The 232,188-nt window shown below is 43.2% G+C and overlaps 12 protein-coding genes and 1 long non-coding RNA gene across 35 annotated transcripts; 7 read left to right on the top strand and 6 right to left on the bottom strand.

Annotated features, from left to right (window-relative positions):
* Positions 1–9,957: 9,957 nt before the first annotated feature.
* Positions 9,958–21,608, bottom strand: LOC110500687 (uncharacterized). 3 transcript variants are annotated; one of them, XM_021578189.3, is made up of 5 exons: positions 20,969–21,608; positions 19,839–19,924; positions 12,663–12,771; positions 12,408–12,523; positions 9,958–11,935 (listed from the first exon to the last, which is right to left on the bottom strand). In XM_021578189.3, the coding sequence occupies exons 1-5, from the start codon at positions 20,979–20,981 to the stop codon at positions 10,802–10,804; spliced, it is 1,458 nt and encodes a 485-aa protein (XP_021433864.3). In that variant the 5' UTR covers positions 20,982–21,608; the 3' UTR covers positions 9,958–10,801. The 3 variants fall into 3 exon arrangements, with proteins under 3 accessions (XP_021433864.3, XP_021433863.3, XP_021433861.3); XM_021578188.3 differs by lacking the exon at positions 20,969–21,608 and adding an exon at positions 20,029–20,459; XM_021578186.3 differs by lacking the exon at positions 20,969–21,608 and adding an exon at positions 20,045–20,459.
* Positions 21,335–26,381, top strand: LOC110500688 (UDP-glucuronosyltransferase 2B15). 5 transcript variants are annotated; one of them, XM_090214783.1, is made up of 6 exons: positions 21,335–21,918; positions 24,257–24,405; positions 24,518–24,649; positions 24,876–24,963; positions 25,065–25,284; positions 25,383–26,381. In XM_090214783.1, the coding sequence occupies exons 3-6, from the start codon at positions 24,521–24,523 to the stop codon at positions 25,663–25,665; spliced, it is 720 nt and encodes a 239-aa protein (XP_090070909.1). In that variant the 5' UTR covers positions 21,335–21,918; positions 24,257–24,405; positions 24,518–24,520; the 3' UTR covers positions 25,666–26,381. The 5 variants fall into 5 exon arrangements, with proteins under 5 accessions (XP_090070909.1, XP_021433867.1, XP_021433866.1 ...); XM_021578192.3 differs by having other exon boundaries at positions 21,574–21,734; XM_021578191.3 differs by having other exon boundaries at positions 21,579–21,727.
* A 4,552-nt stretch (positions 26,382–30,933) lies between these two features.
* LOC149973259 (uncharacterized) lies at positions 30,934–37,987 on the top strand. The gene is made up of 2 exons (XR_016490363.1): positions 30,934–31,286; positions 37,289–37,987. It is a non-coding gene; the product is annotated as an uncharacterized LOC149973259 (long non-coding RNA).
* A 5,481-nt stretch (positions 37,988–43,468) lies between these two features.
* Positions 43,469–76,455, bottom strand: LOC110500686 (uncharacterized). 3 transcript variants are annotated; one of them, XM_090214781.1, is made up of 2 exons: positions 72,735–76,455; positions 43,469–52,714 (listed from the first exon to the last, which is right to left on the bottom strand). In XM_090214781.1, exons 1-2 carry the CDS (start codon positions 72,794–72,796, stop codon positions 46,969–46,971), a joined length of 5,808 nt encoding a protein of 1,935 aa, XP_090070907.1. In that variant the 5' UTR covers positions 72,797–76,455; the 3' UTR covers positions 43,469–46,968. The 3 variants fall into 3 exon arrangements, with proteins under 3 accessions (XP_090070907.1, XP_090070908.1, XP_021433860.3); XM_090214782.1 differs by lacking the exon at positions 72,735–76,455 and adding an exon at positions 72,085–72,134; XM_021578185.3 differs by lacking the exon at positions 72,735–76,455 and adding an exon at positions 59,248–59,781.
* A 462-nt stretch (positions 76,456–76,917) lies between these two features.
* LOC110500684 (DNA-directed RNA polymerase II subunit RPB1) lies at positions 76,918–102,906 on the top strand. Its single transcript, XM_036958134.2, has 28 exons — positions 76,918–77,292; positions 78,180–78,312; positions 78,487–78,623; positions 80,789–80,965; positions 81,154–81,435; positions 81,549–81,710; positions 82,066–82,286; positions 82,683–82,815; positions 82,936–83,060; positions 83,392–83,602; positions 83,823–84,032; positions 84,170–84,338; positions 84,539–84,633; positions 84,831–85,034; positions 85,352–85,574; positions 85,801–85,984; positions 86,799–86,970; positions 89,383–89,488; positions 90,457–90,662; positions 90,903–91,166; positions 91,307–91,514; positions 91,638–91,843; positions 92,692–92,874; positions 95,933–96,136; positions 96,472–96,658; positions 96,955–97,068; positions 98,529–98,678; positions 98,838–102,906. The coding sequence occupies exons 1-28, from the start codon at positions 77,206–77,208 to the stop codon at positions 99,995–99,997; spliced, it is 5,913 nt and encodes a 1,970-aa protein (XP_036814029.1). The 5' UTR covers positions 76,918–77,205; the 3' UTR covers positions 99,998–102,906.
* Positions 102,907–104,158: 1,252 nt separating this feature from the next.
* LOC110500683 (macrophage-capping protein) lies at positions 104,159–119,757 on the top strand. 3 transcript variants are annotated; one of them, XM_036958133.2, is made up of 9 exons: positions 104,159–104,530; positions 112,152–112,345; positions 114,055–114,209; positions 115,214–115,375; positions 117,414–117,563; positions 118,113–118,199; positions 118,435–118,567; positions 118,781–118,872; positions 119,220–119,757. In XM_036958133.2, the coding sequence occupies exons 2-9, from the start codon at positions 112,153–112,155 to the stop codon at positions 119,283–119,285; spliced, it is 1,038 nt and encodes a 345-aa protein (XP_036814028.1). In that variant the 5' UTR covers positions 104,159–104,530; position 112,152; the 3' UTR covers positions 119,286–119,757. The 3 variants fall into 3 exon arrangements, with proteins under 3 accessions (XP_036814028.1, XP_090070906.1, XP_036814027.1); XM_036958132.2 differs by lacking the exon at positions 104,159–104,530 and adding an exon at positions 106,929–107,253; XM_090214780.1 differs by lacking the exons at positions 117,414–117,563; positions 118,113–118,199; positions 118,435–118,567; positions 118,781–118,872 and having other exon boundaries at positions 104,377–104,530.
* A 3,084-nt stretch (positions 119,758–122,841) lies between these two features.
* On the top strand, positions 122,842–134,905 carry LOC110500682 (uncharacterized). Its single transcript, XM_021578181.3, has 8 exons — positions 122,842–123,456; positions 123,846–123,893; positions 126,995–127,134; positions 127,506–127,604; positions 129,157–129,438; positions 129,919–130,047; positions 132,896–133,001; positions 133,288–134,905. The coding sequence occupies exons 2-8, from the start codon at positions 123,854–123,856 to the stop codon at positions 133,818–133,820; spliced, it is 1,329 nt and encodes a 442-aa protein (XP_021433856.3). The 5' UTR covers positions 122,842–123,456; positions 123,846–123,853; the 3' UTR covers positions 133,821–134,905.
* Positions 134,906–144,775: 9,870 nt separating this feature from the next.
* On the bottom strand, positions 144,776–158,016 carry LOC110500679 (receptor-type tyrosine-protein phosphatase H). Its single transcript, XM_036958129.2, has 13 exons — positions 157,449–158,016; positions 155,994–156,089; positions 155,813–155,875; positions 154,910–154,998; positions 154,008–154,617; positions 153,540–153,797; positions 153,054–153,311; positions 152,647–152,773; positions 147,028–147,176; positions 146,381–146,641; positions 145,829–146,098; positions 145,541–145,638; positions 144,776–145,160 (listed from the first exon to the last, which is right to left on the bottom strand). The coding sequence occupies exons 3-13, from the start codon at positions 155,841–155,843 to the stop codon at positions 145,068–145,070; spliced, it is 2,244 nt and encodes a 747-aa protein (XP_036814024.2). The 5' UTR covers positions 155,844–155,875; positions 155,994–156,089; positions 157,449–158,016; the 3' UTR covers positions 144,776–145,067.
* A 751-nt stretch (positions 158,017–158,767) lies between these two features.
* On the bottom strand, positions 158,768–182,480 carry LOC110500680 (cellular tumor antigen p53). 6 transcript variants are annotated; one of them, XM_090214777.1, is made up of 11 exons: positions 182,344–182,480; positions 171,896–172,047; positions 171,632–171,698; positions 171,214–171,450; positions 168,498–168,684; positions 168,090–168,202; positions 167,545–167,654; positions 160,459–160,586; positions 160,292–160,389; positions 160,060–160,163; positions 158,768–159,883 (listed from the first exon to the last, which is right to left on the bottom strand). In XM_090214777.1, exons 2-11 carry the CDS (start codon positions 171,952–171,954, stop codon positions 159,796–159,798), a joined length of 1,191 nt encoding a protein of 396 aa, XP_090070903.1. In that variant the 5' UTR covers positions 171,955–172,047; positions 182,344–182,480; the 3' UTR covers positions 158,768–159,795. The 6 variants fall into 6 exon arrangements, with proteins under 6 accessions (XP_090070903.1, XP_021433855.2, XP_021433854.2 ...); XM_021578180.3 differs by lacking the exon at positions 182,344–182,480 and adding an exon at positions 173,518–173,691 and having other exon boundaries at positions 171,214–171,420; XM_021578179.3 differs by lacking the exon at positions 182,344–182,480 and adding an exon at positions 173,518–173,683.
* LOC110500678 (solute carrier family 2, facilitated glucose transporter member 4) lies at positions 171,299–201,605 on the top strand. Of its 4 annotated transcripts, none has more exons than XM_090214773.1 (11): positions 171,299–171,431; positions 185,331–185,426; positions 192,648–192,808; positions 194,925–195,049; positions 195,283–195,398; positions 195,684–195,846; positions 196,089–196,276; positions 197,809–197,913; positions 198,335–198,436; positions 199,669–199,872; positions 200,036–201,605. In XM_090214773.1, the coding sequence occupies exons 3-11, from the start codon at positions 192,762–192,764 to the stop codon at positions 200,258–200,260; spliced, it is 1,275 nt and encodes a 424-aa protein (XP_090070899.1). In that variant the 5' UTR covers positions 171,299–171,431; positions 185,331–185,426; positions 192,648–192,761; the 3' UTR covers positions 200,261–201,605. The 4 variants fall into 4 exon arrangements, 3 of the variants coding, with proteins under 3 accessions (XP_090070899.1, XP_021433849.2, XP_090070900.1); XM_021578174.3 differs by lacking the exon at positions 171,299–171,431 and adding an exon at positions 180,522–181,346; XR_016490361.1 differs by lacking the exon at positions 171,299–171,431 and adding an exon at positions 180,907–181,346 and having other exon boundaries at positions 199,674–199,872.
* Positions 201,606–201,664: 59 nt separating this feature from the next.
* On the bottom strand, positions 201,665–206,548 carry LOC110500677 (Y-box-binding protein 2-A). Of its 2 annotated transcripts, none has more exons than XM_021578173.3 (9): positions 206,211–206,548; positions 204,880–204,943; positions 204,657–204,690; positions 204,352–204,441; positions 203,792–204,040; positions 203,432–203,514; positions 203,079–203,295; positions 202,845–202,982; positions 201,665–202,678 (listed from the first exon to the last, which is right to left on the bottom strand). In XM_021578173.3, the coding sequence occupies exons 1-9, from the start codon at positions 206,287–206,289 to the stop codon at positions 202,643–202,645; spliced, it is 990 nt and encodes a 329-aa protein (XP_021433848.3). In that variant the 5' UTR covers positions 206,290–206,548; the 3' UTR covers positions 201,665–202,642. The 2 variants fall into 2 exon arrangements, with proteins under 2 accessions (XP_021433848.3, XP_021433847.3); XM_021578172.3 differs by having other exon boundaries at positions 204,340–204,441; positions 206,211–206,537.
* A 4,566-nt stretch (positions 206,549–211,114) lies between these two features.
* On the top strand, positions 211,115–221,736 carry LOC110500676 (eukaryotic translation initiation factor 5A-1). The gene is made up of 6 exons (XM_036958128.2): positions 211,115–211,244; positions 213,188–213,357; positions 213,834–213,938; positions 214,767–214,898; positions 218,107–218,179; positions 219,606–221,736. The coding sequence occupies exons 2-5, from the start codon at positions 213,190–213,192 to the stop codon at positions 218,167–218,169; spliced, it is 468 nt and encodes a 155-aa protein (XP_036814023.1). The 5' UTR covers positions 211,115–211,244; positions 213,188–213,189; the 3' UTR covers positions 218,170–218,179; positions 219,606–221,736.
* LOC110500675 (G protein pathway suppressor 2) lies at positions 221,732–230,147 on the bottom strand. Of its 4 annotated transcripts, none has more exons than XM_021578168.3 (10): positions 229,916–230,147; positions 229,521–229,638; positions 229,183–229,292; positions 228,971–229,083; positions 228,664–228,743; positions 228,347–228,426; positions 224,730–224,904; positions 224,431–224,588; positions 222,518–222,613; positions 221,732–222,144 (listed from the first exon to the last, which is right to left on the bottom strand). In XM_021578168.3, the coding sequence occupies exons 2-10, from the start codon at positions 229,612–229,614 to the stop codon at positions 222,052–222,054; spliced, it is 999 nt and encodes a 332-aa protein (XP_021433843.1). In that variant the 5' UTR covers positions 229,615–229,638; positions 229,916–230,147; the 3' UTR covers positions 221,732–222,051. The 4 variants fall into 4 exon arrangements, with proteins under 4 accessions (XP_021433843.1, XP_021433842.1, XP_090070905.1 ...); XM_021578167.3 differs by having other exon boundaries at positions 224,730–224,934; positions 229,916–230,101; XM_090214779.1 differs by having other exon boundaries at positions 228,941–229,083; positions 229,916–230,080.
* Positions 230,148–232,188: the final 2,041 nt, after the last annotated feature.

Below are 232,188 nucleotides of genomic sequence, written 5' to 3'. Positions count from 1 at the left end.
TAAATGTAAAAAGGATGTTTTTACACATGTGCATTTAAAGTATAACTTTTTTAATGTATATAAACAAAGTGCATATAAATGTAACAATTCAAAATGAATACAATCTGAACAACATAATAATAGAATATTGCACCATATCAAAGAAAAACAAATCATGTGCAAAACTGCAGCATCCCACTGAAAACATTAAACTGGTCCCTCTTTTCTCTCTCTTCTTTATTGCCATGTTATAACCAGCAGCACACAGCAATGCTGATCATATTTTGCTTTTATGAGAGATTTGCATTCAGAAAAGCAAGCTGCCTCACTTTCGAGGGGCTGATGCGGATTCTTCTCTCAGTAATTATTTGTCCCATTTTCAAGAAGACCCTCTCAGAGGGAACGGATGTGACCACTATGCAAAGTCTCCCTGTCATGACTTAGTAAGCCGTGGGTGGACAGAGGCCTTGTTCTTCCACCAGCTCAGAGGATCTGCAGATCTTTGGAGGAGGGGCTCCTCCAAATAGGATCGGACCTCCGTTATGGCATCTGCTGAGGGATTCCTTCGTGCTGCATCCCCAGTTTCTCTCTCGTCAAACAACATCCAAACAGCAGACGTTTGTGGCACTACTGCTGGTGCTTCTGTTCCATCTGATCCCTCTTCTTCCTGTTGCCCTGGTGCCTGAGCCAACGGACTGCTGGAGCTGTCCCTCCCTGCTGCTGAGGTTATTCTTTGAAGAGCCTCATCAATTGCTCTGGCATCACTGAAGGCTAACTTCTTAAACCTGGGGTCAAGTGCAGCGGTTTCTGATAGCGCATGATCATATTCCATTCTGTGGAACATTCTGTCCATTGATGAACATAGGGTGTCCATCAACTCTGTCACATGTCCTGTGGTTACATTTGCTTCTCTCTGGCGGCTGGCTGTGATTCGCTGCAGACCCTTACACAGGAGTATCATTTTTGAGGCTGTCACATAGCTGAAACGAGAGAACAGTAAGTTATGAGTTCAGGTTCATATTTTGTCTACTGATACTACATTCTCATCTACTGCTCATATACAGTTGAAGTCAGAAGTTTATATACACTTAGGTTGGAGTCATTAAAACTTGTTTTTCAACCACTCCACACATTTCTTCTCAACTGCAGTTTTGGCAAGTCGGTTAGGACATCTACTTTGTGCATGACACAAGTCATTTTTCTAACAAGTGTTTACAGACAGATTATTTCACTGCATCACAATTCCAGTGGGTCAGAAGTTTACATACACTAAGTTGACTGCTTTTAAACAGCTTGGAAAATTCCAGAAAATTATGTCATGGATATAGAAGCTTCTGATAGGCTAATTTACATAATTTGAGTCAATTGGAAGTGTACCTGTGGATGTATTTCAAGGCCTACCTTCAAACTCAGTGCCTCTTTGCTTGATATCATGGGAAAATCAAAATAAATCAGCCAAGACCGCAGAAATCAAATCAAAATCAAATCAAATTTTATTTGTCACATACACATGGTTAGCAGATGTTAATGCGAGTGTAGCGAAATGCTTGTGCTTCTAGTTCCGACAATGCAGTAATAACCAACAAGTAATCTAACTAACAATTCCAAAACTACTGTCTTATACACAGTGTAAGGGGATAAAGAATATGTACATAAGGATATATGAATGAGTGATGGTACAGAGCAGCATAGGCAGGATACAGTAGATGGTATCGAGTACAGTATATACATGAGGTGAGTATGTAAACAAAGTGGCATAGTTAAAGTGGCTAGTGATACATGTATTAAATAAGGATGCAGTCGATGATATAGAGTACAGTATATACGTATGCATATGAGATGAATAATGTAGGGTAAGTAACATTATATAAGGTAGCATTGTTTAAAGTGGCTAGTGATATATTTACATCATTTCCCATCAATTCCCATTATTAAAGTGGCTGGAGTTGAGTCAGTGTCAGTGTCAGTGTGCTGGCAGCAGCCACTCAATGTTAGTGGTGGCTGTATAACAGTCTGATGGCCTTGAGATAGAAACTGTTTTTCAGTCTCTCGGTCCCAGCTTTGATGCACCTGTACTGACCTCGCCTTCTGGATGATAGCGGGGTGAACAGGCAGTGGCTCGGGTGGTTGATGTCCTTGATGATCTTTATGGCCTTCCTGTAACATCGGGTGGTGTAGGTGTCCTGGAGGGCAGGTAGTTTGCCCCCGGTGATGCGTTGTGCAGACCTCACTACCCTCTGGAGAGCCTTACGATTGTGGGCGGAGCAGTTGCCGTACCAGGCGGTGATACAGCCCGCCATGATGCTCTCGATTGTGCATCTGTAGAAGTTTGTGAGTGCTTTTGGTGACAAACCGAATTTCTTCAGCCTCCACAAGTCTGGTTCATCCTTGGGAGCAATTTCCAAATGCCTGAAGGCACCATGTTCATCTGTACAAACAATAGTACGCAAGTATAAACACCATGGGACCACACAGCCAGCTCAGGAAGGAGACACGCTCTGTCTCCTAGAGATGAACTTACTTTGGTGTGAAAAGTTCAAATCAATCCCAGAACAGCAGCAAAAAATGAGAAGATGCTGGAGGAAGCAGGTACAAAGCAGGTACAAAAGTATCTATATCCACGTAAAACGAGTCCTATATCGACATAACCTGAAAGGCCGCTCAGCAAGGAAGAAGCCACTGCTCCAAAACCTCCATAAAAAAGCCAAACTACGGTTTGCAACTGCACATTGGGACAAACATCATACGTTTTGGAGAAATGTCCCCTGGTCTGATGAAACAAAAATAGAACTGTTTGGACATAATGACCATCATTATGTTTGGAAGAAAAAGGGGAGACTTGCAAGCAGAAGAACACCATCCCAACCGTGAAGCACAGGGGTGGCAGCATCATGTTGTGGGGGTGCTTTGCTGCAGGAGGGACTGGTGCACTTCACAAAATAGATGGCGTCATGAGAAAGGAAAATTATGTGGATATATTGAAGCAACATCTCAAGACATCAGTCAGGAAGTTAAGGCTTTCACAAATGGGTCTTCCAAATGGAAAATGACCCCAAACATACTTTCAAAGTTGTGGCAAAGTGGCTTAAGGACAACAAAGTCAAGGTATTGTAGTGGCCATCACAAAGCCCTGACCTCAATCCTATAGAAAATTTGTGGGCAGAACTGAAAAAGTGTGTGTGCAAGCAAGGAGGCCTACAAACCTGACTCAGTTACACCTGCTCTGTCAGGAGGAATGGGACAAAATTCACCCAACTTAAATCATTCTCTCTACTATTATTCTGACATTTCACATTCTTAAAATAAAGTGGTGATCCTAACTGACCTAAGACAGGGAATTTTTACTAGGATTAAATGTCAGAAATTGTTAAAAACTGAGTTTAAATGTATTTTGCTAAGGTGTTTGTAAACTTCCGACTTCAACTGTACATATATAATATTGGATTAAATAATGATGTAGTAATAACTGCTTACTGTACCTCTCTCCACTGATCTCCACAGGGACCTGCTAAAAGGGTTCCAGGACTCTGCACACCTCCTCAACCACCTCCCATTCCTCTTGGGTCAGAGCATCAACAGGTGCATTGACAATGGCCAGGGTAGAGATGATGGCATCCTTTGACTCAAGAAACCGCTTCAACATATAAAATGTTGAATTCCACCTTGTAGTGCAGTCTTGTTAAGGCCTCAGCTCAGGCATGCCCATCTGGCGTTGTGTAGAGTTTAGTTTTTCAGCACCTACTGTATGTACCCTGTGGAAGTATTCCACAGCTGCTTTAACTTTGTCCACAGTGGGTTTCTTCACCTTCAGAGCATCTCTTACAATCAGGTTGATTGTGTGGGCAAGACATGGATGATGGGTCCATTTAAACATTTTCATGGCTTTGGTTATGTTAGCTAACATAACAAACCACCTTTCCATCTACTTGCCATTCTCTGGCCACTCTCAACAGTTCCTCTGCCAAGTTCTCTGAGGTGTGTCTGTCGCTGAACTCAAAGCAGTCCAGAAGACAGCTAGACATCGAAACATCTTCAATGAAGTGACATGTAACCGACATGTAAGAAGTGGTTACCCTTGATGTCCAGCAGTCAGTGGTAAGGCAAACAGCAGTAGCTTTTTGGACTCTTTCCCACACTGAAGCCTGTGTGCTCTCGTACAGTTGTGGAATAAGTGATTTTGAAAGGGTTTTCCTGCTTGGAATTGTCTACATTGGATTTAGACTATTGCTATAATATCTAAAACCTCTGATCTCCATGATCGAAAATGGCTGGAAATTGTTGGCAATCATTTTAGCCAATGCAATATCAATTTGGCCTTGTTTTGCTACAGACATAGACTTTGGCATAAACTGGTCCATAGAAGACTGTGTTGCTGTGAGTCCAGGAGTAGGCCTACTTGACTGACTGGACACATTGCTGGCTCCACCACTATCACTAGCAGGCCCGCTAGTTTCTCGAAGCTCCGCTACAGCTCGCTTCACAGTTGGGTGCACAGTTTGCATATGCCGGTGTAGGTTGTGTGTAGAACCGGCTTTATATGAGATTTTGTTTTGGCAAATTCTACGCTGTGCTCTAACATTATCTACATGACTAAAATGCACCCAAATGCTACTGTGCTTCCGACTCATTTTCTAGCTGTTGTTTTCACAGCTGTCCTTCCTCTTCTCGGCTGCTAAGTGTGTGACTGTGAGTGAGTTGGCTCGGCCCTCCCTCACGCATCTTTGGTTCATTGGTTGACACTGCATGTCTGATTGACAGGAACAACAGGTGAGGCTGTTAGTCTGAACAGACAGTCAGAACTAATGTGCGCGCTTGAGCATTTAGGCCTATATTATTACATTTTTTAATCCTTTGAATTAGTTCATTCTATTCATTTAAATCTTTTGATTATTCATATCCTTATTTTTTTTATAAATAGATTAGGCTCTTCTGATACCCGAGCTGGCTCCCAACTTTCACCTACAAGAGCCGACTCGTTCGCGAACGACCCATCACTAATAAACTCAGCAAAAAAAGAAAAACGTCCTTTCACTGTCAACTGTGTGTATTTTAAGCAAACTTAACATGTGTAAATATTTGTACGAACATAAGATTCAACAACTGAAACATACACTGAACAAGTTCCACAGACATGTGACTAACAAAAATTTAATAATGTGTCCCTGAACAAAAGGTGGTGTCAAAATCAAAAGTAACAGTCGGTATCTGGTGTGGCCACCAGCTGCATTAGGTACTGCAGTACATCAACTCCTCATGGATTGCACCATATTTGCCAGTTCTTGCTGTGAGATGTTACTCCACTCTTCCACCAAGGCACCTATAAGTTCCCAGACCTTTCTGGGGGGAATGGCTCTAGCACTCACTCTCCGATCCAACAGGTCCCAGACGTGCTCAATGGGATTGAGATCCGGGCTCTTCGCTGGCCATGGAAGAACGCTGACATTCCTGTCTTGCAGGAAAACACACAGAACGAGCAGTATGGCTGGTTGCATTGTCATGCTGGAGGGTCATGTCAGGATGAGCCTACAGGAAGGGTACCACACGAGGGAGGAAGATGTCTTTCCTGTAACACAAAGCGTTGAGATTGCCTGCACTGACAACAAGCTCAGTTCGATTATGCTGTGACACACCGCCCCAGACCATGACGGACCCTCCACCTCTAAATCGATCTCGCTCCAGAGTACAGGCCTCAGTGTAGTGCTCATTCCTTCTACGATAAACACGAATTCGACCCATCACCCCATGTGAGACAAAACCGCGACTCGTCAGTGAAGAGCACTTTTTGCCAATCCTGTCTGGTCCAGTGATGGTGGGTTTGTACCCATAGGCGACGTTGTTGCCGGTGATGTCTGATGAGGACCTGCCTAACAACAGGCTTACAAGCCCTGAGTCCCGCCTCTCTCAGCCTATTGCTGACAGTCTGAGCACTGATGGAGGGATAGTGCGTTCCTGGTGTAATTCGGGCAGTTGTTGTTGCCATCCTGTACCTATCCCATAGGTGTGATGTTCGGATGTACCGATCCTGTGCAGGTGTTGTTACACGTGGTCTGCCACTGCGAGGACGATCAGCTGTCTGTCCTGTCTCCCTGTAGCGCTGTCTTAGGTATCTCACAGTACGGACATTGCAATTTATTGCCCTGGCCACATCTGCAGTCCTCATGCCTCCTTGCAGCATGCCTAAGGCACATTCACGCAGATGAGCAGGGACCCTGGGCATCTTTCTATTGGTGTTTTTCAGAATCAGTAGAAAGGCCTATTTAGTGTCCATAGTTTTCATAACTGTGACCTTAATTGCCTACCGTCTGTAAACTGTTAGTGTCTTAATGACCGTTCCACAGGTGCATGTTCATTCATTGTTTATGGTTCATTGAACAAGCATGGGAAACAGTGTTTAAACCCTTTACAATGAAGATCTGTGAAGTTATTTGGATTTTTACGAATCATCTTTGAAAGACAGCGTCCTGAAAAAGGGACATTTATTTTTTTTGCTGAGTTTAGAAGGTGAGAATGGGAGGAGTGCATTGAATTTACAGTTGTGCTTTCAATCTCCCCATACATAGCCAAAACACACAATAAGGGAATATGAAAATGTATGACATATCCAAAACAGCAGCAGATAAACTTTACTCGAGATCAATAAAAACCTAAACAAGTAGACTGCAGTTTGATTAGCCTACATATAACACAGTAGACTGAAGAGTTCCACTCACATATTTTATATAGCCAAATATAATCAAATGAATCAAAGACATGGTACTTGTGTACACAAGAACTAGGCACTTCCTAAATAAGGCTAACTACCACCAAACTGAAGTACGACAAAGGTAAAAATCTCTAATGTGTGCCTTTGTACAAAGAGAGTCAAAGACCTCAGACTTTGGTTTCCTCATATCGTTCCTCCGCAGTGCTTGAATTGTTTACTTGAGAATACCTATCTGATTTCTCTATGATAGTCCTTCAGTTGTCTTTTTTTAATTGAAAGTCCATTTGGGAAAAACATTTCCTCTGCCATTACTCGGACTTCCTCAACGGTTCTCCTTTTTGTCAACAGTGTCTTGTACCTCCACCGTTAACCGTCCTGACTTGCTTGTACTCTTGCTCTTGTTCACTGTCCATCCAGATTAGTTGTTTTATTCTGTTTCTTCTTGGCATTTAGTGGTGTGAAGTACTTAAGAAAAAATACTTTAAACTACTACTTACATAGTTTTTTTGGGTATCTGTACTTAATTTATATTTTGTTACAACTTGTACTTTTTTTTATTTCACCTTTATTTAACTTGGCAAGTCAGTTAAGAACAAATTCTTATTTACAATGACGCCCTACCAAAAGGCAGAAGGCCTCCTGTGGGGACAGGGGCCTGGGATTAAAAATAAATACAATATAAATATTAGGACAAAACACACATCACAACAAGAGACAACACTACATAAAGACAGACCTAAGACGAGATAGCAAGTCAGCAACACATGACAACACAGCATGGTAGCAACACAACATAACATGGTAGCAGCACAAAATATGGTACAAACATTATTGGGCACAGACAACAGCAAAGGGCAAGAAGGTCGAGACAACAATACATCACACAAAGCAGCCACAACTGTCAGTAAGGTGTCCATGATGGAGTCTTTGAATGAAGAGATTGAGATAAAACTGTCCAGTTTGAATGTTTGTTGCCGCTAGTTCCAGTTGCTACCTGCAGGGAACTGAAAAGAGGAACAACCCAGGGATGTGTGTGCTTTGGAAACCTTTAAGAGAATGTGACTGGCAGAACATGTGTTGTATGTGGAGGATGAAGGCTGCAGTAGATCTCTCAGATAGGGGGGAGTGAGGTCTAAGACTTTTATAAATAAGCATCAACCAGTGGGTCTTGCGACGGGTATACAGAGATGATCCGTTTACAGAGGAGTATAGAGTACAGTGATGTGTCCTATAAGGAGCATTGGTGGCAAATCTGATGGCCGAATGGTAAAGAACATCTAGCCGCCCGAGAGCCCCCTTGCCTGCAGATCTATAACTTATGTCTCCGTAATCTAGCATGGGTAGGATGGTCATCTGAACCAGGGTTAGTTTGGCAGCTGGGGTGAAAGAGGAGCGATTACGATAGAGGAAACCAAGTCTAGATTTAACTTAAGCCTGCAGCTTTGATATGTGCTGAGAGAAGGACAGTGATGAGCAAGTACTTGTATGAGGTGACTACTTCAAGCTCTAAACCCTCAGAGGTAGTAATAACAAATGTGGGAGGAGGGGCATTCTTCTTAACAAACCACATGACCTTTGTTTTGGAGGTGTTCAGAACAAGGTTAAGGGCAGAGAAAGCTTGTTGGACACTAGGAAAGCTTGTTGTAGAGTATTTAACACAAAATCCGGTGAGGGGCCAGCTGAGTATAAGACTATCATCTACATATAAATGGATGAGAGAGCTTCCTACTGCCTGAGCTATGTTGATGTAAATTGAGACATTCCTAAAGAAAATAATGGACTTTTTACTCCATACATTTTCCCTGATACACAAAATACTCATTACATTTCAAATGCTTAGCAGGACAGAGAAATTGATAAGTGTGAATCTCTGGTCATCCCTACTGCCTTTGATGTGGCGGACTCACTAAACACAAATGCTTAATTTGTAAATAATGTCAGTGTTGGCGTGTGCCCCTGGCTATCCGTAAATTTAAAATAAAATAAAAATATTGTGGTTTGCTTAATATAAAAAATGTGAAATTATTTATACTTGTACTTTTACTTTTGATACTTAAGTATATTTTTGCCTTTACAAGTATATTTAAAACCTAATACTTTTAGACTTTTACTCAAGTTGTATTTTATTGGGCGACTTAACTTAATAGAAAATGACTTAAGTAAAAGTGTATCTTTACTTTTACTCAAGTATGACAATTGGGTACTTTTTCCACCACTGTTGGCATTGGTATCCCCCAACAATCCTGTTGTTTGTCCTTAACAGACCATAATCTGCCTCTCAAACTCTGTTATCCTAGCCATGTAATTCTCTTGGCTGCAAAATGAGGAAAGCGTCTGTTCAAATCTGACAAATCACTGAGTGGATTGACTGAAGTATCAATCTGCAAAAAACATTGAGAAGAATGATTTGTCGATTTTAAAACACCATGTTTCAATTGTAAAATAACTGAATCAGTTGGTTTTGACTATTCATTGAGTGCTATTAAGTGAGCACTGAACATATCCACTTCACAAACCTAAATATGGTTACTCGAAGAACACTTGCACTTCCATGGGTTTGCTCTAGGATGTCCTCATCCTCTTTAATCCAATCATCTGCATCATTTACAACTCTCCTTTTCCTTCTCTGTGAAAAGACCAAATAATAAATGAGAATCAATGAAACATTGAAATCAGTTGCCAAAATAATATATGCCTTGAGGATGGAAGAGTGCTTTGGTCTGTTTTATCACGGAGTGCATTGGTGGTTGAAATTAGCCTGGCACCATGAACCTACCATGTCGTATTTTTCTCTAAGGTAAAAATGTCCCTTTAGGTGGCACAATGAAGAATGCTTTTATCAAAGACTATAGGGTAGTGGTTTTCAAACCTCTCCTTGGGGACCCCACCCAGATGCTTCACAATTTTGTTGTAGTCTTGACCCAACTCCCCTATTCAAGGGCTTGATGCTTAGGTGACTAGATGAAGCAGGTGAGCTAGCTATGGAATAGTTCAAATACATGAAACGGCTGCGGGTCCCCGAAGACAGATTTAAACCCGCCTGCTTATAGGGGATGCTTTGAGTATCCATACAGTAATAACACTAATTCATTCAGTGCCTCCTGGTGGTACCTTTGGGAAGTAACATAACCTTTCAGTTTTTCTAAGCCGAAACTACTGCATTGAAAATTCAGGAAAACCTTCTCACACACACACACATTTGAATAAACCATAGTATTATAGGGCAGAAAGGCTAAGGCACAAGAAAATAATTAATCCATTCGCATTACAAAGGATTTGGAGGTAGATATATTGCTTTATTTTCAACTCAACCGAAAAAGAAAACGTAACAAGTAGAAACGATGTATATAAACCAAGGACTACTGATGCCATGTATTGGTCATTGAGAGGCTTTGAAGCCACCAGTCAGCCATATGGCACTCCCTAGTAGGAGCAGTCCTCCATAGGAATGAAAGGGATTCTACAGTAGTTTAAATGTTAAGGACAAAATTACATGTATTTAAGTATTTTTGTTGTTGTAGTGGGGACGGTAACATTAGTACTCTAAAAATAAATGTACTTTAAGGAAAATGTTCATATATTTTCTCACTTAATTTTTATGCTAAATAGGGGAGTGCCAAGATGGGGGCAAGGTGGTAGCGCCCCCTATCAATCATATGGAGTATACAGTATAACTCGTTTGAGTAGATCACACTTGTAATAATCACTGAATTGATCAAAAAGACAGCAACAAGTTCGAATACCTGCCCCACTCATTTACACCACTCACAAAAACATAATCCAAATCGTGTTTCACTATACTGTGTACAGTATAAAGGAAATCATATTTGAATACCTGACCCACTCATTTACCCCACCCACAAAAACATAATCCAAATCGTGTTTCACTATACTGTGTACAGTATAAAGGAAATCATATTTGAAATAAAGTGGATGATTTTTGACATGGTAAAGAAACACTGGCATATGACTATGCTTAATTGTTTTAGTGAAAAAGTCAAAAATGTCAGTAGTAACAGTTCCACCACCACTTAAGGGCACATGAAGTATCACAGCTAGCCAGTGGTGTAATCGGTGACTGATGGTGACTTATTCGACCCATCAATTGTGATCACCAAATCAATGTTCCATCACCACTATGTTGTAAGCGTGTTCTTTTTGCACTGCTGTCATGTTTGCTGGTGCAGATGTACCTCGCTCATCTTTCACAGTGGCCACGCATTTCATTGTAGAGATCTGTTGAGCCAAACTGTCCCTCAACGCCTCTCCGCTGGTCTCATTGGACGCTAGCCACTCCTTCAGAGCCTCTGTCACCTTGCTTCCATCCTCAATCTTCACTGGCTCCAGCAAGTCTCCCGACCTGAGGCAGATGTTATGCAGCACGGTGCACACCGCCAGCACTTTGGGGATGAAGCTTGGGTGGAGCTCAAGAGGCTGCAGGAAGATCATGTGCCAGCGCTTCTTCATGATGCCGAAGGTCCTCTCGATGGAGGAGAGAGCCATGGCGTGGTGCTGGTTGAACTGGACGTGCACCGGGTTCTGGTCAGACTTTGAATAGGGTGTGATGATGCACACAGGCGTCTGTAGGCAAGGGTACCCGCCGTCGCCTAGGAGGAAGCATCCAGGTGGAGGGTAGAGGGCACATTTGTAAAGGGGACTGTGCCTCAGGATCCTCACGTCGGTCATAGACCCAGGCAGCCCCGCAAAGACGTCGATGAAGCTGCCCGTGTGGTCGCAGACCCCTTGGAAGTTGATGGTGGGGAGGGCCTTCTCAGGGAGGGGCTGGTCACCTGGACGCTGTTGGGGTTGCGGTACACCGGGGATCTTGACCCTGACGTGGCACCCACCTATGGCCCCCACAGCCTTCTCAAACACCGGGTGACGGGCCAGTCTGCCGAACCCTTGCACCGTGAGAGCCAGCTCGCCTGAAGAGGGCTTGTTTACAATCTTCAGAGAGAGCTTGACCAGTTTGTCCGCAACGTCGCGGACGATGCTGGTAGCATTGGACAGAGGGATTCCGAAAGTCTCCGAGACAGTTTTATAGGAGGTCCCGTGGGCCAACCAGTAAATAAAGACGAGGATCTTGAATGTTGCCGTCTGTCTGTCTTGACCAGTCAGGGCCAAGGAGAACAGATAATTCAGAGATTCCCTCTTCAATCGGTAGTCGGGATACGTGTCTCGTTCAGGATCACAGAAGACTTTGAGGATGGGAGTGGAGGGATTCAGCTTACTGCACTGAAGTAGCCCTCCGTTCTGTAAGAAGACGACCAACTGTATGTAAGTAAACACGTAGAGGGACTTGGTAGCCTGCCTGGTAGTCAGAGGCCTATGTCGATACAACACGCCACTTCTGTACATTCAAAAAGCTTCATGAGTGTTTTTTTAGTTTTTTTTATGTGTCGGTCTTTGTTGTCTTTTTAGGGGATTGAGTTAGTTGTTCATTTCCAGATGCTGCTGGACCTTTGGAGACACTTCGATGACTGGGACAGGTTCACTTCTTGAAGAACTTTTCCATTGTTTGGGTTTGATTATTTGACTGTTGTATTTTACTTCCCTTTCCCATCTTTTGTCATGTCTCTGATTAGTTTTTTTTTATGACCAAAACATGGCTCAATAGATTTGTGTATCTCACAACCAACCATCTCAACAGCATGTGTGTTTGTATCACATAGGCCTGAACTAAGATTTAAACATTTTAAAAAACTCTGATGGAAAGTGGACTGACCTGATGCTGGGTCATTGATGATCCTGGAGTTTCTTCCTCTGTTCTGTCGTCTCGCCACAGGCTTTGGCTCCACTCCTTATAAAACACCATGTCCTCTTTGGGACACAGCTGCTCATCTGAAACAGACACAGGTGCCATTACAGTAAATACAACTTGTGAAAGTCACTTCAAAAAGCTTCATATGTACAGTCTGGGCAAAAGGTTATGCACTATTCTCAAACATAGAACTGTGATACGTCAAACTGTCACACTCACCTGTCACTGGAGATGGTGTGTCATGTTCTGTGTCATCATTTATTTCCTTCTTGATGCGAAGTACTTTCATTCCATCCTTCTCCATGGTAACAACTTTTAACAATTTCCACTGAAAATGTTACAAAAATTAATTTACAGGAAGTGCAGTGCAGATGTAAAGTTTGGTAACAGAATGCAGGTAAAATCTGTTTTTTTATGTTACTAAATTTTCCAAAAACTCTTAAATATCTAACTTTGAATTAAGACAGAATGATGTCTGCAGAAAGAATGACACCTTCAAATAAAAAAATAAAAAAACGATTTTAGTTATTGAACTACAGTAAATTAAGTGGATTAACACCCTATAACACAATTATAGTGACAGAATGACATCATGGGTCTCTGATTTGTGCTACACAGAAATGTATAATTACGAATGTCATTCTCTTCATGGTACAAAAATATAATATCATTTTGAGTATTATTCCACATACTGGCTACCACATTTGGTTGGTCCCGGCTTGACCAAATCTGTACCAATCATGGACGTCTATGTTTCACAAGTTTGGACATCACAGTACAAATCGGTACAAGAACACAAAACTGCAGTAAAAAAAATTAAGAAAAAATATGAGAGTGAATTCTTGACAGCTTCAGATGGTGCCTGCTCTTGGTGAAGGCCTCTATTCATCTGGCAGCCGAGTTAGATGGTACTAGGGAGGGACAGGTTAGATGATGGCAGAGTTAGCTAGCCGGTCCTGACGTTGTTCTCAGTCCCCAGCCCTCGGTAGCCACAGGACGACTCCTCCACTAGTGATGTGTAACATCCACTTGGGTGACGCTTCTTCTGCTGCCGATACGGCGCTAAAAACTCACCTCACGTCAGTCCAGTGTATAAAGCCACCCTCACTACAAGGGAGCCCTCTGCCATCTCCACACTGTAGTCCACTCACTTTGGCTAGGTTAAACTAGAAGCGGTGCTGAATGCATCTCTGTAATGCAAACAGTAGTCAGGCAGCTAAGCAAAGCAAACAAATCAATCTGCCATTCCATTGGTCAAGGACAGTAAACATATTCGCTAGAAATTCAATGAGTTATCAAACACACAAAAAGATATTACAATTTAAAAAACAACACTTAAATCAACTAAATATGTACAATATTTTACAGGAGTTCTCCAACTGTACTGAGCTACCCTCTACTTTTCCCTACGGTTGTCCAAACTTGTGAAAGAGATGTCTATGATTGGTTCAGATGTGGATTGACCAAATTTCAACTACTTTTCAACGTCCATGGAAACCTGGTGCTCAGTGGGTGAGGTGGCTGGTTACAGTAAATAGAAAGAGAGGGGACTCATGGGTAGGCGTCAGTAAGAGCCAAGAGAAGTGACATTAATTGGAGAGAAACAGAAGAGAGACAGGGAGAGTGAGGGGGTTGTCCAGACTGTTTTCACACTCTTGCTGTGAACCCCACTGGACAGAAAAATAAATAAATAAAGTTATGAGCTGAACATAACAGTTATACCAGTGGAAGGCAGGACAGTAGCAGGAGACACTATGAGCTGAACATAACAGTTATACCAGTGGAAGGCAGGACAGTAGCAGGAGACACTATGAGCTGAACATAACAGTTATACCAGTGGAAGGGAAGACAGTAGCAGGAGACACTATGAGCTGAACATAACAGTTATACCAGTGGAAGGGAAGACAGTAGCAGGAGACACTATGAGCTGAACATAACAGTTATACCAGTGGAAGGGAAGACAGTAGCAGGAGACACTATGAGCTGAACATAACAGTTATACCAGTGGAAGGGAAGACAGTAGCAGGAGACACTATGAGCTGAACATAACAGTTATACCAGTGGAAGGGAAGACAGTAGCAGGAGACACTATGAGCTGAACATAACAGTTATACCAGTGGAAGGGAAGACAGTAGCAGGAGACACTATGAGCTGAACATAACAGTTATACCAGTGGAAGGCAGGACAGTAGCAGGAGACACTATGAGCTGAACATAACAGTTATACCAGTGGAAGGGAAGACAGTAGCAGGAGACACTATGAGCTGAACATAACAGTTATACCAGTGGAAGGCAGGACAGTAGCAGGAGACACTATGAGCTGAACATAACAGTTATACCAGTGGAAGGGAAGACAGTAGCAGGAGACACTATGAGCTGAACATAACAGTTATACCAGTGGAAGGGAAGACAGTTGCAGGAGACACTATGAGCTGAACATAACAGTTATACCAGTGGAAGGGAAGACAGTAGCAGGAGACACTATGAGCTGAACATAACAGTTATACCAGTGGAAGGCAGGACAGTAGCAGGAGACACTATGAGCTGAACATAACAGTTATACCAGTGGAAGGAAAGACAGTAGCAGGAGACACTATGAGCTGAACATAACAGTTATACCAGTGGAAGGGAAGACAGTAGCAGGAGACACTATGAGCTGAACATAACAGTTATACCAGTGGAAGGCAGGACAGTAGCAGGAGACACTATGAGCTGAACATAACAGTTATACCAGTGGAAGGGAAGACAGTAGCAGGAGACACTATGAGCTGAACATAACAGTTATACCAGTGGAAGGGAAGACAGTAGCAGGAGACACTATGAGCTGAACATAACAGTTATACCAGTGGAAGGCAGGACAGTAGCAGGAGACACTATGAGCTGAACATAACAGTTATACCAGTGGAAGGGAAGACAGTTGCAGGAGACACTATGAGCTGAACATAACAGTTATACCAGTGGAAGGCAGGACAGTAGCAGGAGACACTATGAGCTGAACATAACAGTTATACCAGTGGAAGGGAAGACAGTAGCAGGAGACACTATGAGCTGAACATAACAGTTATACCAGTGGAAGGGAAGACAGTTGCAGGAGACACTATGAGCTGAACATAACAGTTATACCAGTGGAAGGCAGGACAGTAGCAGGAGACACTATGAGCTGAACATAACAGTTATACCAGTGGAAGGGAAGACAGTAGCAGGAGACACTATGAGCTGAACATAACAGTTATACCAGTGGAAGGCAGGACAGTAGCAGGAGACACTATGAGCTGAACATAACAGTTATACCAGTGGAAGGGAAGACAGTTGCAGGAGACACTATGAGCTGAACATAACAGTTATACCAGTGGAAGGCAGGACAGTAGCAGGAGACACTATGAGCTGAACATAACAGTTATACCAGTGGAAGGGAAGACAGTAGCAGGAGACACTATGAGCTGAACATAACAGTTATACCAGTGGAAGGGAAGACAGTAGCAGGAGACACTATGAGCTGAACATAACAGTTATACCAGTGGAAGGGAAGACAGTAGCAGGAGACACTATGAGCTGAACATAACAGTTATACCAGTGGAAGGCAGGACAGTAGCAGGAGACACTATGAGCTGAACATAACAGTTATACCAGTGGAAGGGAAGACAGTAGCAGGAGACACTATGAGCTGAACATAACAGTTATACCAGTGGAAGGGAAGACAGTAGCAGGAGACACTATGAGCTGAACATAACAGTTATACCAGTGGAAGGGAAGACAGTAGCAGGAGACACTATGAGCTGAACATAACAGTAGGCTGGTGGAAGGGAAGACAGTAGCAGGAGACACTATGAGCTGAACATAACAGTTATACCAGTGGAAGGCAGGACAGTAGCAGGAGACACTATGAGCTGAACATAACAGTAGGCTGGTGGAAGGGAAGACAGTAGCAGGAGACACTATGAGCTGAACATAACAGTTATACCAGTGGAAGGCAGGACAGTAGCAGGAGACACTATGAGCTGAACATAACAGTTATACCAGTGGAAGGGAAGACAGTAGCAGGAGACACTATGAGCTGAACATAACAGTTATACCAGTGGAAGGCAGGACAGTAGCAGGAGACACTATGAGCTGAACATAACAGTTATACCAGTGGAAGGGAAGACAGTAGCAGGAGACACTATGAGCTGCACATAACAGTTATACCAGTGGAAGGGAAGACAGTTGCAGGAGACACTATGAGCTGAACATAACAGTTATACCAGTGGAAGGGAAGACAGTAGCAGGAGACACTATCAGCTGAACATAACAGTTATACCAGTGGAAGGCAGGACAGTAGCAGGAGACACTATGAGCTGAACATAACAGTTATACCAGTGGAAGGCAGGACAGTAGCAGGAGACACTATGAGCTGAACATAACAGTTATACCAGTGGAAGGGAAGACAGTAGCAGGAGACACTATGAGCTGAACATAACAGTTATACCAGTGGAAGGCAGGACAGTAGCAGGAGACACTATGAGCTGAACATAACAGTTATACCAGTGGAAGGCAGGACAGTAGCAGGAGACACTATGAGCTGAACATAACAGTTATACCAGTGGAAGGGAAGACAGTAGCAGGAGACACTATGAGCTGAACATAACAGTTATAACAGTGGAAGGCAGGACAGTAGCAGGAGACACTATGAGCTGAACATAACAGTTATACCAGTGGAAGGGAAGACAGTAGCAGGAGACACTATGAGCTGAACATAACAGTTATACCAGTGGAAGGCAGGACAGTAGCAGGAGACACTATGAGCTGAACATAACAGTTATACCAGTGGAAGGGAAGACAGTAGCAGGAGACACTATGAGCTGAACATAACAGTTATACCAGTGGAAGGGAAGACAGTAGCAGGAGACACTATGAGCTGAACATAACAGTTATACCAGTGGAAGGCAGGACAGTAGCAGGAGACACTATGAGCTGAACATAACAGTTATACCAGTGGAAGGCAGGACAGTAGCAGGAGACACTATGAGCTGAACATAACAGTTATACCAGTGGAAGGCAGGACAGTAGCAGGAGACACTATGAGCTGAACATAACAGTTATACCAGTGGAAGGGAAGACAGTAGCAGGAGACACTATGAGCTGCACATAACAGTTATACCAGTGGAAGGGAAGACAGTAGCAGGAGACACAACTGTGGTTTGTGTCTACTATGATTTCCTATTGTAGCCAATTCAGTTGCAGTCATTTTGCAAATACTTTTTTGGTCATTCTGTTACCGATTTGGAAACAGTGACACGTTTTAATCACTAAATAAATCATAAACTAAATGATCAGTAAACTACAACTAATTGGTAGCTCTACCTTTAATTGTTACTTCTGTAAACTTTCATAATCTTCCCACTTAAAGATATGTGGTGTTTTGGTAAAAATATAACAATATATTTCTTAAACTTACAGGCTAATGATTTCTGCAAAACTACATTTAAATGTTGATATTAGTTGGTAGTGGTAACATTGTGTTTTGATGCATTTCAAATACCTTGTAAGACGTTTTCTGCTAGATGTCGTTTAAGAAAACATCCACTCCACTTGTTCCACTTAAACTACTGCCCAGCTGAACAGCACCTTATCATCTGAAGCTGTGGAAGACGATTGCCCAAGATGTGCCAGATCTCTACATTGGTTTTGTTTGTTTTCACAGCATCTTTGTGATTCTCTTTGTATTATTATTAGTAGTAGTATTAGTAGTAGTAGTAATAGTAGTAGTAGGAGGTTGACCGATAAATCGGATTTGCCGATTAATTATGGCCGATTTCAAGTTAACATAATCTGTATTTTTGGACACCGATCATGGCTGATTACACTGCACTCCACGAGGAGACTGCGTGGCAGGCTGACCACCTGTTATGCAAGTGCAGCAAGGAGCCAAGGTAAGGTGCTAGCTAACATTAAACTTATCTTATAAAAAACAATCAATCTTAACTACACATGGTTGATGATATTACTAGTTTATCTAGCTTGTCCTGCGTTGCATATAATCAATGTGGTGCCTGTTAATTTATCATTGAATCACAGCCTACTTCGCCAAACTGGTGATTTAACAAGCGCATTCGTGAAAAAAGCACTGTCGTTACTGCCGTTTCTTTACAATGTGTACTTAACCATAAACATCAATGCCTTTCTTAAAATCAATACACAAGTATACATTTTTAAACCTGCATATTTAGGTAATATTGCCTCTTTTAACTAGGGAAATTGTGTCAATTCTCTTGCGTTCTGTGCAAGCAGAGTCAGGGTATATGCAGCAGTTTGGGCCGCCTTGCTCGTTGCGAACTGTCTGAAGACCATTTCTTCCAAACAAAGACCGTAATTAATTTGCCAGAATTATTCATAATTATGACATGACATTGAAGGTTGTGCAATGTAACAGCAATATTTAGACTTATGGATGCCATAAGTTGGATAAAATACAAAACGGTTCCGTATTTCACTGAAAGAATAAACATCTTGTTTTCGAAATGATAGTTTCCGGATTTGACCATTTAATGACCTACGGCTCGTATTTCTGTGTGTTATTATATTATAATTAAGTCTATGATTTGATAGAGCAGGCTGACTGAGCGGTGGTAGGCAGCAACAGGCTCGTAAGCATTCATTCAAACAGCACTTTCCTGCATTTGCCAGCAGCTCTTCGCTGTGCTTCAAGCATTGCGCTGTTTATGACTTCAAGACTATCAACTCCCGAGATTAGGCTGGCAATACTAAAGTACCTATTAGAACATGCAATAGTCAAAGGTATATGAAATACAAATGGTATAGAGAGAAATAGTCCTATAATAACTACAACCTAAAACGTTTTACCTGGGAATATTGAAGACTCATGTTAAAAGGAACCACCAGCTTTCACATGTTCTGAGCAAGGAACTTAAACATTAGCTTTCTTACATGGCACATATTGCACTTTTCCTTTCTTCTCCAACACTTTGTTTTTGCATTATTTAAACCAAATTGAACATGTTTCTTTATTTATTTGAGACTAAATAGATTTTATTTATGTATTATATTAAGTTAAAATAAGTGTTCATTCAGTATTGTTGTAATTGACATTTTTTACAAATATAGATATAAAAAAATCGACGATTAATCAGCTTTTTGGGGTCTTCCAATAGTCAGTTTCGGCGTTGAAAAATCATAATCGGTCGACCTCTAGTAGTAGTAGTAGTAAGATCCATTTTCCATGTTTGACCAGAAATCAGTCTTTGCTTATTGCTAATTTTTAGGATGGAAAATGGTTGAAACATTTATATATGCCTTCATTTAGCCTCTTAGCTTTCATTTGACACCAAATGTAATGTACTCCTATGAAGTAATAATTAGTACTCATGGGCCTTTTACATGGAAATGCCCGTATACAAACCTGGGATTGGCCAGCCGGATCCTGAGATTGCAGCCCTGCACCTGTCTTCTCTCCCTTTCCATCGTCTTTTGTGTGGACAAGTTCATCTATACAATTACCATAAACAAAAGAAACCATAAAATACATGTTTAATTATTTGCCAAAAAATAAATCGTGTAACAAAGCAAATGCAATCAACTTAGTTTCCAACCATCCACACGAGTTACATTTCCTGCCATCAGCTTCATGACGAGCGACAGAACGCTGCTTTGCCGCCATCGACTTTCCTTCCAAAATTTGCAGCTTCTTTTTATTAGACTCGTTTTCGACTTTTAATGCTTCGTTCTCCAGTTTACTTTTGGACAACTGTTGGCGAAGGACCACGGCGCTGTCCTCTACCAGTCGGACTATTTCCACGACCGCTGCCGTCACTACCGCGTTCATGAGGGAGGTTAGCTGACTTTGAAAGTGGCCAGCATTCTCCATTGTCATTTGCTAATAAATCTTAAACTTATTTTTTTAGAAAACAACAATAATGTGATGAATTGTCATCAAAACCTACACGTATTCACATTGTCTTCTACCTTTGCCTGGCAAATTGTAAACAATGCTTCTGCACGACTTCCTATTTGGGGAGGAGCTATTGACGAGTTGGTCATGCAGTAAGTATGGTGTGGTGCAAGTACCAAAAGGAATTTAGAATTTTATCATTTCAATTTGAGATTAAGATTTTAAAATGCATTTAAAATGTACTTGCACAACTATAAAGCAAGCAACAATGAGGTCACTGGTCAAACAATATTATATTAACTTCATAGGCTACAAATTGTCTTTCTATCTTAAAATGTGCCTTCCCACTGTAATCTCAATATTAATCAATTACAGTATATTTAGAATACCAGTATAAATGTTTTTTAAAAACACACATTTAAAACATGTCAATAAGCTTATTTTATCTGTTAAGATGTATTTAATTAATGAGTCAAATAACATTATTCAATAGAAAATGAACAGAAAGAAAATAACATTTTAATAAATCTGACAGTCCTCTACGAACAGTACGTTGGTATCACAGTACCACACATCTATGGTTGCGACATGAATCATCACTGAGGTAGCATGTCAAATAAAAACAATGACTCTACACCCACATTGCATTGCCATTTTGACTCATTTTCCAGATTCCAGGATTTGAATGCTGGGCAACCCCAGCTCTGTCCGAACCACTTCTCGCCATAATGATGCTCTTGATTTTGATCTCTGGCCTCAGGTCTACAAAAGGCATCTTCCCAAGCGCCTCTGCAAATCCTGCCAAATGAAAATTCATTTATATTGGAAACTATTCGCACCACCCCGGTTTGGGTTTCATTTTCACTTTGAGTCACCCGGATCCCTTATTTGTGATGTTGGTGTTGGAAATTCCCCTTCTTCCTCAGTTTCTCCAGCAAAACTTTCCACTGTCTCGAGGCTACGTCGAGACTTAAAGAAATAAGCCATTTCAGTATTCTCTTTCCCATGCTGTTTCGATTGGCACTCTCTACATACAAATATACATACTGGTCTTGACGGAAGGAAAAAAACAAATTGGGAGTGAGGTTCTCGTCTGCACTGTTCAAATGATTATCCGTCTTAGTTGTTTAAGTTCAGATAGTGATTGAACGAACCGTACACATATCCATAACAACATACATTTCGAAAACCGTTTCGCAAGGGATGATTTATGTTTCTAAACGTTGAAACATCGCATCATAATTGTAGTTCACGCGCAGCCAACCATGGGCGGAGCTAACCGCTGTAAACCCTATCGATAAGAAGAAAGGTTTTCGAGAGCAAGCTAGCTACCTTTACCAGGAGCTGGAAATCCGACATGACGACGACAAATGGAACATTGTCGATCCCCGCTGTCGACAGTAATTTGTAATTTGTAATTTATTTTTGTTAGATTCATTCAACAGTTTCAGTGCTTTGTTGTCAGTGGTGGAAAAAGTACCCAATTATCATACTTGAGTAAAAGTAAAGATGCCTTAATAGAAAATAACTCAAGTGGAAGTCACCCAGTAAAATACTACTTGAGTAAAAGTCTAAAAGTATTTAAATATATGTAAGTATCAAAAGTGAATGTAATTGCAAAAATATACTTTAGTATCAAAAGTAAAAGTATAAATAATTTCAAATTACTTATATTAAGCAAACCAAGATGGCACAATTTTTGTTTTTTATTTATTTATCGATAGCCAGGGGGACACTCCAACATTGACATCATTTACAAACCAAGCATTTATGTTTTGGGAGTCTCTTGATGTTCTCTTGATGAGTGCGTGAATTGGACCATTTTCCTGTCCTGCTAAGCATTCGAAATGTAATGAGTACTTTTAGGTGTCAGGGAAAATGTATGGAGTAAAAAGTAAAAAAGATACCACATATTGTTACAAGATACCACAAAAAACTACTTAAGTAGTTATTTAAAGTATTTTTACTTAAGTACTTTACACCACTGTCCGTTCTCAAATTTAATCTTGGACACCTCCAGCCGAAGTTTAAAATGTGCCATCCTCTACAATTCCCAGTCGTTCCAGGACCACAATTTTCAAAAGTGGGTTCAAGACAGATGTTAGCTGAGTTGTTAAATAGTCACAATTCGCCATAATTGTATTTTTATACAATGACACGTATGTGAATGTATGAACATGCTAAGTCCTTTGAACGTTCTGCTGCTAGCTTCTTTCCTTAGCATGCCTGTCAAGGAAAGAAATCAACATATAAGCATTGCCACCATAGAGAAAGGAACACTGCCATCTACCGGATAGAAACTGGTCGCACAGGTGCCTTCCTAAAACTACTTTGGGCAGACAGCTCTTGCGGTCAGAAGTAAGCAAATCAAGGTTCATCAAATTTTGATTCTAATACCCCATTGTAAACTTGAAACCCTGTTCTTTTATACTACTCTGGAAAAAGTTACAAAAACCAAAAGGTGAACGAGTATACGTCGTTTTAGACATGCACTTTTGCCTCATTGAAGAAAGAGGGTTCAGGTTCTGAAGTCCAAGGTAAATTGGCAGTGGCAGATTTTACACAGCTGTGCAGTGTGCAAATGTGTACCATGGTTATCTCTGACATAACCTATAGACTTTGAGACTGCAGAGGAGAACACATAACTCTTTTATAGTCAGGTTGATCTTACACAATTCTAGTCAAAACCTGTATGTCGTTGTTGAACGCATAGAGGTCCTCTCTGTCTCTATCTACTCCGCTACAATGGTGTCTGGGAGGTTGTTGATGTCCATGGCCCTCCTCATTCTCTGTGGGTGTCAGGGCACACACAGTGGTAATGTGCTGGTCTTTCCTGGGGAGTTCAGTCACTGGCTCAACATGCGTGTGATCCTGGAAGAACTAGTGGAGCGAAACCATAGTGTCACAGTGCTGGTTTGCTCTGCCTCACCTTCAGTCAACTATACCAAACCAGAGGGTTTCAGCTTCAAGGTGTATAATGTTCCTTTTGAGAGACATGATTTGGAGTCTCTCCAGGAGGACTTCCTAAACTTCTGGATATACGAGGCTCAGAACGCCTCAATGTTGCAGGTGGGCCTGAAGATCCGGGAAGTGTTGGGAAGTATGACAGCTCTACATCTCAACATGTGTGATGCCATGTTCCACAACAAAGAGCTTATGGACACACTGAGACAGTGGGAGTTTGACGCAGTCCTTTCTGATCCAATGATGCCATGCAGTGACTTAATGGCAGATGCTCTTAACGTGCCTTTCATTATCTCGCTGAGGTTTACATTTGGCATGACTATGGAGAGGCACTGCGGGCAGATACCAGCGCCCCCCTCTTTTGTTCCTGCCCCCCCTTTGACGTACACAGACCAAATGAGTTTTTTTGAGCGGGTTCACAATTTTGTTACGTACATGATACATTCTAGCTTTTTCTCTATACACTGCCTACAGACCATTGATAAGTACTACAGTGGCATCAAGGGTAAGTTGATCAGAATTTGTCAAAAAGTTGGAAGGGTCCTTGCACCACAAGCTCAATCTCAGGTTTTGGTTTTTAGAAAGATTGGAATATCTACAAGAGGAATGTAATATCATGACTTGGTTTATTTGTGTATATATTTGATTAAGTGGATAAGCTAAATCAAGTTAGGTACTCCTTTGACAGAGCTCTGATTGAAGCAGTGCTTTCCCCATTGATGTTATATATAGGGCTAGGTCTACACTCTACTGAAGCTGTTCTGTGTGCAAATCTGCAACATGTTTGTTATCGAATGATTCATATGCACAATGGCTTTTCTAGTACAATAACTGTAACATTCTGAGAGAGAGAATCCGCTGTAAAAGTTGTAACAATATAATTACTGATTAGCTTGTATAGCTTTTGTGGACCACTTATTCAGCAGTACTGCGTCTAATTCATAATGCATCTCGACATTTATCAGGCAGACCTACGACTTTATGCGAGATCTTGGGGAAGGCAGATATCTGGTTGATACGGACCTACTGGGACTTTGAGTATCCTCGACCTTTCCTTCCCAACTTTAAATTTGTGGGAGGCCTTCACTGCAAACCTGCAAAACTCCTTTCAAAAGTAAGGCTTTTCAACACAAACGTATCGACTGTCTTACAAGATGATCTATTATCTACAGTCTATTGGGCTGATAACATTGAACCATAAGGAAACAGATTGTGTTGAATTTCAGGCCATGGAGGACTTTGTGCAGAGTTCAGGAGATGATGGAATCGTGGTGTTTTCCCTGGGATCCATGATCAAGAACCTCACTAAAGAGAGGGGAAACACCATAGCCACTGCATTGGGACAAATACCACAGAAGGTTAGTCTGTTGCTTTAAAAAAAAAAAAAAAAAGCTTTGTAACATTGTTATAAGTAGAGGTGTCATCGTCTCCTTGATCCCGATATTGGATCCATTTGTACGATTCAAACCAGCTAGCTTACACTTTGCATTTGGCCATCAGGGAGCCTTCAAAAAAACATAGCTTCTTGTTATAAGTACCGTTTCATTGCAGGTTCTCATTCATATTCCTGTTTTCTCACCATAGGTGCTGTGGAGATACAGTGGGGAGAAACCAGAGACTCTCGCCCCCAACACAAGAGTTTATGAATGGATTCCACAAAATGATTTACTTGGTGATATGTCTTTCTTGATAACAGTCATAAACATATAAACATTCCTTGCGTACAACAGTGTTCAACAACCCTGCTTCCTCTCGTTGTGCTGTATCAAAAAGGTCATCCAAAGACCAAAGCCTTTGTCACCCACGGTGGGACTAACGGACTATATGAATCCATTTACCATGGAGTCCCAATGGTGGGCATCCCCTTGTTCGCTGACCAGCCAGACAATATCATCCACATGAAAAACAAGGGAGCTGCTGTAATGGTGGACTTCAACAAGATGACATCCAAAGACCTTGTGGATGGCCTCAACAGTGTGATCAATGATCCATCGTAAGTCACAAATACACAACTGGTTTCCTCACGCCAACCTTTTGGGCAACTGTTGAAAATGTGCAGTGAAATAACTGTCTCTATTCCCCTTTCACCAGGTATAAAGCAAGCATGATGAGGCTGTCAAGAATCCACCACGACCAACCAATGAAACCCTTGGATACAGCTGTGTTCTGGATCGAGTTTGTGATGCGTAACAAAGGGGCTAAGCACTTGAGGGTGGAGGCCCATAACCTGAGCTGGTACCAGTACCACTCTCTAGATGTGGCAGCTGCTCTGCTCACCATAGTGGCACTTGTCATAGTTGTATCCATTAAAACATGCATTTTCTGCTTCCGCAAGTGCTGCAAGAAAACTAAATCGAGACAGAAGACAGAGTGACCCCTTGAAATAATGTGAAAGGGTCATTCCACCAAATTAGTACCTTGTTGGGTAGTGTAACTTCGTGAAAAACAAATGTTTTATTTCACCTCATTTTAACATTCTGTCACAAATATGCATGTTGAACTTTAATTGAAAAAATGTTTTGCCCATCAAGGTTAAATGAAAAAAATACTAATTATTAATTGCCAAATCAAGTATAGCCGAGTTGACTGTAACAGGGTTGATGATGTCGTCTAAAATCTGCCATAAATCCCGTTGCGACAGGTAATCAAAGCTTGTTGTGTGCAACAGGGAGAACCGAAGACAGAAGATAAGAGTGACCACCTGGAATAATGTTAATGTCAGGTATTATTGCAGTGAAAGAATCATGTGCACGTCTGTGAAGTCTTAAATACTATTTGAATGCATTCACATGCTTTGAACTTGTTGAGAAATACTGATTGGCTAATACCCTACAAACTGTGTCAACTATAAACCAAAAGCACAGCTATCATACTTGTAAACCAATCGTAGTGTTCCAAATCCATATGAATAGATTGTTCTTTATAAATAATGGTTTGTTGTTACATTTAACTGCCAAAAATGCTGTTATGGAGGGAATTTACTTAGTACACGTGTCAATTCCACCGAGGGCCGAGTGTCTGCAGGTTTTCACTCCTCTCTTGTACTTGATTGATGAATTAAGGTCACTAATTAGTAAAGAACTCCCCTCACCTGGTTGTCTAGGTCTTAATTGAAATGAAAAACCAAAAACCCGCAGACACTAGGCTCTTCGTGGAATGACTTTGACCCCTGCCTTAGTAGGTGACGTCAGAGGTCAGCATGTGGGAGAAGTCGGAGCTGAGGGATGATAGTCGAGTTTCCCACTAGTAATTAGGAGTTGGAGGGGCATTCAAGTGGATTTTTCCCAGTAAAAATACCACCTTCCCACTTGGTTATGGATGCAGCATTAACAGTGGTGAAACTCGTCTATCATCCCTGTGTCAGAGTCTATCTAGAAGATAGCGAAGGAGTCCGGCGCAGGACACAGGTAAGAGTAAAAAAACACTGTATTTACTCAATCCAAGAACGGAACAAAAGTCCCGTTACAAAACAAGGACAAAACAGAAAGGGAAACCAGAGGGTTGAATAAGGAACATAATTATGAGATGGGAACCAACCAATGAAACCCTTGGATACAGCTGTGTTCTGGATCGAGTTTGTGATGCGTAACAAAGGGGCTAAGCACTTGAGGGTGGAGGCCCATAACCTGAGCTGGTACCAGTACCACTCTCTAGATGTGGCAGCTGCTCTGCTCACCATAGTGGCACTTGTCATAGTTGTATCCATTAAAACGTGCATTTTCTGCTTCCGCAAGTGCTGCAAGAAAACTAAATCGAGACAGAAGACAGAGTGACCCCTTGAAATAATGTGAAAGGGTCATTCCACCAAATTAGTACCTTGTTGGGTAGTGTAACTTCGTGAAAAACAAATGTTTTATTTCACCTCATTTTAACATTCTGTCACAAATATGCATGTTGAACTTTAATTGAAAAAATGTTTTGCCCATCAAGGTTAAATGAAAAAAATACTAATTATTAATTGCCAAATCAAGTATAGCCGAGTTGACTGTAACAGGGTTGATGATGTCGTCTAAAATCTGCCATAAATCCCGTTGCGACAGGTAATCAAAGCTTGTTGTGTGCAACAGGGAGAACCGAAGACAGAAGATAAGAGTGACCACCTGGAATAATGTTAATGTCAGGTATTATTGCAGTGAAAGAATCATGTGCACGTCTGTGAAGTCTTAAATACTATTTGAATGCATTCACATGCTTTGAACTTGTTGAGAAATACTGATTGGCTAATACCCTACAAACTGTGTCAACTATAAACCAAAAGCACAGCTATCATACTTGTAAACCAATCGTAGTGTTCCAAATCCATATGAATAGATTGTTCTTTATAAATAATGGTTTGTTGTTACATTTAACTGCCAAAAATGCTGTTATGGAGGGAATTTACTTAGTACACGTGTCAATTCCACCGAGGGCCGAGTGTCTGCAGGTTTTCACTCCTCTCTTGTACTTGATTGATGAATTAAGGTCACTAATTAGTAAATAACTCCCCTCACCTGGTTGTCTAGGTCTTAATTGAAATGAAAAACCAAAAACCCGCAGACACTAGGCTCTTCGTGGAATGACTTTGACCCCTGCCTTAGTAGGTGACGTCAGAGGTCAGCATGTGGGAGAAGTCGGAGCTGAGGGATGATAGTCGAGTTTCCCACTAGTAATTAGGAGTTGGAGGGGCATTCAAGTGGATTTTTCCCAGTAAAAATACCACCTTCCCACTTGGTTATGGATGCAGCATTAACAGTGGTGAAACTCGTCTATCATCCATGTGTCAGAGTCTATCTAGAAGATAGCGAAGGAGTCCGGCGCAGGACACAGGTAAGAGTAAAAAAACACTGTATTTACTCAATCCAAGAACGGAACAAAAGTCCCGTTACAAAACAAGGACAAAACAGAAAGGGAAACCAGAGGGTTGAATAAGGAACATAATTATGAGATGGGAACCAGGTGTGTAAAACAGACAAAACAGAAAGGGAAACCAGAGGGTTAAATAAGTAACATAATTATGAGATGGGAACCAGGTGTGTAAACAGACAAAACAAAAGGAAAAATGAAACATGGATCGGTGGCAGCTAGAAAGCCGGTGACATCGACCACCGAACACCGCCCGAACAAGGAGAGGGAACAACTTCGGTAGAAGTCGTGACACCCTGAGCTCCGACTTCTCTCACAGGCTGACGACCTCTGATGTTACCTACTAAGAAAATAACGGCATTTTCAGCAGTTAAATGTAACAACAAAACATTTTTTTATGAAGAGCAATCTATTCATATGGTTTTGGAACACTGTGATTGGTTTACAAGCATGATAGCTGTGCTTTTAGTTTATGGTTTACACATGCCCTTATGGTGATGACCTTTTGCAAATCCAATCAGTTTTCCACGTTCAGGTCATCACATTGATAAAAAAATACCTTAAATGACATAGAAACAACGGTGATTCAACCAGTTTTTTCCCAGTGGCACATCCCTAAGTCTCAATATACACAGAACACCCACACTCTTTACTTGTGCATATATTTAACATCATGCCAAATGTATGCCAAAGTCAATTGAACATATGGCATTCTCTTATGTACCAGTCATAATTATACATTTATAGAGCTAAATATGGGTGAGTTCAAACCAGTGGAGTAGAGTTAGGGTGACCTGACACGCTCTTTCCGCCCACTGTCACGCCCTGACCTTAGTTATCTTTGTTTTCTTTATTGTTTTGGTTAGGTCAGGGTGTGACAAAGGTGGTATGTGTGTTTTTTCTTGTCTATGGATTTTTGTATATCTATGGGGTTTTGGTATGTCTAGGTATGTAGGCCTATGGTGGCCTGAATTGGTTCCCAATCAGAGACAGCTGTTTATCGTTGTCTCTGATTGGGGATCCTATTTAGGTTGCCATTTTCCATTTTGGTTTTGTGGGTTATATTCTATGTTTAGTTGCCTGTTTGCACTAGTCATATACAGTGCCTTGCGAAAGTATTCGGCCCCCTTGAACTTTGCAACCTTTTGCCACATTTCAGGCCTCAAACATAAAGATATAAAACTGTATTTTTTTGTGAAGAATCAACAACAATTGGGACACAATCATGAAGTGGAACGACATTTATTGGATATTTAAAACTTTTTTAACAAATCAAAAACTGAAAAATTGGGCGTGCAAAATTATTCAGCCCCTTTACTTTCAGTGCAGCAAACTCTCTCCAGAAGTTCAGTGAGGATCTCTGAATGATCCAATGTTGACCTAAATGACTAATGATGATAAATACAATCCACCTGTGTGTAATCAAGTCTTCGTATAAATGCACCTGCACTGTGATAGTCTCAGAGGTCCGTTAAAAGCGCAGAGAGCATCATGAAGAACAAGGAACACACAAGGCAGGTCCGAGATACTGTTGTGAAGAAGTTTAAAGCCGGATTTGAATACAAAAAGATTTCCCAAGCTTTAAACATCCCAAGGAGGATAATATTGAAATGGAAGGAGTATCAGACCACTGCAAATCTACCAAGACCTGGCCGTCCCTCTAAACTTTCAGCTCATACAAGGAGAAGACTGATCAGAGATGCAGCCAAGAGGCCCATGATCACTCTGGATGAACTGCAGAGATCTACAGCTGAGGTGGGAGACTCTGTCCATAGGACAACAGTCGTATATTGCACAAATCTGGCCTTTATGGAAGAGTGGCAAGAAGAAAGCCATTTCTTAAAGATATCCATAAAAAGTGTTGTTTAAAGTTTGCCACAAGCCACCTGGGAGACACACCAAACATGTGGAAGAAGGTGCTCTGGTCAGATGAAACCAAAATTGAACTTTTTGGCAACAATGCAAAACGTTATGCTTGGCGTAAAAGCAACACTGCTCATCACCCTGAACACACCATCCCCACTGTCAAACATGGTGGTGGCAGCATCATGGTTTGGGCCTGCTTTTCTTCAGCAGGGACAGGGAAGATGGTTAAAATTGATGGGAAGATGGATGGAGCCAAATACAGGACCATTCTGGAAGAAAACCTGATGGAGTCTGCAAAAGACCTGAGACTGGGACGGAGATTTGTCTTCCAACAAGACAATGATCCAAAACATAAAGCAAAATCTACAATGGAATGGTTCAAAAATAAACATATCCAGGTGTTAGAATGGCCAAGTCAAAGTCCAGACCTGAATCCAATCGAGAATCTGAAAACTGCTGTTCACAAATGCTCTCCATCCAACCTCACTGAGCTCGAGCTGTTTTGTAAGGAGGAATGGGAAAAAAATTCAGTCTCTCGATGTGCAAAACTGATAGAGATATACCCCAAGCGACTTACAGCTGTAATCGCAGCAAAAGGTGGCGCTACAAAGTATTAACTTAAGGGGGCTGAATAATTTTGCACGCCCAATTTTTCAGTTTTTGATATGTTAAAAAAGTTTGAAATATCCAATAAATGTCGTTCCACTTCATGATTGTGTCCCACTTGTTGTTGATTCTTCACAAAAAAATACAGTTTTATATCTTTATGTTTGAAGCCTGAAATGTGGCAAAAGGTCGCAAAGTTCAAGGGGGCCGAATACTTTCGCAAGGCACTGTACGTAGCTTCACGGTTCATTTAGTTGTTTTGTATAGTTTTGTTCAGTGTTCTCTCTTTTATTAAAGGAGTTATGTACACTTATCACGCTGCGCCTAGGTCTCATCGTTACGACGAACGTGACAGAACAACCCACCATAAAAGGTCCAAGCAGCGTGAAAAGGAGGAGCAGCGTTTGATGGAGCAGAAAGCATGAACATGGGACGAAATACTGGACGGTAAAGGATCCTGGACGTGGGAGGAAATACTGGCAGGAGAGGATCGCCTACCATAGAGGCAGGTGGAGATAGCACGGGAGGAACGGCGAAAACACGCAACGAGGGTCCCCAGCCCGGGGCCTACGGCGAGGATCTGCAGTCCAGAGCCTCCAACGATGATCCACGGATCAGTGCTACAAGACGGACTCAGGCTAAAGAAGGGGGGCGGCGTCCAGAACCAGAGACGCCACAGAGGTTAGATGCCCACCCAGACCCTCCCATATAGGTTTAGGTTTGCGGCCGGGAGTCCACACCTTTGGGGGGGGTACTGTCACGCCCTGACCTTAGTTATCTTGGTTTTCTTTATTATTTTGGTTAGATCAGGGTGTGACGAGGATGGTATGTGTGTTGCTGCGCCTTGGTCTCATCGTTACGACAAACGTGACACCCACAGACTACTGAGCAAAGTCTCTTTCACTGCGCCATTCAGTTTCTCTGTATTACAGTAAAGGTAATCTCAGTTAGCCCAGAAGTAAAATCATGCGTAATTTGGTCAGATGTTTCGTTTATATAGTCTGCCCACAAGAGATTACAGTAAAGGCAACACTACAACCAATATTGTATATTTTCCCAAATCCAATGATAATGAACCTAGAAAAGGAATATCATGAGAAAAACACCTTGGACCTCATTTGAAACCTGTACATTTTCAGTTGTGAGATAATTTTTACGCACCTTTCCGCATTCGTTCCCTTGTCCCTCAGCTTCCAATCCCAGAAAAGTGAGACATAAACCCAGCAGCAGTCCACTTGACATCATCTTCAACGAGCCACCCTACCAGTATCCAGAACCACACAGTAGTTGATCCATTCCACTCACTCTGAACTAACCCTGTGGTAGTAGTGGTGGGGCTAGTGATCTACCGTAACACTCTGACGCCTGACTTGAAGTGAGCCAGAGCTACGTGAGCCCGCCAGAATCCTACCTTCAAAGCAGTGGAGGCTGCTAAGGGGAGGACGGCTCATAATAATGGCTGGAATGGAGCAAATGGAATGGAATCAAACACATGGAAACCGTGTGTTTAATGTATTTGATACCATTCCAGCATTTTACTCCAGCCATTACCACGAGCCCATCCTCCCCAATTAAGATGGCACCAACCTTCTGTGCTTCAAAGAGACCATAGGGCAAATACACTATACATACAAAAGTATAAAATCGAGCATACTGCCATGCAATCTCCATAGACAAACATTGGCAGTAGAATGAATGGCCTTGCTGAAGAGCTCAGTGACTTTCAACTTGGCACTGTTATAGGATGCCACCTTTCCAACCAGTCAGTTCTTCACATTTCTGCACTGCTAGAGCTGCCCCGGTCAACTGTAACCGCTGTTATTGTGAAGGGGAAACGTCTAGTTTGTGTGGTAGGGCACACAAACTCACAGAACGGGACCACCGAGTGCTGAAGTGTGTAGTGCGTAAAAATAGTCTGTCCTCGTTTGCAACACTAACTACCAAATTCCAAACTGCCACTGAAAGCAACTTCAGCAAAGAACTGTTAACTGAGAGCTTCATGAAATGGGTTTCCATGGCCGAGCAGCCGCACACAAGCCTCCCATGGCCAAGCAGCCGCACACAAGATCACCAAGCATTGGCTGGAGTGGTGTAAAGCTCAACGCCATTGGGACTCTGGAGCAGTGGAAACGTGTTCTCTGGAGGGATTAATCACACTTCACCATCTGGCAGTCCAACAGTTCCACTGAAGAGAAATCTTAAGGCTACAGCATACAATGACATTCTAGACAATTCTGTGCTTCCAACATTGTGAAAACAGTTTGGGGAAGGCCCTTTCTTATTTCAGCATGACATTGCCCCCGTGCACAAAGCGAGGTCCATATAGAAATGGTTTGTTGAGATCGGTGTGGAATAACTTGACTGGCCTGCACAGAGCCCTGACCTCAACCCCAGTGAACACCTTTGTGATGAATTGGACTGCGAGCCAGGCGTAATTGCCCAACATCATTGCCCAACCCCACTTATGCTCTTGTGGCTGAATGGAAGAAAGTCCCCGCAGCAATGTTCCAACATCTCATGGAAAACCTTCCCAGAAGAGTGGAGTCTGTTATAGCAGCAAAGGGGGGACCAACTCCATATTCATGCCCAGGATTTTGGAATGAGATGTTCCACAAGGAGGTGTCCACATACGTTTGGTAATTTAGTGTACATATGCAGTGGCTATTGATTCCTAGGAGTATTTGTTGCTTGTTTATGTCTAACTTTAAGTCACTCTGGATAAGAGTGTCTGCTAAATTGCTCAAATGTCAAATGTAACTGTTTGTAGATGAGAGAGAGGGAAAGTGCAAGGGGAAACACAGAAAACCAGTGAAAATAAAGCGAGAGACTGATAAAAAAGACAAGAGGGGGAAAGAGGAAGTGTCAGTGACAGAGAAAACCAGGACAAAGTATTGATGAGCTCATAGGCCATCCGAGACCAACTTTTCAATACGGAATGTTCTCTTACAGAACAAGAGATCCTGGCATGATTTTTCTCAACTGATAATGAGATCGCAACTGATCGATGTGATCCATCACTACCTCTCTATCTATGGTCAAACAGACGTCAGTGTCGACTGATGGTTGTTTACCAGTTCTACTGAGACCTTGACTGTTGGCTGAGAGAGCAGTGGCTAAGTGTGTTGGGGTGTCTTTACGCTGCTGTCTTGGCAGCATTCCTGTATGGTCATCTGAGGACACACTCCGCTTCCAGGAAGGGTACGATGATGCTGACAAGAGTAGTCCTCTCATGCCAAGGTAGCCTAGTGGTTAGAGCGTTGGACTGGTAACTGGAAGGTTGCAAGTTCAAACCCTGACAAGGTACAAATCTGTCGTTCTGCCCCTGAACAGGCAGTTAACCCACTGTTCCTAGGCTGTCATTGAAAATAAGAATTTGTTCTTAACTGACTTGCCTAGTTAAATAAAATCAAATGCCCTGCAACGGGAAAGCTATCACCAGACGAAGGAGTCAAAATATTTAGTCTGATTGGTTTTACGTCACAGTGTCCCGACATCTTGCTCTGTTTGACATCCCCAAGTTTTTGCAAAATATGAGATTACTTCTTTAGTGCACCTAAAAATAAATCTGTAAATTGCTTTAGTGATTGGCAGTTGAGACCACTTCCAGATCAGCACTGTTCTACTCCTGCAGTACAAGTCAAATGCCCTGATTAACATTTTTCCCGTCAGCGTATTACTGGAAAGCTCCTTTAATAACCAGACAACCTGGATTCCACAGAGTTAACTGGAGAAGAGTTCAACGGTTTTACGTTACAGGGATATAATCTTGCAGTACCTTCTTGTGCCACTGTGTGTCACTCTTAAGAGGGGTTTCAAAAAGTTACATGTTCTCGGAAATGGACATTGGTCTTGGAAATCACTTCCGACCTCAAACAAAACCTTTCACTACCTCGTAATAACCCTATCCTTTCACTAACTACCTCCTAATAACCATATCCTTTCACTAACTACCTCCTAATAACCCTATCCTTTCACTAACTACCTCCTAATAACCCCATCCTTTCACTAACCACCTCTTAATAACCATATCCTTTCACTAACTACCTCCTAATAACCCTATCCTTTCACTAACTACCTCCTAATAACCCTATCCTTTCACTAACTACCTCCTAATAACCCTATCCTTTCACTAACTACCTCCTAATAACCCCATCCTTTCACTAACTACCTCTTAATAACCATATCCTTTCACTAACTACCTCCTAATAACCATATCTTTTCACTAACTACCTCCTAATAACCCTATCCTTTCACTAACTACCTCCTAATAACCCTATCCTTTCACGAACGTACTCCTAATAACCCTATTATTTCACTAACTACCTCCTAATAACCCTATCCTTTCACTAACTACCTCCTAATAACCCTATCCTTTCACTAACTACCTCCTAATAACCCTATCCTTTCCCAGTTTTAACCAAATAACTGCATTTAGTGAAAAACGATGTATAATTATGATTAGGTTTAAGGGTGAAAAGCCATGCATATGTTGATTTAGTATGCCCCCCCCCCACACACACACACACACACACAAGTGTAACAGCTAACTGTATTACTTGGTGGTGTGGTACAACAGTAACAGCTAACTGTATTACTTGGTGGTGTAGTACAACAGTAACAGCTAACTGTATTACTTGGTGGTGTAGTACAACAGTAACAGCTAACTGTATTCCTTGGTGGTGTAGTACAACAGTAACAGCTAACTGTATTACTTGGTGGTGTAGTGCAACAGTAACAGCTAACTGTATTGCTTGTTGGTGTAGTACAGCAACAGTAACATCTAACTGTATTGCTTGGTGGTGTAGTATAACAGTAACAGCTAACTGTATTGCTTGGTGGTGTAGTACAACAACAGTAACAGCTAACTGTATTACTTGGTGGTGTAGTACAACAGTAACAGCTAACTGTATTACTTGGTGGTGTAGTGCAACAACAGTACCAGCTAACTGTATTACTTGGTGATGTAGTACAACAGTAACAGCTAACTGTATTGCTTGGTGGTGTAGTACAACAGTAACAGCTAACTGTATTGTTTGGTCGTGTAGTACAACAGTAACAGCTAACTGTATTGCTTGGTGGTGTAGTACAACAACAGTAACAGCTAACTGTATTGCTTGGTGGTGTAGTACAACAAACACAACAGTAACAGCCAACTGTATTGCTTGGTGGTGTAGTACAACAGTAACAGCTAGCTGTATTGCTTGGTGGTGTAGTACAACAGTAACAGCTAGCTGTATTGCTTGGTGGTGTAGTACAACAGTAACAGCTAACTGTATTACTTGGTGGTGTAGTACAACAGCAACAGCTAACTGTATTGCTTGGTGGTGTAGTACAACAGTAACAGCTAGCTGTATTGCTTGGTGGTGTAGTACAACAGTAACATCTAGCTGTATTGCTTGGTGGTGTAGTACAACAGCAACCACTAACTGTATTTCTTGGTGGTGTAGTACAACAGTAACAGCTAACTGTATTACTTGGTGGTGTAGTACAACAGCAACAGCTAGCTGTATTGCTTGGTGGTGTAGTACAACAACAGTAACAGCTAACTGTATTGCTTGGTGGTGTAGTACAACAGTAACAGCTAACTGTATTACTTGGTGGTGTAGTACAACAGTAACAGCTAACTGTATTGCTTGGTGGTGTAGTACAACAGCAACAGCTAGCTGTATTGCTTGGTGGTGTAGTACAACAGTAACAGCTAACTGTATTGCTTGGTGGTGTAGTACAACAGCAACAGCTAACTGTATTGCTTGGTGGTGTAGTACAACAGTAACAGCTAACTGTATTACTTGGTGGTGTAGTACAACATTAACAGCTAACTGTATTACTTGGTGGTGTAGTACAACAACAGTAACAGCTAACTGTATTGCTTGGTGGTGTAGTACAACAACAGTAACAGCTAACTGTATTACTTGGTGGTGTAGTACAACAGTAACAGCTAACTGTATTGCTTGGTGGTGTAGTACAACAGCAACAGCTAACTGTATTGCTTGGTGGTGTAGTACAACAGTAACAGCTAACTGTATTACTTGGTGGTGTAGTACAACAGTAACAGCTAACTGTATTGCTTGGTGGTGTAGTACAACAACAGTAACAGCTAACTGTATTACTTGGTGGTGTAGTACAACAGTAACAGCTAACTGTATTGCTTGGTGGTGTAGTACAACAGCAACAACTAGCTGTATTGCTTGGTGGTGTAGTACAACAGTAACATCTAACTGTATTGCTTGGTGGTGTAGTACAACAGCAACAGCTAACTGTATTGCTTGGTGGTGTAGTACAACAACAGTAACAGCTAACTGTATTGCTTGGTGGTGTAGTACAACAACAGTAACAGCTAACTGTATTGCTTGGTGGTGTAGTACAACAACAGTAACAGCTAACTGTATTGCTTGGTGGTGTAGTACAACAGTAACAGCTAACTGTATTGCTTGGTGGTGTAGTACAACCGTAACTGCTAACTGTATTGCTTGGTGGTGTAGTACAACAACAGCAACAGCTAACTGTATTGCTTGGTGGTGTAGTACAACAACAGTAACAGCTAACTGTATTGCTTGGTGGTGTAGTACAACAACAGTAACAGCTAACTGTATTGCTTGGTGGTGTAGTACAACAACAGTAACAGCTAACTGTATTACTTGGTGGTGTAGTACAACAGTAACAGTAAACTACCTGCCCTCCAGGACACCTACACCACCCGATGTTACAGGAAGGCCATAAAGATCATCAAGGACATCAACCACCCGAGTCACTGCCTGTTCACCCCGCTATCATCCAGAAGGCGAGGTCAGTACAGGTGCATCAAAGCTGGGACCGAGAGACTGAAAAACAGCTTCTATCTCAAGGCCATCAGACTGTTAAACAGACACCACTAACATTGAGTGGCTGCTGCCAACACACTGACACTGACTCAACTCCAGCCACTTTAATAATGGGAATTGATGGGAAATGATGTAAATATATCACTAGCCACTTTAAACAATGCTACCTTATATAATGTTACTTACCCTACATTATTCATCTCATATGCATACGTATATACTGTAATCTATATCATCGACTGTATTCTTATGTAATACATGTATCACTGGCCACTTTAACTATGCCACTTTGTTTACATACTCATCTCATATGTATATACTGTACTCGATACCATCTACTGTATCTTGCCTATGCTGCTCTGTACCATCACTCATTCATATATCCTTATGTACATATTCTTTATCCCCTTACACTGTGTACAAGACAGTAGTTTTGGAATTGTTAGTTAGATTACTTGTTATTACTGCATTGTCGGAACTAGAAGCACAAGCATTTCGCTACACTCGCATTAACATCTGCTAACCATGTGTATGTGACAAATAAAATTTGATTTGATTTGATTTAACAGCTAACTGTATTGCTTGGTGGTGTAGTACAACAACAGTAACAGCTAACTGTATTACTTGGTGGTGTAGTACAACAGCAACAGCTAGATGTATTGCTTGGTGGTGTAGTACAACAGTAACATCTAACTGTATTACTTGGTGGTGTAGTACAACAGTAACAGCTAACTGTGTTGCTTGGTGGTGTAGTACAACAGCAACAGCTAACTGTATTGCTTGGTGGTGTTGTGCAACAGCTAACTGTATTGCTTGGTGGTGTAGTACAACAACAGTAACAGCTAACTGTATTGCTTGGTGGTGTAGTACAACAGTAACAGCTAACTGTATTACTTGGTGGTGTAGTACAACAGTAACAGCTAACTGTATTGCTTGGTGATGTAGTACAACAACAGGAACAGCTAACTGTATTGCTTGGTGGTGTAGTACAACAGTAACAGCTAACTGTATTGCTTGGTGGTGTAGTACAAAAGTAACAGCTAACTGTATTGTTTGGTGGTGTAGTACAACAGTAACAGCTAACTGTATTACTTGGTGGTGTAGTACAACAGTAACAGCTAACTGTATTGCTTGGTGGTGTAGTACAACAACAGTAACAGCTAACTGTATTACTTGGTGGTGTAGTACAACAGCAACAGCTAGCTGTGTTGCTTGGTGGTGTAGTACAACAGCAATAGCTAGCTGTATTGCTTGGTGGTGTAGTACAACAGTAACATCTAACTGTATTACTTGGTGGTGTTGTGCAACAGCTAACTGTATTGCTTGGTGGTGTAGTACAACAGTAACATCTAACTGTATTACTTGGTGGTGTAGTACAACAGTAACAGCTAACTGTGTTGCTTGGTTTTGTAGTACAACAGCAACAGCTAACTGTATTGCTTGGTGGTGTAGTACAACAACAGCAACAGCTAACTGTATTGCTTGGTGGTGTAGTACAACAACAGTAACAGCTAACTGTATTGCTTTGTGGTGTAGTACAACAAGAGTAACAGCTAACTGTATTGCTTGGTGGGGTAGTACAACAGTAACAGCTAACTGTATTGCTTGGTGGTGTAGTACAACAACAGTAACAGCTAACTGTATTACTTGGTGGTGTAGTACAACAACAGTAACAGCTAACTGTATTGCTTGGTGGTGTAGTACAACAACAGTAACAGCTAACTGTATTGCTTGGTGGTGTAGTACAACAGTAACAGCTAACTGTATTGCTTGGTGGTGTAGTACAACAACAGTAACAGCTAACTGTATTACTTGGTGGTGTAGTACAACAACAGTAACAGCTAACTGTATTGCTTGGTGGTGTAGTACAACAACAGTAACAGCTAACTGTTTTGCTTGGTGGTGTAGTACAACAGTAACAGCTAACTGTATTGCCTGGTGGTGTAGTACAACAGTAACAGCTAACTGTATTGCTTGGTGGTGTAGTACAACAGTAACAGCTAACTGTATTGCTTGGTGGTGTAGTACAACAACAGTAACAGCTAACTGTATTGCTTGGTGGTGTTGTGCAACAGCTAACTGTATTGCTTGGTGGTGTTGTGCAACAGCTAACTGTATTGCTTGGTGGTGTAGTACAACAACAGTAACAGCTAACTGTATTGCTTGGTGGTGTAGTACAACAACAGCAACAGCTAACTGTATTGCTTGGTGGTGTAGTACAACAGTAACAGCTAACTGTATTACTTGGTGGTGTAGTACAACAGTAACAGCTAACTGTATTGCTTGGTGATGTAGTACAACAACAGGAACAGCTAACTGTATTGCTTGGTGGTGTAGTACAACAGTAACAGCTAACTGTATTGCTTGGTGGTGTAGTACAAAAGTAACAGCTAACTGTATTGTTTGGTGGTGTAGTACAACAGTAACAGCTAACTGTATTACTTGGTGGTGTAGTACAACAGTAACAGCTAACTGTATTGCTTGGTGGTGTAGTACAACAACAGTAACAGCTAACTGTATTACTTGGTGGTGTAGTACAACAGCAACAGCTAGCTGTGTTGCTTGGTGGTGTAGTACAACAGCAATAGCTAGCTGTATTGCTTGGTGGTGTAGTACAACAGTAACATCTAACTGTATTACTTGGTGGTGTTGTGCAACAGCTAACTGTATTGCTTGGTGGTGTAGTACAACAGTAACATCTAACTGTATTACTTGGTGGTGTAGTACAACAGTAACAGCTAACTGTGTTGCTTGGTTTTGTAGTACAACAGCAACAGCTAACTGTATTGCTTGGTGGTGTAGTACAACAACAGCAACAGCTAACTGTATTGCTTGGTGGTGTAGTACAACAACAGTAACAGCTAACTGTATTGCTTTGTGGTGTAGTACAACAAGAGTAACAGCTAACTGTATTGCTTGGTGGGGTAGTACAACAGTAACAGCTAACTGTATTGCTTGGTGGTGTAGTACAACAACAGTAACAGCTAACTGTATTACTTGGTGGTGTAGTACAACAACAGTAACAGCTAACTGTATTGCTTGGTGGTGTAGTACAACAACAGTAACAGCTAACTGTATTGCTTGGTGGTGTAGTACAACAGTAACAGCTAACTGTATTGCTTGGTGGTGTAGTACAACAACAGTAACAGCTAACTGTATTACTTGGTGGTGTAGTACAACAACAGTAACAGCTAACTGTATTGCTTGGTGGTGTAGTACAACAACAGTAACAGCTAACTGTTTTGCTTGGTGGTGTAGTACAACAGTAACAGCTAACTGTATTGCCTGGTGGTGTAGTACAACAGTAACAGCTAACTGTATTGCTTGGTGGTGTAGTACAACAGTAACAGCTAACTGTATTGCTTGGTGGTGTAGTACAACAACAGTAACAGCTAACTGTATTGCTTGGTGGTGTTGTGCAACAGCTAACTGTATTGCTTGGTGGTGTAGTACAACCGTAACCGCTAACTGTATTGCTTGGTGGTGTAGTACAACAACAGCAACAGCTAACTGTATTGCTTGGTGGTGTAGTACAACAGTAACAGCTAACTGTATTACTTGGTGGTGTAGTACAACAGTAACAGCTAACTGTATTACTTGGTGGTGTAGTACAACAGTAACAGCTAACTGTATTGCTTGGTGGTGTAGTACAACAACAGTAACAGCTAACTGTATTGCTTGGTGGTGTAGTACATCAAGAGTAACAGCTAACTGTATTGCTTGGTGGTGTAGTACAACAGTAACAGCTAACTGTATTGCTTGGTGGTGTAGTACAACAACAGTAACAGCTAACTGTATTACTTGGTGGTGTAGTACAACAACAGTAACAGCTAACTGTATTGCTTGGTGATGTAGTACAACAACAGTAACAGCTAACTGTATTGCTTGGTGGTGTAGTACAACAACAGTAACAGCTAACTGTATTGCTTGGTGGTGTAGTACAACAGTAACAGCTAACTGTATTGCTTGGTGATGTAGTACAACAACAGTAACAGCTAACTGTATTGCTTGGTGGTGTAGTACATCAAGAGTAACAGCTAACTGTATTGCTTGGTGGTGTAGTACAACAGTAACAGCTAACTGTATTGCTTGGTGGTGTAGTACAACAACAGTAACAGCTAACTGTATTGCTTGGTGGTGTAGTACATCAAGAGTAACAGCTAACTGTATTGCTTGGTGGTGTAGTACAACAGTAACAGCTAACTGTATTGCTTGGTGGTGTAGTACAACAACAGTAACAGCTAACTGTATTGCTTGGTGGTGTAGTACAACAGTAACAGCTAACTGTATTGCTTGGTGGTGTAGTACAACAACAGTAACAGCTAACTGTATTGCTTGGTGGTGTAGTACAACAGTAACAGCTAACTGTATTGCTTGGTGATGTAGTACAACAACAGTAACAGCTAACTGTATTGCTTGGTGGTGTAGTACAAAAGTAACAGCTAACTGTATTGCTTGGTGGTGTAGTACAACAACAGCAACAGCTAACTGTATTGCTTGGTGGTGTAGTACAACAGTAACAGCTAACTGTATTACTTGGTGGTGTAGTACAACAGTAACAGCTAACTGTATTGCTTGGTGATGTAGTACAACAACAGGAACAGCTAACTGTATTGTTTGGTGGTGTAGTACAACAGTAACAGCTAACTGTATTACTTGGTGGTGTAGTACAACAGTAACAGCTAACTGTATTGCTTGGTGGTGTAGTACAACAACAGTAACAGCTAACTGTATTACTTGGTGGTGTAGTACAACAGCAACAGCTAGCTGTGTTGCTTGGTGGTGTAGTACAACAGCAATAGCTAGCTGTATTGCTTGGTGGTGTAGTACAACAGTAACATCTAACTGTATTACTTGGTGGTGTTGTGCAACAGCTAACTGTATTGCTTGGTGGTGTAGTACAACAGTAACATCTAACTGTATTACTTGGTGGTGTAGTACAACAGTAACAGCTAACTGTGTTGCTTGGTTTTGTAGTACAACAGCAACAGCTAACTGTATTGCTTGGTGGTGTAGTACAACAACAGCAACAGCTAACTGTATTGCTTGGTGGTGTAGTACAACAACAGTAACAGCTAACTGTATTGCTTTGTGGTGTAGTACAACAAGAGTAACAGCTAACTGTATTGCTTGGTGGGGTAGTACAACAGTAACAGCTAACTGTATTGCTTGGTGGTGTAGTACAACAACAGTAACAGCTAACTGTATTACTTGGTGGTGTAGTACAACAACAGTAACAGCTAACTGTATTGCTTGGTGATGTAGTACAACAACAGTAACAGCTAACTGTATTGCTTGGTGGTGTAGTACAAAAGTAACAGCTAACTGTATTGTTTGGTGGTGTAGTACAACAGTAACAGCTAACTGCATTGCTTGGTGGTGTAGTACAAAAATAACAGCTAACTGTATTACTTGGTGGTGTAGTCCAACAACAGTAACAGCTAACTGTATTGCTTGGTGGTGTAGTACAACAACAGTAACAGCTAACTGTATTGCTTGGTGGTGTAGTACAACAACAGTAACAGCTAACTGTATTACTTGGTGGTGTAGTACAACATTAACAGCTAACTGTATTGCTTGGTGGTGTAGTACAACAACAGTAACAGCTAACTGTATTGCTTGGTGGTGTAGTACAACAACAGTAACAGCTAACTGTATTACTTGGTGGTGTAGTACAACATTAACAGCTAACTGTATTACTTGGTGGTGTAGTACAACAGTAACAGCTAACTGTATTGCTTGGTGGTGTAGTACAACAACAGTAACAGCTAACTGTATTGCTTGGTGGTGTAGTACATCAGTAACAGCTAACTGTATTTCTTGGTGGTGTAGTACAACACCAGCTATTGTTATGCTATTGTTATTGTTATGTACTTTGAATTTGCTTCAACAAACACAGTACCAACCAGTACCACAGTACCAACCAGTACCACAGTACCTTGTGGAGAACAAAGAATGTTGAGGAACACGTTATACAGTGATTAAAATAATAGGGCAAATCGTTTTTTATCTCAGTGCAGATGTTCAAATCAGACATGAGACTTTCTTTCTGTTGGGTCATCAGGTTAATACTTTATTTGTTTGATTGTAGCGAAGAGGAGAGAGGAGAACAAGAGGAACAAGTTAAAGAAACAAGGAAGTAAACAAACAAGAGACTTTGGGAAAGCTGTGGCTACAAGCCTTTGTATCAAATCCAGAGACAACGTTATCAGGCAACAGTAAAACATTTGATATATTTGAAGAAGAAAGAAAACGGTAACGTATTTGTGGACTCTAAAAACTATGGCACAGTATTTACCTAAACATACACAATACCAAACTGTTTAGCCACACCCCTAGAACTATGACCAGCTTCATAGCACTCTAAACCACATGGTTTTTCTTCAAGTTATTTGCCATTTTGATCAATTCAGCCATATACCATTTACATTTCTTATGCCATAAAAAGGCACCTTGTCTGAAATCTGGAAGATCCTCACCATTTCAATACAGCTACGTTTCAATATATCAAAGCGGAGGCACAATTCATTTGAACTTACTAAACATACTGTAAATGTGTATTTCATCACCAGAATTCACTCTTTATGTCTATTTGCAGGCGTTTGGTCAATGATTGATTGCCATGATGGCAAAACTATGGCATAAGAAATGTTTTTTTACAAAACACAAATATGTCCATATAGTGAAATGGCCTTCGATAGGTATAGTATGGAGAGAGTCTTTACAGCTGGGTAGGGAGGTGGGGCTCTGGAACAAAACCACTGAAAAAGGCAACATAAAAAATACAGGAGGTCCCAATACCCCGAGGGATATGCTGCATAGAAGCAGATTTGTTTTGGTTTTCCTTTTTCACAGACACACACATACACACACACACACAGAGAGAAATGCGCACACACACACACACACACACGAGACGCACAAAAGGCTTGTAACCACACCCAAGTGGAGGCCGCAAGCCCCTGCGGTTGGTCACGCTGTGTTTTCGTCCTCCTGCCCGAAACGAACAGCACAGCGGTGGCATCATACACACATACCCATTACACACTTCAAAGAGGTGGTGTAAAGTGTGTGTTTGTTTGGGGAGGAAGGGGGATAATTGGACAGCTCCCACACTGATTCTGAGAAATAAACGTGGCAGCTGCTCTTTTTGAGGGGGTTATACTCCGGAACAAATACAACCGAGACAAAACCGAGATTGAGAGCTGAGATAATGGGGAAAAGGACAGGATGTGGAAGGAAAAAGAAACAAAGTTATGGGGAAGAGAAAGTGAGTGATTTTGGATACCTAGGAGGATATAAACTGTTAGGAAGCGAGTGTTGCTCATGCTTTAGTGGATACAGAACCCAAGTTTCTTGACGTTCCTAGGACTGTACAGTATATATGCATACCAGACTTCATAACGACTCTTTACACATGTTATTTTTCAAGTCAGAAAAACTGAAATCCATCTACCTTTAATGCATTTTGTACTTCAATAACCTCTTGACTAAAATTACATTCATATTTATAAGTGTACTCAAACCCCCTTTTGCTGAATCCACTTTTGTCTCGCTAGCTAAAGGGGGTAGAAAAAGTTAAACAAATCCAAAAATGTAGTGTAACACATAAATCACACAGAGAAAGACTCAGGACAGGAAAAAGACCCACAGGATTCTGGGAAACTCAGAGCGGCACAGTGGATGCTGCTAAGCCCGGCCCTTCAACACCAGCTCTGTGGGAGACGATTACGTCACCTCTCGCTTCTCTACCCCAGAGCGCAGAAGGAGGGAGGGAGGAGAGGAGCTATTGGAACACAAAAAGCTGTCTGAGACAAGCAGACCTCAGTGTGGCGTGATCTTACTGCGTCTTCCGACTCCATTCGCCTTGTCCTTTTCTATCTCCTTTCAGTGGAGGGGGAGGGGTCTTTTTGATTCGACATCAAGATGTAGGAAGCGCCGTTGAGGGTACTGGCCTAGGTGCGCCCTGGCCTCTGTGTTTCTCTTTTAATCTCTCTCTTAGGATCACAGAAATTGCCCTGCCCTGATTCCATCTCTATGTATTTCCTTGTACACTCCCTCTCTTCAACACGGCCTAGCAAATGGAGTGGGTCTTTGGTGGACACCAGGGGGCATCAGGGGGAGGGAAAAGGCCACAAGAATAAAAAGGTTGACTGATTCTTGTTTTATTATTTTCAATCCTTGGAAAAAATGAGATGAGTACAAGGACAACTGGAAGTGTATGGTCTACACTAGCCTATGATTGTCACCCAGTGGCCAGCTACAGTACATGTGCATAACAGCTACAAGTGTCAAGTCTTCCCTCCCTTTTTCTAGGAATGTTTTCCAGTTGTTATGCACAAGGTAAAAACTAACATGAACCTCGAAGCAGACCTGGACTGAAAGTCATCTGGCCACTCTATGGTCTTAGGTTAGTGACCCGGACTGAAAGTCATCTGGCCACTATGGTCTTAGGTTAGTGACCCGGACTGAAAGTCATCTGGCCACTATGGTCTTAGGTTAGTGACCCGGACTGAAAGTCATCTGGCCACTATGGTCTTAGGTTAGTGACCCGGACTGAAAGTCATCTGGCCACTATGGTCTTAGGTTAGTGACCTGGACTGAAAGTCATCTGGCCACTATGGTTACTGGAGGTAACATAAGCTCACAAGATCGGCAATTGACACAAATACAGATTCTACTCCAGGCAAAAGGTTCGCTAGAGTTGCTGCTTTGTGAACGGGAAATAGAGGAATTCCTTCTAATGCTTCTATGCACTGACCTATAATGCCTAGTCCATCTAGTGTTAGAATGTTGCTAACGCCTCAGAACCCCATGGAACGATCAGCACTCAGATGGCAGCCATACAGCCACTCACACACATCCACACACACATCCACGCCAAACAAGCAGAATCCCACCTCAGCGTTCACAAACAGAATTCCTACATACTGTGCATGTTACCTGTTCATATAAAGCTCTCACAGACACTTGGAGCACAAGTTTACTAAAGCAATCACACATATCACACACTCACACAGTGTAATTTAATGCTCCGACTCCCACCATGTCGAATTATGTCCATTTTGGCTGATCCCTTCTGTCCCTAAAACAAGGCCTCCCCTGTATTTATATGCGGTCAACAGAATGGGAAGCGGACCGAAACAAATGATTCGCAAAACACACCCTGTTAGCTGTTGTTATTCTTATATTATAGATATTGTCGTAACAAGTTTGAGAGGACAATTAATCAAGCTCTAGAACTATTACTACTGAAAGACGTGAGAACAGAAACCAGAGGTGAATGGGGCGAGCCAGAGGAAAGGAGAGGGGAATGATGGATCTGTCTTTTTTCTCTCCTCCTCTTACTTCACTCCCCCACTTCCCATCATCCCTCCTCCTGATTCAACGCTTTGGCTCTGATCGCTACTTTACAAAAGAGAGGCAGGGGACTGTGCAAGTGTACGCACTACAAAGGAGCCGATGGCACCCTTCCTTCTCCACTACAGGGACTGGTCGTCCGCTTTGAAATATTCCTCAGATGTCATTTCTATATACACCTTCTACAACTTTCCGTTGCTGTTGTCCCGCTGTTTCTTGCTGCTGCCGCCACTGCTGTTGTAGAGGCTGGGGTTCCCCACTAGGTGGTGTGGCGCCATGCCAGCGTAGGGACCAGCTGCAGCAGCGTAGTTGAAGAGGGCAGGGAGGAAGGGCAACGGCTCCACCTTCTCCCCCCCGGGGGCCATCATGTTCAGAGCCATGGGCAGGGTGGCCAGGTTGTAGGGGTAGGCCAGCAGCTGCGGCCCGTAAAGCAGGTGGTAGGGGTCGGGGTAGAACGGCAGTTTGGCAAGATCCCCGGTAGGCACCATCTTCCCCAGCGGCCCGAAGGCGAGAGGCCCCGTCGGGTAGGACATGAGCAGGTTGTCCTCCTGCTTCTTGCCAGAGCGGTAGCCACCCTGGACGATGAGGGGCAGCGGGTAGTCCTGCATGGGGTATCCCCTGGCAGTGACCTCCCCTCTGTGAGGGTCTCTCGATGGCGTTGGGGAGTGGTCCAGGGGCTCTTCCTCGGACGGTGGGGGGTCCCGGGGGAGCAACAGGGCATGGGCAGAAGGGCGGTCGCTGCCACTGACCGACCCAGGGGGCAACTGAAACCTCTGGAGACCCTGTGTGCCACGCAGGGACTGGGCAACCTGTTGGTTGGCCTGCATCAGCAGGTCCATAGCAGTGGGGAAGTGGCTGGGAAACTTGGAGGGCCGCCTCTGCAAGGGTGGGCTGTTAATAGCAGTTTGAATTGGTGTGTGTATCGGGGACGGTGCGGGACTAATCGGCTCCTCTTTGGGTACCAGGAGGGTCCCCTCCATGTCTCTGGGCTGCTCCTGTAGTGATGCTCCCCTTGACTGCTGAGCCCTCTCCATCTCCCTTTCTCTCTGCCTCTCCCTTCCCAGCTCTCTGTCCATCTCCCTCTCCCTCTGCTTCCTCCTTCCTAGCTCTCTCTCCATCTCCCTCTCCCTCTGCTTCCTCCTTTCTAGCTCTCTGTCCATATCCCTTTCCCTCTGCCTCCCCCTTTCCAACTCTCTCTCCATATCCTGTTCCCTTTCCAGCTCTCTCTTCATCTCCCTCTCCCATTCTCTCTGCCTTTCCCTCTCCACCTCCCTCTCCCTGGCTAGAATCGAGGACATGGTCAGGTCTTGTGCTTGGTTGGGACTGGGGCTCCTGGACAAGGGTGGGACCCTGAGATCTTGGGCCACTGGTGAGTTCTTAAAACCAGCATGATGGAGGAGGCCCATCCCACATCCCTCCCTCTGTCCTTTCCCCACAATATCACCCTCCTGCTTCACACCACAGACCCCTTGGAGGGGCACTGTTGTCATGGCAACGGACAGAGGAGCAGCAGTATGGCTGATTCTCATCTGCAAGGTCGGGGCCATATTTGGAGAAGTGACAGGTGCAGGGCTGGTCCTCCTGTGGTTCTGCCCCTCCAGACTCCTCTTCCTGGGGGTCCGGTAGTCCAGACATTCAGCTCCGCTGCTCATGACCAGCACACCCTGGAGTGCCGAGGAGTAGCAGAGGGAGGGAGATGGTGTCGGCCGGTCGGCTGTGGGGATCTCTGGAGGGGGCTGAATAATCTGAGGACTGGGCTCTCTGTCAGGAATGGGAGTTGTGAGTTCATTAAGTTCTTTGAGTTCAGGGCCGCTGCACAGTGTTGGAGTTTGGTGCTCTGCTTTCACCTCGCTAGGCTGGCTTGCGCACTGCAGCGGCTCTATGGCCTCGCTACTATGCTGTGTCTCTGGGATAGGGTAGCTGATAACGGGGACAGAGTGAACAATGGGAACATGGTCACTCGTGGTGTCTACGTCTTTGCTAACAGTGCTAACTGTTGTCTCTGCTGCTGCTGCTGTTTTTGACTCTGTCTGCGTCTCCTCCTTTTCTCTCTCCGGGGAGCTGCTTAACTCGTGGCGCCTCACGTGGCGGTTTAGCGCTGAGGATGTCTTGCACACCTTATGGCACTGCGGACAGGTGTGTCTCGCCAATGACCTTCTGCTTAGGCAACTTGGACTTCCCTTCCCTAGTATAGCCCTCTCTCTCGCCCTGTCTACCTCTGTTAACTCCGTCTCTGTCTCCATGCCCTCATCTCGTGACTGACACCCCGCTCGGGATGGCACAGACGAGGGGTTGGGGGCTTTGGGGTGCTGGGCTCTCTGGTGGTCCTCTAGTTGGTCCCTGGAAGGGAAGGGGGCCCTACAGAGGAGGCACACAAACTCTAGCAGGTGGCTAAGCTCGTGTTTATCCCGCTTCCTGGAACTGGAGAACCAGCGGCCACACGTATCGCACTCCGACGCACTTCCATCGGACCAGGGCCGGCGTTTTGTGTCCATAGGGGGGACTGAGGTAGACAATGGGGGCTGGGGAGAGACCAGGGGAGGATCAGCGAGCTTAAGGTGGGCTTCCCCGATTTCTTCCTCCCCCTCTTTGTCCTTCTCTTTTGAAGGTATAGAGGAAGTACTGAACGATTCAGGTGCCTCTCCCTCCTCCTGCACCATGTGATCTTTCACCTCCCCCACTTCCTGCTCCACCTCATCCATCTTTCCATCCTCCTTCTCTTGGTCTTCCTTATTCACATGGTCCATGAGTCTCTCTGCCCTCCTCATTAGCCGGAGGGAGCGTTTGTAGTGGAGTTTGCGTTGCCAGTTCTTTGTTTTGTGGGCATGAGGGGCCTTCCTCTTGGGCTTGTATGAGTAGTAGGGCCTCCAGAGGTTGTCCTCATCATCCTCACTCTGCCCCTGCTTGCGCACCTCCTGGCGGAAGTAGTACTCTCTGACCTTGCCCGTGGCTTTTGGGCTTTTCTTCCGGCTGTCCCCCTCTCCATTTTCTCTCACCCCATCTCCTCCTCTCTCCCCCTCAGCTTCGACACTAGAGCTGCGATGGGAGCGGTGTTTGTGGTGGTGGTGGTGGGAGTGGCGAGGTTCCTTGGAGTCATGTGGGGAGGAGTCCATCCTTTTGGCTCTGGAAGGAGGGGGGCTCCTGTCCCTCTTGAGGTCCGTCTCGGAGATGCTGCGTTTGACCATGGCCTCCTCGCCTATCCGCACCGTGATCTGGCACAGCGGCCCGGCCCCTTTGCCCTCTGACCCTGTGGACGACTGTTTGGCTGAGGAGCTGTCACTCTTGCTGTGCCCCTTGCGGGACTTATGATGGGACCGACCTGTTTCTGATCTCCTCTCCCCCTCCTCTGTGGCATCTGAACTATCCACTAATTTAGCTCTCTTCCTATGGCTCTCTGTACTTTCCCTGTGAATTTTAACAGGCTTGGCACTGACCTTGGGGAGTGTCTGGCTGTTGCTAGCTTCAGGGGAGGGACTGCTCAGGGGGCCTTTCCCGGCCCCAGAGGTGACCTGGTTGCTATGGACAATGACGGATGGCGCCGCTGTGCCATGCACTATGACGGAGGGCTTGGAGTGGCCGTACGTGATGACAGAAGACAAACCCAACTCTGGGTTACCGCTGACCTTTGGAGTTTTGACTTTGTTACGAACGGATGCCTTGGAGCTGCTGCCACAGCTATCTACCTGCTCTGACTCTGTCTCTCTGTCAGCTACTCTCCCTAAGGCCATACCTGTTAGGGAGGGGGGCAGTGTGGGGATCTCTCCCTGCTCTAGGCCCACTGAGAGGGGGAAGCCAGCAGGGAACTTGTCAGGGTCAGGCTTCACACCCTTGGGTAGAGAGCAACTGATGAGGCTGTGAAGGTCCAGGGAGCCGGGCAGGCTGCAGTCCAGGGGCTGAGGCAAGGGGACGGCAGGGGGGTCAGACGGGGGCAGCAGCAGGCTGTTGGCCAGGGAGTCACTGTAGGTCTTGTAGGGTCTCTTCTGGGAACGCATAGGAAGCAGGCGGTAGAACTTGAGGGCGTTGACCTTCTGCTTGTAACCGCCGTTGACTGTCTTTTCGCTGGAGATGAGGCCCGGGCTGATGCCGTGGAAAGCCTTCTGGTGGGTCTTCAGGTTGTAGTACGTTGCGAAGGCCTCCCAGCAGAAGATGCACTGGTAGCGTCGCTCGCCCGTGTGCCACACCTCGTGCTTGGTGCGGTACTCGGCCAAGGCGAACACCTTGTCACAGAAGTGGCAGGGATACTTGCGGCGCCACGAGTGCACGTTGGAGTGACGCTTGAGGCTGGACAGGGTCATGTAGGAGCGCTCGCACACCGAGCAGAAGTAGATGACATGGCCGTCCACCACCTTGACGAAGTGGTCCTCGTCCCCCACCAGCTCTGACACGTCGCCTTCATGCCGAACCAGGAGACCTCGCCCTTTTTTCCCTTTCCCAGGCTTCATATCCTCTTCACTTGCCCCCACAATCTGTCCTCCCTCCACCCTAACCTCCCCTTCCTCCAGGGGCTCCTCTTTGGCCAGGATGGGGAGAAGGGGGATGCTAGATGGGAGGGCCGGGTTCAGAGCGTGCGTGCAGGAGGCCTCGTGGGACTGCAGTCTCTTGTTGTGGATGAATGCTTTGCCACAGTGCTGGCAGCTGAGGGCCCGGCCGCCACGGTGCAGCCGCATGTGGGCCGTGAGAGACAAGGCGGAGCTGAAGAGGCGGTGGCACACCCCACATATCAGCTCCGGCTCGGGGCCATCTGGGGGGGTGGAGGAGGAGTGAGGAGGAAGAGTGAAAGACTCAGAGGGGTGAGGAAGAGGAGGAGAAAGGTGGAGGTTGGGTGGACGTAGGTTTGTTCCAACTTGGGGGCTGCCCACCCTCCCTCCTTTTTTCCCTGTTTTCTCCTTTCTGTCTGTGCCCCGCCCCCCCTGGCCCCGATAGGCCACAGTGCTCAGGTTGAACAGAATCTGTGCAGTCTTTGAGGGTGAGGCCGTGCCATTGGTCAGTCTGTGACCCTCCCCTGGGTAACCACCTAAAGGTCCATTGGAAGACCTGGGGGGGAACCTGTGGAACTGGGAGTCCAGACCGGCTTTGAAAAGAGGTGGGGGGGATTTGATGTCCTTTTTGACCAGTGCGGTAAGATCCATAGGAGAGGAAGAGGAGGAAGGGGAAGAGGAGGCGGAGGAAGAGGACGGGGAGCTGTCCCGCTGGGGGGGGTTAAAGGGCCGCCGTTTGTCTGTGGTGGTGGCATCCAGTTTCCATGCTGACACCTCGTTGGACGCCTTGGAGGCCGAGGAGGAGTGTCGGCGGCGGGGGTAGGATGTGGCTGAGGAGGGGCGGTGGTTGTGAACGGTGAGGGCGGCGGGCAGGGCGGCACTGAGGGGGAAGCTGAGGGTGATCTTAGCGTTCTCGGGGCCGTCTGCCTCATCATTCATCAGCCCCTCCATCATGGCCTCCCCTCCTCGGCACTGCCGGCTTTTACCCTTCATCTGCCCTGGTTCCGCCTCCTCTTCTTCCTCAACCAGATTGGTCAAGATGGGCACTCTAAGGCTGAGGCCCGCCTCCGACAGATGCCTGGTCCCCTTGGAGCCCTTGCGGGCAACACGGGAGGAGTAGATGAAGTCAAGCAGGTTGGACAGCACACAGGACTGGAGGTTAGGCAGGTCCAGCTCAGCCCCCTGGATGAGCCTGGAAGAGGGGGTAGACGGCGGGTGGTGGCTGCCTAATACAGGAGTCGTAGGCGGTGGGGAAGACGTCGACAGCAGCAGCTGGCGGAAGTACTGGCAGCAGGCGGCCAACTTGGCGTCGCTGGTGGCGATGAGGTTGACGTCACAGAAGAGGGTGGGCCCGGCGGGCAGGTGCTGCTCGTTCAGGCGTAGCAAGAAGAGGCCTGCGTGGAGGGGGTCCAACACCTCCAGCCAGGACACCATGACCAGCCCCCAAAACCTGCGAAACGACAAGAAGAGATGAGTGTTACAGCTAGAATGGATCCCTGCATGCGAGTTTTGTAAGTCGCTGTGGATAAGCACTACATTTGAATGTATTATACAAGAAAGAAAATACCCATTCCTATCCAAAAAAGATTCCTTCATGATGCTAAGGAAACGATGCTAAGGAAACGATGCTAAGGAAACGATGCTAAGGAAATTATGCTAAGGAAATTATGCTAAGGAAATTATGCTAAGGAAATTATGCTAAGGAAATGCTTAAAGTTGCTTAAGAGCGCAACAAACGTCAGCTGATATTAAAATCCAAAAAGGAATGGCGAGAGCAGGGAAAGAGAGAAGAAGAAGGAATATGTGGTAATGCTGGTTTAGATTTCAGCACACAGAGACTGGAAAGAAGTTCCAGGGATCCATCTTGGCTGTGTCACAACATTCACGTCACCTAATTGGAAGGCGTTCAGATTTAATCAAGATTTAATCAAGATTCCCTTGGAATAGAGTGTCGACTTGCATCCCATAGCCCTGTGGACTTAAAACAAATAGGTCCCGTTTAACAGACACGGTGGGGGGAAAAGGGGGGTGATTCTCATCACAGCCTGCTGGCCCATTCCTGGTAGTGGTCAGAAACTGCCGGCCATGACTCTAACCATTATTTGTGAAGGCAGAGGGAGAGAGAGAGGGAGGGAAGGAAAGTGGAAGCCAGGGAGAGAGGCAGGGAGGATAGTGGAGGAGGGGTGTTTTTCCGCCCGCTGCATCCGGTTCTGTCGCAGTTAAGCTCGAGAGGACGAGCAAAGATCGACGGGGCGCTTCCCATTTCCATTCTAATTCTAGCAGCGATTGCGGCAGATCCACTTGCCTGCTATCTATTCATACACGCCAGCTCACAGATTTGCCTGCAATAGGCAATTTTATTGTAATTACTTATTTAGCACAGGCCGTTCTGTGGGGTCTGCAGATTGGGGAGATGGATGTTGAGGCCTTAATGATGCGACAAAAATAAAAATCCACAGTCATGCTTTTCTGCTTGTGTTTTCAAGCAGCAAGGCAGAAAGGCCTCTGTAAAATTCCACAGGCAGCCCTGAACAGGCAGAAACTAGGTCAGCACTGTTATTGCAGAGGGAAGAGGGAGAGAGAGAGAGGGAGAGAAAGGAAGAGAGAGGGCCAGGCTGGAAACAGGAACACACATACACACAGCACAGGCCGACGGAAAGGCAGATAGCGCACAGACAGACAGACACAAACACATCCCCATTGGCAGAAATGCACGCAGTCATATATACAATAAAGGCACCGGCAAGCACCCACAGCCACAAAAACAAACTACTGATGCCATGGGTGTAAAACTATACGTAAAACAATGGCGAGAAGCAGGGGCGCAATCCGCAACAGACAGAGAGTCTGTACAGGTGGAATGAACTGAATTACAGAACAGAATAAGAGGAGATTTGAAGAAAGAGGATATAAAGGCGGAAAGGGACACGCCACCCATACACTGAAATGATACACAACGAAATACACAGTAAAGTCGCACAACTACGCTGCTAATCCCACTTGCTCAGTATTTACCTGGATATACAGGCAAACACAGTGACTATTTTGGCAACCTACCTCTATAGCCCTATTCGCACAGGACTAGTATTACTATACAATGTCGGTTGTGTAATGGTTACTCCAGCACAAAACGGACGGAATTAGTTTTCCCAGACTGCCCCTGTATTTCTTTTTTTTTTTCTTCATTCAAAATGGACCGTTAAGACAGAAGCCTGGAGGCTCTTCTTGTCGTAAAGATATTTCAAATGTCTAGGGATGACCTAATGTTGACCTAATGACCTTCAGGTCAAAGACAGTCAGAATAACAATCCATATCAATGACAACCATGAACTAACCTACGCAGACATTTAAACGACCTGACAGATTTGGCAATTTATCAACTCATTGGCACAATATCGTCCACTTCATCTTTTTAAAAAAAAGAGAAGTACGGCACCAGGAAAGTTGATATGTGACAAACCAGTTCCTTCATCTGTAGGCTACGGGCATAGCACTTTGTTACACGCATCAATTTGGTCCCGTGTTCTTCCCCAACCTGGGTGCAGCACCTGCTTAACGGGGATGACGATTCACACGGGACTATCAGAGGACCTGGGAGTTCAGCCAAAACACGGGGATGACGATTCACACGGGACTATCAGAGGACCTGGGAGTTCAGCCAAAACACGGGGATGACGATTCACACGGGACTATCAGAGGACCTGGGAGTTCAGCCAAAACACGGGGATGACGATTCACACGGGACTATCAGAGGACCTGGGAGTTCAGCCAAAACACGGGGATGACGATTCACACGGGACTATCAGAGGACCTGGGAGTTCAGCCAAAACACGGGGATGACGATTCACACGGGACTATCAGAGGACCTGGGTGCAGCACCTGCTTAACGGAGATGACGATTCACACGGGACTATCAGAGGACCTGGGAGTTCAGCCAAAACACGGGGATGACGATTCACACGGGACTATCAGAGGACCTGGGAGTTCAGCCAAAACACGGGGATGACGATTCACACGGGACTATCAGAGGACCTGGGTGCAGCACCTGCTTAACGGGGATGACGATTCACACGGGACTATCAGAGGACCTGGGTGCAGCACCTGCTTAACGGGGATGACGATTCACACGGGACTATCAGAGGACCTGGGTGCAGCACCTGCTTAACGGGGATGACGATTCACACGGGACTATCAGAGGACCTGGGAGTTCAGCCAAAACACGGGGATGACGATTCACACGGGACTATCAGAGGACCTGGGAGTTCAGCCAAAACACGGGGATGACGATTCACACGGGACTATCAGAGGACCTGGGTGCAGCACCTGCTTAACGGGGATGACGATTCACACGGGACTATCAGAGGACCTGGGAGTTCAGCCAAAACACGGGGATGACGATTCACACGGGACTATCAGAGGACCTGGGTGCAGCACCTGCTTAACGGGGATGACGATTCACACGGGACTATCAGAGGACCTGGGAGTTCAGCCAAAACACGGGGATGACGATTCACACGGGACTATCAGAGGACCTGGGTGCAGCACCTGCTTAACGGGGATGACGATTCACACGGGACTATCAGAGGACCTGGGAGTTCAGCCAAAACACGGGGATGACGATTCACACGGGACTATCAGAGGACCTGGGAGTTCAGCCAAAACACGGGGATGACGATTCACACGGGACTATCAGAGGACCTGGGAGTTCAGCCAAAACACGGGGATGACGATTCACACGGGACTATCAGAGGACCTGGGAGTTCAGCCAAAACACGGGGATGACGATTCACACGGGACTATCAGAGGACCTGAGAGTTCAGCCAAAAAACAGGGATTTTTCAGGGCTGGAATAATAACTACATGCCAAGTAATGACTGACATGGCAGATTCAGACGGGACTAAAATGACAAATGTGGTGGGTTGTGCTCATGCCCAGTAAACCATATCCTGTCCTTACACGGCTTAACTTCCTTCATACTGGACATAGAGACATAAAAGTTCATCTGACTCTGGGGAAGTAGATAAAAGGCCTCATTGCCAAAATCCTGAAGTCTCCCTTTAAAGTAGATGTGTCTTCTTGAGAAATATGTGGATATGTTTACTGTGCAGTCTGCTCTGACAACACACTGTCACTTGGTATTAGTCCCGTGTGGCTCAGTTGGTAGCGCATTGAGCTTGCAAAACCAGAGCTGTGGGTTCGATTCCCATGAGGGACCAGTACGAAAAATGTCTGCATTCACTACAGCAAGTTGCTCCGGATAAGAGTGTCTGCTAAATGACAAACAAATGTCATTTAGACGCCAGCTACTCGTAGGCGGACACACCGTGAGACGGCGTGAGGGCAAAAAAATGTCACGATTTCATCTGGTGTTTACGCCGCAAATGGGAAAATGCGTCTGCCGCCCTCTCTCTCTTCATCTCGCTGTGACGCACACAACTGCCTCTCCACAAACAGGCCCTGAACGACGGTCTGGCCAAGCGTGACGGGGAGCTTTACACACACACACACACACACACAACACAATCACGTACCACACACAGTCACGCGCATGCATACACCCCCTCCCCCCTCACACGCAAGCAAGCATCTGACCCTCAGTGTGCCAAGGACCCAGCCTCGCCCCCCACAAATACAGTGCCCTTCTGAAGCACAGTGTTCCGCACAAACAAACATGTCCGCTGAAGGATTGTACATCTATTTTCACCCACGGTGCTGAAAAGAGAAAAAAAACACACAAAAAAACAGAACAGCAAGTGCAAGTACGGCTTGTGTGGCACAAATGACTGACTAAGCTATGTAGATGAACACAAGGCAGAATCACAACGTCAGCAAGAGGAAAAACATCAACGCTATACTCGGGTCACAGTGACCATGCCACTATTAAAAGTACCTAGAGTCCTAATCAGTTAGTATGCAATGGCTCTGATCCCATCTCCATTATATGTACAGCCCAGCCATAGACTAGTTACTGCAAGAGACTGGTGGGTGGGTTTCAGCCAGCACACGGGGGGAAATGTGGGGGGCCGGATTGGAGTGTGTGGGGGGGGGGGGGTTTACTCGTTCCGCACTGTGAGCGAGTGGAGTGGGATTGTGGAAATAGGAAGGTGTCGGTTGGGTTCTCCCCAGTGTGGAACGGCCAGCAAGGGGGGCACCAGTTGGGTCGTGAAAAGGGGGCTGTCGTTGGAGACAGAGAGAGGGAGAGACACTGAACTCTCCATAACCCCCCGGCCCAGAAAACATGGAGGAGCCAGCCAGATGGGCAGAGGGAGGAGGAGGAGAAGAGAAGGGGAGGAAGGGATGATGGTATGGGTCGGGGAGTGGTGGGTGGAGAGAGGAGGGTGGAGAGAGGAGGGTTGGAAGGGTAGATAGTGTAACTTCAAACACATCTCTTCCTGGTCCAGATTTCATGGTTTCCTTGTCTTTCAGATCCTGCTCAGCGTGTCAACATGGCCCCCCCTCCCCCTCAGTGTAATCTGTGGTATCGCTACAATTTGGCATGCCACTCCACGCACCAGCGAGCCTGCTCCATGTTAAAACGCCACACTCCATGGTCCGTTAGCTCTCAACCCGGCACATAATTATCATCATTCTGACCCCTGTAATAAAGAATGGAAACAACACCCACTGACCTTTTTGGGGTAATTTTCCCCAAAACCATTTTAAATTTCGCACACAGTCCCTCTGAAGACACAGTGCAGGTCAGTTAGGTTTGTGCAGCGTAAAACAATACAACTTTATTGTCCACAGTTACAGCGAACAACGGAAATGTGTCTTCTGCTCTCGTCATTTCTCAACCGTACGACTAGAGCGCATCACCCAGCAAAGGGACAAATCCTGACTTTATAGATGCATACATAACTCAAACCTCTGGTCAAATCATACTTCTGCGGAAGTCATTCATTTCAACGAGAGATTTATGCTTAACATTGCACGCTGAAATCTCCATTTCCGAACTGGACAACTGGAATGGTTTAAGTGGAAATTGTACGCAAAACCAACATTGCCAGGGTATTCAAGTCTTCCATTGGATGCCATTGACATAATCTAGCCAGTATACAAACAACAAGTCAAACAGAAAACTGTTGGCTGGAAATTCATCAACTGCCACTGGCGCTAAGCAACGAGGCTCCCTATAACTCCTGACCTCTGACCCCTAAAGCCCTGTGGCATTGTAGGTCATATTTCCCATACAGTGAAGGCAGAGGCTTGGTGGCCATGGTGACCAGGAATGTGGAAATATTTGGCAGAGGGACTGTTGTTTTGGAAAAAGAAAGCAGGGTTGGTTAGGGAAACAACAATGGGTCTGTGACGTTAAAATGCCCTCCAAGGCTTAGCAAGAACCTCCTTCCGCTTCCAAAATAACAACCTGGCACTAGAAGGATATTTTGATGACACACCAAAGAACAGACAGGAGAGGCGAGAATAATTTAACCTCGGCACTAGATTCGCTATCAGGGACGTGTATGTGCAAGTTTTTCACCAACTCCTTGTGTCATTTTGGGAGTTAAGTCGGCTGACCAGTCACAGTGAGAAAAGGTTTCTCACACAGAGCCCATGTCATGCTCACGTCTACCGCCTTGCTCTGATACACATTAGCTAGACCCCCCAATCTGGAGTGTTTCATGCAGATGCGAAAGACGCAGAGATTTTTTAAGTTTCATCACAATCTCTGAACGAGTCATCGCTCCTGAAAAAGAACTGCGTGGTACGCCAGCGAGACCGAGGAGGAGGAGGGAGACAAGGCCTCTTATTGGCCCCACACACACAGTACACACACACAGTACACACACACACACACACACACACACAGACACACACACACACCAACCCTTACACACACTTAAAACAAATATTACATTTCTCCTGACATACAAAACAACCAGGCAATGGCGTGACTGAGAGAAACAAGCAGACGAAAAAGAGAGAGAAACATATCAGCCTCCCTTTCACTGCTAGGCAAGCACACAACAAGACAACGTACCTCGGAAAACCTCCTGCTGCATCTCTGCTGCGATGTGTTCTCCCTCCTCTCTCTCTTGCTCGCTCTATCCGCTCTCTCCCTCGGTCTGTGTGAGCGTGCGTCTGCGTGAGTGTGTGTGTGTGAGAGAGTGCAGGCAAGGAGAGACGGCGCACACACAGGCAGCAGTGTGTAAAGACAGAGGGCAGGAGCGACTCTCACACTCTGTCTCTCTCGGTCTCTCTCTCGCTCGCTCTCTCTCTCTCGCTCGCTCCCCCTCGCTCTCTCTCTCCCCCTCACTCTCTCTCTCTCTTGCTCCACTCTTTTTCACTTGCTCCACTCTCTCTCACTTGCTCCACTCTCTCTCACTTGCTCCACTCTCTCTCACCTGATCCACTCTCTCTCACTTGCTCCACTCTCTTTCTCTCACTTCAGTTGTGCACATGATTGTCAGTATTTTTGTCTTTTTTTCCAGCAAGTGAATTCCCCCCCACACCCCGAATCCAATCCTCTTTTTATTTGGAAGTGTTGTTCTCCAACCACACACACAGACACACTACTTTATATACACAAAGCCCGGCAAGATAGGGAGGGCGAGAGAGAGAGAGAGAGAGGGAGAGAGAGAAAGGCAGAGGACGCCATTTAAGCAGTTTGTTACGAGCACTGCCAGTCCCCAAAATGGCTGAAAACAAACAGGAGCAATGCCAACAACAAAAAAATCCTGGGCACTAGGAGAGAGAGAGAGAGAGAAAGAAAGAAAGGGGGAGGGGGGAGAAAGAGAGAGACTACAGACAATAGTTGGATGGCCGATGGAAGTGAAGTTGCCGGAAAGAGGGAAGCAGAGATCAAAGAGAGTTCGAGAGAGTGAGGGGGTGGGGGAGAGAGAGAGAGGGAGAGAGAGGGGGGGGGGGGGGGGAGAGGGAGAGAGAACGGCAGGGACACACTGTCTTTGTTTTTATTGCCTCTGTTTAAAGGGTTGAAGTTTATGGGGAGCGAGCGATGGAGAAGAAGTCAGGTGTGTGTTTGGGGTTCACTGCATGATTGAGTGACTCTAAATCCAACACCACCCTGCTCTGCTGTATGATCGATTGTTTGACTGACAGTCAAAAGACATCTGCGTGGCCTTGCTGTGTTACTTTATGTCAAAATGATAACATCTTCCCTTGCCGTTGTCAGAATGTCTTTGAAACAAATTGAAGAAAACAAAGCGGGGAGGAACTACCTCAACTTGTCCAACAACAAACGTTTTGCTACGGTGTGCATTAGTGAATACACCCTTGGTTTGGGAAGCATTCAAAAACGGTGTGAATCTTATGTTGGGGGGGGGAGAAAGAGGGGTAGTGAGGGAGAGAGAGAGCTATATTGCATGCTCCAATTTTTGGGAAAGTATGATTATTTTATACTAATATAATTGCTCAGAGAATGAGATTTTCTTTAACAAGTAATTTTTGTTAAATTATTGGCAACCCTGCTTTCAGTACTCCAGGACCTTACCCTTGCGAGGATAATGGCACAGCCTTTTTCTAAAATTAAAACCACAGGTTTTCAATGGGGTTCAAGTCTGGAGGCTGATGGTGGTAAATTAACCATTTCTTTGTGGATTATGGGTTATTGTCTTGCTGGAAGATTCACTTGTGGCCAAGTTTCAGCCTCCTGGCAGAGGCAACCAGGTTTTTGGCTAAAATATCCTGGTACTTGGTAAACTTCATGATGCCATTGACCTTAAAGAGATTCTCCGGTTCTTTTGTATACTTTTTAGCCAGTAGTTCTGAAGGTAAAGCTCACGAGCCAAAAATAGCCTCCGAAAATTGTGCATTAGGTCACATACAGTGATCTCCAAAAGTATTGTGACTGTGACCATTTTTGTTATTGTTTTGTCTCTGTACTCCAGCACTTGGAATTTGAAATGATACAATGACTACGAGGTTAAAGTGCAGACTGTCAGCTTTACTTTGAGGACATTTTAAATCGACATTGGGTGAACTGTTTGGAAATTACAGCAGTTTGTGTACATAGTCCCCCCATTTTAGGGGGGGGAGGACAAATTCACTTGTGTATTAAAGTTGTCAAACGTTTAGTATTTGGTCCCATATTCCTAGTACACATTGATTACATCACGCTTGTGACGCTACAAACTTGTTGGATGCATTTGCTGTTTGTTTTGGTTTAGTTGTTCAGATGATTTTGTGCCCAAAAGAAATGAATGGTAAATTATGTATTGTGTAATTTTAGAGTCACTTACTGTAAATAATGTTTCTAAAAACTTCGACATTGATGTGGATGCTACCATGATTACGGATAGTCCTGAATGAACTGTGAATAATGAGGAGTGAGAAAGTTAGACACACAAATATCATACCCCCAAGACACGCTAACCTCTCACCATTACAATAACGGGGAGCTTAATTTTTTTTGGGAGGGGTATGATATTTGTGCGTCTGTAACTTTCTCAATCACCATTATTCATGCCTTTCTGAATTATTAACAGACTTCATGTCTGTGACAGAGACACGCCTATGTAGTGAATTGTGCCACGGCCTATCAAATTTGTCACTGTCTGAAGAGTCACAGTGACAGTTCAAAGAGGCAAGCGTTATTTTAAAGGCTGTATACATTATATAGGTGTGTCGGGGGTTACTGGAGGGTTTATTAACTGCATCCGGGTCGCGTGTGCAATCCGGCAGTGTCCATGTTTATTTTTTTTATGGCAACTTTGTGTGCAGTACACGTTAGACTAAAGGCTTCCACGGACAACATGTTCGGATAATGTGCTGTTTTACGTTTTGCTAATCTGATACTGTGAATGTTGTGTATTTTGTGGAATTGCATTAGTGGTGACACTGGTTTACTCATCTAATATGTATATACTGTATTCTACACTATCTATTGCATCTTGTCTATGCCGCTCTGTCACTGCTCATCCATATATTTATATATTCTTATTCCATTCCTTTACATAGATTTGTGTGTATTAGGTAGTTGTTGTGGAATTGTTAGATAGTACTTGTTAGATAATGCTGCACTGTCGGAACTAGAAGCACAAGCATTTTGCTACGCTCACAATAACATCTGCTACCCATGTGTAAGTGACCAATACAATTTGATTTGGGGGGAAATGTAATTTCCCGGGTCTTGTCATTTTATTTTTTCAGGAAATGTGAAGAGTGTTCCCGGGACAGTCCCGAGATCCCAAATACCCATGTGATTCCCTAATGCACATACACTATATGTACAAAGGTAAGTGGGCACGCCTTCAAATGAGTGGATTTGGATATTTCAGCCACACCCGTTGCTGACAGGTGCATAAAAATCAAGCACACGCCCATGCAATCTCCATAGACAAACATTGGAAGTAGAATGACCTTACTGAAAAGCTCAGTGACTTTCAATGTGGCATCGTCATAGGACGGCATGCCAACTTTCCAACAATTCAGCTTCTCAAATTTCTGCCCTGCTAGAGCTGCCCCGGTTAACTTTAAGTGCTGTTACTGTAAAGTGGACACGTCAAGAAGCATCACTGACTTAACTGTGAAGTGGTAGGCCACAAAGCTCACAGAATGGAATTCCCAAGTGCTGAAACGCATAGAGCGTAAAAATCTTCTGTTCTCGGGTTGCAACACTCACTTCTGAGCTCCAAACTACCTCTGGAAGCAACATTAGTACAATAACTGTTCGTCAGGAGCTTAATGAAATGGGTTTCCATGGCCGAGCAGCAGCACACAAGCCTAAGATCACCAAGCAAAATGCCAAGTCGGCTGGAGCAGTGTAAAGCTTGCCGTCACTGGACTCTGGAGCAGTGGAAACACGTTCTCTGGAGTGATGAATCACGCTTCAACATCTAGCAGGCCGACAGATGAATCTGGGTTTGGCAGATGCCAGGAGAACGCTTCTTGTCCGAATGCATAGTGCCAACTGTAAAGTTAGGAGGAGGAATAATGGTCTGAGGCTGTTTTTCATGGTTCGTGCTAGGCCCCTTAGCTCCAGTGACGATTAATCTTAATGCTTCAGCATTACAAAGACATTCTAGACAACAGTTTGGGGAAGGCCATTTCCTGTTTCAGCATGACAATGCCCCTGTGCACAAAACGAGGTCAATACAGAAATGGTTTGTCGAGATCGGCTTGGAAGAACTTGACTGGCATGCACAGAGACCTGACCTCAACCCCATCGAACACCTTTGGGATGAATTGGAACGCCGACTGCGAGCCAGGTCTAATCGCCCAACATCAGGGCCCGACCTCACTAATGCTCTTGTGGCTGAATGGAAGCAAGTTCTCGCTGCATTGTTACAACATCTCGTGGAAAACCTTCCCAGAGGAGTGGAGGCTGTTATAGCAGCAAAGGGGGGGGGCAACTATATTAATGCCCATGATTTTGGAATGAGATGTACGACTTGCAGGTGTCCACATACTTTTGGTAATGTAGTGTATCTGTACATCAATGCTCTCTCTCTTGCACTGCTGTGTGTCACTCAAATGGCAAGTAAAATAAAGGTTAAATAAATTACAAATTAAAAAGAGGCCGAAGCTCATTGGCTAGGACTCGAATAGATAGGGGGCTGGCCCATGTGGGGGAAATTTAGGAGAAATGGCGCAACACGTCTTCCAGGAAAACAGTCGCTTTCAAACTAAGGATTTTGTTGCTAATTGAGGTAAAACAGTAATTCTGCTCATAGATTTTGCATGTATGAACGACACATTGATACATCCAGCCTAAAGCTGGAGGTTTGAAAAATACTTAGTAGTCGCCAAAGTTCAGGAGCATGTCTTCAACAAGGGTCCCAGGACTAGTGGAAGCAAAACAGCCCCATAACATCAAAGGTGCACCACCATGTTTTACCGTTGGTATGAGGTATTTTTCTGCATATGCTTCTGTTTTTTTCCGACACCACTGGTGTGCGTGGCTAAAGAGCTCTACTTTCACGTAATCTGACCATAGCACAGTCTGAGAGGTATACTACGAAGCAAGCTACATCTACTCAGGGTTTTCTAAAGCTAGACAGCTTCAGTTTGCTTCACATTCCAGCTCAGGCTTCATCCGATGGTGGATATTGTTCGTCCGCCTGCCGCTAACTCTAGCAGGCTTGTAACTGCGCGTGGACAATTCAGTGCCACATCAAAATGAAAGAAGAGTTATCTTCCAAATTCAGGAGGCTATGGTGTGAAATTAACTTTAAGAAGTGCAGTCTTTATTTTATTACTTTGGTGTGCTTATCGATGCAGAAGCAACGTTTTCCCACTCTTAACGATAAAATAATTGTATTAAGTCATACAAACGTTTTACTCTGCATGTAGTTTAACCTGTCGTTACTAAATGTGTATTTTGATAGGTATAAAAATGTAAACACAAAACACTTTGATTAATAAACAATTTAATCAGTTGTCTTCCCCAACATTTTTATCCAAGCTCTAATCAAAATCCACAAAGAAATTGTTTAATTGACCACAAAAATCAACATTTTGCAATGGTCATCTCAGTCTCCAGACTTGAAGAGAGCAGACTATGGATATCAGGGATCTGGAATGATTCTGTATGGAGGAATGGTCCATCCCTCCCAACGTGTTCTCCAATCTCACAACACATTTGAGGAAAAGGCTCAGTGACGTTCTCTTCACAAGGGGAGTGTGCAGGAGTATTGAAAACGGGTGCCAATAACTTGAGCCCTATGTTTGAGATTTTTTTAAATATTACTTAAACAAAATCTCTTTCTCTGAGCAATTGTATTAGTATAAAATAATTGAACTTCTCAATTGTATTGTATACAGGTCAGTATTTGTATTATTTATTATATATGGTATTTTTTGCTCATGATTATCAAGGGTGCAAATAATTATGGACCTGACTGTATACCAGCACACTTGTCTCCATGGGAACGGTGCTGGGATTGGGTGATGCTGCTGTAACCTCTCCAGCTCTTCAAGGAACTTTGTTGCTTTTCTCTCCCCTCCAATACACTCTTTCACCAATGGAGAGAGAGAGTCGGTGGGTTACAGAGTATGAGTGCGCTTGTGACAGGGAAAGTGTGTGCGTTTTTCACATAAAGTGGTGAGTGTGTGTGATTTGGGGGTTGGGTAATTGCGGCTGTTGGCGGTAATTATAGTGAGGGGTGTGCACACATGCTCACGTTACTGGAGTGTGGCTGACCAGTCCCACGAGTGTTTTTTCCCTGTCTTGTTGCAGTGGCGGCCGGCCACAAACTCTGTATTCAGAGGGAGTCCCGTCGTCCCTATTCATGCCCGTTTGCCCAAACATGATCATGGCTTTTCATGCTGTGCTACAAAGCGACACACACATCTGAATACACAGAGATGGAAGCGCCGAGGCAGCCATCTTGCTGGAAAACCCGAGCCATTATGGAGTGATACTTTCGGTCGAAGAGTTTAGAATGAGCTTCATTGTAAAAACCATTCACCATTCATATCGTTTTAAAAAGTCGTGCCCAAAGGCAGTCTTGAAGTGTGTTGAAAACAGTACAAGAAAAAATACCTTTTGGCTGTTTTGCTGGGCAATCTATATGGAGTGTGCGACTATATTTATTTATTTTAATAGTTTACAATCTATAAACACAACATAAATATATGTTCTCGAAATGTATCATGGTTATTGTCAGGTTTGACAGAACGACTGAAAAATAGGGACCTGAAAAGCATTCAATAATTTCAACAGTGCAATTGATTTCAACAGTGAGCGGACATCATACATCCAACAGCACTTGACTTTGTATTCAATAGAATCCGGTCTCTACAGTATCTTTCATGAGTCCTGCTTGAAACCGCCAGTACTGTGGCTGATACTGATACCGAGACGGCAACTACTGCATTTCGATGTATTTGACTAACAGCTTTGAATTCATGGCGGAAACCTAGAGAAAAACTAGAACCAAAACTACCCCTAAAGAGACAAATCTGCTGAAGTGGGAAGTCCAGAGAAGTTTACCTCGGGTTAAAAGGTCAGGGGTCATCTTAAATGGGAACAGGAAGTGAGTCGCCCCACGAAGGGGTCAGGTTGGCGAGCATTCACTCTGTCCAGAAGACACATTTTTTTTATTAGAAAATCAATTACACATGCATACTTACATGGGCAACACTTGCACACCCACAAGCATGCAGAATTGCATGCAAGCAAATTTGCGAAAGCACACACACATATTGGAACTCTTCAATGAACACACAAATACATACTCTTGCATAAATGCACATGATTTACAGCGCACATCATGTCTGCCAAATGATTACCTGCATCAATTTGGCAGATGCCCCAAACCAGCAACGTGATCGAACATGCAGCATGTCACAGCGGATTAGGGTGGCATGCCTTCTGTCTGCGCAACCACAGCTAGTGTTGAGTCACACAACGTGCGCCTGGTGAAGACGGGAAATTCGAACTGGGCGGCGGTGACTAGTGGATAGTGATTTAGTTTAATACAGAGGTGAATAGTGGACAGTGATTTAGTTTAATATGGAGGTGAATAGTGGACAGTGATTTAGTTTAATACGGATGTGAATAGTGGACAGTGATTTAGTTTAATACAGAGGTGACTAGTGGACAGTGATTTAGTTTAATATGGAGGTGAATAGTGGAAAGGGATTTAGTTTAGTTTAATACATAGGTGACTAGTGGAAAGTGATTTAGTTTAATACAGAGGTGAATAGTGGACAGTGATTTAGTTTAATACGGATGTGAATAGTGGACAGTGATTTAGTTTAATACGGAGGTGAATAGTGGACAGTGATTTAGTTTAATACAGAGGTGACTAGTGGACAGTGATTTAGTTTAATATGGATGTGAATAGTGGATAGGGATTTAGTTTAGTTTAATACATAGGTGACTAGTGGATAGGGATTTTGTTTAGTTTAATACGGATGTGAATAGTGGATAGGGATTTAGTTTAATACAGAGGTGACTAGTGGATAGGGATTTAGTTTAGTTTAATACATAGGTGACTAGTGGATAGGGATTTAGTTTAGTTTAATACAGAGGTGACTAGTGGAAAGGGATTTAGTTTAGTTTAATATGGATGTGAATAGGGATTTAGTTTAATACAGAGGTGACTAGTGGATAGGGATTTAGTTTAATAGAGAGGTGACTACTGGATAGGGATTTAGTTTAGTTTAATATGGAGGTGGATAGGGATTTAGTTTAGTTTAATACAGAGGTGAATAGTGGACAGTGATTTAGTTTAGTTTAATATGGAGGTGGATAGGGATTTAGTTTAGTTTAATACAAAGGTGACTAGTGGAAAGGGATTTAGTTTAGTTTAATACTAAGGTGAATAGTGGACAGTGATTTAGTTTAGTTTAATATGGAGGTGGATAGGGATTTCGTTTAATACAGAGGTGAATAGTGGACAGTGATTTAGTTTAGTTTAATACAGAGGTGACTAGTGGACAGTGATTTAGTTTAATACAGAGGTGACTAGTGGACAGTGATTTAGTTTAATACAGAGGTGAATAGTGGACAGTGATTTAGTTTAGTTTAATATGGAGGTGACTAGTTGATAGTGATTTAGTTTAATACAGAGGTGAATAGTGGACAGTGATTTAGTTTAGTTTAATATGGAGGTGGGTAGGGATTTAGTTTAGTTTAATACAAAGGTGACTAGTGGAAAGGGATTTAGTTTAGTTTAATACTAAGGTGAATAGTGGACAGTGATTTAGTTTAGTTTAATATGGAGGTGGATAGGGATTTCGTTTAATACAGAGGTGAATAGTGGACAGTGATTTAGTTTAGTTTAATACAGAGGTGACTAGTGGACAGTGATTTAGTTTAATACAGAGGTGACTAGTGGACAGTGATTTAGTTTAATACAGAGGTGAATAGTGGACAGTGATTTAGTTTAGTTTAATACAGAGGTGACTAGTGGACAGTGATTTAGTTTAATACAGAGGTGACTAGTGGACAGTGATTTAGTTTAATACAGAGGTGAATAGTGGACAGTGATTTAGTTGAATACAGAGGTGAATAGTGGACAGTGATTTAGTTTAATACGGAGGTGAATAGTGGATAGGGATTTAGTTTAGTTTAATACATAGGTGACTAGTGGATAGGGATTTAGTTTAATACGGAGGTGACTAGTGGACAGTGATTTAGTTTAATACAAAGGTGACTAGTGGACAGTGATTTAGTTTAATACAGAGGTGACTAGTGGATAGGGATTTAGTTTAATACATAGGTGACTAGTGGACAGTGATTTAGTTTAATACAGAGGTGAATAGTGGACAGTGATTTAGTTTAGTTTAATACGGATGTGAATAGTGGACAGTGATTTAGTTTAGTTTAATACATAGGTGACTAGTGGATAGGGATTTTGTTTAGTTTAATACGGATGTAAATAGTGGATAGGGATTTAGTTTAATACAGAGGTGACTAGTGGATAGGGATTTAGTTTAGTTTAATACATAGGTGACTAGTGGAAAGGGATTTAGTTTAGTTTAATATGGATGTGAATAGTGGACAGTGATTTAGTTTAGTTTAATATGGAGGTGGATAGGGATTTAGTTTAGTTTAATACAAAGGTGACTAGTGAAAAGGGATTTAGTTTAGTTTAATACGGATGTGAATAGTGGATAGGGATTTATTTTAATAGAGAGGTGACTAGTGGATAGGGATTTAGTTTAGTTTAATACAGAGGTGAATAGTGGACAGTGATTTAGTTTAGTTTAATATGGAGGTGGATAGGGATTTAGTTTAGTTTAATACAAAGGTGACTAGTGGAAAGGGATTTAGTTTAGTTTAATACTAAGGTTAATAGTGGACAGTGATTTAGTTTAGTTTAATATGGAGGTGTATAGGGATTTCGTTTAATACAGAGGTGACTAGTGGATAGGGATTTAGTTTAATACAGAGGTGAATAGTGGACAGTGATTTAGTTTAATACAGAGGTGACTAGTGGACAGTGATTTAGTTTAATACAGAGGTGAATAGTGGACAGTGATTTAGATTAATACAGAGGTGAATAGTGGACAGTGATTTAGTTTAGTTTAATACGGAGGTGAATAGTGGACAGTGATTTAGTTTAATACAGAGGTGACTAGTGGACAGTGATTTAGTTTAATACATAGGTGACTAGTGGACAGTGATTTAGTTTAATACAGAGGTGAATAGTGGACAGTGATTTAGTTTAGTTTAATATGGAGGTGACTAGTTGATAGTGATTTAGTTTAATATGGAGGTGACTAATAGATAGTGATTCATATTATTTTAATATGGGGGAACCTAGTGGACAGTGATTCAGTTTAGTACGGAGGTGACTAGTGGACATTGATTTAGTTTAATATGGAGGTGACTAGTGGATATTGATTTAATATACAACCAAGAGCAAACCTAAAACACATGGTTGCTTCGAGGGGAAAGGAAAGGAGAGGAGGAGAAGGGAACAGGAAAGGAGAGGAGGAGAAGGGAACAGGAAAGGAGAGGAAGACAAGGGGAAAGGAAATGAGAGGAAGAGAAGGGGAAAAGAAGAGAATGGGAAAGGATGAGAAGGGGGAAGGAAAGGAGAGGAGTGAAAGGAAAGGAAAGGAGAGGAGGAGAAGGGGAAAGGGAACACCTCTAAAAGAGGCTGGAAAAGATTGGTGGAAAATCATCTGGGAGGGGTGACTGATATGGTTTGTGGTGGTGGTGGTGTTGAGGAGGAGAAGGAGGAGGAGGGAGAAGGGGGGTGAATTTTCCACTGCCAGGGAAAGAACGGCTAAATCAAATTAATTAGCTTCTTCATCTCCAGGCAGCTACTCAGGCATGCTGTACTGGCAAAGAGAGGGAGAAGGAGAGTGTACACAAGAGAGAGAGTGTAGAGAACTTGGTGGAGGAGTGAAGAGCCTGTTATATGTGCTCGATTCAGGAGAGCTGGGAGGGTGGGGGCAGTGGGGCCTGGGTATTGGTGAGGGAGGAGTGGGGCATAATTCTCATATAATCAGGAGAGGGTTGTTTTGCTGGTGTTCAGCGGCGAGTAGGAAGTAGCTGTGCGTTGACTGTGTGGCGGGCGGGCCTTTAGTGCTGCAATCCGGGTTTATGATACTTCCTGTTCATAAAACGGCATACTTTTTCAGAGCGCTGTCAACACCCCAGCTCTTCCGCAATGCCTCTTTAAATAGCAGGCACACCTCAATTTGACACCGAGAAAAGAGAATGGATGTGAAGAACAGCAAAAGAAAGAGAAAGGGAGTGTGAGGGAGAGCGGGGAGTGACTAAATCAAATCATTCCCCAGTGATAAAAAAAAGAGGACAAACACTATGATAATACCGTTGACATCGGGAGAAAGAGAGCGAGAAAGAAAGAGGCAGATGGTCAGAGGCGGTGGCACCAAGCCAGAGAAAACATAAGAGGCAGAGCAAAAAAACAGAGAGAGAGAGAAAACAGTGGTTGGGGCAAGGGGAGAGTCCGTGCAGCCAGCATCTGGTAGTCTCTACAGCTCAGTATGAGAGAGGGAGGGGGAGGCAGAGAAGAGATGGAGAGAGAATATGGGTGAAGCGAGGTGGTATGGGAGAGAGTGACAGAGGGAGGAAGAACATAAGAGAGAGGGAGAAGAGAGAATAAAGGACAGGGGAGGCGGTGCGGGTGTGAGCCAAGGCAGCAAAAAGGGGGAGAGGTAAATAGAATTAGGGAAAGGGCAGGGCGTGAAGGATAGACAGACCAAGAGAGGGAAGGGGAGATGGCCGGAGTCAGGGGCAGTCCTCTGGGGGAGGATAGGAGGACTCAACCGTGCTGCTTGTGCCAGACTTTGTCGCACCGCACGGAGCCCAGATTAACACTAAACCGATTGTGACGGGAGGTGGGATCAAGTGCAATTAATTTAGCACCTCAGATAGTTCCGGAAAAGAAAGAGGCTCTAAAAGCCTTCACACAATGGAACATCACGTGTGTGAATCTCCTCCAAAAGCACTCCGTGCCTCCTGCAAGAAGACAAAGTGTTCCCTCAGACTTGGATCTTTAAATATCAAAGCATCTTAAATTACTAGCATGTTTGCCAGACGACTCAAGAATGACAATAAAAAATGCCTACGTGAGACATTAAGGTTGGATCTGATGGGTGGATGATTAGGGATGTCTAAAAGAGAGCCACTTGGTGACATCAACACAAACAGTAAAGGAGACAGGACATTCCCTGGGCTCCCTGTGAAGGTCTGGGATGCCTTTCAAGAGAACAGCTCGCTTGTTCCGTTTAGATTTGTTAAACAAGCAAGAGCTTGCCTCTTACTAAATGTCATGATCCATTTTATTACGAAACAGCGGGCCAGTGTATATAAACTGAAACGTAATTTGTTTTTATGGAGTTGGAAGATAAACATTTATGCTTGACCAATTAGTCTGTTAGATACTAATATTATCAGAATGGGCTGAATCCAAACATAAATGTATCTTTTGATCATGTGATTAGACACGGGGTGTAATTCAATAATTGCGGATACTGGATTTCCACAAGGCGCCTTCAGAAGTGATTTGCACAGCAACATGTCCTGAATGGAAGGAATTCACAATTGATTAAGAAACCGCAGTCCCATGTTGTGACCCGGTCAGGTGGCCTACTGATGGCAAACCTGGCTGAGAAATCATCAGGCACATGTAACAGGGCTGACTATTTCTAAATCAAGTGCGAATAAACAATGAGTATGATAGAACCACATTTACCTATGGTATTACATAGTATGTCATCTCATGTGTTTAGTTAAGACACTTTGTGCGTACCTTTAAAGTGTGGCAGACAAAGACAAGTATACACACACATAGTAAACCAAGCCCAATAGTTAGTAGTAGGCCTGCACTACAGGTGCATGTGTACCTGGGACATCGGTGGTAAAGGCAGGAATAAAAAGCTACATAATCTAACACTCCATACCCACTTTTTCCTCCGGCTCTTAGCCTACCTTCCGTCGGAGACGTTTAAACAGGGGTCCAGAATCTCAGAGTCAAAATGGAGTCACTTCTATCTCCTCCCCTGCTGTTCCTGGGTCCCTCCCTATCTCTGAACGTCCCTCCCTTCCTCACTGTGCTACAGAGGACTCCCTCGCTTACTCACCCAGCTGTCGCTGGCTCGCACACTGCCAGGCAAACACTGAAAACGAGAACTCCTTCTGGGCAAGGGTAATTTTAAGCCCTTCAATGAATATAACACGCAAAAACAAGCACACTCATGTACGTCACCCATCCCACTGAGGACACTAGTCTCAAATTTGAAGTGTTACACACACCCACAAATGACATACTCACAGATCAGTATTCACATGGTAGATTAGTCACCCTCTCTAGGAAAATAAGTCACAATTTACAACTCAAAGTTACTGAGTGATAAGGTCCATAATCTGGGCCTATGTGGCTCAACATAAAATGTGAACTAAGATAGGCCTATATCATATGATAAAGACAGAATCCATTGACAACTTTAGGACCATGCAAGAGGGGTAGTGCTAATAAACCAACATTAACTGAGTATTTTGGACCAGGTTACCTGTTTTGAATAAGCATTATATACATATACTAAGCTGTTGGCATAATACAGTATATTGGACCAGGTTACCTGTTTTGAATGTAGGCAGCACCAGTAGGAGGCTGAGAGCAAGGCAGGGGACATTTCCGCATATGAACTGTTGTTGCGCAATTTCATTACCAAGCATGCCATTGGCATCATAGACCATAAGGGGGAGCCAAAATACTGATAATGGTTTGTTTGTATAACAGCACAGTGGTATCCTTTTACAGGCCTTCAGAAAGTATTCACAACCCTTTACTTTTTTCCCCACATGTTGTTACAGCCTGAATTTAAAATTGATTAGAGATGTCACTGGCCTACATACAATACCCCATAATGTCAAAGTGGAATTGTTTTATCAACATTTTTTCTCATGAATTAAAAATGAGTATTCAACCCCTTCGTTATGGAACATTCAGGAGTAAAGATGTACTTAACAAGTCACAAAGTAAGTTGCATGGACTCACTGTGTACAATCAGTGTTTAACATGACTACTACCTCATCCTCTGTACCCCACACATTCCACAAAGACCAGAGAAAAAGCAGACATTGAATATCCCTTTGAGCATGGTGAAGTTGTTCATTACACTTATGGTGTATTAATACAGCCAGTCACTACAAAGATACAGGCGTCCTTCCTAAATCGGAGAGCTCAGGGATTTCACCATGAGACCTATTGTGCCTTTAAAACAGCTAGAGTTTAATGGCTGTGATAGGAGAAAACTGAGGATGGATCAACACTGTAGGGGCTCCACAATACTAACCTAATTGACAGAGTGAAAAGGAAGCCGGTACAGAATAAAAACATGCATCCTGTTTGCAACAAGGCACTAAAGTAATACAGCAAAATATGTCAAATCCAATACCACACATTAGTGAGTACCTCTCCCCATATTTTCAAGCATAGTGGTGGCCACATCATAGTATGGGTATGCTTGTAATCGAAAGGGCTGGGGATTTTTTCAGGATTAAAAAAAAGAAACGGAATGGTGCTAAGCACAGGCAAAATCCTCAACCTTTCAGCAGGACAATAACCTAAAACACAAGGCCAAATATGCCCTGGAGTTGCTTATAAAGGAGACAGGTTATGTTCCAGTGGCCGAGTTAGATTTTCAAATAGATTTGTCAAAACTATGGCAAGACCCGAAAAAGGTTTTCTAGCAATGATCATCAACCAATTTGGCAGAGCATGAAGAACTTTTAATTTTTTTTAAATGGGAAAATGTTGCACAATCCAGGTGTGGAAAGCTTAGACTTACCCAGAAAGACTCACAGCGGACGCAGGGGTGTGAATACTTATGTAAATGAGATGCATTTCAATTTTAATAAAATACCAAACATTTCTAAAAACATGTTATCAATATGGGGTAGTGTGTAAGAGAAAAAAAAAACATTTAAAATATATTTTGAAATCAGGCTGTACATTTTTTTTTTTATCAAAGCACTTGGAAATAATAAGGATACAGCTGATCTGACTACTACAACAGCTTGAGGGTGGGAACTTGACAACTGTCATATACAGAGTCTGCCAAATAAATGAGAGCAAAGTGACATGTTCATGCTGTCAACAGTCAAACACCCTTCAATTCCCAAACACATAAACAGAGTCAATAAGTAACTTTGATTTCTTTATTACTTTAAACAAAATAGTTACTACAATCATTTCATTTAAATCGCTCAACAATCGGGGTGTACATTTGCAACTACCATTCTATACTTTAAAAAGGAGCAGCATACAGAAGAGCCTAGCCACTAAGAAAAGTATTTGCAAATCGGTAATGCAAACTGATTGGTTTATGGACATGCCATTTAAAAATCAACCGATGCAGTGCAATCAATGTGATCATATATCTGTAACAACTTCCCTGTTAAACCTACTTGCTCTAGTCTTTAAAACGTCCTCCTGGCTACACACTCATGCAAGAACAAACAAAAAAGTTGTTAAAGGGGGACAACATTCTACAATATGTCACATCAGCTTTTAGGTGTACATTTTTAGTTGAAGACCTCTTGGTCTTGTGGTAATGTTCTGTAGCAAGAGTTTTGTGAACAATGTCTACAGTGGCTGGTCCACTCCTGAGCCAGTCAGTGGCAACAACCACGTCCTTCCATGGTGAAAACACTTCTGGTACCTAGTGACACAGGAAATTCGTGAAACGGAGAAATAGCTCGCTACCTAGTTAGTACAATCCCTGAACCCAATTTAGATGGTACCTGAATATGTAAGCTGTCAACGTTATACAACACATCTACTATTTAAAAGTATATCAAACAACTGGTCTGCTTGAACGCTAACTTTCAGTTTCTCTGGTAGCTAACAGGACTCCATTTTTCTTGCCAACAAGAAGCACAAGCCACAACACCGCCATGTTGAGACGAGATTTCAACGTTGAATGTACAACGTTAAGTTAGTTGGTAGTAGCTAGCAATTAAGACGGGGAAACAAAATGGTCCCAAAAAAAAAAAAAACATTAATTGACATTCAAGTATCAAACAAAATACATGTATAGCAACGATATTGAAAAAAAAAAAAAAAAGACGACCAGAGAATGTCATGAGCTGCTAGTTAACTACTCCGTCCGAGAGACAGACAACCAGCAGTGTTTTGACCATGTTGTATAGATTAAAGTTAGCATGCCAACTCTGCTAACTAGCAAGATTACGCAACACGTATAACTTAAGCAATTCGGTAGCCAACTATTGTAACTATATCAAAACTAACAAACTCCATGCCAACCTTTTTCCTATGAATTTACAGACGTAGCTAACATATTTATACAACTGACCAACAGGGTAGCTAGTGACTGGGGTTGGCTAGTTAACGTTACCTGGTCGCTCCGGATGCCATTTTGCTTGTATATTAGCTAGATGTTTTCCTATTTAAAAATTAAACACTAAATAGCAAGCCATTGCGTCTCTATTGTACTCGGTGATATTTAAACAAAACCAGCGCTAAAATAGTATAAAACATTTGTTGCTAATTTTCCATCGTTAGTTAGCCTATTCAATCGCGGGTTTTAACAGTGCCTACAAAGGGGTACCGAGGTTAGCTAGGTGGCAACTAACATGAGCTACATCGTGCTAACTACTTAGCCAGGGGTAGGCAACCCTGGTCCTGGAGTGAAAAGGGAAAGTGTGTTGAATTTGGGCAATCGCCGAAATGACCAATTAGTTGGTCAGGTTTGGTGCCTAATTGGAACAAACTCTTGTTTTCTGCGGCACCAAATATTCTAGTACTATGTAGAAATCAGATTTTACATAGACTTTGGCTTGCCATCTAGACACTTACCGCCAAAGCCAAGCTGGGTCACTTCGTTTTAGACGTGGCCTTCCAATCGCGTCCCTATTTCAGAATATAAATGTACATAACATTAACGAAATTTACTCTAAACACTAGTATTTCAAGCTTTCCCGTTTTAATTACGGTAAAGTCTTTCACCGTTAATGTATTAAACACCGCAGGCTTTGTCGGATTTTCCCAGTTGGAATACTTCAAATAACACTGATCACGCCGGCATGGTTTCCACTTGAGACCGAGGATTCTCGCGTAGTCCCGTAAAAAAACAAAATGTTGTTGTAAAGCAATAGTAACTTCGACATCTTCTTAAAAAATAAAGAAAAATAACTAGTTTTAACTGGTTTAAAAATAATAATACTAAGCGAAAAAACACTTTAAATATGTCTTTGATTTCCGAAAGGTCGAGGTAGGCCTCGTGAACGAGCTTCTTTTCCAAGAGTTGTAGCCGATCCAGAGCGAGACGAACGAGACAACACAGATTAAAAAAAAATAAAAAAATTGCTTAGAGAGGAAAAAATAAGAATCGGTGAAGTTCGGCAAAAATCGGAAATAAGGCGGGTTTTTCCAACGCCATCGTATCTCTATAGCCATTGGCTAATCTTTGCTTATTAATGTATATTAATGATGTAATTGACCAACCACACTGCATTTTATTGAATATTTATAGTACCACAACCATATTTACATTGTAGCCCCGCCTCTGCTCTGTTCTGACCAATGGTGAGCATTTCAATCAATGTAGTGCCTGCTTTATGTTTCAATTGGCTAAAGAAGAAAACGTAAGCTACAATTGGTCATGCGTCTTATGAAATGTATTATTCATGTTATGATCTTGTGTAGCCAATTAACGTTTTACTACAAAGATCCATAACCCGCCTCCTGACTGTTCAGCCCCTGCTTCGTAGAGTGTGTCAACCTGTACCAAAGTATCCAGTCTATATAAACACGCGTTGGCTACTTTCAAACTCAGATGCGCGTAGAGCGCACTGGAGTGTAGATCAGAAAAAGGGAAGGGGACAGCTGGTAGCCATAGTGGATAGGAGTAAAACGTAAATAAATAGACTCCAAGGGCAATAACCAACGTGGGTCTTCGTGATATCGCCTTCGGAGACATTCCGGTCACCGTTGGCGGCTTGGCCAGAGTCCTGGTGGCATTTAAAGCTGTTCTTTCTTACAAAAGCGGCGTGCCGAGGGAGGACGCTTCTCTTTGAATAGACAGGATGCACGGACCGCCCTCCGGCGACAGCGCATGCCCATTGCGCCTCATCAAGAGAGTGCAATTCGGCATCATCAGCCCAGATGAGCTTGTAGGTTTTGCTTTGGGGTGGGGGGATTCGTTTACTTTATGAACGTTCTCACATTGATCTTACCTGTACATGATAATACCTAGAATGTATTATGACAATGAAATGGATGTAGCAATTCGTTTGCAGATAGCCTAGCTAGCTAAGCCATGTTGGAGCTTGAGCTAGCAACAGCATGTTGTAGGAAGTTCGACCAACTTTCAGCACACACAGTATTTTTCATCTGAGCTAAGCCATATCATGAATCAAACTCCCTTTTTATATGGAAAGTTCTACATGTAAACAAAGACAACTTTTAGCTACTTTTACTGAACTTGGCTATTTTGCTCTGCTATATTGGTGTTCCCTAAAAGTTAAATGCACAAACATTAGCAAGTCTAGATGTTCCCTCTTGTTATGACCTACTATATATATGTGGGAGCTGCATCGTAATAAAAGGTCACGTCAATAAAGTCAAAGTTATGCATGTTTCTTTACTTTGTTTTATTATTAGTTTTGTATAATAGAATACGTTGTTTACACAGTCCTTAATCATTGCATTGTCAATTCCCCGCCTCCAATTGATGTTCATCTAATGAGTTGGTCCTCACACAAGTGATTTGTCAGATAGTACCAATATTGGTTTAGAAATGCAACTGATCGAAGTGTACCACCATGTTTTAATTGAAGTGTAGGTACTGTCATATCTTGATTCAGTTACTGATTTTGTAGCAGTTATTTATTTGAATTAGTTTCCTGAATGTGGCCTGAAAGAGGTTGGTTTGAGAAATATGTAAGCCATTTTCCAATGTTGTCGTAAACTTGTGACAGCTTTATTGTTTTGTGTATGTACTTGGGCTATTCATATTTTGGAACCGGATTTGATGTTGACCATGGATGTGTCACTGTAGAAACGGATGTCGGTCACAGAAGGGGGAATCAAGTACCCCGAGACCACAGAAGGAGGACGTCCTAAACTTGGTGGGCTGATGGACCCCAGACAAGGGGTCATCGAACGATCCGGAAGGTGTCAAACATGTGCAGGTACCCAAAGTTACCAGGCAATCAATTTTCATCTCAATGATAATAAAACACTTGTTTTGAATTTGCTAGTCTTTTTTTTTTAAATTCTCAAACCAAAACAGTTGTGGTTAAGGTTAGGTCACCACTACTGTATTGGAATGTTGTCAACAAAGCATTGTTGTTTTTGCTATTCAGGCAACATGACAGAATGCCCGGGCCACTTCGGCCACATAGAGCTGGCGAAGCCTGTCTTCCACGTGGGTTTCGTCAACAAGATCATGAAGGTCCTCCGATGTGTCTGCTACTCGTGCTCCAAGCTTCTGGTCGACACGGTCAGTAACCCTCCATTCCCAACTCATATCACTACCTACAGTGCAGCTACGCAACCTACAGTGCCTTGCGAAAGTATTCGGCCCCCTTGAACTTTGCGACCTTTTGCCACATTTCAGGCTTCAAACATAAAGATATAAAACTTTTATTTTTTGTGAAGAGTCAACAACAAGTGAGTCACAATCATGAAGTGGAACGACATTTATTGGATATTTCAAACTTTTTTAACAAATCAAAAACGGAAAAATTGGGCGTGCAAAATTATTCAGCCCCCTAAAGTTAATACTTTGTAGCGCCACCTTTTGCTGCGATTACAGCTGTAAGTCGCTTGGGGTATGTCTCTATCAGTTTTGCACATCGAGAGACTGACATTTTTTCCCATTCCTCCTTGCAAAACAGCTCGAGCTCAGTGAGGTTGGATGGAGAGCATTTGTGAACAGCAGTTTTCAGTTCTTTCCACAGATTCTCGATTGGATTCAGGTCTGGACTTTGACTTGGCCATTCTAACACCTGGATATGTTTATTTTTGAACCATTCCATTGTAGATTTTGCTTTATGTTTTGGATCATTGTCTTGTTGGAAGACAAATCTCCGTCCCAGTCTCAGGTCTTTTGCAGACTCCATCAGGTTTTCTTCCAGAATGGTCCTGTATTTGGCTCCATCCATCTTCCCATCAATTTTAACCATCTTCCCTGTCCCTGCTGAAGAAAAGCAGGCCCAAACCATGATGCTGCCACCACCATGTTTGACAGTGGGGATGGTGTGTTCAGCTGTGTTGCTTTTACACCAAACATAACGTTTTGCATTGTTGCCAAAAAGTTCAATTTTGGTTTCATCTGACCAGAGCACCTTCTTCCACATGTTTGGTGTGGCTTGTGGCAAACTTTAAACAACACTTTTTATGGATATCTTTAAGAAATGGCTTTCTTCTTGCCACTCTTCCATAAAGACCAGATTTGTGCAATATACGACTGATTGTTGTCCTATGGACAGAGTCTCCCACCTCAGATCTCTGCAGTTCATCCAGAGTGATCATGGGCCTCTTGGCTGCATCTCTGATCAGTCTTCTCCTTGTATGAGCTGAAAGTTTAGAGGGACGGCCAGGTCTTGGTAGATTTGCAGTGGTCTGATACTCCTTCAATTTCAATATTATCGCTTGCACGGTGCTCCTTGGGATGTTTAAAGCTTGGGAAATATTTTTGTATCCAAATCCGGCTTTAAACTTCTTCACAACAGTATCTCGGACCTGCCTGGTGTGTTCCTTGTTCTTCTTGATGCTCTCTGCGCTTTTAACAGACCTCTGAGACTATCACAGTGCAGGTGCATTTATACGGAGACTTGATTACACACAGGTGGATTGTATTTATCATCATTAGTCATTTAGGTCAACATTGGATCATTTAGAGATCCTCACTGAACTTCTGGAGAGAGTTTGATGCACTGAAAGTAAAGGGGCTGAATAATTTTGCACGCCCAATTTTTCAGTTTTTGATTTGTTAAAAAAGTTTGAAATATCCAATAAATGTCGTTCCACTTCATGATTGTGACTCACTTGTTGTTGATTCTTCACAAAAAAATACAGTTGTATATCTTTATGTTTGAAGCCTGAAATGTGGCAAAAGGTTGCAAAGTTCAAGGGGGCCGAATACTTTCGCAAGGCACTGTATATGTAACATTTACTCATCCGCTCCAGCATTCGATTCTCTTGTGAGGCTAATGGAAATTGACCAGCACTATACCTCTAAACATCTGCGCTGCACAGTATACACACAGAATATATAGCACTACATTAACTCCTGATATGTGTAATTGATTGTCATTTTATGGGTATAAGCACTATTGAATAAATCATGCTAATGATTGCATATTAGTCCTGGGAATTGTGTTACACATATTCCAATGACTTGTTGATTTTATTTATTTTTTTATTTAACCTTTATTTAACTAGGCAAGTCAGTTAAAAACAAATTCTTATTTTCAATGACGGCCTAGGAACAGTGGGTTAACTGCCTTGTTCAGGGCCCTAACAACATATTTTTACCTTGTCAGCTCGGGGATTCGATCTAGCAATCTTTCAGTTACTGGCCCCAACGGTCTAACCACTAGGCTACCTGCTGCCCCATAAATTATGTTATGTTGTGATGTGATGGTCTTTCCTTCCTTCTAGAATAACCCAAAGATCAAAGACATCCTGCAGAAGTCCAAGGGGCAGCCCAGGAAGCGTCTGACCCACGTGTACGACCTGTGTAAAGGCAAGAACATCTGCGAGGGCGGAGAGGAGATGGACAACAAGTTTGGAGTGGACCAGCAGGAGCACGACAGTGAGGACATCACTAAGGAGAAGGTACTTTCACCGGCGATGCTTGTCGACATGTCATTTATAGGCCATCGATACTTAAAACATGCATTTTTTTTTGTTCTCTTTGTCTGCTTCATCTCCCTTAGTCACATGTGTCTGATTCTGTTTCCTCTTGTAACACACACCCTCTCACTCTCTCCCATGCACACACACTCTCTTCCTGACACTCCCAGGGGCACGGTGGCTGTGGGCGCTACCAGCCGCGTATCCGCCGGTCGGGCCTGGAGTTGTACGCTGAGTGGAAGCACGTGAACGAGGACTCGCAGGAGAAGAAGATCCTGCTGAGCCCAGAGCGCGTCTACGAGATCTTCAAGCGTATCTCGGACGAGGAGGATGTCATCCTGGGCTTGGACCCCAAGTTCTCCCGGCCCGAGTGGATGATCGTCACAGTACTCCCCGTGCCACCACTGGCTGTCCGGCCCGCCGTCGTCATGCAGGGCTCTGCTCGTAACCAGGTGGGCCTGGAAAGACTAACTGTTAAAGAGAAAGTTTGAGATTGTTTAGGTTTTTACCTCTGTCGTTTACCTCTGTTTAACCACATCGTATCCTTTTTGTTTCTTTCGCCCAGGACGACTTGACACACAAGCTGGCCGACATCGTCAAGATCAACAACCAGCTGCGGCGGAACGAGCAGAGCGGCGCGGCGGCCCACGTCATCGCCGAGGACGTGAAGCTGCTGCAGTTCCACGTGGCCACCATGGTGGACAATGAACTGCCAGGCCTGCCCAGGGTACGCACGGCTGCAGTGACACTTGGGAGGGCACCAATTGGCACAACATTACTGTACTATTTACCCTTGCCGATGTGTAGTGTTACTATAAAGATTTACTCTTACTGTTTTTGTTTGAATTGAAGACTGTTAAATTAAATTAGAAGTAACACCAAATAAAATTTCCGAATACATTGAAAAATACATTCACAGACTATTGGATGCTTTAAAAGTGTTATTTTGTTAAGCTGATAAGACGGACAACTATTCAACCCAAAGCTGGGTTTATTTAGTTTTCAATGATTACTGATAGTTGTAAAGGATCATCTGTTCTGAATATGCCTGTGCTGATCTCTGACTTAATCTCAACTCCCAGGCGATGCAAAAATCGGGCCGCCCACTTAAATCCCTCAAACAGCGTCTGAAGGGGAAGGAGGGGCGAGTCCGAGGTAACTTGATGGGGAAACGTGTGGACTTCTCCGCCCGAACCGTCATCACCCCCGACCCCAACCTCCAGATCGACCAAGTGGGTGTCCCGCGCTCCATCGCAGCCAACATGACCTTCCCAGAAATCGTCACACCCTTTAACATTGACAGGTACACCCTTTAAAGTTGACAGGCACACCCTGAAACGTTGACAGGCACACCCTGAAACGTTGACGGGCACACCCTGAAACGTTGACGGGCACACCCTGAAACGTTGACGGGCACACCCTGAAACGTTGACGGGCACACCCTGAAACGTTGACGGGCACACCCTGAAACGTTGACGGGCACACCCTGAAACGTTGACGGGCACACCCTGAAACGTTGACGGGCACACCCTGAAACGTTGACGGGCACACCCTGAAACGTTGACGGGAACACCCTGAAACGTTGACGGGCACACCCTGAAACGTTGACATCTACCTATATTTCATTGTGATAAAGTAATTGATTAAACTGACAGAATTGTGTATTGGTTCTAATGCTGGCTGTCCTATATGTCTCCAGGTTACAGGAGTTGGTGCGCAGAGGCAACAGCCAGTACCCCGGAGCCAAATATATCATCCGCGACAACGGGGACAGAATCGACCTGCGGTTTCACCCCAAACCAAGTGACCTTCACCTGCAGATCGGCTACAAGGTAACCCTCAAAAGACCAGATGGTCGTAATTTATCATGTAATGTTTTCTAAGGAATATGATTGACTTGAACTTGATGTAATGCAATGTCACTTTTACAAACTCATTTTTGCCTCCATCAGGTGGAAAGACATATGTGCGACGGTGACATCATCATCTTCAACAGACAGCCCACGCTACATAAAATGTCTATGATGGGGCACAGAGTCCGAATCTTGCCCTGGTCCACCTTTCGAATGAACCTCAGGTACTACTATCAAGTCCTGAATGATCCATTCAAGTCTGTCAGCCAGTTACAGGCCACGCCCAGTTACAGGCCACTCCCAGTAACAGGCCACGCCCAGTTGGGATACCTGAGGAGTTATTGTTTGTTGGTGTAAACACTGACAAGAGTGTTGGTTAGAAAATAGATATAGAAGGTATTGTCATCAAATATAATTTCTCAACTTAAATTTTCTCAAATTGAAAGCAAATGTTAACGCATAAGACACACTACATATCATTGAACATATGACATCAAACAGATCCTGGATGGTGACATTAACCACTTTGGATCCCACCTCCCTCTTGCTCCACAGTGTAACCACCCCGTACAATGCTGACTTTGACGGGGACGAGATGAACCTGCATCTACCCCAGTCCCTGGAGACGAGAGCTGAGATCCAGGAGCTTGCCATGGTGCCTCGGATGATCGTCACCCCCCAGTCCAACAGGCCCGTCATGGGCATCGTGCAGGATACCCTCACCGCGGTGCGCAAGTTCACCAAGAGGGATGTCTTCCTAGAGCGGGTAAGGAGGGCCGCATTAGGGATCGATCAGCCCAAAGTCAATGTTTGTCGGGAATTTTAGACATCTATACACTGCACTATGTTGTACATGTTAAACAAAAATGGAACACTTGTAAAAGTTGGAGTAAGATTGTTGAAGACCATCACAAAAAACACACACACACACTTCGGAAAAACACTCATCTTCTTACACTCATTCTGGAACATGATCTGTCCCCAAGGGCGATGTGATGAACCTCCTGATGTTCCTGTCCACGTGGGACGGCAAGGTGCCCCAGCCAGCCATCCTGAAGCCCCGGCCACTCTGGACGGGCAAGCAGATCTTCAGCCTCATCATCCCGGGCCACATCAACGCCATCCGAACACACAGCACCCATCCAGACGAGGAGGACAGTGGGCCATACAAACACATCTCCCCTGGGGACACCAAGGTAAAATACTGAACACTCAGCTGGCTAAACACCCTGAGATGCTCATGTGGTAATGAGGATTTGTAGAAAAAAATCCTCTTGTATTGTTAGTGTGTGCAGAATACAGGGTCTTATTTCTGTCATTGTGTACATCCCAGGTGATCGTGGAGAATGGAGAGCTGATCATGGGCATCCTGTGTAAGAAGTCCCTGGGTACCTCTGCTGGCTCCCTGGTCCACATCTGTTTCCTGGAGATGGGCCACGACGTCACCCGCCTCTTCTACTCCAACATCCAGACGGTGGTCAATAACTGGCTGCTCATTGAGGGTAAGGACCTGAGTTGGGCTGGGCTGGGTGGGTACTGGAGGAGGGCATCAGTGGGTGGAATGGTCAGATTAGGAAAAGGCAACTCATTTGAAATCCACTTGAAGTAAACTGGTTCCATTTTGTGTATAAGATAATCTAAAGGCAGATATTTTAGTCAATATTACCTCCATTTGTTCTTAATTATCATATACTCTCTCTAGGTGCCTCTATTGGTATTGGTGATTCTATTGCTGACGCAAAGACTTACCTTGACATTCAGAACACCATCAAGAAGGCCAAGCAGGATGTAATAGAGGTAAGTCCCTTCTCTCATCGGGAGCTGTCTTCAAAGTTCCAGAATATTCCTTGAAAAATAATTCCTCTTGTACTCACGATGGGGAAATCCCCTGAAAATTCCTTAGAAAAAATATAGAATGGAGTAGAATAGATGTGATCCCTAGCCAAGCTCCACTCTCTAACTCTGTCACATTTTCTTCCTGCATTTCTCTCCAGGTCATTGAGAAGGCCCACAACAACGAGTTGGAGCCCACCCCTGGTAACACGCTGAGGCAGACCTTTGAGAACCAGGTGAATCGCATCCTGAATGACGCCCGTGACAAAACGGGTTCCTCCGCCCAGAAGTCCCTGTCTGAGTACAACAACTTCAAGTCCATGGTGGTGGCTGGCTCCAAAGGCTCCAAGATTAACATCTCTCAGGTACGCCCAGGGGTCTTTAAAAAACAGGTCTGTGTTCAGAAAGGTGAACATTTTTTGAAACAGGCAGGGACTACTTCAACCTATCCAATAAGAAATGCACATTTTTGTTTCCCATTAAAAATGCTTTAAAATGTTTCACTAAGGTGTGCTCTACCGAGCACGACCCAGGGTTGTTTCAGACATCGATGGGTCACTATGGCACAAAATCATTGGCACTTTATTCCTATATGGATGACGGCAGAAAACGGTCCTCAATTTACACCCACTAACTTCAATTGTCTTCTTTGTCTCACCATCTCTGTCTCTGTGGCCCTCAGGTTATTGCTGTGGTGGGGCAGCAGAATGTGGAGGGTAAACGTATCCCCTTCGGCTTCAAGCACCGCACGCTCCCCCACTTCATCAAGGATGACTACGGCCCTGAGAGCAGAGGCTTCGTGGAGAACTCGTACCTGGCTGGCCTCACGCCCACGGAGTTCTTTTTCCACGCCATGGGAGGCAGAGAGGGGCTTATTGACACGGCCGTGAAGACCGCCGAAACTGGTGAGTGAAGGGGCTGAGGCATGAGAGATGTTAGGGACAGAGACTGGAAGGGGTAGGAGTTCAGGGTTTAAGCTGGTTAGAAGCACTGGTTAATGAAGGGTAAGAAGGGGTGAAGGTTACGACCCCGGCACGATTAGGGAGAGGGGACTACAGACGTGATCGCATAGCTAGTTGACTCGGTGGTTGAAATGCTCTTCGAACCTCTTTCCTCATCTGGTTCCTTCAGGTTACATCCAGCGTCGTCTGATCAAGTCCATGGAGTCTGTGATGGTGAAGTACGACGCCACCGTGAGGAACTCCATCAACCAGGTGGTGCAGCTGCGCTACGGAGAGGACGGCCTGGCCGGAGAGGCTGTGGAGTTCCAGAACATGGCCACGCTCAAACCCTCCAACAAGGCCTTCGAGAAGAAGTGAGTGGTGAAAGGAAGTGGGATTGCCGGGGAGGACAATGACGGCTAGAGTTTTGGGTGTGGTGTAATTCGGCTCACCTACCCCGGTACCAGATTTGTTTGAGCTGTCTTGCCAAAGCCTAAGGTCATGGTAACAAGCATAGGAGTTAGCTGTATGGGAAAGACAGATCTGGGACCAGACTGGGGCTCTCACTGAATTCTGTGTTAATGTCATATTGCATCTTAGTCATTCGAGGATTCACTAAGGTTCTTGAACTAGTACAAGTCCTTCTCTTCTCGTAATGATTGACAGTGTAACGACAACCCCAAACACTGGATTTCATATTCTCCACCTCTCCACGACCATCTTATTTATCACATAGACTCTAATGCCAACACTCTTAAGGACAGCAGCTCACTGTCCACAGGCCACACATTCAGGGTCAACTGGCTTAGGGTCTCCCCTCTTATCTCATCCCTCCCTTAACCTCTTCCCCTCTTATCCCGTCCCTCCCTAAACCTCTTCCCCTCTTATCCCGTCCCTCCCTAAACCTCTTCCCCTCTTATCCCGTCCCTCCCTACTAAACCTCTTTCCCTCTTATCCCGTCCCTCCCTAAACCTCTTCCCCTCTTATCCCGTTCCTCCCTAAACCTCTTCCCCTCTTATCCCGTCCCTCCCTAAACCTCTTTCCCTCTTATCCCGTCCCTCCCTAAACCTCTTCCCCTCTTATCCCGTCCCTCCCTAAACCTCTTTCCCTCTTATCTCGTCCCTCCCTAAACCTCTTCCCCTCTTATCTTATCCCGTCCCTCCCTAAACCTCCTACCTTGACCACTAGGTTCAGGTTTGACTGCACCAATGAGCGGGCGCTGCGGCGCACCCTGCAGGAGGACGTTGTGAAGGACGTGATGACCAATGCCCAGGTGCAGAGTGCCCTGGAGAGAGAGTATGAGAAGATGAAGGAGGACAGAGAGATTCTGAGGGCCATCTTCCCCACTGGGGACAGCAAGGTGAGAGGGAGACTGAGACACACGCGCACACAAGCATATGAACACACTTGGGCCTCCCGGGTGGCGCAGTGGTTAAGGGCGCTGTACTGCAGCACCAGCTGTGCCATCAGAGTCCCTAGGTTCGCGCCCAGGCTCTGTCGTAACTGGCCGCGACCGGGAGGTCCGTGGGGCGACGCACAATTGGCCTAGCTTCGTCTGGGTTAGGGAGGGGTTGGCCGGTAGGGATAACCTTGTCTCATCGCGCACCAGCGACTCCTGTGGCAGGCCGGGCGCAGTGCGCGCTAACCAAGGTTGCCAGGTGAACGGTGTTTCCTCCAACATATTGGTGCGGGTGGCATCCGGGTTGGATGCGCGCTGTGTTAAGAAGCAGTGCGGCTGGCTGGGTTGTGTATCGGAGGACGCATGACTTTCAACCTTCGTCTCTCCCGAGCCCGTACGGGAGTTGTAGTGATGAGATAAGATAGTAGCTACTAAACAATTGGATACCACGAAATTGGGGAGAAAATGGGGTAAAAAAAAAAGCATAGAACACACGCGTCTTATTTGCGCATCTCCTGATTCTCCACACATGTACATATCTCCACACATGTACATATCTCCACACATGTACATACAGTGCCTTGCGAAAGTATTCGGCCCCCTTGAACTTTGCGACCTTTTGCCACATTTCAGGCTTCAAACATAAAGATATAAAACTGTATTTTTTTGTGAAGAATCAACAACAAGTGGGACACAATCATGAAGTGGAACGACATTTATTGGATATTTCAAACTTTTTTAACAAATCAAAAACTGAAAAATTGGGCGTGCAAAATTATTCAGCCCCTTTACTTTCAGTGCAGCAAACTCTCTCCAGAAGTTCAGTGAGGATCTCTGAATGATCCAATGTTGACCTAAATGACTAATGATGATAAATACAATCCACCTGTGTGTAATCAAGTCTCCGTATAAATGCACCTGCACTGTGATAGTCTCAGAGGTCCGTTAAAAGAGCAGAGAGCATCATGAAGAACAAGGAACACACCAGGCAGGTCCAAGATACTGTTGTGAAGAAGTTTAAAGCCGGATTTGGAAACAAAAAGATTTCCCAAGCTTTAAACATCCCAAGGAGCACTGTGCAAGCGATAATATTGAAATGGAAGGAGTATCAGACCACTGCAAATCTACCAAGACCTGGCCGTCCCTCTAAACTTTCAGCTCATACAAGGAGAAGACTGATCAGAGATGCAGCCAAGAGGCCCATGATCACTCTGGATGAACTGCAGAGATCTACAGCTGAGGTGGGAGACTCTGTCCATAGGACAACAATCAGTCGTATATTGCACAAATCTGGCCTTTATGGAAGAGTGGCAAGAAGAAAGCCATTTCTTAAAGATATCCATAAAAAGTGTCATTTAAAGTTTGCCACAAGCCACCTGGGAGACACACCAAACATGTGGAAGAAGGTGCTCTGGTCAGATGAAACCAAAATGTAACTTTTTGGCAACAATGCAAAACGCTATGTTTGGCGTAAAAGCAAAACAGCTGAACACACCATCCCCACTGTCAAACATGGTGGTGGCAGCATCATGGTTTGGGCCTGCTTTTCTTCAGCAGGGACAGGGAAGATGGTTAAAATTGATGGGAAGATGGATGGAGCCAAATACAGGACCATTCTGGAAGAAAACCTGATGGAGTCTGCAAAAGACCTGAGACTGGGACGGAGATTTGTCTTCCAACAAGACAATGATCCAAAACATAAAGCAAAATCTACAATGGAATGGTTCAAAAATAAACATATCCAGGTGTTAGAATGGCCAAGTCAAAGTCCAGACCTGAATCCAATCGAGAATCTGTGGAAAGAACTGAAAACTGCTGTTCACAAATGCTCTCCATCCAACCTCACTGAGCTCGAGCTGTTTTGCAAGGAGGAATGGGAAAACATTTCAGTCTCTCGATGTGCAAAACTGATAGAGACATACCCCAAGCGACTTACAGCTGTAATCGCAGCAAAAGGTGGCACTACAAAGTATTAACTTAAGGGGGCTGAATAATTTTGCACGCCCAATTTTTCAGTTTTTGATTTGTTAAAAAAGTTTGAAATATCCAATAAATGTCTTTCCACTTCATGATTGTGTCCCACTTGTTGTTGATTCTTCACAAAAAAATACAGTTTTATATCTTTATGTTTGAAGCCTGAAATGTGGCAAAAGGTCACAAAGTTCAAGGGGGCCGAATACTTTCGCAAGGCACTGTATCTCCACACACGTACATATCTCCACATATGCAACACATGCACACTCATTCACTTCCATGTCTTCCCAGGAACTCTCCCACTCCCACATGTCACCACTACAAACATATCCCACTGATTCAGCCCAATGCATTAACTTCTTTAGTATTGTAAAGACCGATGTCCCTGCTCCCCACTAGGTGGTGCTTCCATGCAACCTGGCCAGGATGATCTGGAACGCCCAGAAGATCTTCAGGATCAACCCCCGCACCCCCACAGACCTCAACCCCCTTCGAGTGGTAGAGGGTGGGTACCACAGTCATACACTCTGCATTCACCATAGACCCATATTCTAGACCGTCTAAAGATGTGCCATGTATTCAGAGCCAGAACACTTCTGTTTCTAACCCAGGGACTGATTCAGACCTGGGACACCAGGCGAGTGCAATTATAACTATAGTTAGAAACACTAAGCAGACCGGTACTGATTAGCCCTGGTGTGTTGTAAAAGGTTGATGCCATTCATTTTCTATGGCCACTTGGATTGTGAATAGGCCTCTGAGCTATCACACCATCACATGAAGTGACCTTGATAGGTGAAAGTTGATCACACCCATTGTCAACCATGTCATTCATTGGAATGATTCACAAATCATGTGGACAAAGTGATTCTAGTCTGGCCTGTGGCCTACCCCCAAGCTGCACTCCTTACAGACATCTTCTGGTGCCCGACCATAGTCCCAACACTATGACGACTAGGGTGCTGAGAGAGGTGGTGTGATCCTTTACTCAGTACTGCACTACACGGTGTACAGTATTGTGCTTCAAGGGCCCTATTCAGACTTGGAAGTAAGTTGACTTGATATGTACTGAAGTCAGAAAATGTTGGACTTAAGTCCATGTTTTATTAACTTAAATCCACATTAATTCTACGTATCTCAAGCCTGAATTGGGCACCAAGTGCCTCGGTCACAGTAACGTTTGTTGTCATGAAGACAAAGACGTGTTGTGTTTAGAAGACCATAGCACTTGATATGCTACAGTAAGAGGTTACCCGATTCATTTTGTCATCTATCTAGATTTTTAAAAATAAGGACTTGCTGCACTTCGTTCAGTAACTAAGTAAATGTTGTTGACATATCTGCCATCTTGGTACCAAATTTCTCTCGCATAAAGCAATTTTAACTCGCCACTAAGCCAGGCTAAATAATCCTAAAATAAAATGACACGGTCTGACATTCTAAAACGTCTCCCCGCTCTTTTACACCCCGCAGGTGTCCAGGAGCTGAGTAAGAAGCTGGTGATTGTGAACGGCGAGGACCACCTGAGCAGACAGGCCCAGCAGAACGCCACGCTGCTTTTCAACATCCACCTGCGCTCCACGCTCAGCTCTCGACGCATGACAGACGAGTTCCGACTGAGCACTGAGGCTTATGACTGGCTACTGGGGGAGATCGAGAGCAAGTTCAACCAGTCTATTGTGAGTAGAGCTATACACGCACAGCATGCTGGGAGAGACTGGAAGGGGGAGGGTCAACACCAAAACTGGTTGCTATGAACTAAAGATGTTATTAGATTGAAATGGACCGTGTAAATGGATAGTGTGAAGGAGTAGAAAACCAAGCCTAGAGCTTGATGGGATATTTTTTTATTACACTAATCTAATTAAATCATAATAATTTAATGTAATTACTTCTCTACCTCCCTCTCTGTCCTCTAGGCCCACCCGGGTGAGATGGTGGGGGCGTTAGCAGCCCAGTCGCTGGGAGAACCCGCCACCCAGATGACCCTGAACACCTTCCACTACGCCGGCGTGTCGGCCAAGAACGTCACTCTGGGCGTGCCGCGTCTCAAGGAGTTGATCAACATCTCCAAGCGGCCCAAGACCCCCTCCCTAACCGTGTTCCTGCTGGGCCAGGCGGCCCGCGACGCCGAGAGGGCCAAGGATATCCTCTGTCGGCTGGAACACACCACCCTCAGAAAGGTGAACTGTGGAGAATGTGATGTGGTAGACCACAGTCAACAACTTTAGGCCAACTATCTCCTTTCTTAGGTTGTTCCTTTTCTTTGCTTACTGATTTATACAACAATTATCAACCTCTCTCTTTCTCTCCTCCTCTCCAGGTGACGGCCAACACAGCCATCTACTACGACCCTAACCCCCAGAGCACGGTGGTGACGGAGGACCAGGAGTGGGTCAACGTCTACTATGAGATGCCCGACTTTGACGTGACTCGCATCTCCCCCTGGCTCCTCCGCATCGAGCTCGACCGCAAACACATGACTGACCGCAAGCTGACCATGGAGCAGATCGCAGAGAAGATCAATGCAGGTGGGGATGAGTGAACACAAGCAAACACCGATTGATGGATCTATAAGGAAGTGTTGTAAGTAAAAGGGACCATATAATCCCTACACAACCTATTGCAAAATGCAACCTTTTTTCTCCCTGAAGGTTTCGGAGATGATCTGAACTGTATCTTCAATGACGACAACGCCGAGAAGCTGGTCTTGCGAATTCGCATCATGAACAGCGACGAGAACAAGTTCCATGAGGATGAGGAAGTGGTGGACAAGATGGACGACGACGTGTTCCTGAGGTGCATCGAGTCCAACATGCTGACGGACATGACACTGCAGGGCATCGAGCAGATCAGCAAGGTCACCGAGGGGTCACGTGCACACACACACACACACACACACTCAAAATACACCATAATGTCGGATGTCTTAACTTCACTAGGGCACCATTTTACATCTCAGCCCCTAGTACTCCTCAATTCTTTTGGATGAATCCCGGAACATATTCCAGTCTGTGCTAGTAAAACAGTCCTGTAGCATCCGCGTCATCTGACCACTTCTGTATAGAGCGAGTCACTGGTACTTCCTGCTGTAGTTTTTGGATAAAATTATGGTCAGATTTGCCAAATGGAGGGCGAGCTTAAGTTTCTGTGTGTGGAGTAAAGGTGGTCTAGAGTTTTTTTTTTTTTTTGTCCTCTGGTTGCACATGTGACATGATGGTAGAAATGAGGTAAAACTGATTTAAGTTTGCCTGCATTAAAGTCCCCGGCCACCAGGAGCGCCACTTCTGGATGAGCATTTTCTTGTTTGCTTATAGGCTTTTGCACTCAACGAGCTGTATAAAGCCATAAGCAGTCAGCATCGTTTGTGGCGGTAAATAGACGGATACAAAAAATATAGATAGTGTGGTCTACCTCATGACTTACTTAATATTAGACATTGCACACCAGCTGTTATTGACAAATAGACACCCACCCCCACCCCTTGTCTTACCAGACGTACCTCACTTATCTACCTCTTCGCTACCTCTCTTATCCTTTACTACATTACCATCTAATACTCTAAGATACCTACCTACCTCCCTTATCTGTTACTACATTATCACTGACCTAACACACACTGGTTGACCTTAACAATATGGCTGAAACCTATCCAGATCGTTAACCCATCAGCTATTGATCTTCGTCCTGTCTGTCTCCTCTCCCTAGGTGTACATGCACTTGCCCCAGACCGACAACAAGAAGAAGATCATCATTACAGAGGAGGGAGAGTTCAAGGCCCTGCAGGAGTGGATCCTGGAGACAGATGGCGTGGGACTGATGAGGGTCCTCAGTGAGAAGGACGTGGACCCTGTCAGGACCACCTCCAACGATATTGTAGAGATCTTCACGGTACAGATAGATTCCATAGTTACCGATAGCTACGCTAGTTGTGATAGTTACCAATAGCTATGATGGCAACCGATTGCTACGGTAGTTATGGTGTTACGAAACCTATTAACTAACCTGCTAATATTGTAGCACCCGCTAAGACTAGGGGTCGTAGGCCTACCTAGGTACATGGTCTGTAACCAAAATGTGTGCATTAATGTGAGAAATCAGCATTTTTAGGACCGTGTTGGATGCACGTGTGCCCAGGGAGACAACAACCTTCCGTTGTGTCCAGGGCCAGCTCTGTCTTGACTCCTTTGGGTCGGTGAGCTCTAGTGAATTATGTTAGGATGGTGACAGAAACCAATAGATACAGAAAGGAAAACGACAAACAGGCATGCCTAAAAAATCTCACAAAAGGTCTAATGGCCACCAAACTCACAGCTTGCAAGCTGGGACATTGACTCACAATCTTAAATGATAACAAATAAAGTTTTTTTTAAAATTATATATATATATATACAGTGCGGCAAAAAAGTATTTAGTCAGCCACCAGTTGTGCAAGTTCTCCCACTTTAAAATATGAGAGAGGCCTGTAATTTTCATCATAGGTACACTTCAACTATGACAGACAAAATGAGGGGAAAAAAATCCAGAAAATCACATTGTAGGATTTTTAATGGATTTATTTGCAAATTATAGTGGAAAATAAGTATTTGGTCACCTACAAACAAGCGAGATTTCTGGCTCTCACAGACTCTTCTTTAAGAGGCTCCTCTGTCCTCCACTCGTTACCTGTATTAATGGCACCTGTTTGAACTCCACTATGGCCAAGACCAAAGAGCTGTCAAAGGACACCAGAAACAAAATTGTAGACCTGCACCAGGCTGGGAAGACTGAATCTGCAATAGGTAAGCAGCTTGGTTTGAAGAAATCAACTGTGGGAGCAATTATTAGGAAATGGAAGACATACAAGACCACTGATAATCTCCCTCGATCTGGGGCTCCACGCAAGATTTCACCCCGTGGGGTCAAAATGATCACAAGAACGGTGAGCAAAAATCCCAGAACCACACGGGGGGACCTAGTGAATGACCTGCAGAGAGCTGGGACCACAAAGTAACAAAGCCTACCATCAGCAAGGGCATTGAAGATGAAACGTGGGCTGGGTCTTTCAGCATGACAATGATCCCAAACACACCGCCCAGGCAACAAAGGAGAGGCTTCGTAAGAAGCATTTCAAGGTCCTGGAGTGGCCTAGCCAGTCTCCAGATCTCAACCCCATAGAAAATCTTTGGAGGGAGTTGAAAGTCCGTGTTGCCCAGCAACAGGCCCAAAACATCACTGCTCTAGAGGAGATCTGCATGGAGGAATGGGCCAAAATACCAGCAACAGTGTGTGAAAACCTTGTGAAGACTTACAGAAAACGTTTGACCTCTGTCGTTGCCAACAAAGGGTATATAACAAAGTATTGAGAAACTTTTGTTATTGACTTATACATATTTTGTTATTGACTAATACTTATTTTCCACCATAATTTGCAAATTAATTCATTAAAAATCCTACAATGTGATTTTCTGGATTTTTTTCCCCCATTTTGTCTGTCATAGTTGAAGTGTACCTATGATGAAAATTACAGTCCTCATCTTTTTAAGTGGGAGAACTTGCACAATTGGTGGCTGACTAAATACTTTTTTGCCCCACTGTATATACACACACACACAGTGCCTTCGGAAAGTATTCAGAACCCTTGAATTTTTCCACATTTTGTTAGGTTACAGACTTATTCTAAAATTGATCGTATTGTTTTTTTCCCTCATCAATCTGCATACAATACCCAATAATGACAAAGCAAAAACAGGTTTTAGAAGGGGAAAAAAATAGAAATATCACATTTACATAAGTATTCAGACCTTTTACTCAGGACTTTGTTGAAGCACCTTTGACAGCGATTACAGGTCGGGTCCAAGTCCGTTCTCTGGCTTGGCCACTTCAAGGACATTCAGAGACTTTGCCCAAAGCCACTCCTGCATTGTCTTGGTTGTGTGCTTAGGGTCGTTGTCCTGTTGAAAGTTCACCCCATCTGAGGTCCTGGGTGCTCTGGCGCAGGTTTTCATCAAGGATCTCTGTATTTTGCTCTGTTCATCTTTGCCTCGATCCTGACTAGTCTCCCAGTCCCTGCCACTGAAAAACATCCCCACAGTATGATTCTGCCACCACCATGGTTCACCGTAGGGATGGTGCCAGGTCTCCTCCAGACGTGACACTTGGCATTCAGGCCAAAGAGTTCAATCTTGCTTTCATCATAGCAGATAATCTTGTTTCTCAAGGTCTTTAGGTGCCTTTTGGCAAACTAAGCGGGCTGTCATGTGCCTTGGTCACTCGACCACAAAGGCCTGATTGGTGGAGTGCTGCAGAGATGGTTGTCCTTCTGGAAGGTTCTCGCATCTCAACAGAGGAACTCTAGCGCTCTGTCAGTCACCATTGGGTTCTTGGTCACCGCCCTGACCAAGGCCCTTCTTCCCCGATTGCTCAGTTTGGATGGGCGGCCACCTCTAGGAAGAGTCTTGGTTGTTCCAAATTTCTTCCATTTAAGAATGATGGAGGCCACTGTGTTCTTGGGGACCTTCAATTCTGCAGAACCTTTTTGGTACCCTTCTCTAGATCTGTGCCTTGACACAATCCTGTCTCGATGCTCAACGGACAACTCCTTTGACCTAATGGTTTGGTTTTTGCTCTCATAGCAAAGGGTCTGAATACTTATGTAAATAAGGTATTTCTGTTTTAATAAATGAGCAAACATTAAAAAAAATCTCTTTTCACTTTGTCATTATGGTGTATTGTGTGTAGATTGCTGAGGTTTTTAATTTATTTAATACATTTTAGAACAAGGCTCTAACGTAACGAAATGTGGGAAAAGTCTACTGAGTACTCTCCGAAGGCACTGTATATATAATGTTGCTCCACTGCTAAATGTTGCTCCACTGCTAAACCTGAAAAGTACATGAATTGCCACATAGCCCAAACATGTCAGTCAGTATTTTTTGCGATATTCATAACTCATTCCCCTCCTTTCTAGGTACTGGGTATTGAGGCTGTACGTAAGGCGCTGGAGAGGGAGTTGAACCACGTCATCTCCTTTGACGGTTCCTACGTCAACTACCGCCACTTGTCGTTGCTTTGCGACACCATGACGTGCCGCGGTCACCTGATGGCTATCACACGTCATGGCATCAACAGACAGGACACGGGACCTCTCATGAAGTGCTCCTTTGAGGAGACGGTAAGAGTCACGTGAGGGGACAGGGAAAAGTGGAAGGGCGGGGGGAGGATGTTGCAGAGGTATTGGTATAAGTTTGTTTGTTTCATTAGAACATATTTATGACTTGCGTAACAATTCTAGTCACCGTCCTTAATAGTAGGATTACTCAAATGTCCAGTACCTAACCTGGGGGTCCAGGTGTCACTGATTGGCCAGAGATTCCACTCACCTTGTTCCCAAGTTTGGATCGGACCCTAGTGGGAAACAATGAAAATAAGCATTAAGCTACTTTTGACCTCGAGGTCTGGATTTGAGAAAAGGGGGCCTCCTGTTCTTATACTCCCTCCCTGTCCCAGGTGGATGTGCTGATGGAGGCGTCATCCCACGGGGAGAGTGACCCTATGAAGGGTGTGTCTGAGAACATCATGCTGGGCCAGCTGGCCCCCTGCGGGACGGGCTGCTTTGACCTGCTGCTAGATGCTGAGAAGTGCAAATACGGCATGGAGATCCCCACCAACATCCCCGGGATCAGTGTGGCTGGACGTGAGTGGCTACAAATATTCCACACAGTGAATAATAAAATGAAGCAAGAATTGAAATGGAATTGTTCACCCTATGGACATTTTCAATCACCAGATTTACATTTTCGATTGTATGTTGAAATGTATTGGTGTGGACTCAACATAGGAAATGTGTACACGTATGTTCTCAGAATGTCTGTTTGACTTCAAAGTATCCATGCATTTATCAACTCATGTATATGGATACATCTCAATGAAGATAGATTATAAAGTATGCGCATATGAAATGTGGTCTAAAATGTGTCTTCATTTCCACAGCCACCGGAATGTTCTTTGGCTCGGCGCCTAGCCCCATGAGTGGCATGTCCCCTGCCATGACCCCCTGGAACACTGGAGCCACCCCCGCCTATGGTGCCTGGTCCCCCAGCATTGGTAAGGCTCAACCTGGGTGGACTTTGACAATATCCCGGGGGTACAGCATGGTCCATCCCACCTGACTCTACTGTTCCATTGACTCATGCCCTGACTCTCTACTGTTCCATTGACTCGTGCCCTGACTCTCTCTACTGTTCCGTTGACTCGTGCCCTGACTCTCTCTACTGTTCCGTTGACTCGTGCCCTGACTCTCTCTACTGTTCCGTTGACTCGTGCCCTGACTCTCTACTGTTCCGTTGACTCGTGCCCTGACTCTCTCTACTGTTCCGTTGACTCGTGCCCTGACTCTCTCTACTGTTCCGTTGACTCGTGCCCTGACTCTCTCTACTGTTCCGTTGACTCGTGCCCTGACTCTCTCTACTGTTCCGTTGACTCGTGCCCTGACTCTCTCTACAGTTCCGTTGACTCGTGCCCTGACTCTCTCTACTGTTCCGTTGACTCGTGCCCTGACTCTCTCTACTGTTCCGTTGACTCGTGCCCTGACTCTCTCTACTGTTCCGTTGACTCGTGCCCTGACTCTCTTTACTGTTCCGTTGACTCGTGCCCTGACTCTCTCTACTGTTCCGTTGACTCGTGCCCTGACTCTCTCTACTGTTCCGTTGACTCGTGCCCTGACTCTCTCCACTGTTCCGTTGACTCGTGCCCTGACTCTCTCTACTGTTCCGTTGACTCGTGCCCTGACTCTCTCTACTGTTCCGTTGACTCGTGCCCTGACTCTCTCTACTGTTCCGTTGACTCGTGCCCTGACTCTCTCTACTGTTCCGTTGACTCGTGCCCTGACTCTCTCTACTGTTCCGTTGACTCGTGCCCTGACTCTCTCTACTGTTCCGTTGACTCGTGCCCTGACTCTCTCTACTGTTCCGTTGACTCGTGCCCTGACTCTCTCTACTGTTCCGTTGACTCGTGCCCTGACTCTCTCTACTGTTCCGTTGACTCGTGCCCTGACTCGCTCTACTGTTCCGTTGACTCGTGCCCTGACTCGCTCTACTGTTCCGTTGACTCGTGCCCTGACTCGCTCTACTGTTCCGTTGACTCGTGCCCTGACTCGCTCTACTGTTCCGTTGACTCGTGCCCTGACTCGCTCTACTGTTCCGTTGACTCGTGCCCTGACTCGCTCTACTGTTCCGTTGACTCGTGCCCTGACTCTCTCTACTGTTCCGTTGACTCGTGCCCTGACTCTCTCTACTGTTCCGTTGACTCGTGCCCTGACTCGCTCTACTGTTCCGTTGACTCGTGCCCTGACTCGCTCTACTGTTCCGTTGACTCGTGCCCTGACTCGCTCTACTGTTCCGTTGACTCGTGCCCTGACTCGCTCTACTGTTCCGTTGACTCGTGCCCTGACTCGCTCTACTGTTCCGTTGACTCGTGCCCTGACTCGCTCTACTGTTCCGTTGACTCGTGCCCTGACTCGCTCTACTGTTCCGTTGACTCGTGCCCTGACTCTTTCTGACCTCCAGGTAGCGGGATGACTCCTGGAGCAGCAGGCTTCTCTCCCAGCGCAGCGTCCGACGCCAGTGGCTTCTCTCCGGGCTACTCCCCGGCCTGGTCCCCTACCCCTGGATCTCCTGGGTCCCCGGGGCCAGCCAGCCCCTACATCCCCTCTCCAGGTTGGTCACCATACAAAACAACCAGTTTGGTTCGAAATACCAACTGACACAGGAGTGACTGCATTACCTTTTTCCATGTTATAGGAATAACACTGAAGCTTGATGTTCTGTGTACAAGTTTTCTTTATTTCTCATGTCTCTACATTTCTACTTTTCCAGGAGGTGCGATGTCTCCCAACTACTCGCCCACCTCCCCGGCCTACGAGCCCCGCTCTCCTGGGGGATACACCCCCCAAAGCCCGGGCTACTCCCCAACCTCTCCCTCGTACTCCCCAACCTCCCCCTCGTACTCCCCCACCAGCCCCAACTACAGCCCCACCTCCCCCTCGTACTCCCCAACCTCCCCCTCCTACTCCCCAACCTCCCCCTCATACTCCCCAACCTCCCCTAGTTACTCCCCCACGTCCCCCTCCTACTCCCCAACCTCCCCCTCGTACTCTCCAACCTCCCCTAGTTACTCCCCCACCTCCCCCTCTTACAGCCCTACATCCCCAAGCTACAGCCCTACGTCCCCAAGCTACTCCCCCACCTCGCCTAGCTATTCCCCCACCTCACCCTCCTACTCCCCTACCTCACCCTCCTACTCCCCTACCTCACCCTCCTACTCCCCCACCTCACCCTCCTACTCCCCCACCTCACCCTCTTACTCCCCCACCTCTCCAAGTTACAGCCCCTCTTCACCCAACTACACCCCCACCTCCCCCTCCTACTCCCCCACCTCCCCCTCCTACTCCCCCACCTCCCCAAACTACACCCCCACCAGCCCCAACTACTCCCCAACCTCCCCCTCTTATTCCCCCACCTCCCCGTCCTACTCTCCCTCCAGCCCGCGCTTCACCCCCCAGTCGCCCACCTACACCCCCAGTTCTCCCTCTTACAGCCCCAGCTCGCCCTCCTACTCACCCACCTCACCCAAATACACCCCTACGTCCCCCTCATACTCCCCCAGCTCTCCAGAGTACACCCCCACCTCCCCCAAATACTCCCCCACCTCGCCCAAGTACTCTCCGACCTCTCCCAAATACTCACCCACCTCCCCAACTTACTCACCGACGACGCCCAAGTACAGCCCCACTTCGCCCACCTACTCGCCCACCTCGCCCACCTACACCCCCACCAGCCCCAAGTACTCCCCTACCTCCCCAACATACTCTCCAACCTCACCCAAATACTCTCCCACCTCCCCCACCTACTCACCAACTAGCCCCAAAGGGTCCACCTACAGCCCCCTGTCTCCGGGCTACAGCAACCCCTCGCCCAGCTTCACCCTCACCAGCCCGGCCATCAGCCCAGATGACAGTGACGAGGAGAACAACTGAGGGAGCCAGGAGAAGAGGGGGCTGACTGCCCCAGTCCAAGCTCCTGAGCTGGATAACTGAAGGATCGCCTTTCTGCTGGAGGTGTCGCTGGTTTGGATGGACAAAGAAAAAAACTAAACCCTGGGCATCCCACTTGTGAATTTTATATTTTGGGGACCATTGTACCCCCAGCCTTGTCCAACTTGGGGGGTGGGGGGTCCCTAAAAATATTTCCTACTATTGTATTTGATAGACTTGAACAGTTTAGCCAGGAGAAATGGCTGCCTTTTGAACTAGACGTTTTGTTTCTGTTATTAATTTTCATGCAGGGGGCTGAAGCAGAGTTCTAAGTACCCAGAGGAAAGCAGAGGGGAGGGAGATGTGGTTACCACATTGACAAAAACCTCCCTCCTTTTCACCCCCCTGTTTCCCAGCACCCAGTCTCTCTCTCTGAACTTCACTGTTGGATGTGTAGTTGTAGGGGAGAGTATTGCCAAAAGCCTTGAAAAATCTACCAGTGGATTGTATTTCTCTCCTTAAAAAGCATTTAAAAAGACAGAGTAGAAGAGTTGAGGTGATCTTTATTGCATATTTTACTAAAACGTATCTTTTAGTTTTTCTAAATCTACAGTTGCTGTTTTGGTTGGAAGAAAAAAATTGAGCTAATGTTTCTCATTTTATTTGTCACATGCACCGAATACAACAGGTGTAGTAGACCTTACGGTGAAATGCTTAGTTACTACAATCCCTTAACCAACAATGCAGTTCAAGAGTGAAGAAAATATTTACTAAATAAACTAAAGAAGGCTGGCCAGTGTTGAGGTGAACAGCATAAAATATTACAAATGTTCAGAACAGTGGCAGTAGAGTAGTGGAAAGGGTTGCCATGATACTGCAGGTGATAATGAATAGGTGTATTCCTTGCAGCACATAGTCCAGGGCTGAAGACTGCCTAGGACGACAGATGGCCAGGTCATGGATGCAGAAACCCGAAAGGGGGATGGTGACGTATTGTCACCTCTCTATGACATTCCAAATAAACCCCTTTACCCTCACTCCAAAGACAAGCCTGAAAGATGTCAAAAACAGCCACCAGCATCCCTGTGCTCTTTACCATTAGATGAGACTTGTGTACAACAGCAAAAAGCTGATTTTTCCAGCAAACCACTTCTTTCTTAAAATACTGGGAAGTGTGAGGTTTATGAAAGACTTAGAATGGAATAATGAGATAATATTATTACTATTTGATTCTGTTTGGTTTCAGGAGAGAATGGGACGTTTCTAGGTGGAAGAGGGATACTAGTTGGTCGGTGTTGTTGCTTCTGTCATTGTTTAGGAATGAGTAGCAACCTGCTAATACATTTTAATTATCCAGATTTAGGTTGAAGCGCTCTTATTTGAAATCCCTCCCACCTTTCAATAATACGTGTTCCATAATTCTAATTAGGAAATGTAAATGAGTTCTCAATACTTTGTTCAATACTCGTTCAATTTATTTAAGAAAGAAAAGAGAAACGTACTACTTGTGTGAATCAGTATAGAGGATAAATTGAGAATCCAATGATTTTTTTTTTACGTTTTTTTTTCTAATTTGCTTCTGACTTGGTAAGAGCTGTTTGCAAAGAGGGTCTGTGTTCAGGTACTTTGGATGAAGGGGCAGGGAACGGAGGGGGGTATGTTCGATTTCTCCCCCTTAAGGTCTCTCTTCCATTCTGTTTCCCAATCGCCCTGTTCAGTTTCTGCCATTCCGGCTCCAATTTGGGCCAAGATGGCCGCCGCGTTCTCGTTCAGTTGTAGAAAGGCAAATTTTGCATGCAGTCCATTCATGAGGCTTCCGCTAAGTGGCTCTACTACAGTTAAGGAAGAGAATTCAATGTTCAGCTTAGTGTTTTCAGTTGCGCTCTTGACCACTGGAGGGCGACATAGGCCCTCAGTTGAGTTGACAAAACTTCTCTAGAAGCGTCAGTTTCAGTTCAGTGATTTTTAACAAAGGAGACCAGCCATTTCGGAGCACTTTTGGCCTCTACATCCCCCTACCCACTACATTAGTGCGTCAGTGAATCCTTGAAATTTATGAAAACCACGGACCAAGCATAGACCAGCTTAACATTCACTTCCGGGTGCTCTTTACACTTTACTAGGCCTAGTTTGATTGATGAAGTGGACAAGTGTTTGATTCTCTTGCCTGTATGACTATGGAACACAGATTGTGTTTCCTCTGGTGTTCCCTCCAAGCAATAGGACAGGCTTTTGATTGGACTAGCTGGCTTTCCCTCCCCCCCTCTTCATCCACAAGTGATACTGATTATTTTCTGAAATCGGTGTTTGTCCTTTTTTCTACCAGTGTATGTACCTGTGATTGGTAATCTTGGCGTGGGTGGGAGGGAAGGGGGTGGAGTACTGTATGGAACTGAGGGAGGGAATGGAATTCGATTCCTGTGGACTTCCATGATGGGACTGGTACTCTGATGCAGTCTGAATTTGTCGGGATCTTAATCTGAATCATGGTCGGGAACGTATGCGTTTCAACAGGGGTGATTTTGTATTGACTGGACTGTACCACCTGCATTGGATATAGGTGTTGGCAATACACTGTTGAAATCCATGCAGTTGGTCTCCCATCATCGCCTCATGACATGGTGACTTTGTCCACTACCATCATATCCCATTGATTTACCTGTCGTCCAGTCAATTCAAACATACCAGGACTCCTGGGAGTGTGTGTGGGAGTGTGTATGTGTGTGTGTGGGAGTGTGTGTGTGTGTGTGTTGTAGGAGAGACAGGGTTTTCTTGAGTTGGAGAAAAGACTGGACAGGGTGTCTGGGGAAAAGGAAGGATTAAAATTGCCACTGTATTGAAATCAATCCAATATGTCATTCTCTGTATGTTTTGTTTTTTTGACTTGAGAAAAAAATAAAGTTTTACTACAGGTTGTGTGTCTTATTTGTACGAGTTGTCAGCACTACCAGTAAGCTGAGTGATTTAACAAATCCCTTTTATATAAGTGGATATGTGTAAGAGGAAGTATTCCATAGATCTTACCTTCTACTGGGTAAACCTAGAATTTGGGGTTAGGGTGAACGCATTCTGGATCTGAGGTTTTGATCAATAGGCCCCATATGACTATACAATAAAACCGCTATAAGGGGCTATTGGTTTCTTTTTCAGGGCACATCACTATAGATATCATATCTACTGCTATACAAGTCATCTCCTAGTTAACAACCCTGCATGACAGGAGAGCTTGCTTCATTTCCTTACACATCTTCTCCTTGGTTTGTGGTTTAGTGACATAGAGCCAGCTGTCGCCATGGCTACAGATGTTAGGGCCTAGTTCCATTTCAAACATTATCTGCTAACCCTAGCCCCTAAACGTTCCGTGTCAAAAGATCTGGAAAATATGAATAGGTGAAAGGAACATGGTAGACACTCCATTAAGCCTATGAGACGGCTTGGTGGGACAATTGGTTATTTGAGATCTGTGAACACAAAGTGTAGGGGCTGAAATGGAGCTGGAGCCTAATACTGATTGAATGCCAAAGATGACTATTTTCCAGTCACCTGATATAGTACACTGAATCACACACTTGTCTATTTAGAATGTGGACTTCTCTTTTTCCATCTTGGTTGGTGTATTTGGTCATCAAAATGGGATGTTCCAGGGAAATACTGACGATGTAGACGGGCCTCAAAATGTGCCAGTTTAGGTTGCCTTGATTAAATCAATACATATCAATATAACAGTCTGAAATATTGACCAAATGAGAGAAACTACAGATGTTCACATTTAGCAGACACCATTGTCTGGACTAACCTTACAAAAAAACGTACTATGTGGAACAAGGTTCAAGTTATGGAGTTTGCTGGACACCACTCCTAAAAATCAGTGCCCCACATAAGTAAAAAATGTAAGCGTTAAGAAATAGTAATGTCAGCCCAGCCCACTATCATCATTAAGGAATCCCCAAGGGTCAACGTGTAATTAGGTCCCTGTAGAACCACATAAGAATGTCCTGGCTGGTGATTGTGCAGTGTGTCACTGTGTAGGAGGTCATATCACTATATATTGGGCACTCAGTCAGGTAAGTGTTCCCCATACAAGGTGTGTCTATGGGAGAGGCCATATGAATACTGGTTAGTTTGGTTATGTTGCTATGGTGAAGGAATAGTGGCTGAATCATTAAGATAAACAAATTCTCATGCCACATAGTCAGTCATTCACAACTCTTTCTTATTCTATTCTGCTAATTTTGTCTCACTAATGCCACACTCTCACACCCTGTTCTTACTCTTTTCAGCCCTTCTCTCACTTTCTGCTTCCTTAGCTTTTCTCTCTCTCTCTCTCATTACTTTTTCTGCAGTTTATTTTTTCTGTAAACCAGGGGGCTGGGCTATGACTGTTTGAGACAGACAGGAAGAATGTGTGGTTGAGATTGTTTGTGTGTGTGTGTGTGTGTGTAGACCGTTCCCTTTGCATGACTACATTTCATCTCTCTCTCTCTCTCTCTCCACAGACGTGTCCTAATCCACTACCTCCTCAACTAAAGTTACAAGGTAAGATCTACGAAATAACTTTTTTCTTCACATTTCACTTGTCTTTTGTCTTTTTCTTTTCTCCCCAACTTGTCCTGAAACAGGATGCATCCATCTTGCGTTCTTTCTTCAAATTAGCTGAGGAATCTGAGGGAACACTGAAACTAGTTACACTTCACTTACCTCCCTTTTCCACCCCTGACTTTAACACCTTCCATCCTCTCTCGATATCTCTATCAATCATATTGTTAGCCATCTCTTCATTCTCCTCTCTGTTTCTCTCTCTCTCTCTCTCTCTGTTTTACAGATTGTTTATGGACTCTGCTCTGCACGTATTCCTTTATCACTTGTTATCTCAATGTAATTATTTCTCCCTTGAATTTCATCCCTCGCTATCTACCTCACACACACACACCTTGCACACACCACAGGAGGTTGGTGGCACCTTAATTGGGGAGGATGGGCTCGTGGTAATGACTGGAGCGGAATTGGTGGAATGGTATCAACTACATGGAAACCATGTGTTTGATTCCATTCCATTTGCTCTGTTCCGGACATTATTATTAGCCGTTTTTCTCCTCAGCAGCCTCCACTGGCATGCAGACTCACATATACACACACACACACACACACACACACACACACACACTGTCATTTGGCAAATTGGGCTCCCGAGTGGTGCAGCGGTCTTAGGCACTGCATCTCAGTGCAAGAGGCGTCACTACAGTCACTACACTACAGGGGCGGCAGGTAGCTTAATGGTTAGTGTTGGAGGTTGCTGGATCGAATCTCTAAGTTAACAAGGTAAAAATCTGTTGTTCTGCCCCTGAACAAGGCAGTTAACCCACTGTTCCCCGATTGCTGTCATTATAAATAATAATTTATTCTTAACTCACTTGCCTAGTTAAATAAAGGCAAAAAAATAATCATTACACTCATATCTCCCTATGTCTGTCTGTGTATTGTCACTCCCTCTGATTAAGAACACATGAATGATCTGATTGGCTCAGTGACCCCAGCACCCTATCTCTGACCCCGTCTCTCTCTTTAACCTGAAGCCAAATGCCCTCTGCTGCCCAGGGCCAAAGGCCTAGCCCAGCAGACACATAATGTTCTGAGAACCATATTGGTGAGAGCGTGGTTGTTCCTATGGTTATTTTGCATACAAACTACCCACAATATTCTGGGAATGGTACAGGATACCCAGATAGCTCATAAAGTTCTAAACGCAGCTAGCACATAATGTTCTGAGAACCATATCTTTCTTAAGTGAGAATTTCAGTACTTCAGTATAACGTTTCCTACAGTTTCTCATATCGTTAAGAAAACTTTCCAGAAAAAACACAAGAAAGCATTAGTATTGTTCAAAGAAGGTTCTACGGATGTTATTTAAAAACATACACATTCTGTTCTCGGCATCAACAAAACTCTCTCTATCCTCTATCTTGTTAAGTGTGTTCACACCTGATCTCAATGGGTGTTTTTTCTTTGCAACAAGGCCTGTTAGAATAGACTAAAATGAACAGCTTGCATGAGTTTAAAAAAACTGGCATGCTAGCTCTATCCTGGTGGTGCAATGGATTGATTCCATGGATAGAGAACAGAAGACCATAGGTTTGAATCCCACTGATGCTATTCCAAAATAAAAATGAATTGTGTTTGCATGATTAATGCCTAAGCGAATGCATTTCTGTGTGTCTTACGAGTGCTTGGAGTACAAAACAGTTCAACTAAGCTAGCAGTGTTATTAAAAGTCACAGTGAAACATTCTAAAAACTTTATTTAATTACCTTCTCAGAGCGTTAATAACACCTCACAGGAAAACTTTAAGAAACCATAGCAAAATGTTCTCAGAACCTCCCTGCAACCTAAAAATGTATGTTCCCAGAAGAAACTAAATGTTCACTTCCATTCCCAGAACCTTTAAAAAATGTCCAGTTTTACAGGTCAGGAAGCATATGGCTTTGTTTCCAGAAATAATGGGAAACCAAAAATGTACGTTCCCACAACTTCCAAGGAACCAAATGTGCTAGCTGGGAGGTTCCTGTCTCTTGGGTTACATCCCAATTATCTTACATGGTCTCCTTTGCTTGTAACCTTGTTTATTTTTGTTTATCACTGATCTGGTTGGGAGATGCAATGGAGACTAAGGACCAATCAGATCAGCTCTGAAAAAGATCTGATGTGAAAAGATCTGATGTGATTGGTCAAAAGACCAATTAGTGGAAAAAATATCATAATTGGACTTGTGTATATGCACCCCAATTGTACTGTCCTGTCCTGTCCAATCAATGCTCATGAGAGACATGAGATGAGGAAAGGAGGGTGCTCATTTGTTAGGAACTGTGTACAAATTGCCTGTCGCACCAGTTAGACATCTGTCAGTGTCAAGACTCATCTTCTTTTCCCCTCTCTCATTACTCTGCTCTGGCCCATGGAAAGTGGTTAGGCATTGAAGATGGGGGAGCCAGCCCAGCAGTCATCATTGTCACCGTGGTGTTTAGCGTTTGTCAGGAACCCGACTCTTCCCCCATAGGGCGCCCTTGCCAAGGCTGCTCAGATCACTCTCCGGGCTCACGTTGCCTTCCTCATATAATCTAACCAGGCCAGTTGAGAAGCAACGATACACTCTGCCTCGCCCAGGCCTCCTCTGTCCACTTACAGTCACAAACACTCGAGCAGCCATCAGGCAGAATGGAGCTGGAGTCAGGTGCGGTGCCGGAGCTAGCCGAGGGGATCATGCAGTTAAGTTTCTCTCGTCTTAACCTCCTCTTCACCACGCTGTCTAAGCGTTGTAACCCTAAACCCCACCGCCGGACACCTGCAGCCCTATGTGCAGTGGTTGGTGTCCCATTGGCTATGTGTCCTACATAGGCTAGCATGTGTGTTCAAATATTTACTTTTTCTATCTTTGTATCTATCAATCTTTCTCTGACTGGTTACTTTTACCAGCTTGTTTTTGTTCTGTTTATTGATTACTTGGAGCTGGCCAATAAATGTAATCTGTTTTGCTAATTGGAATTAGGGCGCTTCTGTTTTTTTACGAGGGCATGGCCTTGCTGATAGATAGCATGAAGGATAGGCTCTATTTTCACTGGGTTGTTGCTACTTGCATGAACTTCCGTATACCTACATCCTTACCTGTGATGTAGAGACATTTTATTTGGGTTAGGTCAATATGTTAAAGTTTTAGTGTGATTGACTCCGCTATAGTAGTATAGGGAAAGAGGTTGTGCTTATGGTATCCTGTGATGTGACTACCTGTAGGTGGGGAAATACCTGAGAAGGTAACGAATTATTCAAGTAAAAGTATTTGGTTTTAAATATACAATACTTCAGTATCAAAAGTAAATGCAATTGTGGAAATATACTTATGTATCAAATGGCACAATTCAATTATTTTAATTTCCTTATAGCCAGGGACACTCCAACACTCAGACATAATTTACAAACAAAACATATGTGCTTAGTGAGTCTGCCAGATCAGAGGCAGTAGGGATGACCATGATTTGGTTATCTTGATAAGTGCTTGAATTGGACTTTTCCTGTCCTACTAAACATTCAAAATGTAACAAGTACTTTTGGGTGTCAGGAAAAACGCTTGGAGTAAAAAGTACATTTTCTTCAGGAATGTAGTGGTAAAGTACATATACCCCCAACAACTACTCAAGTAGTACTTTAGTAAAAAATAATTTTACGTACTTTACACCACTGTGGCTCACCAACACTGAAATACAATCGATCAAGTGTATTTATAAAACCTTTTTTTACATCAGCAGTTGTCACAAGTGCTTATACAGAAACTGAGCCTGAAACTCCAGAGAGCAGACAATGCAGATGTAGAAGCATGGTGGCTAGGAGAAACTGTCTGGACACAAGTGAAATGTCTCCTTTTTAAGTAAGCATTTCTGAACCTGGTAACCATGCATTTTAATGCCTTGTGATGAAATATGCAATTGTGAAAGATTGCTATTGAGAAATTGCTCAACTGGATACATTTCATCTAAAGATTGAGGATAGGGAGGAGGACTTCAGCTTGTTGGCACCTCTATCGTTCTCAGTAAGAACCATTGTTAAAGACACAGTGGAGTTTTAAGCTCTAGGTGAGTGTTTGGAGGGAGAGTGTGAGTCAGATTAGCAGTTTCCATAGAAGCTGATCAAACGGCCACAATCTCTGTTAATGGGGGTGAAGCTTTATCTAAAAAAGCTGCAGATTGAAGTTTTATTGTCTGAAGCTACTCCCTGTAGCCATCATCTTGCCTCACAATACAATATGTCGTTGTGCCAATCAAACTTTATCAGTACTGGGTTTTTCACTGGCCCCTGTGAGTGCAAAATTGAAATGAATTGAGTGCATTTTCATTTCTTTGGGGGGAACATTTTACAGAACGTTTCCATTTCAGACAGGCTTCTTTCACGGTTACCCAATACCCAGGCCATTTCCCTTTATGCTGTTATTAGAAGTACATACATTCACATCATTTAGCAGACTTTCTAATCCAGAGCGACTAATGGGAGCAATTAGGGTGAAGTGCCTTTGATATCAACAGTCGGCTCTGGGATTTGAACCAGCCTCCTTTCCATTACTAACCCAACAATCTTGTTTCAAATATTTTTTATTAAACACACACAAGAATGGTGTATAAGGTATACAAGACAGGTATACAATTCTTATCTAAACATAAAAGAGCATAAAGGAACAACAAGACCCAGAGTTCTGGGTGCAGAACAAATAATACAAAACACGACCTACAGAACAAGGACACGTAGAAAGAAAGAGGGAAGATGTCCCCCCTATCCCCCCCCCTTACCCCCCCCCAACTGCTCGGGTGGCAGGGCCAGCACATGCTGCCCAAAGGTAGATTAAAATATTACAATTGTGAGTGCGTTAATAAGTACAAATTCACAGCGCCGACTCGTCCAAGTAGGAGAGGAAAGGCTGCCAGATTTGATCAAATGTTGATAATTTATTGTTCAGAATATATCTAATTCTTTCTAAGTGTACAGTGTTTGCCAATTCACTGAGCCATAATTTGGTAGAGGGCGCTTCCCTCCTCTTCATAAACAACAAGATTAGTTTTTTTGCCGAGATGAGACCGTACGAGATTAGTTGTTTTTGGGGGTTGGTTAATCCGTTTAGGGACTCAGATACTCCCAGGATTATCAGAAGCGGGTCTGGATCTATTGAAGTCTCCAAAACTTCAGAGAGGATCCCAAAAATTCCACTCCAATAACCATGCAAGCTAGAGCATAGGGCAAAGCAGTGGAGTAGTGTACCCTGCGTAGCCTGACATTTATCACATGTAGGGGATGTCTCAGGAAATATCCTATGCAGTTTAGTTTTGGAATAGTGTAATCTGTGTAATACCTTGAATTGTATGAGACGATGTCTGGAATTAATGCAGCATGTGTGGATATACTCCAAGCTCTCTTCCCAGTCTGCCACCGAGATGTCAGTCCCTAGTTCTTCCTCCCATTTTGCCTTGATGGCATCAGTGGAAGGTGTGCTAACAGATTGAAAAGCATCATATAGACGCGATATCAGTTTATCGGAGGTGGGGCATATTTTTATGCATCCGTCAAACATGGAAGGTTTAGCATTCCCAAATGTTGGGAGGTGTTTTCTAACGTAGTCTAACCCAACAATCTTAACCACCAGGCTACCTGCCACCGATGACAAGTCTTTGCCAGTCTGGCTCCCATTTTGCATGCTGGTTACCTATAGTGTTAGGGTTAGCCTAGTGTTAGGGTTAACCTAGTGTTAGGGTTAGCCTAGTGTTAGGGTTAGCCTAGTGTTAGGGTTAGCCTAGTGTTAGGGTTAGCCTAGTGTTAGGGTTAGCCTAGTGTTAGGGTTAGCCTAGTGTTAGGGTTAGCCTACAGTGTAATTATAGTGCAGCACCACATGTTCTGTGAGAGTTGGGTGTTCCCTTTGGTGAGTGTCACATAGCTGGCCAAAAGGTTTCCGGAATGAACTAACTCCAAATGTTGTAGTTTTGTTTGTTCTAAATAGTTTATAGGACACTAAAATGTCAGTCTGCATGCCATGTGTGTGTATATACAGTACAGGTGGATCTCAAACCTTTTTATTTCATTGTGATCCCCCTTAAAGGGTTTTGTGTTTTTATAGTTGTTCTGTTTTCCATAGACTACTCCATTTCAAGTGTCTAACAGTGCACTCACTACAAGTGTAATACACCACATAGTAGGCAGAACCTGCATGCTTATTGACCCATCTACACCTTACACTTGTTTGTTTGGCGTATAATGTGACAGGATATCCCATTGAATGTGGATAGACCATAGAAACAATCAACATGGTGCTGTGATTCAGGGGGAATCATTTCTAATGGACAACATCAATACTTCCTGTCAAATGATTCCACCTGCCTTCTGTTTCATAGAAAAACAAATGCCTGGCAAGGGACACTGTGCACCTTCAGTATAGACAAAATCAGCGTTTAAGGCTTGGTGACTTGAGTTTATCAAATGTTTCAACATTGATTTATCTTTGAATGTGACTCATTTATTGAATCCGATTGTTACAGGGAAGTAACATTGACAGAGGTGATCGGAGGAATCATAAGTGATTGTTTTTGTCTGAGTAACATCAGGAATGCTTAAACATGGAGAGGGAGAGAGAACTTAGTTTTCAGTGTCGGCATGTGAGACGTGATAAGACCTGCTCTATAGGCACACCCTCTTTTGTACAATGAATGACTAGTGCATTATGGGTTGGTATGCCTGCTATGGTATTGTATTACACAACAATGATGTAGCCCCATCTACCCTTATGCACACACTGCACACTGTATATAGACTTTATATTGTGATATTGACCGTACGCTTGTTTAGTCCATGTTTAACTCTGTGTTTGTCGCACTGCTTTGCTTTATCTTGGCCAGGTCGCAGTTGTAAATGAGAACTTTTTGTCAACTAGCCTACCTGGTTAAATAAAGCTGAAATAAAAATAACTTGACCCCTCATTTGGGGTCATCTCCTATTCATTTCTACCTTTTTTTTTCTTTCCTGTTTCTGAGTTCCTGCAGAAATAGTTATTCATGTCATGACATGATTATGAGTTCTCACCCATCCTCCACTGCCGCTTTCTGTGTGTTTTGTCTGGACTCCAACATGGAAATAAGTATTCTTGCCACGACAAGTAAAAGCAACTTTCTGCCACCTCTAGCGGCAACAACTCCCCATGTCTATTTGTCTCACTCATTTCATAGCAAAGAAATACACCCCCTTCCCCACCCCAAAAAATAAAACACTCTACTTCTTTATTATCTATTGCATCTTAGCCGCTTTCACTGCTCATCCATATATTTTAGACTTATATATTGTGTGTATTAGGTTTTGTTCTGGAATTGTTAGTTACTGCTGCACTGTCGGCTCTAGAAGCATAAGCATTTCGCTACTCGCAATAACACCTGCTAACCATGTATGTGACCAATAACATTTGATTTGACTTACACCCTCGCTCTTCCAACTCTTCCCTCCCCAATCTACCATTTGTTTATCCTCCCCTGACCCGCTCTCCCTCTACCCAGTGCAGAATGCTCCCTATCCAGGCAGCCCCCTCCCCATACTCCTACATCCATCCTCCACTGACCCACTCTCTCCTCTCCTTCTCCCTGTACAGAATGTTCCCCAACATGGCAGCACCCGGACAGTTTGGGCCAGAGACGCAGGAGCCGGGGCTGAAGGTGTGGCGGGTGGAGAAGATGAAGGCGGTGCTGCTGAAGCAAGCTGAGGTTGGAGCCTTCTTCAACGGCGACTCCTACCTGGTGTTGGAGCACAGGGGGGACCAGGGGGCCGACCTACACATGTGGATAGGTGAGATGTAGGAAAATGGATGCATGTTGTGTGTCAAATAAGTAGGGTCAAGAGTTTTACTTGACCAGGGTCTGTATTGACAGAGTAGGAGTACTGATTTAGGATCAAGTTCCTCTGTCTTATTCATTATGATCTAAAAGGCAAGACTGATCCTAGATCAGCACTCCTTCTCTGATAGAGACTCACGTGGCCATGATAAACTTTGTGCCCCACTAAGGTATAAAAAGCTGTAGAACTTTGTAATAGAATGCTCCACCATTTACCTTTATGGAAGTGCAAAACAATGTTTTGATCCATACTGATATTTGCTAGAACTTCATTAGAAACCGCTATAGGAGCCTTTGAGTGTGCTACTCCTCGATCTGTTATTAAATGGGTTGTGGTCATCATGGGGGATGGGGAGGACGGGGATATCTGTGTACATTAGTAAGTGTGTACATGAGTGGAATGAAACTGTCTGTCTCTTGGGATAAGAGTATTTTATTATCATTTATGGATGGTGTTTCCTACACTCTTAGAAAAAGGTTTCAAGAGTTCTTCGGCTGTCCCCATAGGAGAACCCTTTTTTGGTTCCGGGTAAAATCCTTATTGGGTCCCAATTGGTGCAGCGGTGTAAAGCACTTCATCACTACAGACCTAAGTTCAAACCTAGGCTGCGTCTCAGGCGGCTGCAACTGGGACACCCATGAGGCGGGGCATAATTGGCCCAGCATCGTTAGGGGAGGGTTTGGCCAGGCGGGATGTCCTTATCCCATCGCGCTCTAGCGACTCCTTGTGGTGGGGCGGGTGCATGCACGCTCGCTTTGGTCGCAAGTTGTACAGTGTTTACTCCCAACAAATTGGTGCGGCTGGCTTTCGGGTTAAGCAAGTAGTGTGTCAAGAAGCAATGCAGCTTGGCAGGGTTGTGTTTCGGAGGATGCATGGATCTCAACATTCTCCTCTCCTGAGTCCATACGGGAGTTGCAGCGATGGGACAAGACTAACTACCAGATTACGAGGTGCAAAAAAAAACGTTTTGGTTCCAAGTAAAACCCTTTCCCCTGAACTCAAAACAGTTCTACTTGGAACCAAAAGGGTTTTCCTATGGGAACAGCCAAAGTACCCTTTTAGGTTCTAGTTAGAAAATAATTTCCTAAGAGTGTAAGCTTGTATCCAGTATTGGATACAGTATTGGATACACTACTCCCCGCTATGTGTCAGTCACCACTCCCCTACTCCCCGCTATGTGTCCGTCACCACACCTCTACTCCCCGCTATGTGTCAGTCACCACACCCCTACTCCCCGCTATGTGTCCGTCACCACACCCCTACTCCCCGCTATGTGTCCGTCACCACTCCCCTACTCCCCGCTATGTGTCCGTCACCACACCCCTACTCCCCGCTATGTGTCCGTCACCACTCCCCTACTCCCCGCTATGTGTCCGTCACCACACCCCTACTCCCCGCTATGTGTCCGTCACCACACCCCTACTCCCTGCTATGTGTCCGTCACCACTCCCCTACTCCCCGCTATGTGTCCGTCACCACACCCCTACTCCCTGCTATGTGTCCGTCACCACACCCCTACTCCCCGCTATGTGTCCGTCACCACTCCCCTACTCCCCGCTATGTGTCCGTCACCACACCCCTACTCCCTGCTATGTGTCCGTCACCACACCCCACCTAAGACTCACACAACTCACCCCTCCCCTCTCTTCCTTTCTCTCCAGGTGAGAAGTCATCTCGCGATGAGCAGGTAGCGTGTGCCATGCTGGCCACCCAGCTGGACAGCTTCCTGGGTGGTGACCCCATCCAGCACCGGCAGGTCCAGGGCTACGAGTCTCCGGCGTTCATGAACCTCTTCCCCAGGGGGGTCAGCTACAAGGTGAGCAGGAGAATAGCCCTGGTTCATACTTACTGACAACACAGGGCCCATCTGTTTAAGAAATGTACTTGCATGGGAATTTGTGCGCAAACTTTTGTTTCTCTTGGACATCAATGTGTGATTTCCTGTAATCCATTAGTTTCCCACATTAGATTTGGGCCCACTGAGTCATGGGTGTGTATCTAAAGTATTAGGATTGAGTCCTCTACGGATAGCTAATGTATTTTTATTTTATTTTTCAAATCCATGATTGATGAAATGACTTTACAAGCACTACTTTTCATGACCTCATCACATGCTTCTGATTTGTCATATCAGTCCACATACAGTGGGGCAAAAAAGTATTTAGTCAGCCACCAATTGTGCAAGTTCTCCCACTTAAAAAGATGAGAGGCCTGTAATTTATCATAGGTACGCTTCAACTATGACAGACAAAATGAGAAGAAAAAAAATCCAGAAAATCACATTGTAGGATTTTTAATGAATTTATTTGCAAATTATGGTGGAAAATAAGTATTTGGTCAATAAACAAAAGTTTATCTCAATACTTTGTTATATACCCTTTGTTGGCAATGACAGAGGTCAAACGTTTTCTGTAAGTCTTCACAAGGTTTTCACACACTGTTGCTGGTATTTTGGCCCATTCCTCCATGCAGATCTCCTCTAGAGCAGTGATGTTTTGGGGCTGTTGCTGGGCAACACGGACTTTCAACTCCCTCCAAAGATTTTCTATGGGGTTGAGATCTGGAGACTGGCTAGGCCACTCCAGGACCTTGAAATGTTTCTTACGAAACCACTCCTTCGTTGCCCGGACGCTGTGTTAGGGATCATTGTCATGCTGAAAGACCCAGCCACGTTTCATCTTCAATGCCCTTGCTGATGGAAGGAGGTTTTCACTCAAAATCTCACGATACATGGCCCCATTCATTCTTTCCTTTACACGGATCAGTCGTTAACTTTTTATTTTTCCTTTTATTCACTCTCTCCCTCAATCACACGTGTAGGAGGGTGGTGTGGAGTCTGGCTTCAGGCGGCCCCAGGGCGGGTCAGGGCCCGTTCACAGGCTGTACCAGATCAAAGGGAAGAAGAACATCCGTGCCAAGGAGGTGGAGCTGAGCTGGGAGAACTTCAACAAGGGAGACTGTTTCATCCTGGACCTGGGAGAGGTGAGCGGGGGGAGGGAGGTGAGAGTGCGTGTTATTAATTCCCTGCGGGAGGCTCTTAGCAGTGAGGGCTTGGAGAACTATATTACATTGCCTTGAATGGCACATTCCTTAATTAGTGATCAGTAAAGTAGGCCTACTAAATCGTACTGTGCATTTGGAAAGTATTCAGACCTTGACTTTTCCCACATTTTGTAACAGCCTTAATCTAAAATGGATTTAAATGGGTTTTTTTCACCCCTCAATATCCCCTCAACACAATATCCCATAATTACAAAGCAAAAACAGGTTTAGAAATTGTTTGCAAATGTATAATTTTTTTTTAAACAATTACATTTACATAAGTATTCAGACATCTTTACTCTACTGTGCTGAAGGACTTTTGGCAGCGATTACGTGTCTTGGGTAAGACACTACATGCTTGGCACACCTGTATTTGGGGAGTTTCTCCCATTCTCTGCAGAGCCTCTCAAGCTCTGTCAGTTTGGATGGAGAGCATTGCTGCAGAGCTATTTTCCTGTCTCTCCAGAGATGTTCAATTCCGGAATCTGACTGGGCCACTCGGACATTTAGAGACTTTTCCCAAAGCCACTCCTGCAATGCCTTGGCTGTGTGCTTAGGGTTGTTGTCCTGTTGGAAGGTGAACCGTCATCCCAGTCTGAGGTCCGGAGCACTCTGGAGCAGGTTTTCATCAAGGATCTCTGTACTTTGCTCCGTTCATCTTTCCCCCGATCCTGACTAGTCTCCCAGTCCCTCCTGCTGAAAAACATCCCCACAGCATGATTCTGCTACCACAATGCTTCACTGTAGGGATGGTGCCAGGTTTCCTCCAGACATGACGCTTGGCATTCAGGCCAACGAGTTCAATCTTGCTTTCATCAGACTAGAGAATCTTGTTTCTCATGGTCTGAAAGTCCTTTAGGTGCTTTTTGGTCAATTCCAAGTGGGCTGTCATGTGTCTTACTGAGTGGCTTCAGTCTGGCCACTCTATCATAAAGGCCTGATTGGTGGAGTGCTGCAGAGATGGTTGTCCTTCTGGAAGGTTCTCCCATCTATACAGAGGATCTCTCGTGCAAATTATACTGTTTTCAGGTATAATATAATCATGATGCTATCAGTTGCTGACGCTATGTTGCTGGGTGGACTTAATGGCTGGACAATGAGGAAATAATATCTGGGTTTTTGCCATTTGTGAGATCATGCTTGACTCACCTGTGTTTTCAGCCTGGGGTAGTTCATCTGTTGGATGAAGTGATCTGCCATTTTCAGGGGGATAATGGTCTCACCATGTCTTACCTCAGTCTGACCCATAGAGGTCTCTGTAAAGTCTCGACACCATAATGTATATTCACTGTATTCCATACAAACCCTGATTTTAAATTAATATTTCATTAGACAAGGCCCTTTCCCCCCCCGATTGCTCAATTTGGCCAGGCGGCCAGCTCTAGGAAGTGTCTTGGTGGTTCCAAACTAATTCCATTTAAGAATGGAATCCACTGTGTTCTTGGACCTTCAATGCTGCAGAATTCTTTTGGTACCCTTCCCCAGATCTGTACCTCGACACAATCCTGAATCGACGCTCTACGGACAATTCCTTCCACCTCGTGGCTTGGTTTTTGCTCTGACATGCACTGTCAACCGGGGGACCTTATATAGACAGGTGTGTGCCTTTTCTAAATCCTGTCCAATCAATTGAATTTACCACAGGTGGACTCCAATCAAGTTGTAAAAACATCAAGGGTGATCAATGGAAACAGGATGCAGCTGAGCTCAATTTCAAGTCTCATAGTAAAGGGTCTGAATAATTATGTAAATAAGGTGTTTCTGTTTTAATATATAAAATGTTCTAAACCTGTTCTCTTTGTCATTATGGGGTATTTAGTGTAGCTCGATGAGGGAAAAACCATGTGTTTAATACATTTTAGAATAAGGCTGTAACGTTAGTTAATGTGGTAAAAGTCGAGGGGTCTGAATACTTTCTGAATGCACTGTATATTATTAACTTCAGATGAGACAATAAAAAAACGTCTTATGTCTTTAGACCATATTTTCCTGGATCGGCTCGCAGGCCAACATGTTTGAGAAGCAGAAGTCGCGTGAGATCGCTAGCCTGATCCGTGACACTGAGAGACATGGCAAAGCACGCATCACTGACGTCAATGAGGGGGAGGAGACACCGGAGATGCTCAAGGTACAATCGCCGGCTTAGTCCTTTAAGCTAAGCAAATGAAAACAGTCAGACCTAATGCACAGGATGCTTCTGAGGGGAGGACAGCACATAATAATTGGCGGAAAGAAGCGAATGGAATGGCAAACGCATGCAAGCTACAGTGTGTGTGATCTATTTGATATCATTCTGCGCCATCCATTGCCATGAGACTCCTCCCCAATTAAGGTGCCAACAACCTCCTGTGACCTTGAGACCTGTCAATCCTGTAATATCTAAGCATATTTAGAGACTTTGTAATCGAGTATAGGAAGGTAATGAGTCGATAGTCATGTTTTGTGATCGGAGGTTGCTGATAGGATTAATGAAGATCTAACTTTTAAAATATATACAAACCAGTGGAGCCTGCAGCGGGGAGAACGGCTGGAATGGAGTGAATGGTATCAAAAACATGGTTTGAATTTGTTTACCACTCCATTCCAGCCATTTATGTTGAGCCATCCTCCCCTCAGCAGCCTCCACTGATAGAAACCTCACCACAATCCATGTTCCACTCTGCCCTGTGATTGACAGGTGCTGGGACCAATGCGAGAGCTGGCAGAGAGCACTCCAGAGGAGGACAGTCGCGCAGACATCTCCAACTCCGCCTCCCTCTACAAGGTAGCTGGACATTACAATTCCGTTGGTAAACAGTTCTCTCCAGAACTGTTCTATTGCATCACATAATTACTGTTGGATCGTTCACCTCAATAACAGAATTTGAGATATTTTGGATTCTAGACTGCACAGCTATACTTTGGAGATCTTTTTTTCCAAGATAATCATAAGATTTTTGGGGGGCAAACTAGTTCACAAAGGAACTAAAAGTCATGGCCTGTGTTGCTGTCTTCCACAGGTGTCCGATGCAACAGGTCAGATGAAACTGACCAATGTCTCGGAAAAGAGCCCATTTGCCAAGGACCTTCTGGTGCGCGACGACTGCTTTATTTTGGATAACGGGGCCAACGGAAAGATCTTTGTTTGGAAAGGTGAGGAAAGCACATGAACCTCGACTAACATTTCTGCTCTGTGAAATGTATCCCTAGAATGTCTGAGATATCCAATGTCTAATGAAATACTAATTTAATCAGGGTTTGTATTGAATAAAGTGAATATACATTATCGTTTCGAGGCCTTACTGAGACCTCTATGGGTTAGACTGAGGTAAAACATGGTGAGGCCATTATCCCACTGATTGACAGGTATGGGAGCAAATGCAGAGGAGAAGAGGGAGGCCCTGAAAATGGCAGATCACTTCATCCAACAGATGAACTACCCCAGGATGAAAACGCAAGTGAGTCAAGCAGGACCTCACAAATGGCAAAAACCCAGACATTATTTCCTCATTGTCCAGGCATTAAGTCCACCCAGCAACATAACGTCAGCAAATGATAGCATCATGATTATATTATACCTGAAAACAGTATAATTTTGCGCGTTTTGAATTCCATTTAGTCAAACCGAATCCCGTGTATGTCTTCTTCCATTGTCACACTGCAATGTCTGTTGTGTAACCACTAACTAGCAGGTCATGAACCCAGTATCATAAATGTTTTATGCATATACAATGGGGTGGTTTATGTGTATGACGCAGTAGATACAGTCATGCCTGGGTAGTCAAATCTCTGTTCTCTCTTACAGGTGGAGATACTACCACAAGGGAGGGAGACAATCATCTTCAAGCAGTTCTTCAAAAACTGGAACTGAACTACAATGGCTCTCAGAAAATGGTCTCAATGACGCCCTCGTAAAATATTATGAAATTGAGACCTGGAAAATGAAACATTTCAATGTTTTGGTCTTCTCAGGAGTGACAGCATCTCAAAGTCAAAAACTAAAAAAAAAAAAAAGTGTTTAGTTATATGTACATATTTGTAAGGTACTATACTCATAGAAAACAATTCTTTAGTCATGCTGAGAGCAAAAAAACTCCAGATAATAAGAGCATTTATGATTTCACACCAAATGGAACCCAAAGTCACTACTTCTGCTTCTGACTGGGAAGGAAAACGTGTACTCATTTAAAGCCAAGATGATATTCCACAAATCCTATAAGTTGAATTTGTTTGGTTTAGTCTTTTTTACTTTTTTTTACATTTGTTTAAGAATAACAGGACATATTCTACTAATACATGTAGTAGGCTGCAGATTATGAAAATAAATGGAAACTGAAACAACACGTACAGTGTGGCTTCGTGCTTTGGTTCCTGACAACTTTATGGCATGTCATTGTCTGTGTCCCAAACAGTACCCTATATAGTGCACTACTTTAGACCAGGACCCTAGGGCAGTAGTGCACTAAAAAAGGAATAGGGTACCATTTGGGACACCACAATGACTAAGTTGTAATTACTTGTGTCAATTCTCTCCTGCTTGTTTTCATTACTGAAATAATCAATGTGTTTCACCTTTCACCCGGTGAGATGACGTTGCTTCGGTTGTTACACCTCTTCCCATAGTTCCCTGGATAAACACTTAACAGGTTAAACCTGCCTACACCTAAGGGAACTACCAGTAGACTCAACAGTTTAAGTAACCTTCTGTAAAACGTTGGTTGTCAGAGAGCCTATGTTAATGTCATGTTCTAAAGCTGTATCCAATGCCTTCAGAAAGTAATCACACCCTTGACTGTAACACTACAAAATGTGTGTGGGGGGGTGGATTTAATTGTACATTTTGGTCAACGATCTACACAAAATACTGCCCCACCTGGATTGTACAATATTTGCCTTTTATTTTTTTATTTTGTTTATTATTCAAGCTCTGAAGTTGACCATTGCTAGAAAGCCAATTTCAAGCCAAAACTGTAACTAGGCCACTCAGGAACATTCAATCAAGTCTTGGTAAGCAACTGATGTGTTTCAAGTTATTGTCCTGATTTTAATTTTCTTGTGATTTAGCAGACGCTTATCCAGAGCAACTTACAGTAGTGATTGGATATATTTTCATTATTTTTCCTGTACTGGTCCCAAGTGGGGATCAAACCCACAACCCTGGCGTTGCAAGTGCCATGCTCTACCAACTGAGCCACACTGGTGAATCTCCCAGTGTCTGTTGGAAAGAAGACTGATCCAGGTTTTCCTCCAGGATTTTGCGTGTCCTTAGCTGTATTACGTTTCTCCCTCCCGCCAAAACTAGTCCTTGCTGATGACAAGCATACCCATAACGTGATGCATCCACCACTATGCTTGAGAATAAATAGTAATCAGTGATGTGTTGGGTTTTCCCCAAACACAACGCTTTGTATTCTGGAGAAAAAGTTCATTTCTTTGCCACATTTTTTGCAGTATTACTTTAGTGCCTTGTTGCAAACAGGATGCATGTTTTGGAATATTTTTATTCTGTGCAGGCTTCCTTTTCACACCCTGATCTTTGGTTGAATCTGTGCTTGAAATTCATGACTCAATTAAGGGACCTTGCAATTACCTGTATGTGTGGGGTACAGAGATTGGGTAGTCAATCTAAAAAATGTGGGCTGTAACACAGCTAAATGTGGAAACTAAAGGGGTGTGAATACTTTCATAATGACTTTCTTTGACTGGGGACTGAGTTTTTGTCCTGAAGTGGAGGTGACCGTTGGTCTCAGTTGGAACATTGGAGATAATTAGGATAATAATGACCTTAATTCCATTGACGTATGAGCGACACGCAATGCCGCTCTCTCAGATGGATAGATCTCACACACACAGAGCCGCCCGCTGGGTGCTGACGCTGCTGCAGCACCCCCTGGAAAATCGTATTTTTTAAAGATTTCTATTAATTTTTTCGTCACAAAGTAGTGCTTTTCCTAGTCCTACCCACGGCTATGCGCTCACACACACACACACACAGACAATTTTCACTTATGGAAAAACATATCCACAAGACCTTGATCAATTTCTGGCCTATTCCTGACACTTCGCCTGGCAACAGTAAAATATTCAGGTGTGTGATGATTGGTCAGTATGATGCGAAGAGCCAAAGCTAATTCTCAACTGTGATCCATATTATTTAAAATGTATTGCCTTTAGGTCTTAGTAACAGTAGGGCAATTATTTAGCAGTTCAGATCAGGAAATGCCAAAGTGGCAGTTCTATGATTGTTTATTCAACAGAGAGAGACCCATCATAAAGCAACATTAAACCTTACTCTATCATAGGTAGCTTATAGTTTGCGTCACAATGCGGTACCGATGATGTAAAGATGCGTGTAAGGTCTATTAAATGAATGGCCTGTGATAAGCCTATTAATGTGTGAGCTGGCAGGAGTGTTTGTTTGTGTGGCTCTCCCTCGTTTCTAAGCAACCGTAATACTGTTGCTGAAATGGATGGCTGAATGGAGAAAGCAGCCACATCATGGGAGAATCAAGTATGAGTGTACACAAGATAAGGGACCCTCTTTTCCAATACCAGAATATAATGACTCAAATCCTAAATGTATATGCCATCACTAAATGAAACTATGTTAGGGATAGAGCAGAGATTCATACAAAATACAATCCTTTAAAACCTCTTGGCGCACAGATCCCTTTGGCGGAATCATTTTCGTCAACATCCGGTGAATTGCAGAGCGCCAAATTCAAATTAAATTACTAAAAATATTACATTTTCATAATCACAAGTGCAATTTACCAAAACACAACTTAACTTGTTAATCCACCTGGCGTGTCAGATTTAAAAAAGGCTTTACGGTGAAAGCAAACCATGCGATTATTTGAGGACAGCTCTCAGCAGACAAAACATTACAAACAGCTAGCAGCAAAGTAGATTGGTCACGAAAGTCAGAAAAGCAATCAAATTAATCGTTTACCTTTGATCTTCGTATGTTTGCACTCACGAGACTCCCAGTTACACAACAAATGTTTTGTTTTGTTTGATAAAGATTCTCTTTATATCCAAAAACCTCCATTTGGTTGGTGCGTTTTGTTCAGAAATCCACAGGCTCGTGCGGTCACGAAGGGCAGACGAAAATTCCAAATAGTACCCGTAAAGTTCGTAGAAACATGTCAAACGTTTTTTAGAATCAATCGTCAGGTTGTTTTTACAATAAATAATCGATAATATTTCAACCGGACGGTAGCCTTTTCAATAGAAAAGAGAAAGAAAAGGTCTCGCTCCAGGCGCGGGCGCATGCACAAATTTGAGGACACTTACGCGGTGTGATCATTCTCGCCCATTTTTTCAGAATAAAAGCCTGAAACTATGTCTAAAGACTGTTCACACCTTGTGGAAGACATAGGGAAATAAATCTGGTTGATATCCCTTTAAATGGAGGATAAGCTTGCAATGGAAACGTGTAGTTTCAGAAAAACAGCACTTCCTGGATGGATTTTCCTCAGGTTTTCGCCTGCAATATCAGTTCTGCTATACTCAGACAATATTTTGATAGTTTTGGAAACTTTAGAGTGTTTTCTATCCGAATCTGCCAATTATATGCATATTCTATTTTCTGTGCCTGAGAAATAGACAGTTTACTTTGGGCATGTTTTCATCCAAACATCAAAATACTGCCCCCTCAAGAGCCTCAAGAGGTTTTAAATTAGACATGAAAATTGGGATACTGTTCTGTACAGGCATAAGTGTATAGTTGCTAATGATTAATCCACTAAAATAGCATCAAAGATGGTGAATCCGCGTCACATCAACATGTGACCTTCGTGACCCCTTATCGCTATAATATCTCGCGCTCTCTCTTTGGTAAAGCCAACAGTGATTGCTAGGAAGGTAGACTGATTATACTTTATATCCTTGCAGAAAAGTCCCCCCCTCCATCTCAGTGCCAAGGACCATAAAAAAGTCCAAAGATCAAACTGCAAGCACTGTAACAAAAACAGCAGACTTGGGAGGGTTTGCTGTACAAACTACCAAGAACACGCACCAGACCGACCTTCCCACATAGGGTAGGATTTTGGTTTATTTTTCTATTGTATCTTAAATGTGTTATTCTTTGTCATTTGATCTAATATAATGATAAACCCATTGTCATGTTTCGTTTTAATTGTGATAAAGATTATATTTATGATATTTCCTTATCTACTGAAGTTTTTTTTCATAGCTTCAACAATGTCACCTGTCATTGTTTTTAGTTCTGCATATGTGTATTTCATTTCAATGTATATTCAAAGCTTGGTAGTAGACTTTCAGTTTTAAGTTAAGCATATTTGACATGTGACCGTCGAATTTGCCATTTTGTACAATTCAACGTGGATATGGATAAATAAGTTCAATCTTTGGTGGCCTCAACTGTCATATGGAATATTTTGTAAGGAGTCAATTTATGTTCATGCAGGATTAAGGATGGCAACTTTCGAAATGAAGAGCATTCTGAAGGTGTCGAGTAAGTATTTGTCCCCTTTCCTTACTGAGATATCTATATACATACAGTGGGGAGAACAAGTATTTGATACACTGCCGATTTTTAAGGTTTTCCTACTTACAAAGCATGTAGAGGTCTGTAATTTTTAATCATAGGGGCACTTCAACTGTGAGACGGAATCTAAAACAAAAATCCTGAAAATCATATTATGTATTTATTATTATTATTATTATTATTATTATTATTATTATCATATTATTTTAAGTAATTCATTTGGATTTTATTGCATGACATAAGTATTTGATCACCTACTAACCAGAAAGAATTCCGGCTCTCACAGACCTGTTAGTTTTTGTTTAAGAAGCCCTCCTGTTCTCCACTCATTACCTGTATTAACTGCACCTGTTTGAACTCGTTACCTGTATAAAAGACACCTGTCCACAAACTCGAGTGGAGTTTAGACCAAAAAGCTCTATTTGTGTCTCATCAAACCACATGACCTTCTCCCATTCCTCCTCTGGATCATCCAGATGGTCATTGGCAAACTCCAGACGGGCCTGGACATGCTCTGGCTTGAGCAGGGGGACCTTGCGTGCGCTGCAGGATTTTAATCCATGACGGCGTAGTGTGTTACTAATGGTTTTCTTAAAGACTGTGGTCCCAACTCTCTTCAGGTCATTTACCAGGTCCTGCTGTGTAGTTCTGGGCTGATCCCTCACCTTCTTCATGATCATTGATGCCCCACGAGGTGAGATCTTGCATGGAGACCGAGAGTGATTGACCGTCATCTTGAACTTCTTCCATTTTCTAATAATTGCGCCAACAGTTGTTGCCTTCTCACCAAGCTGCTTGACTATTGTCCTGTAGCCCATCCCAGCCTTGTGCAGGTCTACAATTTGATTGACTGATGTCCTTACACAGCTGTCTGGTCTTGGCCATTGTGGAGAGGTTGGAGTCTGTTTGATTGAGTGTGTGGACAGGTGTCTTTTATACAGGTAACGAGTTCAAACGGGTGCAGTTAATACAGGTAATGAGAACAGGAGGGCTTCTTAACGAAAAACTAACAGGTCTGTGAGAGCCGGAATTCTTACTGGTTGGTAGGTGATCAAATACTTATTTCATGCAATAAAATGCAAATTAATTACTTTAAAAAATCATACAATGTGATTTTCAGGATTTTTGTTTTAGATTCCGTCTCTCACAGTTGAAGTGTACCTATGATAACAATTACAGACCTCTACATGCTTTGTAAGTAGGAAAACCTGTAAAATCGGCAGTGTATCAAATACTTGTTCTCCCCACTGTATGTGTATACACACGTGTGTTTATATATGTACATATATATATATATACTACCGTTCAAAAGTTTGTGGTCACTTAGAATGTCCTTGTTTTTGAAAGAAGAGGATTTTTTTTGGTCCATTCAAGTAACATCAAATTGATCAGAAAACCAGTGTAGACATTGTTAATGTTGTAAATTACTATTGTAGCTGGAAACGGCAATGTTTTATGGAATATCTACATAGGCCCATTATCAGCAACCATTACTCCTGTGTTCCAATGGCACGTTGTGTTAGCTAATCCAAGTTTTTCATTTTAAAAGGCTAATTGATTATTAGAAAACCCCTTTGTAAGGATGTTAGCACAGCTGAAAACTGTTGTCCTGATTAAAGAAGCAATAAAACGGTCCTTCTTTAGACTAGTTGAGTATCTAGATCATCAGCATTTGTGGGTTCGATTACAGGGTCAAAATGGCCAGAGACAAAGACCTTTGTTCTGAAACTCTAGTTCTTGTTCTGAGAAACCAAAGGCTATTCCATGTGAGAAATTGCCAATAAACTGAAGATCTTGTACAATGCTGTGTACTGCTCCCTTCACATAACAGAACAAACTTGCTCCAACCAGAATAGAAAGAGGAGTAGGAGGCCCCGGTGCACAACTGAGCAAAAGGACAAGTACATTAGTGTCTAGTTTGAGAAACAGACACCTCGCAAGTCCTCAACTGGCAGCTTCATTAAATAGTACCCGCAAAACACCAGTCTCGACGTCAACAGTGAAGAGGCGACTCCGGGATGCTGGCTTTCTAGGCTGACTTGCAAAGAAAAAAACATCCCAGACTGTCTGATTAAAAATAAAAGTTTAAGATAGGCAAAAGAACACAGACACTGGACTGAGGAAGATTGGAAAAAAGTGTTCTGCCTAGAAGGCCAGCCACTTCCCTGTTGACGTTGAGACTGGTGTTTTGAGGGTACTATTTAATGAAGCTGCCAGTTGAGCAGTGTTGCCAACTAATTTTCAGGGTAAATTGCTAGAGGCAGGTTGACTTGTTGCTTAAAGTTGCTAAATGACGTTGTGATGTCATTACGTAGAATACACAATAACGTTACTCAAATATGATTTGACATTTGTTCAGGTACAGACTCCCACTCTTTTCTGTACAATTTTGATTGAGACATATTGATTGTTGTAAGTTCTGTTCAAGATCAAACATTCGTGACCAACTATATTCATTGGGTTTGGCTCATCGAACCGTACCTCTGCTGCTGTCAGCAAACAATGATTTGCAATTTGCTGAAATTGCTGGTCTGCTGCTGCCTGTGCATGAGCTGAGCACCTGCTGCTGACGTCACTCACAATGCACTTTTGCAGCATGGCACGTGTTACTGAGTGTGACAGAGAAAATAGTTTTTGTGTCGTTTAGAAGGAAAATGCCTGTCATCCTATTAAACATGACTACATTGGTAGTTATTTATTGTTGTAATATGAATCTAGAATTGATTCCAAACTGGTATTCAGTCTTTATCAGAACACATCACAACCGTCCAATAGTGAGGCAATCATTAAAAACAAGCATAGATCAATGCATTTTAGAACACTACTATCTATCTACTACTTTCTGTGTACTATATAGCACTGCCAGTGTAGGGAAGACCAGAGACTTTTACTCTAAATAACTAGGTCAATTTGACTCCTAATCATTCATACCATTCACAGGTCTGTACATAAAACGGTCGGTTCACAATGTTTTAATCCCCCATGCCAGGGGCACTTGAAATTAACTCTGAAATGTATCTGTGTGTCCCCACCCCTCTAATCTCATTTTATCACTGTTTCACCTCCAGAGCTGAAGTTGGAGAGCTCTACCCAGAGTCACTCCATCGGGGCGGTGCGATGGAACCTTCCTGAAGAAGACCTCCAGGCCCACAGCTCAGCCCCTACCAGCCCCTCCAAGAGCTGCGCCCCCTCCACATGCCGCTTACGGGTAAGTTACACACAAACCTCCATCCACTCACAGCATCACATTTGATTTGTTTATTTAACCAGGCAAGTCAGTTAAGAACAAATTCTTATTTACAATGACGGCCTACCCCGGACGACGCTGGGACAATTGAGCGCTGCCCTATGGGACTCCCAATCACAGCCGGTTGTGATACAGCCTGGATTCGAACCAGGGTGTCTGTAGTGATGCCTCCAGCACTGAGACGCAGTGCCTTAGACCACTGCGCCACTCGGGAGCATCCAGTCTATTTAAAAGTCGTTCTATTCATTTGTGTACTCTTCTACCTGTATGTGCTTGTTTGTACTGGTTTTCTACATTTGCCTGCTCATCCTGTATATATGTGTCTCTTGTAGCAACATCATCGTCAAAACGGCCTGAAGAACCTGCGCAGCCTGCAGGAGTGTGTCCGCTTCATCAACCACTGGAAGGAGCAGGTGGCCGAAGTCTGTAAGGTAAGTAGACCCCTGAGAGGGAAAGAGAGCGAGAAAGAGATTGGGGGACAGGGGAGACATACATTTATAGAAAGAACAAGGGGAGAGGGATGTGGTAAGAGGATGAGGAAACAAAAGCCCCGACAGACCAGGGATGCATATTGATTTCCAACGTTGGTACGATAGTTTTAGCGATATTTTTGGCGATTGTATTAACGATACTATTAGCGGTAGTATTAATTTGACCCATATTTTGTATTGCAAAATGCCTCTGGAATTATGGATTGTGAGGGAAAAGGACAAGTAAATGCACAGGGAAGTTTGATGTGCGATGAAGGAGAAACAGTAGGCCTGATTTAGTGGGGATGGCGTCAATCATTGGGGAACCATGAGACAGGTGTTGAATGAAGCCTAGATAGTGAATAAGGCCTGTCTGTCGGTCAGGGATTGTTCACAAAAATGATGCAACATTTAATTTAGTGACTTTACAGAGAAAGGAATAAAAAATAAAAATAAAAATAAAAAAATATATATATATATATATATATAAATAAAAAGGGGTTTGTTGTCCCCAAGGGGACTTTAGAACTGTCTCTTGAGTAAAACAGGGTGAAATGACCCATTTGGGTTGATCACCATGTTATTATAGCTTGAACACCTGGGTCGACACCTGGGTTGACTGTCCTCTAGTTAGTCAACATGTTGACATTTGGACCGTTTAATACTTAGAAGAAAAAGTATTGATTCTCATAACCAAATTGTTCTTAGCGGGACAAACTTAGCTTGTTTATTACCTTTACATTTGACATGTTAGTCATTTAGCAGACACACTTATCCAGAGTGACTTACAGTTAGTGCATTCATCTTAAGATAGCTAGGTGGGACAACCACATATCACAGGGATATAAAATTAATTATTCCTCAATAAAGTAGCTATCAGCAAAGTCCGAGCTAGAAGGGGAAGGGAGGAAGTCAAGTGCAAGTGTTGGTTCACCGATATTGGATACGCGTTGCTAAGCAAGACAGATGACAGTTAAATGAGGTGATGGGTAAAGAGGGTACTGATACAGGGGTTCTTATCAGCCTTTACAGCTCTGTTAACCCATCCCAATGCCCCGTGGGGCTGAGCTGGAACAAACAGGTTATAGTCAAACTATGTAACTTAGGCAGATACCCCTCCAGGGTGGGAGAGGAGGTTACAGGATTACATGGAGAGTGGATTTTTACAATTGGGCCAGGTGGGGGTTGGAGGTAAGGCGCGGTCGGGAGTGCTGAGCTGGCCTCTGGCGTATAACTGCCAGGTGGGAACAGGGTTACTTAAAGGAAAAACACACTCAACCATCCCATTTTGCATTTATTTGATCTAGTTTTGCAACGCATGGCTAGATGTTCGCCTTGTGCCTATTTTCTTTGTGAATCAAGCTACATTACACGCACAATCACATGCTGTACTATCAATGGACAACACAGTATTGCTACGACAATAGTGAGATGGTTGACATGACATAGCTATACATGCTATTGAGAATGTACAGCATGATATTGACCTTGTTGCTGTTTTGTGTTGTTGCAGAGTGGCAGTGATGCAAGGGAAGGCACCAGTAAAGGAGAGACCCCTGAGGAACTGAAAGACCCAAGAACAGAACGCAGTCTGGAGGAGAGCAGGAAACTCATTCTCCTGTGGGCCAATGAGCTCACAAGTGTCGACAAGGAGTTGAAGAAAAGCCCCTGGGTGCAGGAGAGAAGTGGGAAGGTGGAGGAGGAGGAAGAAAACAGGGATGGAGAGGAGGATCCTAACGAGGAAGTGCAGCAGAGGATCATGGAATGGGCCAAGGAGCTGCAGAGCGCCTCAGAGGTGAGAGATCAGGGGTCAAGGATACAAATGTATATAAAGAGTTAAAGGAACACCACTGAGAAAAGAAATGGAGGAAATACGTGTTCCCTAATGATAGTCATTTCTATAACCTAAACAGCCTTGGGCCAGGTGGGGGTTGGAGGTAAGGCTGGGTCGGGAGTGCTGAGCTTGCCTCTGGCGTATGACTGCCAGGTGGGAACAAATCTGCTATTTGCAGATTTTCTAGCAAAAACTGAACACTTATCATAAGGGGTAAAAGATCAAAAAAAGTGTCATTTATGTTTTACATTTATTTCACCAGGCAAGTCAGTTAAGAACAAATTCTTATTTACAATGACGGCCTACATCGAACCAGGATGTCTGTAGTCATGCCTCTTGCACTGAAATGTAGTGCCTTAGACCGCTGCACCACTCGGGAGCCCAATAGGAGACCCATAGAGATGACTTGGTAGTAACGTCCACGTGTCTGTGTCTACACAGAGCTGTGGGGTGCAAAGCGATGAGCTCGGCAAGGTTCTGCGTCTGCTGGGCCTGAGGAAGAAGAGACTGGTCAACCTCCTGCCCTTACTGGAGTTCATTACCTGGTCACTGCTAAAGGAGGACTGCAAGGTGAGCTCCAGACACCGACGCACGCAGGCGCACAAAACAACAAAAAAGAAGGGGAGAAAAAAAGAGGTCAACATTATATATTGGAGAACTAGTTTAATAGTTTATTAGTTGAATAGTTTATTAGTGGTCTTCTCATTAAACATAATGTTATGTTATGTTTACAGCGTTTTATTTTCTGAAGTCGTACCCTCACCTGAATCCATTATAATTAGTTAGCAATGTTCCCTCTTAAACATTCACGTTTCTGTTGATTGAGGATCAGCAATACAATTATATAGTCTATACATGCTCAAATATGCATGCCTCCACCAGGTTAAAAACCTAGGTGTTATTTTAGATTCTGTACTAAATTTTGAGTCACACATTAGGAATGTGACCAAAATAGGTTTTTACCACCTGAAGTACATTGCCAAGGTGTGGCCTTTTCTCTCTCAGGCTGAGACAGAGAGACTCATCCATGCTTTTATTACAAGCAGGCTTAAATACTGTGATGCTCTCCTGTCTGATCTACCCAAGAAAGCCATTGGTCAACTACAAAACATACAGAATGCTGCAGCATGGGTACTGACCAAGACCAGACAGAGAGCACACATTACACTGGTTTTAAAATCTCTGACTGGCTGTCTGTGAGTTTTAGAATTAATTTTACAATTATTCTATTGGTTTTTAAATCAATCTACGATTGTGCACCCCAATACATGTCAGACATGCTTTTAAGTTATGTACCCAGTATGTCCCTCAGGTCCTCTGGCACTGGCCTTTTAACTATCCCAAAGCCTAGGACCAAGGGTATCAGACCTCAGGATAAGACCCAGATGCAGACAGTTCGAAGTAACACAGGTTTATTACAAAAACAGGGGGCAGACAAACAGGTCAAGGGAAGGTAGAGGTCATTAATCTAGAGCAGTGTCACAAGGTACAGAACGGCAGGCAGGCTCAGGGCAGGCAGAGGTCATTAATCCAGAGCAGTGTCACAATGTACAGAACGGCAGGCAGGATCAGGGTCAGGGCAGGCAGAGGTCATTAATCCAGGGCAGTGTCACAATGTACAGAACGGCAGGCAGGGTCAGGGCAGGCAGAGGTCATTAATCCAGGGCAGTGTCACAATGTACAGAACGGCAGGCAGGCTCAGGGTCAGGGCAGGCAGAGGTCATTAATCCAGGGCAGTGTCACAATGTACAGAACGGCAGGCAGGCTCAGGGTCAGGGCAGGCAGAGGTCATTAATCCAGGGCAGTGTCACAATGTACAGAACGTCAGGCAGGATCAGGGTCAGGGCAGGCAGAGGTCATTAATCCAGGGCAGTGTCACAATGTACAGAACGGCAGGCAGGCTCAGGGTCAGGGCAGGCAGAGGTCATTAATCCAGGGCAGTGTCACAATGTACAGAACGGCAGGCAGGCTCAGGGTCAGGGCAGGCAGAGGCCATTAATCCAGAGCAGTGTCACAATGTACAGAACGGCAGGCAGGCTCAGGGTCAGGGCAGGCAAAATGGTCAAAACTGGGAAAACAAGAAAATGGGGTAAGGTCAAACACTGGTAGGTTTGACGAGACAAGACGAACTGGCAGCAGACAAACAGAAGGCAGGTATAATACACATGGGATAATGGGGCAAATGGGCGACGCCTGGAGGGAGTTGGAAACAAGCACAAAAACAGGTGAAACAAATCAGGGTGTGACAGAGGTATGGAGAGGCAGCCTTTAGTTATTATGCCTCCAGCCTCTGGAATAGTCTGCCAGAGAACCCGAGGGGGGCTGGAACTGTGGACAAAGTTAAGAGATCTTAAGATTAAAAAAAACAAAATGACAAATGGAACAACTAAAAACCACATCCTAAGGAAAAGCAAAGCTAAAAATGTTTGTGTCATAAATATTTCCGCTTTTATTTTCATTGTTTATTTATTTTTTCGGATAAAGACATTCCATGTCTGAAATGCGCTGTATAAATAAAGCTTGGTTTGATTTCTACCCACCTACTTACCTAAAGTGTTATGAAAGCAGCTTACATAACCAGTGATATACCGCTCCACTAATAAAGCTGTAAAATCATAACTGGGTGGGCTACAGAGTGTTAGAGGTGTGCAAATGGTGACAAGGTTTGTGGTGGAAGCATGATACAGATCAATGCTCCACCAGAATCTGTAGGGCTTATCACATAGAACTGATTAGCTACCTACCTGGTCCACAGGAAATCTAGGACTCAACCAATCATAATCTATTTAATCTATGTTTCTGTTTCATAATATTTGCTCAAGGTACTATTTCTTTATTCATAATGGTAGGGAAATGAGGAGCAAAAGTAAAGTTCTTTGGCAAGATCATGATGGATTAGATAAGAGGTACTTTTTTAAATGACATTTAAACCACCATATCAAAGTGTTTGTTTTTTTTCCAATTAAATATCTAGTAATAATATTGGGATATGTTACAATACAAAACATTTTAAATGAACATCACAAGACAGCCATCCCAAAACCAAACTCCATACAGCCCTATCTGTCTCATCACCCATACAGTGAATGATTTGACCGTTGTCTTGTCTAAACTTCACGTCCGTCGGACCTTCGCCTTGTTGTGATAAGGCCCCAGGTCATTTGATATAGTGCACTAAAACATAATGTCGAGAGAACTGCCAGTCTAGCATGTCATTTACGTCCTACTTCTCCTCTGTATCAGCATAGTGTATTCTGTTGGTGTGATCTGCCTTGTTGGTCAGGGTTGACCGGAACATGTATACATTTTAATCTGTTGATCTGGTCTGTGTCACTTTGATCAGTACATTTCAAGTCACAGTAAAAAGGTGAAAATGAAACTCTTAATGCCAATTGTGTTCCTGTGTTCCTATTTTCAGGGTGTTATTGCTCATCTGTGGCTGTCAGCCAAGCAGCGCACCTGGAAGGCAGGCACTGCAAGATACATCCCTAACTCGGTGTGGAACTGGATGGTCAGTGCATCAGGTAACTATCCTCCTATTTGGAAATGTACTTTAATTTAACATATTAATAAAAAAAATAATAAAAAGCACTGAAAATAAGAATGAATAGAATATTCAATATAAAGCATTTTCCAAACATTTTGCCCAAACCTTGAACTACAGCTTACATAATGGTAATAGCTACTAGCATAGAAAAGTAGAATAGAAAACAGATGACGATGTCATTTAAAATTATGAAAGTAAAAAATGTGCGGCACATTTCAGAAAGCTACCAACTCAACCAACTCTCTCCCCCCTCCTCCCTAAAGCTGACGTGACCCTTGACCCCATGACCAACCACTCATGGCTTCAGCTCTCCGACGACCACCGAAAGGTCCAGGAGGGCATATCCGAGTCCAACCTGCCCTTTAGTCCCCAGCGCTTTGACGCCTGGCCTGGCGTGTTGGGCTGGGAGGGATACGCCTCTGGACGCCACTACTGGGAGGTCGAAATAGCCAACAACGGCTACTGGCGGGTGGGCCTGACCACGGCGGGCGCCAAACGCCACGGCCGCTTCCCCATGAGCCCCCAGATGGGCTATTGGACCCTGTGGCGCAGCACCCACCAATTCTACGCCTGCACCAAGCCTGAGACGCCTCTGCCCCTGGGTCTGGTGGCCCGCCGGATGGGGATCTATCTGGACTATGAGGAAGGACAGATTTCCTTCTACAACGCGGAGACCAAGTCACACATCTATACATTTACAGACACCTTCAAGGAGAAGCTGTACCCAGTGTTTTCCCCTCTGGACGGGCGCACACTCATCACCGTCATCTCGCCGCATAAGGTCTCTACATTTTGAAGACATCAGGTTCCTTTGGTTTGTAGGTTCTCCCCAAACATCAGCTCTGTTAGCTTATTTTCCTTTGACTTTCAATCACTGTCTGATTTGGACATGGAAAACCAAGTGTGTCATCATGTGCGTCTAGGTGCACGTGTGTGTGTGTGTGTGTGTGTGTGTGTGTGTAAGTAATGAGCAGCTTGCTCCAGTAACATTCTGTCTGAACTGCACCGTCTGCAGAAACTTACTTCAACAACTTTCTCCCTCCACGGTTTTCTCCTAAATTATTACTTTCCTTCCTCTCTCTCGCTCTCTCTCACTCACTCTCTCTCTGTCAGCATCAAACTAACTGCCCGTCCAATCAATAACATGAATTAATCAAGGAAGTGTCAAGAAGAAGAGAAAACAGTAGGAGAAGCAGTTGACACTGACCATCACAGACTTGGGTTGCGCATGGGCCCCGTTCCCACATCAATCCCTAGCCTTGGCCTAGACACTTCTGGACGGCCCCTTATAGATCTGAAATAACTGAATGGATAGAATCAAAAAGGAAGGAACTTCACACTCTAATAAAAAAGTGTCTGTTAACATGGACATTTGACAAGTTAGATTTAAACATCAAATGTTTGAACAGCCCCACATTTTTATAACCTGTTTGTAAAATACTGTATGTATATAAATTGCATTATGACACTAAAACAGCTAGCTAAATGGAAAATGTACAATGAGGAGAACTAGTTGTTTTAAATCCAGTGGTGTGAAGTACTTAAGTAAATATACTTTAAAGTATTACTTAAGTTGTTTTTTTGGGGGTATCTGTACTTTACTTTGCTATTTATTTTTTTGACATTTACTTTTACCTCACTACGTTCATAAATAAAATACTATATTTTTTACTCCAGACATTTTCCCTGACACCCAAAAGTACTCGTTACATTTTGACAGGAATATGGTCCAATTCACACACTTATCAAAAGAACATCCCTGGTCCTCCCTACTGCCTCTGATCTGGTGGACTCACTAAACACAAATGCTTCATTTGAAAATGAATGTCTGAGTGTTGGAGTGTGCCCCCGGCTATCCGTAAATAAAACATTTAATAAAAATGGTGCTGTCTGATTTGCATAATATAAGGAATTTTAAATTATTAATACTTCAACTTTTCATAGTTAAGTATATTTTAGCAATTCCATGTACTTTTGATACTTAAGTATATTTTAAACCAAATAATGTCAGACTTTAACTCAAGTACTATTTTACTGGGTAACTTTTACCTGAGTCATTTTCTATTAAGGTATCTTTACTTTTACTCAAGTATGACATTTGAGTACTTTTTCCACCACTGTTTAAATCAACCTATATATTACTGTGTATCTACCTATATAAATATGTATTTCTATATTTATTAACTTTATAATGCACTGGCATAATCTGTAAATACAAAATTGTCACCAAGTACGAATATTTTTGTCTACAAAACATGGATTTATTTGTGTGCATCACATTTCCTCTCTGACTCAAGTAGGGCAGACCCTAATTAGTCGACTGGTCGATTGTTTAGTCATTAGGCTGTTGGTAAACCAAGATTGTTTTAGTCTAGCAGTAACAAATATATTTTTATTTGCGCCCATCTCAGTGAACTAATCCATTGGTTCTCAAACCTGGTCCTGGGACCCAAAGGGGGGCACATTTTTGTTTTTGCCCTAACACTACACAGCTCAAATGATCAACTCAAAAGGCTTTGATAATTTGATTCAGGTGTGTAGGGCTAGGGCAAAAACTAAAATGTGCCCCCTTTTGGGTCCCAGGACCAGGATTGAGAACCAATGATTAATCCATTGCGGAGGCCTAGACTAAAAACCAATTTATGCTTGATCCGAAAATGTGTTCGGAGGCTCCATATGGAGGGTGTGATGCAATTGCGGAGCCTCCAGAGGCAGACATAGGCCACATCGAGCTCCGTGCCACATCGGCACATTTTGCAACAATGCGGAGGGCTCTGTATAGGGCGGTACATCCTGTAGAAAACAAACTCACTTCCTTGACAACAGCTCGGCACTGCTCCGCAAAGCTCAAGAAGTAGGAATGAATGCCCTGACTTCTGTTGAGGCCGTATCACCCACCGTAAGTGCTGCATGGCCAATGCAGACCTCGATTGACCATGCCCAGATGCACAATGGACTTCTCTTTCCAGAATGCGCTTTCTCCCGCCAACTTGTGTAAATTGTTTGCGTTTGATTGTAAGTGTATATCAATGACACATTACATAGAAATTCCTATAATTTCCTGGGAATTTGTTAATGTATTCAATATTATTATTCCAGTCTTCCCGTTTTCATTGTCGGAGTAAGGATGCACATGCATAGAAGTAGGCTTATAGGCTTCCTGGCCTGCGCGCAAATGTATGCATATGAAACCGAGGTAAAGACAGTTTAAGTTGGATATTCGACGGATATTCGCGCTTTCAAACCACTTGAACCACAGACTCCAAATAAGTGTCATGATGTTGGAAAAATTGCGCACAACATTGCACGTCTTATTTTCACGATTTGGACATTAATTCGCTTTCCAAAGCTAATAAACGTGGAAATGTGAGCAGCATTTTGTATTCCTAGTTGAATTAGTTAGGGAGCGTAAACAAAGTACAACTTTTTTACATTCAAATTTCAATAGCTCCTTGATCATGTGACCTACTGACTTCAAACAAGGTCCAGAATGTCCACTGACTACCCTTCTATATTGCACAACCTTTAGTTTGTTAATTTCCATCTCACAAGATTTTACATGAATTTTTCAAAATGTAAAGTTTCAATAGCTCCTTGGTCGTGTGACCTAGTGACTTCAAACAGGTCCAGAATGTCCACTGAGTGGGCTTACATATTGCACACCCTTTAGTTTGTCCATTTTCATCTCACATGGTGTTACATGAATTTCACTGGTCACCCCCAAAGCCAATTCCTACTTTGGCCGCCTTTCCTTCCAGTTCTCTGCTGCCAGTGACTGGAACGAATTGCAGAAATCACTGAAGCTGGAGACTCATATCTCCCTCACTATCTTTAAGCATCAGCAATCAGAGCAGAGCAGAGCACCTGTACGTAGCCCATCTGTAAATAGCCCATCCAACTACCTCATCCACATATTGTTATTTATTTTATTTATATATATTTTTTTCTCCTTTGCACCACAGTATCTCTACTTGCACATTCATCTTCTGCACACCTCACTCCAGTGTTTATTTGCGAAATTGTAATTATTTCACCACTACGGCCTATTTATTGCCTTACCTCCTTAATCTTACTTCAGTTGCACACACTGTATATAGACTTTTCTATTGTGTTATTGACTGTACGTTTGTTTACTCCATGTGTAACTCTGTGTTGTTGTTTGTGTCACACTGCTTTGCTTTATCTTGGCCAGGTCACAGTTGTAAATGAGAACTTGTTCTCAACTGGCTCACCTGGTTGAATAAAGGTTAAAATAAAAAATACTGTATATGGGAATGTCTTATGTCTGTCCTACATGTAGTGTTGGTACATGGAATATTCCTCAACTGCATATATCATAAATTGCTATTGCAAATAGAAGTATTATATTCAACTGACATTTTCAGATATTATTTTGACAAACACTTTGGTGCTTACAATTCATTCTCTATTATCATAGATTTGGTGGGCACTGTCATCTGTGATCTTTGTGATAGGACTTTTTTTAAGCACGTACTGATGAAACTGTCACTTAATATTTTTTTCTTAAAGTCTACAAACTATACATTTATTCACTCTGTGATATTGTTAGATCCAAAATGCTACTTTTATTATTGTCCTGTAAATGGTTTAGTGCTTATAATTTAGGCTGTGTGTAGAATGGGGCATAAAGGACATTACCTCTACTAATAAATTACTACTAGATTATAAGGAATATAAGGAAAACAGCATACAAATTTGGCTTGTGTATTAATTTGCCTATAACTAATCAGAATTCCATTATGTTTACATAAAAAAGAGAATACTTCAAAATGAGAAGATCCTTCCATGGAAAAGATGACTGGGTGGACATAAAGTGGAAAGGAGGGTAAATAACTCCCACCATGCAGCAGGACACCTTCAGCTGCGGGGTCTTTGTAATGCAAGTTTGATAGTTATATTTTCAATAATGAATGGTGTCATGACATTGGCCTGTTGGGGGAGGTTTATGACCCCCATAAATACCTTTCCTCTCTCTACTTTATAGAGTTGACTCTTGGAAAACCTTTGTTAACATAGAGTCTGGTAACATCAAAAGGTGGGAAATGGAACCATATTTCGGTAATCCAACCAGTTGAAAACATGCATTGGTACTAAATGAATATGATGTCAGATCAGTTGTTGTCTGAGACATTACTACTAATGATGGTATGACATAAATTGTATCTTGGAAAGTCTACACATTCTAGTTATCAGATTCATATGGAATTGTTGTGCAGTTTAAATGTAATTTTAGCTTCTAAAATGAGAGAATTGGTTTGTCATAGAGTAAACTCTGCTCACTCAGAGGCCCCGCCCAAGTGAACAGACATCGGTTGTAAACTATGAAACACGCCCTTCTCTTCACCACTATATAAACCCGTTGACGGAAATTCAATATTCTGTTCCAAGGACGTGGGGACTTGCGGTCCCTGCGTTAAAAGGGCAAGATCACCTACAGAACTAAGCCAACCTCAGCGTGAGCTCTGGTTGAACGACAAGAACCTAAAGAATTTAGAATCAAATTTCAATATGAAGATGCCGATCAACACGCCGAAAGGATGAATTTCGACTATACCAGCCAGAATATAGCATGAGCTTAAAGTATGGCAACTTGGTAGGAACTTTGAACTCTTATTCACTAAAGAAGTGATACCTTCTAGCCGATTGAGTTAGCCGCAAAAACTGTAAACATGGGCTAGGAAAGGACGGACAACGTATCCAGTCTAACACACAACAACGATACTATAATATATCCAGTTTACCACCAGAGACATTCTTCAGGGGACAAGGAAGATCTCTGTTGAGCAACACGACCAACCTATTGAAGCCGCAGCTCAGAATAAATATTCCTTGCATTTTTTTTCTCCAAATGGGTAGTTATTTAGAATGCATAAGATTCTGTATTTACGATAGCATAGCTTCTCCCTTTGTTACTCAGTCTTCCCGCTCTTTCATTCAAAACCCAAAACCCTTTCTTTGTGTAACCAGCCATCATACAGTGCCTTGCGAAAGTATTCGGCCCCCTTGAACTTTGCGACCTTTTGCCACATTTCAGGCTTCAAACATAAAGATATAAAACTGTATTTTTTTGTGAAGAATCAACAACAAGTGGGACACAATCATGAAGTGGAACAACATTTATTGGATATTTCAAACTTTTTTAACAAATCAAAAACGGAAAAATTGGGCGTGCAAAATTATTCAGCCCCTTTACTTTCAGTGCAGCAAACTCTCTCCAGAAGTTCAGTGAGGATCTCTGAATGATCCAATGTTGACCTAAATGACTAATGATGATAAATACAATCCACCTGTGTGTAATCAAGTCTCTGTATAAATGCACCTGCACTGTAATAGTCTCAGAGGTCCGTTAAAAGCGCAGAGAGCATCATGAAGAACAAGGAACACACCAGGCAGGTCCGAGATACTGTTGTGAAGAAGTTTAAAGCCGGATTTGGATACAAAAAGATTTCCCAAGCTTTAAACATACCAAGGAGCACTGTGCAAGCGATAATATTGAAATGGAAGGAGTATCAGACCACTGCAAATCTACCAAGACCTGGCCGTCCCTCTAAACTTTCAGCTCATACAAGGAGAAGACTGATCAGAGATGCAGCCAAGAGGCCCATGATCACTCTGGATGAACTGCAGAGATCTACAGCTGAGGTGGGAGACTGTCCATAGGACAACAATCAGTCGTATATTGCACAAATCTGGCCTTTATGGAAGAGTGGCAAGAAGAAAGCCATTTCTTAAAGATATCCATAAAAAGTGTCGTTTAAAGTTTGCCACAAGCCACCTGGGAGACACACCAAACATGTGGAAGAAGGTGCTCTGGTCAGATGAAACCAAAATGGAACTTTTTGGCAACAATGCAAAACGTTATGTTTGGCGTAAAAGCAACACAGCTGAACACACCATCCCCACTGTCAAACATGGTGGTGGCAGCATCATGGTTTGGGCCTGCTTTTCTTCAGCAGGGACAGGGAAGATGGTTAAAATTGATGGGAAGATGGATGGAGCCAAATACAGGACCATTCTGGAAGAAAACCTGATGGAGTCTGCAAAAGACCTGAGACTGGGATGGAGATTTGTCTTCCAATAAGACAATGATCCAAAACATAAAGCAAAATCTACAATGGAATGGTTCAAAAATAAACATATCCAGGTGTTAGAATGGCCAAGTCAAAGTCCAGACCTGAATCCAATCGAGAATCTGTGGAAAGAACTGAAAACTGCTGTTCACAAATGCTCTCCATCCAACCTCACTGAGCTCGAGCTGTTTTGCAAGGAGGAATGGGAAAGAATTTCAGTCTCTCGATGTGCAAAACTGATAGAGACATACCCCAAGCGACTTACAGCTGTAATCGCAGCAAAAGGTGGCGCTACATAGTATTAACTTAAAGGGGCTGAATAATTTTGCACTGTTGGATCTGTTGGAAAAGATTAAAGGTCTACAATTTCTGTTTCATTTGTCAATATTAAATTTTTAGTCATTGATTTACTGGCCACCATTACTGTGGTTACATGTTCAGTATATGTATTGACCAGTCTACCTCACTAGCTCACTCTCCATCCCTGCTTTGGATAATTAATAGCATGACTCTCGTACTTTGCCCTTTTCCTTTATGGTTGATATTAACGACGAAAGGAGATATTATGTGTCTCTCTCCTATTGTGTACCACTGTTAAATACCGTGGAGAAAAAAAAAAAAAAACAGGGGAAATAAGTACTTAGAACTACCAATTATTAAAGATAAATATTAAAGAAAAGGGGAAACACAACACTGGACTGAACCCCTTAATTGTCAAACTAATATTAATGTACAAAGTAATTCTCAAAGTAATGTTTTCTTCAGCTCAAACAGCAAGCAAACAAAGTCTATTTTTACATCCATTGAAAATTACAACAGTTCCTCAATGCATTAGAAAAACTTTCCAGCTATCTCCCTTTCCATAACAACTCAGCGTGAAAGGGAAACATGTCATGCCCTGATGACAGGAGCTCAAGCAGTAGAACGTTTGAGGTGAGGTTACTCAGCTCCGGTGAGCTCCTGCCAAAGTCAAGCACTGCTTCTTATCCCTTGTGCAAATAGCAATGTTTTTATTTTTTGGCTCTTTGCAGGCTATTTTTGCATATTTGGCAAAGGTTTATAATTTTAATTTAGAATTGGATAAAATGTTGATTAAACACATTGCAATGATTTTGAGATATGAAGACGTTATTATAAATTAAATTAAACTGTTTAATGAAAATGTGCATATAAAAACCATAACTGGCAAGCAGATTGGTAGAAATTGTCAAATAAATTGTCATTCCACATGAGAAAGTTGGCCGACTACACGCGTAGCCTACCACCGGCAACTTCTGGAGAGTAACATCAGAATCTGTGAAAGCCAGCATGAGAACAGTTAAGGTTTTTTCTTCTTTTTATCTATATCTCGTGGCGCACTCTCGATGCATTTGTCTTATTTCATCAAACCGTAAGCTTTAAGCATCAGACAAGCTCAATGAATAAAGTTGATTTTATTCAAACACATAGGGTGTGTCTATATACGGAAAAATACAAGTTTAAAAATGTTCAATAAATTGGTCGAAAGAACTTTCGGTTCAACAATATTTTTTTTTAGTCAGGGACAGCCATAGACTCATGTATTTGTCCTTTCGCTTATCTTTATCCAACCATTTATTGACAGTTTATAGTGGTGATGGTCACGGTGCATACCAAGGTCACATTACATGTAGTTACAGTGCCTTGCGAAAGTATTCGGCCCCCTTAAACTTTGCGACCTTTTGCCACATTTCAGGCTTCAAACATAAAGATATAAAACTGTATTTTTTTGTGAAGAATCAACAACAAGTGGGACACAATCATGAAGTGGAACGACATTTATTGGATATTTCAAACTTTTTTAACAAATCAAAAACTGAAAAATTGGGCGTGCAAAATTATTCAGCCCCCTTAAGTTAATACTTTGTAGCGCCACCGTTTGCTGCGATTACAGCTGTAAGTCGCTTGGGGTATGTCTATCAGTTTTGCACATCGAGAGACTGAATTTTTTTCCCCATTCCTCCTTGCAAAACAGCTCGAGCTCAGTGAGGTTGGATGGAGAGCATTTGTGAACAGCAGTTTTCAGTTCTTTCCACAGATTCTCGATTGGATTCAGGTCTGGACTTTGACTTGGCCATTCTAACACCTGGATATGTTTATTTTTGAACCATTCCATTGTAGATTTTGCTTTGTTTTGGATCATTGTCTTGTTGGAAGACAAATCTCCGTCCCAGTCTCAGGTCTTTTGCAGACTCCATCAGGTGTTCTTCCAGAATGGTCCTGTATTTGGCTCCATCCATCTTCCCATCAATTTTAACCATCTTCCCTGTCCCTGCTGAAGAAAAGCAGGCCCAAACCATGATGCTGCCACCACCATGTTTGACAGTGGGGATGGTGTGTTCAGCTGTGTTGCTTTTACGCCAAACATAACGTTTTGTATTGTTGCCAAAAAGTTCAATTTTGGTTTCATCTGACCAGAGCACCTTCTTCCACATGTTTGGTGTGTCTCCCAGGTGGCTTGTGGCAAACTTTAAACGACACTTTTTATGGATATCTTTAAGAAATGGCTTTCTTCTTGCCACTCTTCCATAAAGGCCAGATTTGTGCAATATACGACTGATTGTTGTCCTATGGACAGAGTCTCCCACCTCAGCAGTTCATCCAGAGTGATCATGGGCCTCTTGGCTGCATCTCTGATCAGTCTTCTCCTTGTATTTGCTGAAAGTTTAGAGGGACGGCCAGGTCTTGGTAGATTTGCAGTGGTCTGATACTCCTTCCATTTCAATATTATCGCTTGCACAGTGCTCCTTGGGATGTTTAAAGCTTGGGAAATATTTTTGTATCCAAATCCGGCTTTAAACTTCTTCACAACAGTATCTCGGACCTGCCTGGTGTGTTCCTTGTTCTTCATGATGCTCTCTGCGCTTTTAACGGACCTCTGAGACTATCACAGTGCAGGTGCATTTATACGGAGACTTGATTACACACAGGTGGATTGTATTTATCATCATTAGTCATTTAGGTCAACATTGGATCATTCAGAGATCCTCACTGAACTTCTGGAGAGAGTTTGATGCACTGAAAGTAAAGGGGCTGAATAATTTTGCACGCCCAATTTTTCAGTTTTTGATTTGTTAAAAAAGTTTGAAATATCCAATAAATGTCATTCCACTTCATGATTGTGTCCCACTTGTTGTTGATTCTTCACAAAAAAATACAGTTTTATATCTTTATGTTTGAAGCCTGAAATGTGGCAAAAGGTCGCAAAGTTCAAGGGGGCCGAATACCTTCGCAAGGCACTGTATATATATATATATAATGTATTGATTCCTTCGGGAAGTATTCATACACCTTGACTTATTCCACATTTTGCTAGAGCTTGAATTCAAAATGGATTAAATAGAATTTCTCACCCATTTTTATTTTTATGAATTACAGAAATATCTCATTAACAAAAGTATTCACAACCCCTGAGTCAATACATGTTAGAATTACTTTGGCATCAATTACAGCTGTGAGTCTTTCTAGGTAAGTCTCTAAGAGCTTTGCACACCTAGATTGTACAATATTTACACATTATTCATTTGAAAATTCTTCAAACTCTGTCATGTTGGTTGTCGATCATTGTTAAACGGCAATTTTAGATTACTATAGATTGTTTAGCCGATTTAAATAAAAACTGGAACATTCAATGTCATCTTGGTAAGCAACGTTGGTGTATATTTAGCCTTGTGTTTTGGAGTATTGTGCTGATGAAAGGTGAATGTCTCCCTGTCTCTGTTGGAAAGCAGACTGAACCAGACAGCACAACCTGTGACACAGTGTGAAGGATTACCTGTCCCTTGCCCTCTTCTCCTTTGCTATCCTCCCAACTTTTTTTTGTGTCCTCTCCTATTCTCGTCCTCTATGAAATGGGACAGACACAGATATGTGCACCAGTGTTTAGTACCTTTTGAACAACCCTGTTCAACAAATTAGGTTATGCAAAAACAATTTTTGAAAGCCTTATCTTCTTTGACATATGTATTTGCCAAAAGTGTCTACTATCTAGAGTATCTGACTGGACCCTATGCTTAGCCGTTCCAACCTCTTCCTTCTTACAGTCGACTCCCAATCACGGCCTGATGTGATACAGCCTCTTCTCTGCTGTTATGTTTGTGTATCACGTTTATCACATTTCTTCCCGTTTCTTTCCGGTTTTAGACTATTCCCATCACCGCGCATTATGTCAAATACTCTGGAGGTTGCCTTGTCTCTCAAACAGGAGATAGGTGTCAGCAAGCCACAGGCCAGCTTATTCTGAAGGTTCTACCTCGCACTATAGCCGTTTTACTATAGCTGTCCATTACAATAGATACAAAGCTATATTAATAGACAGCTATAGTAATTAACAACTACAACAACTACCTATAGGAAGGACATCAACGGATCTGAGTGGATACAATTACATTTTCAACATTGAGCAACCATACAATAGTAATCCACTGCCCCGCCTAACATGGCCGACCAATTAAATAAAAAATACATGTAAAAAACTATTGTCACATGCTTGCTGGGGGTCCAACATCCAGCAAAGATGTTGAATTGAATAACCAACTTCCAACACATATCCATCCTTAACATCAGGTGCCTTCTTGATCGAGATGCAAAAACCTAGTTTTAACGAAAACACTAGTAAGAAAAAAAAGATATATATACTGTATATAATGCACACCAAGACAGTCAGCTTTTTATTCAGTAATTTGGTCAGAGAAAATACCTTACTAAAATGCATTTGTAAAACATACATCACATCCTGAAAACAAGGAAAACAAGGATAGACAAGAAATTCAAAACACATACATTCTTGGCACACATCCAACTTTTCATTTATCTATTGTTAGAATTTATTATTATCAAAATACAATTCATCTTAATCTTGACTAAGAAATTATATTGAATAGATTGTGATTGTGTGTGGTGTGTGGTGTGTGTGTGTGTGTGTGTGTGTGTAATTATGCCCCTCGCCACTCCAGTTCCCAGAACACCTTATCAACCAAAGTTTCATTTTCCATCTTGCTGAACCACTTGCGGAAATGGCTAATCAACTGTAACAAAAAAAGTACAGACATAAAAATACAGAACAAAAACTTGTTTTGTATTCAACGTGTAAGACAATATATTCCTTTTGATTTATTCGGTATGTGATGGAGGAAAACATCTGACTGAACTTCTGTACGTATTTTTCTCTATATTCTCACTAACTACTGTTGCTCATTGCAGCTTTTTACAAAACTATTTTTCGTGCAATTATCCTGCTATGTGGTTGTTTTACCAATTCATTGTATGTGGCTCTGGATAGGAGCAGCTGCTAAAAATGACTACACTATACATGTCATGTGATTGGAGGATGTGGTGATGAATGTAACGTGATTGGAGGATCTGGTGATGAATGTACTGTGATTGGAGGATGTTGTGAGGACCTCACATTTTGCAGGACCTCTGTCCGTGTGCCACTATCCTCACAGATGGAAGGTTCGCTGGAGGAACACGCCATAGTCATAGTTCGAACTCTCACCGTAGCACCTGGCAGAGAGGGGGGAAGAGAAGGGAAAGAGAGAGCGAGCGAGAGAGAGATCCATGTGAGTTAAGATGTAATGTAAGGGAGTGATGAAGAAAGGTCACCCACAACAAACATTGTCACCGATCATTATGAGATATGTAAGCAAGATATTTCAACAACATGTACATATGTCTGATGTGGTGAGTAATTTACTTGTGGTCTGTGATGTTTGGACGGGCTGGCTTTCCTGGGTTCCCGCCTTCACTCGTACTTCGAAGGTGTAATTGGTCCCAGCATGCAACTCATGAAATGTATAGTTGGTTGCGTGTGTCTCGTACGTCTGCGTATCATTCCAGAATTCAGTTATGTATTTCACCAGGTACATTATTTGTACACCTTGGGATGCCACGGGGGCTTTCCATGACAGGGTGACATGACTCTTATTGAAGGAATTGATTTGGGCTGATTGCGGTGGGAGAGGAACTAAGGGAAGGAGACAGGGAAGAACGATAGAGAGAGGAGTGACTTAAAAGTAGAAGGGAAAATCATACATTTCAAAGTGAAAAACCTCTCAAAGGTCAAAAGCTTTTGAAATTCACATCAGCTGTTGCCCTTTGACACTGTACATTGTAGGAAGAATATTGACTAGATGTCAACAATAAAAAGTCTAAATGTCTTTCTTGTATTTTTATACTACTGCTATGTATCAATATTGATGGAATGTGTTCATCTATTCAAAGAGAGAAAGATTAACTAGTAACTCACGAGTGAAATTTGCAGTGGAAATTGGGTAACTCTTGAGATACCCATTCAGAGTGGTGACTGTCACTAAATATTCAGCTCCTGCCTTTAGCTTGGTGAATGAGAGTTGACTGTTAGTTGTATTCTCTGTTTCCACTTCCTTGTTAGAAGCGTTTAGCTTGAGCTGAACACTGAATGTCTCGTAGTTTCCCTGAGGAGGTGTCCAGGACACTCTGATGGTGTCCTCAGTAATGTCCAGCAGTAAGTTTGTAACTTCACCTGGAGCTATGGGGGAGAAAGGGAAAGAGGGAGAGAAGGATGAATGTGAGACAACAGAAAGATATAAAAGTGACAAATTGAGAATAATAATGGTAGTGTGAAATGATTAGGCTATTGCTATAATAATATTCAGTTATTATACACCATTCACAAAAATACTATCCACCTTACCAATCAACCACCAAATAAATCCACTACCCAATCAACCACCCTCTCAATGAACTAATGCCTCATTATCGTCACTCCGGCAAGAAGTTTCCCCCAGGTACGGGTCTAGGATCAGCTTCGCCTCCCCAACCTTAACCATTAGTGGGGGAAATGCAAAACTGACCCCCGATCAGTGTGTCCAGGGGTAATTTCACCTTACACCATTATCATCTGTCCATACTCACTGGTGCGGCCAATCACTTTGCTGGGTTCTCCCTCAACCGATCCGTCGGGCACCAGTGCCACAACGCTCAGCCAGATCTTGGCACCTGGCGACTGGTTCCCCACCATCAGAGTCGTGTATGTCCGTTCCAGCCTGAATATGTCAACCGTTCTATACTCAAAATAAACAATGGCCTTGTGTCAATCCTGTTCACATGCGTCTTTGTCATACACTGTAGTTCAGAGTCTGTTCTCTGTTCCATAAAGCAGGGTAATGGAGTGTGTTCTATACATTACATTTCTATGTGAATTTGCATGCCATTTTTACATGCATGTTCTGACTGTTCCCATGATGCAACAGTTGGGTCTGTTTATTTATGAAAGAATTAGCAGTAGAAAGTCAAATGGCAAAGCTGGGACCGAGAGACTGAAAAACAGCTTCTATCTCAAGGCCATCAGACTGTTAAACAGCCATAACTAAATCAGAGAGGCTGCTGCCTACATACAGACTTAAATCTTTAGCCACTTTAATAAATGGATCACTAGTCACTTTAATGTTTACATATCTTGCATTACTCATCTAATATATATATATATATATATTTATTTATACACACTGTATTTTATACCATCTATTGCATCTTGCCTATGCCGCTCTGTCATTGCTCATCAATTTATTTCTGTACTCAGCAAAAAATGAAAGGTCCTTTTTTCCAAGACCCTGTCTTTCAAAAGATAATTCGTAAAAATCCAAATAACTTCACAGATCTTCATTGTAAAGGGTTTAAACTCTGTTTCCCATGCTTGTTCAATGAATCATAAACTATTAATGAACTTCTTGACGCTACCCATCCCGTTAGCGGGATCATTTTCTGAATAGCATAGCGCCACAGTCAAATAATATTACAAAAAAATATTCATATTCATGAAATCACAAGTGCAATATTGCAAAACACAGCTGAGCCTTTTGTTAATCACCTGTCGTCTCAGATTTTGAAATTATGCTTTACAGCAAAAGCAATCCAAGCGTTTGTGTAAGTTTATCGATAGCATAACATAACATTATGTACACTAAGCATTAAGTATCTAGGTCACGAAAATCATAAAAGCAATCAAATGAATCGTTTACTTTTGATGATCTTCGGATGTTTTCACTCACGAGACTCCCAGTTACACAACAAATGTTCCTTTTGTTCCATAAAGATTATTTTTATACCCAAAATAACTCCGTTTGTTTGTTTGTCGCGTTATGTTCAGAAATCCAGAGGAAAGATAGGTCACGACAACGCAGACGTATATTCCAAATAATATCCATAATGTCCACAGAAACATGTCAAACGTTTTTTTATAATCAATCCTCAGGTTGTTTTTAAAATATATATTCGATAATATATCAACCGGGTGTGTAGGTTTTTCAATAACACCGGGAGAAACAATGGCCGCTTTACTCTGTAGCGCAAAACTCACTCTGAGAGCCCCCACCTATCCACTTACGCAATGTGATCTTTCACGCTCATTTTTAAAAATAAAAGCCTGAAACTATGTCTAGACTGTTGACACCTTAGGGAAGCCACAGAAAAATGAATCTGGTTGATATCCCTTTAAATGGAGGATAAGCATGCATAGGAACAGAGAGGTTTCAAAATAAGAGACACTTCCTGATTGGATTTTCCTCAGGTTTTCGCCTGCAATATCAGTTCTGTTATACTCACAGACAATATTTTTTACAGTTTTGGAAACTTTAGAATGTTTTCTATCCTAATCTGACAATATATGCATATTCTAGTTCCTGGTGCTGAGAAATAGGCATTTTCAAATGGGTATGTATTTTAGCCAAAAATGAAAATACTGCCCCCTACACGCATTAATGAACATGCACCTGGGGAACGGTCGTTAAGACACTAACAGCTTACAGACGGTAGGCAATTAAGGTCACAGTTATGAAAACTTAGGACACTAAAGAGGCCTTTCTACTGACTCTGAAAAACACCAAAAGAAAGATGTCCAGGTTCCCTGCTTATCTGTGTGAATGTGCCTTAGGCATACTGCAAGGAGGCATGAGGACTGGAGATGTGGCCAGGGCAATACATTTCAATATCCGTACTGTGAGACGCCTAAGACAGAGCTACAGGGAGACAGGATGGACAGCTGACCGTCCTCGCTGTGGCAGACCACGTGTAACAACACCTGCACAGGATCGGTACATCCGAACATCACACCTGCGAGACAGGTACAGGATCGCAACAACTGCCAGAGTTACTTCAAGAACGCACTATCCCTCCATCAGTGCTCAGACTGTCCATCAATAGGCTGAGAGAAGCTGGACTCAGGTCTTGTAGGCCGGTTGTTAGGCAGGTCCTCACCAGACATCACCGGCAACAACGTCGCCTATGGGCACAAACCCACCGTCACTGGACCAGACAGAACTGGCAAAATGTGCTCTTCACTGACAAGTTGCGGTTTTGTCTCACCAGGGGTGATGGGTCAGATTCGCGTTTATCGTCGAAAGAATGAGCGTTACACCGAGGCCTGTACTCTGGAGCGGGATTGATTTGGAGGTGGCGGGTCCATTATGGTCTGGGGCGATGTGTCACAGCATCATTGGACTGAGCTTGTTGTGCGCGTTAACGTGCTCAATGGACTGAGCTTGTTGCTGTGCGTTACAGGGAAGACTTCCTCCTCCCTCATGTGGTACCCTTCCTGCAGGCTCATCCTGACATGACACTCCAGTATGACAATGCCATCAGCCATACTGCTCGTTCTGTGCGTGATTTCCTGCATGACAGGAATGTCAGTGTTCTGCCAAGGCCAGCGAAGAGCCCCAGATCTCAATCCCATTGAGCACGTCTGGGACCTGTTGGATCGGAGGGTGAGGGCTGGGGCCATTCCCCCCAGAAATGTCCGGGAACTTGCAGGTGCCTTGGTGGAAGAGTGGGGTAACATCTCACAGCAAGAACTGGCAAATCTGTTACTTTTGATTTTGACCCCCCCTTCTTCAGGGACACATTATTCAATTTCTGTTAGTCACATTGTAGAAAAGGCCCATGGAGTTGGTGGAAGAATCATTTAATTCATGGCCACTTGCTCAGCTGGGCTAGGGGCGCTTTAATTAGGTCAGGTGGAAATGTCAGACAGATCTCAACTCCATAAAAGGAGGAAACCGCCATGGCCTGATCTCGCTGCTTTCTCTTCCTTAACTCCATCTGATCCAGAAGTTATGTGCATCCATGAATCCACACTACGCAGTAAATATACCACTTTATGGTTAAAGGAATTCCTGCCTCAGTCTCACCCATTCCTCTGTCACCTGACCCGTGACCACCTGTTCACCTTCACCGTCAGTCATCCTTTCTGTCCAGCTACTCAGATTCCACTAATCTTTCACACGTCTGTGGAACTTGTTTAGTTTATGTCTCAGTTGTTGAATCTTATGTTCATACAAATATTTACATGTGAAGTTTGCTGAAAATAAAACGCAGTCGACATTTCTTGTTTTGCTGAGTTTATGTGTGTATACTTATTATATTCCTTTACTTAGAGTTGTGTGTATTAGGTAGTTGTTGTGGAATTTTTAGATGACATGTTATTTATTGGTGCACTGTCGGGAACTAGAAGCACTAGAAGCATTTTGCTACACGCAATAACATCTGCTAACCATGTGCATGTGACCAAACATTTTATTTGCCGTTTGTTTTGAGCTACGACTTGTTAACGTTCTATAGCGGCCAAAAATACTGGATACAGTTTCTATAGTCTCCTCATTCATTCATTTTATTTAGTTAGCCAGGATACTGCACCCAGTAACAATTGCCACTGTTTTCAAGGGAGTCCTGACTTCCAGTCTATATACTTGATAACATGTCTATAGTAAACAACATACCGTAATTTCCGGACTATAAACCGCTACTTTATTCCCACACTTTGAACCTCGCGGTTTATACAATGACGCGGCTAATTTATGGATTTTTCCCGCTTTCACAAGATTCATGCCGCCAAAAAATCTGAGCACCGTTACATAATGTGACGTAAATCGAGCGCGCTTAAACTTCCCATCATTCTGATTACGGTAGTAATTTTGTCACCCTCATCATGGCAAAGACACTGAGAAATGCATATGATGCAGCTTTCAAGTTGAAGGCGATAAATCTGGCTGTTGGAAAAGGAAATAGAGCTGCTGCACGGGAGCTTGGCCTTAATGAGTCGATGATAAGACGTTGGAAACAGCAGCGTGAGGAACTGACTCAGTGCAAAAAGACAACAAAAGCATTCAGAGGGAAGAAAAGCAGATGGCCCAAAGTATTTGCAGCCACTCATCATCAGTGTAAATCGTGCATTTAAGGTGGCGCTCCTTGTTCAGTGGGAGGCTTGGATGACAAGTGGGGAGAAATCATTCACTAAAACGGGCCGCAGGCGAAGAGCATCTTATGGTCAAGTCTGCCAGTGGGTCCTGACAGCGTGGAGCATTGTCAAAAAATCCACTATCATCAATGTGTTTCGAAAGGCTGGACTGCTGCGTGTTGAAGGGGCAGCATGAGCTCAGCGGGGTATTTGCCTCCGGATGAAAGTGACGAGAGCGACAATGAAAACGACCCAACATCGGATGAAGCAATTCTGAGGTTATTCAACTCCGACACCGAAGGAGATGACTTCAGTGGTTTCAGTGAACAGGAGGAGGAAGATAGTGACCAATGACTTTCTTGGTAGGCTACTGTTTTAATTTTTGTTACAAGCCGTGTTTCGTTAAAGCCTATTTATTTTTGTTACAAGCCGTGTTTCGTTTAAAGGCTGTGTAAAGTTCATTTGTTTCAATGTACCAGTAGGCACCTGCGGTTTATAGACATGTGCAGCTTATTTATGTACAAAATACATATTTTTTAATAATTCAGTGGGTGCGGTTTATATTCAGGTGCGCTTAATAGTCCAGCAATTACGGTACTTGGTAACGTTCTATAGTAGCCCACATACTTGTTAACGTTCTATAGCAGCCTACATAATTGATAACGGTTCTATAGCAGCCTACATACTTGATAACGTTTCTATAGCAGCCTATATACTTGATAACGTTTCTATAGCAGCCTATATACTTGATAACATTTCTATAGCAGCCAAAATACTTGATAACGTTTCTATAGCAGCCTACATACTTGATAACGTTTCTATAGCAGCCTACATACTTGATAACGTTTCTATAGCAGCCTACATACTTGATGTTTCTATAGCAGCCTACATACTTGATGTTTCTATAGCAGCCTACATACTTGATGTTTCTATAGCAGCCTACATACTTGATAACGTTTCTATAGCAGCCTACATACTTGATAACGTTTCTATAGCAGCCTACATACTTGATAACGTTTCTATAGCAGCCTACATACTTGATAACGTTTCTATAGCAGCCTACATACTTGATAACGTTTCTATAGCAGCCTACATACTTGATAACGTTTCTATAGCAGCCTACATACTTGATAACGTTTCTATAGCAGCCTACATACTTGATAACGTTTCTATAGCAGCCTACATACTTGATAACGTTTCTATAGCAGCCTACACACTTGATAACGTTTCTATAGCAGCCTACATACTTGATGTTTCTATAGCAGCCTACATACTTGATGACGTTTCTATAGCAGCCTACATACCCGTTGTTTCCTTCTCTCCAGGCGTACGCTCTGTACCCAGAGGTGTTACCTGTCGGCGGTTCCCATTGGAATTGGACACTGTCATTAGTAAGAGCCGTCGGCTTTAAGTTTGACACCATTCCTGGTTCTGAAGGGGAAAGGACAGATCAGTGTGTGTGAGCTGCACTGAACATTTTTATTTTATTTAACTTGGCAAGTCAGTTAAGAACAAATTCTTAACTGCAAATATAAATGTATAAAACTGAACTTTTCAAATCAAATTACATTAACTTTCTCAATGGAATGAAATTCAAATGGAACTTGAAACAGAAAGTCTTATTATTTACAGTTTCCCCTATGGAAATGGTCCTCTAGGAAAACAAGTTAAACATTTGCATAGGAAAAACAACAACAGTGCTCTGACTCACTGGTGTAGGAGGGGATATGCAGCCGATCTCCCTCGATGGACTTGTCCTCCACCTCGGCATTGACCTCAAACGTGTAAAGCCCTCCTGGTATCAGGCCTTTGACCAGGGCGCTCTCTGTGCGTGTGGTCATTTTCAGGTCGGGTTCACCCCTCACCTGAATGTTGTACAAGTCATGGTTGCCCTCAGGAGCGAACCAGGTCAGGAAGATGCTTGTTTCTGAGACATTGGCGACATTGAGTTTTTGGATCACGCCAGGCTCTGAGAGAGAATTCATGATCAGTAGTTAGCATAATCGTCATCATTGATATCGATGTCTTCATATTGTTACAGTAATATCATAATAAATATCTACCGGTAAACAAATATATCTGTCTAGGATCTCTACAACTACTAGTATTAGAAGTAGTGGAACAGTAGCAACAACAGCAGCTGTAGTGGCCCTATTCAACATTAACATTTGCTACTAGTGGTATTCCCCATATTCACTGGTGTAGAAGGAGACGTTCTGTGGGTTGAGGTCTCTTCCACACTTAATGGGGAACACCTGGACTCTGTACTGGGTTCCGGCGGTGAGGTTAGAAAGGTCATAGGTCTGGTTCAGACTGCTGTGGTTTAGGGTCAGGTTGTAGTCAGTGGACTTGACCTCTATCCTGTATCCGCTGATGTCACCAGGCCCACGGGTCCAGCTCAGAGTCGCGCTGTGTAGTGTCTTGTTGGTCATGGTGGCATTACCGTAGAAACGGTCTACATACACAGGTGAGATGCGGTTGTTGATTGGGGTGGGTTGGGGTGAGGGGGAAAGAGAAAGAGGGGGAAAGGGGTGCAAGTCAAAGAAAACACATCAATATGTTTATCAGTACGTTATGCACCCCAAACATCAACATCTCAGTCCACTTCAAGGGAACATCTCAGTAAATTAGAAACATTTGTATTTTTTTAAAACCACCCCCCTACCTTCATAGCAGATATAAGGAAGAAGCTCTGAGCAGATTTTATCGAACCAAAGTCCAAAACTGAGCATGGCTATGCAAGGCTCCTCAATGTACACGTCTGTCTCAGTTTCATTCGTCCCATTGTTCCCACTAGTCATATTGGTGCCATTGATGCCACCAGTAACTCCAGTAAAGAACGTTGATCCCGTCATGACAGACGTCATCTTTGTCACGGCTGGTGTCTTCGTTGACGATGCAGTCATGTTTACCTTTCCTGTGAAAAGGTCATCTGTAGAGTTACCGAAGTCAGTACCATGGTAGCTACTATTAACAGTAGTTACCGGGGGAACGCTGGTAGAGTTGCTGTTATTGGTGCAGCAACACCCACAGTAATTGGGGCGGATGGAATAGTAGTTGTTAAAGATGTTCACAGGATTCTTGGGCTTGGAGAGTATGGGGCGACCGGGGTACCAGTTCTGGAAGGCGAGGGGGTTTCCGTTGGACCAGCGGGACCAGGGGAAGGAGCCGTTGTTCATGGTTTTGCGGAGGCCGATCCAGTAAGAAGAGGTCAGGTTCTGGGCAAGTTGCTGGATGTTTTCAGGGGTCAGGCTCACCATCTCCTTGTAGCACACCTAATAGGACAAGGATAATATCAGGTTATATTGGGTCAGTACTGGTCCTAGAGGGCCACAATGTGTGCCAGCTTCTGTTCCAGTCCAGCAATAATATTTGATAACATCATCATCTAATCATTGTCCTCAATCGAGTCACTGGTTTAACCAGGCGTTTTAAAGCTAGGTTGAGGTTGACAAAAGCCTGCACACATTGGACACTTCTGTTTTACATTGCGTACAAGAAGTCTGTGTGTCCAGGAAAAGTGTCCCATGGGGACAATAAAGATGTTTCCATATTTTAGTGTTCTACCTGGCAGTGTAGCCTGGCCTGTTCCCAAGTGGAGGAGTTGGACTGGAAGAAGTACTGTCTCTCAGCTACACAACACACCACCAACACAGCTGGAAGGAGGGAACGAGGAAGACTTCTGAATATGATTTTGAGTTAACATTCATATACAGCTTACAGTCATTTTCAGTTTCAGTATGATAATCAATGATCCTATTCAGCAAACTTTATAATGCAAGGCTAAAAGTCATGTTAAAATTTGACTGATTTGATTTTTAGCACCTGTGTATCATTCACGGCCATACTCATAATGCATATCAGAATATAAATGCTGATATAGGATTAATTTAGCCTTTTACATCATATTGATTATAATTACATGGACACGGGGGACCTGAGCCTAGATCAGGGGCCATATCAAGTGTCTCAGTGTAGGAGTGCTGATCTAGGATCAGGTTCCCCCTGCCCATGTAATCATGTTCATTGTGATCTAGAAGGCAAAACTGTTCCAAAATCAGCACTATTGATTCAAAAGGTAAGTAAACTGACACCACTGTTATTCCATGTCTACAACTGGGTGCCATTAGATTTGTTTGATGGGATGTTTTTGCATGAGTTTGCATATGAGGGAATGCTAGTCCAGGAAGTTTGGGATATATTTTTTCCAAACAGAATATCCATTGTAAATGTCACTTGAACATTTTTTATTAAAAAGAATGAAACAATTCTCACTCTTGCGCCTTTCTTTCTGGTTTAATAACCTGCCAAATACAATATCTGCTTTCCATGTTAGTTTTGCTTCCCTTGTTGGTAGAACTTACTTAATGATTGTTTGTTTTTTAGACCCTAAAAAGGTTCACCTTTCTGTAGACCTTTAATCAACACATGAAAAACAATACATTTGTGAAACGCAAGACTTGAGCTCACCCCATAATATCAGGTGTTGAATCCTGCCCATCCTTCGACTGGAACGATTCAGACTTCTTTGTTCTGGTCACCGTTTTAGATATTCACACGGGAATACATTTAAATCAGACAAACAGCTGTTGAAATCCACTAAACGTATCCAAGATGAACTGAAGAGGTTAATCAATATCCCAAAACTTACCAAAAGGAGTGAGAACAAACCAACTGCGGACGCAGCATTTGGTCTTTACACCTGTGTAGGCAACGTCTCGCTCTCATTTGAATATGGACACACGGACTGCATTCAGAATGAGAGGATGAGAGAGAAGACTCACAGGGAGTGTCATTGGAGTATTCAGAGTATTATTGGAAAACACATTGACGTGAACAAGTTGAGTCCCCCTAACATGTCAAATTATATTTGATTCCTAGAGCATTTAATATCCCATGCTTATTTGTATGGCTTATTCAAAACTGTCCATGAATGGCTGCAAAAATACATAGCCTCATATAATTAATTTACAAAGACAAGTAGTCACATCAGATTTCAAATATGTGATAACACTGGCAACATTGGGAAGTGGAACTATAAAATAAGTGTGGGGAATAACAGTAGTGTTCTTGATGACAAGCACAGGAATGACCCTATATTGTTGCTCATTGTTAAGAATGACAATTATTCCACTGATCAGACTAAATATGACAAATCTGCCCCTACACACTAAACTAAATTATGTTTCTATTTATTGTCCACCCTCTAGAATAAAATGTACACTTTTGGGTTCATAACCTGTTTGACTAAATTATTTTTCATAGTTCCAAATCAGGTCACTGTACCAAACGTCCCTGCTAAAACACTCTGGGTCTGTCACAGCCTAAATGCCAATCACCAAAATCACTTTTGCTAGTGTGGATTAAATATGCTGTCAAAAGGCTGCATTCTGCAATTAGGGGCGGGAGTAACAGCAACCTAATTTTGTTGACAACATTGTACATACGTTTTTTTTTAGTTTTAAACTCAGTGATAGAACCTTTATCGCCATTAATTTCCACTCTAATCTTGAGGGTTGTTTCTTTAAAACATGCATCCAATCCCCTTGATCCGTAACATAACTTCACCAATTATATGCTTCAATGTTCCGCATTTCACCGTTGAAGCAAGACAGGATAGAGGTTCGCTCGTGATGTTCAATTGCAGTCGCAGATGCTCCGATTTCAAAACGATTTGGAGCACAGTTGAAAAGTTAATGCACTGACTATAATGGACTAATTAGAAGAATAAAAGCAGTACTTTTCAATGCGCGTTAGATAAGGTGTGCAGTGATTAGTGTTTCACGGCCTGAGAGTTGGCAAAAATGTAAAACAGAAACATAGACCTATTTTTGAAATCCTGGCCATTTTTTTCCCCCGCATTCTGTAGGCTACTGCGCATTTTCCATATTTGAGGTTTTGGGTCCAGTGCGGGCTTCAGATTTTCACTTTATCGCATAGTGTGTCGGGTGGTTGCGGATGGATCTTTAGCTACTGCAGGTGGGTGCGGGTGAACAAACCGCTCACCCGCGAATTACTAGTACTCAGCCCATTTCTGTGCTACTTGTACACCCATGACTCCAACACCATTTAAGTTTGCTGACGATACTATAGTGGTGGGCCTTACCGCAGACGTAACAGCCTACAGGGAGGTGGTCAAGAGTCCTGGCAGAGAGGTGCGAGGAAAACAGCCTCGGTCTCAATGACAGTAAAACCAAGGAGTTGATGGTGGACTACAGGAAACGGGGTGAAGGGGCGACGGGCTGCAGTGGAGAGGTTCAAAGGCTTCAAGTTCCTTGGTGTGCACGTCACAGATGACCGGGTATGGTCCAGTCACACCACCACCGCAGTGTTGAAGGTAACAGCGCCCCTAAAACCTCAGGCGACTGAAGAAGGGTTCTCAAGAAGTCCAACAGCATACAATTTAACATTATTCCACTGCGTGACCAAGACACTACCCACTTTATATTTGTAAATACTAATAGTCCATTATTACTATGAATACTACCTCTTCTATGACTTGTTATTTATAACTTGACTGTTTTTGTCGTCATTAACTGATAATGTCCTGAACTGCTGAGGGAGCTCCCACAAGCATTTCACAGCACCTTTTATACCTGCAGTAATCTGTATGTGAAGTATAAAATGTGATTCGGAGCCAAAACCACTAATAGATTTCTTGCCACAGGAGGCTGCTGAGGGGAGGATGGCTCATAATAAAGGCTGGAATAGAGGGAATGGTATCAAACACATAGAAACCATGTTTGCCGTTTTCGATACCATTCCAGTCATTACTATGAGCCCGTCCTCCTCAATTAAAGGTGCCACGCCGCCTGTGGTTCTTGCATAACCCACAGTTGTACCACAAAGGTTCTTTTGAAATCAACGACCGCTCGATTACAGATGGTAGTCATCTATCAAATACCAGAAACTATCTCCCTCCCATTTAGGAACTTATCTACTGGATCAACATGGCTCCCACATGCAAACAAAATGGAACTACAAAGAAGAATTTGTTAAATGGATGCAAGAGAGATACTTGGTTTTGCGTTATTCCTCCACACATGCAAAGCATGCTGGGTCGATATGTAAACATAGCAGTAGGGCTCCAGAGTGTCGCAGTGGTCTAAGGCACTGGATCTCAGTGAAAGAGGCTTCAGTTCCCTACAGTTCCTGGTTTGAATCCAGGCTGTATCACATCCGGCCGTAATTGGGGGTCCCATAGTTAGATAAAGGTTAAATATACTTAGAGAATGGTCTGGGACAGTGAAGTAGGTCAGCTGAAATAATAGAGTACGCAACATTTGGTTCTGGGTTCTGAGATTACGGGTAGTCTCTAGACAACCTTGTCACGCACCCATGTCACCTTGTTCATCCGCAGGGACTTTGTATATTAAAAAAAACTCATAACTCAAAAGACTGCAGGTATTGAGAAAAGACTGAGGATTTTAAGTATTACTTAAGAAATTGCTTTAATTGATTTTAAAAGTTCCCTGAAATGTCTCCTTTCCCACTAAACAAAATAGAGCCTCATGTCTCAGCACCGAATTACATCAAAAAGAGTTTCCATCAGAGAACGATAAATTAAACAAATATACATGTGCTAAGTGTATCATAATCATAGTATCAGACCGCTTCACAAGAGAGAGAACTCAAATGTATTTTTTTTTTAACAATGAAAAAACATTCTAACCAGAGCAACAAGTTAAAAAAAAAGGGGCAAAAGAAGGTTTCAGGGGGAGGGATAACAGCAGTTATGTTCAACAGGTATAAAAATACTAACAGGCAACTGGCCAATTAACTGGTAACAAAGCATCGTGGCTAGGCAGGTCAAGATATGAATACTTGATTTAATTGGTCCAAATCATAAAAGCACAAGCTAAAGTGCTGTTTGGGGGGCAGGTGAGGAGGAGGAAGTCCCAGCAGATGGTTAAGGCAGTGGGAGGAGGGGTCTTAGCTTACCTAGCTAATTCTAAACCAAACCCTAGGCCATACACTTACGCAGTTTGTGTTATACTGAAATTGTTGGACTGGTATCCGAAATATGGTGAAAATCCCAACATGGTACTTGTACTATTTGAGAAGGTCCGGTCACAATTTTCCTAGCTGTTAAAAGCTCCGGATGGACAGTCATTTACCGCCATATAAAAAAAAACAATACAATAAAAAATAAAACAACTTTTTACACAGTTTGAACTGTTTTGAAGCTAATTTCCTGCAATTCTACACATTTTGCCATGTCTTGCGTGTTCATATGACAACATTTATTAAAATGTTGGTCCGTCGCTATTGACCCCTTTCTGGGTCCAGCGTATGGCTGTCTAGGTGGAGCTATTACTATCTTGCTAATATCTATCCTTTCAGAAGTGCCTACATGTAGGGACTAGGGTTTGGTATTGGGCATTTAACTTGGGAGTCGCAACTTAATGTTGGTCTGGAATAGACAGGAGAATAAGGACCGACGTGTCCTGGCCTTAGTCCGAGTCGCTCCTGTCTTCCTTTGTAAGCAGCCGCTTTCCGCTCTTCGGGGCCATTGCTTCTTGCTTGAGGATCTTTGCGGAACTAAGAAAGACAAATACAGGACAAACAGAGGGTGAGACTGTTTACCATTGAGAGGAGAACATGTATGTTGCAGGTAATAGATGTGGGTGGGGGTGGGGGGGTAATGCATGTAAATGGTACATGGGGATTTTAGGGAGAAGTTCCTGTCGTCAGGATGGCTGCCGCTGGTAACTTACCCTTTCTTCTTGTATTTCTCCTGCTCAGCGGGAGGAATGTGGTCCATCAGCTCCAGACTGTCATTGATCTTCTTGAGCCACTCATAGTGCTCTCGGCCACGGACCTTAGAGGAGAGAGGGAGGAAATGAGAGGGGATTTCCCTTGGGCACAACCATGCAGTAGAGATACACAAATTCTCCCTCACAAAAGTGCCTCTGTGTCTGTCAGCTTGTGTGTGTGTCATTCCCTCACCTGCAACAAAAATACATTGTCCTTGTCTTCATCCTCGGTGCTGGAGCCATTCTTGATCTTCTTGCTGGTCCCTGGAGGGGGCAGGGCCTGTTGGGACTCTGAGGAGAGAGGAGACAAGGTCAACAATGACATAGGAGACGAGGGTTGAGACGTGGCCCGAGTCTTACTTCTCTTGGAGCCGTTGGTGGTCTTGGTCCCGTTCAGTTTGTTTGTGTTCTCTTCTTCGGTCTTGCGGTCCCGGCCGGGACAGGCACACACACGGACCTCGAAACAACGGCGACCCAAAACCTGACCCCTAGAAAGGAAGCAAAGGGGTGAAGAATAGTGAAAGTTAGAGGCAATAAACTCACGGGGAGCAAAACACACTAGGGATGTGCATCTTTCACTTCCAAGATGATTCGATATGCATCTAGATACAGTGCATTCGGAAAGTATTAAAACCTTTTTGGGATAGGGGGCAGCATTTTCACTTTTGGATGAATAGCGTGCCCAGAGTGAACTGCCTTCTACTCAGTCCCAGATGCTAATATATGCATATTATTATTAGTATTGGATATAAAACGCTGAAGTTTCTAAAACTGTTTGAATGATGTCTGTGAGTATGGCAGGCGAAAACCTGAGAAAAATCCAACCAGGAAGTGGGACATCTGAGGTTTGTAGTTTTTCAAAGCTTGGCCAACTGAATACAGTGTCTACGGGGTCAAGTTGCACTTCCTAATGCTTCCACTAGATGTCAACCGTCTTTAGAAACTTGTTTCAGGCTTCTGCTATAAAGGAGGGGGGAATGGGAGCTGAATGAGTCATGGGTCTGGGAGAGTGTCTCAGGCTCGTGATGCGCGCTCACGACAGAGTTAACTCTCGTTCCAGTGCTTTTTTTTCAGACAATGGAATTCTCCAGTTGGAACCTTATTGATGATTGATGTTAAAAACATCCTAAAGATTGATTCCATACATCGTTTGACATGGTTCTACGACCTGTAACGTAACTTTTCGAGTTTGTGCCTGGACGTAGTGCTCGTGCCTCATGAAGATGGATTACTGGGCTGAACACGCTAACAAATGGCTATTTGGACATTAATGATGGACTTTATGGAACAAATCAGTCATTTATTGTCAAACTGGGATTCCTGGGAGTGCATTCTGATGAAGATCAAAGGTAAGTGAATATTAATGTTATTTCTAACTTCTGTTGACTCCAACATGGCGGATATTTCTTTGGCTGGATTGGGCTCTGAGCGTCGTACTCAGATTATGCTTTTTCCTTAAAGTTTTTTAGAAATCTGACACAGCGGTTGCATTAAGGAGAAGTCTCTTTAATTCTGTGAATAACACTTGGATATTTTAATCAATGTTTATTATGAGTATTTCTGCAAAATCACCGGATGTTTTGGAATCAAAACATTACTGCATTTAACGCACCAATGTAAACTGAGATTTTTGGATATAAATGTGCACATTATCGAACAAACACACATGTATTGTGTAACATGATGTCCTATGAGTGTCATCTGATCATCAAAGGTTAGTGATTCATTTTATCTATATTTCTGCTTTTTGTGACTCCTATCTTTGGCTGGAAAAATGGCTGTGTTTTTTTGACTTGGCTATCACCTAACAATCATGTTGTGCTTTCGCTGTAAAGCCTTTTTGAAATCAGACACGATGGGTAGATTAACAAGAAGTTTCTTTCATTTGCTGTATTGGACTTGTTAATGTGTGAAAGTTACATTACATTTCACGCGCTGCCTTTTCAGCGGAATGTTGTCGAGGGGTTCCACTAGCGGAACGCCTGCCCTAGAAAGACCCCTGGACTTTTTCGACATCGTTACGTTACAGCCTTATTCTAAAATGGATTAAATTGTTTCCCCCCTTTAAGCTACACACAATACCCCATAATGACAAAACAAAAAGTTTATTTTTTAGCAAAAAATTATAACCTGAAATATTACATTTACATAAGTATTCAGACCCTTTACTCAGTACTTTGTTGAAGCACCTTTGGCAGCGATTACAGCCTAGCCCAAGAGTCTTCTTGGGTATGACGCTACAAGCTTGGCACACCTGTTTTGGGGGAGTTCCTCCCATTCTCTGCAGATCTACTCAAGCTCTGTCAGGTTGGATGTGGCGCATCGCTGCACAGCTATTTTCAGGTTTCTCCAGAGATGCTCGATCAGGTTCAAGTCCTGGCTTTCACTGGGCCACTCAAGGACATTCAGAAACTTGTCCCGAAGCCACTCCTGCGTTGTCTTGGCTGTGTGCTTAGGGTCATTGTCCTGTTGGGAGGTGAGCCTTTGCCCCAGTCTGAGGTCCTGAGTGCTCTGAAGCAGGTTTTCATCAAGGATCCCTCTGTACATTGCGCCATTCAACTTTACCCTCGATCCTGACTAGTCTCCCAGTCCCTGCCGCTGAAAAACATACCCAGAGCATGATGCTCCCACCACCATGCTTCTCCAGACATGACACTTGGCATTCAGGCCAAAGAGTCCTTTAGGTGCCTTTTGGCAAACGCCAACGGGGCTGTCATGTGCCTTTTACAGAGTGGCTTCCATCTGGCCACTACTAAAGGCCTGTTTAGAGGAGTGCTACAGAGATGGTTGTCCTTCTGGAAGGTTCTCCCATCTCCACAGAGGATCTCGGGTTCTTGTTCACCTCTTTGACCAAGGCCCTTCTCCCCCAATTGCTCAGTTTGGCAGGGCAGCCAGCTCTAGGAAGAGTCTAGGTGGTTCCAAAATTGGAAAATGGAGGTCACTGTGGACCTTCAATGCTGCAGACATTCTTTGTTACCCTTCTCCAGATCTGTGCCTCGACACAATCCTGTCTCTGGAGCTCTACGGACAATTCTGTCAACCTCATGGTTTGGTTTTTGCTCTGACATGCACTGTCAACTGTGGGACCTTATATAGACAGGTGTGTGCCTTTCTAAATCATGTCCAATCAATTTAATTTACCAAAGGTGGACTCCAATGAGTTGAAGAAACATCAAGGATGATCAATGGAAACAGGATGCACCTGAGCTCAATTTCGAGTATCATAGCAAAGGTTCTGAATACTTATAAAAAAATAAAACGTATTTACATAAATTAGCAAAACCCTGTTTTCGCTTTGTCATTGTGGGGTATAGTGTGCAGATTGAGTAATTTATTTAATTTAATCCAGTTTAGAATAAGGGTATAATGTAACAATGTGGAAAAAGAAGGGGTCTGAATACTTTCCCAATGCACTGTATACGGGATACAATACATTTTTAGTTTGAAACGATTCAGTGCGATTAGAGAAACGAATCGATGTGATAAGATGCACTAACTTCTGTTGCATAAACATTCACTTTCCATTCTAAATTCAAATCTGCTGCCGATGGAGCTCATGAGCTGGGCCTCTCCGAGTTGGATCTGTTGGAGCAGACTTGTGCGCGTACATGCGTAAATCGTGTTTATGGTTGTCTCTCAAGTTTGGCGTTCAGCTTTTTCGCGCCGGACGCTTTATCTGCTCCACCACGCACCTGTCTGGTAAGGTTGAACGCCTCCTCTCCCACTCAGCCTCCCGACCAAAGCTCTCCCAAGCGGGTGGGCCATCTGCTCCAGTTACCTGCTGCTTGGATCCCACCCGGCGATCTACCCTGGCCTGTCTCCCAGTCTGGTACAGGTACCCCCGCCACACTCCCCCAAGCTTTCGGTTAGCTCCAGCACACACTCACGCCGTAGACTTTGGACTGATCTGAATGTTTACCTAGGCTAATTAACTTGTGAATCTTATGTGAGCTTTATTCAGAAATGCTTTTCATTAACTAGCATCGGTCTACTATTTATTCATCTCAGACTTTTATAGCCTATTGGACTCAGAGCCACGTTATTGTGTTGGGGCGATTGACTTAACTTACAATGTCTAGCCTCAAGACATTTCACTTTTTTATTGTGCCATTTGCTCCATGACTCCTGCACACTTTGTTGAGTATGTGGTTGCTCATTTACCAGAACGTGGATTAGACAATGTTCGTTCCCACCCTCGCGACAAACTTCTTTATTGGTTACATGTACTCTAGGCCTCCCATCCTATTCTAACCCTCTCTCGCTGGCTTTGTATTCATGTTACCTGATGAAATTGCTGTACAATATAATCTTGTTGCCACCTGATGCACATTCAAATGTCATTAAAAATATCAACACTGCAGAGCTCTCCCTGTCCTCTACCGTGCCCTGGAAATGTGCATGAACACACTGGCCCGTCTATGGTTGCTAGTCACAATTCTGATATTTGCTTTGATGATTTCTGCCCTTGTAACAGCCTTGGTTGTCTGCACGTTAACACTAGACGCGTATTACCTGAAATGGATCAATTGAAAGTGTGGGTTCACAGCTCCAATCCAGATATGTTGGTCATTATTGAGACATGGTTAAGAAAGAATGTTCTGATGTTAAACTTCCAGGTTATAACCTTTTTCGGCAAGACAGATCTTCCAAAGATGGGGGAGTGGCCATCTCTACCAAGGATCACCTTCAGTGCTCGGTTGTCTCCAACAGGTCCCCAAACAATTTGATTTGCTGGTTTTAAGCATTAAGCTTTCAAATAGCTCTTCGTTGACTGTTGCTGGGTGCTATCGTCCTCCATCAGCACCAGCCTGTACCCTACCTGCCCTAAGCTCTCTCATGGCCCTTTACACCAAGTCTTAATTTGTCCTGCTAGGTGACCTAAACCAGTACATGCCTAAACCACCTGGCCAAGTTAAAACAATGGGACTCCCTAAATCTGATCACCAATCCCACATGGAATGACCCCAAATACCAAGAAAAGTCTACTCTCCTTGACGTTATCCTCACAAATAATCCTGATTGGTATCAGTCTGGTGTTTTCTGTAATGACCTTAAGTGATCAGTGTTTTACAGCTTGTGTTCGTAATGGCTGCTCAGTGAAAACGACCTCTCCGGATTCGTCATAGATGCTTGCTGAAATGCTTTCCTACATGACCTGGCCTCTGTAAATTGGTATAGAATCAGCTTGATCCCCTTTGTTGAAGATGCTTGGAACGCAATTTATTTTGTTGCATCTTTTCAGTGGTATTGTTAACAAGCATGCCCCCATAAAGACAATTAACAACAGGATCAGACCCTGGTTCGACCGTGATCTGGCAGTGTTACTCCACCTCAAGAACATCATTTGGCGAAAGGTTCTGAAAAAGCGTATGGCTAGGGCCTCCCGGGTGGCGCAGTGGTCTAGGGCACTGCATCGCAGCGCTAGCTGTGCCATCAGAGACTCTGGGTTTGCGCCCAGGCTCTGTCGCAGCCGGCCGTGACCGGGAGGTCCGTGGTGCGATGCACAATTGGCCTAGCGTCGTCCGGGTTAGGGAGGGCTTGACCGGTAGGGATATCCTTGTCTCATCGCGCACCAGCGACTCCTGTGGCGGACCGGAAGCAACTTGTCAATAAACTGACTGGCTTTCTTGATATAGTATTCTTGATATATAGTATTTCTTGATATAGTCTATAGTATTCTCTCTGGTATGCAATCTGGTTTCTGCTCAGGTTATGATTGTGTCACTGCAACCTTAAGGTCCTCAATGTCACCATTGCCTTTGACTAAGCAATGTTGTGCTGCCATCTTAATGGACAAAGCTTTTGATACGGTACACCATTCCAAACTTCTGGGTCGGCTAAGGAGTATTGGTGTCTCCGAGGGGTCTTTGGCCTGGTTTGCTAACTACCTCTCTCAAAGAGTGCAATGTGTAAAGTTAGAAAATCTGCTGTCTCAGCCACTGCCTGTCACCAAGGGAGTACCCCAAGGCTTGATCCTAGGCCCCATGCTCCTCTCAATTTACATCAACAACATAGGTGTTAGGCAGTAGGAAGCGCCCTTGTCCAATTATATGCAGATAGTATTTTACTCAGCTGGCCCCTACACAGATTTTGTGTTGTAGAGAGTTCAAAAAAGCTTTCAGTGTTCAGACAGCTTTCTTTGCCCTTAACATTGTTCTGAACACCTTCAAAACCAAAAAGGTATTGTGGTCGTGTAATAATATTTCACCATTGTCTCAATTTAATGGTATAGACCAGTGGTGGGCAAACTTTTTGGCTCGAGGGCCACATCGGGATGGTCGTATTTTTTGGGGGACCAATTGTTTGTTAAAATCAATTTGCGGGGGCCTCCCGAGTGGTGCAGCGGTTTAAAGGCACTGCATCGCAGCGGTCGTCACTACAGACCCGGGTTCGATCCCAGGCGGTCACACAGCTGGCCGTGACTGGGAGACCCATTGGCCCAGTGTCGTCCAGGTTAGGAGAAGGTTTAGCAGGCGGAGATTTCCTTTTCCCACCACCATCTAGCGACTCCTGTGGCGTACTGGGCGCATGCACGCTGACCAGGTGTATGGTGTTTCCGCCGATACATTGGCGCGGCTGGCTTTCGGGTTAAGCAAGCATTGTGTCAAGAAGCAGTGTGGTTTGGCTGGGTCGTGTTTTGGAGGACACACGGCTCTCGACCTTCGCCTCTCCCGAGTCCGTACTAGAGTTGCAGCAATGAGACAAGACTAACTACCAGTTGGATACCACAAAATGTCTCGCAGGCCGGTTTGAAGTGCCCGGCGGTCCGTACTCCCCCCCCCCCCCAGGTTAGACCGTTCGGAAGTTGACAGTTTTACTTCTTCTCCTGTGTCAACCATGCAGTGCGGGTAGCTTAGGCTACTTTTATTCCCGTATAACAATTTAACACCACATTTCATTAAAACAGAACCGAGCAAATTCATTGATTGTCATAACAAAAAAATGCCTAATATTGTGCATGCTATTTTCCAAATATTTGCATGCTGACAGTGACATGCAAATATGGCAGATCAGGAATAGGCCTACTTTTCATTACTCAGTGCTCGTAGCTGCGCACAGTATGCAGCTTTACTAGGCTACTGATATTTCGTGGGGTTGTTCGGCATGCAAAATGATTAGAGATCAATGAGTCAAAACAATTAGATGCTGAAGGCACGGACGCAGTTGTCACAAAATGAGGTATTTTCAGAAGGTAGAAAGTAATTTAGCACATTGTTTTTGTAGGCGATTCTTAACGTTTGAACCAATTTTGTGACAGATGCATGCTAAATTTGGATCGGAGTCCCGCTGACAGACGCACTCATATCTTACATTTTTCAACCGGGGACAGATCATACATCCCTAAAAAAAACACACACATTACGGAAAATGTAACGCAAACTCAGACCCTGATGCGCAATTTCCAAAATAAAAACACAGTGAGAAGGGATATGGAGAGACACTTACTCCTGGGTCTCCAGGGTCAGGATGGTGAGGATGGGCCGTCTGTTCATACCACCCATGCAACTGGAGTTACACATGAAGTTCAGGAGAACAGTAGTCGTTTCAGAGCCCAGCTATACAAACACATATACACAATGGTAAGCTTCACTTGAACGTACATTGACAAATGCAAAATAGACAGATGTCTCAATGAAAGTGTCAAGAGAAATGGCAAATAAAATACCATTGATAAGAATGAATAGAACGGTCTTGGAAGCTCAAATCCAGCCAACTGGTTAAAGCATGGGTCCATAATGGCTTCCTGGTATGGTGATATAATGATTTCCATGATAATGTAGAATGTTAATTCAAATGATACAAACTGACGTGGCTATTGTTTAAATAATTTCATTTGAGTTGATTCAACAAATCGCAGAACAGATTGATGGGGCACACTTCCTGCCTTGCTCATCTGGGTACACTTGCAATGGCCGCCAGTCCACCCATTATGCAATCATTTACTTGAATGGGGAGGACCGTTCTATTAATTCTCTTTCTATATGGTATACCTGAGGAGGCTCATAGGGCAGTAGCACACTTTGACGCTTGGTGTTTCCATCCTCCAGGTATTGAGCCCACTGGCTCCCCTCCACCCTAATCAAGTGACTGCGGTGGACCACGCCTAGATAAAAAAAAAAACAGGAAGTAGACAAGTAGTGAGGGGGAGTCTCCTCTGTTTCTGGGACAATCTTTTACATGAGGTATACCTTCACTCCATCTCTCTGAGACCATGGAGAATATTATGATTAGATTTGCATGGGTTTCATTCCCTCTTTATTCATTTACATGGCTAAATACAAAAACTGAGCCAAAATAAAATCATGCATATTAGACCATTTTTTTCCACTCTAAGGGCAAAATACTTATTATCTTCATCAGTTTTGAATGTTCACCTTAGACTATAAACACACACCCACCTTCATTGTTATCTGAGGCGCTCTGGTGGTGGGGGCAGCGCCGGACGACCTCAGAGACATGCTCAGACTTCTTGTAGATAGCGGTGGCCCTGAGGATGGCTCCTGGCGGGGGATCCATGGCCATCAACACCTCCACAGGGCACGTCTTAGCCAGCTGGCAGTACAGCTTGTTCAGCTGCACAGAATACTGGGAGGGGAGCGAAAACAATGAGCAACCAGTTGTATGTGTCTATAGGAATTTCATTTTGTGAAACAAAGTGGTGAATTGAATTGATAAAAAGTGGAAAAAAATAAGCACTTTGGTGAAGTTATTTCACTTTGGCTATATTTTGTGTGTGTGAGTATTATCCATTTATAAAGTTTACATAAAATACTGAACACTAGCAAATGGTGGGCTTAACACCTACAGGTATAAGATCATAACACATTAACAATTATATTAATATTCGGAAGAAATCGTAAATACCCTGTTTATAACTATACATTTTGACCAAAAGGGCTGCATTTGAACCCTTTCCATAATGGAGCCCTTGTGTGGAACATGCCCTGTCATGTCAGACCCATGCATTACTGCCACCTACCAGCATGCAACTCCTCAGTTCCAATGAATGAGTTGCAGGGGGCGTTAGTTTGAGGGCAGCACACCCTAACTCAAGCCTGATAGACCTATCATAGTACGGTGACATGTGAGTCACTGTGGAAACCTTGCTGCTATTGGCTGTTTTAATCCAAATACTTTTTCGCCAAAACCTTGAGTTTCAGCAAATCGTCACAATGAACTGGATTCCAGTTGAATGCAACCACAGGGAATTAGAATGAGTGGAATATCTTTCATCTCTGTCGGAGGTAAAGTAACTGCAATTTACTGTAATTAATTCATTGAAATGAGACCATGGTTTAACAAACTGGTTTGAAGCCATTTCACTGTTACTTTTTTGACAATCACAATAGGTACCTTAATCAAAATACTTCAAAATAGATGTTTCCTCCAGAAGAGAAAAGTAATTCTAAAGTTGAGAGATCAATAGAGAGAGAGATATATATATATATAGCATGTGAATATACAGTGAGACAAGGCTTCTTAAAGGGTGGGGCTGGACCCCATGGAAGGCTGTGTTTCATTCCTATAGAGTACCACAGTATGAGTCATAATACCCATAAAGCCTAGCAGTCAAACAAGGAAAGGGTTCCAACCATTTGTCCACCATAAATTGTTCCCACTGGGCAGTGGTTCCCAAACTGTGGGGCTCATTCTAGCTTTAAACTTCCTCTTGAAAATTGCAATAGTAGAATGCACAAGGTGCAATTTCTATATTTGGCAGCGTGCATCATCAGTTTCTCTTGTCATGTTAGTCATTGCATACCTTAGAAAGCAATTTATAACTTGCCAGAAATGTCCAGATCAACTAGTCCATGTCAGCCAAAGTGTTTTTAGGTAGGTTTTGTAGCCCATAGATATTGTAATTTGTGTCACTCAAATATCACATGAATACCCATTAGACATGCCAAAACGTATAGAATTGCTAGAAAATCTGCTTTAAACCTGCTAAATGTTCTCCGCCAACAAGAGGGGAGTGAAAAGTTTTTCATGAACATTGTTAGTGCCCATAGAAATAGACGTCCCCCAATGCTAGGGGCCCTGAGGGAAAAAGTGTGGGAACCCCGGCCATAGGGGATTTTAGAAACACTTAAAATAAGGGCTGTGTTTTGTTTAGACTTACCCTGGTGTGACGTTTTGATCACCACGTAAATCGCTCTAGGACAAGGTGACTTATAATATATTCGCCTGTATTTACCCCTCAAATTAAATTTGCAGCTATTTAGTTGCTAATGTGGCTATCGTAAAGAACTATAAATGCCGTGATGATCTGGATGAGACTGACTTGAGGCAAAGCTAAGAATCTTTGGATTAATTATCTAATGTTAGTTAAGATTTGTAATGATTAAATTGGCTAAATGTCTTTAACATGTATAATTCTGTGAAGTGTCTTGTGCAAGTTTTAAATGGGGCGGCAGGTAGCCTAGTGGTTAGAGTGTTGGACTAGTAACTGAAAGGTTGCAAGATCAAATCCCTGAGCTGACAAGGTAAAAATCTGTCGTTCTGCCCCTGAACAAGGCATTTAACCCACTGTTCCTAGACCTTCATTGAAAATAAGAATTTGTTCTTAAAGGTAAAAAAAAAAATACATATGTTTTAATGGACACAATACCTGTTAACAAAGGAGTCAGCTAGAGATGACGTGCAGGAGCTTGCAGGGATTTGTAGTATTCCATCATGTCTACTTTGATGCTAATTAGCATTTTCGAAACAGAATAAATAGAGCCGAATACATTGATTGAAAAAGTCACCTTGTATGAGAGAGATTTACATACTTACACGCCAGGGTAAGCCCACGCAAAACACATCACTTATTTTAAGTGATAAATTACCATATTATCATGAATTATAAACTGGGTGGTCTGAGCATTGGTAAAATATTTTCACTGTTCTAATTACGATAATAACCAGTTTATAAAAGGCAACTCTGGAGTTTGTGGTATATGGCCAATATACCACGGCTAAGGGCTGTAATTCAGGCACTTCTGTTGGGCAGAAGAACAGCCCTTAACCACGGTATATTGGCCATATATACCACACTTCCTCGGGCCTTAACTATACGTGTGTGCATGTATTCAGGCATGAGCATGTGCAGTAAGCCATATGCATGACACTCACAGTGGAAGTGACAGACTTGGCGGTACCCGACTTCTGGAATCGCAGCTGGAAGCCGTGCTTCCCAGGGTAGTCGTTGGTGGAGGGGACTGTGGAGGCGGGGGGAGGCACGCTGTCCAGGTTTGACACAGAGGGCTCCACAACCGGGGGCTCCAGCAGTTCAAACAGGACCTCGTCAAAGACCTTGTGGAGAGTCGCGTCGGGAAGGAGCTGTGAGGGAGGTAAGTGGATGCCATTTATCTACAGAGGAGTAAAGCATTCAAGTTATCAGTTGCTTGTTACATTTCTGTCTGAATAATGAAACAGGAGTGCCCACCATGGAAATCAAATTACCAGAGAAAAAAAAAATGAGCCCATTCTAAAAACGTGTGGCGTCACGAAAATACTTCCTTTACGTCATGAGGTAGACAATAAAACGTACCGAGACATCCAGGTCAGACCAGTTTTCAGTAGCAACCAGTGGAATACTGGGCCCCTGAGGTGTCATACTATAAAAAAGAAATCACCGGATCAGTCATTATTATTATGGCCCTAAAAAGACCTATGCAGAAAAGGTGCTTTAATACATTGAACAATGTCTCTGGGCTTCCACTCACAGAACCACCTCGATCTAGTCTAGAAGTAGCTACCTACCTTGGTAGTCTTAAACATAAGTCTGTGGTCCTAAAAGTTGTTAAAAACTTACTTGCTCTCCCAAATCTGCTGGAAGGAACATTGGCCCAGGGGGGGGCTGAGCTCTTCCATCCTGTATCCGTTCACTTTCTCGACAGTTCACAAGACCGGTTGGGAGGAGAGGATTGGACACAGGGACACAAGGAGGGAGGAAGGCGATAGGATCTAGGAGAGAGAGCACACCCATGTAATTAGTTAAGAAAAAAATCTATACTAGTTTTAGCAGCTACCGGTGTCTTCAAAACAATACATTTATGGAATGAGTGGGGAAAGGGGGACAACAGCTCCCAAGTGGCACTGCAGTCTAAGGCAGTGCATCTCAGTGCTAGAGGGGTCACTACAGACCCTGGTTCGAGTCCAGGCTGTATCACAAACGGCAGTAATTGAGTCCCATTGGGCAGCGCACAATTAGCCCAGTGTCGTCCTGGTTAGGGTTTGGCCAGGGTAGGCCTTCATTGTAAATAGGAAATTGTTCTTAACTGACTTGCTTAGTTAAATAAAAAAAGGCTAGAATGCAGGTAATGACCGACTGGGTTGTGTAGTTAGCTAGACAGCAATGTGAGCAAGTGGTATTAGGCTAATCCTCATCTAAATCTATGATTAACTTGCAACCCACCCTGTACAGAGAGAAATAATAAAGGTGTCTATGTATGCCATGGTTCATTGGACAGAGCCTATGAGGGAAATTAACGTCGTTGTTGTAGGCCAGGGATCATCAACTAGATTTCTACATTTGTATATGATCACATGTATCTCTCTTATGCGTGGGAATACTTGGGAACGTTTTTTTTTAAAGTAAATCACTTGAAGCGGATTTCCTGGGGGTTTTGCAGTCATGTCTGACAATGAGAACTTGGGGACAAAATAAAACCACCTGTGGGCCAAATCCAGTTGGGGAACCTTGTTCTAAGGTAAAGTTAAATGAATACACGGTGAAAATAAGATCTATGGTAAACACAGGCTTAGGATATCTTATTTCTTGTTCTATGAGAACCAGCTAAATAACTTTTTTGTAAATTCTATAGAATTTATGTAATAATAAAAACGGTTTCATAATTCATAAAGATCATGTTAACTGGCATAGACCGCTTTCGGTGTTCCCAAACATTGCCGCACGAGGGAGATGCGCGCAAATTGTTAGATAAAAGTTATTATAAATATTATAAATATGAATGTCAGTACCCTGCGGAAAGGCCGCAGTTGTACATGAAACACATTGGTACAGATAAGCGTTTTCAGAATTGACCTTTTTACAAGTATCGACTGAAGGTGGCTCAATCTTGTTTCTGACAAATCGCGCGAGGGTTTGAGCGTTCCTCAGTTAAGGCCTAGCATGTCCTAGCTAATTAGCGAGCAGGTTAGACACCCAAAACAGTCTGAAACGTAAGCGATTCGTGATCATCATCCCACTTCCATGTCATATAATACTACAATGTGTAGTGGTTACATTTGTATTAATACAACGAAATACAAGACACACCAAACTTCACCCACCATCTTCCACTAAAATCTGCTAGCTCAGCTGTAAGCTTGACTGGCTTTTTTACTAGAATCTCAAATCAACAACGACCACAAACTTTTCCAGGCAAAATAATTTGCTACGCTGCCTAAAATAAAGTAAACATGGATTTATACCTCGCCTCCCGTTTATGAATCTTTTCTTGCAGCACCTTGGTTCTCTGTCAATGCAATCCGTAGCAGCTATAAAGCAAAATATTTTGTTTCAGTGAAAAGCGTGCATTTCGGGGATTTCCCCAATAACCAGAATAGGGGAGGGGCTGTGCAGAGTTCACAGGCCACCAATCAGAGGCTGCGCCCACCGAGGTGTATGTTTTTAAATGAAATTGCGCGAAATGTTCCAAAAACAAAATATTAAGTGGATACATTTTACATTTTGGTATTGCTAAATTATATTGGCTGAATGCAGGAATGAAAACAAATATTGTGGCGTTTGAGGCACATCATTCATTGCTGGTTATCATGCGTTGTATCATCACATTGAATTGCATAGTTCATGTTTTGTGATAATGTCTGATAATGATGTCTAATTTCTCAGATTATGTGCATGTCCAAAGATTATGAACTCATGCAAAATGATTTCCTTCAAAATAAAAAATAAATATGTAAAAGTTGCATTCATTTAGAAAAGACATGCCTGCTCCTCAAAATGTCCTTATTTCAACTGTTATAACGGCTTAATGTAATTCACCAATATTCAATCTTCCACTCTAGTTAATATGCCTAAATTATGGAATATTGTTGATGATGAGTCGATAGGCTACTAGCATTGATGGCACTAGTAGCCCTGCTATTAAGAGGGATAGCTGACTAGCTGACGTTTGAGTGAATATTCAAGCTGGTTTATTTGTCATGTACACATGATATGAGAATAAGAGCACCTCCTCCCAGCTGCCAACTGCACTGAGGCTAGGAAACAGTGTCACCACCGATAAATCAATAATAATTTAGAATTTCAATAAGCATGTTTCTACGGCTGGCCTTGCTTTCCACCTGGCTACCGCTAACCCGGTCAACAGCCTCGCACCCCCCACAGCAACTTTCCCAAGCCTCCCCCATTTCTCTTTCACCCAAATCCAAATAGCTGATGTTCTGAAAGAGCTGCAAAATCTGGACCCCTATAAATCAGCCGGCTAGACAATCTGGACGCTCTCTTTCTAAAATGATCTGCCAAAATTGTTGCAACCCCTATTACTAGCCTGTTCTCTTTGGTATCGTCTGAGATCCCCAAAGATTGGAAAGCTGCTGCGGTCATCCCCCTCTTCAAAGGGGGAGACACTCTAGACCCAAATTGCTACAGACCTATAACTATCCTACCCTGCCTTTCTAAGGTCTTCGAAAGCCAAGTTAACAAACAGATCACCAACCGTTTCGAATCCCACCGTACCTTCTACCCTATGCAATCTGGTTTCCGAGCTGGTCATGGGTGCGCCTCAGCCACGCTCAAGGTCCTAAACGATATCATAACTGCCATCGATAAGAGACAATACTGTGCAGCTGTATTCATCGACCTGGCCAAGGCTTTCGACTCTGTCAATCACCACATTCTTATTGGCAGACTCAACAGCCTTGGTTTCTCAAATGACTGCCTCGCCTGGTTCACCAAGTACTTTTCAGACAGAGTTCAGTGTGTCAAATTGGAGGGCCTGTTGTCCGGACCTCTGGCAGTCTCTATGGGGGTGCCACAGGGTTCAATTATCGGGCCGACTCTTTTCTCTGTAGACATCAATGATGTCGCTCTTGCTGCTGGTGATTCTCTGATTCACCTCTACGCAGATGACACCATTTTGTATACTTCTGGCCCTTCTTTGGACACTGTGTTAACTAACCTCCAGACGAGCTCAATGCCATACAACTCTCCTTCCGTGGCCTCCAACTGCTCTTAAATGCAAGTAAAACTAAATGCATGCTCTTCAAGCAATCGCTGCCCACACCTGCCCACCCGTCCAGCATCACTACTCTTGACGGTTCTGACTTAGAATATGTGGACAACTACAAATACCTAGGTGTCTGGTTAGACTGTAAACTCTCCTTACAAACTCACATTAAGCATCTCCAATCCAAAATTAAATCTAGAATTGGCTTCCTATTTCGAAAACAAAGCATCCTTCACTCATGCTGCCACACATACCCTCGTAAAATTGACTATGCTACCGATCCTTGACTTCGGCGATGTCATTTACAAAATAGCCTCCGACACTCTACTCAGCAAATTGAATGCAGTCTATCACAGTGCCATCCGTTTTGTCACCAAAGTCCCATATATTACCCACCACTGCGACCTGTATGTTCTCGTTGGCTGGCCCTCGCTTCATATTCGTTGCCAAACCTACTGGCTCCAGGTCTTCAAGTCTTTGCTAGGTAAAGCACCGCCTTATCTCAGCTCACTGGTCACCATAGAAGCACCCACCCGTAGCACGCGCTCCAGCAGGTATATTTCACTGATCATCCCCAAAGCCAACACTTCCTTTGGCTGCCTTTCCTTCCAGTTCTCTGCTGCCAATGACTGGAACTAATTGCAAAATTCACCCATCTGTAAATAGCCCATCCAACTACCTCATCCCCCATACTGTTATTTATTTTACTCCTTTGCACCCCAGTATCTCTACTTGCACACTCATCTTCTGCACATCTATCACTCCAGTGTTTAATTGCTATATTGTAATTAATTTGCCACTATGGTGTATTTATTGCCATACCTCCCTTATCCTACATCATTTGCACACACTGTATATATAGACCTTATCTATTGTATTATTGACTACATGTTTGTTTATTCCATGTGTAACTCTGTGTTGTTGTTTGTGTCACACTGCTTTGCTTTACCTTGGCCAGGTCGCAGTTGTAAATGAGAACTTGTTCTCAACTGGCTTACCTGGTTAAATAAAGGTGAGATAAAACAAATTAAAATAAATATACATGGATGCAGAGTGCAATAAACTGCTTAGCATTCTTTCAGGTTCACCTCTGGAAAATGCAACAACAATAGAAAAGTAAGCTATTAAATACAAAGAGTAGGAAAAACACAAACTTTATGAAGTAAAAATAGAATGATAATTTAGATAAAATATAATACAAGAAGGCACTCAAGCGAATTGACGTTGGATATTTACACATGCATGTGCAGGACCAGGAAATGATATTGATGGTACCAACCAGCAGTAAGAACCTAATCCTGATCATAGTAGTAGGCTACTGTATATAGACATATCTAGGATATAGATACCATGAATGGTGTTAGTAAGGTCACTTCAGAGCAATGCAAACAGATAGAAAATAACTACATTTGAGTTGTACGGTGCACACAAGCACCTAATTCGATCATCACCATATCTAAATGACAAACACATGCTTAACCATTCTGAATGAGACAGCAGTACTAACTGATTAAATAGCAGCGTGTAAAGATATTATAAGAACATAATAAGTACTTACTAAACTTTTATAGTTTTCAGTCTTATAAGTCTTGGCCAAGTTTGCGTGAATGGATTTCAGACAGTTTTATGATTAAGGCATTAATAATACAAGTCGATCTATCATCATATTATTATGGTTTTACACAGTGTACAGTAGTTTACAGGGATGGGACTGCATAGTTGAAGTCGGAAGTTTACATACACCTTAGCCAAATACATTTAAACTCAGTTTTTCACAATTCCTGACATTTAATCCTAGTAAAAATTCCATGTCTTAGGTCAGTTAGGATCACCAATTTATTTAAAGAATGTGAAATGTCAGAATAATAGTAGAGAGAATTATTTATTTCAGCTTTTATTTTTTTCATCACATTCTCAGTGGGTCAGAAGTTTACATACATTCAATTAGTATTTGGTAGCATTGTCTTTAAATTGTTTAACTTGGGTCAAACGTTTCGGGTAGTCTTCCACAAGCTTCCCACAATAAGTTGGGTGAATTTTGGCCTATTCCTCCTGACAGAGCTGGTGTAACTGAGTCAGGTTTGTAGGCCTCCTTGCTCGCACACGCTTTTTCAGTTCTGCCCACACTTTTTCTGTAGGATTGAGGCCAGGGCTTTGTGATGGCCACTCCAATACCTTGACTTTGTTGTCCTTAAGCCATTTTGGCACAACTTTGGAAGTATGCTTGGGGTCATTGTCCGTTTGGAAGACCCATTTGCAACCAAGCTTTAACTTCTTGAGATGTTGCTTCAATATATCCACACAATTTTCCACCCTCATGATGCCATCTATTTTGTGAAGTGCACCAGTCCCTCCTGCAGCAAAGCACCACCACAACATGATGCTGCTACCCCCGTGCTTCACGGTTGGGATGGTATTCTTCGGCTTGCAAGCCTCCCCCTTTTTCCTCCAAACATAACGATGGTCATTATGGCCAAACAGTTCTATTTTTGTTTCATCAGATCATAGGACATTTCTCCAAAAAGTACAATCTTTGTCCCCATGTGCAGTTGCAAACTGTAGTCTGGCTTTTCTATGGCTTTTCTATGGCGGTTTTGGAGAAGTGGCTTCTTCCTTGCTGAGTGTCCTTTCAGGTTATGTCGATATAGAACTCGTTTTACTGTGGATATAGATACGTTTGTGCCTGTTTCCTCCAGCATCTTCACAAGGTCCTTTCTTGTTGTTCTGGGATTGATTTGCACTTTTCGGACCAAAGTACGTTAATCTCTAGGAGACAGAACGCGTCTCCTTCCTGAGTGCTATGACGGCTGTGTGGTCCCATGGTGTTTATACTTGCATACTATTGTTTGTACAGATGAACGTGGTGGCTTCGGGTGTTTGGAAATTGATCCCAAGGATGAACCAGACTTGTGGAGGTCTACAATTTTTTTTCTGAGGTCTTGGCTGATTTCCCATGATGTCAAGCAAAGAGGCACTGAGTTTGAAGGTAGGCCATGAAATACATCCACAGGTACACCTCCAATTGACTCAAATTATCTCAATTAGCCTATCAGAGGCTTCTAAAGCCATGACATCATTTTCTGGAATTTTCCAAGCTGTTTAAAGGCACAGTCAACTTAGTGTATGTAAACTTCTGATCCACTGGAATTGTGATGCAGTAAATTATAAGTGAAATAATCTGTCTGTAAACAATTGTTGGAAAAATTACTTGTCATGCACAAAGTAGATGTCGTAACCGACTTGCCAAAACTATAGTTTGTTAACAAAAAAATTGTGGAGTGGTTGAAAAACTAGTTTTAATGACTCCAACCTAAGTGTATGTAAACTTCCGACTTCAACTGTATCTACTTTTTGAAACCAGTCCTACCGTTACACAAGGACAGATACAGGGAACGGGTCCTAGTCGATGAGAATACATTTTTGCTGAGGCGTCTGTTATTTGCAGAAGAGAGGCGGTGATGGGATTTTCAAACAGAGCGGTTGCCAGGTAAAAACATTGCTAAAATAAAATGCCTTCAATATTGTGACTCTGGCTGATTGCTGAACTTTGAAAATATCCCATTGCTAGGAACTGATTTAGGTTATCAGGCTAGTCTACTCTTCACACTAGAGTTTCCTCACCATTAGTGAGCTACCACTGTCTCTGAAAAGAGGTACCTGGAACCAAATAGGGTTCTTCAACGGATTCTCCTATGGGGACAGCTGAAGAACCCTGTAAGGTTCTAGATAGCACGCTTTTTTTTCTAAGAGTGTGTGTTTGCTCTTATGGTTACAGGTCTCAAGGAGTTGGCTATACAAGTCTAACTAGTTATAATCAGTATTTTATTTAGAGTCTAAGTTAAGCATAGATAGACATCCATACTAGTATAGCATGTGCTCCTTTTTTGCCAATAGACACCATTGCGTTCTAAGTCTGAGACTTGTTGAACGCACAATTGGCTATAATGCGACATCCGTTTTCTGTCACACGCCACATTACTGTAAAGTGTTTAAGAACTGGCACTCTGGCCACCCCATTTTGCTAATCACACACACACAGTGCGGGAGCGAGTCATTACAGAGGAACAGTAATCACATCGCATGACACACAGCAGGTCACCTGTTTGACTGGCGGTGGGGCAGTCACATGGTCCGTGTGCGTCGGTCAGTGTGGCGGTGTGAATTTCCATCAGATAACACTCTCTGATTGGTGTCACTTCCAGTTTTGGAACAACACAACTGACCTGTTTTCATTTCTTAGTTTGGGCCAGTCCTGTTGGTTTTTTTTTAATCTTTGATTGGGACAGTTGGTTCTAACAGGCACCACTGTGTATTATCTGTGTCTGTCCCGGGATACAGGTATGTAGGTCTACATAGACCCACACACTCTTAGAGAGAAAAGGTGCTATTTAGAACATAAAGGTGTTCTTTGGCTGTCCCGATAGAAGAACCCTTTGAAGAACCCTTTTTGGTTCCATGTAGAACCCTTTTTTTAAGAGTGCATGTCATGTGGTCTGGAGGTCCTAGGCCACTGTTCTCCTGGTATAGAATTTCTTCCTCATTTAGTGTGGGCCATACACATGACTCACTGGCCTGGGGCCCTGGCTTTGGACGATGGTGTCAGGTTCAGCTCCTCTTTCTCAATCTGTGCCTTAGATTAGAGTATGATAGAGGGGAGGGGGGAAGGGGAAGATGTGAGGAAGGGAAAGTGGGGTGAGATGTGAGCTTGTTCACAGAGGGTGTGGGTGAGTTGGATTGATAGATCTAGTCCAGACATTTTTCCATTGCATTTTTGTCAGGTCCTGCCTTGCCCCTCATAACCCTTACCAAGACACACCTCCCAATTCACACCTGCTAGCTGTCCCCAATTTCCCCAGCCACCCCTACTTCGCCGACCCAAGTGGTACATTCCAAATTTAGGGCCCACTGGTTGCCTCGGAAAGGATTCATATTTTTGTGTGAAATAGGGAAGTGTTTGTGGTGGATGGGGTGAGTTAGCTGTGGTGTACTGGTGGGGAGCGTCACCCTTTTGGCATGTGTTCTAAAATAGCGGAAAGACAGAATGACTGCCAGGGCAATGTAGACAAGCCCATCTGACTATCCAGAAGAAGAGTTGAGTCATAGGTCCAGATTGGTGGTGGTGGACATTGGCTTTCTCCCAAGGTCCAGGCATCCAGCCTTTGCACACCATCCCCTGCAGAGGGATGGGCTACATATCTAAGCATATCATAAATATAGTCCTTTCTATAGATGTACCTTTTTCAGCCACTGCAGGTCTCAATCTAATCAATAAGAGGAAAGTGTCTCTTCACTCAATTATAACCATTCTTAATAATGGTGGTGGAGAAAATCACATGTTAAGTTTGAAGAGGAATTAGTTTAAAAGTAGACCAACTAGTCTACCGCACTTTTTAAAATAATGCTTTTTAACTGAATTTAACAATGGCATGAACCATCACGAATATCTCTTTTGCACATGCTGTTCAGCTTCTATATGTCCAATATACTGTATCTAGGCCACTCATGGAATCTGAAAAACCCACAGTGCATAGAAGTTACAGTGAGATGGTGGTTATTCTGTATGCTGATGAAGCGCTCCTCTTGACTTCAGCCAATGGTGTATAAGGTCAAGACGGACTGCTTCCGTCTCACCCCAAAAGACGACCTCTGTGACAGGCCTGCAAGAGTAGGGGGCGGCTAAAACGCCCTCCCGTCGACCCTCGTTCCCTCCGCACCTTCTCTCCGTCGTTTGAAAATACCAAGAGTTGTGCGCCGGTGTACTGATGTCATTATATACAAACTGGACCCAGACGCTCCACAAACTTCAAAGAGAGGACACGTTAAACATTTAGAACTATCGCCACCTCGTCGGTTTTCACTTTGGTTCCAGTTTTTGTCTTGGGTTTTACTCTTCCTTTCGATTTTTAATACAAGTACCAGGTTTATTGTCCTTATTCCAATTGAGTTTTTTTCACGTGGTGTCCAGTTGGGATAACGCGCGGGGGAGCGGGACACAACTGTCACCGACTGTAATCTGTGTCTCGCGCTGTCAAAGACATGCCGTCTGGGTTTCAGCAACTCGGAGGGGAGGTAATCTAAACAACACTCGTTTTTATAAGAAAATAGTTGATTTGCAATAAGTAAATTGCAATGAAATGTTTTCATGCGCACTAACACTGAGTAGCCTATGATGGATGAAGTATAATTTATTCACTATTGACACTGATTTTCAATAGTCTAGCCCATGTCTCTGCATAATGTGTGATTTTAAATGTATATTGTGTTGTTTAAAACCTTTTTCTACGACTGTAAAAGCATCATTATCAATGTATCTATTCATCAAATTATACATTTATTGTTTATGTTTTATAATCCAAGTTTTAAGCTCTCATTAGGAAAAATAAAAATCGATCACGCACTCTTATCCTAATCTATATATTTCTAAGTATCTCTATCTGTTTATTCTCATCCTCCTCTGAGTGCATGATCGATTTTTTTTCACCTGACAAAATAACTGGTCTGCCAGTGGCATTGAATCCCGCTGGTTGAATCAACGTTGTTTCAATGTAATTTCGCATGTGCATACAATGATGACAATGATGACTCCATCCAAGCAAACGGTCACTAATACCACTGCAGAATCTTGTGATCTATGACGTGGTTCACAACAACATGGTTGACCAAAATAAGGACAGAGCAACCGCTGTTTGTTAGTGTCCGTCAAATATAACAAGATAAGAAAAGACAGTGTTTCTATTGAGAGTGAAATTAAATTTGACATTTTGTGTTATTAGGATAATTATAACAATTGCTATTCATATATTAAACAAAACATAATGTTCTATTTTCTGGAAGATTGACAAAACATAAAGTCAACCTTTATTTTGGACATGAGAGCCCGTAGTTTTATTGGTCCTATATAGTGACCTTGATCAGCAGAGAGAAGAGCATGCTTACTGATCAGGGCTGAGATGAATATGGGTTGGTTGGTAGATCACCCAGTACAACCTGTACCTTGTTCCTTCCCACAGCTGACGCCAACAAGGTTGCTGACACTTTAATTCAAAACCATTCTTCTTAGACTTACTAGGATTTCAGCATCTCTTCTTTCTTTTCATGATTGGTGGCACAATAGCAAAAAACACATCACTAAACTGTTATATCAAAATGCCGGTACGTTTAAATTGGTTGCTGATGACAGAATCTGAGACAGTGAGAAACAATATTATCTTGCCTTGACCTCAACTCTGTCCCATTTGTTTCTGTCTTTCCCAATATGTTCTACATATGCAGGCTACAGTTGAAATGTTGTGAAGCACGTTCTGTGAAGTGAAATAGAGCGTGACTCTTGCCTTTAGACTAGAAATGTTTTCTTTGTTGTACGATGTGGGACGCAGACACACACACACACACACACACACACACACACACACACACACACTTTCCCTTTGTTTTGCTTTATTTTGACAAACACAGCTTATCTGGAGACTCAACACAGCAAGGCTACAGCAACACAGACAGACAGACACACCCTGACACAAACTCAACCAGGTGTATAACACACATTGGGACATTTATTACTGAACCGTTTTACCATGTCTCAGAATAGTATAGTATAGACCAGAACATAATGCATAGAATATTGTAGAATAGAACTATGTCCTCTGACGGGAACTGCTTGCAGTCTTGTTTAGTTGAAACAAAACAGTAAACACTCCATGTATATGTTTTTATTAATAACATAACATATTGATAACATTTTTGGAGAAGAAACTGTCAACCCTATCTAGCTATGATAAGATATGAACTAAGTAACGGTGCATTGCAGCCCATGTTTAACTAATGTGAACTCATTGGTATGTTGTGAAGGCTTGTGGAGCCAGTCAGCTTTCTGTGTTGAAGGTAAACAGATGTAAACAGTAGGAAGGCCTGGTCAGTCTCTCCCAGAACCCCTAGCTGTCAGTCACCGTGGCAACAGGTGCCTGTGAGAGGATGGGAACTATAGGCAACTCATCGTTCAGTCACCCAATAACATGATACACAGGAAAGTCCTGGACATGGCTACAAAGATCCTTTCTCATTTAGTACCACAGTTACAGTGGGGCAAAAAAGTATTTAGTCAGCCACCAATTGTGAAATTTCTCCCACTTCAAAATATGAGAGAGACCTGTAATTTTCATCATAGGTACACTTCAACTATGACAGACAAAATTAGGGGAAAACATCCAGAAAATCACATTGTAGGATTTTTTATGAATTTATTTGCAAATTATGGTGGAAAATAAGTATTTGGTCACCTACAAACAAGCAATATTTCTGGCTCTCACAGACCTGTAACTTCTTCTTTAAGAGGCTCATCTGTCCTCCACTCGTTACCTGTATTAATGGCACCTGTTTGAACTTGCTATCAGTATAAAAGACACCTGTCCACAACCTCAAACAGTCACACTCCAAACTCCACTATGGCCAAGACCAAAGAGCTGTCAAAGGACACCAGAAACAAAATTGTAGACCTGCACCAGGCTGGGAAGACTGAATCTGCAATAGGTAAGCAGCTTAGTTTGAAGAAATCAACTGTGGGAGCAATTATTAGGAAATGGAAGACATACAAGACCACTGATAATCTCCCTCGATCTGGGGCTCCACGCAAGATCTCACCCCGTGGGGTCAAAAGGATCACAAGAACGGTGAGCAAAAATCCCAGAACCACACGGGGGGACCTAGTAAATGACCTGCAGAGAGCTGGGACCAAAGTAACAAAGCCTACCATCAGTAACACACTACGCCACCAGGGACTCAAATCCTGTAGTGCCAGACATGTCCCCCTGCTTAAGCCAGTACATGTCCAGGCCCATCTGAAGTTTGCTAGAGAGCATTTGGATGAACCAGAAGAAGATTGGGAGAATGTCATATGGTCAGATCAAACCAAAATATAACTTTTTGGTAAAAACTCAACTCGTCGTGTTTGGAGGACAAAGAATGCTGAGTTGCATCCAAAGAACATCATACCTACTGTGAAGCATGGGGGTGGAAACATCATGCTTTGGGGCTGTTTTTCTGCAAAGGGACCAGGACGACTGATCCGTGTAAAGGAAAGAATGAATGGGGCCATGTATCGTGAGATTTTGAGTGAAAACCTCCTTCCATCAGCAAGGGCATTGAAGATGAAACGTGGCTGGGTCTTTCAGCATGACAAGGATCCCAAACACACCGCCCGTGCAACGAAGGAGTGGCTTCGTAAGAAGCATTTCAAGGTCCTGGAGTGGCCTAGCCAGTCTCCAGATCTCAACCCCATAGAAAATCTTTGGAGGGAGTTGAAAGTCTGTGTTGCCCAGCAACAGCCCCAAAACATCACTGCTCTAGAGGAGATCTGCATGGAGGAATGGGCCAAAATACCAGCAACAGTGTGTGAAAACCTTGTGAAGACTTACAGAAAACGTTTGACCTCTGTCATTGCCAACAAAGGGTATATAACAAAGTATTGAGATAAACTTTTGTTTATTGACCAAATACTTATTTTCCACCATAATTTGCAAATAAATTCATAAAAAATCCTACAATGTGATTTTCTGGATTTTTTTTTCTCATTTTGTCTGTCACATTTGAAGTGTACCTATGATGAAAATTATTTTAAGTGGGAGAACTTGCACAATTGGTGGCTGACTAAATACTTTTTTGCCCCACTGTATATATAGTGGATATTAGAGAGGTGTGTCTGGAGGGATGTGGGGTCTGTTTGTGCATGTGTGTGTGTGTGTGTAGTTTTGGCCTTTACTAAGACAGGAGAGTTCCCAAAATATAGAGGCTTGTAAAAAGTCTAGACCATGGTCATCTTACAAATGCAGTTTCGTCATTGTCTGTGTATAGACATGACATTGTCTGTGTATAGACATGACATTGTCTGTGTATGGACATGACATTGTCTGTGTATGGACATGACATTGTCTGTGCAACAAACCATACCTTTCTAGATGGTCCATCTTCTCCACATCCTTCACACAATCTCTTTGTGAACAACCACTCAATTGCATCATGGTGACAGTGAGGTGTTGTGTTCTTGTGTGTGCTCTACAGACGGTGACTGGAACCCTTGCTCTCTCAGTGTTCACCGCTGTATTGGGTTCCTTTCAGTTTGGGTACAACATAGGTGTCATCAACGCTCCTCAGAAGGTAAGACCGACTTGCACTCATCAACCAGAGCTATTGATACAGAGTTCTGCAAATTGGGATTTAGAATTTCCTATAGATGCCATGTTTGCACCAAAAGTGTTATCATGAAACATGGGTCTGCAAACATAGATGCTAGTGCCAGAACCATGGTTCTCAGACGGTTGCATACTTACGTGTAATACACTTCAAAACCAGGTGAGACGGTTCAGCATCGGAATAACTGTTAACCAAGAACTCTTCAATGTGTTGTCTCACATTTCATTTCACACACTGATAGGGGAGTGTGGCTGCAAAACTACCTGAGACAGGTAGTGAGTTGGCATTTACACAGATGTCCCCTTGATTACACCCAGCTAAGCTAAGTCTCGCCATTTCAACTGATAAAGGGCAGCGACTGAAAACAGCTCTCTGTGCTCTGTGAGTGAGTCAAAGAGAGTTGCTGTTTAAGAACCGACCTGGGAATTAATACCTCTAGCATGACCTTTTCTAAAACCGATTATTGTTGATGTTTTCTCTAAGGACCAGGTACACTACATGGCCAAAAGTATGTGGACACCTGCTCGTCGAATGTCTCATTCCAAAATCATGGGCATTAATATGGAGTTTGTCCCCCCTTTGCTGCTATAACAGCCTCCACTCTTCTGGGAAGGCTTTCCACTAGATGTTGGAACACTGAAACGGGGACTTGCTTCAGCCACAAGAGCATTAGTGAGGTTGGGCACTGATGTTGGGCGATTAGGTCCTGGCATCGGCCAAACCCAGACTCATCCGTCAGACTGCCAGATGGTGAAGCGTGATTCATCCCGCCAGAGAACTTGTTTCCACTGCTCCAGAGTCTAATGGCGGTGAGCTTTACACCACTCCAGCCGACGCTTGGCATTGCGCATGGTGATCTTAGGCTTGTGTGCGGCTGCTCGGCCATGAAAACCCATTTCATGAAGCTCCCGACGAACAGTTCTTGTGCTGACGTTGCTTCCAGATGCAGTTTGGAACTTGGTAGTGAGTGTTGCAACCGAGGACAGACAATTTTTACTCGCTACGCCTTTCAGCACTCGGCAGTCCCGTTCTGTGAGTTGACCGGAGCACCCCAAGCAGGGCAGAAATGTGACAAACTGACTTGCTGGGAAGGTGGCATCCTATGATGTTGTCACGTTGAAAGTTACTGAGTTCTCCAGTAAGGCCATTCTACTGCCAGTGTTTTTCTATGGAGATTGCATGGCGGTGTGCTCGATTTTATACACCTGTCAGCAACGGGTGTGTCTGAAATGCCGAATCCACTCATTGTATATATAGTGAATTTGTACACCATAGGTTGACTTCTCCCTTTCACAGTGCAGTACAGTCTATGGGACGGATTCCTGGACACAGATTACGACTAGTCCTGGACTAAAAAACATTCTCAATGGAGTTCTCCATTGAAAGCTATTTTTAGTCCACGACTAAGCCTAATCTGTGACTGGAAAACCAGCCCTATGTGTTTTAAAAGCAACATCCTAATGTTAGTACAAACAATTATGTATTGAAACTTGGTCGATGAGAGAGAGAGAGAGAGAGAGAGAGAATAGAGAGAAAGAGAGAGAGAATAGAGAGAGAGAGAGAGAATAGAGAGAGAGAGAGAGAGAGAGAGAGAGAGAGAGAGAAAGGGGGAATAGAGAGAGAGAGAGAAAGGGGGAATAGAGAGAGAGAGAGCGAGAGAGAGAGAGAGAGAGAGAAAGGGGGAATAGAGAGAGAGAGAGAGAGAGAGAGAGAGAAAGGGGGAATAGAGAAAGAGGTAAAGGGGGAATAGAGAGAGTGAGGATGTACTTTTAGAGAATAGGAGATGGATAAAGAGAGAGCGAGGAAGAAATAGATTGGATGCAAGAGGGAAAGATCAGAAAGAGCGAGGGGTGTCCGAGTAATGTCAACACCAGGGGGTGTGTGCACCACATGCTGAATGACGAAACACACAGCGTTGCCAAAAATAGCCACCATGCTCACCTCTCCTCAGCTCTCATCCCCCTTATCCCCCCTCATCATCCCTCACCCCCCCTCACCACTCCTTCCAATCCTCACCCCTCATCATCCCTCAACCCTCATCCCCCTCCTCACCCCTCATCCCCTTCTCACCTCTCATCCTCTCCTCACACCTCATCCCCTCTTCACACCTCATCTCATCCTCTCCTCTCCTCACCTCTCATCCTCTCCTCTCCTCACCCCTCATCCCCTTCTCACCCCTCACCCCCTCCTCACCCCTTCTCACCCCCTCTCACCCCTCCACTCCCTCACCCATCTGCAAGCCTTCACAATTCACACATCTATTTACCCCCTCCATTGCCCCCCCCCCCCATCTCAGGTATCCTTCACAGCTGAGGGGTGCAATTGGAGGCAGAGGGGTTTAAGGCAGTGATTCTGGTGTCATGGGAAAAAGGGGCTATTTTGGGCTTTGAGGGGGCGACACTCACAAGGTTCGCAGAGGGTTCACGCCGAGACAGAGTCAAGGGCAGATGGTGTCGTGTTCAGAGTAGGACACTACATAGTGCACGTCCAGTACAGCCTCCTGAACCATATAGATATAGTTAGATGCTCTCACTGCTATCTAGACATTCCCTTAGATTCACTATCCTAAAGCCCCCTTCTCGTAAAATGTGTTAGTCGGGGTTGGGTCATGGGGTTTTGATGTGGAAGTGGCATATGTCAGAACATATATCTGCTAATTACTAATATAGAGAATATATTGGAACATATGTCAGCTATGTCAGCTATCAAATCCACTGAATGTACCAAACATTAAGTACACCTGCCTAATATTGGCTTTCACCCCCCTTTGCCCTCAGAACAGCCTCAATTTGTCGGGACATGGACTCTACAAGGTGTTGAAAGTGTTCCACAGGGATGCTGGCCCATGTTGACTCCAACGCCTCCCACAGTTGTGTCAAGTTGGCTGGATTTCCTTTGGGTGGTGGACCATTCTTGATACACATGGGAAACCGTTGAGCGTGAAAAACCCAGCAGTGTTGCAGTTCTTGACACAAACCGGTGCGCCTGGCACCTACTACCATACCCCAAAATCTTTAGTCTTGCCCATTCACCCTCTGAATTGCACACATACACAATCCATGTCTCAATTGTCTCAAGGCTTAAAAATCCTTCTTAAACCTGTTTCCATCCCTTCATCTACACTGATTGAAGTGGATTTAACAAATTACATCAATAAGGGATCATAGCTTTCACCTGGATTCACCTGGTCAGTCAATGTTTTTTTTTTTTTTTTTTTTTTTTTTTTCACCTTTATTTAACCAGGTAGGCTAGTTGAGAACAAGTTCTCATTTGCAACTGCGACCTGGCCAAGATAAAGCATAGCAGTATGAGCAGACAACACAGAGTTACACATGGAGTAAACAATTAACAAGTCAATAACACAGTAGAAAACAAAGGGGGAGTCTATAAACAATGTGTGCAAAAGGCATGAGGAGGTAGGCGAATAATTACAATTTTGCAGATTAACACTGGAGTGATGAATGATCAGATGGTCATGTACAGGTAGAGATATTGGTGTGCAAAAGAGCAGAAAAGTAAATAAATAAAAACAGTATGGGGATGAGGTAGGTGAAAATGGGTGGGCTATTTACCAATAGACTATGTACAGCTGCAGCGATCGGTTAGCTGCTCAGATAGCTGATGTTTGAATTTGGTGAGGGAGATAAAAGTCTCCAACTTCAGCGATTTTTGCAATTCGTTCCAGTCACAGGCAGCAGAGTACTGGAACGAAAGGCGGCCAAATGAGGTGTTGGCTTTAGGGATGATCAGTGAGATACACCTGCTGGAGCGCGTGCTACGGATGGGTGTTGCCATCGTGACCAGTGAGCTGAGATAAGGCGGAGCTTTACCTAGCATGGACTTGTAGATGACCTGGAGCCAGTGGGTCTGGCGACGAATATGTAGCGAGGGCCAGCCGACTAGAGCATACAAGTCGCAGTGGTGGGTGGTATAAGGTGCTTTAGTGACAAAACGGATGGCACTGTGATAGACTGCATCCAGTTTGCTGAGTAGAGTGTTGGAAGCCATTTTGTAGATGACGTCGCCGAAGTCGAGGATCGGTAGGATAGTCAGTTTTACTAGGGTAAGCTTGGCGGCGTGAGTGAAGGAGGCTTTGTTGCGGAATAGAAAGCCGACTCTTGATTTGATTTTCGATTGGAGATGTTTGATATGAGTCTGGAAGGAGAGTTTGCAGTCTAGCCTGACACCTAGGTACTTATAGATGTCCACATATTCTAGGTCGGAACCATCCAGGGTGGTGATGCTAGGCGGGCATGCGGGTGCAGGCAGCGATCGGTTGAAAAGCATGCATTTGGTTTTGCTAGCGTTTAAGAGCAGTCGGAGGCCACGGAAGGAGTGTTGTATGGCATTGAAGCTTGTTTGGAGGTTAGATAGCACAGTGTCCAATGACGGGCAGAAAGTATATAGAATGGTGTCGTCTGCGTAGAGGTGGATCAGGGAATCGCCCGCAGCAAGAGCAACATCATTGATGTATACAGAGAAAAGAGTCGGCCCGAGAATTGGAGAGAGCACATTATATCAAATGTAGCATTGTTTCATGCTGCATATATTGCATTGTGGGTATACAGCAGTATCATTCAAGTGTTAGTACCTGTATTTAGATACAGCCAGTGAGTGAGTTAGACAGAGGAACTTACTTAGAGTTAGTGAGTTGTGTTTTAGAGGGGCCTTACAACCGACGTGGCTCCTCTGGTCATGAGTCCCGGTCCCTTGACACTCTTAACTCAGAGTGTCAAAACCTTGACCCCTGTGCCATCTACTGTATTTACCAGGCGAAACCCTCAGGCCCAAAACAACCTTTAGACTGAACTGACATCTATTTGTGTTAAATTACAGTTTAGTCACTTAGCAGACTCTCTTATCCAGAGTGACTTACAGGAGCAATTATGGTTAAGTGTCTTGTTCAAGGGCACACCAAGATATTTTTTGGGGGTTACTGGCCCAACACTCTTAACTGCTAGGCTACCTGCCTAGGTAAGGGATTAATGAGTAGGAAGTTAGTCATATTGGCAGGCAAGAGGCACAGAGTTTTGGGTTGTGGTTATAGCTGGCCTGCACAGAACAGTTTGTCCTAGTATTCACACAAAGCATATCTCTCTCTGTTCTATTACCAAAGTATTTATCTCAAGGAACAAGTAACACTTTGTGAGGCCTCACATACACTTACTACCTAGATTCAGTATATGTGGCCCATGCCATCCCACTGGGCACAAAATGATTGAATTAACATTGTTTCAACGTAATTTGTCAATGTATTGTGACGTGGAATCTATGTAGAAAATACATTGGATTTGTAAAAAAGTAATCAACTTGTTTTGAGGGTAAAATTTTAACCACAGGATTATGTCATCATAGTAACAAAATGTCTACGTACATATTTTTAACCTTGTATACAATATGTTGAATTTGTACCTTTAAAACAACATCAGATCTTCAACGTTACAACCATTATCATAAAAGAAGCAGCTTAAAGCCTAAATAGGACTAGGGTTTCAAGCTTTGGTTGAAATGTCAAATGTTATGATATTTTGTTACATTAAATTGCGTTTGGTTGTCAACACAACCAAATATCAACATTTAAAGGAGCTGTATCTTCTGCTTGGATAGTTCCTTCTGTACCACTGACTTAGTCTGGCTTTAATTCCAGTTTGTCTACAAATTAATCATTAATATGTTGGATTCAGGTATCTATCTCAGGAATTGGACTAAGGGCCTCCTGAGTGGTGCAGCGGTCTAAGGCATTGCAGTGCTAGGGGCTTCAATACAGACCCGGGTTCAATCCCAGGCTGTGTCGCAGCCAGCCGTGACTGTGAGACGGTGTACAATTGGCCCAGCGTCATCTGGGTTAGGCTAGGGTTTGGCCGGCAGGGATGTCCTTGTCTCATCGTGACTCCTTGTGGTGGGCTAGGCGCATGCACGCTGACTCGGTTGCCAGTTGTACAGTGTTTCCTCTGACACATTGGTGCAGCTGGCTTCAGGGTTAAGTGAGCAGTGTGTCATGAAGCTTGGCAGGGTTGTGTTTTGGAGGACGCATGGCTCTCAACCTTCGCCTCTCCCAAGTCCGTATGGGAGTTGCAGCGATGGGACAAAACTGTAACTACCAATTGGATATCACAAAAAATAATAGGATCAAACTTTATTTACAGTTGGAATTGATTTAGTTGAGATGGATACCTGAATCCAACATATCAATGATTAATTTGTAGACAAACTGAAATTAAAGCCAGACTAAGTCAGTGGTACAGAAGGAACTATCCAAGCAGAAGATACAGCTCCTTCAAATGTTAATATTTGGTTGTGTTGGCAACCAAACACAATTCAGTATCACTTTTGAAATAAATTAACTAATTATAAGTTGGATATACGTCTCCAACTCAACCAAAAATATATGTTCAAGGATGGGATTAAGCCAGTTGCTCTGATGCAACTATCCATGCAATAGATACATCTCCTTTAAATGTTAATATTTGGTTGCCTTGTCAACCAAACACAGTTCAGTATTACTTTTGTAATACAGTAAATCGTGCATGTTCAAGATAGCATGCATAGGTTGTCGCAGGTCTGTGGAGATCTTCACAATGGCTGTAATAACCTACACAGAATCGCAAACTGCAATCCAGGTCATTTGGTTCCGCTGTTCGATGAAACACAATGGAATGTAGGTTGTAATTTCATTGATCAACGTCTCAACCAAATATTATCCACTCTGAAATTATTTTAAAAAATGCAACTAGGCATGTCAGTTAAGAACAAATTCTTATTTACAATGTCGGCCTACCTCCGCCAAACCCCAACGATGCTGTGCCGGTTTATGGGACTCCCAATCACAGCCAGATGTGATTCAGCCTGTATTTGATCCAGGGACTGTAGTGACACCTCTTGCATTGACATGCAATGCCTTAGACCGCTGCGCCACTCGGGAGCCCAAAATGCAGGAATCAAACCAACAACTCTGGTGTTGTAAGGAAGCACAACGCTCCAACCAACTAAAGAAATGTTATCTTTGTTATCTTGACAACATTGTTGTCTTCCTAACTTGGTCCCAGATCAGTTTGTGTCTTACCAACTCCTATGATCACTGTCATGCTGGGACAGCACAAACCGACCTGGGACTAGACTATAGTCTTCCTAAGGAAAAATATTAGCTCTATCAAATGTCTCATATCTCTTCTCCTGCCTGTCCAGATCATTGAAGCGGACTACAACGCTACATGGGTGCATCGGTATGGAGAGCCCATCCCCAGCAGTACCCTCACAACCCTCTGGTCCCTGTCCGTAGCCATCTTCTCTATAGGCGGTATGATCTCCTCCTTCTGTGTGGGCGTCATCTCAGAGTGGCTGGGGAGGTAAGAGAGATGATACACACATGTATGCATGCGGGAGCGGACACACAGACACACACTCACCCACAGAATGCACATATGCACACAAGTACAAGCGCACACACACACAAGCACACACACACACACACTTGTAAATATCATAGCACGTGTTTTTTATTTGGCATAGATGTAGATGTTTATTTTGCATAGACAGATGTATTCACTTTCTCACAGACTTAGGGCTAGTATGTACACACATAGACCTACACACTGATACACCCACGTAATGCATAGTTGTCAGCACTCCTGAGTGTCACAGCGGTCTAAGGCTCTGCATCTCAGTGCTTGAGGCATTATTACAGACACCCTGGTTCAAATCCAGGCTGTATCGTAACCGGCTGTGATTGGGAGTCATATAGGGCAGTGCACAATTGGCCCAGTGTCATCTGGGTTTGGCTGGTGTAGGCCGTCATTGTAAATAAGAATTTGTTCTTAACTGACTTGCCTAGTTAAACCAAGCTGGTTCCGTATAGATAGTGTCAGTCAGTTAGATCCAAAATGGTTCTCCATAGATAGTGGCAGTTGGTTAGATCAAACATGGTTCGCCATAGATAGTGGCAGTCAGTTAGATCAAACATGGTTCGCCATAGATAGTGTCAGTCAGTTAGATCCAATGTGGTTCCCTATGGAAAGTGTCAGTCAGTTAGATCCAACATGGTTCCCCATAGATAGTGTCAGTCAGTTAGATCCAACGTGGTTTCCTATGGATAGTGTTAGCAAATCAAACTTGTCACATGCTTTGTAGACTAACAATGAAATGCTTACTTATGGGCCCTTCCCAACAATGCAGTGAGAAATATATAGGAAAAACAGTGGGAGTGACTGTCAGTCAGATCCAACATGGTTCCCTATGGATAGTGGGAGAAAGTGTTACTGGGCATGGTTGTGTTATTAGGCAGTGGCTCAACTCAGTTTCTTATTGTAACCCAAGCCAAGATGTTATCTGGACACAGACCCAGAGCCCTCTGTGATTGAAAGGAGATCCCGAGTAGAGTGGGAGTAAGAAAGCCGGAGCCGGTCTTTCCCCCTAGACTTAAGTTTCTCATGGTGGGCAAAATTACAGATTGCCCCTTTAAGTCTATCAAAAGTGTGCAAGTTTGAGCATGTGTCCATTTTTTTTATCAGCATGAGTGATAGAAGCCAGACTTTTATTCCATAGGCTGGGATCCGCACTATGCAGCTGTTGCAAGAACACATTTTTTCTGGCTGTCCACTGGTTTCAAAAGCAAAGATTGATAGGCAGCTTAAACTTCTTGAATTCAACCATCAACTATACATTTAGATTTGCGAACAGCCATCCACAACAACCACAATCCATAAATCGCAAATAGCTAAATGAGAGAGCAGCAGTGTGATTCACATCAATGTGCTATGTAGATATCAATACTAAGTGATATCCGTATCGCCGTAGACTACACCACTGCTGTCGTCCTTACCTCCAAGCGTTTATTTAAGTTGGACAGTCATTGGATGCCGACAGCAGTCGCACCATTGGAAGAATTAGCTTGGACTGTAGCCTACAAAAGCCTATTGCTGCTCTTTTCCCACGATCCATCAAACCCATTTGCTGTGTCATCATAGTGGTCTCTGACTTGTGGTCAGACTCGCTCAGGTGGAACAAACTTAAACTCGTGCCTTTTTTCAATTCTGATTTGAATGTCATTGAGAAAAGTATCAAACATCCTTTCTGAATCTAAAAGTAATTCTTGAGGTAATCATCTAGTTTTTCAAAAGAATCTGTAATCTGATTACAATATTTTTGCTTGTAATGTAACAGAATACAGTTTTTTGTAATCCCTTACTTGTACTCCCCAACCCTGCCTGTGACACTTTCTCCTATGACACTTTGTAACATGGATATATCAGCAGAGGCATTATCTCTGTTTTGTGATCTGCCATTAAGAGGCTAAATGGTGGAATTGTCGAAGACCTATTCTTATACTGTCTAACTGCCAGAACACACACTACTCACAAATATCAATTGTATATCTGCAAACCAACAACTAATAACTTGAAATGTACATCATATTTACTTCTACTATACCAATGATAACTAATATATTTCTCTTTATTCTGACAGGAGGAAAGCCATGCTCATTAACAACTTGTTTGCCTTCATCGGAGGAGGTTTGATGGGCATGGCCAAGATCAGCCGGTCCTTCGAGATGATGATTCTGGGACGATTTGTCATCGGTGCATACTGTGGTCAGCACTCATCCTGCAGATTGATTATCTCAGAAATGTGTTTTGATGTGGTTTAATGCTGTTTGAATGGCTTTTCAGTGGTGCAGTTGTAGACAGACCATATTGTTTTCTATGGTTGTAGATGAACAGTACTGACCAGTGAAATAGTTCATCGGAACCACTATCTCTGCTCGGTTTTCTCCACACCTTGACGTACCAGTTTCTGAATCGGAGCCTCATTCTCTTTCTCCCAGGATTGGCATCGGGGCTGGTGCCCATGTATGTGGGTGAGATAGCCCCTACCAGTCTGCGAGGGGCATTGGGCACGCTCCACCAGCTGGCTATCGTCACAGGGATTCTCATGGCACAGGTACAGCTCTCAGACCACACAATATTTTTTTCTCTACAGACCAGAGAATGGTGTTTGTTCTCCACAACACATCTATCTGAACAAGTATTAAAGTAGTCAACTTCTCTCTCCTTCCTCCTCTCTCTCTCTCTCTCTCTCTCTCTCTCTCTCTCCTTCCTTCCTTCCCCTCTCTCTTTCACTCTCTCTTTCGCTCTCTCTCTCTCTTTCCTCCCTCTCACTCTCTCTCTCTCTCTCTCTGCTTTCCTTTCCTCTCTCCCTTTCTCCCCCTTCCTACCTTTTCCTTAGGTCCTGGGTCTGGAGTCTTTGCTGGGCAGTGAGGAGTTGTGGCCAGTGCTGGTGGGTGTGACCGTTCTGCCCACTGTCCTGCAGATGGTGCTGCTGCCCTTTTGCCCCGAGAGCCCCCGCTTCCTCTACATCATCCGTTCCCAGGAGCACCACGCCAAGAGCGGTGAGGATCCAATCACGACCATGTACCAGGACACTCTGATGGCCTCTTTTGCTTGTCTCCTTTCTTTGTCTCTTTTTCTTTCTGGATGAACGGAGAGGACCACAAGCAGAACAGGGGCAGGGTTTGAATAACAGGGAGTCTGGGCAACCCCAGAACAAGTCAGCCTCCCCCACCACACACACACTCTGAAACCCATCTGAAGTTCTATTCTCAGCCTGATTCTCATTCCCACTCACCCCTAGGCTTGAGGAGGCTGACGGGGAGACAGGAAGTGGGGGATATGCTGGCAGAGATGAAGGAGGAGAAGAGGAGGATGGACATGGAGAGGAAGGTGTCCATCGCAGAGCTCTTCCGCTCCCCCATGTACCGGCAGCCCATCATCATCGCCATCCTACTGCAACTCTCACAACAGCTGTCCGGGGTGAACGCTGTGAGTACCAGAGGAGGGAGGAGAGTGGGGAAGAGTGTGTGTGTTTCTAAGGATCTTTGTAGCCGTGTCTAGGACTTTATTGTGTGATTGGGTGATTGAATGCTGAGTTCCATATAGTTCCCATCATCTCACAGGCACCTGTTGCCACGGTGACTGACAACTAGGGGTTCTGGGAGAGACAGACCAGGCCTTCTTACTGTTTACATCTGTTTACCTTCAACACAGAAAGCTGACTGGCTCCACAAGCCTTCACAACATGCCACTAGTTAAACATGGGCTGCAATGCACCGTTACTTAGTTCATATCTTATCATAGCTAGATAGGGTTGACAGATTCTTCTCCAAAAATGTTATCAATATGTTATGTTATTAATACGAACATATACACTGAGTATACCAAACATTAGGACCACCTTCCTAATATTGAGTTGCACCTCAGACCGGCCTCAACTCGTCGGGCCATGGACTTTACAAGGTGTCAGAAGCGTTCCACAGGGATGCTGGCCCATGTTGACTCAAATGCTTCCCACGGTTGTGTCAAGTTGGCTGGATGTCCTTTGGGTGGTGGACCATTCTTGATACACATGGGAAACTGTTGAGTGTGAAAAACCTAGCAGCGTTGTTGTTCTTGGCATATTCAAACTGGTGCGCCTGGCACATACTACCATACTCCGTTCAACGGCACTTAAATATTTAGTCTCACCCTCTGAATGGCACACATACACAATCAATGCCTCAATTGTCTCAAGGCTTATAAATCCTCCTTTAACCTGTCTCCTCCCCTTTATCTACACGGATTGAAGTGGATTCAACAGGCGACACCAAAAAGGGATCATAGCTTTCAACTGACTACACAAAACATTAGGAACACCTACTCTTTCCATGACAGACTGACCAGGTGATTCCAGTTGAAAGCTATGATCCCTTTTTGGTGTCGCCTGTTGAATCCACTTCAATCCGTGTAGATAAAGGGGAGGAGACAGGTTAAAGAAGGAGTTTTAAGGCTTGAGACATGGATTGTGTATGTGTTTACTCTTTTGTTTTATTTGAACTAAACAAGAATGTGCCAAGCAGTACGTGTCAGAGGACATAGTTCTATTCTACAATATTCTATGCATTATGTTCTGGTCTATACTATTCTGAGACATGGTAAAACGGTTCATTAATAAATGTCCCAATGTGTGTTATACACCTGGTTGAGTTTGTGTCAGGGTGTGTCTGTCTGTGTTGCTGTAGCCTTGCTGTGTTGAGACTCCAGATAAGCTGTGTTTGTCAAAATAAAGCAAAACAAAGGGAAAGTGTGTGTGTGTGTGTGTGTGTGTGTGTGTGTGTGTGTGTGTGTGTGTGTGTGTGTGTTCAAACTCTTCCACAGTCAATCCTCTTTGGCCATTTTCACAATTTGAATCAATGTTAGAATGGACAATTCCACCGTTACACAAACCATATTGCCTTTCGGCACATATTTGGTCAGTATTACTCAGAAAGCTGGACCACGTTCCTTGACCAACCGTCTTCTATTTCTCTCCTGTCCAGATCTTCTACTACTCCACCAGTATCTTCCAGAAGGCAGGGGTCCAGAGCCCCGTCTACGCCACTATAGGAGCCGGTGTGGTCAACTGTGCCTTCACCGTGGTCTCGGTACGCTTGCAAGGTCCTGTAACCAGGCACCTCCATTACTGTTTAACTCTTCACCTTTATCACTGAACAAAGAAGATAACGTAGTGAGTCGGCCCAACCTAGACTTTCCCCTCCAAATCGGCCAGAGTTGGGTTGCCAGGTCATTATTAGTTTTTTTAATGTTATTGATTGGGTTGAGGGTTGATCTTTGATTTTAAAATGCAAACTTCTCTAGTTAAGCCATCGCTTTTGTGTTTCCATCCTGTAGAAAGCTCCTACATAAAATACAGTCTTTTAGATTGGAGAATTCCTTAGGCAAACGCCAGTTGGAAAATTCAGACCATATCATCTGCAAAGTTTTTCCTCAATTAGAAATGAGCGAGCATGACACGGACCTGTTGTTACTGACCTGTTTGTCACCTTGTTCTTATCCAATCAACAGCTCTTCCTGGTTGAGAGGACTGGTCGCCGGACACTACACATGCTGGGCCTGTCTGGAATGTGCGGCTGCGCCATTGTCATGACAATGGCTCTCGCCCTATTGGTCAGTTCCAAACGATACCAACAAGCTCATTAATCCATTAACATATTATCATAATGGCAACTTTGGTGGACTGGAATAATGTATCCATAAACATAAAATTACTACACTGAACAAAAATATAAACGCAACATGTAAAGTATTGGCCTTTGTGCTGGGGACAACAACAACACTCTAAAATTTGCAGTTTTGTTTCAACACAATGACACAGGTGTCATGTTTTGAAGGAACGTGCAATTGGCATGCTGACTGCAGGAATGGCCACCAGAGCTTTTTTCACTGAAATTAATGTTCATTTCTCTACCATCAGCCTCCTCCAACGTCATTTTAGAGAATTTGGCAGTGCGGTCAACCGGCCTCACAACCTCAGACCACGTGTAGTGTTGCGTGGGCAAGCGATTTGCTGATGTCAACGTTGTGAACAGAGTGCCCAATGGCGATGGGGTTATGGTATGGGCAGACATAAGCTACGGACAACAAACACAATCTAATTTTATCGATGGCAATTTGAATGCGACGAGATCCTGAGGCCCATTGTCATGCCATTCATCTGCCGCCATCACCTCATGTTTCAGCATGATAATGCACGGCCCCATGTCGCAAGGATCTGTACACAATTCATGGAAGCTGAAAATGGCCCTGTTCTTTCATGGCCTGCCTACTCATCAGACGTCACCCATTGAACATGTTTGGAATGCTCTGGATTGACGTGTACGACAGCGTGTTCCAATTCCCGACAATACCCAGGAACTTCACACAGCCATTGAAGAGGAGTGGGACAACATTCCACAGGCCCCAATCAACAGCGGATCAACTCTATGCAACGGAGATGTCGCACTGCATGTGATAAACGGTGGTCATACCAGATACTGACTGGTTTTCTGATCCATGCTCCTACCTTTTTTTTCCTTATATGAACTGTAACTCAGTAAAATCTTTGAATTTATTGCATGTTGCATTTATATTTTTGTTCAGTATAGAAGGGGCCCCCTATTCAAGTCAATGAGGCCATAATGGGTGGTATGACTATTTCTATGCATGTACCACAGGCAGCTGGTGGCACCTTAATTGGGGAGGACTGGCTTATTGTAATGGCTGGAATGTAATGAATGGAATGGTATTGACACATCAAACACATGATTTCCTTGTGTTTGATACCATTCCAGTCATTTATGATCAGTCCTCCGCTCACCAGCCATGTACCTCTGGCTAAACCATCTCCTTTCCCTTGGCAGGACAGTGTTCCCTGGATGAGCTACATCAGCATGCTGGCCATATTTGGCTTCGTGGCCTTCTTCGAGGTGGGCCCCGGGCCCATCCCCTGGTTCTTTGTGGCTGAGCTCTTCTCCCAAGGCCCCAGGCCCGCTGCTATGGCCGTGGCCGGATTCGCCAATTGGACAGCCAACTTCGTTATCGGCTTTGGCTTCCAATATGTTGCTGTAAGTACAGTGGTCACTATGGTGTTTTGGGGGAATTTTGGGATTGTAATATAATGGATATTGATCAGTGAAGTCAATTGGATGGTGTCTGAGTTGAAATGTTGAGTGAATGAATGTCTTAAGATACATCAGTGAACATATTCCCTCCTCTCCCACTCCACAGGAGCTTTGTGGGCCATATGTCTTCCTCATCTTCGCTGCGCTCCTGCTATTCTTCCTCATCTTCACCTTCTTCCGGGTGCCGGAAACACGGGGGAAGACGTTCGACCAGATCTCCAACACCTTCAGCAAACACTCGCCCGCCATGATAGATATGGACCTGGACATGGAGCTGGGCAAACACAGCACAGAGCTGGATTACCTGGGGGAGGAGGGGAGCCTCAACTGAAGGGATCCCATAGGGCAATTGGGGAAGGCGGGCAGAGGAGGCCAGACAGACTGTGGGGTGGTGGGCAAGGGAAGGGGGTAGAGGAAGAGAAATGGTACTGGGGGTGGGCTTGGGCCTCATTCCAAACATCCTTTCACCATTTATCGAGTTGCATCTAGACATACGTTGGCATGTGGGTCGAGAGATAGGGAGGTGGAATCTGTTTGGGATGGGGTCCATAGTTGATGCAATAGCTGCCACTGGGAAATTACGCTAGTGAAAAATATTGGCAGAATCGGGGGTTGCAGGAATTGAGTCAAGGAAAAGGTTACACAACATTACTAAGCATTGCACCAACTGAATAGACGCCAGAAAGGGTGAAGGGTCAGTGGGGTGGGAGATTATTACCAGAACAACCCATAATGGGTGATCAGGAACGAGAATGTTTCTGAACCTTGAGGCATTTACCCCGCCCCCAGTGTACATGTACAGATGGGGGTGATTTTATTCTGAGAGACTGCACAGATGTTTGAGGGAAAGAGACTTGGAGAAACTGGTATTTCTGCACTTTATCTACAAATAGATGTTCAGAGATGGTGAGAATCTGGGTGAAATTAGAAAAAACATTACCTTTTTACAAAGCTATGGCGTGTGGCATTGACTGAGGTATTTTCTGATAAAAGTTACAAGTCTCATAGTAGGCTAACCACTCGCAACCCACTTCCGTGTCCCTAAACTTGATTACACAAAATAGTGGACCGTTTTAACATGCGACTCAATGTACAGCCTATAGAGACTCCTTTTACAGAGGAAATCCTGTATTTATACAGTGTGCTGGTTTGCTTAACAGTACAAGGGTCTACAAAATACTCAAACTTCACCCACTCCCATATAGGAGTATCTCTTCTGTTTGAATGGGACAGGGCCCCAAGTGAGCACTACTAGTATTCATTCTACTGGTTTCCAAACGTAGTCCTACATAGTTATGGCAACAGGGCTCTGATACCGTAGCAGCAATCTGCCCCTAAACTGTGACGCATGTGCTGTTAGCGATTTATTATGTACTGTTGAGCGACCGTCTTCATGAAGATTTGTACTGGGAGGACCTGTGGCTTATGTAGTGTGAAAAAAAACATGCAGTGTTGCGATGTGGTTCATGTGACAATTGTCCCCATTTGACAAACATGGGCATGTTGAGGACCCGACATTTCAGCAAGTCATTTCATATCTTACCATCCCAAGAAGTGTCAAAACGCATATATTAAATATACTGCAACTTAAGTCATGTTATAGTTTAGATGAAATGTTGTTATTGGAGCTTGAGTTGAAGAAATTAAATGACCAACTTCAGTTTCATCCCACTAAATGTGATTCAAGACATTTTACATTGTATGGTCACATTACTCAGTACAAAGAAATGCATTGTAGTCTTTGCAAACATGATTTTTATAGACATTCTGATACTGACATTGCACATAATCCCCTCCAAACAAGCACATACAAAACCAAAAAATTACAATTACAATATTTATTTAAACCAGCCTCATGCCTTTATGAGGGGGGGGGCAGCAGCATGTTTTAGAATCTGGGGTGGGGGTCAGGTCCCAGACTACCACTACACTCACACCTGCTTTGCTTTCATGTTATCAAACTTAAATAGAGGCTGGAGCCACTCTAATGCTTGTGCCCATTCTCAGTCAATTAAAGAAGTTGTTGTGGGTTTTGTGGTTTAAATGGGCATCCAAGCAGGTTCACACTTTCTTCTAAAAATGAGTATTTTCTCAATTGTAAACACAGACAACCCACTATATCCCTTCCTCTCCTCCCCTTCTCCCATACGCAGTGTGTAGACAAGTCAGGTGGGTATGTCCTGTTAGATGGGGGACTGCGTCTAACGGTCCATAGGACCTACAGAGCGAGACCAACAGGATGCCAAGAGGAGAGAGCCCGACATTAAAACAAAAACTGAACACAAAATAATGCCACAACTTAAAACTTCCAACCTCAAACAAGCAGTGGGTCCCACAGGATTTGAGTCTTCAATTGGCAACCGAATTACACCTGTAATATAGGTGGGCTTTCATTGAATGCCAGAATGTCCCAAAATTATAAAGGAAACAGGAAAAGCTAAATCCACCTGGTGCTTTCCATCCCATCAAAAGACTTATGTAATTCCTCTAAAAACCCATGTAGAAAAATAACTAATTACTTAAGGAACTAAATGGTCACATACTAGTGACATCAGCTACAATATGGCCTACGATGCGGTTTTGTAGTGCAATGTAGTAGTGCAATAGGCGTAACCCAAACCCCTCCTCCAACCAACCACCGAAAGGTTGCATCAGTTTAGCGTGGAGTCCCACCGCTTGCCTGGGGTCACGTGACACCATCTGCTCAGAGGCGTCATTCTGCCGCCACGGGAACTGTCGTGGCAGGTGCCTGGAAAGGAAGATTTAAGACTTAATTGCCATAATTACCCAAAGAATCTATATTAAAATGAAACTACATATATGAATAATCTACAGTAAGACTTCAACAGCCAAGTTATGACCAGAAGAAAACAGTAGAAATAGAAGTACTGAGAAGACTTTGGGGTGCCTCGTACCTCTGGTGATTTGTGGATGGTTTTGGGGGAGGACTTGGGGGAGCCTTTAGGGGAAGACTTGGGGGAGGCCTTGACGTCAGCTGGCTTGGAGGTCTGAGCGGTGGTGCTAGGCCCCAAGGCTGGCTTCTCTGTCCCATCCTAAGATATGAACAGAGGGGAAACTTTGTCACGTAACATGTTGTACAGGGGGAGAAATTTCCGGCACAACATTATAGGCAGCACTGAGTGGCTCACTTTAGAGACTGTGTTAGACTCAGAGTTCCTCTGCCTGCGGCGGCTGAACTGTCGGCGGGGTTTCTGGCCGTCTTCATTGGCCTGCTTCCCGTTTGTCTGCTGGGCCTCCTGGGCCTCCACCTCTTTCTGGCCGTCCGCTAACTGGCCTTCCTGCCTCTCGGTGGGGGCGCTGCCATCCTGCTTACCCTCCCCAGGGGGTGGGCGAGGACGGAATGGCCTGAGAAGGTCAGGTGGCGTGGGACAAAGTCAAATGTGGAGTCAAATAGGCCTATGGGCTCAAAAAGATCCATTGACATTAAGATCCTATCCCAAATAAATCTGCCAGCAAAAAGATGCCATGTCACAAGTCTCACCTGCGGTACTGGGGCCTGAACCTGCGCGGTGGTGGCCTCTGCTGGTCGCCTTCCACTGCTCCCTCCTGTTCCCCTGACTCGCCCTGGGGAGAGAACAGACAACACAGCATTAAAGGAGAGAACTGATTACACAACAGATATCCACAGGATGAGGTTCAACCTTCCTCAACCCCATCCCTCCATTTGCAGACATTTAAACTAGAATATTCCTAGTAAATTAAAGTGGAAGGAAGTTGCTGGTAGTAAGTTCCATTGACCATATTACTTTAACCATCTGTTTTTCTCTTCAAATAAGTCAACATGGAGGGAAAGGAACTTTAAACTGTTGGGATGCACCTTTTCCATCCATCTACTCCTCACCTCTCGTCCTTCCCGTCTGGGTCTGCGGGGCCTGCGTCGTCGCGGTGCAGGTCGTTCACCACCATTCTCCCCTCTGCCATTCTCCCCTTCGCCTTCCGAGGTGGGGACAGAGGTGCCGTCACCCTTATCATCGGGCTGAGGGCTGCGAGGGGAGGTGCGGCGGCGGCGGAAGCGACGTTTGTTGGGCGCATAGCGGCTGCCTTTCACAGGAACCCCGCTAGGCCCGGTCACGTTGGCTGCCTCAGAACCCTGAGAGAGGGAAAGAGCTTGTTGGAGAGACATTTAAGACAATGAAAATGTTATTGAATTCTCAATGTGCAATTCAAACAGTTTTAGTGACATTGAAATTGAAGGGATAGTTCACACAATCAATATTTCCCATTCATTTGACATTTCTCCAAATGTAGAAAGCTGCACACCTTATGGCATAAAACTGAACATAGCTTACAACTAAGTCAGAAGCATGAAAAGGTCTGCCACAATTTGAATTGTGATAACTCTTTAAGGCTTGTTAATTATGGGTGATATAAAATGAAAGCCATCCTTACAGGTTTACCTACCTTGGCGGCCTCGACCACATCAAACTCCACCACCTCCCCATCTCCAACACTGCGAAGGAACTTCCTGGGGTTGTTGTTCTTGATGGCAGTCTAAACAGCAGATGGATTGGGTGATTTGATACAGGGTTGTATTCACTAGGCTCCAAACAGAAGAAAGCAGACTGAAACAGTAAGGGACTACCTGAACTGGTCCAATAGGAAACCCTCCTTTTCAATTGTAGAACAGTGCGCATTAATGAATGTGACCCAGTGGTATTAAGCAGCAGGTGTTCTTCCTGACATGGACTTAATCTTTCTGGGCTTACCTGATGAACAAAGACATCTTCTTTGGTGTCGTTTCTGAGGGGGAAAAAATATCAGTAATGACATCTCCCATCCATGACAAACCATATCCATGTTAAAGTGTCAGATAGCTGTACTACAAGGCGTATGCATTGTAACAAAAGTAATGCCCATTAGTGTACATTTTACTTGCACATCACACAAAATAAATGATTCAGGGGCACCTTCTAGCACATGACATGGTACCTGTTGATAAAGCCATAGCCATTGCGCACGTTGAACCATTTCACCGTGCCTTGGACTGCAGAGGCTGCAAAAACAACGTTTTTTTTACCATTATTTTATTATGGATTCATGCTGGGCTCAAGAGGTATTTTATAGATGAGCCCTGTACACACGCGAAAAGTAAAACCACCATAGAAAACAGTTGTCAGTAAAAAGGCCCTCAGATTTTAGGATAAATACTATTCACAAATATCAAATTCAAGTCAAACCTTTAAGTCACTTAGCCAGGAATGAATAGCATCTGAAGACTTAACTGGAAAATACACTACCATAATGTCTAAAATGTTCTCCCTTATCGCAACTTCTTTTATCAACCAAAGTACTTCAAGCTAGGCTGCAGGATATGGCATTCGCGTCAATCATTAACAATACTTGACTAGAACCCACGGACTAGGGCAAGTGGGACTAGTGCTTCCTGTGAAAACAGTTAAAGTTTCGACATCGTGGTTAGTGCAATACATGAATACGCCCAGTAGTTGCAACTAAAAAGGTAATTTCCACCGCTATTGGAATGTTGAATTGCAACTTCAGTCAAATAATTTGCACTACTGCGCAATGCATTGCTGAAGACATTTTATGAAAGCCAGAACGTGGCAAATAAGTACGGATAAGTGATTATTTTGAGCCGAAGGACTGTCAGCTGGGAAAATCAGACTTCAATCAATGACCTACACCTGTGAACGAATTCCCTCCGCCTTGGAAAACGTAACATCTGATAAAGTGAAGTTAGAGTATTATTTTGACAGCTTTAGCCTACATTCAACCACGTCGATAACTACATTTGTTTTAATTAATAAAACCGAGTGCGTATACAGGTTGGCACATAATACCAACCGCACAAACCAGCGACGGGTCATTTGAAAACAAGTATTTCGTCTGCGCTTCTTAAATAATATGTATCAACATTGCTGTCATAGTCTTAAAGTCGATTTTTAAACCAATTATATGAAATTGTTTAAACCCCAAGTCAGTGCGTAAAATACGGACGTGGAACTCGAGAAATGATACAATCCAAAAACTGCTTAGGTTCAGCATAATTTGACCTGGGTGTGCAAGGTGGGCTACTCCAATTGATTAACATCATCCAAGACCTACAAACTGACAAAACAATGAAGACGTAGCCTACGCACTTTATCTAACCAATTTGTAGCCAGCTGACATCTTTTAAGCATTGATTTGAAACACCTGGCCAATGTTGCTGCCTTGATAAATCCACACATACAACACTAACGAAGTATTCAAACGTTTGTCAAGGAAGGACTCTTCGCCACTAGTAATAATACTTTCTCTACCTATAATTTTTCTCTCCAGCTGTGGCGGTTCTTCCACTGGTGCCGACGATGGGGCGCTCTGCTCTTCTGCGTCGGTCATACTCGCACGGATACAGATTCACAACAATGTCCCCCTCTTGTCTTAACTTAGCTCAGATCACCACCGCAAACTTTTTATCCAGACAACCTCCCGGGATTCCTGATATTAACCGCGCCCTCATTGGCATCGTAATAGCCAATCCAGCAATCTCATAGGCTGTGCAAGGAAGGCAATTGGAAGGGCCAAGGCTGCGAATAATGACAAGTTTGAAAGTGAAAGCAGGTAGGTAGACCGGTGATTGACTGAATGAGGTGTTGTTATGCATGCAACCTCTCAGGACTGTGAACGAGCGGGCATGGCCTATATATAGGATGTACAAATGATTTTGAATGCACATAGCATAGGAAACCATGTGTGTTTAAAACGCAAAGTGGAATTCAGATGGCCTATCTATCATATATGATATAGTCTATATCTTCTTGGTGTGCCCTTCTTCTATAGCATGAGCAATGAACGCATTATATATATTTAATAATAATAATAATAATACAACAATAACGCACAAAATAGGCTCTAGCCTAAGGCATACTTAGGCTTAGTTTGCTTGGTTAGTCAATAATGTAGGCTAAATAGCCCTACTTGTCCAGTCTGTTGCTACAGGCCTTAGGCTACTACACAAACTGTCTCTCTGTTTTGGATATTACAGCTCGTGCTGCCGTCAGATATAAATTAAACAGTTGGTCCCGTGCCAAATCAGTCAGCACAAACACCCCAGGCAGACATGGTGATCAAAAGGCCCCAGCCCCTCGTCTTTTCTCAGGCCCATGCCCTGACTCATCCACCAGTCCCAATCCTCCCCATTCCTCCATTTGACCTCAGAGCCTCCACCTGGCCCTTTGGCCCTCCATACATACAGTGCCAGTCAAATGTTTGTACACACCTACTCATTCAAATGTTTTTCTTTATTTGTACTATGTTCTACATTGTAGAATAATAGTGAAGACATCAAAACTATGAAATAACATACATGGTATCATGTAGTAACCAAAAAAGTGTGAAACAAATCAAAATATATTTTAGATTCTTCAAAGTAGCCACCCTTTGCTTTGATGACAGCTTTGCATACTATTGGCATTCTCTCAACCAGCTTCACCTGGAATGCTTTTCCAACAGTCTTGAGGGAGTTCCCACATATGCTGAGCACTTGTTGGCTGCTTTTTCTTCACTCTGGGGTCCAACTATTCCAAACCATCTCAATTGGGTTGAGGTTTGGTGACTGTGGAGGCCAGGTCATCTGATGCAGCACTGCATCACTCTCCTTCTTGGTCAAATAGCCCTTACAAAGCCTGGAGGTGTGTTGGATCATTGTCCTGTTGAAAAACAAATGATAGTCCCACTAAGCGCAAACCAGATGGGATGGCGTATTGCTGCAGAATGCTGTGGTAGCCATGCTGGTTAAGTGTGCCTTGAATTAAAATAAATCACTGACAGTGTCACCAGCAAAGCACCATCACACCTCCTCCTCCATGCTTCACAGTGGGAACCACACATGCTGAGATCATCCGTGCACCTACTCTGTGTCTCACAAGACACGGCGGTTGGAACCAAAAATAGCATATTTGGACAGATTTCAACCTGTCATTGCTTGTGTTTCTTGGCCCAAGCAAGTCACTTCTTCTTATTGGTGTTCTTTATTAGTTGTTTCTTGCAGCAATTTGACCATGAAGGCCTGATTCACAAAGTCTCCTCTGAACAGTTGATATTGAGATGTGTCTGATACTTGAACTCTGTGACGCATTTATTTGGGATGCAATTTATGAGGTTGGTAACTAATGAACTGATCCTCTGCAACAGAGGTAACTCTGGGTCTTCCTTTCCTGTGATGGTCCTCATGAGAGCCAGTTTCATCATAGTGCATGATGTTTTTTGCGACTGCACTTGAAGAAACTTTCAAAGTTCTTGACATCTTCCGAATTGACTGACCATCATGTTTTGAAGTAATGATGGACTGTCGTTGCTCTTTGCTTGTTTGAGCTGTTCTTGCCATAATTTGGACTTGGTCTTTTACCAAGTAGGGCTATCTTCTGTATACCACCCCTACCTTGTCACAATTGGCTCTAACGCATTAAGAACGAAAGAAACTCCACAAATGTACTTTTAACAAGGCACACCTGTTAATTGAAATGCATTCCAGGTGACTACCTCATGAAGCTGGTTGAGAGAATGCCAAGAGTGTGCAAAGCTGTCATCAAGGCAAAGGGTGGCTACTTTGAAGAATCTCAAATATAAAATATATTTAGATTTTATTAACACTTTTTTTGTTACTACATGATTCCATATGTGTTATTTCATAGTTTTGATGTCTTCACTATTATTCTACAATGTAGAAAATGGTCCAAATAAAGAAAAACCCTTGAACGAGTAGGTGTTCTAAAACCGTTGACTGGTACTGTAGGACATGGGATTCATGTTTCACTGGGATAAATTTAACACAGCGGGGACCTGCCAAGTTCTTTGGGGCCATCCACTGGACACTGACTGTGACTGCCACCATGTCAATGCCACCATTGGGGGCAATACCACCATAGGTAGCCTCTCACAAAGTGCAAAGTCTTTTACCAATAATAAGACGCTGTTATTAGGCCTGGGCTACATCAGCAACATATATTCAGCATTAAAACCAGAACCCCCTAAAACCTAAATCTACTTACAAAAAAGGTTGAACATTTTACTATAGTATAATATTGCCTTGAACGTAAAAAAATGTGAAGGGTAAGGGTTCATTCTCTATTGAGGCTTCGGTCAGTATCCAAGTGTGCGTTATTGTTTTATGTGTCGCGTTTACGTTCAATTGCATATGCATAGTAGTATTATGCATAGTATTGACGTCAAACGGAAGGACGCGGATGGTAAACACATGATTCTGCCAGTGTATGTTTGTGTTAAACTGGGGCTCATAGACTCGAATGTTAGACTCAACGTTCATATCGGTTGATAATATTGGCGTCAGCCTGCTGAAGGTAAAAGGACCAAGGACAGGGAACGTTTGTGTTATTGTATCGTGTGTAACTTCCTGGTGTTTACAGAACACTGGAGCTGTGAGATAAGGATATCAGTGCCGGTGTTGTGCCGAAAATCTCCCCCCTGCCAGAATTCTCCCCCCATTCGCGTGAACGCGCACACACTCAATTCTTCATTGCTGCGACTTGCTTGCTACTTGAGATGTCTGATCTTAACTCCGTTGTCAGTTTAGCCTACATTTCACTGATCTTAGTAGCAGAAAGCATGTTTATTTGTATCCTTAAAGGCAGCTGTCAATGATTACGTTAGGCTGCGTTTCATTATATTTTAATGGCGGTTTGATTGAGGGGGAGGCACTATTAACGTCTACAGTTTATGGTTTGGCTATTTGTTTCAAGTGTATTAGTCTATAAATAAATATTTTTGCCAAAATTCGTCATCTCTCCCATGTCTTATTCGACTAGTAGTTGTTCTGAAATGTTTATTGCTTGCCTACGTTTTACCCCCTCCTCTATGTTTAATATAACACATACATTAATTATTCATCTTGGTTGCCTATGAAGTTTGTTCTATAGAAAGTATTTGACCTTAATGTGTGCCACATGAAATATTCCACTCTAGTGACACAATTAATGAAATTAGAAGGGGGGGGGGGGGGGGGGGGTATTTCAGCAAGACCATTTCACCCCCCCCCCCCCCCTCCCTTCTAATTTCCTTAATTTTGTAACTAGAGTAAACATTTCAGAACAACTACTAGTCGAATAAGACATGGGAGAGATGACACATTTTGGCAAAAAGGTTTATTTATAGACCAATACACAAATAGCCAAACCGAAAACTGCAGATCAAACCGCCATTAAAATCAAATCAAATGCAGCCTAATGTGATCATTGACAGCTGCCTTGAAGGGCACAAATAAAACATGCTTTCTGCTACTAACATCAGTGAAATGTTGGCAAAACTGACAGCGGAGTGAAGAGCAGAAATCTCAACTAGCAAGCAAGTCACAGCAATGAAAAATTGCGTTCACGCGAAGGGGGGGATTCTGTCAGGGGGGAGATTTTCGGCACAACACCTGTTTAGAGAAATCAGTTGTAGGAGTTGAGCATGTACCAATGAATGGCTACATTATAGCTGTTAACATTGATGATGAATATGAGTATGATGCATGAAATGTTAAGGCACACGTGTATGAAAGCATGTACTATGCTGTCCTCGAGCTGTTGTCTACTAATGTAATGTATTGTCCTGTTTCATGTTTTGTGTGGACCCCAGGAACAATAGCTGCTGCTTTAACAGTGGCTAATGGGGATCCTAATAAGATACTAAAATACTAGTTACATGGTGTGTAAAACAGCGCCCATATTGTTATTCCCGAAGATAACAGTCATTAGAATGAATGAGAGGGTCCCCATGCTTAGTACATGCACTCGGTCTTGTTGGCAGGGAAATATGAATCTCTGTTATTTGATGCAGTTGAGGTAAATTTATGTAATTTTCTTCGGGTTCTGAGCTCATTTGGACAAGAGGTTCCATTCCAAGTCTCTCGATATTCCCGTGATTTCGCCCCCCTCCCCTGTTCTAGAATCGAAGGAGAGAGGGTGACCACGCCTGCGCACTGAGCACCATACTGCCGTGGTTCATTTCATGGGTATTTGGAAAGGCTGTGAGGGAGTGAGTGAGCGAAAGGTGCTAGACTTTAAGGTTCACACTCTTTTTAGGCTGGCGGCTGACCTAAGCGTGCGCCCCCCGACGAGAACGATTTCGACCGTGCGGAGGCTAGTGAAAGCGACTGGAATGAGAGAAGAATAAAGTGAGAGCTGATTTAGGAGTAAAGGAACGACAAGCAGAGGCACCGCGGCGGTAGACACCAGCCAGACAGCCGTTAGCTACGGACGGAGAGAGAGAGAAAAGGAAAAAATTAAAAGGGGGACGGTTTGACATTTGTGTAAAGCGCACAGAGTAACCAAATTGTGGAAACCTTAGTACACCGGGTAAGTTAGCCTACTTATCATAACATGAATATAAAGGGCGTGATCTTGCGTGAGAATAACATTGCATATGCACATGGCTGCTCATAGCTGTCACGTTATTTTCATGCTACATAGCTGGTCACTTGTGAGCATTGTGTGATGATAGCCTAGTAATAAAACAACATTGTATTGTTGGAAAAACCCTCCAGCCAATCATTGTTTCCAGTTTGATAAACAATATGCTGTTAAATTGGCCCTTGCTCACTAATAAAGTTTTCGCTACGTATCATCCCACTACATTTATTTAATCCAAATAACTGGTGGTACGATTTTACGCATAGAAATTGACCCAAATAACTTGGACCGAAACTCATCCTGCAGGTATGCACGCCGTAGCCTTATCATACGCATAAGCGTAATAATTATACTCTAGTAGCCTACATTCCAATTAGCAACGGCGCCTATTCAATGTATCACAATTAAGATATCTCCTTGTGTGCTTAATGTAACAATGTAACACACTGAAATGACCACGCGCTAATGCAACAATGTTGTACTTGGCTCTCGACTGGAGCGGAGCCCCCAGTTATAGTGGGCCTCAGCCACTGAGCAGTGTTCATGCATGCAGCGACGCCGTCACTGACAGCCCGTTAACGTTTTGTGCGCACTAGGCCGCACTCGGCTCCAACACTGCGGAGCAAGACACGCGTGCTATAAAAAGATGGCAGCGACAGTTTTTCTGTCACACTAATATGTTAAATTAACATATCCTTATTATTAATACGTGTGTTTACGTGAGTCTCTTAATCTCAAAGTGGCCTTGTGTGTGTCAAGCGCCGTCGATAAGATGCTACCAGTATAATCAGTGTCGTTTACCAGGCTATGGCTGCAGACCGAATTAAATCATAGTAGATTACTTGGAATATGGGGCCGGCCATACTTTTGTAGAGTATTCTCTTGAATGGACATTACTTTCCACCTTTATCTTTGCCATTATTCTAATAGCAAGTTGACCTTTGTAATATTCTTGACATTCTAACCGAAATGCAAGACGCACCCGTGCGCTGGGCCTTTCCATGAATCGCGTCCACTCTTCCGCCGCCACATAATCAGTTACACACACTCAGCAAATAATACACCTGCTTGTTTCCATATTTAATTATTTTGAAAATCTTCCTATATTTCTGTCAATGGCGCAAAAATAACAAAGATAAGGCCTATAAATGATTGAGTAAACTGTTATATATTTTTTGTTTATGGTGAGTAAGCTATGGCTGACTGATCCAGGTGCCATATCTCTGTTACTTTATTTAGCTCAGTCTGCTCTTTTTCTCTCTCCTTATGGCAGTGAACCAGCTCTTCATACATTTTGTATTCAATTAATAATGTTGCATTTCTTAAAGTTCTTAAGTTAAATATGTAATTACGTGGCTGGTCATTTGGACAAATTTAAAATTATTATTGAAAATTCACAGAGGGAGACAGTATAGACCTACTGCACACTTCATTACACTGTAGGTAATAATTTTTATTTTGATTACTAATGTGTTTATTGTTAATAATAGGAAGTTTGCAGGAGTACACTCCCTTTGTATACATTTATTCTTTAGCAATGCCTTTTAAATGTCTATTGTACACTTATCAACAAATAGCTCATTTCCAAAGCATAAGCCATAACCAATATGTATTAGAATGGCGTTAGAGGCATGTAGACCACTTGGAGTCATTGGTCTCTGCCCTGAACTGCCCTCCCACAGGACTCCTCCCCCTATGGCAGGATTCCTCTGCCCCCAACCCCAGGACTCCTCCCCCAACCCCTGAACTCCCATCCCCCTCCCCATGACTTCTACCCCAGGACTCCTCAGTATTTGAGTGATGCCATTACCAGTGATGTCATTAACCAGTTCTTAGTCCTCGTTAACCTCTCTCCATATCCCCCTTTGACATCATGGGCTCGGGATCAGGTATGGCAGACGCAGACGTCGACTTCCAGACAGGCGATGCCGGGGCATCCGCCACCTTCCCCCAGCAGTGCTCGGCGCTGCGCAAGAACGGCTTCGTGGTGCTGAAAGGACGACCCTGCAAGATCGTGGAGATGTCCACCTCCAAGACCGGAAAACATGGCCACGCTAAGGTCAGTGGTGTCTGACTGTAACCATTTTGATAGCTCTGGCTAATGAGTGATAATAAAGATGTTGTGTTCCATGCAGACATAATTACATTGATCAGAGTCATGAGAAAGAGTAGCTGTGGCTGTTATCTTGAATTCGGTAAGACTTTCCTCCAGTCAAAAGAAGAAGAAGACTTTCTCACATTTGCAGCGTTATCCTGAACTTCACACTATATGTCTTGTCTACGTGCTGTGTGTCTACGTGCTGTGTGTCTACGTGCTGTGTGTCTACGTGCTGTGTGTCTACGTGCTGTGTGTCTACGTGCTGTGTGTCTACGTGCTGTGTGTCTACGTGCTGTGTGTCTGCGTGCTGTGTGTCTACGTGCTGTGTGTCTACGTGCTGTGTGTCTACGTGCTGTGTGTCTACGTGCTGTGTGTCTACGTGCTGTGTGTCTGCCAGCTCCATAAACAGTTTTGTGTTTTGTTTTCTTTATGGGCAGGTCCACATGGTTGGTATTGACATCTTCAACGGCAAGAAGTATGAAGATATCTGTCCCTCCACCCACAACATGGACGTCCCCAACATCAAGAGACTGGACTACCAGGTGAAGGGCCAAAGTAGTGAGGAGGACAGAAGGGACGGAGGGAGAGAGGGAGAAGTAGAGAGAAAGAGGTATTGCCAGTTTGAGTGAGATGGCCAGTTACCCAAAACTCACTCTCTAACTGAATGGCCACGTCACTGGTAAAAATCTCATCAAATAATAGATGTCCCTTGAGTATTCTGATTCCCTATTTCTAATTCTCCGACTCACGCCCCTGCCTCAAATCAAATCCAATTTCATTTCTCACATGTGGCGAATATAACAGGTGTTGACGTGCCCTTGTTGACGCACACTGGAAGATCTGAGGGGATTGATTAGGTGTCAACAGTATCGTGGAAACTCCCTCTAGTCTATTTACAGGCTAAGTGGAGACATCAGCATTATTCCTGTACCAATCCAGTGGGAAGGTGAGGGAAAGTCCATGAGGGTAGAGGAACGCATCGTAGCATTTGTGCTGATGTAGGTGAAGGTCATTATTTAGTAAAACACTGGGATGGAATACCTTTGAGCTACACCAGCACATGTTCCAAACTTTTTCATGGTCCTTAGAGCTGGATAGGGAACCTCAAGTAGGTAGCTGTTCTTTCTCCTGTGCTCATTTTCATTCTCTTTGGGCTGGGAGACTGTGGGTGGGGGTGACAGTCAGTTGATTGGAGGGCACAAAAGAGCTCAAATTGGTAGACTGGCAGTGCATTGGCATTCACAAAAGGCGCAGAAACTAAAACAAGCCTATTTCATACATTGTCTCTTATCTTTTCTGTCATCATAACACAACCTTATTCTCATCTCTTCTTATCCTTTCCCTCCCTCCCTCCTCACTTCCCCCTGCAGTTGATTGGGATCACGGATGGTTACCTGTCTCTGCTCCAGGACAGTGGTGAGGTGAGAGAGGACCTAAAGATGCCAGAAGGAGACATGGGCAAAGAGATCGAAACCAAGTATGACGCTGGAGAGGAGATTCTGGTCAGTGGTGTTCCCGTTTCCTCTCTTCTTGTTGTTCATGTTCTTGGTTTTTCTTGTTCTTCTATGATTCTCCCTGGAGAGAAAATGACATTGTTTTTTTTTAATTGAACCTTTTGTTAACGAGGCAAGTCAGTTAAGAACAAATTCTTATTTACAATGACGGCCTAAACCGGCCAAACCCGGACGACATATGTCCCTTTTTAGCGTTATGGTTTTGTAAGACAGTGTTTCATAGCTCTAATCAGGTGTGTAGATAGACATATCTGATTCATGTTTTCCTCTCTTCTTCTGATCCATGTACTCAGTGTGTGCTTGGTGGAAATTCCTTACTTATAGGTCGTTATCAATAAAACGTCACAATAGTATTTGATTTGTCTGCTGGGGGGCAAGGAGACCTCCGGCTCATCATCACCTCTTGACCACAGTCAGAACTACACATTTCCGATTATTTCACATTTAGCTCTATCATCAGAGTTATACAGAAATCAGTAAAGATCAATTCAACATGTTTTTTCAGATATGTGAGGGTAACCAAATCCATTTGGCATGTAGCTAGCTAGCTAAAGCAAACAACATGTGCCATTTAGCTTGCTTCATCAGAGAGTAGCCTTTTGGGAAAGAGCTTGTCTTCATCCTGGTAAAGTTGTCAGTAGGACGACATCTAGTTTATCTTCTGAAAGTTTGCTTGTTAACTAGCCATATTGACTTGATACAGTCGGAAGTTTACATACGGTTAGGTTGGAGTCATTAAAACTTGTTTTTCAACCACTCCACAAATTTCTTGTTAACAAACTATAGTTTTGGCAAGTCGGTTAGGACATTTACTTTGTGCATGACAAAGGTAATTTTTCCAACAACTGTTTACAGACAGATTATTTAACTTATAACTCACTCAGAATTCCAGTGGGTCAGAAGTTTACATACACTAAGTTAACTGTGCCTTTAAACAGCTTGGAAAATTCTAGAAAATGATGTCATGGCTTTAGAAGCTTCTGATACGCGAATTGACATCATTTGATTCAATTGGAGGTGTACATGTGGATGTATTTCAAGGCCTACCTTCAAACTCAATGCCTCTTTGCTTGACATCATGGGAAAATCAAAAGAAATCAGGAAAAACCTAAAAAAAAAATTGTAGACCTCCACAAGTCTGGTTCATCCTTGGGATCAATTTCCAAACACCTGAAGGTACCACGTTCATCTGTACAAACAATAGTACGCAAGTATAAACACCATGGGACCATGCAGCCGTCATACCGCTCAGGAAGGAGACACGTTTTGTTTCCTAGAGATGAACGTACTTTGGTGCGAAAAGTGCAAATCAATCCCGGAACAATAGCAAAGGACCTTGTGAAGATGCTGGAGGAAACGGGTACAAAAGTATCTATATCCACAGGCTTGCAAGCTGAAGAACACCATCCCAACCGTGAAGCACAGGGGTGGCAGCATCATGTTGTGGGGGTGCTTTGCTGCAGGAGGGACTGGTGCACTTCACAAAATAGATCATCATGAGGGTGGAAAATTATGTGGATATATTGAAGCAACATCTCAAGAAATCAGTCAGGAAGTTAAAGCTTGGTCGCAAATGGGTCTTCCAAATGGACAATGACCCCAAGCATACTTCCAAAGTTGTGGCAAAATTGCTTAAGGACAACAAAGTCAAGGTATTGGAGTGGCCATCATAAAGCCCTGACATCAATCCTATTGAAAATGTGTGGGCAGAACCGAAAAAGCATGTGTGAGCAAGGAGACCTGTGAAACTGACTCAGTTACACCAGCTCTGTCAGGAGGAATGGGCCAAATTTAACCCAGCTTGTGGAAGGCTACCCAAAACGTTTGATCCAAGTTAAACAATTTAAAGACAATGCTATCAAATACTAATTGAGTGTATGTAAACTTCTGACCCACTGGGAATGTGATGAAAGAAATAAAAGCTGAAATAAGTTATTCTCTTTACTATTAATCTGTTATTTAACATTCTTAAAATAATGTGGTGATCTTAACTGACCGAAGACGGAATTTTTACTAGGATTAAATGTCAGGAATTCTGAAAAACTGAGTTTAAATGTATTTGGCAATGTAAACTTCCGACTTCAACTGTAAGTTATTAGCGAGCTAGCCAATTTGACGTGGCCCATCAATCAATGTAGTATGTCTGTCAGCAGCAATCGTGATTAAACACTATTTAAAAACAATGTTGAAAATGGGATAATGTAGGCTAAGTAGGCCTGTGTTGGTTGGAGAAAAAAGTACATTATTTCTACTAACCAACCACTATGTGTAGCCAACTGTAAAAAGTTTATACCAGTAGCTTGCAAAGTAAACATTATCAGCCATCAGTAACGTGACATCGGCAAATGTTCCCTTCTGCTGCTTGACAGGCAGACCCCACAAAGGATGGGGACTGAACCTAAACCACTCGTACTTGTCAGGTATAGTTCACATTTTTTTATATCACTCAAATATCCATTTAATGGTGGCGAATATTGAGACATATCGTGAGGCTCTACCCTCATGTATCGGAAGTTACATGATCAATGGATGTTTACTGATCATGAAAAGCATGCAGTTATGCCGACTTTTTTCAAATTTATAATTCTGACGATAGAGCGAAATGTGCACAATTGTTTTGCATGGAATAATCTGACATTTGTAGTTCTGACTATGCTCTTCAAGAGGTGATGACATTACTACCAAATAGTTAACATTTCTCTAATAATCCCTTGAAACCGGCACTCGGTTGTCAATGGTTTTAGAGAGGCTGCAGGTTTCCAAGCCCCCCGGAAAACAAATCAAACGCTCTGCAACTGATTGTGATGTTTTTTTGGTAACCCATTACAGCTGCTATTGTCACATTGAACCCGTATACTTCTGGGAATCCAATGTCCCTGTCACAAACTGTTCAAAATATCAGAGCACACTGGCTTAGCAGAGCAAACAAATGCCCTCACTTCACAGGTAACAATGAATATTGGCAGCACTAGAGATACATGGAATTCATCAGTAAGACTGTACCATACTCCCAGCAGCTCTCTGCATTCCCAAGTCAACCGGCTGTAAAAGTTGAAGTGTTATGGTTTGGGGGTTACAGTTACCTCAAGTCTCTGGGAAGGGGATGATGTCACAGCCTAACCTAGTTTACTTCCACTACACCTGCAAAGTTGTTCTTCTTATAATAATTTTAAAATCCTTTTTGTTTGTTTCCCAGATCACTGTTCTGTCTGCAATGAACGAGGAGGCTGCAGTTGCCATCAAGGCCATGGCTAAATAAGACACTACAGGTAAACACAGAAGCTTTCTGTATCCCAACCGACCTACCTGTCACCCCTCACCCCATTCATACTCACACTGCCTGTGACAAAAGTGGCTGGAAATGTGCGGTATGTGTGTGTCATGCCATGCACTTTATTTGTATGTTTATTTATCAGCCAAGGCTAGGTACACTCTTTACTTTGCCTAACAACACACTGAAACACTTTGGCTGCTACACATGCTTCTTTATTATTATTTCATTTACTAGGCTGTGCAGTCTTTATGCTGACTACAGCATATGTCTGTTTTGAAAAACATGGGGAAGTAACTGGACTGTATACTGAGGATGTCTTACATGTTAATTACATTAAATCTCTGAAGGGTACCTGTGAAGCAATATGTTACATCAATGGACTTTTCTACCCCTTATGCACTTACTGCTTACTTGTTATTATTCATTTACGGTATTTATGTACAAGCACAATGTGTGTGTGTATATATATATATATATATATATCTCTATCTTGTATAAAGAGTTGTTTTTATATAGATTCCCATGCTTGGTGTATTTGTGTGAGTGTAATGGTGTATTTCAGTGGTTTTCTAACTTTTTCAGTGGTGACACAATTTTTTCCCCCCCAAGAATTTCTCAACCCCGGCCCAAATCTAATGACAAAATCAGTTATATTATTTTACATCAACAAATAACCTTAAATTCATTGCATTCGTCTCTTATCAAAATGAAAAGAACCCAATAAATACATTTAGCCCATAAAATTGTTTTTTCAAATGATCTTTCTCAAAAGGTTTGTATATTGTCCCGTGCAATAATCTGTACTCTTAAAGGGATACTTAGGGATTTTGGCAATGAGGCCTTTTATCTACTTTCCCAGAGTCAGATGAACCTGTGTTTACCAGTTTTATGTCTATGCGTGCAATTGCTAACTAGCGTTAGCACAATGACGAAGTGTATGGGTATCTGCTAGCAGGTACCCATAGACTCAGATACCCATAGACTTCCAGTAATTGTGCTGATACTAGTTAGCATTAGCTTGCTAAACTACCTCTAACTTCCTACATAATGTGCACCGACATAAAAATGGTATCGACAAGTTCATCTGACTCTGGGGAAGTAGATTAAAGGGCCTCATTGCCAAAATCCTGAAATCCCTTTAATTAGAAAAATCAAGAGTACCGACCCCCCCCCCCCCCCCATTCAAGGTTGTTGAATGTGCTGTCGGTTACTGTATTTTGATGTGTGAACGGATCTTTGTGTTTGGAGTGTGTACTGTACCTCAAATAACTTGTGAACTGTTTTGTATTGATGCACACTCAACTACACTGTCCGCTTTTTTTCTTTCTTTTTCATTCACTTCCTCTTGCTCTTTTTCCCCTTTTCTCGTTTTCTACCTATCCTACCCCTGTACTTTCCTTGTCCTCCCCACTCTCTTTCAGGGGTTAACAAGATGCACTGGATCTGAAAAAGGAGGGAATACGGCCATGTCAAAGCTATTCTCTCTTTTTCTTTTTTTCTTTTTCGTCAACTCTCTCCCTCTGTACTTTCTCGCCCTTCTCTGGGTAAAATTGGAAACTAATTTCAATAAATAATTGGGAACTGCAAACAGTCAAAACATTCTCTCATATATATATATATATATACACACAACATACAAGTCAGTACACACACGGCATACAAGTCAGTACACACACGGCATACAAGTCAGTACACACACGGCATACAAGTCAGTACACACACGGCATACAATTCAGCATTCAAGTCAGTACATACACGGCATACAATTCAGCATTCAAGTCAGTACACACACGGCATACAATTCAGCATTCAAGTCAGTACACACACAGCATACAATTCAGCATTCAAGTCAGCACACACACACACACACACACACACACACACACACACACACACACACAGCATACAAGTCAGCACCAGTAAACACAAACAGCATACAAGTCAGCACCAGTACACACACACACACAGCATACAAGTCAGTACACACACGGCATTCAAGTCAGTACACACACGGCATTCAAGTCAGTACACACACGGCATTCAAGTCAGTACACACACAGCATACAATTCAGCATTCAAGTCAGCACACGCACACACACACAGCATACAAGTCAGCACCAGTAAACACAAACAGCATACAAGTCAGCACCAGTACACACACACACACAGCATACAAGTCAGCACCAGTACACACACACAGCATACAAGTCAGCACCGGTAAACACACACACACATACACAACATACAAGTCAGCACCAGTACATACGCACAGCATACAAGTCAGCACCAGTAAACGCACCAGTAAACACACACACACACACACACACACACACACACACACACACACACACACAGCATACAAGTCAGCACCAGTACACACACACAGCATACGAGTCAGCACCAGTACACACACACACACACACACACACACACAGCATACGAGTCAGCACCGGTACCCACACACACACAGCATACAAGTCAGCTCCAGTACATACAAGTCAGCACCAGTAAACACACACACACACACAGCATACAAGTCAGCACCAGTAAACACACACATCATACAAGTCAGCACCAGTAAACACACACACAGCATACAATTCAGCACATGTATACACACACACACAGCATACAATTCAGCACATGTATACACACACACACACAGCATACAAGTCAGCACCTGTACACACACACAGCATACAAGTCAGCACCAGTACACACACACACACAGCATACAAGTCAGCACCAGTAAACACATACACAGCATACAAGTCAGCACCAGTACAGACTAACGGAGAGAGAAGAAATGGAGAAAGAAGTGCTCTCACAAACATGCCGCCTGTAAGGGCGTAGGTAGCTACTGCACCTACAGTCAGGGGAGGGCTGGTGGAAATGTCTCAAATGTCTTTTTTGTAAATTCTCTCCTGATTGATCAAGGGCTTCTTCAACTCTAGATTTATGATGAGTGATGTTCTGTTTAGGAGCGCATTCGGCGGGAGCGCTGTGCTCATGTTGCAATAGAAATATAGAACTGGCACCATTTTCAATGTAACAATGGAGACTTGTCAGGTCTATACGTTACTGATTTTCAGAGTGATCCGCCCTTCTGAATGAGCCCCATATGTCCTATTCAACATTGTGTGTATCGTATATCACCTAAACTTGTCTGTTAAAAGATGCCAGGATCAGACCTTTCAGAGTAGGAGTTGAACAAGCGTCACACAGAAGCATTTAGGAGAAAGGAAACACGCATGCCAATTCCAGTGTTTAATTTCAGTCTTTCACAAGTGTCTGATTGAGACCACGTACAGGACCTTTCAGCAAAGAACTTGGCAAAGACCCTTAGAGGCTGCCAACAGAGCAGGTAGCTAGCTAGCTAGTAGACACACTGGGTCACCTATAGGGAGAGGCACCATGTAGTTGACCCATTATTACTTTGTACAAACTCATGAGAAAGTTATGGCATGTTTTTTGCTTTATTGTATTCACAAAGAAGTCCAAACTGTGCAGAACGTCTCCCACCCCAAACAAAATTAAAGACAAATTGTTAAATTGTGATTTTTTTATTTGTTTTGGAGGACAGTTTCTGAGGTAATAGATCCAAACACAAAATCAAAAAGTAAAACACTACAGTTTCAGGAGAAGTTTCCAAGAACATTTAGGCCACTAAAACTCCAGTAATACAGCAGTAATAAAATGAACTATACAATAAATATTAAAGTCAAGCCTGTGGGTCTGGGCTTTACAATCAACCATCATAATCCAAGTTTACTATGACATAATTTCAGTCTTCTCGAATCTTGAGTGAGCCAATGAAATCTGAACGATAAGAACTCCCGGGGAGATAGTTTAGGCAGGTAACCATGGTTACTTGCTGTGGTGATAGAACCTCTGTGAACTCTGGGCATGGGGGAGGAAGGCATGGCGGGGAGCCGTTTGGGGAGAGCTCTGGAAAGGTGCCTGGTGGACGAAACGCCAATTAAAATGTTACCAAGCAATAGTTAAGAACTTTTAAGACAAACCATCCATATTTCAAGTGACCAAGTCATCATTTAAATAGAATTTCAGGTGATACATTAAAAAAAAGTATGCCTTCACTATTAAGATGAATTCATATTAAAGATTCACACTGGTTTGACTATGGCTTTAACTATGAGAGCTTGGACAAAACAAAAGTACAATCACTTTTCAATCTATACTGCAACAATAAGCAAAGCAATCCACTTTTTAAAATTGAAATAACCACTTTCAGATGCACCCATATTTCTGATGGGGTGATAGGTCAACAGTGGGCGGTAACAGTGAGAGGTGGGGATGGGTGGCTAAGAGTTACCTTTGGAGTGGGGATCTGGACAGCCAAGGAGGGGGTGGGCAGCAGGCCAGCAACAGATGCATGGAGGGATTGGGGGTGCATGGGTCTCATAGCACCCTGGAACAACAGGAGTTTAGGGAAACGCAAGGAAAGGACAAGAGGTACAGTTGAAGTCGGAAGTTTACATACACCTTAGCCAAATAATCAGTTTTTCACAATTCCTGACATTTATTCCTAGTAAAAATGCCCTGTCTTAGGTCAGTTAGGATCACCACTTTATTTTAAGAATGTGAAATGTCAGAATAATAGTTGAGAATAATTTATTTCAGCTTTTATTTAATCACATTCCCAGTGGGTCAGAAGTTTACATACACTCAATTAGTATTTGGTAGCATTGCCTTTAAATTGTTTAACTTGGGTCAAACGTTTTGGGTAGCCTTCCACAAGCTTCCCACAATAAGTTTGGTGAATTTTGGCCCATTCCTCCTGACAGAGCTGATGTAAATGAGTCAGGTTCGTAGACCTCCTTGCTCGCACACGATTTTTCAGTTCTGCCCACACATTTTCTATAGGATTGAGGTCAGGGCTTTGTGATGGCCATTCCAATACCTTGAAGTTGTCCACAACTTTGGAAGTATGCTTGGGGTCATTGTCCATTTGGAAGACCCATTTGCGACCAAGTTTTAACTTCCTGACTGATGCCTTGAGATGTTGCTTCAATATATCCATGTAAATTTCCTCCCTCATGATGATCTATTTTGTGAAGTGCACCAGTCCCTCCTGCAGCAAAGCACCCCCACAACATGATGCTGCCACCCCTGTGTTTCACAGTTGGGATGGGGTTCTTTGGCTTGCAAGCCTCCCCCTTTTCCACCAAACATAACGATGGTCATTATGGCCAAACAGTTCTATTTTTATTTCATCAGACCAGAGGACATTTCTCCAAAAAGTACAATCTTTGTCCCCATGTGCAGTTGCAAACCGTAGTCTGGCTTTTTAATGGTGGTTTTGGAGCAGTAGCTTCTTCCTTGCTGAGTGGCCTTTCAGGTTATGTCGATATAGGACTCGTTTTACTGTGGATATAGATACTTTTGTACCTGTTTCCTCCAGCATATTCACAAGGTCCTTTGCCGTTGTTCTGGGATTGATTTGCACTTTTCGCACCAAAGTACGTTCATCTCTAGGAGACAGAACGCGTGTCTTTCCTGAGTGGTATGACAGCTGCTTGATCCCATGGTGTTTATACTTGCGTACTATTGTTTGTACAGATGAATGTGGTACCTTCAGGTATTTGGAAATTGCTCCCAAGGATGAACCAGACTTGTGGAGGTCTACAATTGTTTTTCTGAGGTCTAGGCTGATTTCTTTTGATTTTCCCATAATGTCAAACAAAGAGGCACTGAGTTTGAAGGTAGGCCTGGAAATACATCCACAGGTATACCCCCAATTGACTAAAATTAGGTCAATTAGCCTAACAGAAGCTTCTAAAGTCATGACATCATTTTCTGGAATTTTCCAAGCCGTTTAAAAGGCACAGTCAACTTAGTGTATGTAAACTTCTGACCCACTGGAATTGTGATAAAGTGAATTATAAGTGAATTAATCTGTCTGTAAACAATTGTTGGAAAAATGATTTGTGTCATGCACAAAGTAGATGTCCTAACTGACTTGCCAAAACTATAGTTTGTTAACAAGAAATATGTGAAGTGGTTGAAAAACGAGTTTAAATGACTCCAACCTAAGTGTATGTAAACTTCCGAATTCAACTGTATAAAGGAGTATCAAGGACAACTCGGGTTTGAATTTGTACAATATGAACTTATATTAAAACAGATTCACAACTAGGTTTAGTGGTTGAATAGAAAACTTAACCTTATAACGTGCATGTCTTGAAAGAGCATCTTCCTCCCAATCTGTCTGACCAGTGGTCTTACCCCGTCAGTGAAGCCAGACTGTTGGTTGGCATGTTCCAACTGCTTCTGAAGGGGTATTCCAGCACCAGGGATGAATCCTTGCTGGGAGGTGAAGTGACTGTGAACAGCGTAGCCAGGCTGTTGAGGAAGGTACTGCATGGCCTGGAACGCAGACGCACCTGGACAGGAGACAGCAAGAGTCAGACTTTGGAAACTAATACTGCAGGATGCTGTCATGATTAGCAATTTTAATTACTACATAGTCCACAATGGAATTTCCTGTCGGAGGCATTAATATTCAGCTTGCACACACATGCTACCTCTGATCTGGGAGCTATTGGCGAAGCTGACGGGTACAGAGGAGCTGGGGGCGTAGCTGGAGGGGTGCTGTGTCTGGGCCACGCTGTAGCTCTCGTGGACTGACTGACTGCCACCGAACTGGCCGTGCTCTGCCAGGCCCGCACTAAATCCAGGCTGGCTCTGGTAGTGGCGGCCCTGTGGGGCGAGGAGAGTGAAACGGTCACTCTATAAGAGGTCACACAGAGCATGGGTTATGTGTCTGTTGTTGACATCACTGACAGTTACTATGTTTCAGTGGGTGTTTTTTTTAACTACAGAGTTAAGGATTTGATTCCAGCTTGGGCCGAATGCTGATGCCTGGAACTCACTTTATTGACACTATTGATGCCAAGATATACAATTGAAGTCGGAAGTTTATATACACCTTAGCCAAATACATTTCAACTCAGTTTTTCACCATTTCTGACATTTAATCCTAGTAAAAATACCCTGTCTTAGGTCAGTTAGGAACACCACTTTATTTTAAGTGAATGTGAAATGTCAGAATAATAGTAGAGAGTGATTTATTTCAGCTTTTATTTATTTCATCACATTCAAGTGGGTCAGAAGTTTACATACACTCAATTAGTATTTGGTAGCATTGCCTTTAAATTGTTTAACTTGGGTCAAATGTTTTGGGTAGCCTTCCACAAGCTTCCCACAATAAGTTGGGTGAATGTTGGCCTATTCCTCCTGACAGAGCTGGTTTAACTGAGTCAGGTTTGTAGGCCTCCTTGCTCGCACACGCTTTTTCAGTTCTGCCCACACATTTTCTGTAGGATTGAAGTCAGGGCTTTGCGGTGGCCACTCTAATACCTTGACTTTGTTGTCCTTAAGTAATTTTGGCACAACTTTGGAAGTATGCTTGGGGTCATTGTCCATTTGAAAGACCCATTTGCAACTAAGCTTTAACTTCCTGACGGATGTCTTGAGATGTTGCTTCAATATATCCACATAATTTTCCATCCTCATGGTGCCATCTATTTTGTGTAGTGCACCAGTCCCTCCTGCAGCAAAGCCCCCCCACAACATGATGCTGCCACCCCCACAACATGATGCTGCCACCCCCGTGCTTCACGGTTGGGACGGTGTTCTTCGGCTTGCAAGCCTCCCCCTTTTTCCTCCAAACATAACGATGGTCATTATGGCCAAACAGTTCTATTTTTGTTTCATCAGACCAGAGGACATTTCGCCAAAAAGTACAATCTTTGTCCCCATGTGCAGTTGCAAACCGTAATCTGGCAATTTTATGGCGGTTGTGGAGCAGTGGCTTCTTCCTTGCTGAGCGGCTTTTCAGGTTATGTCGATATAGGACCCGTTTTCTTGTGGATATAGATACTTTTGTACTTGTTTCCTCCAGCATCTTCACAAGGTCCTTTGCTGTTGTTCTGGGATTGATTTACACTTTTCGCACCAAAGTACGTTCATCTCTAGGAGACAGAACACGTCTCCTTTTTGAGCGATATGACGGCTGCGTGGTCCCATGGTGTCTATACTTGCGTACTACTGTTTGTACAGATGAACGTGGTACCTCCATGGAAATTGCTCCCATGGATGAACCAGACTTGTGGAGGTCTACAATTGTTTTCCTGAGGTCTTGGCTGATTTCTTTTGATTTTCCCATGATGTCAAGCAAGGAGGCCAGAGTTTGAAGGTAGGCCTTGAAATACAGTGCCTTGCGAAAGTATTCGGCCCCCTTGAACTTTGCGACCTTTTGCCACATTTCAGGCTTCAAACATAAAGATATAAAACTGTATTTTTTTGTTAAGAATCAACAACAAGTGGGACACAATCATGAAGTGGAACGACATTTATTGGATATTTCAAACTTTTTTAACAAATCAAAAACTGAAAAATTGGACGTGCAAAATTATTCAGCCCCTTTACTTTCAGTGCAGCAAACTCTCTCCAGAAGTTCAGTGAGGATCTCTGAATGATCCAATGTTGACCTAAATGACTAATGATGATAAATACAATCCACCTGTGTGTAATCAAGTCTCCGTATAAATGCACCTGCACTGTGATAGTCTCAGAGGTCCGTCAAAAGCGCAGAGAGCATCATGAAGAACAAGGAACACACCAGGCAGGTCCGAGATACTGTTGTGAAGAAGTTTAAAGCCGGATTTGGATACAAACAGATTTCCCAAGCTTTAAACATCCCAAGGAGCACTGTGCAAGCGATAATATTGAAATGGAAGGAGTATCAGACCACTGCAAATCTACCAAGACCTGGCCGTCCCTCTAAACTTTCAGCTCATACAAGGAGAAGACTGATCAGAGATGCAGCCAAGAGGCCCATGATCACTCTGGATGAACTGCAGAGATCTACAGCTGAGGTGGGAGACTCTGTCCATAGGACAACAATCAGTCGTATATTGCACAAATCTGGCCTTTATGGAAGAGTGGCAAGAAGAAAGCCATTTCTTAAAGATATCCATAAAAAGTGTTGTTTAAAGTTTGCCACAAGCCACCTGGGAGACACACCAAACATGTGGAAGAAGGTGCTCTGGTCAGATGAAACCAAAATTGAACTTTTTGGCAACAATGCAAAACGTTATGTTTGGCGTAAAAGCAACACAGCTGAACACACCATCCCCACTGTCAAACATGGTGGTGGCAGCATCATGGTTTGGGCCTGCTTTTCTTCAGCAGGGACAGGGAAGATGGTTAAAATTTATGGGAAGATGGATGGAGCCAAATACAGGACCATTCTGGAAGAAAACCTGATGGAGTCTGCAAAAGACCTGAGACTGGGACGGAGATTTGTCTTCCAACAAGACAATGATCCAAAACATAAAGCAAAATCTACAATGGAATGGTTCAATAATAAACATATCCAGGTGTTAGAATGGCCAAGTCAAAGTCCAGACCTGAATCCAATCGAGAATCTGTGGAAAGAACTGAAAACTGCTGTTCACAAATGCTCTCCATCCAACCTCACTGAGCTCGAGCTGTTTTGCAAGGAGGAATGGGAAAAAAATGTCAGTCTCTCAATGTGCAAAACTGATAGAGACATACCCCAAGCGACTTACAGCTGTAATCGCAGCAAAAGATGGCGCTACAAAGTATTAACTTAAGGGGGCTGAATAATTTTGCACGCCCAATTTTTCAGTTTTTGATTTGTTAAAAAAGTTTGAAATATCCAATAAATGTCGTTCCACTTCATGATTGTGTCCCACTTGTTGATTCTTCACAAAAAAATACAGTTTTATATCTTTATGTTTGAAGCCTGAAATGTGGCAAAAGGTCGCAAAGTTCAAGGGGGCCGAATACTTTCGCAAGGCACTGTACATCCTCAGGTACACCTCCAATTGACACAAATTATGTCAATTAGCCTATCAGAAGCTTCTAAAGACATGACATTGTCATGCACAAAGTAGATGTCCTAACCGACTTACCAAAACTATAATTTATTAACAAGAAATTTGTGGAGTGGTTGAAAAACGAGTTTTAATGACTCCAACCTAAGTGTATATAAACTTCCGACTTCAACTAGAATTGAAAAGTTTGCTTGATAAAAAGATGGCCATTACAATAGCGACATCTAGTGGGTAGATGAGACATTACACATACAGAGGGCCACCCAGTTGCGACTCACCGGGATGACAGGTGTTGGAAACAACTGCTTACTGCGCTCCGACATGAGAGCCCCGGGCCTGTTGTGACTGACTGGACTGCCTGATAGAGGTTAGAGAGAACAAAAAAGTGATGAGGGAGTACGGTGTAGTGACCGGCGGGAACCTCAGAAGTAATTTGTGGATAGACTAATTGTGGGCCAGTGCCACATATATTAAATGCATGTGTTCAAAGTAAACAGCTTGTGATAAATACATCTGGAAAATGACCACGTTATTTTGATGTTCATTTAATGTAATTGCTTAGGAGATGACAGTCATGAACACGTGTATAGCTTACCTTGGATGTTGAGGAGATGCTGTCCTGTATGCATGGTTAGACTGGACTGGTAGCTGGCTGACGTCAGTGTTGTGATGTCACTGCAGGAGAGGTAAAAACAGATGAGATATCTGACAGGAGATTTCTAGCAATCAGCAAATCCTTTATATATGGCCTTATTAAAATTTCAGTCCTACTCCAAACTGGGAGGGTTGCATTTCAGTAATCTAATGTGGCTTATTGACCTTATTTCATCAAGGTTCACTAACGTTAAGGAAGCTTGACTATTGAGATGCACCTGAGGAGTCAGAGGCTCCCTTCCTCTCACCTCTGCTCCTTCCTGCGCCTCTTTTCCTCCTCGTGCAGGACCTTCTTCAGCTGGAGGAAGAGCTGATGCTTCTCCTCCTGCAGTCCCTGCAGCTTCTCCCCCATCTTCATCACCTGTGAGGAGGAAAAGGGAATGTAAGAGAGGGTTAAGGTGAGATAGCCCATCCTCTGAAGTTAGTTATCTCCCATCTGTTTGTTATGACGTTCTCTGACCTGTTCTTTCGTCTCCTCCAGTGACATCCTCTCCTCTATCTCTTTTGTTCTCTTTCGCTCTTCTTCCTCCTTCATCTTCTGCTCCATCATCTTGTCCACCTCTTCCTCCTCTAAGATTAGGAAGAAAAGAGACACCAATTACAACAACTTAATTGTGGAATTTGTTCTCTCTTCTTCCTCTTTCATCTTCTGCTCCATCATCTTGTCCACCTCTTCCTTCTCTAAGATTTGGAAGAAAAGAGACACCAATTACAATGACATATTTGTGGGAAAAATCTGGCTTTTTGGTTATGTTTGGGAAGAAATGCAGTAGCCAAGCCAGCCTTGTGATATCTCACCCTGTCTTTTGCGATCTCTTTCTCTCATAATGTGCTTGTGGAGGGCTCTGGCCATGGCGTTGGACAGCTTCGGTCTGTCCTGCAGAGCAGGCATGGTGACAGGAAGTGGAGGGGCCAGCTGAATGCAGCAGAATCAATTGAGAAAATATGGGAAGTAAATATAGTTACAGGCAACAACAGCAAAAGGTGACAATTATTTGCTAGAAACTGACACTTGTTTTTTTTTTATATTTACTTTGTTTTTAATAGAAATAATAAATTGCATGCATTCACCCCCACCTAGCTAACGTTGCATTGCATCTGATCTGGCTATGCTAGCAGCTAGCTAACGTTACATTGTTAATGTTAGATCGATGAAGGGCCAGCAGGCGCGAAGTTGTAAACAGAGAACTTACTTTCGTTGCTTTTCGAGTATTCCAAGATGAAAACTTTTGTCTCCGCTTGGTGTGTGTTTTTTGGTGTGGATTATAAAGCGGAACATTTGTTATGCTATGAAAAACTGTAACTTTGTTTCTATATTATGAATTTCGTGTTCATAAATGAGTTTTTTTCCCCGAACTGATACACTTCCGGTGTGAAAGGACGCTTCCTGTTTTGACGTCAGTGAAGCCCTGGGAGTTGGGGTTTCTATTCAGTACTTCCCAGGGGACCTTGAGAGTAAAAGTAAAGATACCTTAACAGAAAATTACTCAGGTAAAAGTGAAATTCAGCCAGTAAAATACTACTTGAGTAAAAGTCAAAGTATTTGGTTTTAAATATACTTAAGTATCAAAAGTAAATGTAACCGCTAAAATACAGTATACTTACATTGAGTGGCTGCTGCCAACACACTCCAGCCACTTTAATAATGGAAATGGATGGAAATTGATGTAAAAATATATCACTAGCCACTTTAAATAATGCTACTTAATATAATGTTTACATACCCTACATTACTCATCTCATATGTATATGTATATACTGTACTCTATATCATCTACTGCATCTTTATGTAATACATGTATCACTAGCCACTTTAAACTATTCCACTTTGTTTACATACCCTACATTACTCACCTCATATGTATCTGTACTCGATACCATATACTGCATCTTGCCTATGCCGTTCTGTACCATCACTCATTTATATCTTTATGTACATATTCTTTATCCCTTTAAGGTAGTAGTTTTGGAATTGTTAGGTTAGATTACGCGTTGGTTATTACTGCATTGTCGGAACTAGAAGCACAAGCATCTGCTAACCATGTGTATGTGACAAATAACATTTGATTTGATTACTTAATTGAACCAGTTTCCTGTCTTGCTAAGCTGTCCTGTCTTGTGTTTGGGATCATTGTCATGCTGAAAGACCCAGCCACGTTTCATCTTCAATGCCCTTGCTGATGGAAGGAGGTTTTCACTCATATCACAATACATGGCCCCATTCATTCCTTCCTTTATACGGATCAGTCGTCCTGGTCCCTTTGCAGAAAAACAGCCCCAAAGCATGATGTTTCCACCCCCATGCTTCACAGTAGGTATGGTGTTCTTTGGATGCAACTCAGCATTCTTTGTCCTCCAAACATGACCAGTTGAGTTTTTACCAAAAAGTTATATTTTGGTTTCATCTGACCATATGACATTCTCCCAATCTTCTTCTGGATCATCCCAATTCTCTCTAGCAAACTTCAGACGGGCCTGGACATGTACTGGCTTAAGCAGGGAGACACGTATGGCACTGCAGGATTTGAGTCCCTGGCGACGTAGTGTGTTACTGACGGTAGGCTTTGTTACTTTGGTCCCAGCTCTCTGCAGGTCATTCACTAGGTCCCCCCCGTGTGGTTCTGGGATTTTTGCTCACCGTTCTTGTGATCATTTTGACCCCATAGGGTGAGATCTTGCGTGGAGCCCCAGATCGAGGGAGATTATCAGTGGTCTTGTATGTCTTCCATTTCCTAATAATTGCTCCCACAGTTGATTTCTTCAAACCAAGCTGCTTACCTATTGCAGATTCAGTCTTCCCAGCCTGGTGCAGGTCTACAATTTTGTTTCTGGTGTCCTTTGACAGCTCTTTGGTCTTGGCCATAGTGGAGTTTGGAGTGTGACTGTTTGAGGTTGTGGACAGATGTTTTTATACTGATAACAAGTTCCAACAGGTGCCATTAATACAGGTAACGAGTGGAGGACAGAGGAGCCTCTTAAAGAAGAAGTTACAGTTCTGTGAGAGCCAGAAATCTTGCTTGTTTGTAGGTGACCAAATACTTATTTTCCACCATAATTTGCAAATAAATTCATAAAAAATCCTACAATGTGATTTTCTGGATTTTTTTCCCTCATTTTGTCTGTCATAGTTGAAGTGTACCTCATCTTTTTAAGTGGGAGAACTTGCACAATTGGTGGCTGACTAAATACTTTTTTGCCCCACTGTATGTGATGGTACACAAGGTTTGAAATGATGTTTAAGTTAAAAATATCTGTTTGGGTAAATTTGCAGTCAACAAATTATTTATAATTATGTTCTGACTTCCTTACCATCCACTCAAGAAAAAGCATTATCCCACGGCTGAATCAAGTCGATGATCCCTGGTATAGATGATTTAGACTCTAATGGTGAATAACTCATTAAAGTCATTTATTTTAATGTATATACAGGTTGTTCATAGTAGTCATTTCCATTCCTTCAAGGGGC

This window comes from Oncorhynchus mykiss, chromosome 21 (assembly GCF_057628025.1).
Source record: "Oncorhynchus mykiss isolate SJ-2025 chromosome 21, ASM5762802v1, whole genome shotgun sequence".
NCBI lineage: Eukaryota > Metazoa > Chordata > Actinopteri > Salmoniformes > Salmonidae > Oncorhynchus > Oncorhynchus mykiss.
Note: the sequence above shows the minus strand (reverse complement) of the source record. Positions and strands in the feature narration are given on the sequence as shown.

Excerpts from the sequence above, each read along its gene's own strand:
- LOC110500680 (XM_090214775.1), bottom strand. The coding sequence starts at position 171,954 with ATGGAAGAGCTCAGCCCCCCCCTGGGCCAATGTTCCTTCCAGCAGATT. Across the intron at positions 168,203-168,497 it reads CGCCTCAGATAACAATGAAG|GCGTGGTCCACCGCAGTCAC; the intron begins GTGGGTGTGTGT and ends TTTTTTATCTAG. Across the intron at positions 160,164-160,291 it reads ACAATGTATTTTTGTTGCAG|GTCCGTGGCCGAGAGCACTA; the intron begins GTGAGGGAATGA and ends CTCTCCTCTAAG.
- LOC110500678 (XM_021578174.3), top strand. The coding sequence starts at position 181,314 with ATGCCGTCTGGGTTTCAGCAACTCGGAGGGGAG. Across the intron at positions 181,347-185,330 it reads TTCAGCAACTCGGAGGGGAG|ACGGTGACTGGAACCCTTGC; the intron begins GTAATCTAAACA and ends TGTGCTCTACAG. Across the intron at positions 192,809-194,924 it reads ATCTCAGAGTGGCTGGGGAG|GAGGAAAGCCATGCTCATTA; the intron begins GTAAGAGAGATG and ends TTATTCTGACAG.
- LOC110500684 (XM_036958134.2), top strand. The coding sequence starts at position 77,206 with ATGCACGGACCGCCCTCCGGCGACAGCGCATGCCCATTGCGCCTCATC. Across the intron at positions 90,663-90,902 it reads GCAAGTTCAACCAGTCTATT|GCCCACCCGGGTGAGATGGT; the intron begins GTGAGTAGAGCT and ends TCTGTCCTCTAG. Across the intron at positions 98,679-98,837 it reads CCCCTACATCCCCTCTCCAG|GAGGTGCGATGTCTCCCAAC; the intron begins GTTGGTCACCAT and ends CTACTTTTCCAG.
- LOC110500687 (XM_021578186.3), bottom strand. The coding sequence starts at position 20,309 with ATGACAATGGAGAATGCTGGCCACTTTCAAAGTCAGCTAACCTCCCTC. Across the intron at positions 12,524-12,662 it reads CACACCATCTCCAGTGACAG|ATGAGCAGCTGTGTCCCAAA; the intron begins GTGAGTGTGACA and ends TGTCTGTTTCAG. Across the intron at positions 11,936-12,407 it reads CATCAATGACCCAGCATCAG|AACGGAGGGCTACTTCAGTG; the intron begins GTCAGTCCACTT and ends GTCTTCTTACAG.
- LOC110500682 (XM_021578181.3), top strand. The coding sequence starts at position 123,854 with ATGGCAACTTTCGAAATGAAGAGCATTCTGAAGGTGTCGA. Across the intron at positions 127,605-129,156 it reads AGGTGGCCGAAGTCTGTAAG|AGTGGCAGTGATGCAAGGGA; the intron begins GTAAGTAGACCC and ends GTGTTGTTGCAG. Across the intron at positions 133,002-133,287 it reads CTGGATGGTCAGTGCATCAG|CTGACGTGACCCTTGACCCC; the intron begins GTAACTATCCTC and ends TCCTCCCTAAAG.
- LOC110500677 (XM_021578172.3), bottom strand. The coding sequence starts at position 206,289 with ATGACCGACGCAGAAGAGCAGAGCGCCCCATCGTCGGCACCAGTGGAA. Across the intron at positions 203,296-203,431 it reads TTCAGGCCCCAGTACCGCAG|GCCATTCCGTCCTCGCCCAC; the intron begins GTGAGACTTGTG and ends TGACCTTCTCAG. Across the intron at positions 202,679-202,844 it reads CCATCCACAAATCACCAGAG|GCACCTGCCACGACAGTTCC; the intron begins GTACGAGGCACC and ends CTTCCTTTCCAG.
- LOC110500675 (XM_021578167.3), bottom strand. The coding sequence starts at position 229,614 with ATGCCTGCTCTGCAGGACAGACCGAAGCTGTCCAACGCCATGGCCAGA. Across the intron at positions 229,293-229,520 it reads AAGAGATCGCAAAAGACAGG|AGGAGGAAGAGGTGGACAAG; the intron begins GTGAGATATCAC and ends TCCTAATCTTAG. Across the intron at positions 224,935-228,346 it reads TTCCAACACCTGTCATCCCG|AGTGACCGTTTCACTCTCCT; the intron begins GTGAGTCGCAAC and ends GACCTCTTATAG.
- LOC110500686 (XM_090214781.1), bottom strand. The coding sequence starts at position 72,796 with ATGCGGAAATGTCCCCTGCCTTGCTCTCAGCCTCCTACTGGTGCTGCC. Across the intron at positions 52,715-72,734 it reads GCTGCCTACATTCAAAACAG|GTTTTGGGGGCTGGTCATGG; the intron begins GTAACCTGGTCC and ends GTCGTTTCGCAG.
- LOC110500683 (XM_036958132.2), top strand. The coding sequence starts at position 107,204 with ATGGAGCTGGAGTCAGGTGCGGTGCCGGAGCTAGCCGAGGGGATCATG. Across the intron at positions 114,210-115,213 it reads CCAGGGGGGTCAGCTACAAG|GAGGGTGGTGTGGAGTCTGG; the intron begins GTGAGCAGGAGA and ends TCACACGTGTAG. Across the intron at positions 118,200-118,434 it reads ACTCCGCCTCCCTCTACAAG|GTGTCCGATGCAACAGGTCA; the intron begins GTAGCTGGACAT and ends TGTCTTCCACAG.
- LOC110500679 (XM_036958129.2), bottom strand. The coding sequence starts at position 155,843 with ATGGGCAGGATTCAACACCTGATATTATGGG. Across the intron at positions 153,798-154,007 it reads TCCTTATATCTGCTATGAAG|ACCGTTTCTACGGTAATGCC; the intron begins GTAGGGGGGTGG and ends CTGTGTATGTAG. Across the intron at positions 146,642-147,027 it reads CAAAGTGATTGGCCGCACCA|CTCCAGGTGAAGTTACAAAC; the intron begins GTGAGTATGGAC and ends TCTCCCCCATAG.
- LOC110500688 (XM_021578190.3), top strand. The coding sequence starts at position 23,073 with ATGGTGTCTGGGAGGTTGTTGATGTCCATGGCCCTCCTCATTCTCTGT. Across the intron at positions 24,650-24,875 it reads TGGGACAAATACCACAGAAG|GTGCTGTGGAGATACAGTGG; the intron begins GTTAGTCTGTTG and ends TTCTCACCATAG. Across the intron at positions 24,964-25,064 it reads TCCACAAAATGATTTACTTG|GTCATCCAAAGACCAAAGCC; the intron begins GTGATATGTCTT and ends TGTATCAAAAAG.
- LOC110500676 (XM_036958128.2), top strand. The coding sequence starts at position 213,190 with ATGGCAGACGCAGACGTCGACTTCCAGACAGGCGATGCCGGGGCATCC. Across the intron at positions 213,358-213,833 it reads GAAAACATGGCCACGCTAAG|GTCCACATGGTTGGTATTGA; the intron begins GTCAGTGGTGTC and ends CTTTATGGGCAG. Across the intron at positions 214,899-218,106 it reads ACGCTGGAGAGGAGATTCTG|ATCACTGTTCTGTCTGCAAT; the intron begins GTCAGTGGTGTT and ends TTTGTTTCCCAG.